The sequence below is a fragment of the Pogona vitticeps genome, chromosome 1, assembly GCF_051106095.1.
Source record: "Pogona vitticeps strain Pit_001003342236 chromosome 1, PviZW2.1, whole genome shotgun sequence".
Lineage (NCBI taxonomy): Eukaryota > Metazoa > Chordata > Lepidosauria > Squamata > Agamidae > Pogona > Pogona vitticeps.
In genome coordinates this window covers 288110454-288362457 of record NC_135783.1, presented here as the reverse complement: position 1 = coordinate 288362457, position 252004 = coordinate 288110454, and the positions used below count along the sequence as shown (strand labels likewise).

Sequence of the window (252004 nt, the reverse complement as noted above, 5' to 3'; positions counted from 1 at the left end):
CAGAGTCAAGGGATGTCTCCTTGTACAAATACTTATTTCATTGGGAAGGCCAAAGAAACACTCAGCTCTTTGGATAGCCCTTAAAGAAACTATATTCAGCATTTTACTGGGGACACAAACAATGGAAAAAGCAAATTCTTGAAATCTGGAGCTGCAGGTAAGGATTCTGAGCTTTTACAGAACACAGGAAGTCTGTTAGAATTTGGAATGTGGCTCAGAATAAGACACACACTGATCAGGTTCAACATTAAAACTACCTGCCTAATATCATGTACTATAGGTCCCTCTCATGTTGTCAAACCAGTTCTGTCGAGGCATGGACTCCATAAGACCTCTGAGGGGAAGGTGGGGCTTCTGTGGCCATCAGGGAATGCAATTGCTATGTAGGGGTGTATGTGGTCTGCAACAGTCTCTAGGTAGGCAGTATGTATCAAAGTAACATCCCCATAAATGCCAGAGCCCAAGGTTTCCCAGCAGAATGTTGCCCAGAGCATAACACTGCCTCCACCGGCCAGCCTTCTTTCCATAGTGCATCCTGCTGCCATCTCTTCCCCAGGTAAATGATACACCTGCACCCAGCCATCCACCTGATCTAAAAGAAAACGTGATTAATCAGATCAGGCAACCTTTTTCCTTTGGTCCATGGTCCAGTTTTGAAGCTCATGTCCACATTCTAGGCACTTTCAGCAATGGACAGGGCACTCTGATCAATTGCAGTGTGTGTTCTGACACCTTTCTATCGTGGCCAGCATTACATTTTCCAGCAATCTGAGCTGTAGTAGGCCTTCTGTGTGATCAGATGAGGTGGGCTAGCTTCTGGTCCCCATGTGCATCAGTGAGCCTTGGGCACTCGCAACACTGAATGAAGCCAGTTCACTGGTGGTTTTCTTGCACCACTTTCAGTCAGTACTAACCACTGCATACCAGAACACTCCACAAGACTCACCATTTTGCAGATATTCTGACCCAGTCATCTAGCCTTTTCTATTTGGACCTTGCCAGTCACCCAGTCATTTTGCTTGCCCATATTTCCTGCTACTAACACATGAAATTGAAGCACCAACTGTTCATTTGCTGTTTAATATATCCCGCCCCTTGACAAGTCCAATTGTAATATAATCAATGCTATTCATTTCAGCTGTCAGTGGTTTTAATCTTGTGGCTGATAGGTATAGCATGCTGTATGCACCTGTGTACAATGTACATGGCGGTTTCAGAAAAGAAAAATGTGGATAGCCCCAAGTTACTATATATCACTGGGTAGAGGAATGTGCAGTGGGCTTAATGGTCCCCTTACACTGCTTGGAGGGATGCATGAATGGAGAAAAGGGAAAGGATACCTCCCTTCTAAATCTACAAGTCCTGCTGTAGAGCAACAAAGTATTAAGATTCAGAACTGATTGTTGTTTAGTCGTTAAGTCGTATCCAACTCTTCGAAACCCCATGGACCAGAGCACGCCAGGCCCTCCTGTCTTCCACTGCCTCCCGGAGACATGGTCTAGAGGGGTGGGGTATAAATTTAATAAATAAATAAATAAATAAATTCATGTTGGTAGCTTTGATGACACTGTCCAACTATCTCATCCTCTGTTGTCCCCTTCTCCTCTTGCCTTCACACTTTCCCAACATCAGGGTCTTTTCTTCTCATGAGATGGCCAAAGTATTGGAGCCTCAGCTTCAAGATCCGTCCTTCCAGTGAACTGATAATTCCAAACCAAAGCCTTTTTATGTAAAGATGAAAACATGTGGATACTCAGGTAATTATGAACTATTACTCTTGTCAAACATCACAGCTGACCAAGATAGCTGAGGCTGATAGACTTCTAACATCTGGAAGGCCACAGGTTCCTCAGAGCAGTTATAATGCTGTATAGCAGTGGTCCCCAACCTTGGGCCTCCAGATGTTCTTGGACTTCAACTCACAGAAATCTTGGTCAGCAGAGATGGTTGTGAAGGCTTCTGGAGGTGTAGTCTAAGAACATCTGGAGGCCCAAGGTTGGGGACCACTGCTGTATACTGTAGTGTCAAATGAATGATACTTGAACAATAATCTCAGAACACTAGACCTTTGTAACACTGGTACAGAACATATCATATGGAAAGCTGGATTAAATTCAGATGGAGAGAAAATTCATGAAAGACACATCAATAATTTCAGCTACATAGATCACACCATATTACTGTCAGAAACCAGCAATGACTTCAAGAATTCTGATGGAACTGAAAGAAAAAAGTGCATAATCAGAAGTGCAGTTGAATATTAAGACAAAAAGCATGATTACAGAAGAACTACACAACTCTAACATTGACAATGAGGACACTAAAATATTAAATATTTTCTGGATATTTGTGGATATCCTGGACCACAAAAAGATGAACAAGCGGGATCAAATGAAGCCGGAACTTACTCTGGAAGCAAAAATGACAAAACTGAGGCTGTCATACTTTGGGCACATCATGAAAAGACAAGATTCTCTGGAAAAGACAATACAGTGGTGCCTCAACTTACAACCATCTTGACTTTCAACCAATTTGAGTTACAACCAACTCTCGTCGCAACATTTTGCTTTGACCTGCAACTAGTGCTTTTGAGATACAACTGAAAAAAAGGCCTCTTTTCCGGGTTGTTCCCTCCCTGTCCTTTTTTTTAACCTTAGAGGTCATCTTAGGTTTTAAAAAGTCTCCCTCTAGTGGTAGTGGATGGATTAACTGCTTTTGCATTAGTTCCTATGGGAAGTAATGCTTTGAGGTACAAGCCCCTTGAGAGAAATGGCTGGGATGGATTATTCGCTTTCAATGTATTCCTATGGGAAATGGTGCTTTGAGTTACAACCAACTTGAGTTACAACCATCATCTGGAACAAATTAAGTTTGCAACTCAAGGCACCACTGTAATGCTCTTTTATTTTGAAGGAAAAGAGGTAGACCAAATACGAGATGGATCAACTCCCTGAAGAAAGACACAGCTTTGAGTTTACAAGGCCTGAGCAGGACTGTTGCAGACGGGACATTTTGGAGATCGCTAATTCATAGGGTCACCATAAGTCAGAGGCAACTTGATGACACCTAACAACAATAAATGACACGCTCTATTTGGGATTGCCTTTGAAAATGGTTTGGAAACTACAAATGATGCAAAATCCTTATGGCAGATTCTCAACTAGAACTGGACGCAGGTGATTTATAATTCCTGTGTTACAGAAACCACACTGGCTCATGGTTTGTTTCTGGGCCAAATTCAAATAGCTGTTTTTTGATTTCTAAAGATATGGCTAGGCATGAAGGTTCTTGGGTAACCCCCTCGTTCCATCTCCAACAAAGCTACTCAGAAGCTATCTTCTTGCTTCAAGCCATCAACATTTATTAATGGAGACCCAAGAGTGGCAACCAGCATAATTTCAACAGTTATGGTTTCTTCATCTCCAACCTTGGAGAGGAATTGCAGGAACTTTTGTTAATCTTAGGGGTCTGTTCTCCTTCATCAGCCCAAGGGTCTTTCTCTTCAAGCTTTATTTCTGGTGTGGACACCAGTGGCAACATTAGCATGGATCCCCCCCCCAGACTTTTTAACTTCTGCGATCCTCCATGGTCCTCCCAAGCCTTCTGGTCTTTTGTTTGGAATAAATCTCTCGCTGAGAAGGGATCTCTGCCGCCATCCTTCCAGTCACGTTTCACTGCCCGCTCTGAGGTCAGGTTTTGTTCTCTTTCATCTCTTTTTTCCTCCCCCCACAATATGAGGGTTTTTGGGGTACCTTTTCTCTCCTCTTCCCTGGGCACCCTCAACTTCTCCCACTCCCCAATCCAGGGGCTTTCCAATTCTATCCGTTTCCACCCTTCTGTAGGACTTTTTTCTTCTTTTTACTCTCTGTTCCTCTGGCCCTTTCATCTCGCCTTACAGTATATCCTCATCCTGAGTTTCCCCCTTCTCTCTCATCTTCTCCCTTCCTGCAATTGGATTGTCTCTTTCTTCTCTGTTGTCTTTCTCTCCCTCCCCCCCTCCATGTCCTCCAGTTTTTGTTTCACAGCCTGGCCCTCCATTTTCCATGGTAGAGGGAATGATGCATGGATGGGAGTTGGGTTCCCCTCATCTCCTTGCTCACACTTAGGTTCAGGTCTGTCTGAAAAACCATTATCTCTCCACACAGGCCCCCACAAATGCCAAGATTACCAGTGGAGGCCCTTCTTTCAATTCCACCATTTTCACAGGTTCATCTAGTAAGAACAATAAAGGGGGCTTTTTCAGTAGCCGCTCCAAGACTATGGAATGCTCTTCTTTGGGAGGTTCATTTGGCCCCTTCCTTACTATTCTTCCACTAGCAGGTAAAAACATTCATTTTTAACAAGCTGTTTGTCATTTACATTCAAATATTTCATTGGATAGGATGTGGTATTCATTTTGATATTTATATACAGTGGTGCCTCGATTTACGAACTTAATTGGTTCAGGAAGATGGTTGTAACTCAAAATGGTCATAAGTCAAACCACCACTTCCCACTGGAATGCACTAAAATGCAATTAATCTGTTCTGGCCAAAGAAAAAAAATCACCAAAAAAAAATCACTGCAAACCGGTCGGAAATGCGATTAATCCCTTCCAGCCCCCCCAAAAAGGGGGGCAGCAATCAACCGTGCGAGACCCATTGCAAATGCAAACAAGAAAAAGCAAAAAGTAATCAAGCGTGCAAGACCTAATGCAAAGGAAATAAACCAAAAACCAATCAACCATGCAAGACCCATTGCAAATGCAAACAAGACAAAGCAAAAAGCAATCAAGCAGATCGCGCAAGATCGGAAATAGGGGGGACACTAAAAAGCAAACAAACTCCCTAAGACCCATCGGAAATGGGGGGGAATCCAAAAAGCAAGGAAACCCCCCAAGACCCATTGGAAATGGGGAAAATATCCAAAAAGCAACCAAACTCCCCAAGACCCATCGGAAATGGGGGAAAAAACAACCAACAAACAAACCCCCCAAGACCCATCACAGCACAGAAACGTAACCCCCCTAGCTCAAAACCATGCTGCAAAAACACCCAGAACAGTTTTTAAAAAGCAGAAAACAAGGCAACCCGAAGCCTCCCTGCAAACACACACACACGCTCTCGGAAGCAGTCCCAAACCTCCAACGTTGACACACACACTCTCTAACTCCTGGGGCGAAAAAGCTACAAAGAAACAGCCTTGTCACCACCTAGTTAGAAATTTGAATTTCCTGCCTTTTTTCTCTGCCTTTCTTTTCGTAAGTAGAAGCTCCGCTCGCAAGTAGAAGCAAAATTTGCGGCTGGGGCTGGTTGTAACTCGAAATAGATGTAGGTAGGGGTGTTCGTAAGTCGAGGCACTACTGTATACATTAATAGGTTTTAATTCTTTTTGGTTAATAATTTTTTAATTATTGAAAGTTGTAAACCTCCTCGAGTCCATTATATAGGGATAAAGTCAGTACATAAAGAAATTAATTGTTAAGATAGGACTGTTCCAGAAAGGGGCAACTTGGAGAGGAAGAGGAGAGAATAATTTGTACTTGACAAAAAAAATCCCATAAACAACAAACAATACAAAGATTCAGTAAAAATCTGCAATGATTTGTTTTCAAGTTTGCCAGCTTGAGTCCTTGTTGCATAAGTGACTGGCCTGTTTCACAGACTATCTGAATGTTTTAATTTTACACAGTAATAAGAAGTATGTTCATATTTCTCCAAAGTATTCACTTATCAATTAAAATACACACTAGCTACAGCTTTGTTTAATGACTAAAAGACATGGAAGTATTTTATATCCTGGTATAATAAATTGGTCATGTGAAAATAAAACATAACAAAGGTGATAAACATATAAAGATAATCTGATTTAATGTTTTACAGAATATGTTAGAAAAAAAGCACTCAGTTTCACAGACATGCCAGCAATTTCAGATATCCCTTCCCTACTTCCAGTCATAACATTTAGCCTTATAAACCTAAAATGCACCTGATTTCTGGTAATTTTCAACTAAAAATCCAAACACATTCTGGAACAAAACTTTTTTCTCATTCCTGATCAGCACCACTGTATCGGTTTTCATTTATTTTCTATGTACAACAGCGTTTAAGTGCACATTTACTTTCAAATCCCAGCCATAAATTATTCTTCCAATGGAAGTATAAGGAATTGAGATTATGAAATTTCTAGTATCAATAAATGCCCTAACTAAAGAGTGATTGTTTCATACATAAACTGCTGACAAATTAATTTGTTTTCAACAAAGAATGGAAGCATCCTCATTTTATTTGAACAAAACCCTCACATTTGGCTTTGCCTGAGCAGTGGAAACAATGGGATGCACAAAATAAAATCTTGATTTGTAATGTAAAGACAGACAAAAAAAAATTCTTAATTTGGTCTCAACTATGGAACTGTTTATTTCACTAAATCTATAAATAATACGTATATCCCCAAGGTTTTTCACCCCGCGGATCAGCTGGGGAAGGCGGGGCACCCCCCATGCGCAAGTGCAAACAGCGGTGTGGTGCCCGGACAGGTGCGCTGGAGCATGCATGCATGCGCAAATCAGGTGTGCGGGGGAGATCTGTCTCTGTGGCCCGGTCCAGCTCAGGCCATGGACCGGCACTGGGCCGCGGACCAGGGGTTGGGGGCCTCTGTGTTAAAGAATTTTCAAACATGGAATTTCATGTATTAAAATAGGCTTGGAGCCAACAGTGTTCTTGCACAAGAGCTTATTCCTGCTTGCACAAGTTGTTCCCCTCCTTTCTACAGATTAATCTTTTTGTACCAGTCTTCTGCACCACATCTCAAACCATACCGTCCCTTAGGAGCAGTGGTGCAGGAGAGCCTTCTTGTACATCTTTGCATCCAATCCTCAGGTATTTAATAGTATAATCATGACGTACATGGATAATTGCATTGTTAACTACTAGTACCTATAGTATTTGTACTCCAACATTTTAATATAGCCTGCCTTGGCAGCATTTTACCAAGAAGATTCTAATTAGTAATAGAAAGCAATAGCCTGTTATCAGTGTATGAAATCTATGTAGCCATCAAATTGAACCTCTTTATTAGGGAATGTAGATTGCAGTAGTTTGAAATTTGCAGTCTTGAAAGAGTACTCCAAAATACCATGTGGTAGTGGGTACTAGGATGACTGACTAGAAAGAAACCTGTCCGCATTCACCTTTATTTGACATCAATGGATTCTGATCACTGTCTTCCTCATCACCCTAAGCCACTAAGTGGTCCACTCATGTAGACATTCATTCACATGAGTGCCAGATGATTATGAGTTTCAAACACGATAGAGGTTTAAGCTGATAAATATCTGATGACTAACATATAAAATAAGAAAGCTTTGTAATGTTTTACAATGCAAAATTAAGTGACAATAGGTTTTTAGTTAAAAAAATAATGGCTGAAGTTCTATTGCACTTGGTATTCTATTCTATTACACCCAAGCAACCTGCATTGTGTGCTTGATCATGCATTTCACAGTGCAACTAACTGCAGTCCTGCTTGTTAGATATTACTTGTGCCCTAGCACAAATTTAGTTACTGCTTCCACAACTCCAAGTTACATAGATATAACTATGCAAAAGGATTTCAGCCACTATATAGACCAATACTGACAATGTTGTGTTGTAATCCCCAACCATGTTCTGCATCAATTTAATCAAATTCTTCACACTGACAAAATCCATATTGGTATTAAATACATTTCAGTAAAATTAGTTATCGGGAATTCCAATTTTAAATTACACCTAACATACTGTACTCTAAATTATACAGAAGAACAAGCAAAATTACAAGTTGTTCATTGTTTTTTCTATATCTTTCACTAAGGTTTCCCTTGGTTCATACTGACTTTTGGTCCATTTCCTCCATCCATCCCACTTGAAGACAGAAGAATGTATTTGATGTTTGAATTTAGACAGAAAATTGTTCTCCTAAAGATAAAGCAGCTTAGTTTTCTTTCAACTTCTTAATGTAGTGAGCTCTTGCTTTTAAGGCTGTCTCTACCCCAACCTTTGAAGTGTACCATTGGGGAAGAATCTTGGTAAGCCAGGCCTAAAAAATGAAAGAGAAATTTGTCAGGGTAATTAGAAAACAAACTTTCAATGTGCTGATTAATGTACCAAAAGTCATATAGTATCACACCAAAACCAATTTAATCCAGCATTTCTGTTCATTTGATGGCCAGCCCTGTTAACCACTAGACACAAGTGCTAACAGCACCCTTCTGATCATACTTCCCAACAACCATATTGCTTCTGATGTGTGTTATGTGACATCAAGTCACTTGCAACTTACAGCAACCCTAACAGGATTTTTGAACATGTCACAAGTTCAAGTAATGGTTTACTGTTATTGCCAACCCTGTCCCTCACCAAGCGTGTCCATGGCTAAGTGGTGATATGAACCAGGTATCCGATTCCATCAGTGTACACAGAATTTTTTCCTTAAAGAGGCAGCCATATTATTTAATTTCAGCACATATAACAAAAATGAAACAAAAACCAAAGTACAATAGCACCTTTAATAATAATAATAAACAGATGTCATCATGTCAATTCTTACTTATAATGACCTTCTTAGGGATTTCCAGGTAGAGAATAGTCAGAAGTAGTTTATCGTTCCCTTCTTCTGAGGACATCCTGGGACTGTACAGCTTGCCCAAGGCCACAAAGACTGGCTTTTCTCCCAGGAGGCAGAGTGGAGAATCAAGCTCTGGCTTGGCAGCCAGATACCTAAACCACTGAGCTATCCAGCCAGCTGGGACCCTTAATACTAACAGATTTATTTCTGTGTAAGGTTTTGTGGGTTGCAGTCTATTTCCTCAGAAACACCACAGGAACTCTGGTGGTTTTTTTCTTCTTTGTCTGTTTGGTTGCCCTAATCCACCTCCCTCTACACTTGTTTATACTGTTAGCCTAATTTGTCATCTTAATACACATTCCTCCAGAAATAATATATTATCTTGGAGTTCTTCACAAACCATTCAGTTTCTAACCACCCAAAATATTTCAGTGGCATCAGCAAACCTGGCCATCTTAACTCCAGATAATTTATGAGCAAGTTAAGCAGCATCAATACCAATACAGATCCCTGGGGATCCCACTACTCATATATTTGCACTGTAGGAACTGGCCATTTTGTTCTACTTTTTGCTTTCCATTCTTTAGCCATTTCCCAGTCCATAACAGGATTTCTCCTATCCCATGACTCTACATTTGTTTTGGAATAAGTGGATTTGTCAAAGCCCTTTGGAAATCCAGTATCTATTGGATCATTTCTGTGTACCAGGAAGTGAGTAATCTCAGGGAGGCAAAGGCCAATTTTCAATTTGGCTGCATCTCTCCTCTCCAAAAACTGCAGTTCATTCCTGCAGGACCTTTCCTGCAGCTTTCCTGACTTTACATTGTCTACTTTTTGTTTATTGTAGCATATTTTACATTGTTAAGCAAGTATACATTGTTTACTGTTTTCTTTTTGGTGCAAAGTTTTGGTTCTGTACCTTAACTGTATCAGGAAGTTTGTAATTGATGTTTTTGCTTTCTGACTTCCTTCCCTGTTAATTGTAGGCTTCTAATTTCTTATTACAGCTTGAAGGTTAGGGACTGTTTAGACATCACAGAATCACAGCATTGTAGTTTTTAGACATCACAAAATCACAGCATTGTAGTTTTCTGCTGCCTAAACTATTCCTAATCACTGAAACATGTAATAACGAATTACAAAGAGTTGCCAATTAAGATGGAAAGAAGTCATATCCCAGGAAGCAGTTACTCCTCTTGAAGATGACCTCAGTTAATTAAAGCCTGGAACCACAATTATTCACAAAAAGGAAAGCAGTAAATAATGCTTGTTTACTAAATAACTTTAAATAAGTATGAAGTAGCCAGCACAAAGCTGAAAAGTGGCTATGTAGTCATGCCACTCATTTTCAACCATTTTTAGAAATATGGAGGTGCCTTTTGGGGAGACCTAAAAACTAGCTTGCAGACTGCATACAGCCTGTGGGCTGAATGATGCCCATCCTTGCTGTAGATACTCAGAGTGAAACTATTACAGTGAAATAGTTCACTGAGAGTGAAATCAGTACAACTCAGAATATTTTTTAAAAAAGTTTTCTTTCTTCAGATACTGTGTATAATAAGAATAATCAGCTTTAAATAATACATACCATAAAATCATGAGTTGGGCATCCAGCAGTCTGGGCTTCAAGGCCAACCGTATTAAGGGCATACTTTACAAACCATTCAGGTTTAGGTCTAAAAGTGCTTGTTCTACGAAGCTTAGACAATTTTGTGACCACAAAATATGGTAGAATGCTCTGAAAAAGAAATGACATGGATTCCCCTTTTTTAATAAATTGCTACTAAGGACACTTGATATATCAAGCGACTGTGCCAATGATCACTTTTGTAACCAGTTTTTGCTATGGATAATTAAATGTTTCACATCCAAATTATCAATTTATTGTTCATGTCAACCTTTTTATACTGATTTTACATCAATTGCAAAGTTGTTTACCAAATAATTCAGGCTTTGGTAAATAACATTAGTTACTCCACTAAAGTTACTACAACTACAACTACTGATTCTCATCTCAACCATTGTTTCATCCCAAAAAGCTGCTGTCTTCTGCCAAACAGGCCACTTGTATCAAATTACTTACTAGAATGGGACTCCTGCTGGATAAGACATTTGCCCATGGATTCTGCATCTTGCTCTCCCTGGCAGCTCCAGAGCAGCAAGGCAGGTGAGGGATAGGATGAAATAGATAACATGCTTAACAGTCTTTAGTTTACCATAGCATGGGATACTGAGGCTTCTGCTCTGGATTTTAAAGTTTTGTAGGCTTACTGTAAACAGGAAATTTGATTACTTGTATAGCTAAAGCATAATCACTTAGGTTTTCCTCCAGAAAAATCATTTAGATGGCTTCCATACGTTGTTGTCATTTTAGTCTGTTGCAGCAAAACAAGAAAATTCTATGACTCCTTAGACTAATACATTTTTACGATGGCACAGGCTTTTGTAGACCCTGTCTACTTCAGCAGAAGCTGTAAACAGCTGTAATGTACAAGACACTTAAATTAATTAAACAAAAGAGTTATATTCTTTTTAAAAAATTCTTGTTGGGTGCTGACAATGGCAGAGGCTGCTTATAATGAGATAAAACCCAGAAAATAACCATAGTTACCAGTAGATGAAGCATTTTATGGGCTCTGGCTCACTCAGCTAGGATTTCAGTCTTAAGATAATGTATGCAGCTTATGGGCAGGATCTACTGGTAGACTATTAGCAGATGGGCACAGTCAAACATAATAGGGAGAAGGCAAAAACTTAATCACAATATCACATGCAGTCTTATTTGGGGTGGCAAAAACCCCTCCTAGACCAGTTCTTGAGCAGCATAGAGGGATGCAAAGGAGGAAAGAGATGTTTTACTTGTTGGATTTAGCTTCATGTCTTAAAGTTGCACTGCTGAGCTACAGCGCTGGGTGGCACTAAAGAATACATCTTTGAATGACAACTGAACTAAAACGGACACAGCACTGAATAGCTTTGACATCAAGATCAGATGAAATCTGAATTCAATATGTTCCTTTAAGAAGATGGGTATTAAAGAGCAAATAATATAAGTGGTAGGAATGGAAAAGTTGTTATGGTTTAATGTTATTCAACTGGAGTGTTGGACTAGTGAATGGGTGAGAAGAAATGGTGAATGCAGGGAGCTTACAAAATTTGAAGAAATTGTAGTACAGAATTAAAATGAAAATGGGAATAAAAATGAAGTGGATGATAAGTAAAATTTACAAAATATTAATAGAAGTAGAGGATCAGCAAGATGCTATGGGAAACAGATTTGGGAGTGGAAGTAAGTACTGAGAAGTGGAAGAATTTGTGGAATAAAAGAATTCTAAAATGTATGTCTGTAAGAATAAAAGAACATTTTTTATAAATTGGTTTCACTTAAAACAAGTGAAATTGAATTATATGGGTAAAAATACTCCAAGATGAGTTGGAGATGTGAGCAAGAAGTTGGAACCTACTTCCATATGTGATAGGAATGTGACTATCCATTTAAATTGTGAAAGTTGTTTTCTAAAGAAATAAGTGAAATATTAAATTTAAATTTAAGACTTATGTCCTAAAATAGCATTTTACTGATATTTGAGAGGGAATGATGGGAATCAATGGCATAATGGGTGATGTGCAAGAGGGAAGGGTAAGACCAGAATAGTAACTGCAGGCGATGTTCACAACTGAACTTACTTGGACATACGATTGGAGGCAAGTTCTGATCTCTAGTTCTTGTAAAAAGACCATATGACAAACCTGGTTTGCATGGGAGACAACATCTTCAGACTGGGAGAGTGGAATTTGGTCCCCAACTAAAGTATCTGGGGAAAACTGGAGTTGCAGTGATGGTGAAAGAGGCAGCACCATCACCAGCTTCACCAGCATCAGAAGAAATGGTAAGAATGGGAATCACCAGCAAAAAGTATAGGAGAGTAAGCTTTGGGTATTGTCCGTATAGTCAGTAGCTGTGGAAGTCTAGAAGGATGGTATCTGATATTGAAGTCAACCCCGCAAGGCGGATGTGCTGAAATTAAGTGCAAATGGAGAACCACCTTGAATAAGGGAGTAGGATTAGATGGCAAATAATCCAAGAGGGATCTTAGCCCCAAGAACAGCTCTAGCTTTGTGGCTGCAAACTCTTGGGTGACTGAAAACAGAAGCAATCTTTGTATGTCTGAAAAATGGGAAGCACATCCACTTCTGAAAAGGAGGCTACACAGTGGTCATCATCAGCTTGTCCTTTGTACGGTATTTGGTACTGCCTCTTGTTCAAATGTCTCCCATACAGGGGAGGTAAACAAGAGGCAGCAGACAGGAATGGAGCTGCCGTAGATACAGAGGACAGCAACAACATGGGAAGGCTGAGTGGCAAGGTTGTAACCACTGTTGCAGTCTGGTCTCTGAGGTCCTTAGGAGGAGCCAAAGTAGCTATTTGCCCTCTATTTAATTGTTTTCTTCTTAGGAGAAGCAAGGAGAGAAGGTGCCTTGTGTTTTGGTGGACATTTGGTGGAACAAAACAGCTTACTGTACATTCAAAGTATGACATCAGAGCTGGCACTGAGGTGGAAGTAAATGCTGTCAGTAATGAGTATTGGTGCTTGTTTGAACCCATACACTGGGAGATAAAAAGAGAGAGAGCCAACAGGAGCAGAGCAAGTCAAATGTTGTCAGTTCCAATAATCCAAGTTGGTGTATTAACAGAAGCCTTGGATTAACACTAGTCAATGCTGCAGCCAGATGTGTGGAAGTATGAAGGGCTTTCTCCCATGGTAGGGCCTGTAACCAAAGCTCTCTGTTATGGAGGTTGGGCTTGAACAGATGCTGCCAATACTGGCACTTTTCAATGACATGGTATTCATCAAGAGAAAAGAAGCAGCAAAAGTGCCTCTCCATATGTGGGATCTTGCTACCAAAATCTATGCACTTCTTAAACATCTGAGGTCAAGAAATGACAATATTGAAGATAACTTACAGATGGACAGAAGAGTCAAGAGATCCAAGTCAAAAATTTGAACATTCAGAATTGAGATACCGAAGCCCAAGGGAAAATTTCAGGCAAGGTGCCAAGAGGTCAAGGCAAAAATTCAAATGTAGTGAAAAGGTGGCAAAAAACTAAAACAAGCCAAAGTTACAAACATGCTGCAAGCACAGCAAATGAAAAACAACTGAAAAGAAAGGGCAGGAACCACACTTTATCATGTGCTCTAGGGCAGTGGTCCCCAACCTTGGGCCTCCAGATGTTCTTGGACTACAACTCCCAGAAGCCTTTACCATCACCTCTGCTGTCCAGGATTTCTGGGAGTTGAAGTCCAAGAACATCTGGAGGCCCAAGGTTGGGGACCACTGCTCTAGGGGAGTATCAAGAGGTCAATCTTGAGCCCTAGCTGTTCTGCAGATGTGGAACAACCCCTGTGTGCAAGTCACAGAGACCACAAAGAAAAACATTATATTCTGATCTGTCTAGGACCCTTACTTTCGGAAATTATTATTAGTGAATTATTCAATACATTGTAAACATGACTTTACTTATTGCCTTTTATATCATATATGGATGTGTATCTAAATTTAAAGTACCTTATGATCAGTGCACAGAATCATTTCTAAGCCTTAGAGATAACACAGTTCACAGCACTTGTATAACATATTGCTAGTACTTTTTAAAAATGAATTGCACCAAAAGCTATATTAACACAACACTAGACATCTCTCCCTAAAATGATTTTTTTTATTGTAACAATTTCCATTCCGCTTTCCTTAATTTAAATACACTGCCTGACATGATTTCATAAAGGTGGCTATACAAGCTAAGTGGCCTGTTTTCTGGGCTGTTTGTTGAATGCCTAATCTTCCCCAACTGCACAATGCATCATGAGCCTGGGTCCATGACAGGCAGCCCAAAAATGTCTAAAGTAAAAAATGCCCTTACATGTACAGAAGAATGCAATAGGATTTTTGTTAAAGAAGGTTATATAATTTTCAAAAACACATCCAATATTGTTAAACGGTTAAAAGAAAGCAGAAAGAGCATATCAAATTAGTCATACAGAATCAGCAATAAGACAAATCAAATAAAAAAGTGCTTCATCTGAACTTTCTGAATTACCATGTTCTAGCCAAATATTTAAAGAAACAAATTTATTTAGTGATGCCATTCTAGAAGGTAGGCATCACTAGTCAAAAAGTCCTGTTTCCAGTGCCTGCTCCCTGATGTATCAGCTTTGAAGCTGTCATGTTTTGTTAATAGTCTTTTAAGAGATACCCTCTATGTTGTCAGGTTATTTATACAATATTATAGTTAAATATCATAAAGGAGCAATCTCACTTACCTGCACAATAACACCCTTATGTTTGTATTCCATATTGATTCCATGAGAAAAGAAATTCACAAAAGCCTAAAGAAATGTAAAAGCAATATTGTGTTATGAATGCACTAAATTTAGGTGCACATATACTGTACGTTTCACAGATGTTAAGTTAGTGAAAAAGGCTAAATTTCATATCCTATAAATATAGCCTTTAGTGGTAGAAAAAAACTGTATAAAGTGAACTAAAAAAAGAGCCTGGTACTATCATGGTCTGTCAGAATGGTAGTTTGTATGCCCTAGCTATATGTTCTATAACAGTGGTCCCCAAGCTTTTTAACAGCACAGACTGGTTGGGGAAGGCAGGGCACCCCCGCGCTCATGCAAAGGGTGTGTGTGTGCTCATGCACATGCACAAATGGCAGGGAAGCGCACATGTGTGCACAAAGGGCAAGGAGGCATTCAGGGGTTTACGCACACATGCGCAAAGGGCAGGGGGCGCTCGTGCGGGCGCAGTGTGTGGGGAGTGCATGCAGGGGGGGATCTGTCTCCGTGACCTGGTCCGGCCCAGCCACGGACCGGGGATTGGGGACCCCTGTTCTATAACATTTTCAGAATTATATGCTTGCTAAAGTTTAACAAATATCTGGTGAACATATTCATAATCATAGTTTAAGTGATTCTTTTATTTAGCCTTAAACATAAGGTAGAGAAAAAATGTCTAAGAAAATGCCATGATGCAAGACTACATCATATTCCACAAGTCTTAAGAGGTATAAATTTTCAGACTTAAAACAACTGTTTCTGTTTCAGATTAATCATAGTTAATATGCTGAAAAGCCCAACTTGTGGTTAAGCAGGGTTAGTCAAATCATGCCAGCTCCATAAACTGTGGCATAAAGTTGGCTTGTTTCAAGAAACTATAATTGAAGATTGACACTTTGCAGGTTTGAGTAACAATAGTAAAAGGTAAAGGTAAAGGTTCCCCATGACAATTTTTGTCCAGTCGTGTTCGACTCTAGGGGGCGGTGCTCATCCCCGTTTCCAAGCCATAGAGCCAGCGTTTGTCCGAAGACAATCTTCCGTGGTCACATGGTCAGTGCGACTTAGACACAGAACGCTGTTACCTTCCCACCGAAGTGGCCCCTATTTATCTACTTGCATTTGCATGCTTTCGAACCGCTAGGTTGGCGGGAACTGGGACAAGCGACGGGCACTCACTCCGTCGCGTGGATTCGATCTTACGACTGCTTGGTCTTCTGACCCTGCAGCACAGGCTTCTGCGGTTTAGCCTGCAGCGCCACCACGTCCCGAGTAACAATAGTAAGCAATGGTTTATCTAAAACTAAAGCAAGAACTTTTCAACTTACTCCATGTGACCATGTCACACAAAATGAATGAGTAATCTTGAGGCTCACCCCTGTAATACTAAATTGTGAACCATCCTAACAGTGGGTTTTAAGAAAAGACTAAATAATATTTCTAATAGTTTGATATTAGATAAGCTGCAAGGAAAAAGATGTTAGAAAATATTTCACAGCATTTCTTGACTAGATTTACATATTTTTCTGTGTATAAGACACCCCCATGTATAAAGCCCCCCCCCCAAAATTTCTAACCCAAAATTAAGAAATCTAAGTGGGGGTTAGCAAGTGGAGGTGCAAGGCAGGGATCAAAGCGCTTTCATTATTCCTGTTTTCCCCTTCCACTTTCTTGGCAAAAAAGTAGAAGGGGAAAGCAGGAATAATGAAAGCGCTTTGATCCCTGCCTTCCACCTCCACTTGCTTTGATCCCTTCTCCGTCCCTACTTCTGTGTATAAGATGACCCTCAAATTTTAATCTAAAGATTTTAGACAAAAGTATCTTATACACAGAAAAATATGGTACATTAAAAGTGCAGAGAAATGAGTAAGCTTAAAGGGGCCAAAGGTTAATTTTCAGACTGGCTGGCAGTTTGGGGCAGCACTCCTACAAGAGAGAGGGATGTAGCTAAGCTGGCTAATTAGTTGTTTTTCATTTAAACTTTTTGTAACATAAATAGCCATTTTATCAGATAATAGAAATCAAGTGTAATGTAATTAATTAAATACATTAATTAATAAAGGTTTTTCATTACATTAATTAGCTGGCTGGATAGCTCAGTGAGTTTGAGTAGCTGGCTGCAATATCAGGGTTTGATTTCCCATTGTGCCTCCTGGGAGAAGAGCCAGCATAAGTCCTAGTCTGACATTCTATCCACTACTTCACACAGTTCCCAAATAAGATAAACTGAATGTTAAATTGCTACTGTAAGGTCAAAAACCTGGCTCAGAGGTATGCCACTGATTCCCATCTGCTTTTTAGAAAAATCAGCACTTCTGAAAGTTGAGCAACAATATGCACCCGTAGGCTATATACTTCCTATCTCTGACATGATATATCAAAGTAGACACACACACACACACACACAAAGGGGGGGGGAGAGGGAGAGAAATAGGCATACCTTGGTTGCTGAATAAAGAGTGAGGAATGGAGATGGCTGAAGCCCAGCAAGAGATGAAATATTCACTATAACTCCTTTTGACCTAAAAATATAAACATATCATTGTCAACTGTCTGAAACAACAGAAATGAAACTTTAACAGAATGTCTAGTTGCCTGTAACTGTAGTTCTCTGAGTTGTCATCTGTGAATTCACACATTGGGATGTCTTTGTGTCTGTGCTTTGTTAAGTCATTTAGTTGTGTCCGACTCTTTGCGACTCCATGAACCAGAGCACGCCAGGCCCTCCTATCTTCCACTGCCTCGCGGAAGTTGGGTCAAATTCATGTTGGTAGCTTTGATGACACGGTCCAACCATTTCTTCCTCTGTCCTCCCCTTCTTCTCTTGCCTTCACACTTTCCCAGCATCAGGGTCTTTTCCAGGGAGTCTTCTCTTCTCCTCAGATGGCCAAAGTATTGGAGCCTCCGCTTCAGGACCTGTCCTTCCAGTGAATACTTAGGGTTGATTTCCTTCAAAATGGATAGGTTTGTTCTCCTTGCAGTCCAAGGGACTCTCAAGAGTCTCCTCCAGCACCACAATTCAAACGCATCAATTCTTCGACGGTCTGCCTTCTTTATGGTCCAACTTTCACTTCCATACAAAAGCCATAGCTTTGACTATGCAGACTTTTGTAGGCAAGGTGATATCTGTTCCTGTGCAACAATCCTCAAAAATGTCTAGAGTTCAGTGACACCAAACCCCACCCCTTTGCCTCAGTAGGCATGATCCTTCCTAACAGTCCTTCTTCAGTTCCTCACCATCCATCACTGAAACTCAAGGAGAGCATGATAGGTAGAGGGGAGGTGGGAGGGAATGTGTGAATTCACAGACGACCACACAAAGTACTACAGTTACAGGTAAATAACCTGTCCTTCACCTTGGTTTCTGTGAATCACTCACTGGGTTATTAGCAGGCTCACTTACTGGTCAAGAACGTAGTCATGCCAGCAAGGAAGAAAAGACAGCTGTCCTGAATGAAGCATCCAGCTTAGCCCTGAGATCTAGATAGTAGTGCTGGAAGAATGTCAGTGGTGGAGATCACGTGATGGCCTGAAAAATATGGGGCAGATGGGTGCCTTTCAAAAATGCAGCAAAGGTCACAACTGTCCTTGTGGAATGGTTGTAAAGGGTCTCTGGAAGTGATGTTCACGTCAGCTGGTACACCAAGCCAATGGTAGTCCCAATTCATTTAAAGGCATTAGAAGGAAACAAGCTGACCCTGATAATGTAATTTCTACAAGACTTTCTGAATTGCCTCATTCTAGAGGTGTAGAAAGACAGTGTTTGGCACTCATTCACAAACTGGATCCATTTATAGGTGTAAGCCCACACTGATGGTGGCTCTCTAGTCACCAAAAGGACCTGAACTAAGGTGAAATCTCCATATTGTGGGTCAGAGAGAAATGATCTGGGTTGCAAAGACATTTGCCACATTGAGTCAGGAGATCTGGTGAATGAAGTGGTCCTACACTGTCCACTGCCAGTGTGAGCAGAGTAGCAAACCAGGGTTGGTGAAGTCACAAGGGTGTGATCATCAATAATATTATTTGTATCCTGTCCATGGGTAAGCAAGCTCTGATGGTTGTGGAATTCAGCATTGCCCAAATATACTAGATGATCTTGGGTTATTGTGACTTTTCGAGGTTCATCCTTAGACTGATATCCAACAGACACAATTTAAATTCCATACCCCTTAGGACCTTTTCCCTGTACTTTACCACAATCAGTCAGTAATCAATGTATAGGATGATGACCATCCCTCCTTATTCTGAGGAAGGCTGCTACTGGGCTACATACTTGGTGAACGCCCTGGGTGCCATCACCAAATCAAATGGTTGGATATGGAACTTGTAGATGTGATCCTCCAGAATAAAGCTGAGGAACCAGTGGTGATCCGGCCAAATCAAAATATGAAAATAAGCATCTTTGAGATCCACCATCATGAACCAATCTTCCTCCTCCAATAATGGCAATATAGCTGACAGGATCATGATACAGAAACTTGTCAAGTAAATGGAGCAGATGTTCCTGAGGTCAAGGATCAGGCACAAACCCCCGTCTTTCTTGGGGACTGTAAAGTACCAAGAGTAGAACTCAAGATGTTTGAGGGTGGTATGAGCCTGTACTATAGCATTCTTCTGAAGCAACTTGGATATTTCCTGCTAGTGAGTGTCTGAAGATGATGTGATGTGACTTGTTGAAGAGCAAAAAATTCTGGTATAGTCCTGTGCAGTGATGGACCCAATAATCAGTGATGATGATAAGCCAAGTGTTGAGGTATGGCACAAGAGCAGAAGGGTAAGTAGATTAACAACACGACTGAGGTCATGTTGTTAAACTTTGAGTTGCAGAAATCAAAACCCCTGCTTGGGTTTCTTATCTGGGCTTTTGGGAAGTGTCAATGGCTTGGACCATGTTGAGACGTGTTGGCTAGTTAGCAATCTTGATGTAAATTTCTAGATGCAGGAGGAAGGGCCTCCATCACAACTAACTTGTTTGCTTGTTTGTTTGCATGCTAACTAATCAGAGGAGTTTGTTTTTGCTAGGCTAGATAAGCTCCACTTTTGTTTCTTCCCTTCTCCTCCTCACGCATTTTGAAAGACTCCATTTTGTCTCAGATCCTTTTTCACCTTGGAAAATGCTAGAAAAATACACAAAATCTTTTATACTTAAAGATCGCCTCCTGAGCCTTATTTTCTAAAGTGCTAGGCTTTGGTGAGGGTGGATACCAAAAACAATTGGGTAAAGAAGGGGACTTCTACAGCTAATTCTAATCTTAAGGAGCTGGCCTTCTGCTGTGCATTTTACTGGAACTTAAGCAACTTCCCAGAACTCTCAACAAGACGTGTGGTCTGTCAGTTGGACATGTACAGCTGATAGGAAGGAGTCTGCTTCCATGAGCTTGTACCATCTCTGATGCTGCCAGAATTGTGGAGAAGCAACTTCCATCTGCATCACATTTTTTGTTTATGTTATCCATGACATCATTGGTCTTGCCATTGAAAAGCCCCTCTCTATCAAAAGGGAGGTCCACAATGCACATGTGAGAATCCTCTGAGATGCTTGAAGACCAGAGCCACACATAGCGAGAGGGCCACTGTAGCAGACATGTTCTTTGCCACACAGTTCATCACATGCTGGGCTGAATGAATCTGATGGGTGGCCAAGAAGAGTGCCTCCTATTGGAAGATGAATGCAAAAATTCACTTATCCTCAGGCAAGTTGTTTTAGGAAGAATTGTATCTTCTCCCAGAGAAACTGATGGTAGGCCCTCACAGCAGTGTGTAGTTTGCTACCAAAATGTTCAACACCACTGTACAATAAATGTGCCCATCAATATGGTGCATCTACTGACTGGAGTTGTATGCTTCGGTTTGGATCTGGGAAACGTCTACAATAATGGATATGGGCTGCAAGTGCTTGAACAAGAACATGGTCTCTTCTTCCTGCCCGGTGTAGAGATATGCAATCCTCTGTGATGTTGGTGGCAAGACAGATGGTGATCCCAACACCCTCCATTTCTTCTTGGATACTGAGGCTGGTGACTTTGATAACAACACCAACAGAGCCTCTGAAGTCACAACTGAGGAGTCCTAGGTAGGTTTATCGAGAAAAACTACAGAATTCAATCCCTGGACAGATCGGCTTTGTGGATCCAGCTAAGTCAAGGCTTCTACCATGGACTGTTTGGAAGGGTCTTGCACATTGAGATTTTAGGGGGTGGGCTTGGTGTCCACAGCCTGCAGAGATCTTTCCCAAAGGAGCCACCTGAGTTGAGACTGTTGGTTGCAAAGGGGAACTTTACTAAAGTTCTTATACATAGAATAAGACTGAGGTCTGTGGTCCTACCTAAGGCAATAATGACAGAGGAAATGATGGTCAGACAAGGGATTTTGTTAGAATAAGATCTGCACATCTTAAATGGGCCTATGGGGCCATACAAAAGGGCAGGAAATTGCAATGAACAATACAATTTTTTCTTTCTTTTTCTTTTAATAGGTGAAGCAGCAAGGGGAAACAAAGAGTGAAGAACAACTATATGCAGTTAAATAATAAAGTCTAGAGTTTCTAGAAGTTCCCTTGCTGTTGCCTTGGCCACAGAAAAGAAGGAACTGAAGGAGGAGTGCTGAGAGGGAGCATGCCTAGTGGGGTGAGAGAGTGGAATTTTGGTGTCGCTGCACTCTAGACGTGTCCAAGGATTATTGTGCAAGTGCAAGGAGAACCCAATATGATTTACAATGGCTACAATGAAGAACTCAAAGTTTGGCTTATAAAAACTGTTCTCCAAAGAGGTAGTAATGTATCCAACGTGACTGCATAGAACTATCTATGCACACACAGTTTTCAGTTTCTCTTGTTCAGTGGCACTCTCTAACGCTACAAAACTACCCAACAGAGCAAGAACATTCAGCACTGTATAACTGAAGGGGGCAACTAACTGAAGTTACTGTGAAAAATGAACATTTTCTACAGTTGTGTTCAAAATTATTCAACCCCCAATGCTGTAAAGGGGTTTAGGGACTATAGTGTACATTTGGAATTGTATTCAGAATGAAATCCTACAAGGACGTTTTAAAGAACCAAATGCAACTAAAATAACATCAATTGTTTATGTAATACAGCAGTAAATGTTTCTTTTGTGGTTTCTTCATTGCCACAATTATTCAACCCCTTAAAGACTACCACTCTGAAGAAGAGAGGTTCATTCAGGTGTTTTCGATCAGGTATTGAAAACACCTGTGGATGTCACAGAGCACCAATCAAGCATAATAAGCACCAATTAGGCAGCTTTAAAATGACTGTGATACGCAGCTCCTTCTAGACATTTACTGGTGTGGTTACAAACATGGTGAAGTCAAGAGAATGGTCCAGGAAGACAAGAGAAGAGGTGATTTGTCTTCACAGGAAGGGCAATGGCTATAAGAAGATTGCAAAGAAGTTAAACATACCAAGAGACACCATAGGAAGCATCATTCACAAATTCAAGGCAAAGGGCACTGTTGAAATGCTACCTGGTCGTGGAAGAAAGAAGATGCTGACTTCGACTGCTGTGCGCTACCTAAAGCGTAGAGTGGTGAAAAGTCCCCGTGTGACTGCTGAGGAACTGAAAAAAGATTAGTCAGATGTGGGTATAGAAGTTTCAGCTCAGACAATAAGGCGCACACTGCGTAATGAAGGTCTCCATGCCAGAACCCCCAGGCGCACCCCCTTGCTGTCTCCCAAGAATAAGAAGAGTCGACTGCAGTATGCCAAAAGTCATGTGGGCAAACCACAAAAGTTGTGGGATAGTGTTCTGTCGACTGATGAAACAAAATTAGAACTGTTTGGGCCCATGGATCAACGCTATGTTTGGAGGAGGAAGAACAAGGCATATGACGAAAAGAACACCTTGCCTACTGTGAAGCATGGCGGAGAGTCAATAATGCTTTGGGGCTGTTTTGCTTCTGCAAGTACAGGGAAGCTTCAGCGTGTACAAGGTACCATGAATTCTCTTCAGTACCAGGAGATATTGGATGAAAATGTGATGCAGTCCGTCACACACCTGAGGCTTGGGAGACGTTGGACCTTTCAACAGGACAATGATCCCAAGCATACCTCCAAGTCCACTAGAGCATGGTTGCAGAGGAAAGGCTGGAACATTTTGGAGTGGCCATCGCAGTCACCAGACTTAAATCCGATTGAGAACCTCTGGTGGGACTTAAAGAAAGCAGTTGCAGTGCGCAAGCCTAAGAATTTGACTGAACTGGAGGCTTTTGCCCATGAAGAATGGGCGAAGATACCCATAGATCGCTGCAAGACACTTGTGTCAAGCTATGCTTCACGTTTAAAAGCTGTTATAACTGTAAAAGGATGTTGTACTAAGGACTAAGATTGAATGTCACTTGGGGGTTGAATAAAAACTAATAATGATGTGAGCACAGAAAAGACATTTGTGGTTATTTCATTATAAACTTAAGGTTATATTTCTCTGACCTACAAGTGCCTCTTTCATGTAAATATAAGTAAGATGACTGAATGATCAAAATCAATGTCAAAATGGCCAAAACATTCAATTTCAGTGGGGGTTGAATAATTTTGAACACAACTGTATCAAGTAGACTGACATTCAGAATGTGTTATCAGAGATGCTGCCACCAAATTAGGTAAGTATTAATTTTATGAGTTCCAGACAATTAATTAATTGATAAATCAGCATGCAAGAAAATAACTGCTCTAAAAGAAAACATATTTTCTTTAGTCATGCATGTTTTAGTACACCATTTGTAACAGTTATTCTTCCTGTTCCTTTATATGCGGCTTCTAGATTGGTAATTCCCACCCAGTTTTTACAAGTGTTGGAATAAAAACAAAGAAGTTATTTCTAAAGCTGTCTGCCAAATTAAGTGTGAGCAATATCAGTTTTTTTAAGTGCCTTAATCGGACTCAGTATTACAATCCTAGTTGCTATAACACTGCCCAAAGTAAATATCTTTGTAGGATCCTGTCTTTGTAGTAGCCACACATGATAAATTGAGACAGGATTCAATCTAATTCCACAGGTCAGAACAATAATTCTTCACAAATAATTGAATACATTCAGACCAACAGCATACTTTCTTTATAGAAAAGTGCAAGTGGTTTTTTCATATGCAGTTCTATCATACACTCACTAGGTTTTATTAGTCAGATTTCTGAATACATAAAAGTGACTGATTAAAAACACCCCAATATCATCAGAATTCTACCTTAAGCAATATAGCAGAATACATGCTATATTTAGCTCTCCCATTGTTGTTATGGCAACCTTTGTCTGCCTCAGCTGCATATAAAATGGTAACATGCACACTGCCTCTGTAACACAATTAACTTGTAAAGGGAAAATATCTAATATTTTAACATTTGTCTAGAACACCCATTCTCAATAGGCTATATGGCCCCTTGGGGCACCAGGGCACATTTGAAGGGGGACACAGACTGGAAACAATTCTTCACACACCACATTTTAAAGTTAGTTATGCAATTTATACAATCCTGATTCAGCTTAGAACATCGCTGGTCTAGAATATTGCTGCCAAACCAAAATCACACCAAAGCCTGCACATTCGCAATGAAAAGCATACCGCTCATGTGGAGCAGTAGGTTCACAGTTATACACAGAAGTAATGAATGTTGTAGACTAAAAGCAGGCTTACAAAAAAAATACTAAAAAATAGAAGTTTGGATTATTCTCTAGGTCCTAGGAAACCCTATGCAGTGTTTCCTTTTGAGTAATGTTGATGTATTTGAATGATCATCTCAAGTACAATGCTCAAGTATTACACTCACTGGCTCCATCTCCTAAGATGATGCCAGTAGCTTACCCTCTGACATTCTAGGGCACAACTATATGGGAAGAAAATAAACTTGTTTCCAAAATAAACGTGTCCAGAAAGCACTTCGGGATTTAAATACTAAACCAGTAGTTGTAAAATCAGAAGTAAACAGGAGTTCAATGGGGCTGACAGAAGAACACTGTAACTTTCAGGGAAAAGTTTGGTTGCCCCTTTTGAACCAACGAAGCTCCTAGATTTTCTTCAGACAGTCCCTCCATATAATCTGGAAGTATTAGACATAGGGTTAACTGAATCCAGGGTTTTCTCCTCCAGGTAAGGATACAGATGCCATAAAAGGAACTCCTAGCAACAGTGACTGCCTGAGAATTCACATTAGATACATGCTCCTTTTGAAGGGAATATAGCACCCTCCAGAACCCCTCCTTAGGATCTTTGATGTTCTTGTCTAATACAGTGGTGCCTCGCAAGACGAATTAAATTCGTTCCACAGTTAATGTTGTCTTGTGAAAAATTCATCTTGTGAAACGCGTTTTCCCATAGGAATGCATTGAAATCTAATTAATGTGTTCCTATGGGCAAAAAAAAAAGTCAGAACAAAGTCTAATTTGGTTTACAAAGGGTTTATTAAGTGCTCTTTAAAGCCATATATATTGTGCAAATGATTTTAAAAAATTCAATAAAAAAAACTAACTTTTTAAACATCATAGAAAAACATTTAAAATCAGCAAACATGAGGCAGGAACCAAAAAAATGGGAAAGAATTGTCTTGCGAAGCACGGCCATAAGAACATTCGTCTTGCGAGGTATGCAAACCAATAAGGAGTGCTCTTTTTGTTTATGGGTTATGTACTGAGCTCCTTGTGATTTCCACCTTGGATTGCTTTTGCTGCCTGCCTCTGCCTCCATCTTGGAAATTTCTCTTTTTTGCCTTTATTCCTTGAGGAGTTCCCTCCCATTTCCATGGATTATTTTGGATGCTGCCAGGCAACCTGCCTGTGCTAGTATGTCCCTGGGGATTATTTTTTGGGCCTGGCCTGGCCGGCCTGCCAGACTCAAAGAAGAGAACAGAAGGTATTAGGCCATGTGTCTCTGTGGGAGCTACTAATGGTTTGGGGAACATCTGATTGCAATTTTCTTGGTTTCTGGGAGAGGGGCTCTTTGTGCTTTCCCTGTTTGACAGATATTTACAACACAGTTATGTTTATGTTATGCATTTTTCTGTTAACGGTGCATATTTTGGTGGGGTTTTGGGGAACTGGTGTGTGCGCGTGCACACAAGCAGGTGCAGCATACTGGAGGACTCAATATGACTGCTAGTGTGCCACTGCGATGTGTGTGGGGTTGTAATCAGCTGGGCACAGATTAGGGCATTTTGTTGTTCTTAGTGTTGTGTTGTTATTGGTTGCTGTGGTGAATGGCCATCCTTGTGTGTCAAGCAGCCAGTGCCTGGCTTGTTGACTGCTTACTTGCCTTTTTCTTTTCTATTGTGCTGTCCAGGCCCAGAAGATCTGTTGTGCTTGGTGGGTGGCACTGAACTCATAGTGTTGTTTTGAATGTGAATGAACTACTGCCTGCACAGGTCTGATCATTATTTTTCCTCCTCATGTACTGTTCTCTCCTTCTGGAGTATACTGTTTCTCTGCTGCCTTTGCTTTTTTGGAGTAGTCTTTAAGATTTCTTTAGGGCTTTTGGACTGCCAGAAAACACAAATGGGAAAACATGAAACAAATGACCCAAAAGAAGCTTTCCGCTTTCGTGTAAAAAGGAGCAGTATGTGAAAAAAAATGCAAAAATGAAAGAAAGGAAGAGGAACTCCTAAAGTACCTAAAATGAAAGAAATACTTTTTTTTGCTATGCTAAGCAACAGCTAACAGTTGTAGCTAAGATGCAACCACATTAAACTGCCAAGATCAAAGACCAATTTTGTTAATAAGGGACTCTCCACAGCTTCGTTGATCAATGTGGAAATCAGTCATCAGTTAACCACTTCTCACCCAAACATAAAGCAATTGTCAGAACTGGTTTTCAACAAGTGTAAATGATAGTAAGTAACTGCCACCATTGATTTTGTAAAAATTTAGGCTGCCCTTTGCTATGTAAAGCCTGGCATCTTTTTTCCTGCTGGCAATGCAGGCACAATATTGTGTAGCAGACATGGGAGATTCATATTTGTCTCAGGGGAGACAAATACAAAGCCCGCCATCACAGCTGGCCAACCTGATTAAACCCTGCCCCACTGCAGCCAGGTATCCAGTTACAGCATTTGACTCTCTGCGCCAACTGCAGAAGTAGCCTGGCTGCAGTTTCTATGCTTCCTTGTGCTGCTGACCCATCAGCAGCTGTGTAAAAGCAAAAAGAACATTGTGCTGCTTATATACTGCCCCATAATGCTTCAAGCATTATGCTAATTATGGGCTAATTATGCAGGCTATACCCAGCAAGCTGGGTACTCATTTTACTGACCTTGGAAGGATAGAAGGTTGAGTCAACCTTGAGCCGGCTACCGGGGACTGAACCCCAGGTCGTGAGCACAGTTTTGGCTGCAGTACAGCAATTTAACCACTGCACCATGAGGCTCTGTGAGAGAGGCTTGTCATCCTGTTCCCCCACTGGATGGGCCATCAGCACAGGGAGGCACGGAAGCCCCGGCCAGGCTACTTCAGCAACTGGTACGGAGAGAAGAACAGCAGCACCATGCTGTAAGCGGACACCTGGTTGCAGCAGAAGGGGAGTAATCAGGCTGGCCAGTTGTGATGGTGGCCTTCATAGTTGTCTCCCCCGGGAGATGAATACGAATCCCCTATCTCCATTGTGCAGCAATATCAGGTTGGAGTTAACAAAGGAAGTCAATGGAAACTAACATCAAAATCATCCATACTATGTGAATGAAAGACAATGAAGTAAGACGGGCAAAAATCAACTCATTTGAAATGTGGTGTTGGAGAGCCCTACATATATGAAAGACAGCCAGAAAAGAAGAAAAGTGGGTGCTCAACCAAGTCAAGTCTGAATTCTCACTAGAGCAAAAATGAGTAACCAGACCATGTACATATAACTGAAATACAAAAGTGACCTGAATAGACTACATTGCTGATGAAATCAGGGTGCAGTGGTAGGAAAAGAGGAAAACCTCACATGATACAGGTTGATTCAATAGAGGAAACCCCAGGTGCTAATTTGCAAGATATGAGCAAAACTTTTTGGATAAGACAATATTGCTAGAAGGGGGGACATTAGGAAAACAGAACAACTTAACATGAGATGTTTTTGGTTTGCAAGATCTGAGCAGAGCTTTTAATGACAGGATATTTTGGAGGTCAGTAAGCCATGTCAGCACACATCAGAAGTGACAATAGCACATAGTATCTTTGGAGTTTTTTGTTAATTACCAAACAATGGTATAGTGATAAGATGGGTGTATGGCCATTAAAAAAAAAGCAGTAATTTCACAGATTAAAAAAGTAAGTTTCTGAATATTCTCTAGTTCTCCAACTATCTTTACACAAGAAATATAAATTGTTTTTAATGTCTGTCTGGTCAGGAAGGAGTTAAGAAGTACTCCTCTTGAAAGTAATTTAATTTGCTCTTGACCGGTCAGATCTCCCTTCCTGGCTCTCAATTTTGCAGCAATGTTTATGTTTAGAACACTGATAAGTTTATAAGCAAGCCAGAACTGTCAGAGGCTTCCCCCCTTTCAAATGGCTAATTTCAAAGTCAAAATTACACACATACCCATGCCTTGATTCTGTCTAAATAATGAAGAGGCTAGGACTAATCCTGTTTCAAGATAAGCAAGTTTGATCTTTTCAATGTATGTGATCTGTTTTAAATCTGCAGACCTCTGTGGTGTCTCTATGGGTTTGTGTGTGTGTGTAAAACATTTACATTTAAAAAATGGTAACTTGAAAACCCTTTGTCCAAATGTCCCCAAATTTGGAACAGAGCAAGAGCAGACTGCCAAATCTGGTGTTTATCCAAGGTCCAGTTTTAAAGTTACAATTTTTTGTTTGTGGTATCTCCATTTCTTTGTCTTACCTTTATGGAATGTTGATTTGCTTTGTTGCACAATACTGTATATATATTGCTGCACTGTCATGCAGCAATAATAATAGTGGCAGGGAATTGTTTTGTTTGTCTGAAAGGCACTAAAGAAGAGGTAGCCTTTCATTTTCATTAAGTCTATTCAGTTAATGTAGCAGGTGAACAAACGGATAACTCTAACAGGAATTATATATGCTAGCTCTACTACCTAAACTGATTTCTTCTATTACAAGACTTCAGTATATTAGTTGTATGTTATTCCTAAGAGCCTCCTGCTTTTGCTCACACACTTTCCTGCACCTCTTGTATAACTACAACTCACACACTATATCCATTTTGTTTTCAGTGACTCTTAGAAATGGCTTTACGAAGGTTATTCCCAGGAACATCCCAAGAATCAAAGCCACCCCCACAGAACAGCATGTCGTTGAGTTTGCACTGATGAGTCAGACAGTCTTTTTAATTCCATTTTTAAAAGAAATCACTGCAAAAGTGAACGGGAAACAGAAAATCAAGATGGGAATCAAGTGGCAATAGGCTTCCACTGCCTGATGATTCACGCACCAAAAACATGACTCACACAGCATTACACTGCCGCTAAAACATGGAGGCCAGGCTGATTAGTCATAGTAATGAATTTTTCAAAGAAAGGATTCTCCCCTATAAATAATGTCGACTGTCTGGATAGTGTTTGTGTGACTCACCTTTCTAGCATGCCAGGCAGCACCAATCGTGTCATCTGAAGAAAAAGAAAAGAAAAAACCCAATGATGATTTAGCAGCACTAGAGTGAGGGAACCCTCTTCTGCCCCCTCAATAGGAAGTTGACCCTCTTCACCTAGAAACATTCTAAGAGAATGAAGGCTGTTTGTGGAGGCATCAGATTTTTATTCCAACTGTTGAACGTGGTTCTTCCACAAAGCATGTGCAGTGAATCAGATGGCCTCATCTGCACTTCTAACAGCAGACATCAGTAGTCTGCTACTGTTTCAGCACTGGGTATCAGATGTTTCTAAATGTCATTGTGGCAGAACTGCAGCTGAGTACCTGTAAGGTCTGGCTCTGAAACTCAATACTGATTCTAAGCACTGATTATTCTCTGAATTATGATAGAAATTCAAAAATTCTTCTTTCACCTGTATGTCCAAATGAAGTTCAGCAACGGTAGTAGGAACAAAAGGTTTGTGAGGCCTATCGAAAATTTCACCATGTTTTAAAGGCGGAAGATGAGCAGATATCTAGAGAAGCCACCCCAAGTTGCTGAGATTCTTATTAAAACCATACCAAACATGCAAACAAGCAGAGATACTAGTAAAATGTTCCTAACATTTTAAATGTTCCTAACTTGTAAAAAGACTGCCTCATGCAAAAAAGCAAGTTTTATCAGCCACCACTCAAAACTTTTCAGCTACACACTAGCATATAATAATAGGACGAAGCATACAATGATCATGATTGGTTGAGAGCGCAATCAGGAACTTATGGCTACTTCACATACAAAGTTCACCTGGTGGCTCCAGTCCTTCCTGGAAGAGATAACTCAGAAGGTGGTGCTGAGGGATCCTTGTTCGACACTCTGGTTGCTGACCTATGGAGTCCCTCAGGGTTCTGGTTCCATCTCCTATATTATTTAACATTTATATGAAACTGCTGGGCGAGATTGTCCGGAGTTTTGGGGTTATGTGTCACCAGTATGTCGATTACATCCAACTCTACCTCCCCTTGTTACCTAAATCCGAGGAAGCTGTTTTGGCTTCATAGTGTTTGGTATCAATAATGGACGGGATGAGGGTGAATAAACTGAAACTTAATCCAGACAAAACAGAGGTGCTTCTGGTCTACTGAAAGGCAGATCAAGGAATAGGGATACAACCTGTACTGGATGAGAGTATACTGCCCTGGAAAACACAGATGCACAGCTTGGAGGTGCTCTTAGATTCATCTCTGAGCCTGGATGCCCAGGTTTGAAGATGGCCAGGAATGCAATTGCACAATTAAAACAAATACACCAGCTATATCCATTTCTTGAGAGATCATATGTAGCCACTGTCAAACATGCTCCAGTTACTACCTGGGTGGATTACTGTAACTTGCTCTATGTGGAGCTGCCTTTAGAACGTGTCAGGAAACTTCAGCGGGCTCAAAATGCAGCGGCAAGATTGCTGACTGGGGCAGGTTACAGGGATGACGTAAACCCCCCCCCCCCCCTGGTTACAGCAGCTCCACTGGCTGCTGATCTGTTACCAGGCACAATTCAAAGTGCAGGTTCTAACCTAAAAAGTCCTAAATGGCTTGGGTCCAAGCTGTCTCAAACACTGACTCTCACTATGAGCGAGCTTAGGTGTTAAGATCAGCAGTTGAGGCTTTTATTACGGTTCCACCACATTCACAAGTGTGTCTGATGGGGACACAGAAAACAGCCTGCTTTCTGTTGTTGCTCCCAGACTTTGGAACTCCCTCCTACAGGAGGCCAGACTGGCCCCATCTCTGCTATCCTTCTGAAAGCAGGTAAAGACCTTTCTCTTCAGGTAAGCTTTTCCTAAATGACTGCCTATATGAGTGAGAAGTGACATGGCTGGCTACATGGGTCACCTTTGGATTAATTGTTAGGCATTACTGCTCTGATTGGGTCTTTAGTACAACGTGTTTACCATCTATCGAAGTGGTATTTGTTTGTTCCTCTTTAGTATTTGCATACTTGTTTTAGCTTTGATATTGTCTTTTAATGATATAAGCTGCCTATTTATACTCATTCTTAGTTTTAAATATTGCCTTTTAATTATGTAAACCACTGTTTTCAGCTTTAAATACTGCATTTCAAGGATGTAAGCCACCTTAGGTCCTTTTTAAGGAGAAAGGCAAGGTAAAATATTTTAAATAAAGAAATAGGTGTAGTAAAGACAATAAACTAGAGATAGATTTTTAAAGACAGACATGTTACTTTGTATCATAAAGATGCAAGCACGATTGCACTCCCTAAAATTCTTCAGCAAATGCCACATACCTTGCATACAGATATGACATTAATGTTTATCAGCCTGTCAATTGCCTGCAAAAGAAATTTTTTTTATGAAATCCAACATAATACTATAAGATTATGATATGAAGAAAAACGCCAAGTGAGACATATCACTAGTTATACAGGCATCAAAGCAAAGTCAGACCAGATATGAAAACTAGCCTACTAGCCTGATTAATCCTTACATGCTAAAAATGATTTTTTAAGATACAGTGGTGCCTCGCTTAACGAGCACACCATATAACGATGAAATCGTATAGCGATCCGTTTTTTGGGATCGCTAATGCGATCGCTTACCGATGGCCCCAATGGGCGAAAATCGCATTGCGAAGACTGGTAAGCGTTTCGCTTACCGATCTTTGCATTGCGACGCCTGACAATCAGCTGTTCGGCGGTTCTAAAATGGCCACCGCGTGACCCAAAATGGTCGCCGCAACCATTTTCGCACCCTGCCCTCGCTTACCGAGGGCGCAAAAATGGCGTTGCAATGAGGAAACATCACATAATGGTGAGTAAAGAAGCCATTGGAATGCATTAAACTAAGTTTAATGCGTTCCAATGGCTTTTTCTGTCCCTTTTAGCGATGTTTCGTCATAGTGAAGGTTAATCCGGAATGGATTAACCTCGCTATGCGGAGCACCACTGTATATTTTTTCCATGCAGCGAAAGAGTGAAGAGTTTTTAGATGCTTTTGGAGACCAACATTTGTACATCTGTGAGACTCATTTTTTTGTGTAAAATCTAAAATTATGATACCTGCTGCCTGGTTTTTTAACCTACTTTAAAAAGTAGAATCATTAAATGGGTTATTTACATCTTCATAAGCAATCAGCCTGTCCTTTTTTCCTTGTAACTGTGTATGCTTAACTTCAGAAAGAAAAAAGATGCTAAAGATAAATTGGGCAAAACATGACTGTGGAAAAAAGTGTTTCTTCACATCCCTTAGAATTTAAAATAGATTGTTGGTATGTGTCATTTTAACATTTAGCAATTCAGACAAGAAAGTATGCACACAAAATATACATATACAACTACACATTTCATATGCTACTTAGAGAAGGGAACTGTCCTGAAATAAATTATACGCGCCTATAAAATAAAAAAGTTTTGTGAAGGAGTCCAATGAACAGAATCGACTTACTTACACACCCACTGACACAAGTTCTCTAACCTCTGCATTATGCTGCTGTTAATTAAGAAACTGTTCTCACAGACCAGTTGCATGACCTGACATTTGACAAATGCCTATGCCAGTTTGTGGCACTTGTCCCTGAAATTTACACCAACTGACTTATGCTTGCATAATTCCTCAGTTGGATTTTAATCATAAAGATGTACTGAAGTAAGACTGCACACCTTTGCTCGTATCCTGACGTAAAGTCCTTAACTCCAGCCCATGCACTTGTAATCTCAAGAGTAGACTGTTGCAACACTCTATATGTTGGGCTGTCATTGAAGTTGATTCAGAAGCTGCTGCAAGTGCAGAACATGGCTGCTAGGCTGGTATCTAGTACATCATAATTTGATCAAATGTTTCCTGTCCTGACATGTCTCCCACTGGCTGCCTGCATGCCAAGTTCAAGGTGCTTATGCTAACATTTGAAGCCCTAAATGTTTTAAGAGCTTGCTACTTGTCTGTGCACCTCTCCCTTAAAATGTCCACCCATCCAACCTGTATCTCATATTCTGGGATATTGCCAGTGGCAACCCCGAGAGAAGACTGAAAATCTGCCATTCAAAACCACCTTTTCTGTGGTTGCCACATCACTCTGGAATTCATTCCCACCTGAGGTACGATTAGTCCCATTCAACATTCCCTCTAAGGTGCACACAGAGCTCCAGTGGCACTATGCAGCAGCAGCCAGGGTCAATGTCTGTTTACCTCTGAATTTCAGATGAAATTCCCGCCCCTCCACACGGACCAGTGAGAGGTGAAAAGTGGTGCGCCCCAGGGATCTGTCCTGGGACTGGTGCTTTTCAACCTGTTCATCAATGACCTGGAGACAGGGATCAGCAGTGAGGTGGCCAAGTTTGCAGATGACACGAAAATTTTCTGGGTGGTGAAGACTAGAAGGGATTGTGAAGAGCTCCAGAAGGACCTCTCCAAACTGGGAGAATGGGTGGCAGGATGGCAAATGCGTTTCAATAATGCACATTGGGACAAAAAATCAAAACTTTAGTTATCAGTTGATGGGTTCTGAGCTGTCTATGATGGCTCAGGAAAGAGATCTTGGTGTGCTGGTAAACAGCTCAATGTAGGTGTCCACCCAGTGTGCGACAACAGCAAAAAAGGCCAATTCCATTCTAGGTATCATTAAAAAGAGGATTGAAAATAAAACAGCCAACATTGTAATGCCACTGTACAACACGATAGTAAGGCCGCACCTGGAGTATTGCATAGTTCTGGTTGCCACACCTCAAAAGAGACACAATGGAACTGGAAAAAGTGCAGAAAAGATGATTACTGAGCTGGGGCAACTCCTTTATGAGAAAAGACTACAGTGTTTGGGGGCTCTTTAGTCTAGAGAAAAGGCACCTGAGGAGGGATATGATGGAGACATATAAAATTATGCAGGGGGTGGAAAGTGGATAGAGGGTAGCTCTTTTTGCCCCTCACGCAATATCAGGACCAGGGGACATTCTCTCCAATTGAGTGTTGGGAGAGTGAGAACAGACAAATGAAAATATTTCTTTAGCCAGCATGTTGTTAGTTTGTGAAACTCCCTACCACAGGATGTGGTGATGGCATCTGGCCTAGATGTCTTTAAAAGGGGATTGGACAGATTCCTGAAGGGAAAGTCCATCGCAGGTTACAAGCCATGATGGAGATGTATGATCTCCAGGCTTAAAAGGAAGGTACTTTAAAATGCCAGCTGCAGGGGAGTGGTATCAGGAAACAGGCATCTAGTTGTCTCTTGTGCTCCTAGAGGCATCTGGTGGGGCCACTGTGAGATACAGGAAGCTGAATTGGATGGGCCCTTGGCCTGATCCAGCAGGGCTCTTCTTATGCTCTTATGAGATTCCCATGCAACAGGGATGACAACTGGAGGGAACACTGGCCCCATCCCTCCCTGATTTCGGGACACAAGTTAAAAGCTGGATCTTTTCACAAGACTTCCCCGAGTAATCTCGCTGAACGACTGGGCACTTTTCTGTCCTCTTTTTGCTGCCTAATATTCTTGTATTCAAGTTTTATATCTATTTTATAATTACTATTCTTTATTAGTTATTTTATTTTTATATATTATGTTCCTTGCTTGCTGTTTATATGCTTTTATTGAGTTTGTTCTTTGTGTTAATGTGATTTGTTTGCGCCCAGATTACTGGGGCTCTGCCATTAGTTGGATGGGATAAATAGTCCCAGCTAGATGTAGGAGGAACTGGTGAAAGAAGGTAGTGATGAGACTCTAATGAGAAAGTTTTGCATTAAAGAAAAAATACTATAAAATGCTGACATTATTTAATGCCAGAATGTCCATAATAAGATCAGTATAATCTGTGATTTACACCAAAGAAAAAGCTGATCAGGTAGGTATTACTGAGGTCTCACTGGGTGGAAGTTTAAAACTTCCATGGTGACAGGAAACCAGTATCAGTGAAGAGAAAATTTTGCTCATCACAAGTTTGAACTTGATAGCATGCCGTAGCATATATTCACTTACTATACTGTACCTAGAATGGTTCAACAACATGCTCCGTTGATTTCACAAGTATTTACATCAAGTCACAAATATAGCTTAAATAACCACAATAATTTAAACATGAAACGTAATGAAATAACAGATTGGCCAATATGTATCAAAATAGTCTCAAATTTAAAAGATAAGGGGAATAATACTTACTTTATCTAAATCTGGGATCTCAAGGAAGTATTCAGGATAAGAATATGAAACACCCACGTTGTTTACTGAAACAAACATTTAATTTTAATATGATAACTGAAAAACACAACATGTAGAGTTACATTTGTCTAACACCATGGCTATTAAATCAGCTACATTTACTTTGATACTACTGATTCAGCTCATAAGGTGTAATAACTATAGTACTTATCTATTTTCACATCTGAATTGTATTATTTATTGTTACATCTGGATGGATCCCATCACTGTTAAAAAACCATAGTTTAAGACTATCTCCACTGTGAAGCCTCCTATTAAGTTTTCTGGACAGCTCCAAAGGAAACACACTCTATAGTACCAGTGCAGTGTACAATTTGGGACATTCCCAAGTTATGAATATTTTGGAAATAAAGTTCTAGCATTATACTAGTAGCAATGTTCTAAAATAAATGCTGACATGTAGTTGAAATTTGATTTTTAAAGCACATCTGTTTCTTGAAATAAGTTTCATTACTTCCATAAGCAACATTATATACTTGAATTATAAATGGCTATGATCTCTCCTTTTTTTTTTGAACTTCAGTTTGCAAAATCTTTCTTTACAGTGCACCCCTTTTGCCTATTCTTTAGATAACCATCCCAGACAAAACATTTTATACATGGCTACATAATGTGTCTGTCCATCATATCAGAGATGTAGATTTTATTTTCTTTAAACAGCAAGGGAAGGATTTAATCTTCATTTGTATCCAATTTAAAAGGAAAACAGTGAATCTGTATGTATACATGTCCTAAACATAAATTGCAATATATAATTTTCATTCTTTGTATCAAACTAGACATATCACCAAAACTATTTATTTATAAAGTTTACAGACCTCCTGACTTATGAAATCACTACTTGGGGTGGTTTACAAAATTTAAAAATACTATACAATCAAGAACAGCAGCAAAAAAAAAAATTTAAAAAACAATAATTTAAAAAAAACACACCACATCCTAATCATACAGTCAAATAACAGAAAGGAAACCATCAGCAACAAACACCACACAATTCAGAATAGACAAAAAGTAAATAAATATAATCCAATCCAACAAATAAAAAAGTAAAACTTCAATCTGAAAAATGAAATATAACAATGGGTCATGGAATTAATATCAGATATTGGCAAACAGTATTATTGAGGAACTATTCTGCCTTCAGGACTATAGAGAGAGGGCCTGCCTGATCTCTAATGGAAGTTTATTCCATAAAGTAAGTGCCACAGGTGAAAACGCCTGATTTCTAGTGATGTCTTCTTTATTTCCCTTGGGTTAGGCAACCTCAATAGCAAGGCCTGAGAGGCTCAGGTTGGACTAGTATATATCCTCAGGAAGAGAGGCTCCAACAGGTTCACCTGTCACCTCTGGTTCTTTCTTAAACTGGCCATGAAGGGGACACACTGTTTTACTTCATATTGATGAGTTCCTTTGATTTTGTTTACTATACTTACTATCTCTTAAGTTCTAGCAGTCCAACCATCTAGAGCAAGACAACCAATTTGACATAGAGTTCATTTGTTTGGCTGAAACAAACTCACCTCAATCTAGAAATTCCCTAGTTGATTACTTAAGGAACTGGCATGATAAACAGCTCATGAACTCAGAAACTGAATTTCAGCTTTCAAAGCATGTTATTGAACTATAACCACACAGGCACTAGTTGCACCTTCTGTTAAGTACCAGTGGTGCCTCGCATAGCGAGGTTAATCCGTTCCGGATTAACCCTTGCTATGTGAAAACATCGCTGAATGGGGCAGGAAAAGCCATTGGAACACATTAAAAATCGTTTAATGCCTTCCAAAAGGCTCCTTTACTCACCGTTCAGTGATGTTCCAGGATGGCCGGCATCTATTTTCGCGCCCTCCCCTCGCTTAACGAGGGCGCGAAAACGCTGCGCGCGGCCATTTTGGGGCTTCCGGCAGCCATCTTGGACCCGCCGAACAGCTGATCGGCGGGGCGCAAAGCGAAGGTCGGTAAGCAAACCACTTACCCACCTTCGCTATGCGAGTTTTGCCCTATCTAAAGCTCGTTGAGCAATCGCATTAGCGATCCCAAAAAAGGGATCGCTATGCGATTTCGTCGTTGTACGGTGCGCTCGTTAAGCAAGGCACCACTGTATTTTAAAATTCCTGTATCACTCTAAAGTTAACACTAAACTGGGGAATGTGCGTAAGTAGTTTTCAAAGCCTGACAGCAGAGACCTATTTTCCTGGTAAACAAATGAGCAAAAGCCAGTCAACTACCATGCAGCTTCTTCCTTCTTGCTTTCATGTGTAGACTTCTTCCCACTACACAAACCTTTCCTCTCAACTAGTATCCTTCCAGGATACAGAGAGCTAGTTTAGATATTCTAGTTATTTTATCATTCGAATAAGCAAAACTATTACAAAGTAATAATATTCCATTATATAGGGACTAATCTGAATGATCAACAAACTACATTTGATGCATATAACACATAACTGGCTTTTACCCATTTGTTTACCACGAAGACAGAATAACACATAACATTCCAAACTGTTGTTCATAAGCTGCAACATGACATCCATTGTTGCTCTGTTTATTAGTAAGGTCTGTAGAAGATTCATTATCTGTGATAAAAAGAACAACTTGATGAATAGACGTTAGAAAGGAAAAATGAAAAATCAGAACATCAGAACATTAGATGGCAGCAGAAACCAACATACAGCCTATCAGCTCTCTAAATGCAGTGTGAAGAATTTGAGGAAGGATGAGGAGGTGCAAGAATAGTGCAAGAAAAAAAATCTCATTAATGACAATCTTACTACATTTAGCCTTCTATGCTTTAAGCAACAATTTGCTGCCTTTTGCAAGGGGTTTTGTCTTGCTTTTGTGCTATTCAGAGACCCATTGTATAAAGATTTGTCAAATCCAACATTCCACAAAGCTGTTTTCACACTTTTGAAATCTGTGAAATTGCCCTAGTTGCTCCCTTTAATCGAATGGCTGAACAAGCCACAAAGAAAATTCTAACACCAGGGTGTTGAGATTGTTGGTATAAATTAATGTTCACTGCTAGTATAACTTCCCCATCTGTTGTTTGAGAACATACAAAGGGGCAAAGGAAGATCACCAGCTTATACAAGATGAAAGTGGGGGAGGAAGCCATGTGGCCCTCATGTAAAATCCAGAAACAAGAGCTTTATCAGATAAATAAAATACGAAAGGCAGACAGTTTTCAAGTCCTAAAGCTACCTTTATTGGGCTAAGCATTGCAAATCTTGAGGGAGTACAGGACAAAACCAAATAGTTCAAAAAGCATCTTAATCAGTTGTTTCAGACTCAGGATCTGCATCAAAGTACCCAAGATGGAGAGCGGAAACCTGTTGCATCAGCTTGAAGTATGTGGTCTCACATCAGGCAATACTGGATGACTCCTTTCTCTACCCCTGAGATAAACAGTTGACAATTGCCCACTAGATTCTCCATTGCCTAGTCCTCTGAACTCAGATCCTGAGACTGCAACATCCAGTCAAGATTATTTTTTAACTTTCTGCTCCCCCCATCACAACTCTATAATGCCTAAGCCTGATGAAGGGCTGTACTGGACTCTCTCTCTTTTGCTTGGCCCAAATATACCACAGAAGTAATGTACAACTGATCTGGCATGTTTCCTTTCACTAACTGTTCATCTTTTGAAGTTTTTTTTAAGTTCAAGTAAGGCCAAATTTTGTTCAAATTCAGTATCGAATAATGAATATCATGTTTCATCTTTTTTTTTTTTAAAAAAAAAAACCCCTTTAGCAAATACACAGGAAGCTGAAATATTCAGTGAAATTACTGATATACCTAGTTTTGAGCTGGCAACACTGACTAGCAACAGCTCTCTAGTGTTGTAGCTAGAGATCTTCCTCTCTTTGTCCTACCTGAAGATGCTAGGAACTGGAAGGCTTTTCATCAGAAACACTGGATTCTATAACTGAGTCATACCAAACTTTGCATTGATGTGATTACACTTCTGGAGAAAGTTTTTTTTCCATCTTCAAACAGGACAACTCTGTAACCGCAGCACTAACCATCAGTGAAGCACAACATATGCACAAAATTATATACTGTTTTTAAATCTTGCTCTTCCACAACTAGGACTAGCTTACACTGAATGTTCATGATTTATTTTTAATGGCACATGTTTACTGCTTAAGATTGCCTGACACCAAATGAAAAAAACCTCCTGAGTCCAAATCAGTGTCTCATCATTTACCAATGGTATTTACCAATGTCTTATTATTTACCAATGTAAATGATTAATGGGGAATTTTACACTGCTGAAGGTAAGCAAAACAGAGAAAATCAGAGAATATATGGAAATGAATCACAGCTGATGTAAGCAGAAAAATTTCTCCTCTCTCAAGGGAACATGTGCTGATGAAACTCAGACTATTCAATGCTCTAAAAACACAAGTACCAGTAAGTTCAATTTATATATTACAGTTCATATTCCAGCTGGTAGGCAATCCAGACCAGTCTAGTATTCCCCAAGAGTGCAGGCACCAATGCAACAAAGCAAATGACTTATGAGCTAATGTCATCCATTGACCATTTTTTGTAACCTGTGTCAAAATGGTTAATTCTTAGACATATAAATCTAGTTTGTAATTGTAACGGCCTCCTTCTACCTCACCAAGGAAGGTCACTACGTCACTCCACTGTTACTCTTCTGGTAGTCTGCCACCAACCATCCCCTGCAATAAGTATTTCAGGCCGGAATGGATTTCAAACAAAATAACTAAAGTTTATTGATTGGTACATTAAGATTGGTATAACAAATAAATCAGGTAATCACATAAAGAAAGGCTCTAGCTCACACAGACTCATATCTCCACACAATCTGATCACTATCTCATCTCAACACTCACAGATCCTGATCTGATCCTCACACACATTCACACCCCTATATTTCCCAGCTCCTCCCCCTGATGTCCCGCCTTCCGACCACCACTGGATGTTAACACTCCAGCCTAAACCTTGAAGGACAGGTGACATCATAGCTGTTTGTAACAGTAATACCTTATGAAACAACAAATAGACATACACATTATATCTCCAGTACTCATTCTTACACACAAATATAGAATCCATACAGTCTAGCTGTATATGTTAAGCAGGAAAGAAAATGCAACCTGTTAGAAAAGCAGTGACCTGGAGATAAGAAAGACATTTGTTCTATAATAGAAACCCTTCAGCCCCAAAGGAAAATTCTGAAACAATTGACAAAACTATTCACATCTGCTCATGTAAGAGGAAAGAACTACACAGGGTCACACATATATGTTAACCATATTTAACGAGTCAATGCAGTGAGGTGCAGTGCAAAGAGAATGAAGCAAGGTTAGCCTGGTTAGTCTTTAAAACTATTTTTAGCCTCAGTATTTTGAATAGTGTCCTTGCTGGAACAGGCAAGAACACTATGGTGCAGACACCTAGACTGATTTCTAAAGCCTGAAGGAAGGTAGGAGGTGACCTTTTCATACACTATGCTTGATGAGAAATACAATTTTCCACACTTCTGAACATCCATTTCTGAAGTTCCAAGATTTCAAACTTTGCTGCAAAAGAGCTGATGCTATTGAAATGGGTACTTTTATGTACTCTGGGAGTCTAGTTTCCTAAAATAAAACAGTAATGATTCTGAAATAGGGTAAGATACAAACCTAGGATACCAATCTCAAGGCCTTCCAAGCCAGCTTTTATATTACTGTAAATAGTTTCTCGATCTTCAAAGTCAGCTGCAATAGTTTTTGTTTCCACCTTGAACTTCTCCCCTGAAATAAAGCATATGTGCAAAGTGTAAGCATAGATATTTTGTCTCAAGGTTAAGAAAAAAGGTGAAAAGCAAAAGTAGAAAGTTACTGAAATGTTCTGGCATTGCAAATTTTCATTTTCATCCGAGAAAATGAAATTCCAAACTACTTGTTGTTGTGTTGTCCACTAAACAATTCCATGCCAAACCTCTTAGAGACGTCATGAATTCCACATACAAATTCTTATCAATACAGAGTATGTATTTAAAGATGTTCTTGCCCAGCCAATGGCAACTAAGACTGGCTTAAATAATCTACCTCTCTTGCTAGACCAAATAAATTCTAAAATACTTGTCCTGTAAGAAGGGAATGCATTAGATTGTTTCATTTATTCTGTAACAGCATGAAGGCACTGTCCAGTAAAAGCCTGGAAGGAAAATGTTCAGATCTTTTTATAACTGGAATATATTATTTGTTTGTTACATTTAAGGTGTAACAAGTGAATGTACATGATTCCTACAGCTGCAAATGAGCCATGTTAGGTTGAGAGACAGCAACTGGCAGAAGATTAAACTAACAAGACTAAAAAGAAAACTTATCTTCCTGCTTTATGCCACAGAGAAACAGTGATCACTTGGTACCCTTCATCTCTCTTTCACTCTCCTTCACCATAATCCCCGGAAACATTGTCTGCTTCCTGCCCCCTGCAATTGGGAGTCTTAAAATGAACTACAGTATTCTTAGATTCCTCCTATTCACCTCACATTCTCTTACCGTATGGCATGTCTTCAAATTACATTCTTGAGAGTTCCAATTCTACTCCAGATTTCGCCCCCCTCCCCTATTTATCCATTCCTGTATACAGGACTGGCCATTTAATCTGTTCTTCTAAACCACAAATGGGAACCTCTGGATCACCAGACAACAGTTTGGCTCAAACTGCCATCAGCCTCAGCCAGCATAGCCAATGAGCATGAATGAGCTGTCGTTCAACAATAGCTGGACCATCACAGATTCTCAATTCCTTTTCCATTCCTCTTACTTTGTTTCCTATAACATTCAGTCCATCATTCACATTGAGTCACTTACAAAAAGTCATAGCCTCTTCTTGTCTCCTCAACAAAAAGTCCACTTCCTCCAAAAGAATATCAGTGTTCAGCTTTCAGAAGATACATAACTCATTTTATGCACTGTGGCCAGAGAATACACTATGCTAATCATATCTCAATCATCATATGCTTCCACTTTCTGCCTTTCAAATTTCAGTGCTCTCATCTCTGTCTAGATTTCTACAGTCCAAACATCACACCCCTTCCATCATATATATAATATATATTTTTTGTAAACAAACCTTACACATCTTCTTGTCAATATTTTTATTCAACATTCCTTATTTTGCCTTCCAAGTCCTCATCAGCCCACCCATCTTACACTGCCCACTCCAACTGCGGTCCTTCATGAAAACCACAAATGGCTCCAGCTCTCAAGAAGAAACTATTTTGGTGGGAGTGAGGATTAGGAGAAAGATAAGTTTTGCAAGCAATTATTTGAAACAGCCTGCACATTGAATGATTTAAAAAAAGACAAATGAATCAACAGAAGCTAAGATATAAAAATATTTCAGATTAACTCATAACATAACTATCACCAGCTTAGAGGAAAATACAAGTCACACATGTGGAATTTTTCCTTGGTTTCCTTTTTTTAAAAAATGCACAACCATCAATGCAGAACTGAAAACCTAACTGCATTCAATTGTTTCTGCCACCCAACCCTATACCCCTAATAGTAGATGAAAGTCTTTATATCCTACTTCATATTTCAGAAACAGCTGCATTGTTTAAAAATCCCCTGGCATACGCTGTTGTGCAAAACAAGACATGTGAATAGCATAAAATCCCTACTGCAGCAGTGGTCTTGTGATTACGTCAGAAGAAAATCAAGTTCAACATCTTCATGGAGGAGGTGTAGGCTGCTATTTTTAGCTATGTCTGCTCTATTCCTACACATTCATGTTTGAAATTTTGTGGCCAGTGTATTAGCAGAGAAATGTATCAATGAGCACTACTCACTCCTCAGCTGTCATTTCTTTATTTTAACACTGTTTTTGCTGCTAATAAAAGTAATACAATGTTTGGAAAACAGTAGTACTAATATGAACTGACACATAAAAAGCAAAAAGCAAAAAGCAAAGCGTGCTGCTTATATACCACCCCATAGCGCTTCAAGCACTCTCTGGGCGGTTTACAATTTAATTATGCAGGCTACACATTGCCCCCCCCCCCAGCGAGCTGGGTACTCATTTTACCGACCTCGGAAGGATCGAAGGCTGAGTCAACCTTGAGCCGGCTACCTGGGATTTGAACCCCAGGTCGTGAGCACAGTTTTAGCTGCAGTACAGCGATTTAACCACTGCGCCACGAGGAATTTATACTAATTTTAATGCAGGCTTTATCAGTGGCTTAGTTAGGAAAAAAAGGGTTCAAGGAAGGACAAACATTCTAAGCCAATTTACACATGTGACAGAAGACCCAATAGAAAATTTTCCATGCAACTGACAAGAACTTTAGTTTAACAGAGAACAACACAGAATTCTGCAACCTACAATGCAAATGTTCGCTTTCCTACAACATACTAACACTGCTATTCCTCTTAAAACTTTGGTATTCATATTATTGTCTGTGAATATGCAGTGATATCAGAACCAAAATTGGGCCAACGTTAGGGACAAATGATTTCTAGAAAAATTATTCTTCAGATCTTTTCTTTAGAAGGTTTTCCAAGTTTCCTTTTTACAGATCATTCATTTGCTCCAAGATATTTGACTTGGCTGTTCAGGAAAATCAGAGATATTAAAGGAACATTTTGTACAAATATGGACATGATAAAGGACAAAAACAGTAGGGACCTAACAGAAGCAGAAGACATCAAGAAGAGGTGGCAAGAATACACAGAGGAATTACACCAGAAAGATTTGGATATCCCGGACAACCCAGATGGTGTGGTTGCTGACCTTGAGCCAGACATCCTGGAGAGTGAAGTCAAGTGGGCCTTAGAAAGCTTGTATAACAATAAGGCCAGTGGAGGTAATGGCATTCCAATGGAACTTCTTAAAATCTTAAAAGATGACGTAGTTAAGATGTACATTCAATATGCCAGCAAGTTTGGAAAACTCAACAGTGGCCAGAAGACTGGAAAAGATCAATCTATGATGGCAGAAAGTGAGGTGGAATTAAGGAACCTTGTAATGAGGGTGAAAGAGGAGAGCACAAAAAAACGGTCTGAAGCTCAACATCAAAAAAGCTAAAATCATGGCTACTGGTCCCATCACCTCCTGGCAAACAGAAGGGGAAGATATGGAGGCAGTGACAGATTTTACTTTCTTGGGCTCCATGATCACTGCAGATGGAGACAGCAGCGACAAAATTAAAAGACGCCTGCTTCTTGGGAGGAAAGTGATGATAAACCTTGACAGCATCTCAAAAAGCAGAGACATCACCTTGCCAACAAAAGTCTGAATAGTCAAAGCTATGCTCTTCCTGTAGTGATGTATGGAAGAGAGAGCTGGACCATAAAGAAAGCTGACTGCCGAAGAACTGATGCTTTTGAACTGTGGTGCTGGAGGAGGCTCTTGAGAGTCCCCTGGACTGCAAGGAGAACAAACCTATCCATTCTAAAGGAAATCAACCTTGAGTGCTCACTGGAAGGACAGATCCTGAAGCTGAGGCTCCAATACTTTGGCCATCTTATGAGAAGAGATGACTCCCTGGAAAAGACGCTGATGTTAGGAAAGTGAGAAGGCAGAAGGAGAAGGGGACGGCAGAGGATGAGATGGTTGGACAGTATCATCAAAGCTACCAACATGAATTTGGCCCAACTCCAGGAGGCCATGGAAGACAGGAGGACCTGGCGTGCTCTGGTCCATGGGACCACGAAGAGTCGGACACAACTAAACGACTAAACAAGAACAAAAGTCTATTAGATGTTAAAAAGTCATGCTTTTGTAGCCACAAAAAACTCACTCTCCTGTCTCTCAGGAAAATGGTGATGTTCAAAAGTGACTTATGAAATAAATGTTACCACTTTACCAAAATATACTATACAGAATAGGATCGAAAAAGGATTGTTTAATATAAATACAGTGGATACACACCCGTTAAAATGTCAAGTGTCTGTGATGTAAAAAAAATGAGACAAAGATAAATCATTTCAGAACTTTTTTCATCTTTAATGAGACCTGTGAACTGTACAACTCAGTTGAACAACAAACTAAAATCTTTTAGGAGGAGGGAAGTAAAAACAAAAAACTGAAATAACATGGTTGCATCTGTGTGCACACCCTTAAACTAATACTTTGTCAATGCACCTTTTGATTTTATTACAGCACTCAGCCTTTTTGAGTATGAGTCTATCAGTATGGCACATCTTGACTTGGCAATATTTGCCCACTCTTTGCAAAAATGCTCCAAATCTGTCAGATTGCAATGGCATTTCCTGTGCTCAACCCTCTTCAGATAACCGCATAGATATTCAATCAGATTCAGGTCTAGGCTCTGGCTGGGCCATTCCAAAACGTTAATCTTCTGCTGAAGCCATTCCTTTGTTGATTTGGATGTACCCTTTAGGTTGTTGTCATGCTGAAAGATGAAGTTCCTCCTCATGTTCAGCTTTTTAGCAGAAGCCTGAAGGTTTTGTGCCAATACTGACTGGTATTTGGAACTGTTCATAATTCCCTCTATCTTGACTAAGGTCCCTGTCTCAGCTGAAGAAAAAATAGCCCCAAAACATGATGTTGCCACCACCATGCTTCATTATGGGTATGGTGTTCTTTTGGTAATGTGCAGTATTGTTTGTGCGCCAAACATATATTTTGGAATTAAGGCCGAAAAGTTCAACCCTGGTTTCATCAGACCATAACACTTCTCCCGGAGGAGGAGCTTCGTCTTGGTGAAGCTAGCAGCTCTCGGGAATAGCTCCCGGGGAAAGCTAGAACCACTTCGGTCTGGGACCCTTCCAGAAATGGGGGAGGCAAGGAAGAGTCAGGAGAGACCCTTCTGCAGCAGCTGGTGAGCCACAGAAGTTAGAAAATTGGGCAGCAACTCGATTTGTCTTTCTTCTGGAAATTCACATCAGCACAGACGAAGATGGGCACCATTTTTGGCAACTAGCCAAAGACAGCTCCGTTCGCCGAGAATAAGAAAACAGAAGCACGGCGAAAATATACATCAAAGTAAGTGGAAGCCCTTGTTCTATGAAAAACCTCATTAAATGAAGAACAAGTGATTGTGTGCAAATTTATGACCAAATGAGATAAGGAGCGGCATTCCTAGCATTCCAGCTTTATCCAAGCTGAAGGTCGGGTTATTTCGAAAGGAACAGCCAGGCAGAAATAGCTCGTGTTTCCATTAAAGGAGGAAAAATAACTCTTGAAGAATCAACTGACGGGCCTTGAAAAAATAAATTCTGTTGCAAACTGTTCACTTTGGACCCCTTTTCCTCTGTGGTCATATATTTTTAGACTGTGTGGGACTCTGCTTTCCGTGAATAATATATTGCCGGGACTCTGCTGGATCTCCCTGTTCGGGGGAGGAGAAGGAAGTCTTTGGAAGTAAAAGGAAGAAACGGACTGTGAGCTGTGAACTGGGGGCTATGTGGTTTGAACTGAACTGAGATCTTCACAAATGACATTCTAATAATAGAGTCTTGCCGGGTGAAGGTTAAAACAAACTTGGAGAAAAGAAGGGAAAAAAAAGAAGCAACCGGTCTGAAGATATTAGCGACTACAAAGACACTTGAGAGATTTATGTTTTAGATTCCATCTCTTACTTGAATGTACCTGCTATCTTATTGCTAATATGGTATAGTTGTAAGGTGAAATATTAGAAATATTGGATGTGTACTGGGGTAAAGGGGAGAGGGAATTTTAAGTGAAAATAGTGGAAACAAAATGGAACCTCCCCCTGAGAAAAATACAGATCGGTGGCTAGACTGGAAAACTTCTTTTCAGATGTCACTGTTGCAAAAAATTATGCAGGTAAATTATTATATTGACCAGATGGAAGACGTGATTGGAGGCTCTAGGGGAGGGAAGGTAGCAGAGGTTAAATTACACCAAAAAGAGATCTCAGAACCGGCTGTATTGATGAAGATATCAGATAATATACAAGGGATGGAGGACCACCCAGTAAGAGATGTAGCGATTGAGGTTGAAAAGCAAACTTTGAATGATATTGTTTCCCCTTTTAAAATATGGAAGAAAAAAGAGTCGCAGAAACAAAACAAGCACAGGGAGGAAAGGGGAGGGGAGAGCAGGATTTATATTATTTTGGGTCTGTTGAGTGCATTCTCAAGAAAAAAGGAGGGTGAAAGAGGGGATATATTTCACAATTGGCCTTGGTGTTCTGATGCTGTGGGAATAACATAGATTTAAGCTGTATTACACGTATAAGTTGAAAGCTAAAGAGGTTAATACATAGAAAAATAGTCAAAAGAAGAAGAAGAAAAAGAAGAAGAAAGATGAACCTTTATTGGAACATGAATAGATTAGATGTTTATATACTTGATATGTAAGATTGAATGATTATGCATTTGATGTTTTCTTATTCTCAAAACCCTTTTTCCATCCCCCCCACTGCCCTTTGCCTTTTGTATTCCTTCCCCATTACCCAATAGTTTTGAAAATAAAATTAAAAAATAAAAAAATAAAAATAAAAAGACCATAACACTTCTCCCCACATGCTTTTGGGAGACTTCAGATGTATTCTTGCAAAATTTAGCCAGGCTTGGATGTTTTTCTTTGTAAGCAAAGCCTTCCACCTTGCCACTCTACCCCACAGCCCAGACATATGAAGAATACGGGAGATTGTTGTCACATGTACCACACAGCCAGTACTTGCCAGATATTCCTGCAGCTCCTTTAATGTTGCTGTAGGCCTCTTGGCACCTTCCCTGACCAATTTTTTTCAGGTCTTTTCATCAACTTTGCAGGGAGGTCCAGTTCTTGATAATGTCACTGTTGTGCCACATTCCTTCCCTTCCCCTTCCCCTCCTTTTTCCTTTCCTTTTTCCTTTCCTCTTTCTTCTTTTCCTTCCTTCCTTCCTTCCTTCCTTCCTTCCCTTCCCCTTCCCCTCCTTTTTCCTTTCCTTTCCTTTTTCCTTTCCTCTTTCTCCTTTTCCTTCCTTCCTTCCTTCCTTCCTTCCTTCCTTCCTTCCTTTTCCTTTCCTTTCCTTTCCTTTCCTTTCCTTTCCTTTCCTTCATTCATTCATTCATTCATTCATTCATTCATTCATTCATTCATTCATTCATTCATTCATTCATTCATTCATTCAGTGGATTTCTATCCTGCCCATCTAGACCAAAGGTCTACTCTGGGCGCTTTACAAATTTAAAAACAATAAAACAAAAAAATCTATTATATATTATAGATCCAAGGGGGCGAAAGTATAAGAAATTAAGATATGGCAGGAGGGAAAGCCTGCCCAAATACAGTGGCGCCTCGCATAGCGATCGCTCCATTTAGCGACGAAATCGCTTTGCGACGATGTTTTTGCGATCGCAACAGCGATCGCTTTGCGATGGTCCCTATGGGCTATTTTCGCTTTGGGGTAGGAACAACCACATTTTCATATGAAACCAAGTAGCTAATTAAGAAAAACAGCATACTCCAAAATACTTGCAAAGATAGAGAAAAATGCTCTCCTTTTGCAATGTTTACTGAGTACGACGAAGATGAATGATCCATACCACTTAGAACTAAAAACAACATTCGAGGCGGAGCTTAACTGCAGTGAAGCCAGCAGCTCCCGGCTAACAGCTCCCGGGAAAAACTGGAACCGCCCGGCCCGTCGTCCCTCTAGAAATGGGGGAATGGAAGGGGAGGCCAGGAGAGGTCACCCCCAAGCAGATGTGAGCCCAGAAGGTAGAAGATTTGGCAGCAACCAGGTCTTTCTTCCCTCTGAAAATTCACCCAAGCACGGACCGGAGACGGGAGGCCATCTTATGGCAGAAAGCTGTGGGAAAACTCCACCCCCAATTCCCGAAGAAGGAGAACAAAACTACACCTGAAAATATACAATAACAAAGTAAGTCTTTGATTTATGAATAACCTCATTAAGATGTTAAGGAAACTAAAGTGAAAATACCTGACCGAAAGGAGAGAGGAAGCGGCGAGCCGGCATGCCAGCCTGTGTTCCCCCCCCCCCCAAAAGCGAACTTTTAAACAACAAGTTTACAACTAGCAGACTGGCTCAAGGTCAATGAGATAAGACTGCCAGATGGAAAAAGTTTGTGTTTCTGGAAAAAAATCCCAGTGGAAATATTACTCAACAATCTTTAAGGAACTGAAATCTTGTTAATGCTGTGCAGTTTGGACTCTTCTTGCTAGTTTGAGTGGGCCTTTGAAAATAAAAGCTTGTCTTGGGAGCAAGAGGCATACGCTTATGGGAAGGAAAAACAGGCGACGAATTATCAGCGTGGCGACATAGATTGAAGAACTGGAAAACCCCTCTAGGAGCAACTGACAGTGAATCATCAGCTCGTGAGCGAGAGGAATTTAACAGAATAGACTAAGGACTTAAAAAAAAATTCAGGGCTGGAGTTACTGAAGGACTATAACAATTTTTTTTGAGAGAGAGACTGGTTCCCTGTGTCTGTTGTGTTTGGACTAACTGAATTTGCTGTGGATTTTGATAACATTGCTATAATATCTGGATAAGGATACTATTTGGACAATAACTGGACAAGGAGGGGAGGACATTTCTGGGGGGGTTGGTTTGTTGATAAAATAGTGGAATAAAAAAATAATATTATTTATACAAACTATATATACTGGAGAGATGGAAATGACCTCCAAAAGTTTGGGAATTTTGCCAGATAATGAATGGCTGGTTACTATGCAAATGACAATAATAATAGGATTCCAGCAGGTAAATGAGCACATTAATCAGATGGAAGATCTTATCAAAGGGAAATCAGCAGAGGTAAAACAACAGTTGAATGAAACGGCCCTAACACCAATACAATTCACACTGAGAGCTATGCCAGGTACTGTAGATGAGAGTAAGAGTTACTCTGTGAGCTACTCAGCTATAATAGACAGAAAAGGTGATGTTAAAAACCAGATTACTGTCCTGCACTCAATTTTATTCTTCCAAAACAGGAAGAAAATAGATTTACAGAAACAAGAGAAGGGCACTGAGAAAATATGGGAAGTGCTAGAAATGGAGATTTTTCCAGGCAGGCTGATTGTACGTATAAGACAGAAGGATATTGAAAGAGGGGATGTATTGTATAATTGGTCTCAATTTCCTGATAGAGTTGGAATAACTTAGATTTAAATTTAAACATGAATGTAAGATGATACTCAGAGGATAACCAGATAGTATGTACATACATACATACATACATACATACATACATACATACATACATACATACATACATACATACATACATACATACATACATACATACATACATACATACATACATACATACATACATACATACATACATACTGTATAAAGAATATAAAGTTGTTTGTTTGGCATTGAAAAATGAATAGACCTGATGCATGTATACTTAATATGAACAGATTGGATAATTGTATACTCTGTGTTCTCCTATCTTCAAAACCCTTTTCCCACCCCTTACACTTTCTTTTACCTTTTGTATTCCCTACCCTATTCCCAGTACTTTAAAAAATAAAAAATATTTTAAAAAGAACTAAAAACAACATTCAAAAAACCCTAGATGAACACAAAGCCAAATATTTTTAATTAAGGAGATGCAGGCTGTGTCCAACCATAATGAAGAGCATTAATAGATAACTAAATGCCAGCTGTGCAACAAGCTCTTTTACTACTTATATAACTGTACCCTGAGACCACAAGTTATGTTCCATCAGTCTGCAACAAAAGGTAAACTACCATTTTATGAAAACATCTGCTGTGCTATTGATGCTTAACAGAAAATTATTGCTCACTTTACTAGTCCAACTGCAAGACAAAACAGTAACTGACTCACTGCAATCACGGAGAAACCTGGCTCTCCCATAGAAATCATGCTGAACATTGTGAATGAAAAGAGGTTACTTACTTGTAACTCTGGTTCTCCAAGTGGTCATCTGTGAATTCACACTAATGGGTTAATCTGTGCCTGTAAAGAGCAGCCTCAGAACTTTCTAGAGCTCGAGCACATGGTGCTGGGAACTCCCACACGCTGGCTACAACTGAGTGCCTCAGGGTGGAATTGAAGGAACGGTGGATCCATCCTCAAGGTGGCTATCTCTCCTGCCCTATAAGCTGAGGTGACAACAAGCAGAAAAGCAGTATTTAGGGTCAAAAGATGATCTGATGCTGACACTAAGGGCTCGAATTGAGGCCTCATAAGCCGATTGAGAACTGACTGGAGCAACCACTGCAGCATAAGGGGCTTATAGGCCGGGCGCATGTTTTTCAGTCCATGCAAAGATTGTTTTACGGTGGGATGTCAGAAAAGCGCAGCTGCTGGAGAAGAAAGTGGCTGATGGGTTACTATAGCTGCCATATATACTTTCAGAGTTGAGTGGGAGAGCCCATGCTGAAACAAGAGGAGCAAAAACTGGAGAACTGTGTCCAGGGTTGTTGGCCTTACTGATAAGTGATGTGAAGCTGCAAACGTGCAAAATAATTTCCACTTATAGATTTAAGTCAATGATGTGGAGCGCTTACGCGCTGCACTGAGAACATCTACTACTGACGGTGGAGCTTCTGTGAGCTGGAGAGACTCTAGATCCGGATGATATACCCTGCCCTGGTCCAGAGACAGCAGATGAGTGATGGGCGGTAGCCAGAGATAATCCGATACTGTTGCAGAGCGCCATGTACCACCATGGGGCCAAGAAGATGACATCTATGTTGTCTTGCCAAATCCTTACAATGGTCCTGTGCGGAAGCAGGACAGGGGGAAACATGTAGAGCGGGCCAGAGTCCCATTTCACCATAAAGGCATCTCCCAGGGAGAGATGGCCAACTCCTGGTGTGGAGCAGTAAGCCCTGCACTTCTTGTTGTCCTGAGACGCAATTACATCCAGCTGTGGATGCCTCACTGCTGGCAGTTTCTGAAAGACATTGCTGTCCAGAGACCACTTGAAGGAACAGCCGTGAAGCCTGCTGAGGTGGTCCACCAAAGTGTTGCCCTCGGCTGCCACATGTATTGCAATTGGGTAGATGTATCTGATAAAGCACTATTCTCACAGATCGACTGCCTGGAAGAGCAACATGAGCAAGTGGGTTCCTCCTTGTTTGTTGATATAATATACTGCTGTTGTGTTGTCTGTGGCTATCTGAACAACACGGTCTACTAGGAGATTATCGAATGCTTGGAAAGCCTTGGCAATTGCACGGAGTTCCAAGAAGTTGATGTGACAAGCTGCTTCCGTTGAAGACCAATGACCATGAATTGTGTGGAAGCGCATATGTGCACCCCAACCTGTTGGGCTGGCATCTGCCGTTATTTGAACAGATGGGGACAGTAGGCTGAAGGGCCTGACCACCAACAGGTTAGACAAGAGATTCCACCAAACCAACTGGGCCACCAGTTCGGGATCACCTGTAGATGTTTTGTGGGGTGGGGGGTTTCTAGTGATGGGGAGAATAGAGAGAGGAACCAAGCTTGGAGTGACCTCATCTTCAAGCGGGCATGTTGTATTACTGCTGTAGTGGAAGCCATGAGGCCAAAGAACCGCTGTACCTGGGAGGCTTGTACCCATGCCTGCGGTTGGAAGATGCACAGCAGAGACCTTATCTTTGAAATCCTTTCTGAAAGTAGGAAAGCTCAACCTAACAAGGCATTCAAAAGTCCTCCAATATATGCAACCTGCTGGGTAGGCTGCAAAGTCAATTTTTTGAGATTGACCTTCAGGCCTAGGGAGGACAGGAGAGAGAGGGTCAGGGCTGTGTATCTCCTTGCCTGGGCCTCCGACCAAACTACCAGCAACCAGTCATCCAAACAGGGGAACACTGTGACCCTGGAGAGGCAGGTATGCTACCACAGGGGCCATACACTTGGTAAATACCTGAGGTGCAGTAGATAACCCAAAAGGAAGGGCATTGAACTCGTATGTTACTCCCCCAACTGAGAACCTAAAAAAGCCAGTCATCTGATGCTAATATGAAAATAAGCATCCTTTAAATATATAACTGTAAACCAGTCACCCAGTCTAAGCATGTGAATAGAGGCTTCCAATGAGACCATACAAAACCCATGAGGCGTAATATACCAGTTCAGACCCCAGAGGTTGAGGACGGGGCACAGCCCTCCATCCTTCTTTGGGATAGTGAAATATCCAGAGTAGAACTCTGATGATACATCAGGCTGATACAGGCGGGCGATTGCATCCTTCTGGAGCAAGGATTCGATTTCATCTTCCGAAGGAGGGGAGGGGGGTAGTGGATAGAAAGCAGCCGGTGACAGGAGGGCTGTCTAATTCAATGGTGTAGCCCCTGGCTATGACAGAGAGAACCCAGGAGTCTGACGTAATACTGCACCAGGAGTGAAAAAAGAGGGCCAGGCAAACTGAAGGGTCAACTAAGAGTGACGTAAGGCTGTCAAGGTGGCTGCTTAAGACTTCCGATCCTGGTGGTGTGCCTGCTGCCATGGGCGCTGCCTGCCAGTTTGCGTGGAAGACAAGGGAACAAAACTCGGCGGTTGAAGCCTCTGACGGTCCTGGTAACCTCTAGCCTGATAAGGTCGGCGCCAGGACATCCTGAAATGGGACTGCTGAGCAGAATAAGACCATTAAGTCTTCCTTAACTTTAAGGGGTTATCCAGGATATCATCCATTTTGTCATCAAAGAGGCCCACGCCATCAAAAGGCAGGTCCTCAATCCTGGCTCTCACATCTTCAGAAATTCCAGCCGATCGGAGCCAAGCATGGTGACGTAAAGAAATAGCTGTGGCCAGCTGCTTAGACGCCACATCCAGAATGTGACAAGCCACAATCCGCTCTTGCCTGGCTAAACCCATAGCCTCCTGATGACATGAAAGCCCCTAGGTACGGATGTCCTCTGGCGCTGCCTCAAGGATAGGCAAGGCTAAGTTCCAAAGGTGGCGATGATAGGCGCCCATGACAGCAGAGTAATTCGCCACCCTCAAGGTGAAAGACGCCAAAGAGTACATCCCTCAGCCAATGATATCTAGCTTATGACCCTCCTTGTTATTAGGTGTTGAGGCTTAGCGATTCCAAGCCCTGTTTTCAGTGACATCTACTACAAAGGAGTTCGGTAATGGGTGCTTTGACAGGAGCTCCATATTTTTGCCATAGGTTTTATAAGTTTTCCACTCTCCTGGGAATCTGATAAGAAGTAGATGGTTTCCCCCAGGATTCTCTCATCAATTCAAAGAGGGAAGGAATAAATCCCAATCTGAGAGTTGGGGACCGGCTCTGAGTTATGTCCTCATACACCTTATCCATCTTTTTTGCCGCAGGCTGTTCCACATCAACCTCCAGCACCTTCGTGATGTGGAGGATCAGTTGCGTGCAAGAGGAGTAATCCTCCGATGGTGAGGGAGGGTGGCTGTCGATCACATCAGAGCTCGGTGTGGGAACAATCGGAGGCAAGTCCTCCTCAACCGATTCAAAAGAGTCCGAATATCTGGCTTCCTGGTCTGTGACGGGGAATAGTGCTCCCTCCCTGGGCGCATAGGAACGACAATCGCTTGAGCTGGGGGGCTGGCATCTCAGCTCTCGCGGAGGAATGCACCAGAGAACATTGAAGATCCGAACTTGTCTGCCTCCTTCCTGCAGTTGGTACTGAGTAATACGGTTGCTTGGCCTCCATCCCCAAAGGACAGTCTAGAGACATGTGTCTTTTGCGAGGTCGAGGTGGAGGAGGAGGGTAGAACTCACTCTTGGCACCTGGTGGGAACTCGCCAAATCCATAACATGGTGGAGAAGGAGACCGTGAAGACAAATAGTCTTGGTACCGAAGTTACGGATCATAGAGGTAAGCTCCAGGATGGAAACGCAGGTTGAGGCCAAAATCCTCCGAGACACAATAAGTACCTCCACCTCGCATATTCACACCCCGGGGTCGGAGGGGGCCTAAGGGGCTCAGGCTCAACAGTCGAGTCCAAATGCTTAGTTTTACGAGCCCTCTTGCACAGCACCTTGGATTGAATTGACTCCAGCGGAGAAACGGAAGCGTACTGAGCCCGGAACGGCTCGCGAGCTCGTCTGCGCCAATTGCACTACCTCCAACAAGGTATTTCCCAAGTCAGGAAGATCACTGACAGACGGGGACAGCAGGGCCTGAGGCCTCTGATGCGGCTCCTCCTCGTCGCCTGACAACAAGCTCAGGCAAAGCGAATGTTGCTGGCATCGGTGCCAAGGTATCCACCAAAAGTGGAAGTTTAGAAGCCTTTTTCTTTTACTTCGGTATTAAGCCCGAGGGATGTTTCAGCATCGATGCTGTAGCTGGCTAAATCCATTGGGGTGCCCTGAGTCGGAGAAAGGGAATTTTCCCAAAGGAACGACTGGAGCCGCTGGAGCCTTAACTTGAGGTCCGGCTTGGTAAAGCCGTTGCAGACCGCACAAAGAGCCGGCTGGTGCTCTTCCCCCAAACAAAATAAGCACCACGAGTGTCCGCGGGGAGTGGAATTTTGTGTGAACAGAACTCGCACCTCTTAAAGCGGCCATATGCGGCCATAAACTACACCAACCAAAACTGTTAATTAACAGTCCATTTTTCTTCTTTCTTTAGATAAACTCACAGAGACAGCAAAGAGTAGTCAACAGTCCAAAATGAAGCCAGGGAGCTCCAAAACCATAGAAGGTAAAGAATAGTAAGTACGTAAAAGTCCCAATCGAGAAACTGCTGCAGCGGCGGCAAGAAAGGAACTGAAGCACTTGTGCTGGGGGTGGGGTCATAGCCAGTGTGTGGGAGGTCCCGGCATCTTGTGCTCAAGCTCTAGAAAGTTCCAAGGCTGCTCTGCGCAGGCGCAGATTAACCCATTAGTGTGTATTTACAGAGACCATGAAGAACATACGCTTACAAGCAACACATTTAAATTAGCTTTATGCTACTGAAGAAGTAGGTTTTTATTCCAGGAAAGTCTCATTAATTGTCTAATTCAGTGGGAAATTGGTGAGTCAATTCCTTCATAATTTCCATTGATTCAAATGGGCCTACTCTAATTACAATAAACTTTAGCATATTAAGTTGCAGTTAAAAGTTAGCCCATTTGAATAGCCAAAACCTATGGAGGACTCACTAAATCCCCATTGATTCAATGAGCCTACTCCAGTGCAATTTACTATGTCAAGCAACAAGGCTTTGGCCATTATAAAAGAATCTTCCTTGAACAGGCTCTTATAACCTTGTAGTCTACCAGATTAAAAAAGTTATTGACCACTGTCTTTCCTCTTCTACAATAGTATCAAATACAAAGATCTTCGTAACTTTTTTTTTGTTTTTTCCCCTTGGCATTTATTTATTTATTGAATTTATACTCCATCCATCTAGACCGAAGTCTACTCTGGACGGATAATAATAGATAAAAGTAAAAACAATATAATAAAATAAAAAACAACAGTAGTAATAGTTCAAGATGGGAAAAATAATCAAGTAATGATAGGAGGAAAAGCCTGTCTAAAGAGCCAGGTCTTAAGTTTGCTCAAACACCCAGCGAGGAAGCCAGACAGATCTCTGGGGGCAGACTGTTCCAGAGGCGAGGGGCCACTGCTGAGAAGGCCCTGTTTCTTGTTCTTTCTCCCCGGGCCTCCCTCAGCGTTAGGCCCCTCAACCGCCCTTCCTGGCTAGAACGAGTGATTGGGTAGATCTAGGTGAGAGGAGGCGTTCTACTAGATAGTGAGGTCCTAAACCGTTAAGTGGTAGAAGGCGGAATAGCAGCTTCCCATTAGTTTCTATGGACAGAAAAGAGCAGATACGGATTAAATGGTTTTCAATGCATTCCTATGGGAAATGCAGATTCGACCTACAAACTTTTCGACCTACAAACCACCTTCCAATACAGATTAAGTTCGTAAGTCGAGACACCACTGTATATGTCATCATTAACACTTTGAAATCAACGCAGAAACGAATGGGCACCCAATGCAAGGCAGCCAGAGTGGGGGAAATGTGCTGATATTTTCTCACCCCAGTGAGAAGTCTGGCTGCCGCATTCTGCACCATTTGAAGCTTCTGCATCAATCTCAAAGGTAGCCCCACATAGAGTATGTTACAGTAGTCTAATCTCAAGATTACAAGTGCATGGGCCAGAGTGGTGAGTGCCCCAACATCAACATAGCTGGGCAATCCACCAGAGATGCAAATAGGCGGAGCGGACCACTGACGCTACCTGGGTTTCCATGGTGAGCACCGGATCCAGATGGGCCCCTGATAGCGTTCCCCTTTATTATGTCAATGGTTCATGTTCTGTTCTGTTAACTGTTCATGCATATTCATGTTGCTGAGAGGCAGAGCCGGGAGAGATGTGATAAGAGGCGGAGCCTGGGAGAGAGTCCAGGGAGAGTATGAGGAGCGTGGGAGAGTGGAGAAGGGGGTAGAGTGTGGAGTTTGGGGAAATCTGAGAGGTGATTAGTTAGGAGTGTATTATCAAACAGAAGATTGTTGTTAATAATAAATTTACCTATAGAAGATATTAATGAATCACTATCAATTTCTGTAATCAATAAACTAAAATTATATTTAAAAGACTTTAAAGTGTGGAACCGAATCTTCATCTTCCTGAAGTAATGGTGATTTAGTAATCCTGATGGCAGCAGTGTAAAAGAGGGAATTGTTTGCCTTCGAGTGCTCTAAGTCTTGACGGTCAAGCAAGGGGACGCGAGGAGCGAACACTACAGCCCCCAAGCTGCGAACCTCACTCATCACGGTGAGTCACTCCCCTAAAAGAGAGGGTGTTTCCCAAACCACCAATAGAGGGGCCACCCACTCTCAGGACCTCCATCTTGTCCGGGTTCAGCCTCAGTCCATTCTCTTGCATCCATTGCAGTACAGCCTCCAGGCAGCGCTGAAGGGACGGAACAGCATCCACTGTGGTTGGAGAAAAGGAGATGTAGAGCTGGGTGCCATCAACGTACTCATGGTACAAAGCCCCATACCCCCTGATGACCCCACCCAGTGGCCTCATATAGATATTAAACAGCATGGGGAGGTAATCGAGCCCTGCAGAACCCCAGAATTGAGATTCCACAGGGCCTAAACACACTCCCCAAGCTGTACTCTGAGGACGGTCCTCCAAGAAGGATCAGAGCAAGGCTATAGCCAGACCACCAATTCCCAGCTCGGAGAGCCTCCCCACGATACCATGGATGACGGGAGCTGAGATATGGAGGAGGACCAGCAAAGACATTTTGCCCCTATGAGCCTCCCTCAGCAGGTCATCAAACAGGGCAACCAATGCCTTTTTCGTACTGTGGCATGGCCTGACGTCCGACTGGAAATGGATCCAGGGCACTGGTTTCCTCCAAAAGAACCTGGAGCGGGTCAGCCACCAGCCACCCTCTCTACCAGTCTACCACATCTATTCCAATGATGCATTTTTGTGTGTGTAAAAAGAGCCAATGCAATCCTTTAGTTATATTCTAAAAGAAATACGTCTCCAGGAGCTTTAATGTATCCCATCATAATCAATGTTCTACATATTCTCCAAGCTGAAAAGTAGGCAGCTGTGATCTACCACCTATATTAAAACGGAAACTCTAATTTTATCTGAATCTCTTATTTTATCTGGTCAGTCAAAAAGCAGATCAAGGAATAGGACTGAAGCCTGTGCTGGATTAGGTTACACCCTCTCTCTGAAAACACAGGTGTGCAACTTGGGGGTGCTCCTTGATTCATCTGTGAGCCTGGATGCCCACGTTATGGCGGTAGCCAGGAGTGCACCAGCTGGGCCCATTTCTTGAGAGGTATTGTCTGTCCATGGTGATACATACCCTAGTTACATCTTGGCTGGATTACTGTATTGAGCTCTATGTGGGGCTGCCTTTGGAAAGTGTTCAGAAACTCCAGATGGTCCAAAATGCTGCAGCCAGATTATTAACTGGGGCTGGTTACAGGGAACATATAACTCCCTTATTACAGCAGCTTAACTGGCTGCCGATATGTTTCCAGACACAATTTTAAGTGCTGCTTCTAACCTACAAAGCCCTAAACAACTTGGGCCCAAGCTATCTAAAATATCACATTTCTGAGCCTGCCCAAGCATTAAGATAATCAGGGGAGGCCTTTCTCTCAGTCTCACCATCCTCACTGATGTGCTTAGTAGAGACACAGAACCTTCTCTGTTGTTGCTCCCAGACTCTGGAACTCCCTCCCACCGGAAGCTCCACAAGCATGCAAAGACCTTTCTGTTCAGGCAGGCTTTCCCTTAGTGACTGGTGGTCTGAGAGGCTTTTTTTAAATTGACTGTTGTGCTCTGTTGTTTTAAAGGTGTTTTAGTATTGATTTATTTATCATTTTTAATACTTGTTTAATGTTTTTTAAATATTTGTATATCTACTGTTCCAGCTTTTAATTGTTTTTAAATAGGAGAAACTGTTTTAGATAAATAAATAAATCAACAAACAAACAAATAAATAAATACTCTTGCTGAATTTTGCAATATTAGCAACTCTATCTGCAGCTGCTTTTTTTAACAGAATACCCTCTCAAAATATTCTGACAAGTTAAAACTGAGCTGAGACTCTAAGACGCTGTTGAACTCCAATTTGCAGTGGCCCTAACCAGCTTGGTCAATGGTGAAACATGACAGGAATACTAGTTTATCAACATCTGAAGGGAAGAGGTTTATCTGCTCCTTTTAAAGAATGAAGAGCCATGTGCCAACGAGGTGGTACGAGCTATACGCAGTGACACCTAAAATAACAGTTGTATCAAGGAAATATATACTACTAGACAAGCATCACTTCTAAACATCAGCAATGAGACATAGGTATTTTGCTAAATTGAATCAGGGTTGATAAAACAAATACTTCTATTCTGCTTAAGAGAAGAAGTCATCCTCTTCCCTTCCATGCACTGCAAAATAGCCAGTCGTGAAATTATCACTTTAACTTGATTTTGACAGGTGAGATAATTAATTTCATTAGAGTAGTTTGCATTAGTTTGAACAATTTGGCACTAGACAGAAAAATACTTTGTTTGTTTCAGAGTTCTCCCACAAGGTTGTCGTGATGCTGCTCGTGTCTGCGTGTGTTCCTCATGCTTATGATAATGAATGCTATTTTTAGCACTGTTGAAAGGCAGACACCTGCCCAGAGATTCCTGCATGGATTGCACCATATATAGGCTCCAGCGGATTGCTAGGCTGTTTTCAAGTTGGATACATAACATGATTTGAGTGTTCCATTTTAAAATTGTTATTTGTAGTTAACAATTGTTGAAAATATCACTAAGTACATAAACAGTAAGCTCTCTCTTAAAAGAAAATCAGAAACAAAAGATGTGTATCTATTTAAAAGGACTTACTCAAGTACCGTATTTTTTGCTCTGTAAGACGCACTTTTTCTCCCCCAAAAAGTGGGGTAGAAAGCCTGTGCGTCTTATGGAGCGAATGTGGTGATTTTGCCCCCCCCAGCCCCGTGGGGGGGAGCCTCCCAAGGGTCCGAGTGAGCCTTCCAGGACCCTTCCGACGCTCGCCCCACCCGCCACGGGGTCGGCGCGGGTGAAATCGGGAGCTTCCAGGACTTTTTCGGAGCCTGGAAAGGCTCAGAAAAGGTCCTGGAAGCTGCCTATTTCGCCCGCGTTGGCCCCGTGGGGGTGGGGGGAGTGTCGGAAGGGTCCGAGTGAGCCTTCCAGGACCCTTCCAACGCTCCCCCCACCCCCCACAGGGCCGGCACGGCCAAAATCGGGAGCTTCCAGGACCTTTTCTGAGCCTGGAACACACCCTAGGACCCTTTGGAGACTGACCCTGCCTCCCCTGGGGGCCAGAGGGGGCAAAATCGCCACCTTCTGGGGCTCTTTTGAGGCTTGGGAAGCTTCAGAAGAGCCCCCAAAAGTGGTGATTTTGCCCCCTCTGGCCCCCGGGGCACAGGGGGAGTCTCCAAAGGGTCCTGGAACACACCCTAAGACCCTTTGGAGACTCACCCAGCCTCCCTCGGGGGCCAGAGGGGGCAAAATCACGACCTTCTGGGGCTCTTTTGAGGCTGGGAAGCTTCAGAAGAGTCCCAGAAGGTGGCGATTTCACCCCCTCTGGCCCCCGGGGGGGGCAGGGGGAGTCTCCAAAGGGTCCTGGAACACACCCTAGGACCCTAGAACCCTAGGGTGTGTTCCATAAGATGGACCTCTCCATAAGGCTCACCAAATTTAAGGAGAAGGAAGCAGATTATTTTTTACTGTTTTCTTCTAAAAATTTGGTGCGTCTTATGGGAAGGTGCGTCTTATGGAGCGAAAAATACAGTAATCAAAATAGAGCATAAAGAATGAGAATAGAAGAATTCTCCTGGATCAGCCTACAGAACCATCTAATGATTTCCATACAGTGTTGCCTCAACTTACAGACGTCCCTAGTTACAAAAATTTCGAGTTACGGAAAGCTCCAGCAGCAAAATTTTGGTTCGACTTGCGGCTGGAGCTTCCACTTATGAAAGGAAAAATGCAGGAAAACCTGGGCTTCCCCGCCACTCTGACTGCCACCATCGGAGGCTTGCCGGGGGTCCCCGCCACTCTGACTGCCACCGCCACTCTGACTGCCACCGCTGCCGCCGGGGAAGCGGTGGGGAACCTCAGAGCGGCGGGGAACCTCGGGAAAGCGGCAGGGAAGCTGCAGGAACAACCAGGGGGAGGAAGAATAGAGAAGGGCCAACGGGAGGAAATAAAAAGCAATGAGGGACAGAGACCTCCCGAGGTTCCCCGCCGCTCTGACTGCCCACGGGACTTAGCAAAAGGAAGGGCGAAGCAGGGATCAAAGCAGGGCAGGATCTCTTTCATCGCTGCTTCCCCCTCCTTTTGGGGCTTAGGAAGTGGTGGGGAAAGCAGTGATCCAAGTGATCCTGCAGCCATTTGATCGCTGCTTTTCCCCTCCTTTTGCTAAGCCTTGTGGGTCGTCTTATACAGCGGAGCATCTTATACATGGAAAAATATGGTACCAGAGGTAATAAAGACCACAAAAAATGAAACAGTGGTAATCCACATTTTTGTCAAAAAAAGAGAGCCATGGACATGGACACACATATCCGTGCACGCGCACACACACATCGAACAGCTTCAGGTCTGTAATTTGCACCCTTTGAGGCGAGCACTGCACAGTGCTATGAATTCTTGGTTCTACTGTATATGGAATCCTCAACTTTAACACAATTATTTTTAAAAGCAGGCTGTGGATTTAGCACTGGATGTTTCCACTTTGTGACACAAGAAAGTGACCAATGAAGAAGGAAAATACAACCTAACCTGAAAATAAGCCCTGGTATGATTTTTCAGGATGCTCGTAATATAAGCCCTATCCCAAAAATAAGCCCCCAGTTAAGTGAAACCCCGCCCTCCACAATTGTGTAGCATTGTGCAGCAACCAGAAGATGATGACATGATTGTATTTGAATACATATAGATTGTTGTTTTTTGGAGCAAAAATTAATATAAGACCCTGTCTTATTTTCGGGGAAACATGGAACTACTAAACAGTCTGAATGTATTTACGCATGTTACACCACACATTTTCAGCTAAGATTGTGAATTAAATTTAGTACATCATTTATACCATATTACTGTGGTTTATTGAGAACAAATTTCAGCTTTGAATCTACAGCTGTATTTCAGCTCCCAGCACCTCTAGCCCACATAGCCAATGATCATGATTCTGGGAGCTGTAGTCCCAGAATTATGTGACTCTTCCAAAAATATCTGAGGACTCGATGGTGAATTACTGTATTATTTAACTCATCCTCTCTTTCAAAAGATTTAAACAGTATATAAAACTGCCATAGCATACTTTCACATTCAGAAGTTGCATCTTTTTTCCTGAAAGCCTTACTGTTAAAAATGAGACAGTCAAACATCCTCATCTAAACAGCTCCATACTTGGAAGAAAAAATATTTCATATTTTCATACAAAGATGCTGAAGATGAGATGGCTGCTATGCATTATTCCTCAAATATACACAGATGGGAATTTCAAAAAACATTATTGTTTAATATAATTTGATATTGTAAGTTGCTTATTACCACTATAAAGGTCTTTAACAAGTATCAACAATCAGCACTAAATTTGGAGTGAACCTGTTGGATCAGTGTTGAAAGGACTCTCAATGTTGAAGGCAGAGCCACAGAGTCTCCTACCCTCCAGATTGTTTTGAACTGTAACTTCCACAATCCTGTACCACTGGTTGTGGCTTGTAGAAGCAGAAGTCTAAAACATCCCTATCTTGGCTCAAGATGCTAACTTCAGCTATTTGGTTTGATTCTTCGCATCAAAAACAAACAAACAAACAAACAAACAAAACAAAACAGAAGAAAACTATTGTACTCACTTATTTCACTAGCAACCTGATCCAGTTTTTCTTGAGATCTGCTGATAAGAACTATCTTCATTCCACGCCTTGCTAACTAAAGAAAATAAGGGAGAGGTGTCAAAAGAGTCAGTTACAATTCTGTGGAATTATTTTATAAATTGCTATCACTATGTATACAAGAAATACAATCGCTGGATAGGATTCAAAGGTTTTAGTGTTGGAAGAAGAAAAATGTTTGGATGCAATTAATCTAGTTGTTTGGTCAAACTGAATTTAATGTACAGTGGTGCCTCGTATAATAAGTGCCCCGTTTAACGACAAATCTGCATACTGATGCGGATTTTGCGATCGGAAAAGCGATCGCATACCGATGTTGTCTATGGGGAAAAATCGCTTTGCGATGTTTTCCCCATAGGCACCATTTTCCCCCAGCTGAGCGGCGGGAGCCTCCCAAGGAGCGCTCCCGCAGCTCAGCTGGGGGAAATGCCTACGGTGGCCTCGGAAGGACCCTTCTGAAGGGTCCTTCAGAGGCCACCGCCGGGATTCCCCTTCCCCGCGGTCGGCTTCCCTGGCCATGGTCGGACTGTCAGGAGTCCGACCATGCCTGGGGTAGTCGGCCGCGGGTGGGATCCAAGCCGCGGGGGGGGGGTGGAAGCCATGGCCGGGCTCTTCGGCAACTGCCGAGGCTCGGATCCAAGCCTCGGCGGCTGCCGAAGACCCCATCCATGCCTCCGATCCTCCCCCCACAGCTTGGATCCCAGCCATGGGGGAAGGGTGGAAGGCATGGCCGGGCTCTTCGGCAACTGCCGAGGCTCGGATCCAAGCCTCGGCGGCTGCCGAACAGCCCATCCATGAATCCGATCCTCCCCCCACGGCTTGGATCCAAGCCGCGGGGGAAGGGTGGAAGGCATGGCCGGGCTCTTCGGCAACTGCCGAGGCTCGGATCCAAGCTTCGGCGGCTGCCGAAGACCCATCCATGCCTCCGATCCTCCCCCCACGGCTTGGATCCCAGCCGTGGGGGAAGGGTGGAAGGCATGGCCGGGCTCTTCGGCAACTGCCGAGGCTCAGATCCAAGCCTCGGCGGCTGCCGAAGAGCCCATCCACGCCTCTGATCCTCCCCCCACAGCTTAAAGCCTCCACGCGCCGCCTACCCCGGCTGTTCTCGGACACCTGGAAGTCCGAGAACGGCTGGGGTAGGCGGCGCGGGGAGGCTTTAAGCATCGGGGACAGGTTGGGGGGGATCGGGAACGCTTGAAGCCTACCCGCGCCACTTACCCAGGCCGTTCTCGGACTTCCAGAAGTCCGAAAACGGCCTGGGTAAGCGGCGCGGGTAGGCTTCAAGTGTTCCAGATCCCCCCCCCGTCTCCGATGCCGGTAGCCTCCCCGCGCCGCCTACCCAGGCCGTTCTCGGACACCTGGAAGTCCGAGAACGGCCGGGGTAGGCAGCGCAAGAAGGCTTTAAGCAGCGGGGATGGGGGGGATCGGGAAGGCTTGAAGCCTACCCGCGCCGCTTACCCAGGCCATTCTCAGACGTCCAGAAGTCCGAAAACGGCCTGGGTAAGCGGCGCGGTTAGGCTTCAAGCCTTCCCGATCCCCCCCACCCTGTCCCCAATGCCGGTAGCCTCCCCGCGCCGCCTACCCCAGACGTTCTCGGACACCTGGAAGTCCGAGAACGGCTGGGGAAAGCGACACGGGGAGGCTTCAAGCGGCGGCTGCAGGGTGGGGGGGTGTCCGCACCCAGCCTCCCCCCACGGCTTGGATCCAAGCTGTGGGGGGAGGCTGGGAGGGTGGTGGGATTGGGATGCCTTTCAGGCATCCCGGGCTTGGATCCCACCCGCCACCAGTTACCCTAGGGAGTCCAGCCATGGCTGAGGTAGCCGCCGTGCGTCAGATCCAAGCCGCGGCGGGAGGGAGAAAACCGGATAATCCATTCCTATTGGAACGGATTAACCGGTTTCCAATGCATTCCTATGGGAAATGGTGCTTCACATAACGATGTTTTCACATAACGATTTTTTTTGAACCAATTAACATCGTTATGTGAGGCACCACTGTATAACAATTAAGTCACAATATGGATTAAAGCATCTGCAGTTAACTATATGGAAAATTATATAGTGCATTGCAAATTAAAGAAAGGTTATCCATTCATAATTAAGATGAATATTCAAATACATTTCTAGGAACCTCCTAAGACAACAGGCCACAAAAATTGCAGTGTTATTCCTCACTGCTACGCCGACAATGTAGAAATGATATTGTCCTGACAAAGTAAATCAACATTCTGTAAGTCATTTCTAGAAATGTGGGCAGCCCAAAGGAAAAAAATTGTAACTTTCAACCAGAGCTTTAAGCACCAAATCTGCCACAGGGGTAGCAATCAGTCTGCTCCTTCCTTGTGCCAAATTGGGAAAGTTTTGGCAAAATGTTTTGAGTTGTGCTTTTATAAATACAACTGTATTAAGCATGCTGAAACAAGTGATGCTCAATGTCCTCAGATGTAAAATTGCTCATACAAATTGAAAAGACCAATCTTAATTTTCTTGAAAGAGAATGGTTGGTCCCATCCACTTTTTTTTTAACTTTGGAAATAATTTAGGCTGCAAGGCATGAAACAGTGACTCCTGAAAAAAGCCTTTCAAAAGGGAAAACAATCAGTTTGTTTTAGAGTAGACTGAGCATGCATGGAACAGATTTACTACCAAGAGCATTACAAAGCAGATACACTGTTGCAGTTTCATGTCCCAGGGAGGGATGTGTTTGGGCAATGAAAACTCACAGAAACAGTGAAAAGACAGTTTTTTTGAAAGAGTTTTTAAAAAGGCCACAAGCTTGCTTTAAAGAAAGTAATGGAGTGACAGTTCTCCAGAAAGGAGTACGTTTTGTAAGGTAATTCAAAGCATTTCTGCATTACAAAAACACAGACCCCTTCACATGTGCTGTCTTTTCAAATTAAACTGCGCATAACACTGTATATATCCGTGTCACTTTTCACAAAGGCAATACAGCTTCATTCACACAACATAGCTACAGTCAGAGACATGTGTTCACCATTAAAGGGGAGGGGGAAATGAAAATAAAGTGAAGCCTTACCTCTTCTGTATACGCCTTTCCAATTCCATCTGTAGCTCCCGTGATAACTACAAAATGTGAGGGGAAAAACAATAGAGCTGTTAGTGCATATTAGGGCTTCAATATCATGGTGTTTCCCCCCGGCCCTCTGGGAGTGTTATCACCTTTCTTGGAAAAGTTAAATTACAAAACAGAAGTCTTCTACTGAACAGAATTCAATTTAACACATTGAAATCATACTTAATAGGGAAAAATCTCAAAGATACACTAAATTAACTTAGGGAATCTTTTAGCTTTCCTATAACCAAATGTAGCTAGCTTCAAATAGGAAGCACATGGTGTCATATCTAATTTAAACACATAGTCATTCCCCTTCCAAGAGTAGTAACATCACCTTCTGAGTCTATTCTCCAATTCCATTATTACAGTAATTTAGAATTCCTTCACCTGAAAAATAATACCCATTCACCAGTGTAGTGTAAAAAAGTGTCAGTTTAGGACTCTGCGTACCTCGATTCAAATCCCATCCATCAGCCATGAAAACTCACTGCAGTCCATCAGTATCTCACACATCTTAAAAATCTTATTTTTATTTTTTATCATGTGCCTTATTAAGATCACCCACCAAAAAACAGAAGCAGCTTGATGGCAAAAAAATACATACACACTTCGAATTAGTATTTAGGGCAGTCGCGAATGAGTTTATATTCTTCAACTAGCAAGTTGTAAGGAAACAGTAAATAGCACTGTGATATGATTATATAATAGTACTTAGATTCAATTTCAAGATACTATTCAGAGAGGAAGCTTCCTGGATAGCTTTACATCTCAGGTCAACTGTCCAAAAATACTGTTTAATAGTGGGAGAAGCTGCCTGCATATTTCTTTGAATCTGTGCCCTGTTCTGTTTCCTTGCACAGTGAAAGAAGTACTGTAGATAGAAAACCAAAATGAGATCTCATTTTGAGATTTATGAGTTTCCAAATTTTTCATTATGCTAAAAGCTCCATACAGATCTGAAGTAATCTGTAAACTATATTGTGATACCTCATAATTTGGGTATCTAGACCTGCCTATGGTAAGCAGCAGGAAATGGAAAAGAAGATGGTTATGGTAGTTGGGGTTTATTTATTATCTATTTATTTAAAATATTTATATTCCCCCTTTCACCTAAAAAGGACCCTGTTGTGTTGTTGTTACATACAGTCAAGTTGGGACAGATTTATAGGGACCTTAATAGGGCAGTCAAGGCAAATGAGATATTTAAGGAGTGGTTTTACCAGTTCCACTCCCCCAGTGAGTTTCCATGGCTGAGCGATTATTTGAATCCTGGTCTCCAGAGTACTACTCCATCACTCTATTAACTCTGGGCACCTACATTAATAAAAAAGAAATAATATTAAAAATAAAAAACAATACACTATTAAAATATGTGAAAAGAATTAATGTAATATTAAAACTGGTAGGTAAAAACAATACAAAACAAGACTACAACACATTAAAAATAACAACAGCACAATAGTCCAGTTTTGAAAAATTCTGTTAGACAGCCAGACACTAAGAAAAAGCCTGCCTGCCTGTAAGAAAGTCCTTCTCTGGCGGGGGGGCGCTGGTGGTGAAGGCGGGAAAAAGACAAGGAGGCTCATCTAGATTTTCATTAACATCATTTTTATTACAAACAGTTCGCAACTCGCGTGAATCAAAAGGATCTTGCAACAGGTGATCGGATAACAGGTTATATCTTTTAGGACGAACAATTGGTGGAACATCCTGATCCCCTAGTAGGGAGCCGGCCCAAACTTCTCGCGATCCGTCATCTGCCTTATGGGCACGCTCCTCACTGCGCACACCGTGCCGCAGCACGGGTGGCGGGCCCAATCGCCCTCCAAAGGCCTCTTCTGAAACTCCGGGCCAGGACGAATCACCCGCCGCCCGCCTCCAGGGTAATTCAGGGGGAAAACAGATACCTTCCATTCTAGAGGCTCAATACCTCTGCCTCTAGCCCCTGTAGTTAATGGATCTGGGAGCAGTCCGCCTCCTGTCATTAGGTTGGGGAATCCCGGTGTCGCATCAGTCCCTTGGCTCTGTCTGAGAATGGGTTCTGTTTGCACCCCTCGGTGCCTAGGTCTGTCCGGGTTAAGATCAGTCCAGGTTCTAAAGTCGCGTGCGCTTTCTCCCTCTTTTATCTCCTCCCACATAATTAAATCTAACTCCTCCCCTCCTTCTTCCACAAGACACACCTCCGCAGCTTTTTCAGTCACTATCTCAGTTTGATCCAACTCTATTAACACCCCTTCCACACATCCTCCTTCCTCTACATCTTCTTTCCCACCAGAGGACGGCACACTGCCTTCCGCTCCTTCACACTGCCTGAACAGAAAGAACCACAAAGATGCCTGATCTTCCATGGGAGGGAGTTCCAGAATTTGGGGGAGGTGACAGAGAAGGCCCTCTCCCATGTCCACACCAAACACAGCTAAAAGGGTGGTGAAAACGAGTGAAAAGCCTCCCTTAATGATCTTAAAACTTGGTAGGCTCATAAAGGGAGGTGCAGACTTGCAGGCAGCCTGGACCCAAGCTGTTTAGGGCTTTATAGATTAAAACCAGCACTCTGAACTGTATCCAGAAACAGACCAGCAGCCAGTTGTTGTGCAATCCCTGTAACCAGTCCCATTTAACAATCTGGCTGCAGCCTTTTAGAGCCACTGAAGTTTTCAAACATTTTCCAAAGACAGCCTTCACAAAACCAATTGGGATGTAAGTACGACTTGCATCACCATGGCCAGAGCAGATACCTCCAGGAATGAGCATAGCTGGCACACTAGTTTTAACAGTGTGCCCCTGGATCTGTCCTAGGCTCAGAGACAGATCCAGGGGCACTCTGAAGCTGTGCATCTGTTTTCAGGGGAACTTTAACCCCTTCCAGCACAGTTGGATCTCTACTCACTGATCTGCCATTCAATTGACCATGAGCATCTTTGTCTTGTCTGGTTTAAGCTTCATTTTATTCACCCTCTTCCAGTCCGATCCTGGTTCTGGAAGTTGTAGCCCACCAAAAGTACTTCTGATAAGTTACATTCTATTACATATCCCATCTTTACTATCCAATATGATACCACTTCTTCCTGTCAAATATACATCCAAGTATTTCAATGTATTCACAAAGGCTTTCAAAGCTGGATCTAATGCTTGTTGTGGGTTTTTCGGACTCCTGCATGAAATTCTATTTCAAAATGGATTGTGGATTTCAATGGCTTCCCTGTGCAGTCTGATGTAATGATTGCTGGTGTTGTCCAGTATTTCAGTATTTTGAAATAGAATTTCATGCAGGAGTATACCGGATACCTTGCAGTTGTGGCCAGGTATACATTGGAACCACAAAACGAAGCATCCACACCAGAATCAAAGAAGATGAGAGACACTGCAGACTAAAACAACCAGAAAAATCTGCAGTAGCTGAACATGCCCTAAAACAAGCTGGACATGAAATTCTATTTCAAAATACTGAAATACTGGGCAACACCAGCAATCATTATGTCAGACTGCACAGGGAAGCCATTGAAATCCACAAGCACCAACAGAACTTCAACAAAAAAAGAGGAAAGTTTGAAACTCAACAAAACTTGGCTTCCAGCTCTGAAAAATACAGTGTGCAAAAGGTCAATGACCTCTACCCAGCCACAAGGACCGGGGATCACTACACACAAAAGACCAGTTAATGACACCCATCAATCACAGTGACAGATAATCTCTTCTCCTTATCACAATACACCCACAATAAGACACACTAATCACCCATCTCCTGAATAGGACAAAACCCTATCTCACAGCCATAAGTACTCCACTCCCAGGCCAACTACACCAGAGCACAGAGTGCTGTCCTCTGAAGATGTTGGCCGCAGAGACTGGTGAAACGTTAGGAAGAACAACCTTCCGAACACGGCCAAAGAGCCCGAAAAACCCACAACAAGCATCCAAGTATTTCCTTGCACAGATTCTCAAGAAATATAGAGTTGTCGCCAGAGTGATGCCAGTGACTCACGTAGCAGTTGTGTTTATGTCACTACACTGATTACAAAAGAAAATTGTTCTTGCACGTGTGAAAGCTCAAGATTTTCATTTTATGTAAATGGCTAGTGAACAAAACAGATGCATTACCATCATGTTACCTTTGCTGAAGTTAGAATAGCTTAAATTTTTGATAGAAAGAGGAAAGTCTTTTTTTTTAATGTTGTCCTCCTTATTACTAAACAAAGATAGCATTACATTGTTCCACACATGTCTACATTTAAAACAGCTTTTTGAAGATGTAAACAAATCAGCTCTTATAATCCAGGAAATGAAATCAATTAATAATGCTGAATATTAAAAAATTAACATAAACTATTGAGTAGTGAGAAGAAAAGCTTGAGGTTTCCATTACAGAATACTGTGAAAGCAAAACAGAAGCCACTCAACACTCTTCAGAGAGTACAAACTGGCAAAAGTGAAGACAACCACTGTTTGGCATCAACATGTGCCCCAATTAGTAGATTAAATGGGAGCAACAGGCCTTCGATCAATGCTTTTTAAAAAGAGTTGTATGTAACTCACGAAAATATTTCAACTTGTTTTGCTAAAACACACTCTGCTGCATATTTTTAGCTTACTAGAACCTTATTTTTAGTTACAGTCCAATCAACCTTATCAAAATCAAGCATGAAAATAGACTGGGGTGGGGGGTCAACTGAAGCAAATACTCTGTTGAGCTGCTGTTTATTCACTGCTACTTACCAAACAGAACACTTAAGTTATTTGAGGCAGATTCTCCCAGTGACCCATTTTTCCCCTTGAACACCTGAATGCAGAAATCATTCAACTGATTAAACACTAATACTGCTGCAAATTATGACAGCTGCACTTAGCTTGTATGTTTTGGGGGAGGGTGGAATATGTGCAGTGATAAAATTTGCATCAGTCATTCTCTTGGGATCTATTACACAGAAATAAATTTGCTATTTCAATTTGTCTTTCTTGCTAAAAATAGTCCCAACTGATTCAGGCAAACAAGGAAGTGGCTTAGCAATGCCAAATTTAGAAACTACTGAAGTCCCCAAAAATGAAAACTAATGCATTCTAACACATGCCAGCTCATATTTCACCAAGAACAAAGAAGCATGCAGAATCTGCAAGTTAATAAGACAGCAGCAACATGATAAATTTACTGAACAGAAAACCTGGTGCAGAGAAAGAGACAAATATGCATGTGCAAACCTTAGCTTCTCCACTCAGTGTGCAACAGTATGCTGTCATACTTTGCATATTCTTACTCTTTGTCACCCTTACGCGTAAGGCATGAAATGGTTCCAATATATAATGACTGCCACAGGGAATGACTTAAGCCACAGGGAATGACTTAAGCATTTAGAACTATGAAGCTGATTTCATACAAGTAAAAGCATAAGGATGCTTGTACAAGGATACAGTGGTGCCCCGCTTAATGATTACCCCGCATTACGACGAATCCGCTTCACGACAATGTTTTTGCGATCGTAATTTTGGTTGCAAAACGATGTTTTTAATGGGGTTTTTTCGCTTTGCGAAAGTGGTCGACCAGACCAGATGGGCGGGATATAAATAAATAAATAAATAAATAAATAAATAAATAAATTTGCAAAGCTCGGTTCCCTGCTTCAGGAACCGATTCTTCGCATTACGGCGATCAAAACAGCTGATTGTCGGGTTTTCAAAATGGCCACCGGGTGCTCAAAATGGCTCCCTGCTGTGCTTAGGGACAGATTCCTCGCTATACAGGCACCGAAAATGGCCGCCGTGTGGAGGATCATCACTGGATGGTGAGTTTTTAGCCCATTGGAATGCATTAACCAGGTTTTAATGGGTTTTTTATTTTCGCTTTACGAAGTTTTCGCTCTACAGCGATTTCGCTGGAACAAATTAACGTCGTTAAGCGAGGCACCACTGTATTTTAACCCTTCATTGTTATTCTCTCAGTACGCCTCAAATCCACTAACAGTTCAGAGCGCCTTCAAAATGATATGGCATAGGCCACAGGACAGCCAGTGTGGTGTAGTAGATAAAGTGATAGATTAGTACTCAGGAGACTTGGTTTCAAATCCCTATTCAACCCCAAAAACCCACGGGGCAAGAGGACTGGCAAACCACTGCATTAATATCTCCATCTTGAAAACCCTATTAGGTTGTTACAACATGGCTGTAACCTGATAACACATAAGATATATGGGCCATAAAGTGTTGCAGTGGGAAGGGAAATGCCCTGGATGTCCTTTGCAAATGCATCCTTACACTTGCTCTTTTTTCTCCTCTAGATCCAATTCACTGTTTTTAGTGATCAGATGGTGGACAAATATTCACTATTTTAAAGTATCTGTCAAAGAATATGGTAAGGACTGAAAAGGCTGGAGTGCTGCATGCCATTTAACAATAACAAAAGAGTAAGAAACCAATGGTGAAAAGTCTACAAATCCCCCTTGGCAATGGAAGATAAAAAATCTGAGCAGGAAGCATTTCATTTTGTTCCATGTCCTGAGACAGGGTGGAGAAAGGAATATAATTCTGCAGATTTCTCTTTACAATTATCAGTGAGTGTGGAGAAATTTTAACACTTTTTCCTATATATTCAAATTTGAGAATGACATATGCCATGCATTTCAATGTGCAAGGCCAAATACACCAGCTTCTAATCTTTTCAGGGGGATAAATTCAATACTCTGGGACTACTGCACTTGCAGGACAACCTCCAAATATACATAATTACCCACATTAAATAATCTTCAGTGGAGGACAGCAGAAGGCATCCCTTCATCACCCACTATCCTGGTAGCTACCAGAAAGGGCTGGCTTTATGGCAGCACATCACTTGTAGATGACACTCCCCATTTCAGAGAGGTCTATATATTTCCCAATGAATTTAAAGGATATGCCACTCTCCATGAAGTTCTCTATGTTTTAAGTACAGTGGTGCCTCGCTTTACGATCGCTCCGTTTAACGACGAAACCGTATTATGACGAACTTTTTGCGATCGCTTTACGATGTTTCCTATGGGGGAATTTCGCTTTGCGATGATTGGTTCCCTGCTTCAGGAACCGATTCTTCGCAAAACGATGATTTTCGGACAGCTGATCAGCGGTTTCAAAATGGCCGCCGGGTAAAGTGGTCGTAACTGACCAGATAGGCGGGATATAAATAAAATAAATACGACTGTAGACAAATTGGCCAATACACCCTGCAATTTATAGTTTCCTAGCTAAATTATTTCTGGGTAAGGCTCAATACTTATCAGCACCCCCTCATACATAAGATAATAGGCTGCAAGAATGTCAACATCAGCACTCGGTGACAGATATTGTAACAGTTTTGATAAATGTTGTCAATCCAGACTCTCAATATCATTGGTGCATTCTTATCTAACTTCAGTTTTCTAGTCAGCATGCCAAGCAATCAAGATTCTGATCCACTCCACTTCTCATAGGAAACAGCTTCTCAATACAGTATTAAACAATGTTTGTGACTTCTTAGATGGTGGTTGTCATCTTTTAGTTCAATGCATCATGCCATGAATGTCATCTCTAATGAATATCCTTCTGTCACATTTCACCACTGTTATATTGGAATAATATTACAGGTGATACTTGAGTACTTTACATTCACCTGGGGTGTTATTTTCTACAAAGACTGATTACCTTTTACCTTACCATAAAGTTTTGTCTCCTTTTATTTCACAGTGCCCAGAAAAGATGGAAGTCTGCAGTCTACCCTTAGTTTAAGAGGAACAAATTACTGTAACATACTAAAGAAGTTCTGTACACTTTACTAGTCTCTGTAGTACTTCTACTCTGGAAAGAGGAATTGTTTGTGGGTACAGCTCTATTTTGTCATTAACATCATTGATAGCCTTAGAACTCTTTAGAAAGAACATGTGAGAAGAGCTTTGAGCTAGAGAGATCACATTCTCCTGTACATACATGATTGGCTCCTTGTCACATCATCTCATTGCCAACTTCAGCAAACACTGTATTTGACTTTGCCACTTGTGCTGGCTCTCCACCTTGTACAGTGGTACCTCGCATGACGACATTAATTCGTTCCAGCGAAATCGCTGTAGAACGAAAACATCATAAAGCGAAATTAAAAAGCCCATAGAAACGCATTAAACCGTTTAATGCGTTCTGATGGGCTTGAAACTCACCGTCCAGCGAAGATCCTCCATAGGACGGCCATTTTCGCTGCCTGTGCAGCAAGGAATCCGTCCCAGAAAACAGCAGGGGGCCATTTTGTTTACTTACTTATTTATTTATTAAGCGATCGCAAAACAATGTTTGAATCGGGTTTTTTCACTTAGCGATGATCAGTTCCCTGCCTCAGGAACCGATTTTCCGCTAAACAATGTTTTTTCAACAGCTGATTGGCGGTTTTCAAAATGGCCGCCGGCTCTCAAAATGCCCCCCGGCACTGTTTTAGGAGGCATTTTTCGCAAGACAGGCACCGGAAAATGGTTGCCCTATGGAGGATCTTCGCTTTACAATGAGGTATTTCGCCCATTAGAACGCATTAGCCTGTTTCTAATGCATTCTAATGGGCTTTTTAATTTTGCTTGACAAGGATTTCGCTTAACAGCGATTTCAATGGCACGGATTATCCTCGTCAAGCGAGGCACCACTATATATTCAGTGGTACAAAAATCAACTACCTCTGATTTTAATTTAACTTTCATTTTCTGGTCCAAAGTAAACATGGCAGCACCTCCAGAAAAGTTCAATGTGGAAGAGCATAGGACCATAATCAAGTTCCTGTTTCTCCAAGGGAAAGGTGCAAAGTAGATCCATGATAAAATGTCACAAACTATGGGTGACAGTGGTCCTTCATATGCAACAGTTAAACTTTGGGTTGTCAATTTTAAAAATGACCAGTTCGGTGTTGAAAGTGAGAAACCCAGTGGAAGGCCTGCAAATGAAAGCCATCCATGACATGATCATGGAGGACCGCCAAATATCAGCCAAAAGTATTGCTACATATCTGAGAATATCACGTGAGAGAGTTGGTGCCATTATCCACAATGCCTTGGAAATGAGAAAGCTGGCAGCAAAGTGGATTTCCAAACTTTTGACAACTGAACAAAAAAGGAAATGTGTGGAGTCATCGGTGGCTGTTTTGGAACATTTCGCAAGAAATGAGTCAGATTTCCTGGGCAAACTGGTAACTGGTGATGATACATGGATCTACTGTTATGATCCTGAGACAAAGGAACAAGTCTAAGGAATGGAGGCACGGTGGTTCCCCAGGCCAAAGAAGTTCCAAGTGCAAAGGTCAGTGCAGAAGCAAATGGTAACGTTTTTTTGGGATAAAAAGGGAGTTCTGCTGGTGACTACCTCCAACATGGTTCAGCCATCAATGCAAAAGATTATTGTGCTTTATTGACAAAGTTGAGGCAAAACATCAAGGGAAAAACTGTCGAGGAAAGCTCTCCAAAGGTGTCATCCTGTTACATGACAACGCCTCGTCACACACTGCAGGTGAAACAATGGCAAAACTGACATCCTTAGGCTTTCAAGTGAAGCCCCATCCATCCTATTCTCCCGACCTGGCTCCTTCTGACTATTATCTCTTCTCCAAACTCAAAAAACACTTAAAGGGACAACTATTTGGGAGTGTTCTGGAGGCAACTAATGCTGCAAATGAGTGGTTATACCAGCAGTCAGAAGAATTTTATTTGCAGGGACTTAAGAAGCTGCAGGACAGATGTCGCAAGTGCATTGACTTCCTGGGGGAATATGTAGAATAGTGTGGCAGTTACAGCTTCCTAGCTCAATTTTTTTCTGGGAAAGGCTCAATACTTATCAGCACCCCCTCATAGATAGTTCACAACATTACTAATCTTCTTGCTGAACAGGTCCTCATAATCAAAACACAAGTCTTCAGTTCCATACATTATATCTTGGATGACATTAGACAATAGAAGGCACAAATGTTAATTCAGGGCTACAACATCTGCTATCACCACAGAATCACAATCCACCATCCACATTAAAGTATTTATTCTTTGCCTTGTGAACTGATACACCAGCTTGGAAGACCACTGATCTTTAGACAGACAGTGGATAAAAAAAATAAGTCTTCCTCGTAAGCATTGTTGGTATGCTTCTATACAGGCATGGCAGTTGAAGATGCAACTACAGATGCAAGGCAGCTGTGGAGTAGAACTCACAACCCTTTAGGTCCTATGTCTGCCTTTCTCAATCTACTGCAGCAGAGTAAGGCATCTGTCTCCCTTTACTGTGAGTCACACTGACTATAACACAATTGTGAGATAGCAGGAAAGGATTCATGTACCTTCCTGTGAGAAATAGTAAGAAGATTTGCGAACCTTTTTGAAGTTAATAACAAGATGGCTTTTGGCAGACTGTTGAACTATATAAGAGAGTTGTGGCATATGGTGACAAACTTCATTAAGTGAGCAGATACTTCCTGGAATACTGAATCTGTTATATATTAACCATATTAATCCAAATAAGACAAGAGGCGCTCTAGGAAGTCTAAAGATATCAGAGAAAAAGAACTCAGCCTGACACAAATGGCACCATACTCTCCTAGAAAACTGAGCCCCTCAGTTTGGGTATATTCATGGATTCATCCCCGAATCTGGAAGCCCAGATTACATTAATGCATCTGGATAATTGAAGCTATTATGACTATTTTACCTGTTTTTGGAGACATCTGACCTGTCCCTGGTAATGCATGGCCATCACCACTTCGGCAATAGACTACTCCAATGTGTTCCATATGAGACTGACTTTAGAGACTAGTCAGCTGATCAAAATATGGTAGCCAGATTGTGGATCAAAGCTAGTTATAGTGAGCATACTATAGTTTCACAGGCTACTGATCTGTTTGGGGCATAATTTAAATGGTTGCTCATAACTTACAATGGCATATACACCTTGGGCTATCAGCACAACCACACTTTAAGATCTTCATTGATTCTCCTAGTCTCACCTTTCACAAAGCTCAGGTTTTCTTAGGTATCAGGTGTTGGTAAGTGGTTTCTCAGAGCATACAAATTGCTCAACAGTACACAGGCTGGATCTTTTCTGCAAGGTATAGTGAAGAATCCAATTCTCAACTCCTGGTTCAACAAACAGTGCTTTACTTAATAGTATCAGAGCATCACCTAATTTAAAATTATGGCCATATATGAAATATAGGTTTAAAAAAGTGCTATCCAACCAGCTAGTTTGTGATTAGACATTTGTTATGTATAATATTGGACATTTATAATTTCTGTTTTTAATTTCGTGTATTTATGTCGGTCATTAATAACCCTGAGCTCACATGAAGAATGAGGGTATAAATAGAAATACAGATGGGCATGAACCGCAGTTTGGTGCTTTAGTGGACTGGGCCCATATGTGTTATGGGAGTGCTTCAGGCTCCCCACCCTGCCTATTTCCATGAGCACCCACTCAGAGGCAGCACCCCAGGTCTCCTTGCTCCCCTTCTCCTTGAGTGGGTGTCCATAGGATGAGACATGGTGGAGAATCTAAGGCACCCCTGCAACACCTACGGGCCTGATCTGCTAACCATGCCAAACTGTGATTCATGCCCATCTCTAAATAGAAATGTAGTAGCAACAACAAAAACAGTAAGAATAGTATCATTTCCACAGTACCTTTCTGCATGCTAGCATGTGTAACTACACAATCATCTTACAAGATGATAATTGCTACTACACCATCCAGAAAGTACAATCTTAAACTTAGGTCTTACTATTGGAAGAAAAACACTAACACAGCCCGCCAGTACATATGGATTTCAGGAACATTTCCCCATACAGGCATGCTCTGCAGAAAAGGAGAACATATTATTCACATGTTCTAAATGCAGCTTTAACTTCATTGTGTTATATATGTAAAACTGGAGAGGCATATGTCAAAAAGGAAACTACACTGAGAATTATGGTCAAAGCATATGAAACCATTAATTTTTCTTTTGATACCTACAGCAGATGTGCAATAGATCAGTTCAGCAATAACAGACAATAAGCAGAGCTGTGTAAGCAGCTACAAATAGAAAAGATGAATGAAGTGTATGATGTTAAAGATCTATGAAATGAACTGTTTATTGCATGAACTGAAATCCAAAGTAAATCCCTTCCCCCTACTTTGAACTATACATTGCCAGTTATAATAAAGAAGAGAAGTAGAAAGAAAAATGTGGTCTCTGACACATTTACAGAAACTCATGCACCGTCACACAGGCACCAATGAATATTTTCACAAGATAAAAATGGCAACCTACAGTCTAAAAATAGACCAGTGTGCTGCAGACCTGTCTGATTTTGCTACACTACTAGAATACCAATGCAATTCATTGCCATCACACTGCCATGATGCGTTTTCTCCTTCCCTGTACTTTGATAGGGAGGAGAGTGTTATTGTACACATTCTATTTGAATAAGAAACGAATGTACACTGATTTAGCTTAGCAGTATGTTAGTTTAAATCCAGTAGAAGACAGAAGCTAACATTAATAAAAAATACCCAATATGCAAAATGAAAATTTCTCTCAATACCTCAAGCAGTGTATGGCTTAATTTTTAGTATCTGGAACTCCAGAGAGAATCTCTGTCTCTCATTTTCTCTCTCTCTCTCTCTCTCTCTCTCTCTCTCTCTCTTTTTTTTGCAAACAGCAAAGATATAAAGTAATGCATCTTGATGCATCTATATAAAAACTATGCCAGTTTATCATCTCCACTCAAGCTTTCTATAAACCATTTTACACAGTACAGATTCTATTCTTAAATAAAATAATGCAATTAATCTCAGGAATCTTCCAGAAGTAGCTTCAGTGTTTTCATATGAAGACCTGCATAACTATGCTACAAGCAGTCTTCCAAATTCTTATATTATAATAACAAAAAGTAGACATTTAAGCTCACTGCACAGGGCACAAAATGTCAGAGTGTTCTCTCATTTTTATTTTTGTTTTTTATTTCTTTTACTAAACAGGCAAACATCCTGCATATTAGGCAAAGGTGCATGTAAAAATGGGGAATGCAGAAGGATAGCTCCCAGGATAGACATTCTGTTTATACTAAAAGCAGGAACATGTAGATTTCCACATGCTAGACTACAACTCCTGCTGCCCCAAACCTGCATAACCGATGGTGAAAAAGGAGGGGAGTTGCAGACCAACGATATCTGGATGGACACCCCTGCTTTCACCAGAATTTCCAATCTATGGCACTCACATATATATATATCTTTTATAAACAGAGATTCAAAAATCCAGCCATGCAGTTAATTGAATCTGGAAAAAAGTCTAAACAAAGCAACTCACCACCCCATCTATGAAGCAATTATGTTTTCCACACAGGCTTGAGCCTGGTATCTATCAAACAGGCACTATTTAAAAGAAAAGCTGGTGTGGAAAAAGCCCCAAACCAATAATGACCAAACAATGCACAAGATGTGCTGACACCTTTACCTCTCTCCTCTTGTACCATACAATCCATGTCATAAAGCTTTCAGATGTTTGTGTGAATAAATTATAGAAAATCCTACCCAGCTGGCATTTCAGCAATGGCCAAATTAGTCTCAAAATGCTTGGGTGACATATTCTTACAGGAATGGGATTCCACAGTTCTGGTACAACCACTGAAAATGCTTCTCCATTTTCACAGCCTGTCGCACAGAAGGAAAGGCGGCATTGAAGGTGTCTGTTCACACCCGAGATCTAAAATAGGAACATTCTATCACAATCTCCTCCTAAAAAACCTAACTTTTACACTGTGCTATAGTCATAATTCATAAAACCAGTATAGATATAAGCATGCATGGACACACAGAAACAGACTTACATCCAATTGCTATGCAAGCAAAAAGCACCTTACATAAGAAATCTTTTTGATCCTTTTCTCTGAATTAAAATTATTTATTATTTTCCTTCCTCTCCCACCAGAGGCGAGATGTCATTGTGGCTATACTGACTGTGGATGCAGCAGTTCTAAACAATCTTATGATGCATCCAAGCCAGTCTCCAAGGTTCTTTAACAATAAATTCTTCTTTCCTATACTTCTTTTCCCATTCGTTTTACCCTGAATGATCAGCTACAGCAGTCTGTATTTTTCATGTCACATTCCCCCTTATGTCCCACAGCCGACAATGGATTCCCAACAATAAAAGAGATTTCCATGAGAGCCTTGGGACCTTTGGAGAGAAATTAAAAATGTTTTATTTGACATCTTCAGCCTTACTTGGCATAACATACGCAACAGGCCTTCAGCTGCTGAATTCACAAATATTTGCTGGGAATATAAACAAAATGCAATGTCAAGAATATATATCTTTGTCATAGAGCTCTTTATATTTCTATGACCTCCGCTCTTCAACTTTCACTGCAGTTTTCTGTTTTTACTAGATGGTCAATTATACAGTGGACCCTGACTTACAGACGGCTTGACTTACAGACTTTTTGAGTTACAGACTTCTCTGGCCGCAAAATTTAGGTTTGACTTGCAGCCTGAGAATTGACTTACAGACCAGAAAAAAACCAAAATGGAACAAAAACAGCCTGTTACGGGATTAATCGGTTTTCAATGCACTGTACGTCAATGGAGACTTGACCTACAGACTTTTTCACTTGATAACCGCCTTCCAATACGGATTAAGTTTTCAAGTCAAGACCCCACTGTATTAGCAGCTCTTTGTTCACCAGCACACTAATTTTAGCATACCTAGTGAACCACGTTAGGCTGTGGCTGGCCACTCACCTACTTCCAAAAGAGTCAGAAGCCAAATGTTCCACTGGGGACAACAGGGAGATGCAGTCTAAGCTATGTAGACTGTGCAACGATAGCAAATGTTGGTACAAACCAAGGTCAAAAGTTCATAAGCAAACTAACTTTTAATTCCCATACGGACCTATTTGCTATGTTGTATGAAATTTCCCTGTTTTATGATAGACTGCTAATCAAAGGACAATGCATTACTTTTGTTATATGAGCAATTGTTCACATGTCTCACACCCTGTTTCATGCACTGATTAATAAAACAAAGAAAAGACCAAGGAAATCATATACTAATGTAGGTATGTCAGCTATCTGGGAGGTGATCAGCAAAAATTGCCACTGCCAAAATGGTTAGCCTCTGTCCCCCACAGAATGAGAGTGAAGCATAAAACCTGTGTGGGCTATAACCACCAAGTTGCTCTGAGAGCCTTTACTGCTCACTAGCAAATGTCTACAACTCATATTTCCATCTAGGTGAGAAAAGTTGGGACTTAATTTGGCATTACAACTCTCTGACTGCTCCATCTGGTTCTCCTCAAGCCTGGAGGTGGGGATAAAAAAGAACTGTCTACATTTTTATGCTGAGCCCTCAGCTTCAGTAGTACTGCAGAGACAACCCAACCCCTTTCCCAGATTTGCATTAGATAAGCTACTAAGGCTTGTCCCACTTGCCAAAGAACAATGAGCAGGAGTGTGGAATGTTATATACAAAACAGTTTTGTCATGAAAGAAATGACTTCATACTTTAACATTCCCAAGAAAACAGTGGACTACATTAAACTCCCATCAAGACACCAATCAGTTGTATATCTACTTAAAATATTAGCAGATTACGTACTAAGGAAGTAAGAGAGATACAGTACTTATTGTGGGAGGTGAGCCAACAGGGAGTGCTTCTGGAAGCAGTCAGAGAACAGATAAGTGCAAGTTCTCTCTTAATCAGATCAAAGTCTGAATTAAAGCTCACCTCTAATCTGTTCTGCGGGTTTCCTGCCATAACTCAAGTACACCTTCACCGATATCTCTATAACACTGAAAAAACAACACATACAGAAATCCATATGGACAAGTATATGTTTTGTATCTGGTGCAGCTGCCCTCCCCTCAAATAAGGCCTAACATTTGCTAATAAAAGAAATGATAAGAAATCCAGGAGAGATATCCAGTTAGTTAATTTAAATAGGAAGGTAATGCATATGCAAAGCAGGCAAAGCACAGATGAGGATGACATTTTAAAAATATTGCTTCTGTATTGTTAACGCTGAAATCAGATTTCTGTTTTAAAAAGCTTTCAATGTCACATGGAACTGTTTAATAGAAATTATGTAACAGAAATTGCAGTAGCTCCAAAACACTACACTATATACATAAAGTCAGTGAAGTCATTTCACAAGTTAACCAACAGAGGATGCTACACAACAAAACATTGAGAGCTTCATTTTATAGCCAAGATACTCTCAGACAATTATAAACCAAAATGTTTTGCCAACAGACATTACAATATAATAGTTTATTACAATAGTCATTCTTCATGCTGCCTTACAAAGACTGCCTAAGGGATTAGAAGAACTGCTAGGTTACAAGCAGTTGTACATTACTCAATTGACATGTTCTAAATTACACACGCCCATTTACACTATGGTGTGTAAACATTAAATTTTGAATTTCAAAAACTCGCTACCTCAAGACTGCTTCTGATTATATTTCTACACAAGCTATGTGCAGAGCTGTCAGAAAATTGTGAAGCAGGAATGGTTTTGTAATTAAACTATTAGACACAACTGATCCCAAATTACAAAGAAGATACTCTGGTCCTCGCATTAAAAGAGGCACCACTGCACTTTTCCTCCATTAAAATATTACCAGCTTTGGTTCTTGCTAGTATTTCGCTTCATATATTTACAAAGTGGTAACAAATGAGATTTGAAGGAAGAAATGTCAGCATGAAACCCAGTCTTTGATGTTCACCAGTACTGCTTCCCAGACCCAAGTTCTGCCCAACATTGCAGTTACTGGTACCAAGCAGAATGCCAAGCATCAGTGGTAGTCATACGGTTACCTTTTAAGAATAAGTCCATTCCTTGTTTTAAATTTCCCCAATCATTTTGCAACTACACTGCTATACGGTGTTTATCCCCTCAGCTGCCAGTTCACTTCGTGACAGTGTGAACTAAAGACCATAATTTCATCACCCTTCTCAACCAAATAAGGGAGGAGGAGTATTTCACAAAATTGTACTTTAATTAACTGACAAGAGAGGAAGGAACAGAACTGATTCTACATCCCTTGAGGTGAAATCTAATACAAGAACACCTCAAGCTAGTTCTTCAAATTTTCTGACTCTAAATTGGAACTTCAGATTAACTACAAATTCGGTCGTTTTAACATTTGGCCAGAATCATTTTGGAACTTTTCTGCCCTCTCACCCAGCCTGATGAAGGGTCTTGCCCTACTGTTGTATTTTAGCATTCCAAAAAAAAAGTATTATCCAACCCTGATTTTGAATTTTACTTATGGATCATGCTTGTGTTTCTTCTTTGACAATGGTAGATGATTAACATTTAATATACAGTTATAAAGACACAATAAAGATTCACTAATATATGTGACGTTAGAAACTATTCTTGGCATACAGATTAAAAATAAATGATAGATACCCAGTAAAATTCCTGGGAACTTTGCATCTGCCCCAACAAAAAGAACAACAGAGATTTCTCTATGCACCCATATGACTTCCAGCTGCCTCACTGTACACTGGCTTCACCTCAACTGACCTAAGTTTGCAACATAAAGCAGTGGTCACCAACCTTGGGCCTCCAGGTGTTCTTGGACTACAACTCCCAGAAGCCTTCACCACCACCTCTGCTGGCCAAGATTTCTGGGAGTTGAAGTCCAAGAACATCTGGAGGCCCAAGGTTGGGGACCACTGACATAAAGAAAACAGTGAAATTGGCTGTGTTGCTAGACTTACTGGGGTTGGGATACCTAAACATACATACTTCTGTGGTCCATTTCACAGACCATGGATCAAAAGCAAAGTGTTAGTGCTTAAAGCTCTCTCTGGGTAGTTTACAATTTAATTATTTAATTACTGCCATAAAATCTCCTATTTCTGTAAAAAGCAATAGTAATAGGTAATAATTATCTCTGATCATTGCATCTACTCATTAATAAGCAGAACAAAATGAGATACAGTTGTTTCAGTTTATAACAAGTAGCCATGTTAGTCTGCACTAGGATACCCAGCAAAAACAAAAGAAAAAGAAACAAAAAAATTACAGATGATGAAAATGTTGTAGCACCTTAAAGACCAACTGCTATGTTTTAATATGAGCTTTCATGGACAAGTCCACTTCCTCAGAAATTCTTTATTTTTTTCCAGCTGCTCAAGTATCTAATAAGTATATAATAAGAAAGCAATATGACCTGGATTGCTCTTGGCCAGTCTTCCTGTGAATAGAATGTATTCTTATATGAGTGGAAAATCTTGCTTTGCTTCCAACTTGGTAAAGACCACTACAAAGAAGCCAACCCCTTTCACACATCCCAAAAAGAGAGAGAAGTGAGATTATATTTGCAAATTGTTCCTTCAGCTCTCCATAGCACTCTCCCATCCCAACCCCTCCTCCAGCACTCCCCCCCCCCCCCGTATAGTACAAGGGAACGCAGATAAAACATCCCCTTTTCTTTTGGGAGCTGCATTAGCAGAGTTGTGCTTAGAAGTCTGAATGCCATCACATTTCAAAACAAACAAAAACATAATAAAGCAAAACACATAGCTCACTAATGGCTGGCCAAATAATAATAATTTTCAGTGTCCAGCAGACAATATTATTTATTGGACTCAACGTAATCTGGGTAGCCCCATGACTGCTAGGGAAGGCAAGCAAATCAAAAGCTATGAACTAATGTGTATTCCTCATGCAGAAGTGTTCTCAAATCAGCTGGAGAGGGGTTTGCAGCCATGCAGTATAGCTACTTGCTCCACAAAGGAAATGCAGAGCCAGAATATCCCTAAGAAGTGGCTGTCATTCCTTGCTTGAAAACTCCTAGTAATGGAGTGGCCAACCCCATGTATTTTTATTTTATTTATTATGCTTCACTGCTGCTATTTTTCCACATTTGGCTGCTGCAGTTTAAGAACTGGAGCTGTTATTTCAAATAAGGTCTGAAGAATGAAGCGGGCAATAAGAGCACAGTCTGAGCTACTACAACAGAATGTACAAATCCATCTCTAACACGTGGGTCAAGCAGGCAGCATGTAAGCAAGTTATCACTGGGAACTTGCATCAGAAAACTTGCACAGAACAATGAGCTATCTTGCGTCCCTGAACTCTAGCTTTAGACTGCCACTGAATGTAACATCCAGGGCCATTCATTTAAAGTCAGTTGGGTCAACAATAAACAAAAGATACCCCATATTCTATGTGATCATGGTAGTATGCATCAGGCAGCATTTTGATTTTGATTTTTTTAAAATCAAGAGCTAATTTATGTTGTCAACATTCCTACTTGCCACCCAGATAGATTTGATTTAAATCACTAGTAAGTAAGACTTGATATAGATAATGGTTTTCTACATAATGGCTCGTTTTTGTTAATTTTATAGCCTTAATGTTTACAATCCAGATGAATATTTCATCTTCAGAATAATAATTTTTCAGGTTAGTTTTATAATTAGAAAATTAATGATTCTGAGTCTTCTGTTACTTTTTTTAAATTTAGCACTCAAAGGGGTTGATTATATGTACATAGACTTGCAGGGGAACAACAAGTCTGATGCCTCTTTCTCAACTTTATATGTTTATTTTTAAACATTCCTGCTGTTAAGAGGAGGCACATTATCTCTGCAGACATATTCACAATTTTTAAGAACAGCAAAAATTGCAAAACCATGCATCTGTGATGGTATCTCACAAGAGTGCAGATGATCTTGATCCTGTGATTTCCAGTGACATCTGTACAACTGATCATCTTTTCTAGTTCCTCCATTGCTGCCTTGGTTTCTTGGCTAAAATACAGTGGACTTTCGACTTACAGACGGCTCGACTTACAGACTTTTCGAGTTACGGACTTCTCTGGCTGCAAAATTTAGGTTCGACTTGCAGCCGGAGAATCGACCTACAGACCAGAAAAAAACCCAACATGGAACAAACATAGGAAAAAAAAAGTCCAGTTTTGGGATTAATCAGTTTTCAATGCATTGTAGGTCAATGAAGACTTGACTTACAGACTTTTCGACCTGCAACCACCATTCCAATACGGATTAATTCCGTAAGGAGAGGGTCCACTGTATGCATTTAGATTGATGACTGAACCAAGGTATGCAAAATCCTTCACTATTTCAATTTCTTCACTGTCAACATTAAAGTTGAGTAGTTCTTCTGTAGTCATGGTTTATTATTTTCTTAATGATTTGCTGCAGTTCTGCTTTGATACTTTCTTCTTTCACTTTCATCAGAAATCGTTTCAAGTCTTTCTTGCTTTCTACTAGTAAAATGGTATCGTCTGCATATCCTAAATTATTGATATTTCTATGAAGAATTCAAGTTTGGAGAATTATTGAGCTGATTTAATTCCTGAATCAAGGATTTGTTTGGCATCCAGAACAATAATTCCCCACTCTGGGGTCCAGTGGGAGTAAAAAGAAATCCTTGCCTCTGGTCACTTGTTGAGTTCCCCCCCCAGCACAAGGGAAAGTGCAGGGAATAAAGTAAAAGCCTTTACTGCAACACCTTCAGCATCACTTTCCTTGCCTGGGAAATTAAAGCAATGGTCCTATCATTTGTTACTACACTTATTCACCTCTGATAATTTATTTCTTCCTAATGCTTCAGAACAGCTTTCAGTCCACTTTCTAAAACTGCAGTATCTTCATCATAGGATTCCTCTTCAAAGGAGTGTCATCCTTTTATCACTTCTGTATAGATTTTCCATGTTCCACTTTCTCTTTATTTTAACCAGGTCAGACTGTGCTTCCTTGTTGGTCATTCAGAATTCCTTGTCTAAGTTTTAATTCCCCTTTGATTTCTTGGATCTTCTGGAACCTTGAGATTTCTTGTTTTCCCCCTTCTTGTTTTTCTCCTCTGTTATTTTCACTGGTTATTTGTTTTAGTTCTCTTTGTCTGTGATTAGTCATATTCATTTTGACATCCTGATCTCTTAAGACAATTTCATGACACAATTTTATGAATGCCTTTTCATCTCTTCATTATATATGTAAATAATGCATTCGTATTAACTCTATTTTTCCTAACTAAACTTTCTGATGAGGGTTCTTGTGTCAGATAAGGTCATACTTAATATGCTCTGCGATGGTGCAGTTTTGTAACTTCCTGCTTTTGATATAGGAGTATTGCAAAACTGGTGATAAAGAGATTGCATCTTCCCCCAAGGTTAACTACCTGTCCCACCTGATCTCCCAGGTCTTGCTTCTCTGGCTGCCTCCTCCAAGAGAGGCTAGAAGTCAACCATAAGGGGCCAGGCCTTCTTCGCATTAGTACCTACACTTGGGAAGCAGCCATCGGTGGAGCTACAGCTGGCTCCCTCCTCCTAACATTCAAAAAGCTTCTAAAGCTTTTTCTTTATAGAGAAGCCTTTCTATGCAATCCAGCCTGACCTTATGCCTCCTGTCCTGTTCTCACCTCTTCTACTTTTAGTGGTATTTGTTCTTATTTGATTCAGGAGTTGATTTTAATGTTTATTTTATTCTATATATTTTATTATTATACTGTTAACCACCCAGAATAGTGCTATGCACTAATAGAGCAGTATATAAATGTAGGAAATAATAAATAAACAAATTTTCTCCTGAAATCAATTAATAGTGATCTCATTAATTACTGCACTTGCAATCTTTTTATGAAAATCTTGTATACAAAGGGATAATTCCTGGGAGATATACAGAATTATTTATTGTGGGTTTTTCCTCATGCCCTGATGAATTAGGTAGGCCCACATTCAATCCGATAGCTGGCTAGATTACTTTGAAGATGGCAAAGTAACTAACAAAACGTACCTGGCCACAAACTGAGTAAAATGAGTACCCTGCTCACCGGAAGGCAAAATGTTCCTTGCATAATTACCCTGTTTCCCCAAAAATAAGACCTAACCTGAAAACATGCCCTAGTATGATTTTTCAGGATGCTCGTAATATAAGTCCTACCCCAAAAATAAGCCCCAATTAAGTGAAACCCCGCCCTCCATCACTGTGCAGCAACCAGAAGATGTCATGACTGTATTTGAATAAATGTAGACTGTTGTGCATAAAAAAACCCCTGAAAATAAGCCCTAATGTGTTTTTAGAGGAAAAATTAATATAAGACCCTGTCTTATTTTCAGGTAAAGACGGTATGTTGTAAATCAGTAGTCCCCAGCCTTTTTGACACCATGGACCAGTTGGGGGGACAGAGTCTGTGCATGGGGGCGCAGGGTTTCAATGCATTCCAATGGGGAAACTGATTTCGCTAAACAGCGATTTTCCCAGAATGGATTGTCGTCGTCATGCGGGGCACAACTGTATTTTTGTGTAGCAGCAACAATAATGTTCCAGATGATGACAGAACTGCTGGATAGCTCGGTGGTTTAGCTCTTTGGCTGCAAAGTCAGAGGTTGGGAGTTCATTCCCCACTGTGCCTCCTTGACAGGGCTGGACTTGATGATCCGCAGGGCCCCTTCCACCTCTGCAATTCTACAGTTATGATAACTGATAACTTTTAGTTCCCCAAAATGCTGTATTATGCCATGGCTGATGACATCATCCAAATTGTGCAGTGTAACAAAAGCAACAGGATTCTGGCTAGTGTTAAAAATAAAAATAATATACATTTTTATTTTTATCAATAAACTTTTGATTCTCCACAAAGTGACATCAATATGTCTATATAAAAGATTAACATACAGTAGAAGTAAAGAGGACCTGGCGTGCTCTGGTCCATGGGGTCACAAAGAGTCAGACATGACTTAATGACTAAACAACAAGAATAACAAGAGTCTCTCTTAGTATTTGAAGAACTTAAAACATAAGAGCCTTGCTGGATCAGGCCAACGGCCCATCTAGTCCAGCTTCCTATATCTCACAGTGGTCCCACCAGATGCCTCAGAGACCACACGAGACAACTAGATATCACTCACCTGCAGCAGGCATTTTGAAGTACCATCCTTTTAAGCCTAGAGATTACACATCCCCAACATGGCTTGTAACCTGTGATGGACTTTTCCTCCAGGAATCTGGCCAGTCCCCTTATAAAGCCATCTAGGCCAGATGCCATCACCACATCATGTGGCAAGGAGTTCCACAAACAACATGCTGGGTAAATAAATCTTTTCTTTTGTGTTCTTACTCTCCCAATACTCAATTGGAGAGGATGTCCCTTGGTTCTGGTATAGCGTGAGTGGCAAAAAAGCTTCCCTCTATCCACTTTATCCATCCCCTGCATAATTTTATACATTTCAATCATGTTTCCCCCCCCCCCCCAGGGTCCTTTTCTCTAGACCAAAGAGCCTTTGCTGTAGCCTTTCCTCATAAGGGAGGTGCCCCAGCCCAGTCATCATTTTAGTCACTCTATTCTGCGCCTTTTTCCACTATGTCTTTTTTTGAGGTGGTGACCAGAACTGTACATAATACTCCAGTCTAACTCTGGAAGCCCAGGTGGACTCGGTGGCCGGGGCACCTTCCTTCAGCTGCGGAAATTGTACCAGCTACACCCTACCTGGACGAGTGGAGTCTCAGGGCAGTTACACACGCACTGGTAACATCTTGCATAGATTACTGCAATGTGCTCTACGTGGGGCTGCCTTTGAAGACGGTCCAGTGACTGCAACTGGTCCAGAATCGAGCTGCATGGCTGGTGAGTGGTGATGCCGCTAGGGAACACATCCAGCCAATCCTGTTTAAATTACAGTGGTGCCTCGCTTAGCAATCGCTCCGGTGAGCGATGAAATCGCTTAGCGATGGAGTTTTTGCGATTGCAAAAGTGATCGCTTTGCGATGGTCCCTATGGGGTTTTTTCGCTTTGCGATGATCGAGGGGAAGCAATCATGGCAAAGCGACCCTTTTTTAACAGCTGACTGGCGGTTTCAAAATGGCTGCCGGGAAAACAAAATGGCCACCCGCTGTGTTTCCTCGCTTTAGAGGCACCGAAAATGGCCGACCCTATGGAGGATCTTCACTTAAAGGTTAGTTTTTAGCCCATAAGAACGCATTAATCACATTTTAATGCATTTCTATGGGCTTTTTAATATTGCTTAGCGATGAAATCGCTTAGTAATGTTTTTTTCCGGAACGGATTAACGTCGCTAAGCGAGGCACCACTGTATATTGGCTACCAGTTGCTGTCCGATCCCAATTCAAAATGTTTGTTTTGACATATAAAGCCCTAAACGGCTTGGGCCCTGGATACCTGAAGGACCGCCTCCTTCCATATGAACCTACCCGACGGTTGAGATCTAGCCAGGGGGCCCTTTTGAAACAGCCCTCCCTCAAGTAGGTAAGAGGGATGGCTTGTAGAAAAAGGGGCTTTTCGGCAGCTATCCCCAGACTATGGAACACCCTCCCGAGGGAGATTCATCTGGCACCAACGCTGATGACATTGCAGCACCAGGTCAAAATCTTCCTGTTCCAGAAGGCTTTTAATTGAAATAATATCAACTGTGGGTCCTGATGGCAATTTTAGAGTACATATTTTAATTGTATTATCTTTTTAATTGTATTTTAATTGTTGTAAGCCACCCAGAGACCTTTGGGTAGTGTGAGCGGCATATAAGTTAAATACAGTGGTGCCTCGCATAGCGATGATAATACGTGCAGCAAAAATCGCTGCAAAGCGATTTCGTCGCTATGCAAAATAAAAAAGCCCATAGGAATGCATTAAAACCTGTTTAATGCGTTCCTATGGGCTAAAAACTTACCTTTAAGCGAAAATGCTCCATATGGTGGCCATTTTGGGTGCCCAGTAAGCGAGGAATCCGTCCCTAAACACAGCGGGTGGCCATGTTTTTTACCCGGTGGCCATTTTGGACCCGCCGATCAGCTGTTTTAAAATCATAATTTTGCGATGATCAGTAAGGGAGGCAGGGTACCGATCATCGCAAAGCGAAAAAACCCCATTCAGACCATCGCAAAGCGATCGCAAAATCCTCATCGCTATGCGATTTCGTCATTAAACGGGACGCCCGTTAAGCGAGGCACCACTGTAAATAAATAAACTATATCTTAACTGTACTTGTTCATCCCCCTGGTACCCCTAGACATGTAGACAGTTCAAAAAAATTTAATATATTAATATATATACAGTGGTGACTCGCATAGCGACGTTAATCCGTTCCGGATTAATCGTCGCTATGCGAAAACATCGCTGAACGGAATAAAAAAAGCCATAGGAACACATTAAACTTTGTTTAATGTGTTCCTATGGAGGATAAACTCACCGTTCAGCGATGTTCCTCCATAGGGGCGGCCATTTTCGGTGCCTCTAAAGCGAGGCAGCACAGCCAGTCGGCCATTTTAGAACCGCCGACCAGCTGACCGAAAATGGCATTTTCCCCCAGGTGAGTGGCGGGAGCTTCAAAGCCCCGCCGCTCAGCTGGGGGAAAATATCGGCAGTTGGTGGTGGCTTTGGATGGATCCCAAAGCCACCGCCGACCGCCGACATTTGCCTTCCGAGGTCTCAAAGGGCTTCCCCACCACACATTGGAGAAAGCCCTTTGAGAGCTCGGAAGGCTCTCAGCGGCGGCGGGGACAGGGTAGGGGGTGTCCAAATGGATTCCAGGCGAAGCACTGGAAGCCATTAGGAACCCCCCTGCCCCCGCCGCCGCTTGGATCCAGCCCCCGGCCGGTTCCCCTTGCATGGTCTGATCCGACCATGCAAGGGGAACCGGCTGGGGGCCGGATCTAAGCTCCTACCGCCGCCGCCGCCACTTGGATCCGTGGCGGCGGTGGGGCTTGGATCCGCCTCCCGGCCAGTTACCCCATTCATGGCCGGACTCCTGAGAGTCCGACCATGGAAGGGGAACCGGCCGGGGGGCAGATCCTAGCCCCGGATGCCTGATAGGCATCCGGACCCCTGCCGCCGCGGCTTGGATCCGCGTTGCGGCCGGCTACCCCATCCATGGTCGGACTCCTGAGAGTCCGACCATGGCGGGGGTAGCCGGCCGCGGGGCGGATACAAGCGGCGGCGGCGGCGGCAGGGGTCCGGATGCCTTTTAGGCATCCGAAGGGGAATCCCGGCAGTGGCCTCGGAAGGACCCTTCCGAAGGGTCCTTCCGAGGCTACCGCCGGCATTTTCCCCCAGCTGAGCAGCGGGGCTCCCGCTCAGCTAGGGGAAAATGCCCCCTCCGAAGGGGAATCCCGGCGGTGGCCTTGGAACGACCCTTCGGAAGGGTCCTTCCGAGGCTACCACCGGCATTTTCCCCCAGCTGAGCAGTGGGAGCGGTCCTTTGGAGGCTCCCGCCACTCAGCTGGGGGAAAATGGGGCCCATGGGGAAAACATCGCAAAGCGATTTTTCCCCATAGGCAACATCGCAAAGCGATGGCAAAAGAGATTGCTTTTTTGCCATCGCTATGCGAATTCATCGTTAACCGGGGCACTCGTTAAACGAGGCACCACTGTATAGAAAGATACTATAACATTTTTATTAAAATGCCTAGAGTGGTCTATTGACTAGATAGGCGGGATATAAATAAAATAAATAAATAAATAAATAAAATTTTAAAAACATACTTCTCAATGGAATTAAGAGGTTTCAGGGAGCAGATCATCATCAGGAACTTCCATAACTCACAAGAAGCAATTCTCTTAAGTGGCAACATGGACATTTATCACACTGCTTGGTCTGCTCTGGTGACAGGCTGGTTCACTCCTTTTGCATGTGACCAGGCGAAATAAGTGCCAGCATAAACCAGCCCATTCTCAAAGCATTCTTGCCTGCACCTTTCTGGTTCCCTGTCAGAGGCTACCCTATTTTGCTGTGGGCAGGATGATTTCATTTTGGTTCATTTTCAGTAAATGTAATTGGTGGGATTGAACCAAAGTAAGGTTTGCTGTTCTCAATTTCCCAATATTGTTAAGTGACTTAAACACACTTTAAAGCCACTTAAGAATACTGGGAAATTAAAAACTTTCCTTACTCTTTTGTGGAAGCAAAGGATTTTTAAGTCTATTAGGGCAGCACTCAGACATTGTATCTTTTAAGAAAAAAATAAAAGCACTCTCAGGAGGAAACAGAATGGGGCAAGAAGAGGAACTTTTCTTTTTTTGTTCTCTCTTTTTTCTTCAAAGGGAGATAAACTAAATAGGCTTGCCTTAGGTGTATATGCCAAGCGTACACAAGGTTTGAACCGCACAGCATACCTGACCTCTAAGCAATCTTAAGCAACCCTGTTTAGCCCCCTCCCCTTGGTCATCTAACCAAGCTGCAGCCAGCCTTTTCTTTTCAGAAACTAAGACATCTCCCAATTTGCCTCTTCATTTGAAATGCACTATTAGGTGTAATGTGGTATCTGTACATCTACTAGTACTTCATTGAGTCTGCACTGAGACTATCTACAGATCACATGTCTACATCAAGCATGATATTCAGGGTGTCCTGACTCCATCCTAGCCTCTTAAACGTTTATCACCTAGTCTGAAGAAGAATTTTAGATAACTTTTAAATCTGTGGCATTTGAGGTGATCTGAATGGCAGTAATGAAAAACTACAGTTTTTCCATAACTGTATGGAAAACACAGTTGGATACAATGGAAAACTCCATAAACCAATATACTTGGCTCTGATTTGGGAAAAGGCATAAAGCAGATACAAAGCCTTATATTTCTATATGTACAGTAGTACTATAATCAGATCCAATTCTTGCTAATAAACCATCAGCCATTATTACTGATTGCAAAACTGATTTTAACTGTTCCAAACACCTTTCAAACATTACAATCACACACAAAAAAAAACTATTTCAGGAGTTATATCCTTTTCATTGACTACATCAGGGATCTCACTCATATCAAACATCATCAAAACCAACATACCAAAAAGCATACATTAAAAAAACTGTATAGATGTGCAAAGAGAGCATTGAAGAGATTCCTAAATAAGTGGTAGAACCAGCCTTTTTACACAATTCAGACACACCTAGAGAGATTTTTTTTAAAAAAATCAAAACATGCTTCACTTTTTTTCTTACTCGTAATATACTACCGTTGGGACTAAAGAAGAGCAGCGTGTGAAGCCCTAATCCGTGGTAAGTGACCTTGAGTGAGCACCATGCTGGATTCCTGTCCAACGGCAGTCAAGGGAGCAGCGATAGCTCGGCTCAAAACCTGGAAGCCCCAAAAGAAGCAGCGCCAGAGAAAGAGGCTCCGGACCCGAAGGCACGTGTTTTGCCATCAGGAACAGAAAAGAGAGGTTAACATCGAAGAGGATGCCGACGATTACTAGGATGTACCTCAGGCGTTAAAAAAAGAAAGAAAGAAAAAAGGCAGAACCTGGCTGCTGGGCATTGGGTTGGCCTCGGAGGGTGGAACGGAGCCAAGGGTGGGCAAAGGCCCCCCACGGAAGAAGCCGGGCCAACGGCTTGCTCAAGGAAAAGGGCGGACTCACCTGCCCAGGCGCCCAGGTGCGGGCCCACGGCCCCGGGGTTGCCCAGCACCCACATGCGGACGACGTACACGAGATACGAAACCGCTACATACAAGAAGTAGCCCACGCTCAGCAGTCCGACCCAATAGAAAAGACCCGAGAAGGACGAGAAAAAGGATGCGGAGGCCGCCATGATTGCTGCTGCTGCCGCGGCTCAGAGAGTTCACAGCAACGAGGGCGACGACCAAAGCAGGACTGAGCCCTCTAGGCTCCCACCAAACCTACCCCCGCAGCGCAGCCCCACCCCCCGCGCCGCAGCCATTGGCTAATTCAACCCGACGCGCGATTCCCCATTGGGCGTTTTGCGGCGCACCGGATGTTCAAGGGCGGGGAGGCCCCCTCGTAGGAAGAGGGCGCCTCTTGTCATTTGCTTCGGTCCCCTTGACGAATCGGCTTCTCTCCCTTCTAGGGTTTCCTCCGGGCGCACATGTTTGGGCAAACACCCTAGGTGGGGGAAAGCTCCTATTGGCTGACGGCGTCGCCATTCATGCGGAGGTCCGCGCTCTGCCTGCGTGGTGGCCTGAGAATTCAAGCTGAGGGGCCGGAGAGTTTCAGGAGGCTCTAGTCTAGCGTGTGGCGGCGTCTTAACGCGGGATGGGCTGCCTTCGCTCGGGGCTCGGCTCGTGGGCTCGGCTTGGCTTGGCTTCTTTTGTCATGGGAGGAAGCTGATAAGGCTGCTGTTTAGCCACAGACCCGTTTGCACAGCGAAATCCACCACCGTTTCTCTCCCCCCCCCCAAATCCCACAAGAGAGAATTGCAGGGAAGTCTAGAAGGGAGAAGGAAATGAAAACGAGGCGGTGAGAGAGGTGTCGGAGCCCTTGGCCATCAAAGCATCCTAGCAAACCCTGACTTCACTCAGAGGAATGAACGAACTTCAAGGGATAGCGATGGGGATAGCGATGGGGCCCAGAGTTAGACCCCATATGATATTTCTAGCGAAGAGATTCTAGACTTTGTAGTTTTTAAAAAAGTAATTTTCTCATCTTTTGGTTGGTTCATCTGCTCATGCAGAGCAGTTTTACAAAAAGTCCATGGCTCTTAATTGCCCAGTCAAGAACAAAACGTGCAATTGCTTTATATTACAAAACATGTCCTTTGCAACAATGCAACACTCATTGTAAGATCTACCCCCTCATCTACTGTCAGGGTTGCAACTAAACCCATAGGGAGAAAGGTGAAGTGGGAAGAAATGGCAAATAACATCATAATCCGTGTTGCTCAGAGAGTCCCTAGGCTTTACATCTGTGAGTTTAGGCTCTACTTCTCATTACTCTAGAAACAAGCCATGACAGGCTTGCCGAGCTTTTACATGTTTCAGGAGAGGGGGAGGGGTGATTGTACATAATCCGGTGTGTATACATGATAGCGTGCAATGCATGGTACCCACCCAAATTGCTTGCATATAAATTCTGCTGTAGCTTATAATTAGTATTATACTATCTGAGATAACATTTTTTTGAGATCTCACCAACCTTTCTTTCATAATTGGAAGAATTACCATAGGCTTAGAATGGGACTGTGCAGATCTGCTGCATTAGAACATTTAACCTAGAGATACCAAGAATTAGGGATTTTCCTTCAGTAACTGAGAAATGCATGTTCTTCATGCATTTATGATAAGATTTTAACATAAGAATCAGTGCAATTTTAACTGTTTGTTAACTTTAAATGGTTTGTGATTATATGGAATTAAATTTGGTGTTCAATAGCGTGCAGCCTGATTGGAGTGTTGAAATACTGGACTAGAGTCTGCATTCAAATTCATGTTCAACCACAAGGTCACTGTATATCTTCGAATGAGTCATTGTATGTTACAGTAGCTGAACTGACTCTGGATAGTTCCCTTGAGAATAATCAAAGCAGAAGAACTATGTATGTAACCTTGAATTCCTTGGAGAAGGAGCAAGAAAAAATGTAAGAAATTCTATAGGCCAGAATTCTATTGGATATTTATGCCAGCTTGAACTACAATGGTGTGTAAATCACTGGCAAACTGACACTAGTTACAAACTGCCACTTATATTTCTCAACATGCACCGTCACACAACTGATATATGAGCCTCAACTCCTTAACTAGCAGAAATTCATTACAATAGTTTACAATATTATACTTCATCGTCGTTTAGTCGCATAGTCAAAGTTGCTTTGATGACGCTGTCCAACCATCTCACCAACATATTATATTTATGCCAGTGTATTTTAGCAGTAGGACTCTGCCCACCCTAACATAGAACTAGATATGATTGTTGAATCAAAAAAGAAGAAGAAGAAGAAGAAGTCTTGTTGAATCAATGGAATTACATAAGTGGTGAATCACCAGAGATTCACTGATTTGACAGATACACTCTGGATGAGACTAATATACTGTATATACTATCACCTCATTAGCATTATACAGTACTTTCCTTCACTACTCCCAATAATTTGAATGTGCAACATGATGTTCTAATTAGCAAGCTAACTAGGTGTGGGCTGGGTACAGCAAGTGTCAGGTTGATAAACAGCTACATAATTGTCAGAGAATGCTTATCAATGACTCCTCAAACTGGGAGAAGGTAACAAGTGGGTTACCCCAAGGTTCAGTCCTGGGTCTGGTGCTCTTCCACATTTTTATTAATGATTTGGAGGAGGGAGTGCAGGGAATTAAATTTGCAGATGACAAAAAATTTGGTGGAATGGCTAACAGCTTGGGAGACAGGCATTGATAACAATATTATATTTGTTTTAATATCATACTTGAAGCAGTATGTGGACCGAGAACTCCCAGAAGCACAAGCTGGATTTTGAAGGGGCTGAGGAACTAGAAACCAAATTGCTAACATGCACTGGGTTATGGAGAAAGCCATAGGGTTCCAGGAAAATCATCTACTTCATTAACTATGCAAAAGCCTTTGACTGTGTGGACCACAACAAACTATGGCAAGTCCTTAAAGAAATGGAAGTGCCTGACCACCTTATCTATCTCCTGAGAAACCTATATGTGGGACACGCAGCAACAGTTAGAACTGGATATGGAACAACCAATTGGTCCAAAATTGGGAAAGGAGTATGACAAGGCCGTATATTGTTCCCCGGTTTATTTAACTTATATGCAGAATACATCATGCAAAAGGCTGGATTGGATGAATCCCAAGCCAGAATTAAGACTGCTGGAAGAAATATTAGCAATCTCAGATATGTAGATAATACCACTCTGATGGCAGAAAGTGAGGAGGAATTAAGGAACCTTGTAATGAGGGTGAAAGAGGAGAGCGCAAAAAATGGTCTAAGACTCAACATCAAAAAAACTAAGATCATGGCCACCGGACCCATCACCTCCTGGCAAATAGAAGGGAAGATATGGAGGCAGTGACAGATTTGACTTTCTTGGGCTCCATGATCACTGCAGATGGAGACAGCAGCCCCGAAATTAAAAGACGCCTGCTTCTTCGGAGGACAGCGATGACAAACCTCGACAGCATCTTAAAAAGCAGAGATATCACCTTGCCAACAAAGGTCCACATAGTCAAAGCTATGTTTTTTTACAGTAGTGTTGTATGGAAGTGAGAGCTGGACCGTAAAGAAGTCTGACCGCCAAAGAATTGATGCTTTTGAATTGTGGTGCTGGAGGAGACTCTTGAGAGTCTCCTGGACTGCAAAGAGAACAAACCTATCCAAGTTCCAAGTTTAAGTTTATTGCATTAGCTAAAAGCCGTCACAATTGCTTAAAATACAAATATAATCGAATAAAATCAGAATAAAATCACGGAGATATAAAATAATAGGAGACTGTTCTTATCTGGGAGACAAAACTATCCATTTTGAAGGAAATCAACCCTGAGTGCTCACTGGAAGGACAAATCCTGAAGCAGAGGCTCTAATACTTTCACCATCTCATGAGAAGAGAAGACTCCCTGGAAAAGACCCAGATGTTGGGAAAGTGTGAAGGCAAGAGTAGAAGGCGACAACAGAGGACAAGATGGCTGGACAGTGTCATCGAAGCTACCAACATTAATTTGACCGAACTCCGGGAGGCAGTGGAAGACAGGAGGGCCTGGCGTGCTCTGGTCCACGGGGTCACGAAGAGTCAGACACAACATAACAACTAAACAACAACATACTTATTGCAGGTCTTTTTAATTAAGTTGTGGCCCTTTCATTCTGACTCTTGTCAGCCTTTAGGAAATGTGCAGTCATATGAAATTGGGGCTTGGTTTGCTTATTTAGTGTTTCCTCCACTATTCCCAACAACTGGAACGTGGTTTAGATTTTGGAAATTCCTGGTAGTTTGAGCTCTCATTTTATTTGCTGTCCATTCTTCTCAACGCCATGGACCCACTGGCATCATTTTACTCTTCACGTATCTGAAGACATTCTTTTGAAGCTTTCATGTTGTTATTAAGTGCTATCAAATTGCTTCTAACTTAAGGTACCCTGATACTGTTTCTTTGATATATGAGGTGATATATGGTTTATCATTGCCATCCTTAGTGATTTTCCATGGCTGAGAGGTGATTTGAACCCAAGTCTTGGTCTGACATTTTTCACAATGCAAACATTGGTTAACTCCGAAGTAAGATTCTATAATTTCTTTTGGCTTTTCATATAAAAGAGAAAATATATTTTAAGGAGGAGAAATTGTAGCATCTCTTCTTTCTGCTCTCCTAAAAGGTTAGTGTATGTTTTATCTATTTATTTAAATTATTGTTAACTTATTTAAATTACTGTTACCCCACATTTCTCCACAAAAGGACCTAAGGATGCTCGGGACTCAATTTGTTGTGTACTATCAAGTCGGAACTGACTTCTATCAACTATAATAAGAGTTTACAAGGTAAGCAAGATATTTTAAGGACTGGTTTTACCAGATCCAGCCCTTTAGCTAGTTTCCATGCCAAGGCAGGTTTGCTGACTCCCAGTCTCATTCTATACATTACTACACCATACTGGGTACCAATAGATTAGTAACAGGAATTTACTGCTTGGAATACTCATTGGACTATGCTTTGAATGCAGGCCCATTATACCTGATGTGTTTGAAAAACTTCCCATGCTTACCCACCCATTCTTCTCTTATAGAAGACATTAAGAACAGCACATTTATTTTGTATTCATGCAGATTCTTTCTGTCCTGTGTAAGAGATGAGAAGTAGGGCATTTTTTGATCTGGGGGAAATTCCATAGGGATTACACACCACTCTTAATGTTTCCCAAGGGAACAACAGCACAATGTATGAAACTGCAACATTATTTTAACTTACTAATGTTGGCTTCAGCAGCACATATTCTAAAATTGGAACAACACAGGAAAGATTAGTATGGTCTCTCTGCAAGGAAGACCTGGAAATCTGTTAAGTGGTCCATATTTTAGTTCTTTCTTGGATGGTGGTTATGGAACCAGAGTCTGGAAGTTCAATTTCTCACTCTGGGGAAAGAAAGTAACAAGAAAAAGGCAACAGCTAAACTTTAAGAAATAATCATAAAAATGGTTGTTGTGGGTTTTTCGGACTCTTTGGCCGTGTTCTGAAGGTTGTTCTTCCTAACGTTTTGCCAGTCTCTGTGGCCGGCATCTTCAGAGGATAGGAGTAGCACTCTGTGCTCTGGTGCAGTTTGTTTGGGAGTTGAATATTTATGGCTATTGGATCAGCTTTGTCCTTTTCAGGAGATGGGTGATTATGGTGATCAGTGTGTTTTTGTTGTGGGTGTATTGTTGTGATAAGGAGGAGAGATTATTTGTCACTGTGATTGATGGGTGTCATTAGCTGGTCTTTTGTGTGTATTGATCACTGGTCCTTGTGGCTGGGTAGAGTTCGTTGACCTTCTGCAGGCTGTATTTTTCAGCGCTGGGAGCCAAGCTTTGTTGAGTTTTAAACTTTCTTCTTTTTTGTTGAAGCTCTGCTGATGTTTGTGGATTTCAATAGCTTCCTTGTGCAGTCTAATGTAGTGATTACTGGTGTTGTTCAGTATTTTAGTATTTTGAAATAGAATTTCATGTCCAGCTTGTTTTAGGGCATGTTCAGCTACTGCAGATTTTTCTGGTTGTTTTAGTCTACAGTGTCTCTTATGTTCTTTGATTCTGGTGTGGATGCTTCATTTCATGTTCCGATATATACCTGGCCACAACTGCAAGGTATCCGGTATACTCCTGCAGTGGTGAGGGGTCATAGACCGCATGGGGAAACTTTTGAAAAAACACAACCTACAAACAGTATTCAAGCCCACCACAAAAATACAACAAATGTTACGGTCCGCAAAGAACAGAAGGGTTCTGCATCTTATAAGGGCATCAACGAAGGAGTTAAAAAAGATCCTTAAGTGTAAAGACATGACAGTGGAGACCAAGGACAAGATAATCCACAGTAGTGTACTCCTGCTTACTATGTTTGGTTGTGAAAGCTAGGCAGTGAAGAAATCAAAACAGGTGCTCTTTTAAATTGTGACAATCTGCCATCAATGATGATATGTATCAGTACTGTTGCACAAGCAATGCTTACATCATGTATCGTTAGTGGTGTGAAATAGATAAAATAAAAGAGGTATACAGTGCTGTCTTAGTTCAGTGGTTCTTAACCTTTGTTACTCGGATGTTTTTGAACTGCAACTCCCAGAAACCCCAGCCAGCACAGTTGGTGGTGAAGGCTTCTGGGAGTTGCAGTCCAAAACTCCTGAGTAACCCAAGGTTAAGAACCAGTGTCCTAGTTCATTCCAACTGATCTGATTATAGGAGAACCCGATATCTGTTGTGTTTAATGATCCTAATCCAGTGTGAGTAGACATTTACTCGCATGCTCAGTTTACTGAGATGGAAGTTAGTACAAGAGTGCATTATTGTGCCTACTACTCTCAATACTGTATTTTTTTCCTTCCAGGGTTCTAGCTCATTTAGTTTGGGGTTGACATCCTTCCTCTACCACTTTTACAAATAACTTCTGAAATCCAGTCATCACAACTAGAATAGGCCAGGTGATTCAATGGGACTTACATTGATATTGACTCACCAAATCTACACTGACTCAGTGGACCTGTTGAGAAATTGTGTAATTCAAGAGTGAAATTGACTTTATTATTGAGAAAAGTTGTGAACAGACTTCAGGTGGTTTGATGATATATTATTTCCAACTATTTAAAGAAAGAACTAATATGACATGCAAATTAAGTGACTAAATAAATAATTCTGTGTATGTTTTATGAGTTATTGTACATGACATTTATAAACAGCAACAAGCTGGAAATAATCAAACATTAGGACATACAAATGGAATTCAGTCAACATAATGTAAACCGCCCAGAGTAGACCTTTGGTCTAGATGGGTGGGATAGAAATCCAAAAATATACAGTGTGTGTGTGTGTGTGTGTGTGTGTGTGTATATATATATATATATAGAGAGAGAGAGAGAGAGGATCTTCTTAGATCTGCAGTTTATTCCACTAGAGCAAGGATGAGCAATGAGTGGCCTTTCAGATGCTCTGGATTGCAAGTCACCACGTTCCTTACCATTGGCTGTAGTGGCTGTAGTGGAGCGCTGCATTTTGTTCATCCTCCATGAGAAGTAGGAAACAGATCCTATACTTTCATGACATGTGCTCATTTGCTGATATATTTATCTAATAAACTATGTTTCCTCTCAACTAAAACTGCAAACCACTGTTACGGTCTGCAGTTCTGGTTTATGGAGTAAATGTAACCCAGGTTCTGGTTTGGATATAAAACCAAACTATAATAGGGAAGGAATCAGAGTAATAGGCAAATGGAGTGTATGGGTTTAAATCTCATTCAAGTTAAGTTAAATCCTGGTGAACTAAGCCATACTGATTTCAATTAAGCCATCTTTTTTCCTATTAGTCTTGTCACTCCAAAATCAACCCCAACTTCCAATTTATTATTTTAAGTTTAGGATTGCAACATTATCCTTTTTGACTCTGCTTTGTGCTCAGACCTCACCTGGAGTATTGTGTCCAGTTCTGGGCACCTCCAATCAAAAAGGATGTTGACAAGCTGGAACATGTCCAGAGGAAGGCAACTAAAATGGTTAAAGGTCCTACGAGGAGTGGCTTAGGGAGTTGGGAATGTTTAGACTTACAAAAAGAAGGTCGAGAGGGGACATGATAGCCATGTTTAAATATTTGAAGGATGTCATGTTGAAGAGGGACAGGTTTGTTTCCAAGGCTCCAGTGACTAGGACGTGGAGCAATGGTTTCAAACTACAGGAAAAGATCCCATCGGAACATTAGGAAGAGCTTCCTGATGGTCAGAGCTGTCTGGCAGTGGAATAGGCTGTCTCAAAGGGTGGTGGAGTCTCCTTCTTTGGAGGTTTTTAAGCAGAGGCTGGATGGCCATCTATTGGGAGTACTTTAATGGATGTTCGTGCATGTGGGGGGTTGGACTGGATGGCCTCTGATCTCTTCCAACTCTATGACTCTTAAACCTGTTAAATTTTATTTTCATGTATCTCATGTTTTCCTATTTACAGATGCAATCATAACGTTTTTCATTTATGATGTACCTTTTATACATTTATGATTTTGTTCCACTTGAAGGCTATCCAATTACCTCCTTTTGCGGATGTAAAGGCTTCAATCAGAAGAAGAGTGGAGAGGGAGAAAAGTCCTGATACACAAGCATAAGTGAAACTGGCCTTCACCCATTGTGACAATTGTTTTATAAACAATCATTCTAGTTTGTTTGACACTGCAACATTTTTGAATGTTTGGTGAATTTTTCTAATTTATCTGGTCTTACTGTAGTACACTGGAACGTACAGGTTAAATTTATTTGTTAGTGCCATTAAATGAATGGGAGTTACATCAATACTTCTGTAAATTCTTGTCATCCAGTGGTTCTACTCAAATTGGGATTAACAACTGAATTTGGCTCCTAGGGTAGAAATGTGCCAGACCTAAACGGAGAAAGCATGCTATGTGTTGATTCACTTTCACAGCCCATGTTTTTGTTTTTATTGTAATTAAACAGTTCTCCCCTACTGTGACTTATTTCATTAGTATTCCTTTTCCTCCTAGTGCTTGATTTCCATTGTAATATAGCATGATAGTTCCATAGTTCATTACCAGAAAATTCTTAACAAAAGACTAGTCAATGAAAGCCTATTGTATTTCTAATAGTAACTGCTGAGATAGGCAGTTACAAAACTTTTAATTCCTTTTCTATTTTAGCTACAATGATTCTTCACTGACGTTTATTCTTCTTGTCATAACTAAATAAGCATACTACCCTAAAACTGGAGCTTGAATTCATGATTAGTTTAATTCATTGGATTATTGTCAGTCTGGGAAGATCTGATGTGGAAGATAACAAAATGGAACTCAGAGCTGGAACTGTGTAATAGTTGCATTGTTCACAAGATAGCTGGCTCCCCCCCCCAGCCTCCACCTGAAAAGTATTTCTGAACACTGACTGCACATACCAAAATGCCCTGAATCTTTTTATTTCATCCAGGAAGATTAAAAAAAAAAAGAGCTGTAATAATTTTAGTGAAACTATGTAGTTTCTTTAAAAGGGTATGGCTTCACATATTATACAGACATAAAAACAGTAACTGGAAATCTATGATATTTTAGTGGAATAAATATAAAATGCATTAGATTCTGCCCATTGGCTTATGTTCACAAATAAAAATAAGCCAATATTTTGGTTTCTCAGTGGTTTAGATAATGTATCTGGCTGTGAAGCTACAGGTTGAGAGTTTGATTCTCCGTTATGCCTCCTGGAAGAAAAGCCAGCCTATGCGGCCTCAGGCAAGCTGCACAATGCCAGGATGCCTTCAGAAGAGAACAATAAACCACTTCTGTGTATTCTATATCTAGAAAACCCTGGAATGGGTTGCTGTACGTTGGAATTAACTTGATAGCACACTGTATTACTATTATTAAACCAGATTTCAGCCTATTTGCTTCCATGTGGCTTCTCATGCAAGTGGATAAACAATCCACCTAAAGACAGCTTAGAATGATGCCCATATTTGAGGTTATTGGTGATTGAGAGGCCACCAATATATTGTGCTGACATCAGGATTCAGCCCGAAACAAGAAATTATAACTATGAAACTGGACCTCAGATCAGCACCAAACTTGGAGTGGATGTAGCAAAAAGTCTTCTCTTGCTCTATGCTTGCTATAATTCACACTTGTTGAAAAAACAGCCTTGAAAATTGCTCTGTATTTGGGTGAGAAATGGTTAACTGATGAAAGGAGCCAGCTTCTAGGATTTTTCCTTGCATGATGTCCCTTCTGAATGGTAGTGAGCAGAAGAGTGCACCATCTTGACTACTGCCATTGATGTTGTCAACATTCAGGCTGCCCTTTACTATATAAAGCTTGGTACCCTTTTTTCTTGCTGGCAATGCAAGAAATATGGGGGCCACCAATAAAAAGACCCAATTCCTTGTTGCCTTTTTGGCCTCCCTCAGTCTGGCCACTTTTAGCAACAGATAGGTGCAAGTGAAACGGTAATTTGATTTCTGAAAGAAAATGTTTGAACAAGTATCAAGGTCCTAAACCATTAAAGGCTTAATAGGTCATAAAGAGCACCTTGAATTGAGCATGAGAACTGACATGAAGCCCATGAAGGTGTACCCATATTGGGGACGTATGATTGAATCTACTAGTCCCTGAAATCAGTCTGGCTGCCATATTTTGGGCCTGCTGAATGTGAGTGGGTTCTGCTTTAACCTCCTGCGGTTCCTCGGTTTTAACCCCCAGAAGTGGCAAAGATTAATTTTGGTGCACAAACAATTTATTAACAACAACAAAGCATCATGAACAATAACCTCAGTAAGTCCAGCAGGACCATCCAACAGGGCTTTTCTAGGCCAACAGTCTTTCAACTCCAGTGTGACACAAGAGTTCACCATTGTGGGTTCACCCCAAATTACCCACAATCCATCAGTTTCCACATCGGGTTCTGTAGCCTGGGGGAAATAGTCCCACAACATGGGTGTTGTGCCCATTCCCTTTCAGTGGGTTGGCTGACCAGTACCAGCCACATTTCCTTCTTCCAAAGGTCTCCCTTTTTGGGGTACATATAAATGGTCCATTCTATAGGCTCAGCCCCTTCTTTCTCTCTTCTCTGGGATTCCCCTTTAGCCCTTTTGGGGTCTGGCTGGCTAACCAGGCGATACTACTGTCTCTGCTCTATCTCTTCACAGGGTAGCTTCATCTTGACCCTTTCCCTAGTCCGGGGTCCTCCGTCTCCAGTCATCCCCATCCTATCAATATTTTCTTCTCATTCTATCTCTTTTTCTTGCTCTGTCTGCTCTACCTTTTTTTTCCTCAATCAGTTTCCCCTTTTATCCTTTCCTCTACCTCCATCATGTATCCTTCAGCTATTGGGGAATTTGTCTCAGCTGTTACTTTCCTGTTCTTCTCCTCTTTGCCTTTCCCGCTCTTTTGTTCCTGTAATCCTAAATGAGCCATCATTGGGAGCAATGTGTAGCAGATGATCGAGATGGCTCACTGTACTTTCTGAGGGCCGTGGTTAGTTCCTTGTCATGCTGAAGGTTCCATGCTGTTTTCAAGGGCAGCCGTACAAAGCGAGCACCACAGTAGTCTACTTTGGAGATTACTAATGCACAAAAAACTGTTACTAAGCATTTCTTATCCAGGTAGGGGCACAAGTGGACAACCACTGGAGTCGATAAAAGGTATTCCTGGCCATGGTCGATAGTTGAGCCTCCACAGAGAGTGTTGGGTCTGTGAGTATCCCAAGCCAAGGACACAATCCTTCACAGGGAGTGTAGCCCCATCAAGGCTAGGTAAGTTCCCCTCTAACTGGTCCAATGATACTCTTAACAACAGAATCTTCATCTTGTCTTGATTTCTTCCATGCTAGGCAGTGCTCAAAGGCCTGTACAGCATCACCTACAGGTGAAGGAAGAAGAGATACAGCTGTGTCATCAGGATATTTATTCATGCATTTATTATTTTATTTTAATTATATACCACCCCAGTGCTAGGCACTATTCCAGTAATACTGTACATAACAAGACTGTTGGCATACGACAAGAAAAAAAGTCATCAAAAGTTGCCAAAGGCATCAATGAAGAGTCAGTTTAAGAGGCTCCAGCTGCCTCTTAAAAGTGTGCTAGTGACAGAGAACCCCAAATCTCTGCATGACCTCGCCTAGTGGCTTCATGTAGATGTTAACAAGCATTGGGGAGATGGTCAACCCCATGCATCCTCTGCCGTCAAGAGTCAAAAAAAGCCTCACCTCGCTCGCCGGCTCTCTCCCAAGATAACGCCTCTTGCACCCTTCATCCGGAACTGCAGCCTGCCAGCCAGCCCGCCTGTCTGCCAGGCTGCAGTTCTGGATGGAGGATGCAAGAGGCACTGTCTTGGGAGAGAGCCAGCGAGCGAGGCATGCTGTCAGCCCTTTTCCCCAAGCGCCTGAACCACCGCCGCACGATGCCTGAAAGTGAAGCTTGCTCCCTGCCTGTCCTCGAAGAGCGCCACCAACAGCAGCTACCGCCGCTGCCACCTCTTCCAGGGAAACAGCTCTCTGGCTCTCTCTCTCTCACCATCCCCAGCACCAGCCTGGCCAGCGGCCGCCTCAGCACCCAGTGGTGTTTCCTTCTCCTCCTCTTCACCCTGCTTCAGCCGCCTCAGCTCTGGAGGCTGCCTGGATTCGCCTCGCAAAGTTTGCTCCTGTCGTGTTGGGGGTAGCTGCTGCTGCTGAGTGCACCTTTTTGGAGGGGGGCCCTCAGAGGAAGGTTGCCGGACCTCCGTGTGTGTGTGTGTGTTTCTGTGCGTGTGCACAGGCGCCTGTGGGGGCCCCCGCCCCGTTCTGTTTAATTTCGCAGGTACTGATGGGGGCTTTTCTCCTTTGGCAAGGCGATTCTGTGAGGGTTTTTTTATTTTATGTCGTGCCCTCCCCCTCCCGCTAGGCAGTCACCAGTGCTCCCTCGCCTCTCCACTTCTTTGTCCTGCTGCTGCTGCTGGTGGTAGCGAAGAAGGAGCCGGAGGGGGTCGTGGCCAGCGATGAGGGCTTGCACCCCTCCTCCTCGGAACCCCAGCCAGGCTAAGGAAACTCCTGGGTGGCTTACTCGGGCTCTTGCTCCACTTGGCGGAAAATCTGATGCGGCCCAGCCTTACCCAGACTCTGCCTCCAGCGGCCCCCAGGTAAATGAGTTTGAGACCCTTGCTCTACATGCATAGTAGCTTTCTTTACCCTCTGACATTCATGTGAACAAGACAAATGCCTGGAAGGAGGAAGATATAAACACTTCATGAACAGCTGCATGAATAAGTACATGTGAATGTTCTAGAATTCTGCAGGATCAGGATCATGGATTGTGTTGATGACGCCATGCAATCAGCTGTACATGCAGACATCTGTGCTGCATATATCAACATCAGAGGGTACTGAAAGGTTGCATATATAATGTCAGGAACAGAGCTATTTGGCATAACTCTGCTCAGGTGCTAATTCAATTTATGGACGTGTCTTATGCATAGAACTGCAATTTGTCCCAAATCCACACCATCCTTCCAAAGGGGGAAAAAAAAACAAGAAGCAGGCGATGCTGTTCCTCTTTATACCAGTTGAGTCACTCACACAGAACTGGGGAACCTCTAGACACAGCTCAGCTCATGATGTACGAACTTTGACTCCAGTCTTGATCAGATTATACGCCTTCACTTTGAGGGCAGGGGTGAGGAGTGACTTCGTGGTTAGGCTCAGAATTACCGCATTTTTCGCTCCATAAGACACACCTTTCCATAAGACCACCAATTTTTTAGGAGAAGAAAACAGGAAAATATAATCTGTTTTCTTCGCTCCATAAGACGCACAGACTTTCCACCCCCCTGTTTTGTGAGGGAAAAGTGTGTCTTATGGTGCGAAAAATATGGTAACTTTTTCCATTATGGCACTCAATATAATTCTGGATGCTGAAAAACGAACAATATATTGTCATTCCCTTGTTTAATTATTGGTAGTATTTTCACCTCTCCACCAAGTAATTTTCAAATTCAAGAACTTCCTGATGTGTATGATAGAACTGTCCACAGATTTTTTTAAAAAACAACTTAGAGAGGATAATCAGTTTTGGAGCTGGTAATAATAAAAAAACTTAAAATTAAAAATACTAGGAAAAGGTGGTGGGACTAATGGCTGAGTTCCATGCAATATGAAATCTGTGATGAGATTTCCTGATATTTTCCTTGTCCTTGTTAACATGAAGGGGCTCTGGGTTTAAGTGTAGAAGCAATTCTCTGGGACCGGCAGTTTAACCTCCCTCCCCCATGGCATTTTTTCAACCTAAACTGGCCTCAAAAGATGGGAGGCATGGTAAAGATATGTTCCATTCTAATACCGAGTCAATCAAATAAAAATATTGACACAATTCAATTAAGCCATCTTGCTTGTGCTCAATGTCTATAACTGTGCAACCATCAATCATACAGCCTTCTTTCTTGTCATCAGCCCTTCATCCAAAAGGAACACATCAATCCTGCCCTCAAAACCAAGCAACCATTGGCACTCTTTACAGTGCATATATTGCCTTCAGTTAGGTAACTAGCGCATCTCTGAGTAGTCACCGTGTTACTTTGTCTGCCATATTTAGTGAGGGTGGGGCAGAGCCACTCTTGCAGAGTGTCGAGCCTGCCACTTCCTCCCCAAAGTGTTTCCCTCTTCCAGTAAATGGAGGCAAGCAAACAGAATCCCATTAGACTCAATTCCAGTTTGGCCATTCTCTTTCTCACTCATAGCTAGTGTTCCGAGCAGAGACTTGTTTGTCTTATTTTAATTTGAGAAGGACTTTTGTATAGATTTTCCTACCCAATGTTTTACTGTTTTTACTGCTAGTGGCACTGTCCCTTATCTAATTCACTGCCATAAGTTTAATTTTAGGTGTCACTTTTTTAAAAAACCAGGCCATTTTGTTTTTATGGATATGTTTTGTTAGGAAATGTTGTTAATCAGTTCAAAACTAAAACAGAAATTGCGTAAATAAACATGAAATAAAATTGTAATATTTTTCCACGCATAGCATGAAAATTGCTATGGATCCTACTTGTGTAAAATGTCTATGTAAATTCTTACACAAATATTTATACATTAGTATTAAGAGCTATTTGTGTTTATGATTTTCTGGAATCTGGACAACTCACAGAAAGGAAAACAAGGTTCAAGCCATTAATTGTTTACGCTCCTGCTATGATTGTCCACAAAAGAAAAAAACCCATGCTGAATCTTTCATACTTGGAAAATAGTCTTCACATTACTTTGTTAATCACAGAATCATAGAAAAGTGAAGTTGAAAGGGGCCCACAAGGCCATCAAATCCAACCCCCTGCTCAATGCAGGAATACAATCAAAGCATATCTGCCAAGTTTTTCTTGAATGCCTCCAGTGTTGGAGCACTCACCAACTCTCAAGGTAACTGGTTTCACTGTCGTACTGCTCTAATTAATACTCTAATTAATACTTTACTCCTGCTTACAAAATCAGTGTGTATGATTCAACAGCTGACCACAGGTACTGCTAATGAACAAAAATATAATTGTGCCTGTATGTAGTGACATGCTGCTCTTTAATCTGAATTAAAAAACAGGCAAAAAAGAATGATTCTTAAATGATCCCCATTTAGCTGCAGATTTCTAACTTTGCCTGGATCCAAATCAGCGATTTCTTAACCAATAAAATGAAGATAAATCATCATAGGCATCCTTCAGTCTTGAGAGACTATGGTGACATGCTCTGAATCGAGGAGTGTCCTCTCCAGAGCATGAAGCCTGGGTAAGGTAGTATGGAGGATAGGCTGTTACCCAAGCAGCAGATCCCTCCTCTCCACATTGCTGAAATGGTCCAATGGAAAGGCAAGAGCCAATATAACTGGTTCCAGCAATGTCGCAGGAGTTGGCAGAACGACACGAGCTGCCTTCAGGACTCCAGCTCTGGATTTTGCCTCTAGGTTAACTCCTGAAGCCTTTTCCATGAGTGGATATAGCCACAAGGCAGATAAATCATACTCTACACTGAATTGAATATATGGTCAGGTCCATTGAAATCACTCACATTCAAAACACTACAGATTTCTTTAATTGAGCTTTTCCCCCTCCTCATGTGAAGACAGCTTCGCTATCAAAAGGCTTTCAGGACTGGGTTACTGCTCCCCAACAGAATTAAATCCTTTTGAAAAGTGTAGCCAGCAATTATCTATTTCCTACCTATTTCAGATTTATCATTACACAGATGTGTGCATCTTTTTTTAGACACGGCTCTTAAATATATTATAGGGAAACCAATGTAACTAAAATAAAAGAGAACTGGGTGGGTTTAGGACCTGGATGTCAATTTTTTTTATTTCTAACAGAATGACTGCAAACATGCTATCTGTTTCTTTGATTTTCATAAGGCTATTTGTCCATTCTGAATTAGACACAATACAAGAGTAACACAGGCTGCAAATAGTCATGTACTGTACAGGAGTAGTACTGGAAATAACAAATCAGAAATTTAATGGAAGAGGAACCAAACTGCACATTTCTGTTCAGTTATGGTGTTCCATCATGTATCACATTTCATAAGCATTTCATTTATCTGCTCAACTGTACAATTAGACACCATATTTAAGTGCCTCTGATAAATGTTTTTTCTCTTACATTCACTAACCCAATAAGTTACTTCTTAAGCATTATCAACTGGTGTCCATAGAATAATTACTTTACCAAGGCACAGTGCTATTTCCTTTCTCAATATCTATTTCAACCAAAATCTCAAATCTAAAAGGGTTGTTTTATTTTTTTTTCTTACAACTAGCTTCTATCATATCTTAACACAGAGGAACCTCTTCATCTTAGATATTACTATACATTCTTTATAACATTGAAATGTTGCTAAATGCTTCTAAACACACATGCACATGTACTGACAGACACTTTTAATGCACAATTGCACACTAAGCTATTAGGAAAACAGGAAGTTTTAAAGCAGATACGCTAAGAAAGGTGTGTTTTTTTGCTTTTTTTGCCAGCACAAATAGTAAAATAGCAATGGGAAAATCGACTAATTACAAGCACAAAATCACCAGGCAAAAGACACAGAGAACAAGGTCAATAATTCTACCCTGTTGATTAGGTATTGCATCGAATTAGCAAATTGACTGAAAAAAGAAAATGCGACGCACAACTGACCCGTGCATTTTTAACAAGGCTATATAATACACCAGAAAGGCAGCTATAAAGGATTTTTTTCCCCTTCCTAGAAGAGAAAGACCATAACAACGGAAACAGAAACACCCCGTCAGCCCCCCTCCCCCCAAAATAATAAAAAGGAAACAGCGGTATGACACTCAGCGAGCGAGCAAAACAACCGGAATCACGACATTTCCATCAACCCAGAGGCAGCGACTAAGAGACACCCAAAGCCATCTTCTCCTTCAGACGTTCCTTCCCGCTTAATTAATAGCAACGTATCCCGATATATGTATACGTTTGGGCAAATCCACATCTGTGCGCGTTAGTGCACTTAAATCATCTTTTTTTAAAGCTTTCCTTTCGTTGGGTGAAAACCCTGCCGTTCCCTGAGATCGGCCATTACAGGAAGAACCCTTCAACAGTTTTACGACATCTCCCAGCATCCTCATAGCCTACAATCCCCATACCGCACACGTTCAACTCTGCTCTTAACCCATTCGTTAACTACAGCCAACTTTGCTGCACAAAACTGCTATCTATTTATATAGCTTCGCCCTCACATTTTGGTTCTTATAAAAGAGCCGGCAAAATGAAACGTCCACTACACTAGAACCTCCCCGCCCTCTCTCTCACACACACATGCACGCACATGTACACACAGCGAATCTAAGAAAATTTCTGGCCATCTTAATGCAGGAACAAGTTCAAATCTTCAAAATGGTAACAACTCTGCCCCTGCCAAATACAGTCATCAAGTGTTTACTACGAATTACACTTTCATTTTAAATACTTGGATTCTGCTTTTTTTACTTGCATATTTGTAGAGATACTATCAACAACACCAACATGTTTTTCTTTGATTCTGGGAAAGCAAGGTACGTAAATTTATTTTCCTACTTCAGTACATCAATTTTTTAAAAAAAAAATACTGTAAATGAATATAATTCTGACCAATACATTCTTCTTCTTAAAATAATAGTTCTGGATCTCTTCCCATGACACCAAAACAACTCTTCCCTTTAAAAAAAAAATCAGATTTAGAAAAACCAGCTATGACCCCTTCGCACACTACTCCTACACACAGATAAATATATCAAAGATAATATCAATATATTATTACTTTCCTGTCCCTTTTGTATCTGAAAAGCCAAAGACCTAATTCTATAATAAGCCACAATAACTTGGTGTACAAAGCACAGGTCTGCAACAAATTATACAATGTTTAACCAAATGACAAAAACTTCATGTTCACAGAGACTTAGAGCAAGCATTCCTAGCTGTTAACCACACAGAGCATTTATATCTAGATTGAATATACTCCCCTTACTCATTTTTCTATGTATTTGAAATAACAGCCAAAAAAGGGGGGAAATTACTGCCCAAAGAAAAGTGGTACAATGGATTTGTACTACCATATTGCTCGTGAGGTGGCTATATATTCTGTCACCTTACCTGCCTGATAAGGCAACCTTACCTGCCTGATAAGTCTGGTAGGTATCTCTGAAACAAATACAAACTTCTCAAGCCAATCTTAATTTCTCAGAAAAAATAATGAAAAGTAGTTGAAACAGAGACGCTCACTGTCAAATTGGAACCGCGGTCCTCTCTCCATTTATTGTTTAGTTAAGACCATGAAGATATATCAGACAAACGACGACAACGACAACAACAGGAATTGATTCTAAACAAAACCCAAAACCCTAGTAAACTAAAATGCATCCCCAGGTATCTCCTTAACATTTAACTTTCAGTATAAATTCTGAACCTTACATCAGTTTCCAAACCTAAATGCGGCTCAGATAAAAAGGAAAAACATTCCTTCATGGAATGCTCTCCAGATAACTAACATATATTCCAAAGCCAATATGAAACCAGATAGTTACAAATAATTATCATATATCTACTTACATATATCTTACCATACTTTTTTGGATATTTTTTTATTTCCACAATTTCAGCAGAAAAGCCCAACCCTTCAATGGCCAGCATAATGTAACTGTACTTCAACATTTATTTCACTTATTTCGAATAAATTTGGAAAACTCAAATTCTCCAGTGTCCAGAAACAACTACTGTCCCCTTTGGTTTTTACAGATAGAAACCAAACTTTTCTAGACAATTTAGTTTTCTGATTTTAACAACAAATAAAATCTCACACAGTGTAAGGAAAATATGAAGATAAATCTGGACCAAAATGGGCGGTTCCTATATTCCATATGTACCCACTGACATCCTACTCAATCATATCACATTCTCTACCCCAATATAAAAGAGGCCTTCTTACATAATTTGTAATCTCTGAATGTTAAAGTGCCTAGATCTGCCATAAGAAAAGGTCTTGTATGGTATATTATTTTTTTTATTGTTAATATAGCCTCTTCAGGTCAACAAACAGTTCCAGAATAACACAATAAAGTAATTTAAGTACATATTAACTCCAGTACAGAAAACTAACAGAATTTTTCAATGTTCCATAAATAATAGGATATTGATTTTTAGATAAGAACAAAAACACGGTGTGTGGGGGGGACAGGATATCACAGGTTTTAAAATATTGACCATCTTACTGACTGTATGGTAAAATGAGTTTTAAAGAAATGATAATATTTTGAAATAATCTAAGCATAATATTCCTAACAACATTTAATTAGCTTCAAACAGATCTTTTTCTGTAGCCTCACAAAGGCAAAAAAACAGAAACATCTCACAATTTTCAAATGCTATTTTTTTTTAATCACAGGAATTTTAAAAATATATGACTTTGTGCTCCTTTCATTCAGTTCATAATTATTTTACTAATGACAATAACCCTTTGCTTTTCCTTTTAAAGAACTTCAGAATTCATGGGAATATTGTGGACTTTGGTTTTGTGACTTTTGTTTCTTTTCGTCAGAGAGCAACACTATAATCAGATTTTAGGGCCTGGAATTTGGAGGCCAGAATTTAATATTTTGCACTTCCAAATAATTAGAGTAAAACAAACAGTTGATAAAGAACAGATATGCTACTGAAATACAGCAACAAGTGTTATTTCTCTGTTTTTTTTATATTGCCTATATAACAATCAAAATAATAGAATAAGTTAAGGATACTATCTTCTCAATACAGTAACCCTGAAATCCGCCTGTACTGTACTAAGGAAGGTATCTTCTTTATTATTTGGCCCTCCAGAGCAGTACTAGAACCAAACTCAGCTATTTCAAATCTTTATAGAGCTGCAGTCAGCTTTTAACTGGCTTATTTTAAAATACCCAGTATTGACAATCCTCTGCAAACATTCCATTTACAAATCTAAGAAAAAAGGAAATGAGCATTACAAAACAGGCCTTATGTGCCTCGTATCCAGTTCAATACAATTTATATAACAAATGTATCAGGTAGATGGTGTTCTTTATCTAAATATTTCCTAAAGGCTGTCCAACGAGGCTTTGATCTCTGTATATAAAGAAGTAGACTACATTCTCCAAAAATGTATGTCAACTAATGCTTGTTAATATTTAAAATGACTCTATAGTCCTTTCTTTTCATGCACAGAGTAACACTCCTAGCCCTCTCCCAGATACTGTATTTTTAAAAGGTTAACTTATCAGCACCGACTACAAAATTTGGCTTAGACTTTAACTTAAGCCAATTTAAAACAACCTTCCACATGGAGTTTTGTTTTCACGATCTAAGAAACATTTGACTCAAATAGATGTTGTATGAGAATGTTCAGCTGTCCTTACAAAATGCTATGTAATTCATATGACTTTGACAGAACTAATATAAGTGAAATATCATATAACAATTCCATAAACTGATTATGTTACAACAGGTTTCTCTTATATTTACTGATTATTGTATGTTGAACAAAACTAGTTCTCAGGGTTAACGTGAGATATTTTCCTAAAGGCCAGATACCAAGTATTATGCAATTGTCATGCAACTACAATCATCTCAGCCTCTCAAAATGTTTAATTCTTTACTTGTATAAAATTGCTTGCCTCTTCTGTCCATCATGACAGCATCTAGAATGAAATTCTACCAACTTACTCTATGATACAAAAATAACTATACAAGCATATTTGGCACATTGCAAAAATTATTAAAACATACTTTGGCCTCTTAGATTTCAAAGCATGCAAAAATTCTAACCTGAAAAATGTTCTTGAGCCACCCAACAACTGTAAGGAAATATATTAATGGGATTTGTTTAAAAAAACGAAAAAAGAAAAGAAATCACAGTAAGTTTGATGGCAATTTTTATATACACAAACCTTTAAGGCCAGAATCAAGCCCCTCAATATTAAAACATGGGGCCTATATACTCCAGAAATACAACCTGGATTGTATATTTATGTAAACTACACCTTCCTCTTTTATATTAGACAGAAAACAAGAGAAATTCTTTACTTTTTTAGGAGATCTTCGAAATAAAGCATAGAACAATTCTTTTCCTGAAATATGGACAATTTTAAAGTAGTGATCTGTTTTTTTTGGAGGAAGAACATGGAAGATTCTACTTCTGACTGACTCTCCTCTTTTCTCATTCCTGTGCTCCATCTTTTCTAAACCTATTTTACTCTGTTTATTTTCTCAATAGTTTGTAACACTATACAATAACACTAAATTAATACTGATGTATATAATGTATAATTTATACCTGTGGGGGAACTGGAGAAACTTGTACTCTTTTCACTAGTGAGGATTTTATAGATTAAATCAATTCACAGCCACTGTTTTTATGCTTTTATCTTTTTTCATCTAACATAACAAATACACACATTATTTAGGCAATGGCATGATTATGCAGAGCCTCATTTTATAAGGAAAAACCGGTATATTTTATTTCCCTTTTTTAAAAAGAGCAAACATACGTTGTAAGTACAGCTGCTAAAACAGTTATTTTAAATTGCTTTTTTCATCAAAATATTCGTGCAAACATAATTGTACATCTACCCTTGCACTGCAGCATCAGCTCTTTTACATTTCTTGTAAATCACATGCTCTATCTGATTTCAGAAGGGCCTCGATGGGAATAAGGAAGATACTTGGACATCACATGGAGTCAAAAGCTTTTCAAAGTTCTTTCCTCTCTCTCCTTTTGCCACATATTGTAGTTTAGACAAGTTATTAGTAATGGTTTTTTTAAAGTTTCCTGGCTTTCCTACAGGTTGCTGTCCTCTGAAGATGCCGGCCACAGAGACTGGCAAAACGTCAGGAAGAACAACCTTCAGAACACGACCAAAGAGCCCGAAAAACCCAGAACAACAATTAGATCCCGGCTGTGAAAGCCTTCGCGAATATATTTCCTGGCTTCATTTTATTTTACTTTTGAATTACCTTGCCCATTTACCAGAAAAAGAAAAAAAAAGGGGGGGGGGGAATCAGAATGGATCTAGATAGTAATAGTTTCAATTTCCATTCAATATCTTTGTCTTCTTCCGACATAACGTCACCTTCAGCCCTGACACGCCCCGTTTAGTTTGTTTAATATGCATTCTCTATCTTAAAAAAGCAACAAGAAACCAACACAACTTGATTTCTAAAAGTACAGGATGGCATTAAGCCAATGTGGATTCTGGCAATTGATTTATTCTTTCCTCTTTTCCCTTTCCCTTTTATAAGGGGAGATTGGTGCAACCATCCCAAAGAGGAAGAAGAACAAGAATAACATCTGGAAATTCCTTTTTGGAATTGCAGTAACATGACACTAAAGCAGCCATATTTTAAAGAAACACTCCTACCTTGGGATGTAGGATTTCTATGGGCACTGTTTAGTCTTGGGGAAAAAGAGGATTCTGGACATGTACCTTACTTTTTAAAATTACCTGACCTGTTTAGTATTTACATACAGTACTAAGTCTGCCAGAAGGGCGAAAGGAATCCTGCCAGTTTCACATTTGCTGTTACCACCCTGGTTTTTGTTCTGCAGTTACTTAGGATTTACCTCCTCTTATAGGGGTACTTATTTGACCAAACTCCGGGAGGCAGTGGAAGACAGGAGGGCCTGGTGTGCTCTGGTCCATGGGGTCACGAAGAGTCGGACATGACTTAACGACTAAACAACAACAAATAGGGATGTTTCTAAGCAAAACTTATTCTTAATATCCAAATTGATATCATATATTTGTCTTTTCAAAATTCGTATGTCAGACTTGCATTTTAAAAAAAGTCTCCAGCATTAGGAAAACATCATTTTGAAGAGGCTTATGAAAGCAGTTTCACTTGTATTTAAATAAGAGGCTATGTTCATTATCTAGAAATGCAACTACATTCCTAATAAAACAGCGAGAACACAAAATGCTATGGATTTCTACAGCCTAGATTTTATCCAATACACATTTTGAAGCTAGCTTTCAAAGCAACTTGCTCAAGCCTTTTACTGCTTTGCTCTGTAGTAAATAAACAAAAAAAAAGTGATGCTGGCAGCAACTTTAATAATTCTGATTTTATTTTCTGTACATTTCTTAAGAATTGCAGCCAATTGTTAGACTTAACTTGCCACAGCAGAGCTAGGGTATTTGACACTACCTCTCAATATCCTTTAGCTGAGACATTTCTCCTTCTTTACTTCTTTAAATCTTCTGTAACTTAAGACCAACCACAATCACTAGTTCTAATTGCTAAAAAGGGGGAAATAATTGATATTCCATTCTTTCCTCTACATCTTGCTTTGTTGCTGTCTACTCAGCCACAAGATTTCTGGGCCTCAGTGGTCTAGGTGAGACACTGTTGTACATTACATGTTTAGAGGTCATGAAAGAAGCAAAGAAGTAAAAACGGTGAGAGAAGAACACTGTTTAACTATTAGGATAAATTAAACTTGAGGGAGGTCTTTTCAATGGAAAAAAAAAAAGCATGAGGAGGAAGGAACATGAATGAAGCCCATCCTCTCCTTCTGACTTCTGCTTCTATTGCAGTGTCAGTTGCTTTATGGCATTTTAAAAATCCACACATACACATCCATGTACCACAGAACTATATATTACGTGGTACCATTCCTTATCATTCTGTCTTAAACATTAATTTATTGTCTATCAGTTATTGACTTAATTTATACAAAGAACTTGGGAACATTTGCATGCCATCTTCATCCCAAATTTGCTGACTGCAGGAGATCGTGGTGCAATGGAGATCCTTATCTTTTTATTTTGAAGCAGTGGTTCTAGAAATGGAAGGATCACAAGCTCTCCAAATTCCAGTGACAGCATGGAAAGTTTTGTGAATTTTAAGCTACTAACTACCCTTTGCACGCCCAGGCCGTGCCCAAAGTTATGGCCCATCTTATTTTCCAGAATAAATAGACATCACCCAGCTAAACAAATTGCCAGCTAACTGTGTGCATAATGCTAAAGGGAGGAAAAACATGTATTATGCTCATCTATGCAATGATATGATTTTATTTTTATTTTTACATTTCACAGTACCCCATGAAAGAGAGTGCCTTATTCCACCTCCTGTTTCCAACCTGGTTTTTCTTCCTGCCATCTAGGTGTTAGGTACAGTGATTATTCCATATATTCTCATTTCTTTACTGACAAATGGTTTGAATAATAACCTTTTTTATGTCAATTCCTACAACTCTCTGGAACAGAAATTTTGGAGCAAGGAAAAAGTGCTTTGAAATAAAACAAGGAGAAAAGGGAAGGAGAATAATTTTGGTTGTTGTGGGTTTTTCGGGCTCTCTAATTTTATTTTGCAGTTTGTTTCCCTTTCTCATCATATACCTTCTTACGTGATATTCATCTGGCTAAATTTAGAAACACAGCAACCTGATTATACTGTTACAATCAGGCATGTGGATTGGTACCTTACTAGTCAAGTAGCAAACCATTGTGCTTATAAAACAAATTCAGAGACCCTCACAACAGCAGCATTAAAGGCAAAATCAAGATCCTCTGACTTCCTATTTTGCTTCTTCAACATTAATAAAACAGCACAGATTTGAAATTTCAAGATTATAATTTCAAGATTAAACCCACCCATTTTGGGATAGATTCACAGCCACATTATAGAGAATCAGTAATTTAAAATACCAACAATAAAAAAGGCATAGAAAAGCTGAAAGTCAACTGCTCAAAATCCCCAAGGCATGGAATCTTGTGTCCTTGCCAGTGAAATACTGTACATGTCTGAATAAAATATTGCATGAGAGTCAGGCTGAGTGTTGAGCCTGGAAATGGGAAGCCCAGTATCAAATCTCAAGCCTTATGAAAGACACCATCTCTCAGCCTAGTCTACTTTAAAGGGTGATTCTGAAGCTAAACTACTGCTTCGAGCAGTCTTTCTCAACTAGGATCCCCTACTGTTCCCGGACTACATTTCCCATCATCTCTGACTACTGCCTCTGGAGGATGGGGGCTTCTTCAACAACATTGTGACATCCTGGGTTGGAAAAAGATACTTTGAAGGAAATACATATAAAACCAATAATTAAAGCAGGGGATTCAACAAGATTCAGCCAGAAGGAAAATCTATAATTAGGGCCCACTTGTGCTTCGACATACATGTTACAAACAATATAAAATGCAAAGGCTTGTCCAATAGAAATGTCTCCCTTTCTGCTATTTTTAAATTAGTCTCTGCAGTGTGATATCACCAGGTACAAGCAGAAAAGATTTCAGTAGAAAATGCATTGTCAAATTGTTTAGATGCTAAAACAAATTCTACAATGCTTGAAGATCACCTACCTATTGCACCTCTATAATCGACTTTATGCAGATATTATCTTTTGGGTTCCATCAGCCAAGGTGCTCTATCTCACTGCCCTTGGCAACACTTTCCGTAACCCTAGGGTCTTATGGGTGTAAGAATTTTGTCCCTTACAAAAAAATATTGGCTTAGTAAAGGTATCACCTTAGTATGAATTTTGGCCTGCCTTATAGTTGAGTTGTATTCATGCTTATAGTACCTCTCTTCACCATCCTATTTAATTTCTCTATTTGCGTCCACTGATAGTTTGATTAAACATATTGTGTGTGAAGAACAGGATACCAATGAGTAGATTGTTGTAAGCCGCCTAGAGTGGTCTTAAGTGACTAGATAGGCGGGATATAAATAAAATAAATAAATAAAAAATAAATAGATGAACAGGACAATGAAGAATTTTTAAAGAAATATTTCTAAAAAACATGTCATCAAAATTTTAAACCTAACCTTGCTTAAAATCACAGGAAGTAACAATTAAGATAAGAGGTGCCATGGAGTGAATGTAGGATGTAATTTTTTAAAAATTATATTTTTATTAACTGACACAATCCACTATATTTTTATTGCCTCTATATTTTGTATGTGATTGTTTTTTTTTTAAAATGTTGAATGCACAGTTTTATTTTATAGAGACTTCAGATTGTTCTGAGTTTCAGTGGTGCATGGGCCCTTCTAGGGCAGGATATAATTTTTATATCAATAAATAAATACAAAAATTTCTGTTCAGATTTACTATTTTAAATAAAAGGTAGCCAATACATGTGATAAAAGGATGAGAAAAGATTTGCTTTATCTTGACATATTACACCATAGTTTTTCAGTTGATTAAGAAACAGACTTAATCTTCTTTAATAATGCAGTAGAAAGTAATGCTTCTTAAACTACAATCCCACATTTTGTCACAGATTAGAAAACAGATAGGCAGCCCTTAAAACACTTTGCTGTCACCTACAACATGAATAACCTGTCTTGCTGACCTCAGCACAAACAGGATTATTTATAACAAAGGAGTAGACTCAGGTGCAGTGTTATAAAATTGTGATGTAATCCATAGACTTGTTATCTTACTCTTTTATACACAGTTCCTGATTTTATAGCATTTACCCATGTCCTAGTCTTAAATACACATAAACAGGTTTGGGCACTGATCTTCCTTAGATCTTAGATGTGTTAAAATGTTTGGGTGGAGGGAGTTTCATGTAAAGACCTGTTTTTCCACAACAAAAAGAGAAGCTTATATTTTCCAGCTAAGAAAATACTTCCCTAGCGTGTTCTAGGTGATACAGCCCGAAAAGACAACTCTTTCCACATATGGTGGGACAACACGGGTGATGCTAGGCGTTGAAAAGAAAAGAAGAAACATTGCTTTTTGGAAACATTGTCTTTTTAAATTACACTTCTCAGACCATACCAGTAAGCATAGACAGCACTGTAGGTAAACAAACATGTCTTAAGTTATTAGCAGGTTGCAGTAGGAGCCTAGCTGATCTTAGTGGGGAGGTTGTTTCCATGGAGGGTGTCACAATGGAGAAGACTTTGCTCCACACCATGACAAAGTAAGCAGCAGGAGGCTGTAGTTTCAAAGCCTCCTCCACATAATGTAAAGACTCCGTGTGAAGACGTGTAAAGACATGGGAAATAGCCTACATAGATAATCTTAGACAACCTGCATCTGGGCCGTTTCGTGTAGGCATCCTTAAGTCTCGAGAGACTATGGTAACGTGCTCTGAATAGAGGTCTTAGAACAGCATCTAGTGTGGCTGAGAAGGCCAATTTGAGAGTGACAATCCCTTCCACACTGAAGACAAATACAATCTGCTCCCTGGTTTTGCTGGTTTCGGGACTGCCTCTTTGCCTCAGCCTGCTGAACAAGTGACTCTTCAAAATGGGAGAGGCCATGCTACACCACCTGCCTCCAAGCTGAATGCTCAGATGTCAAAATTTCCCATCTGGTGAGGCCCATTCCTAAAACCTACAGATCCCACTTGCAGATATCCTTGTATCGCAGCTGTGGTCTCCCTCTGGGGCACTTTCCCTGCACTAATTCTCTGTACAGGAGATAATTTGGAGTCCAACCATCAGCCGTTCTCACGGTGCAGTTTAGGTGTTTGTAAATAAACAATTACTGTAGTTGGCTGGATAACTAAGTGAGTTGGAATACCTGGCAGAGGAGCCAAAGGTTGAGAATTTAATTCCCCATTGTGCTTCCCAGATCCAGCCTGTGTATCCTTGGGTTCCTGCAGAACCACCATGCAAAGGGACTGGTAAGCCATTTCTGAGCATTTTGTACCTGGGAAATCCTGGTAAAGGTTATTGTAAGTTGGATTTGACTTGCCAGCATGTAACTGGTAATAATAACTGGTATTGTCATTATTATTATAAATGAGCAATAAATAACACATAAAACATGACTCAATACCCAGTTGTGGAACTCCCTATCTAGGAAACTTCATTTCTGTTGATCTTCTGACACAGTGGTTCTGAACCTTGGGTTCACAAATGTTTTTGAATTACAATTCCCAGAAATCCCGGCCAGCACAGCTAGTGGTGAAGGCTCCTGAGAGTTTTAGTCCAAGAACATCTGGGGACCCATGGTTTGGAACCACTGCTGTAGTATGCCAAAGTGTTTTTGGTCTCTAGGATTAGCTAAACATACACACACCAAACAAGATTTTGGATAATGACTTGGATTTACTTTTAATATTTTTAAGCTGTTTTTGGAAATTTTTAATTCCTTTTGAATATTTTCCAATCTGTTATTGACCAACCTATAGTGTATTGGGCTTGGGAACAATTTAATAATTTAAAAATCACTCTGCGTATGCAGGAATTTCACTGTAACAGCAGTTGGCTCCACATTATAGCGGGAACATCACACAACACCCATTTATATGTTTATAAGATATGCATCACTCCTAGTTCATTCAAAGACAACATTTATAAGTTTCAGTAGTGCTCTTTTAATGAAATAATTCAGTGGAAGACTAGCTATCACTGAAATTATTGAGGCTGATTTATATAGACCAGACTGTTAAAAATTAAACTTTTGCAAATGGGCAGAGTGGACTTTAATTACTCTTTTAGTAATTTTTTTGTTTTCTAGATTGACACAAACCTTCCAGTTCTTTGTAGACACAGAGCATTTTGTTACTTTTTAGTTTCTTGCAACAAACCCTAGTATAATTTTTTTAAAGCTCTTTTTAAATTGGGAAAGAAGAAGCCCAGCCAGTTAGATTCTACTCTTTAAATACATTTCCAGTTTAAGTAAATTGAAGTCACCAGTAAGGCAACTTTTTACAATTTAAATTACCACAATATCATTATATAAGCAGCAATGCTGCTTAAACCAAGTTTGTTTTTCATGTAGATTTCATCACAGTCAAGGCTGATTTTGATACAGTAACAAACTTTTCATGCTACAAAATGGATTATTACTTTTTAAATGATAAAGCACTGTACTGTATTTCTCAATCTCAGCTAATCCATGGTGTGTGTATTGCTAGCACAAGATAAATATATATCTCTAAAAGCACAATACAGGTTTCAGAAATTAAACAGAAAATGGATTGTGTTTCAGAAATTGCATATTTTGTTGTAGTTCTATTCGTTTTTGTGCTGTTTACCATAAATGTAAATTACTGTATGGCAAACAGAATCAAAATGGAGGGTTAAATTGCATAATTTGAACATGCTTTCCATTTACTTAATCTAATAGATAAAGATATGGCGCAAAGTATTATGATTAAGCAACCAGAATTTAAGCACATTTACTTAGAATCAAGATTTATTTGTGCTTGGGATCATTCCTTTAATGTATTACATTTTCGTAATATTAAAACAAAGAATGATATGAGCAACTTCACAGAATAGTTTTATTCTGTGTTACAAGGCCAGAGGAAATATTTGAAATAGAGGATTTACATAAGTTTCTTTTAATTGATGCTAATATAAAAGCCAAAATATCTATTTGATAGCTAACTAATAAACCTCATTACTAATATTTTCCATTTGAACTTTCATAATGGTCTTGAAAGGTAACTGTTAATAAACAGGTTATTTTGGAAGAAATGTAATAGTTATAGAAACACATGTTCAAGCTATCAATTTGATAACAGTCCAAGATCAAAGTTTTCTTAAACCACCTTAACATATAGCTTAACACACTAATAACATTTAATTATTAGATGTAAAACTGTAGAAGTGTTGAATTTTAGCATTTAGCTTGGTATGTTTTATATCCTTATGAAACTGAGGTTTTTTTAGCATTCTTAGGTTCAAGCTATAGCCTCTAGTTATCCTCTTATCAAATATAAGTCTAATATAATCAATGAAAGCGCACATTGAACTAATTGATAGAACAGTTATTTGTATTTTAAAGTAATTTGGGAAGGGATGTGGATACAGTTACTATCTGCATATATGCAAATTACTTATGTAATTTGTATGGATGTGCTTCTTTGGAGAAAAGATTTATTTAGTTATTTTCATATCAACTGAACATGTATAAATTCATAAAATTTATAGTAACCCATTTTTCAAAATGTTTGATTCATTGAATTTAGTGCATGTTTATAAATTTCAACACAGAAACCATGTAGTGGATATTTAAAGGATTTCTCATAGCAAAAAAACCTTTTTATTTAGACAATTTTAAATTATTCCTTTCTCCCTACTTTAAAACACTGAAAAAATCATAAAGCTTAGGCAAATAATTCTGGCTGCAAGAAAACATTATTTGCTCTTTTTTCACACACCCCTCTCTTAAATGCTGGAACAGCAAACTTTTTACAAGTTCAATGAGAAATCTATCCCATTGTTCTCAATGGAGATTACTCTTAGGGATGGGGGCAAAAGATTGCAGCTTTTTTGTGCACTCCGATACATGCCTATTAAGAAGTAAGCCCTACGTCTGAGTAAGTTTAATGGAATATCTAGGTTAATTTGTTTTGAATTGCAGCTTCAATTTCCTAAATGCAATAGGCTTTTCCCAGGCATTGTGCAATAAACATAAACAAAATATATGCTTTTCAGCATTTTATATCTTAATTCGATGCATATTTGCTCAGCAGAAATTCCTAGTTTCTTGAGTGGGTCTCCCCCCACCTGCAGGAGAATCTCCACAGAAATTTAATTTCAAAGAATCTCCTTTATCTGCATTGTTAATTAAAACACTGTAATATGTACATTATGATTTTTGTGATATTAGTTGCATGCTGCTTTTCTGAGGCTGTAGCTGTTTCAAGTATTGTAAGTAACCTGTAGAATATGTAACTTTGTTGCAATTATTTTTGTTTTGTAACTATATAAAACTATCAAACAAATAAATTTTTTTTGCCTATACAATGGAAATTTTTCAACATAAGCAAAAGGAAAATACTGTATATATTTTAATTATAAACAACTTGCGTCCTGAGTTCTCAGCATCACTGAATAAATCTTGGGTTATGCCAAGGTCCTCAACTGAAAACTGTAGTAGTCAAGTTAAGTGAATTTGATTAGTGTAGAGAAAATGTCCTTTAAATGGGACAGGGAGAGAGAGACTTTGAGTTTTGATTTGTCAAAAAATGATCAGAGTAGAACTTTAATTTAAATTCTCATAGATTATATAGGTGGGTACAGCTATATTCTTCATGCTTCTGATTTAAGTAAACATTCATGGACATTTATGCTAAACAACAAATTTAAGCACTTCAGACTTCATTTTGTTACCTCCCTTATTATGTCTTACACATATCTATTGCCTGAAGCTTAAAGACAAGCCTGCTAGTTTCCTCCTCTAGTTTATTTCCTCTAAAACTAATGGCAAACTTTGTTCTGGCATGTTAACCGCAAGTTATGTTTCTGTCTCTTAAAACCTGGTCACAACAACTTTTTAGATAGGTCTTTGAGAGGACCACCACCACCACCCCATACTTATAGGGTGAGAGTTCCCCAAAAACATTGTACTCATTTTACGTACATCTCACCCAGAAGGGAAAAAATCATGAGGTTTTCCACTCTTAAAACTGCTAGCCTCGGTTCATTTCAGGGGCTGGGTAGAACCATACTAGCACACTGCTCTTTGCTGGTACCTGACCAGTTGAAGCATCATGAAAGCCCCACAGGCTTATTGTTTTATTTACAACAAACCCCTACATCTGTATTGTGGGTAGAGGGTCCCCAACCAGTTAGGTAGTACAACTGCCTGTCTGTGCAGGGACACAGCACTTCCAGAACAAAGGATATATAGCATTGAACTCTCTACTTCTGATTTATTTATTTTTCAGCCTGTCCTTTTTGAAACTTTATATTTGGTTATGCATAACTCTGATCATTGCTTATTCTGGGGTAGTCAAAATCCAATTAGCAGCCAAGTCTGTGTTATTTAAAAAAAAACTACATGGGCCTCAAATGACCATTTCCGGTCATCTGCAGACTTGATGCCACCTGTGGAAGATAATGCGGACAATATTTTAGCAAGTCCCTCCAAGACTCTGAAGCCACTAGGATTTTATTTTTGTGGCAAACAGTTAGTGCTCAGTAGCTGTCACTTTTTGTTCTCCCTTGGCTTCACCACTGCCACTGTATTCATCTGCTAAAGTCTAATACACGATTAAATAGACTGAATCTCATTGGAACTGAGTGAAGCATTATGAAATGTGTGTTCAGTGTTGGCCTCTTTGTGATCTATTTCTCTTTGATTTGTTCCTGGACATTCTTCTGTGTGTATACATCTAAGCATTTCAGTGGGCCAGTACACTAAGATGTTAGCTACAGCACTGGTTCTTAACCTTGGGTTACTCAGGAGTTTTGGACTGCAACTCCCAGAAGCCTTCACCACCAGCTGTCCTGACTGGGGTTTCTCGGAGTTGCAGTTCAAAAGCATCCGAGTAACAAAGGTTAAGAACCACTGAGCTACAGCACAATTGTACTATGTTTTATGCTTTCCTGTATGTGATGTTCATTTTAACAGCATTAATAATAACATTGACATCTTTACATATTTGGCAATTAAAATGCACTTATTCTCTAAGAGTGAGCAAAAATACTTCCCCTGCAACATTTTATTCATACCTGTACAGAATAGAGTCGTTGCATTCATATGGCTCAGAAATAAATACTTAATGCATATTGTAAAAGCAGCAGGGATATATATCTAGTTACTTCCTCTTAATCTTCAACCCACTTCCAGTCATCTTTTGAAACTGGAACTATCCCCATCCCTAAGGAAAGGAGGAAGACTGCTTTCAGGATTAGAATTGGCAAGTATCATTTTCAGTTTTCCAATCTATTACTAGCCTTTCAAAAAGATGATTTTGTTCCTTTGCCATAGAATATCTAGTTTCCTCCCCATGGAGTTATGATTTTTCCCCCAGTTAATTATTAATGTTTTGAATTTTCAAGAAATAGTTCCTTAGATTTATTGTACTTTGGAATAAAACTTCTCATCTACAATCTACATTAAAGATTTGGGGAGGAGAGAATACAGTGCAGTTTCCAGGCTCCGTTTTCAGTATACCTTGATCTTTTGACTGACATGCTGAAAAACCGGATTGACAACAGCCAGATATAACTGAAAAACTTTTTTTGTTTATTTTTTTGCTAGTTCCACTGAGTCCATTTTCAGCATGGAACTACACATTTGTATGGTTCCAGTGGCGTTAGATAGCAGGATTGGACTCCAAAATAGCTAGTGCAAACCTTTCTTTCAGTATACCACAGAATATATTTGTAATTCTGTAGCATGTCTTAAAACAGTTAACAAACAGAAAATCTAGCATTGGTAAAATATTCTGTCCTGCCAAATTTAAAATCTAAGGCAGTATGGAGAATATAAAATCTCACATACTGTCTACAATCCAACTGGAACATATGCAAATTAATCTTTTTATTCTTTTAACTATAAAAATAGTGATTCCCCCCTCCTCATTTATGTCATGGACAGTATTCTGTATCAAGGCCTATGTACCTAAAAAGATGGGAAATGATGGGTGGAGTCCTATGTGCTCTAGAATACTGTATGTGGCAATTAATTTCCCCGGTGGGTTTATGGGTTTTGGTCTATTTGTATACAAAATTACTCACACAGGATTAGGGGACAGATGGATTCATATGCTATTTCTCAACTAATTGTCCTGTAATCATCCTTCTCCCCCAAAACTGCTAATAATAATTTCCTGCTAAATAGGACAGAGGTGAGTATTTAAATATGTACCCATATGAGAAAAGCAGAAGGATGAGCAAAATCTTCTCTTGTTTTCCAGAGAAATAAATAAATACGTTTTACAGGCTCCTTCTATGTGACTACTCTCTCCTATTGACAAACAAGTTTCAATTGTTTCAGTCTAATGTTTTAGTGGGAGAAAAGCTGCCACACTATTAATAGCATTAGCCAGGTCATAAAATGAATTTTATTAAGTGGAATATAATTGGTTAGATTATTATCCTAAATAAATGTAAAGTCTTTGTTGTTTCAGATTTCTGGCTGTAATTTTTTTTCTTGGAGTTTCGTAATGACCAGTGGCTAAACAGTGAAAGTTAACTGAACTGAATTCTACTTCTTAGGCATCCTTTAGTCTCGAGAGTCTATGGTAACGTGCTCTGTATGGAGGACATGGAACAGCATCTAGTGTTTCAATGCTGTATGCGAAGCTGGAGTGCCCTCTCTAGAGCATGAAGCCTGGGTAAAATAATATGGAGGATAGGCTGTTACCCAAGCAGCAAATCCCCCCTCTCCACATTGCTGAAATAGTCCAATAGAAAGGCAAGAGCCAATACAACTGGTTCCAGCGATGTTGCAGGAGTTTCCAGAACGACACGAACTGCCTCCGGGACTCTGGCTCCGGATTTTGCCTTGAGGTTTACTCCTGAAGCCTTTTCCATCAGTGGATATAGCCACAAGGCAGTGGAGATTTCAAATCAGAGTTTTCCTTCTTCTAGATGGGCTGCCTTCCAAGGCTGACGAGCCCCACCTACCCTAAGGCTTTACTATGTAAAGGGTTAAATAGGTATGCTATGATCCATGTTATGTATTTTTTTTCTGCCAGGTCTGATGTGCTACTACAGGGGATGTAATTAAAACATTGTAGATCACATGGGTGGTGTTTCTATACATTATAATCTGTCAGTTGACCAGAAAACTGACAGTTATATGTTAATGTCACAGTAGAGATTGGAAGAACAGAGATCTATTCTAGTGGCCAAGAGTGTTGGACTAGGATTCCAGAGACTTCGGCTCAAATCCCTGCTTTGCCATGAAACTCACTGGGTGACCTTGGACTCCTTATACTATCTCAGCCTGATCTTTCTCACAGGATTTTTGCAAAGATAAAATTAGAGCTTGTTGGTGGAATATGCATATTACATTTTTAAAAAATTACTTCTTTGGACTACAATTTTCAGAATCTCAAAACCAACATGCCCAGAATCTTTTCCAATCTCCATTTGATTGATGATATTTATTTTCACCACAGCTTTACCTTGGTGGAGGGAGCATCAGCTCTTTTCAATTATATAAATCCTCATTAAGTGCAGTAGCAGCAGCTGTCCAAGAACAGAGGAAGTCTGGCCTTTATGGTGCTGTCTAAATGTTTGGTTGATCCTAGAACTCTTCGTGGTACTCAGAATACCACAGAATGCCACAGAAGCAATATCAGTGTTGAGTGGATCCTAAGGCTTTGGGCATTGTGCAACCCAACAAGAGATGGCAGGGGGATGCTGTTCTTCTGATCTCAGAGGCCACTGAATGACTGTGGGTGCTTCACAAGACAAGAAGCAGCCTTACACCAAAGAGGTAGAGAGATGGGGTGGTTACCTTTTGGACTACCACTCCCAGAATCCTCCAGCCAGCATGTTACAGTTCAAAAATGGTATTTTTCCAAGCTCTGGATGTATCATAATGTTTCATGCATTCCATAATACTTGTCCCATTTCATGAAGGCTGATGCCAAAATAAATGTGTTGTCTTTACAGAGCTTCATCGGAATTGTTTGCTTGTATGTGTCAGATGATGTCCTTATATCCAGCATGGTTCTCCTGAAAAGTAGCAACATCATGGGCTATGCAATTTGAATGTTACTGTTCTTCAAGATGGGTAATGTTTTACGTGCTTCACAAGAACATTTTCTTCCAAGAACGGATGGTTTTTCTTAATGTAAAGCTGCTTTGTGCCGAGAGTCCTACATAAGAAAACAAAGGAGTATGACTCATAGAATACGGGTGTGTCTGCATGTGTCGGAATGTTTACGTGGGCAAGATTTAAAGGAGCAATTCCTTAAATAGCTATGTAATAGGAATATAAAATCTAATTTGCTAGAATGTACATTTGAAGGACAAACGTTCCTTAGCTTCTACTATTTGTTCCATGTTATTTCTTCATATTATTTCATTTCCCCTTTCCCCAACCTTTCAATGAGTTAAAGGTACAGAGTTCCTCTCCGCCTGCAACAGACCTGGGGAACAGATTAGGTCAAGAGATCATGACTAGGCCAAGATCACTCAGACAATTTTGCTGCTTTGCAGGGATTTGAAATAGGTTTCTCAAATTTTAATCAGTCACTGTCATATATTTACATTCTAGCACAAAGTGGCCATTAAAGACTTACCAGTGAATTCACCCTCGGAATACTGGCTTCTAATTTCACCCACTGATTACTGCTGTTGAATTATTTGGTCACGTTAGGGCAGAACCAGACAGGAGAAGTTGGATCAATCTGGTTTGCCCCTAAAAAGGTCCTACCTTTGGTGTGATCTATTTTATCTTGCCTTGAGTGATCCTTCCATCCACATGGGAGATATTTCTTCTCCTACAAGAAGGATCCAGACAGCTATTCAGATCAATCCAACTTGTCTTCCTTCAATTATTGGTTTTCCATCTCTGCCCTGCCTTTTTTTTTTTGCAGAGGACCACAGCAACTTTGCCCTTTTTTCATTGTTAAATAAAGTAAGTGACATAGCACTACAGCAATGCATCAAATGAGCATAGTATACATATTATACATTTTGTACCAAAACACATCTCCAATGTATTAGATTTCACAATGTCAGTTAGGGAAATATTTAAAAAGAAGAAGACAAGAATAGAAGAGGGGGTTCCTCCGTCCCTTCTTATAATTTGACAATCCACTGAATACAGTGACATCAAATGACACCACCGCCCTTTTAGACAAGTTCTTTTTATCGCCCATCCTTTAACGACTGGCCTGCATCACGGCACATATAGGTTGGTTTGTTATTTATTGTTTGCAAAATGCTCTGGAGAATAACATGTGTTGTGGCATCAGCATTATCAGTTGTACTCTTCATATTAAAATCAAGATGTAAAGCGTGGAATCAGGACAATATAGGACACAATCTCTAAAGTGTTGCTGCTGATCAAGAATGTGGGAAGTACTTTCATGTGAGATTAGATTCAATTTGATTAAAATAATAATTTTCTAACACTGCAGCAAGCTCATATAAATAGCTTGTGCAAGTTTATTTTCTTACACAGTGGCTGAAATCCAGTAGTGAATTACAACTAGAGTACACCTATTGAATCAGTGGGAATTTGGTGAGTCATCTCCTCTGTAAATTCCACAGATTCAGAGGGCCTGTCCTAGTTAGGAATTGCTACAAAATTCATCCAGTTTGTTTAACATATCAGTATGCCACATTTCTTGAGATCAATTTATTTGTAAAGCATGTGTTAGCAGATCTTTTTTTTCCCTCTGTGAATCACTTAATTCAACATCCAAATCCAAAATATCTATGCTAATTAATTGCCACTAATTTTAGTAGCAGCTTTGATTGGTCTGCCAGCTATGACCATTCATGAACAAGGACAATTCAGTCACAATAGTTCCTACCCTGCTAACCTCAAAGTATCCTCTACGTGGGACTGCCTTTGAAGATGCCATAGATGCTGTAGCAAGTGCAGTATGCAGCATCTAGACTACTAAATAGGAATGTATTTCGGAGCCCATATGACACCGGAGGATTTTCACTGGCTACCAATATGCTTTGTCCTGTGCAAGCTGTTGACAATTCTCTACAAAACCCTAAATGGCTTGGGATCTCAATATTTGAAAGAGCACCTCTCCTGATATAATCCTGCCCAGTCACTAAGATCTACTGGGAAAGCCCTCCTCCACATCTCACCACTGAAAATTGTCCATTATATGGAGATGCTGGAAAGGGGCTTCTTGGGTGTAGCACCTTGACTGTTGAATTCTCTCCTCTTGACAAGTCAGAATTGACTTGACAGCACTTTATTATTATTATTATTATTATTATTATTATTATTATTATTATTATTATTATTATTATTATTATTATTATTATTATTATTATTATTATTATTATTATTATTAAACTCGAGGCACAGTCAAAATTATAAAAACATTGACTGGTATTATATAACAGATGCAAGTTTTAACCAAAAACTTAAGTATCTGTTAAATATCAGCACATTATATATGCTGTTCCTAATATTGCTGTTTTTGTAGCTCTGTTGTTGTTGTTGTTTGTTGTTGCTATTGCTGCCTATTCTTCTCCAACCAATCCTTTAATTTACTAACTTGATAGTTCCTTAATAATTTTACAATAGTCCCTTTCAAAGTTCCTGGAAAACCTTCTGTCTTTATTACTGGATATAATGGAGAAATGAATGGAATAAATATTTTTCTATAATTACTGCAAATTTGTAACATAGCTTTAAGGAATGGGTTTTCATGTGTATTTATAAATACAACATTTTAGCTGACATTAGTGATTTTAGCCAAGTGAACTTTTCCAGATAGTTGAAGAAGGACCTCATAGTTGGGCAAACTTTACTGTCTTCTTTCCTTTTCTTTCCATTCTCTTGCTCAATGAAAGGCTGACTGCTTCCATTGTTACCACATATTCAAAATGTCATAAAAATGACTTTGGGAGCAATGGGATGTGATGACATGCCACCACCCCATCCTGTTACAAAACTGTATTGAAGAAAAATGACTGCCTTAATGTGGAAAGATTTTTTTAAAAATAAAGCATGACCATTTGCATGTAGTCTTACTACATGGGTGTAATAAGACTTACTAAGTGAGACAGTAGAAACTGCATAAAACCTAATGGCACAGCACAAATCCAGAGAGACTTCACCTAGTTGAAGAGGATACTTTATATCAGCTGGTAAATGAGACTGCTCTGTATCCATATGAAAAAGCATTCCATGTACCATTTTAATGCTTCTGTGTAAATGCAGTGAGTTATATGCAGGAGGCTGGCTATGACAATGGTTTGGATTGTGTTTCTGTGTTGTAAACATTATCATATAGTTTACATTAGTCAAATGGTATACTTCCACCACAAGAATGGGATCAGTCTTGAAATATGAAAAGCCAAAGAATTTACACTAGGGACTAAATAAAATTGTTAGGTCCAGCTAGACTAAACGTGCTGAATCAATGGGAACTTGGCAAGTCAAAAGTTATGTAAGTTCCATTTACTGTATTCAGTAATTCTCCTCCAGTTTGGAGCAGCTGGATTTAGGTCTACATCAGTAATTATGTTTGGAATAAGCTTGGACTCCATGTTGTAGCACTTGAGACCATGCCTCCCAGCTGACTTTGCAACCTGAGTCTAGATTCACCTCATAAAAGTAAACATGTTATAGACATCTGCCATGAATTTTTGGGACAATTTTTTCTGCACTATCCATGAAAGGTTGAAGCACAGCCTGAGGAAGTGGAGTTTGTCCACAAAAGCTTGCAATTTGCATGATTTTTAGTGGTTCATTAAAGGTATCAACTAGCTCTGGCATTAAGATAAAGAAGTTTGTATTGACTGAGTCTGAAGAAGTTGGCTTGTCCACGAAAGCTGACATGAAAATATAGCAGTTAGTTCTTATGGTGCCATAATATTTTTATTTTTATTTTGTTTTTGCCTTATCTGCATAAACAAAGACTCAATTTATTTGAAAAGTGCCCCCATTTAAAAACAACAACAACCAAAATTTACCAGAATTCACCAGCTACTACCAATCTGGAAGACTGAAGAAAACATCATTCAAAATAAGGGAATTATCTTGCAAGAGCACTAATCAGATTTTTTTTTAAAAGTCAGATCCTTCAGAAAGGAAGCAGAAATAGCTGTTTCGGTTACATTGCAAAAGCTCTAAAACTAAAAATTAAACCTCCAAATTGTGGGATTTCCAGATGTTGGTAAATTAGTTACCTCTTCCAGTCTGAAATCCTGCAGTCACTTATTTGCTCTATTATATTTGGTTGCACCGGCTGCTCAAGATTTGGGATCCTGAATAAGTCAGAACAAGTAATCTAATATAAGGTTAGCAATGGATTAAAAGGAATACAGTTAACCTGTGAACAAAATATGGAAATGTAATACTCAGTGAAAATATTAACTATTAATGTTATGAATCAATTCCCATTGAAGGCAGATGGGACCGGAACATTATCAGACCAACATACACTGGTGCTTTTGATGTTTTATTGCTGTAATTTTAATTGGTATTGAAAGTAATTGTCACTTATCTTCAGGTATAAGTCTTTCTAGATGATTAAAATACAGATCCTGTTCCCCTTACTTCTCTACTTGTGTTAGCTATATTCCTCATCTTCTGAAAGAATGACAGTTATGTGAATCCCACTTTTTAAACAAAACTATTTTATTATTACTCATACATACAAAACTTGTGCACCCCACTTTTTGAAGAATAAACTGGGGCATAATAATCTTCTCTTTACAACTACTTTAACGATAAAGGCTAGATGTGTATTCCACTAGAATGGGAATGCAGTGAATGAGGCGTTGGGGCAATTCCTTCCTTCCTTCCTTCCTTCCTTCCTTCCTTCCTTCCTTCCTTCCTTTTAGCTTCCGTGTGAGCATTTTAGCTTATAATCAAGTTATGGAAGGAGAACCACAACATTCACTCCTGTGTGAGCAGATGTTCAGGGTTAAGCACAACCCATTTATGATTAAGAACTGTGGGATATAGCCCATTCATGACCAAAGTATTCCAAGTATTCTAGAACTGAAACAGAAAAGTTGGTTTGGGAGACGGGAGTGGCTGAGCTTATACAGCTCAGAAATAATTGTATACTAAAATGAAATAGCTTTTCATCTCCCTCTCCCTTCTATAAGTTTTAATTCTACATCATTCAATGGAAAATCATAAACCCTTCTAGAAAGCAAAGGGCAACAGACAAACCTGAATGCATAGAACAAAGTTCTACTGTCGCTACTAAGCAAGGCTAGCCTTCTAAAAATATCTAAATAGGCGATGACTTGAAATGTGGCAGAATATCATGATAATGATGATTTCTAGACTGTTTTTAGGATATATATTCTCCCAATGTGGGTTGCAAACCAAACCAATATTCAAAATGCAATACATGATTAATAATATTATAATAACGGCAGCAGATAAAATTGTTCTTAGATATAACAGCCATAAAATAATCAACACAGAGAAAAGAATAGGAAAGGTCTTTTAAAAGGGCATTATAGATCAAGGCCTATGAATTTTCCTTCCTAGGGAGGGCAGTCTAGAGATACAAGGCCACCACCTAGAAGGCTGGGTCTAGTACTCAACCAGCTCATCGCTTTTGCTAGTTCTTGAATTCAGACAGCAGGTTCTTGAATTCAGACCCTGAAGCTTGGGCTGGCATCTGGGACAGTAAGCCATTTTGACAGTTATTTATAAAGATGTGTGTTACTAATTTTTTTTGTCCACCAAAGAGCCCCCAATGCAAGCTACAAATTAAATACGTCAACTTTAGTACAACACCATAAGAAACAAGTTAAGAACTCAACAATGCAATAATAATAATAATATTTGGTCAAATAACCTTGGGTCCTTGAAGTAATTTCATTTTATTTTATTTACTGTTATCTATGGGCTGCCTTTCTTCTGATGAGGGGACTCAAGGTGGGTCACAACAGTAAAACAAGTATTTTTTTAAAAAATTACACAATTAAAAAGCAGTTAATTATGCAATAATAATTAAAATACTTTAAGTGATTAAAAACTTGAGAAAAAAACTTACTAAGTGAAAAACCAGCATGCAGATGTGAGCAGATGAAGAGTCCGTCTGAAATGGAGACAGAGGAGGAGATCAGAGGGTTAAAGGTGGGGGGAAAGGGGAGGAGTCAGGAGAGGGGATTCGAAGGGAGTTGGACGTTTTCCTCACGACTGAGGAGGATGGAAAATAAGGGGAAACGCAAACGATAGTAATAATTGAGGATGATTGGAAGGAAGACGAAAGGTGTGAACTGAAGGTATTTAAAGTACCTCAGAAATAAAGGAGATTGTGTTCGGGAAGTGAGCGACAAGAAAAGGAGTAAACCGATCATTGAGGGTCTATATCCAGAGGAACGGACAGTATTGGTCTACCCGCGGGGTTGAAGTACGTAACCCATCCCAAGCCTCTTCAATTGGACTGTTTGCCTGAGAGTTATGGAAAAAAGTTCAAGTTATATGAATAAAGATTTGTTTAATGAAACTCCGCTCTTGTCATTTTATCTACAAAATGAGGAACTGTCGAAAGGAATAAGTGAACCCTGTCACAGCAGGACTTAATTACTAAAAGGATGTCTGAAAAGGTGGGTCTCGAGCTGTTGGCACAAAGATATTGATGTCTATGATATTTATTATTAATACTATTATACAAGAACATTAGCACATGCAACACCATACAACTAACTCATACAAGCCCTTGCACCAACTGAAGTTGTATAGGAATGCCAACTGTTACTTTAAGTTATTCAGTTCAAATGTATTAGGTAAAGGTTCCCCTTGACATTTAGTCCAGTTGTGTCTGACCTTAGGGTGCGGTGCTTATGCCCGTCTCCAAGCCGTAAAGCCAGCGTTTGTCCATAGACAGTTTCCGTGGTCACGTGGCCAGCGTAACTCGACATGGAACGCTGTTACCTTCCCACTCAGAGGCACTGCTCATCAGTAGAATCAGTTCACACATTCTATAGCTGAAGCATCAAAGGAAGAGCAGTGGGATGTTTGTGTAAACCAGCCCCTATCTCAAAGGATTCCTACCGCCACATATATTTTGCAAGATTTGCCTCTCTTAAACACAGAGAAGATTCAACATAAAAAGTAGTTAGGCCCTGAAGCCTAGCATCTTGTATAGTTACTGTCAGGCCCTTGAACCAGTTTCTTGTATTTGAAGTGCTAAGCTATTTAGCTCAGTAGAGGCTTACTGGCAATCACTTAGCTAAGTGCCTCACTACCAGCAAAGCATGCCAGTAATATGTGTTATCCTGAGCCCCAGATGACTTTAGTATAAATGTTATAGGTCATCTTCCTATAAATCATCTTCAGTAATCTAATATATGGTGATCAACTAGCACAATCAAATCCTCAGGACAGGTACATATGCTGGAGACTGAGCTGTGAGTGACAAACAAAAAGCAGGCTAGTTAAGAAAGCTAAAGATGTGGAGATAATTACCACTGCCCACAAATCTGGTTTTCCTTTAATTACTGTACTAGGGATTTTTTAACAACAACAGCAACAACAACAACAGCAGCAATAACAACCTGAGAACTGCAGAGCTTTAAGGGACCTCATGGATCATTTAATCCAGCACCCATCAAGGAAACACACTGGGGAACTGAACTCACAACCTATGCCTAAACCACTGAGCTGTCCAGGAAGGTTTTTGGTTGTTTTATTTGATATATAACCTCTTCTATTTTCTGTTTGAGTTAACTTGGAAATAACAATTGAAGCAGAATGTAAATCCATTAAATAAACTATAACATCGACTATAACAGACACAGCACACATATCTCTAAGTCACAGTTCACAACATGTGGCTCTCCAGATGTTAAACTATAGCTCCCACAAGCCCCAGTGAGTATAGCCAGTGGCAAGTGATATTGTAACTTGAAGTTCAGTTGCATCCAGAGGACCATGCTTTGCCCATTACTGCTCTACACTTAGGAGTTTTGATACATGCATGAATATCCATTGGGGTGGATTGAGACAGGTATAGCTGAAGGAGATCCACTGAAACAAATGGGCCGCAAGTTGCTCATCACTACATTCAGTCCTTCTGATTTCAGTCAGTCTATGTCAAGTATAACTAAGTCTGGGTCAAATACAGAAGGTGGCATTGATCTAGAGCAGTGGTTCTTAACCTTTGTTACTCAGATGCTTTTGAACTGCAACTCCCAGAAATCCCAGTCAGCACAACTGGTGGTGAAGGCTTCTGGGAGTTGCAGTCCAAAACTCCTGAGTAACCCAAGGTTAAGAACCAGTGATCTAGAGAATGTATTTATCTCTTACATCATGTTCAATTACACCTTAGAAATGTATGTATGTATGTATGTATGTATGTATGTATGTATGTATGTATGTATGTATGTATGTATGTATGTATGTATGTATGTATGTATGTATGCATGCATGCATGCATGCATGCATGCATTTAAATTTGCTGTTGAGGTTTCATAAAATTATACATGACTAAAGTCTGGATTCCCAGTGTGGTATAGTGGAAAGAGTGATGGACTAGGATTCAATTCCCCTCTCAGCCATGGAAACTCACTGGGGGAGTGGAAATGGTAAAAACCATTCCTTAAATATCTCACTTACCATGAAAGCCCTATTGGGGTCACTATATATCAGTTCCAGTTTGACGGCAAAGAACACACATACAAAGTCTGGATCCATATCTGTTGCATATGTACGTACTGTGTATCAGAATGTTCATACACATACGAGTACATCAATCAAGAAACAAATATAAAATAGACCAGTGCCTTACAAACTATTGATATGAGCAGAACAGATTCCTGGAAGGTACTCTCTAAGATTACGTTATAACTGCACACGAGTATATGCACTTGGGATACCCAGTTTGTTATGATGGATAGAGAGATGGACTCAGGAGGTCAGGGTTTGAATCTCCTCTCAGCCATGGAAGCTCACTGGGGGAGTGGAACTGTTAAAACTACTCTTTAAAGATCTCACCTTGAATACCCTGTTAGGGTTGCTATAATTCAGTTCTGATTTGATGGCACATAACATAAGATATGCACTTACAATGTCAACAGCATTCTGTAAGCGATTACAGATAAGAGGGGGCAACCCAAACAAACAAGTTATAACTTCTGAACAGGTATTTGAATTAGGGCTATGCTTGTCAGAGAATTTAAAAACAACATGGGCTTCTCCATGCCAAATTTTGAGAAGGATGGTCAAATATTTTTAAATGTTTAATCTCAGAGTTTTCAAAAACCCTTACAAGTAATCTTACTACCACTTTTTTTTTTACTAATCTGGTAGATGCTTTTCTAATGTTTGCCACTACATTCTGAAAAGAAAATGATTTCTGCCAGGTGCTTTTTAAAAATTTCAAGTTAATGACAAGTAGATTAACATGACCTTAAAGATGCTTTGGTATTCCATAACAATTGCCCACGCTTCCTGCTAGTACTTCATGAAATTAAGAAATCTCATTGAGGTGAATGAGGCTTACTTCTGGGCAAAGGGTCAGTCTTAAAAGAGGAATAAACACACAGAGAAGCCATGAGAGTGGGGAAGGGGCAAGCAAGCAAGAGAGTGAGAGGAGCCACACAGACAGAGTGCCAGAAGCAACAGAGAAAGAAAGCAATATGGGGAGAGGCAGATGAGCAAGATAGAGAGAGAGAGAGACAGACAGACAGAGACAGAGAACATCTGGGCAAAGCAGCCTTGCCACAGGAATAAGTGTCATTCAACTCAGTCATATTAGGCAAGAAACAAAACAAGACAGAAACAAAAACAAAAACAAAATATAAAGAAAATGTTGTGCCACCTTAAAGACTAACTACTGTACTGTGTTTTAATGTGAGCTTTCATGAACGAGTCTAGTTCTTCAGACACAAGTATAAAGTTACATGGCAAAACTTCTTCTGAATATACTGAATATTCTTCAGGGTCAGACTTCTTCTGAGTATGCTGGCAAGCAGGTTCACTTGCATGCAGCTATCTAAAAAGCCAGGAAATTCAATCCTCCCAAAAACCTCCAGTTTATGAACTGGAATGTTGCTTCTGCACTGACAAATGAAAATGCCAGGAAATGGTTTTACATTGCAATATTGTGCCAGTTTTAATAAAAGGATGCCAAGCTTTACATATGAGCCTTGAATATTGATAACATCAGTGTCAGTAGTCAAGATGGTCTACAGGACCTCCTCTTGTGCTCACTACGATTCATAAAAAGACACCAAGCAAGGGGAAATCCCAGAACCTGGCTCCCTTTTTCATCATGGGGCTATTTTCTCCAAGTTACAGTTAGTCCTTCTGTCATTGTCTCATGTTTAATAGCTATAGTACAAACTGAATCATGCTGTGTCCATACTACTTCCCCCAAATGGTGCTATCACCATGTGTCTCCTTCCCTATAAGCACCTGGTGGTCTTCCATCCAGGTACTAACTGGCTCTACTTAGCTTCCAAAATCAACTGAGACTGGGCATGTTCAGAGTGCTAACTGTTGTAGGGTCCCCCCACTCTTGAAACACAACAATGTAGGGTCCCCCCACTGTGAAACACAACAATGGCAGATAAAAAAAATCATTTTCTAAGGTAAATGTCCCTCTCATACAGGATAATTTGAAACACACTGACATGAGCACAATGTTAGAACCATACAAAACTTACACAACTGCTAGCTTGGAATCCTCTACATATATGTGTCCCTATTTTATTTATGAATTAAATTCTGAGGCTATATGTTTCAATTAAGAAACAATGGAAGTGTAATGTAATAAAATATATACAAGGAAGAACTCATACATACATACCACGCCTATATACACACCTCACATATGACTCTACTTTCTGGGCGGAGTCAGAAAATTCTTCTCTGTTAGTATCTTTTAAGCCACTTTTTTGAAGGACACTGGTGAACATGTAGTGAATGCCTACAGGAAAAAAAAAACAAATATACATTGGATAGCAGCTTGTGGTTATTTTTAAAAAGATCTTACTTTTATTTGTTATAAATTGTTTCATTTTAGGGAGAAGATTTTGGAACATGATATGACGAGGAATTGCTCATGGACCGAGGGTGAGCATCACCCCATCCTGTCAGAACAAGGCCTTTTAAACAAACCAAAGAAAATATTATTATTATTTTCTTTTTATAAGTGATGTAGCATCTCAGCAATAGTCTACAAGAGTCTTAAAAAAAATCACTTCCCCTGCCTCTCCTCCAAGGAGTAGAAGAAGTGTTCAGTTTGCCAATATAATAAAGTGGCTTGCTTATTGAGCCACTTCTCGATATTGCAAAGAGCTGGACCAAATAGGGTTGCTTGAGCCCCGAAGTGTCATTTGAATTTCAGGATCATGCCATATTTCACCTCCAGCCAACCCCAGACAATGCTGTTTAGTCCATACCAGCCCACTCCAAAACAGCCAGTGTAGACAAGCCCTTATTTGTAGTACAGTCTTGTAGCATAAGCACAGATACAACAGACATATGTTGTCTTAGTAAAATAGCTGGATGCTACAAACTGTAGCCTTAGTCATCACCATCTCTGGCAAACTATTATCCATTTTTGTCTAGTATAAACAGCTGTTTGTAGTAATGACATGCAAGGCAAAAAGATATCACTGTATTCATACTAAACTATTAACACAAATCTGCTTTACAGGCAGAAGATGCAAAGGATTACAAGCACAATCGGACTTTTTTTGGCATGAATTAAGATTCAACAACACCTTCATTAAAGATCTGGAAACCAAGTCCTATGAGACACATTTGAGGGAGCTGGGCATGCTTAGCCTGTAGAAATAAAGACGGAGAGACAATACAATAGCTATCTCCAAATATTTGAAAAGCTGTCATGTGGAAAAAGCTGTTCTCTATAGCTATATATTTTTTATTTATTTATTTATTTATTTATTTATTTATTTATTTATTTATTTATTTATTTATTTATTTATTTTATTTATACCCCGCCTATCTAGTCATTTCGACCACTCCATATAGGGTAGGATCCAAAGCAATGAATTCATGTCACAAGAAAGGAGATGTTGCCCAAATATTAGGAGGAACTTCTTGACAGTAATAGCTGTCAATAGTGTAGTGTTCCCCAACTGTTTTACTAGTGTGGACTGGGGGAGTCTCTGAGGGAGGTGGGGCGGCCCTTCGCACTTGCTCTCTCCGATGCACGCGCGAAGTGGTTGGGGAGTGCATGCGCCATAGGCACATGAGCGTTCCCTCATCACTTCACACATGCGCAGGAGTGCCTGCACACCCGCGCGCCCATCCTACAACTATTCCACAAACAGCAACAGAGCATGGACAGAGTTCCTACTCCAGTCCTCTGAAGTTGCCAGCCACAAAGACTGGTGAAACGTCAGGAAGAACAACCTTCAGAACACAGCCAAAGAGCCCGAAAAACCCACAACAACCATCAGAAGCCAGCCGTAAAAGCCGTTGAGAACACATTTTTATTGATTGATTGATTGATTGATTGATTGATTGATTGATTGATTGATTGATTGATTGATTGATTGATTGATTGATTGATTGATTGATTGATTGATTGGATTGGATTGGATTGGATTGGATTGGATTGGATTGGATTTCTATCCCACCCATCTAGACCAAGGTCTACTCTGAACGGTTTACAAATTTAAAAACAATGAAACAAAAAACATATAGGTCCAGGATGGTGAAGTATAAGAAATTAAGATATGGCAGGAGGGAAAGCTGCCCAAATAGCCAGGTTTTAAGTTTATTCCTGAAAACACCCAGAGAGGGAGCCAGGCGGACCTCCACTAGAAAGTTGTTTCAAAGGCTAGGGCCCACTGCCGAGAAGGCTCCGTTCCTCATTCTTTCCTTCCATACCTCCCTTGGCATTAGGCCCCTCAGCTGCCCAGCCTGGCTAGAACAAGTGACCCTGGCAGAACTGGGTGGGAGAAGGCGCTCTGCCAGATATTGAGGTCCTAAACCGTTTAGGGCTTTATATGTAATTGTAAGAACTTTGAAATCAATACGGAAACAAATGGGCAGCCAATGCAAGACGGCCAGTGTGGGGGAAACACACTGGTACCTTTTCAACCCTGTAAGAAGTCTGGCCGCCGCATTTTGTACCATCTGAAGTTTCAGCAGCATCTCAAACACAGCCCCACGTAGAGCGCATTACAGTAGTCGAATTACAGCACCCATTGTTGTTAGAAAAAAGGAGATGTAGAGCTGAGTATCATCAGTGTAATGATGATACGAAGCCCCACAACCCGGATGACCCCTCCCAGCGGCCTCATATAGATGTTAAACAGCATGGGAGAGATAAGCGAGCCCTGCAGAACCCCACAATTGAAGCTCCATGGGGCCGAGAAACTCCAATCTGCACTCTCTGGGGACGGTCCTTCAAGAAGGAACGGAGCCAGGCAAGAGCCAGGCCACCGATTCCCAACTCAGAGGGCCTCCCCAGGAGAATACCATGGTTGACGGTATCAAAGGCGGCTGAGATATTGAGGAGGACCAGCAGAGACATTTTGCCCCTGTTGGCCTCCCTCTGTAGGTCATCAAAGAGGGCAACCAATGCTGTTTCGGTGCCCTGACATGGCCTGAAGCCCGACTGGAATGGATCTAGGGCATTGGTTTCATTGAGAAGAGCCTGCAGCTGATCAGCCACCACCCTCTCAACTACCTTACTGAGGAAAGAAACATTGGCGACGGGCCTATAATTACCAATATCGTCCACCGCCAAGCTCTGTTTCTTCCTAATGGACCTAATGAGTGTCTCCTTGAGGGGAAGAGGAACCTTGCCCTCCAGGAGACACCCATTAATTATTCTCATAGCCTATTCAGATGTTATAGGCTTGGCTGCTTTGATTAGCCAGGCCAGGCAAGGGTCAAGGGGGGAGGTGGTGGCATGACAGTGGTCAAGCACTCTTTACACCATGACATCACAGGCTGAAAGTGGTAAAGTCTCATCAGGCAAGACAGAGTGCTGGATGTCTCAGCTCAATCCAATGTTTTCAAATAGGGGGTAAGATCCCGGCGGATGGCCTCCACTTTTGATTTTAAAAAGGCTGCAAATTGGTCAGGTGAGATGCTAGTGGGAGGCCAGTCACTATGACCAACTCCGGATAGATCGCAAACTATATGGAAAAGTTCCACCTGCTGGTTTGAGGCTTCACTTATCCAGACAACGAAGTAAACGGCTCGGGGCCTCGATACTTGGCGGAACGCCTACTTCCGCCAAGATCTACCCGTGTCACTCGCGCGAGTCGGGATGAGGCTGAGGAGCCTAACACCGAGGGAGGCCAGGAAAGAAAAGACAAGAAATCGGGCCTTCTCGGCGGTGGCTCCTCGCCTCTGGAATAACTTACCACCTGATATCCGCGCGGCTCCCTTGCTGGGTATTTTTAAAAACCAACTAAAAACACTGATGTTTCAGCAGGCCTTCCCCTCAGCCAATCCCTGACTTTCCCTTTCTTACCTTTTCTAGTGTCTGTCTAAAGTTCTCCCCTTATTTAAAACTGTTTTTATTTACATTATCATATTATTGTTGTAAGCCACCTAGAGTGGTCTTAATCAACTAAATAGGCGGGATATAAAATAAATAAATAAATAAATAAATAAACAAACAAACAAACAAACAAACAAACAAACAAACAAACAAATAAAATATAATAATAATAATAATAATAATAATAATAATAATAATAATAATAATAATAATAATAATAATAATAATAATAATAATAATAATAATAATAATAATAATAATAATAATAATATAGTCATCCTGACAGCTATTTTCTTATTTTCCGTCAGGTTCTGCCTCTATATGTGCTCTAGACTTCTCCTATTTCGCTTCATTGATTGCAGCTCTGGATTAAACCAGGGAGAAGGGCAATTCTGCTCCGGAGAGGCCGTTTAGGTGCGATCATGCCAACTATCCTTGTGGTAGCTGCCAGCCAGCAATCAACCAGAGCCTCGACAGGAGCGCCAGTCAAATTGGCCGGAATCCCTCTCATGGTATCCTGGAATCCTATAGGACTCAATAACCTTTGAGGGCAAACCATTAAAACAGGTACTTGCTCCCCACGGGGAGGGAAAGCCACTGTGAGATTGCATTTAATTAGGCAATGGTTCAACCATGACAAGGGGACAGACACTAGGTCAGTCGCTATCGGAGCACACTCACTCTGCTCAGTGGAAAACTCCAGGTCCAGCGTGTGGCCACCCATGTGGGTAGGGCCATTGACATGTTGGGACATGTCCAAGGAGGTCAAGAGTTGGATCGGAAACCTCCACCTCTGCATGCACGTTGAAGTCACCCAAGACCTAAAGCCTTGGGGACCCCAACAGTACCACAGAGACTAAGGAAATGGCTGGGTCGCGGGGAGCGTGGTAACCCAGCAAGATCCCTACACCATCCCTGGCCCCAATCAACATGTGGAGGGCCTCTAGACCCGGCGTCACCAGAGCAGAGCGCCTAGCAACCTGAAGGGAGTTTTTGTAGACAATGGCTACTCCCCCAGTCTGCCCTTCCAGTCTACCCTGGTGTTGGACTGCATAACTGGGAGGGCAGGCAAGAGTCAGGGGAATGCCACCTTCCCTGCCCATCCATGTTTCGATTATGCATGCCAGATCTGTATCCTCCTCCAGAATCAGATCTTGTATAACCTGGGACTTATTTGATACAGATCTGGCATTCAGCAACAGCAGGTTTAGAGTGGAGGGCTGGTTGAGTTGACTACCTCAAGTCTGGCAGGAGGTCACAGTGCAAGAACAGTGAACAGATTTCAAGCTTCTGTTCACCATTTTTCTGGAACAAATGGCAACAGCACCTACACCACATCTCCCTCTGCCAGAAATCACTCTGATGTTAAAAAGTCCCCCTCGGGGAGGGGGGAAGCCTGCCACTCCATGCCAACCAAGAAAGAAAAAATAAACCAAAAAATTTAACAACTAAAGAGTAGCCGATAACAAGTATGAAAACAAAAGCATTGTGCTGCTTTAAAGACTAGCAGGTTTATTTCTATATGAGCTTTCATGGACTTAACACAAATACCTTTTTGAAGAGCCTACAGCTTCAGGGCTCTCTATGGCTGTTGGAGCCCACTGCATCTTTTCACACTTGGGAAGTTGTTAGTCAAAGATGTTTTACCAACGAGGACAAAGGACAAGATGGCAACCCTCCCTTTGCCATCATGCATTTCTTACATAAAGATGACCCATCCCACAGTCTACCTCAGCACAGACTTTTTCTACCTCACAGGGGGGCAGCACCACAATACAGTGGACCCTCGATGTACACATGGCTCAACGTGCATACTTTTCGAGGCATGAACTTCTCCGGCCGCAAAATATCCAATTGACTTGCGGCCAGAGAATTGACCTACGGACCGGAAGGGGGAGGCTGGGAAAGTGCCGAATTCAAATTTGGCGCTTTCCCTGCCTCCCCCTTCGAGTCCGTAGGCCACCGATCGTGACTCTGGAGGCCTTCCAGGGCTTCTCTGCCACATGGGAAGCCTCTCAGTGGTTTCCCCCACCGCCGATTGTGCCTCCAAAACACAATCGGCGGTGGCAGGGACCTCCAAGATGCCTCCCATGGCGGCGGAGAAGCCCTGGAAGGTCTCTGGAGGTTCCCCTTGCCGCCGAGCATGTCTCTGGAGAAGGCACGATTGGCAGTGAGGGGGACCTCCAGAGGCCGTCCAGGGCTTCTCCACCACCACTGGAGGCCTCTCAGTGGTCCCCCCCCACCAATTCAGGCTTTCCCAGGGTAGACCAGGCCTACCAGGGGAGGGCTTCCCCCAGTAGGCCTTGTCCACCCTGGGAAAGCCTGCATTGGCGGGAGCGGGGGACCTCCGAGAGGCCTCCAGCAGTGGTAGGGAAGTCCTCGGAGGCCTCGGGCAGCGGCGATGGCAGCGGCGGGGAACCCCTGGAACGCTTCGGTCAGGTAAGGTGTTTATTTTCATTTTTTGTCAGGGGGTATTTTTTTTCTTGGGTGGGTTATGGATTACAAGGTTTTCAATGTATTCCTATGGGAAATGGACCCTCGACCTACGGAATTTTCAACCTGCGACCACCGTTCCAATATAGTCGTGACCCGCTTTACTATTACCCCATTTAACGACGAATCCACTTGACAGTGAGGTTTTTGCAATCACAAACGCGATCGCAAAACGATGGTTTGAATGGGGTTTTTCCGCTTTGCGATGATCGGTTTCCATTTGAAAATACATTTTTAGGAGGCGGGGCATTGTTGCGGCACTGCCAGTAACTCCAGAGAAGAGCTCTCTCTGGAAAAAACTGGAACTGTCCGGTCCGGGATCCCCCTTTTGAAATGGGGATCGAAGGAGAGTCTAGGAGAAGTCTCTCTGAAGCAGATGGTGAGCCGCAGAAGGAGAAGAATGGGAGGCAGACCCGGACTTCTTCCCTCTGAAGATATCACCGTGCACAGACCGGAGTGGGCACCATCTTTGGCACTGAGCCGCGAGGAACCCTTTACCGGGGGAGAGGAGAGCAATCAATATAATCTAAGAATATATAACAAGTAAGTAAGCCGAAGCCTTTGATTTATGAAACAGCCTCATTAAGCTGAAAATAAGAATGAAAATATTTGGCTGAAAGAAGAAAAGCAGCAGCGAATTTATCTTATCAGTCTGACTCAAAGCGAAACTAAAGCCTCTCCAAGTGAACTCTTAAAACACCAGGCTGATTTCAAAGCCAGGAGAGTGAAACGGAAAAATAAATCTTATGTTTCTGGAAAAGAATCCCAAATAGTTACACCATCTGACGGGATTTAAGAGACTTGAGTGTGGTGAATGTAGTTTGGCTGGGACACACTTCTCTTCGTCTTTCCCTGGATTTTGTGAACTGTAAATAATAGAATTTGGTGATTCTCGGGAGAAGAAGGGAGCTGATGTGGTCGACTGCACTAAGGAGTATCGAGGGGTTAATGGAGATCGCAAGACGGGCTTCAAAGACAACTACTGGACAGTTTGAGACTTGGTGACTGTTGTTTTGTCTGTCGGATTGTGGACTGCGTTTGATTCTGATAATAGAGCTTGCTGAACTCAGGAGAAGGGAAAAATTGTGCCATTGTTCTATTTGACTCTGTATTTACTGGGTTAAAAGTTAATCTTACATTATCTTATATTATAATATTTGGATAAAGATTGGAGGGAGATCTAAGGGGAGGTTCATGATGAGGGGTTTGGATTTTTGATAAAATTGTGGAAACTGTGGAAGGATATTTTAAGGGGTGATTATTGCAGTTAAGGGTATAGTACTGTCTATACAAACCCCAAAGGCTGAGATGGACTCCAGAAATTCAAGAGAACAAATGGAGACTGGCTCTGTTCAATCCCAAAGTATTGGAGCAGTGGTACAAGAAATAGAAAAGGAATGGCAGATTAATGTGCAAAGGATAATAATAACAGTGAATGAAAATCTTAGCAAAATAGAAGATTTGATGAAAGGGATGAAAGAGGGGACAGTAGATGCCAAACAAAACTTAAATGAAGCTGTACAAACTTTAGAACTGTCTGTATTAGGCATGACTCCAGGTAACATAAATGGGATAGAGAGTTACCCAGTGACCTATGCAGCTTCCAAAATTAAAAAGCATTATGTCAAAAATATCAAGGAAGCAGAGATACTGAAACCAGAGAATCTTATGGTGAAAATATGGGAAGTGAAAAAAATGGATATTCTGTCAGATGGGCTGAAAGACTGTTTAATTCAAAAGGAAACTGAACGATGGGATGTATGGTATAAATGGCAGCAGTTACCAGATAATGTTGGAATAACATAGAATAAAATTAAAATTAAATGATAAGATAAAAGCAGGAGGGTAATCAAACTGTGAAAAAGTAAAAAGTTGATTTATATTAGTAATATGAATTAATCGGATGATGGTATATTTTATGTTCTCCTATCCCCCAAACCCTTTTTCCCTTTTCCCTATTCCCCCCTTATTTTCCGTATTCTCCATCCCTGTTCTTAAATAAATACTTAAAAATGTGAAAAAGAAAAAAAATACATTTTTAGTACACATGGTTAACTTCCACAGACAAGGACTGTGGTTCCTGGCCTTATCAATAATTTTTCTAGAGGCCGGAAACAAAACTGTTAGCCACATTCAGGATCTGTCCTTCCAGTGAGCACTCAGGGTTGATTTCCTTTAGAACAGATAGGTTTGTTCTCCTTGCAGTCCAGGGGACTCTCAAGAGCCTCCTCCAGCACCACAATTCAAAAGCATCAATTTTTCGGTGGTCAGCTTTGTTTATGGTCCAGCTCTCACTTCCATACATCACTACAGGAAAAACCATAGCTTTGACTATGTGGACTTTTGTTGGCAAGGTGATGTCTCTGCTTTTTAAGATGCTGTCAAGGTTTGTCATCATTTTCCTCCCAAGAGGCAGGCATCTTTTACAATTTGTGGCTGCTGCCACTATTTGCAGTGATCATGGAGCCCAAGAAAGTAAACTCCGTCACTGCCTCCATATCTTCCCTTCTATTTGCCAGAAGGTGATGGGATGAGTGGCCATGATCTTAGTGTTTTTTTTTATGTCGAGCTTCAGACCATTTTTGCACTCTCCTATTTCACCCTTGTTATGACGTTCTTTAATTCCTCCTCACCTCTTCTTGATGCCTTCTGCTTCTGTTAGGTCCCTCCCATTTTTGTCCTTTATCATGTCCATCTTTGCACAAAATTTTCCTCTAATATCTCCAATTTTCCTGAACAGATCTCTGGTTTTTCCTTTTCTATTATTTTCCTCTATTTCTTTACATTGTTCATTTAAGAAGGCCCTCTTGACTCTTCTTGCTATTCTTTGGAAGTCTGCATTCAAATTTCTGTAACTTTCCCTATCTCCCTTGCATTTTGTTTCCCTTCTCTTGTCTGCTATTTGTAAGGCCTCGTTGGACAGCCACTTTGCTTTCTTGCATTTTCTTTTCTTTGGGATGGTTTTTGTTAGCTGCCTCCTGTACAATGTTATGAGCAAAGTTTTTCAGGTACTTTGTCCACCAAATCAAGTTCATTAAATCTGTTCTTCACTTCCACTGTGTATTCATAAGGGATTTGGTTTAGATTATACCTGACTAGCCCAGTAGCTTTTCTACTCTCTTTAGTTTAAGCTTGAATTTTGCTATGAGAAGATGATCAGAGCCACAATCAGCTCCAGGTCTTGTTTTTGCTGACTGTCTAGAGCTTCTCCATCTTTGGCTGCAGAGAATATAATCAAACTGATTTTGGTATTGCCCATCTGGTGATGTCCATGTGTAGAATTGCCTCTTGGGTTGTTGGAAAAGAGTGTTTGTGATGACCAGCTTGTTCTCTTGACAAAAGTCTGTTAGCCTTTGCCCTGCTTCGTTTTGAACTCCAAGACCAAACTTTCTTGTTGTTCCTTTTATCTCTTAACTCCCTACTTTAGCATTCCAATGCCCTATAATGAGAAGAACATCTTTCTTTGGTGTCAGTTCTAGAAGGTGTTGTATAAGCATATGTATTAGCATTAAGCAATGGGAAATAAATCACATTGCATTACATAATTCTCACCCCAATCCAAGCAGAGATTTCTCCCCCTTGGTTTTTGTGTTCTTTGGAATGTTCCATAAACATGACAGAAATCTCTTGTTTATATACTTTTTAATATTTTGATTTCTCAAAATATATGACATGGGACTTCCTGTGGGTAAGCAATGGCCTGGTGTAGTGATCTGCTATCTAAGCAATAAGTTGGGATAGTGATTAGCAAGATTAGCTGGGCTCTATAGTATCCCCCTCCTTTGGAATACAATGTGCTAGATCAGTGGTTCTTAACCTTTGTTACTCGGATGTTTTTGAACTGCAACTCCCAGAAACCCCAGTAAGGACAGCTGGTGGTGAAGGCTTCTGGGAGTTGCAGTCCAAAACTCCTGAGTAACCTAAGGTTAAGAACCAGTGTGCTAGATGATGATTATTTATTTATTTATTTATTTGTTTATTTATTTTATTTTATTTTATTTATATCCTGCCTATCTGGTCAATTATGACCACTCTAGGCAGCTAGAGTGTAATTTCATAACACCATATTTGGACAGTACAATACATTATAAATGCCAATTTTATATTTCTCTTACATTTTTCTCTTTAGAACATGTTCTCCATTTAAGTTTCTTATTTTTTTTCCTGCCATATATTTTTATTGAAATCTATAATTGACAGACTGCAGCAGAATGAGAGTCCAACTGTGAATTTCAACCTGTCTCTCTTAACCAAGAAAAATCAGTATTTTCCTTCATCACTTTCTTGTGTATGATATCAAGACCAACAAGAGCATTAAGAAGACTGTTCTAGGAATGCAAACCTACTTGGTTACACATCAATGACAAAACTAAGGCCACCCTTACTATTTTAATTGGACTACAGTACTTGGATTTCAGCCATTCGAGGCATACTCAAGTCATACTCATTGTAGTGCAACTAAGTATTTTGGCTTATTTCATATGTGCACTAAGACAGTAACTTGTTTGTGTTCACAAGCATTGGAAAAATACTAGCAACAGGTTAGGGCTTTAGGAAAAGTTATTAGGTTTTTGGAGTCTCTTCTTGTTGTAACCTTGACATTTTTCAAAATAAAAAAAATTAATTCACCATCTCTGTAAATCTCCCTCTACACTCTTCTTATTCATTTCATATGTGTTGATACTTCAAAGAAAGAAGGAAAAAAACAACATATAGAGGTATTTTATGAACCTGATCTGTTGCAACGGAAGAAGAATTGACAACAAGACAAGGCAGAGATGCTCCTGATCAGCCAAAAGGCAGGCCAGCGAATAGAAATTCAACTTGTCTTGGATAGAGTTACTCAGGCTCACAACTTCGATATATTCCTGCACTCATCCCTAAGACTGGATGCTGAAGTCCAGGCAGTAACCAGGAGGGCATTTGCACAGTTTAAACTGGTGTACCGCCTGTGCCTATTCAGGATGGTGCCTGATTTGGATGTGGTTGTGACACAAGCCTTAGTTATATCCTTCTTGGATTACTGCCATGTGCTGTTGTGAGGCTGCACTTGAAGATGGTTCAGACATGTCAGCTGGTTAAAAATGTATTATTTATTTATTTAAAATATTTTTAACTTGCATTTCTCTTTTAAAATATTCCAAAGCAGCTTACAACAATTAAGAGGGAGTATTAAGGTTACTGCATTTCCCCGAAAATAAGACAGGGTCTTATATTAATTATTGCTCCAAAAAATGCATTAGAGCCTATTTACAGGGGATGTTTTATTTTTTTTTCATGTACAACAATCTACATTTATTCAAATACAGTCATGTAATTGTCTTCTGGTTGCTGCACGATGGTGGGGGGCAGGGTTTCTCTTAACTGGGGCTTTTTTGGGGTAGGGCTTATATTACAAGCATCCTGAAAAATCATACTAGGGCTTATTTTCAGGTTAGGTCTTTTTTATCCCGGGGAAACAGCATAGTAACAATATGGATATGATACTAAAAGAATTAATGTGTGCAATACCAAAAACAAAAGCAACATCGAAACACATTCAGTGCAGTAAGGTACAAAAATCCAAAATGCTGCAGCCAGGCTGCTAACTGGGATCGGTTACAGGGAGCATATAATTCCCCAGCTGCAACAGCTTCGCTGGCTGGTTATTATTTACAAAGTCCTATGTGGCCTGAGTCCAGGTTATATGAAAGACCCAATATCTCCCTACCATCCTTCTTTGGATCCCAAGATGTTTGGAAGAGGTTCTTGTCTCAATTCACTACCCATCTAAGTGGGGAGGTTCTTGTTTGTGGCTACTCTCTTGCTACCCTAAGGAGCTAGGATGGACCTCTCCTCTTGTTTTTCTGAGGGCAGATCAAGACCATTCTTTTTAGACGCACTTTTAACAGCTTATTGGGTCAGTGAGAGCAAAATAAATACTACTACTACTTTTAACCAACTGAAGTGGGTGAGGAAGAGTTTTGATTTTGGTTGTAGCACAATAAAAATATTTTGTTTGTGTTTTAATGTGTTTAAAATATTTAACAATATTAACATTAGTAAGTGTCAAATTGTTTTTTAGCTGTAATAACTTATATTATTTTTAACTGGTTTGTTTTAATAATTTGGGAGCCTCGTTTGGTGTTTTCACTGGGAGAAAGGCAACATAAAATAAAATACCCTGATAAAGAGTAACTTCAGCTTGTGCATAAATACTGCATATGAATTGGTCACCTTGAATGGTTCTCAACGAAAGCTGCAGAACATTCTGGACAGCATTTTAAAGAGATTTGTTTAAACACCAGCAACATCCAAAACTGTTTTATAAAAGTCAAGAGGTTGTCCTCATTTTATGGCAAAAAGTGTACCATGTAAAAAAGCCACTTCATGAGACTTAATAGCCTTATTCAAGTTTTCAGTAAAACGCCTTCCCCCAATAGCTCACTGGATTGGAACACCAAGCTGCAGACCAAGGGGTCAAGAGTTCAATTCCTCAATGTGTCTGCCCTCAAAAAAACCACATTATACATCATTGGTCAATCTACACAGTCCAGAGTACCCAGAAGAAGGGGCTGAGAGCTTTATACCTATAACATTCTCAGAATGCTTACCGTAAGTTGGAGTCAACTTGGTGGTATCCAGTAATATAGTGACTTTATTTCAATAGAAAATATAAGTTTATATTATATTATATTTAGATTGCCACACTGGTTGTTATTATAAAAGGTATCTATGGGTGTGGGATGAGAGAAGAGATGAGTGTTGATATATTACAAGTAGTCATTTGCATCTTCTGAATATTTAATATATTACACCCCCTTTAGTGTGTCAGCACTAACCAAGCCACCCAACATCACCAGAGGAGCACTTTCAAGAAAAAGGTTAGCAGCACTACTACATCACTCAACACCAGTACTTTGAAATGCACTGAAAATGGACCTAGAGTCCTCTCAATTGTTTTAGAAATGGCAAGAAGTGTTTTTAGTTTTTAGGAACCATGGGTAGTTTTTTAGCAGTCATCAAAATAGTAATCTGCACTGTGTTAGGAGAAAAGTGGCAAAATGGACAAAGCTGGGCTATTTTGTGTTTGTCTTGGGCAATGAGAGGGCAGAACACAATACCTCCAGTTGCCCTGAGGCAGACCAGATGCTCCAAGTTTGCTCTAGCAGTACTGGAAGCAAAACAGTAGCTGAAAGAGGAAGCAATCCAGGAGAAGTAGCCTAACATCTGACCACCAATGAAGCCCCAAGCTTCTACTGAGCTTTCCACCCACTGAGACCCTCAGGAGGGCTCAGAGTGAGATCACTGGAATGTATATATCCTCCTGCAACTGTTCAGACAGCAGTGTCACATTTCAGCTGAGTGGAGGAGCATACTTTGGGGCTAACCATTGCATCCTGGAGTTTTAAAGATTATTCTTCCATTTTATTTCTTCTTGTCTATTTGTTGGTATACCACAAAGAAATGCCAGTGCCTGCTGCTCTTGTAGTTTGTTGGCAGGAGCAGGAAGACCTGAGTAATTATCAATTCAAATCAGCCTTTCTGTTCGTGTTTGGCCTTTGGTACATTTTATTGTCCCTGGGGGAAAAGATCCTTTTGGTGCTTTTCCTGGGCCTATTTCTAGAAGCCAGGTTACTAGTTGAGAGAATCAACTACAGTACATTTCTGGATTGTCTGCCGTGCACTGCTTCTCACTTTGTCATTTACAATGGTCTGACAAATTATTCCTTTCCCAGAATAAAACGTTAATTTGGAGTCAGTGCTTCCTCCCCATATTTGAAAAAGTGCATGACTGTTTGAAATGTAAGCATACTGAACCTGCCACTTTAAGGCCCATCACTCTCCCAAAATTTGTGGCACTGCATAGTGTCCCCCATCCCAGATGCCTTTTGTTTTTCCCATTTACAGAAACATATAAATATCTGTGCAAACCCAGATACGCATTGATTCAGGCCACCTCCACAACACCTTCATTTAACAAGTACTTTAATATAAAATGGACCAGGAAGTACTCACACACCTCTACTTCAAAGGTTATCGTACATATAACGTATTAACCTTGAAGTTACAAGAACATGAGTGATTGCAACCAAGCTATGCCTGGTCTTCAAAGTGGAAACAATCTGTAGCATAAAGCATAAAGTTAGATAAGCCTTCTTTTTTGGGAGTAATGCAGCCTCAGCCAGAAGAGACAAAACAGCATCTAACAGGACAGAGGAGCAAGTCACCTACTGCACTTGATCTTATACAGGCTATAACTCAGTTTATTAGCCTTCATCAGTTCCATTAGTGATGCTAGGCATGGATATACCTAGCCTGTCCAGTAGCACACATGAATCAAATATAAAGTACAGTTACATAGAGTAAAGAATTAAAACTGGATATTCTCAATATATTCACAAGTTTGTACTCCAAATCCCCAGATTACCTTACACAGAACATCAATGAATATATAAAGTATAAGGGACAAGATGGAACATATAGTACTGCACAACTGTCATGGGGTTAAGGAGCAAGAACACCATCACATTTCTGGAATTGATCCTCCAGATAAGGATCTATGGAACTATGGTGTCTTCAAGCCCCAACCAAAAACCTTATCAAAAACAATAGCATGAGCAATGGTAAGGAATATTATTGAGAACTCACAGAGAATGAGCAAGATTACACTTTTCCTGTCTTTCTTCTAGCATAGGTGATCCATCCAGGGGCCAAAACAGTTTCTGGATGAAAATCAAGCAAAAAACCAGAGTGAAATGAATCCACACAATTCTCCTCCACAAGCCCTTGGAGTTTCATGGCCACTAGTCCTTGTCCAGGCAGCAGATGCTACATACTAGTTATTGGTTGTTACATCCTTCTGGATCCAAGATGCATTGTTAAAAGGGATATCCTCATAAGCAGCTCAGCAGCTGAGACTACTCTCTTCTTGAGAAAGTAACCTCTAGCATCAGCAGCTATTCTGCTCAGTGTTACAAGGCAAGAAAGGTCAAGCAAATAACCCTCAGCTCTCTCAGCACCTTGTCCATATCCTCTGGTCACACTTATCCTCCAGCTCACAACAACTGAAATTCATCAATAAAAAATAAAACTAGATGATGTACTGGGAACATCTGCAGCCTGAAATTCCATAATAGCGTTATAATAGTAAAAGAAACAAGCAATTTTATTTTTGAACCAAGTTCTTCAAGAGTTCCTTTACATCTCTTGTTTGGTCAAGCTGATGAAGGCCATGAGTCATAGGAATGCACTGTCAAGATGCTAAAGTAATTATTCTCCTCATCAGCCATTATTGGCACAGAGCAGGTTCAGTAAAGTGGTCTTGGTTGTGTTCAGTCCATCTCCCAATCTGCATCCCTCAATGCAACACTGAGCTCCACTCCCCTAATGGAAGAGGGCTGAAGTGATTTCATGTACTGTCCAAATAATTTCTGGTTCCCAGAGAAGACCCAGGGCATTGCCATATATATGCCAAATAGAAAACCTGGATTTCTCTCAAATATTTCTTAGTTTCTACCACTTAGATTCTGAAATGCCCCTCCATTACTCCTGTAAAGGTAAAGGTTCCCCTTGACAAATGTCCAGTCGTGTCTGACTCTAGGGGGCGGTGCTCATCCCCATTTCCAAGCCATAGAACCAGCGTTTGTCTGTGGACAGTTTCTGGGGTCACGTGGCCAGTGCGACTAGACATGGAACGCAGCGCGACTAGACATGGAATGCTGTTACCTTCCCACCAAAGTGATACCTATTTATCTACTCACATTTTTACACGCTTTCAAACTGCTAGGTTGGCAGGAGCTGGGACTAGCGATGGGAGCTCACTCCGTCGCACGAATTCAAACTGCTGATCTTTCAATCTTGCAGCCTAGAGGCTTTGTGGTTTAACCCGCAGTGCCACTACATCCCTTCTGTACGTTCACTCCTGTAGACACACCCTAAGTTGTGTTATGATGAACTTGCATATTGAGGTACCTATATGTCCATGCAGATATAAAAGTAAAGATCAATGCACATGTGCCTGCACACAAATATACAGACTCATTATGAAAAGTGTGTTTATGAACATGTTTATGGAATACAAGGACACATAATTTCCCTAAAGGATCATTATAAGTTAGGGTCAAGCCAGAAAAGTGTCATGGTTGAAATTATGTCCAATATTCCCACAGGAGACAGTAGCCTATTTACACATATGAAAAAAAAGGAAAGAATTATATTTGGAAACAATTTTGGGATGGGAATGGCCCAAACATTCAAGTCAGTGAGAATGTGTCCACATAAACATAGCCATGTATTCAAATGATAAGTCAAGCTAGAAGCTAAATGAGCTGACTTCAGCCTTGTCGCTGGGGGAAAGGTTGCCTACAAATGATACCAAATAAATAAAATAGACAGAAGTTTATATGGTTTCACTGTGCTCATATAAACCTTGTTATTATGTTGCTCAGAACCTGAACTAACAAAATTGTTAAATCTGATGCCAAAGCAAAGTAAGACGATGCATTGTCAATCAAATGGATTAAACTGGATCCCTTGATGCAAAGTTCCATCACTGCACATGGACATTCAGTATTTTACACTGACTACTACAAGCAGTAACAAAAGAGGTATCCTGTCCACTAAGCGTAATTTGAAGGCTTAAGGCACTTCTGAAAGAACAAACTGGATGGAAAAGATTTTGATACAATAACTCCTCAGAAGCCCCATTCTGGTGGAGCCATAACTACCAGTTCTGGGAATCAAGCCAAGTGTTTTAGAATGTACCTTGTGTGTGTCCCATCCTGTCCCCTTGGCTACAGTTAACCATGTATCCTCTCTCTATAGCACAATGGCCATACAAGAAGCAGGTAGAGTGGAAGCGCAAGCAACAAAGCCTCTTCCTTCTCGGTCCATTGTTGCATCCCTTTTAATGCAGCAGGACCAAACATCCCTGCTCCACCATCTGTCTTTGCGTCCTTCTGTGATACTGTAGAGTTTCTCACAGTAACCAGGACTGGGACAGGATAGAGGGAGATGAAGAAGAGGATTGCAGACCTTGAGCTTGGAGAGACAGAAACATAGGCTGAGGGTATCCAGGTTCTACCTGCAGGATGTCCCACATTAACAAATAAACAAGGGCCTGTGCAAGGATTTCTGAGCTCTCTGAAGTACAGCGGCCTCGGACTATGTTGCAGCAAGACTGCATTATCTCATGTGATTACTGTAAGCATGCAGATGGGCTGCTAAGTGTTTTAGAGAACTTTAACGTTTCTATGGAATATATGATTAGGAATAAAAAAAGTGACCCTTCATAAACAAAAAATATACAGCCATTAGCTCTTAGTAAAAACATTGCCATTTTGGATGTCATTGTACTATGTTATCTGTGCTTCATTGGTATTCTCAGAGGAACTGAACAACCATTTTATGATATGTGGTCCATGGTGAAAACAAGGAAGGCTTATCAAGAGACATTTGGATGACAATCTGCATTAAATCGGCATTAAAAAATCTGTTACTGCTCAGATGCACCACTTTGGGGCTGACTGCTCACCACGTGTCCATGAAATAGTCTCATCTCTAGAAGTTAACAGGTACAAAATAGACCTTCTGAAGCATCTCAGTCTGCTAAAGATTTGCCCACAATGTACTCCTGGGGTGGTAATTATATCCTAATTTCTGCCAATCCATGTTGCTATCACAAAGAGATTGCTTTGGGGCTTTAATGCATTTCAAGAATAGCCAATTCCCAGCGGAAGGTCCCCATTGGAAATGTACTTTGCAGACAGAAAAACATCCTAATGCATGATACAAGCCACTTGGAAAAGGACATAGGCCATTCTTCCTCTACTCACCCTGATTATATGGAAAACAAAAAAAAATCTGATCACCTGGCCAGCAGCATGAGCAAATATTAATGGTCATGTTAATGCGAACACACCATTCTGTAATTTTGTTTATTTATTTATTTATTTATTTATTTATTTATTTATTTATTTATTTATTTATTTATTTATTTATTTATTTATTTATATGCCGCCTAGCTGGTCTTGCAACCACTCTAGGTGGCTTACTCCTGAGACTCCCTTTTGCCTAGCATATCTCTTCCAATGCAACAGGTAGGGAATGAAAAATCTGCTACTAAAGACCACGTGGATGCAAATCTTACTGGGTGACTGAAGAATAATTAATAGATTTAAAGAAAGGATGGCAAAATGAGGCAGCTGGGTCAGCTTGCACTAGCAGGTTCTGGACAGCAGCAGTATAGCATCAGAGGGCAAAGCTCTGTGTGCAGTTTATCTTGCCCTGTACTCTCTAAGCTAGAGTTCTGCCATCAGTGGTAACTGGACCTAAGATTCAAGTGCCAATGAGGTCAATTTATATTATTATTATTTTATTTATTATTCTTTATTTATTGGATTTTTACCCCACCCCTCTAGACCATGCCTACTTATAGAGAGATTATGTGATGGTCTAGGGCTCTAGAGACCAGGGTTTGAATCCTCACTTGGCCATGGAAACTCACTGGGAGTGTGGAAATGGTAAAGCCACTTCTTAGTGATCTCGGTTACCTAGAAATCTCTGTTAGGGTCTATTTCATGCCTACTGGCCTCTAACATCAGGCATGGGGTCTTCCCATCTGCTTCCACACATAACTAAATTTTATTAAACTCTATGTTCGTGAAGGCTTTCACGACCGGGATCTAATGGTTGTTCTGGGTTTTTTGGGCTCTTTGGCCATGTCCTGAAGCTTGTTCTTCCTAACGTTTTGCCAGTCTCTGTGGCTGGCATCTTCAGAGGACAGCAACCTGTACTCTGGTGTAGTTGGTTGGGAGTGCCTTGCCCTGAGCCAACTACACCAGAGCACAGGTTGCTGTCCTCTGAAGATGCCGGCCACAGAGACTGGCGACACGTCAGGAAGAACAAGCTTCAGAACACAGCCAGAGCCCGAAAAACCCAGAACAACCACTTTATTGAACTCTGTTCTCCAACTAGTGCATTGACCTACTCTGTAACACCCTCTTTGCCATTGATTTAAGAAGGTGTTTGCTCTTTTGATTTATTGAACACACTGGCAACATTTACAGGCTGCAAAGTATCAGAAATTCTCTGGGCAACTTGCAAAATAAAAACCCAGAACAAATTAAAATAATACTAAAAAATGGAACTACAATAATCCATTGCAAATGATCTTGACAGTCATGGGATCAAAATGCCATTTTAGAAACAGAGCAGAGGAACATTACCCTAAAAACATGCAGCAGAAAAAGGAGTCCAAAAAGCCAAAGCAGTACTAAATTATTATGGTCAGTTAAAACATCTGGGGAAATAATAATAAAAAACAATATTGTCCAGTGAAATTAAGGTAGACACGAAGCAAATAATCTAGGGAGAGTACTCTAGAGTTCAGATGGCATATACTGGCAAAAAGGCCTCTCCACACATGGTCAACTGACACATCTCATTTGGTGAGGTCTTATGGAGAAGAGCCTCAGAAAACAATCTACATCATCATCCTACATCACAAATGGGGAACTACAGTAGTGCCTTGCTTAACGATTACCTCATTAAACGACAAAACCGCTTGACGATGAGATTTTTGCAATCGCTTTTGCGATCGCAACATAATGTTCTAATAGGAAAAATTTGCTTCCCGATGATCGGTTCCCTGCTTCGGTAATCTATTTTTCGCTAGATTATGATTTTCAAACAGCTGATTGGTGGCTCTAAAATGGCCGCCCGCTGTGCAAAATGGCTCCCCGCTGTGCTTTAGGACGGATTCCTTGCTATACAGGCACCGGAAAATGGCCGCCCTATAGAGGATCTTCACTTTACGATGAGGTATTTATCCCACTGGAATGCATTGAAGGGTTTTCAATGCGTTTCAATGGGTTTTTAAAATTCACTTGACGACAATTTCGTTTAACAGCGATTTCACTGGAATGGATTAATGTCGTCAAGCGAGGCACCACTGTATGTTGCTAAATTGCAATCCCCATCATCCCCCACTACTGTCTATGCTGTCTAGATCTGACAGAATTGAATTATAACATTGGGAGAGTCATACGCTCTGTACCCCTCATTTACATTACTGCTCTAAATGAACTTCAGCAGATACTGTGTCTGAAATGGTACTTATGGTGCCTGATTGTTCATGCACATGTATTTACATGTGTAGAAGGGAATACTTGAACCATGCCCCTCTCATCATCACTTCTATCACTCTTCTATATGTGGAGGGAAAATGCTTTGAGAAAGGTCAACCTTCATTACCAGTGAGAGCTCTATGTTTGACCTGGGGCTCTGGTAAACCTGGATCTCAGCTTAGTACCCCTATGAATCACAGAATTCTCCCTATTTCTTGTTATATGTTGTTCAAAATCTGAACTAAAATTGTTAAATCTGATGAAAAAGCAAAGTAAGATTATTTGTTGTCAATTAAATCTACTGATGAATATTCACCATGGTTCCTACCTAACACATAAATAGGTCTCAGACAGATTCGAACCAGTGTGACATACTTCTGGGGGCTATGTACAACATCAGACACTTCTAGAAACGTTCCCATAAACCCTGAAGAATTACAACTGTAACAAACCTTCTTTTTAAAATGTTAAAAATTTGGCCCTAAAGGCCAAAATAACCATCAGGCAGGAACAGGGGTTTGCAATGATTGGTACCAGGGAACAGAGATTGTCTGTGGTAAATAGGGCCCCCTGGAGCACATGGTGCCCTGCCTGTAGAATGCCCTTCCTATGGAGGCCTGACTGGACCTGACATTTCTTTTTGGCCTCAGGTTGAAACTAGCCTGTTCAGGTTTTTGGTACTATAACTTGCATTGTGTCCACTGCATTCTGGGTTTTAATTTGATTAAGCTGTATTTGCTTAAAGCTGTTTGAATTGTTTAAAATTTGTTTTTGAGCTGTGCTATTTACTGACTGTACCCTGCCCCCAGATATTTGGATATAGGGTAAGATCAAAGTATTTTAATCAATAAAAATAAATATATGGCGGAGGGCAAGTAAAACCATTTCTACATTTTTCTCCTTTAGAATGCATGCAGCTCACAGGCTTGAATATTCTGCCATGAAGTAAAATTCCCTGTACTGTACAAGAAAATTAAATAACATCCAAATTACAATCCCTGCAGTGTCTTTTCCCTTGAAAAGTGTTCCAGCTATGTGTTCAAAGATAAGCAGATGACTGTAATATATAGTTACTTTCTAAGAGCACCCTATTTCTCAATGGGGCTAAATGTCTAGAACTCATTCTAAGTCTTAATACTGATATTGTCATTTTATACCCCGTGATACTGGGTTGTTGCAGCTTAGAAGGAAGGTACCTCCAAATGCCTTGGAAGGAAGGTACCTCCAAATACCAGATGCAGGGGAGAGGTATCAGGAGACAGGTATCTAATTGTCTCGTGTGCTCCCAGAGGCATCTGGTGGGGCCACTGTGAGATACAGGAAGCTGGACTAGATGGGCCCTTGGCCTGATCCAGCAGGGCTCTTCTTATGTTCTTACATATTTAAAATATTTTACCCAATCTTTCTCGTCAGAAAAGGACCCAAAATGGCTTACAGCATTTAAAGACAATTTTTAAGAACAAAACAATAAGTATAAAAAAGGTGGAGTACATCATAAAATGGCAATATTTAAAGCTAAAAACATTAAGTATAGAATTATTAAAAAGGAACAAACAAAACACCCCTTTTAGAAATGGGAGACACAAGTAATACTAAAAACACTGTCAAAGCAGTGATACATAATGATCCATCTAAAAACATCATGCTGAGGCAGCCAGTCATCGAGGGAAAGCTTGGCTGAAGAGAAAGGCTTTCACTTGCTTGTGGAAGGGCAACAAAGATGGGGCCATCCTAACTTCCTCTGGGAGGGAGTTGCAGAGTCTGGGAGCAGCAGCAGAGAAGGCCCTCTCCTGTGTCCCCACCAAATGCACCCGTGAAGATGGTGGGACCAAGAGAAAAGCCTTCCCTAATGATCTTAGTTCCTGAGCAGGTTCATAACAGAAGACACGGTCCTTGAGGTAGCCTGAGCCCAAGCTGTTTAGAGCTTTATAGGTTAAAACTGGCACTTTGAATTGTGCCTGGAAATGGATTGGCAGCCAGTGATAGCAGTGAGATGTGATCCCTTTAACTAGCCCCAGTCAGCAGTCTGGCTGCTGCATTTTGGACCTGCTGAGGTGTCCAGGGACTTTCAACAGGTAACCCCACATGGAGCACATGACAGTAATCCAGTCAGGATGTAACTAAGGCAAGTGTCACCATGGCCAGATCAGGTCTCTCAAGAAATGCTCACAGCTGGTGCACTAGTTTTAACTGTGCAAACGCATTCCTGGCCACTGCCATAACCTGGGCATTTAGGCTCAGAGATGAATCCAGGAACACCTCCAAGCTGCGCACCTGTGTTTTCAGAAGGCATGTAACCTCATTCAGTACAGGCTGCATGCCTCTTCCTTGATTTGCCTTTCAACTACAGTGGTTGAATTGCCCCGCATTATGATGAATCCACTTTACGGCGATCTTTTTGCAATCGCGATTGTGATCGCAAAACGATGGTCTAAATGGGGGAATTTCGCTTTGTGATGATCGGTCCCTGCTTCGGAAACCGATTCTTTGCAAAATAACATTTTTCTAACAGCTGATCGGCGGTTTCAAAATGGCCTCCGGGTAATTAAAATGGCTCCCTGCTGTGTTTAGGGATGGATTCCTCGCTATACAGGCAGCGAAAATGGCCGCCGTATGGAGGATCTTCACTGGACGGTGAGTTTTGACCCCATTGGAACATATTGAATGGGTTTCAATGTGTTTCAATGTTTTTTTATTTCACTTTACGATGTTTTTGCTTAACAGCAATTTTCCTAGAACAGATTATCGTCATTAAGTGAGGCACCACTGTACCCAGAAGTATCTCTGTCTTGTCTGGGTTTAGTTTCACTTTATTCAGCCTCATCAAGTCCATTACTGATGGCAAATACTGGAAACAGCTTCCTCAGGTTTAGAGGGCAAGGGGAGATAGAGTTGGGTGTCATCTGCATACTGGTGACATTGCACCCCAAAACTCCAGACAATCTCTCCCAGTAGTTTCATGTAGATGTTTAGTAACACAGGAGACAAAACAGTACCCTCGGGGACCTTTACAGGCCAGCAGCCATGGTGTCGAACAGCAGTGCCCTAGCACCATCTTCTAGGATCTTCCCTCCAGGAAGGACTGGAGCTTATGTGCTGTAGTATTGTATAGGAATGCAAACTAAAGCTAAATAATAAAAATGGATAGTATCTCAAGTTTGAAATTAATTGTTCCCCACAATGCATTTCTACTCATGCTTCATTCTCACACTTCGATTTCACAAACTACTTATAATTATCTCTAAACACAAATCACCTTAGCAATTTATTCTTTTAATGTTACATTTTATACATATTTTATATTGTGTTTGCAAAGTCTTATGCAATAATGTTGTATTCTGCTATGCCATACAAAATAAAACAAAATCTTAGGTGTGATGAAATGGACATTTGTTCCATGGTTTAGTTGGGGTTGGAGATGGGCTGGTTTGCTACTTTTTCTGGCAACCACACAATGTACATGCCATCACATACCAGCCCATCACTGATCAGGGCTTTTTGGGTCCCTTTAAAAAGTATTTTCAAAGCATTGCTGATGCCCTGTGTCATTTAGCAACACTTAAAAGGAAATGGAAAGCTTCATCTCCCTTCCCCTCTGCAGGAGAGCAGAAAGGAAGCTTCCCACTTTTCAAGATTAAGTGACTTTAAGAATCTTGAGAAAATGGGAAGCTTGAGACAAAGCTTTCCATTTGCATGTGGATGCAAGGATTGCCCTAAATGACACACCACACTTCAAAATGACCCTGTTTAGCACAATCTCTAGACCAATTCAAATGAAGATAATTCAGCAATCTATCTGCATAGCTCTGATTTGGGACTAGAGATGATCAAAGGCTAAATTATCTACAGCAAGAAGGCAACAATTTCTGTCCCTGTAACTCTACAAGGGGCTACACAAACTGGGAAAACTGTGAGGAAACACAAGCATATGCAAATGCTAAAGTCCACTTACAACTTTGAAAAATAGGGTAGTGTTATGTTTTTTGTTTGGTATGGTAAACAGCGCAGTCTTCTTAAAAGACAAGCTGTCATTCCCTGGAGACTTTCAGGAGAGGTAATTCACATGTTTTGCCAGGAAAATAGGAGGGTGGGAGAGAGCTTTCGACTGCAAAGATAGCCTTAGGGAATCCCACTTTGTCATCTGGAGACTTATGGGCATGACAAGTTGTGGGACGAGGAGGACCCTGCCCCCAAGGGTGGTTCAACCCCAAGTGGGCCCTCCACCTTAGCGCCCAGGTTGGAGAATTCCAGACCTGCAGCTCTTCCATAGACTGGAGAGCCGGGGTGGCAGAGGATGGGGAGAGAAGGAGTGACAGACAGGAGAAGGAAGAAGTGTCATCTGAGGCAGAGGGATATAAAGGACTTCCTGGAAGGTTTTTCTTCTTGATCCTGAAGTTTAAAGCTGTATGTTCTTCCTATCCCAGTTATTTAGCAAGCTAGTGGTATGAAATATTCCTCTTAAGAGGACTAGCTCATCAGATACCAGAGTTTGTCAGTCCCTTGAACTAAGACAGATAGATAAACAGACAGACAGACAGACAGACAGACAGACAGACAGACAGACAGACAGACAGACAGACACACACACACACACACACACACACACACACAATATTAAGGTTGTGGTCAAATGTTGTGTCACATGTTTGTCCATTGCTGGTTTTATTGGAATGCACTCTGGTGTAGATTGCATCATCATCATCATCACTGAGAAGCAGAAATGGAGGGGGGGGCAGATTGTTGAGTGAATGTTGCGTACTAGGGAGCTAATGAGGCAGAGGTGCTGGAACTGGAGGACCGGACAAGCCGCGAAGCTTGGGAGGTGGCGCACTGCAGAGATCCCTGGACCAGCGAATGGGTAGACCTGACTGTCCCTGTGGAGGAGTTAGAGGTAGTGCACCGAGTCCAGCAGCAGGGGCATCAAGTGCATCATAGTGGGAGAGGTCATTGCCACTGCCAGTGGTGAGAGAAGGGGACTCCTAGTCCACATGAAGTCTACTGAGGCTGGCTGACACCAGTCATCAATCACATCCCCAAACAAACATTCACCAACTCCCAGATGCCCACAACCCCACCCAGTCAGGACAACCTCTGATTGGAGGGGAGTCTCATGGCACAGTGGTTAAACTACTGTACTGCAGCCAAAATTATGGTCATGATGCAGGGTTCTGTCCCAGGTAGCTCAAGGTTCATTCAGCCTTCCAGCCTTCTGAGGTTGGTAAATTCAGAGATGTATAACTTGAATATTTAAATAGTAAACTGCCCAGCAAATGTTTTAAGCACTATGGAGATGTATATAAGTAGCATATTTTGCTTCCACTGTAGCTGCTTATGCCACCTGGTCGACTGACAATCTGTGAGAGGCTGTGTGCTGCGCCACAGCTGAGACTCAAGGGACTAGAACACAGGGCAAGCTAACAGCTTCTCTCTGCTACTCCTGCTGTGCCATGCCTTGTCTGGGCACCTGTGGAACATTCTGAACTTCCTGGTAGAGAAGGGTTTTATCCCCAAATGTCAACTAACTCTTAAAGACCTGGACTCTTGATAAGGACTGGGGGACTGATACCTGCTCTTATTTTGTTGGGATTTAATTTAGTGGAGCCCTGTTGGTTTGGTAGTTTTTGCTGGCTCTTTTTTTTTTTAAAAAATCCATCTATCCATCCATCCATCCATCCATTCATCCATCCATCCATCCATCCATCCATCCATCCATCCATCCATCCATCCATCCATCCATCCATCCATCCATCCATCCATCCATCGATTGTTTATTTATGGTCAAAGACCAGCAATATATTACAATTAAAATATAATTTCCATAACTTCTAAAAACAGGTGATCCATTATAAAACATTGCTTATGAACACCCGTACAGCTTAATAGGAGGAAAACAATTTCTACAAAAGAGGTTGCAGGTAAAGCAACATCAACATGTAAGGAAGCATATTCACTCATGTTTCAGTAAGTTTGTCTGTTTCCTGGTCTTAAAGTTGCAACTAACCCAAATTTTGATGGGAGGCTAAATGATATTGATAGTGACTTTAAGAGAGAGCTACAGAATCTGGTTCCGTTGCTGCTTGCTCCTGAAAATTTGGTAGAAAAAGAGATCAGTAGCTCAAAGGCGACTTTTAGAGATCTTGTGCAATATTTGTTGACTCTATACAGTAGTTTCAATAAACCTATTTGTCCTTCAGCAACCTTACTCTGTGTCATGGAGGGGGAGGCTGGGCTCATTTAGGAGATTCATCAAGCTTTCATTATCAAGAGCTGGCAGAGTTGGGTAATGTCAAGGTGGGAGGTGGGCTACAAATAGATAGGATACCACTGGAGCTATTTCAAACTATAGAGACTGAATCTATTAAAATCTTAACAAGACTATGTGAAGAAATAGAGAAAATAAATAAGTAAATTCCATATATATTCTAATCCCCCAGAAAGAGATGTCGAATATTACAGTAAGTATTGGATCATCAATTTAACTTTGCATGCAGGCATTCAAGCTGGAGTTAGAAAAAAAAAGAGGCACTAAGATCGTGTTGTGAATATACATTGCCTACTGGAGCATTTTCAAAGAATTTACATATAGATGTTGTATAGATTACCAACCCCCCCCCCCCCCCAAGGAAGGACAGATCTTGAAGCTGAGGCTCCAATACTTTGGCCATTTCATGAGAAGAGAAGACTTCCTGGAAAAGACCCTGATGTTGGGAAAGTGTGAAGGCAAGAAGAGAAGTGGACAACAGAGGATGAGATGGTTGGACAGTGTAATCAAAGTTACCAACATGAATTTGACCCAACTCCTGGAGGCAGTGGAAGACAGGAGCGCCTGGCATGCTCTGGTCCATGGGGTCACGAAGAGTCAGACATGACTTAATGACTAAACATTAGCAATAGATTACATCAAACTCTTTGTCTATATTGCGCAGAAAATCTACGTGGTCTTCTAAAAGAAAGTAATATGCAATAAAAATCAGCTTGTCATGATGCATAAATAACCTGTACTCTGGATGAGATGCTACTATTAGAAAAGAAGAATGAAAACAGAATGATTTCAAATTAGAAAAGAATCAGATAAGGTACATTCTCCTCCCTATATGTTAAGTCTGTATGCAGAACATATCAAATGGAATGCAGGATTAGATTCTGATAGATGAAGAAGGAAGAAACAAATAACTTAAGTTGTACAGATAAAATCACATCATTGACAGAAAATAGCAATGATCTGAAATGATGATGAAAGTTAAAGACCAAAGTGCAAAACCAGGATTGCAGTTGAACAATAAAACAAACATGACTCCAAAAAAGTTACATAACTTTGTTATAAGCTCTGAATAAATCAAAAGAAGAAAAGATTTTCCAAACTTTGATTCACCTATTTAGCAAAATTGAGACTGTAGCTGAGAAATCAAAAGGAGAAATGAAAGGGCAAACAGGAAGGAACAAGATATTATTAAGCATAAGGTCAGGATCATCCATACTATAATAGTTCTGGTTACTATGTAGGAATGTGAAGGCTGAATAGTGAAAAAGACTGACAGAAAATTAGAAAGAATATTAAAATAATGTATGCTTGGACATTAATTTTTTAAGCAACTTCCCATTTTATTTAACTTACTGAAATACTGATTAAAATGGTGGCATGAATTGATACTTTGGTCAAAACTTCTGTTATTCACTTTTACATATTAGTGACCATTGATACAATGGGCCAAATCCTGTTTGTCAACTCCACTGCATGGATGTTTGCAAGGAGAAAGACCATTCCTTTTTGCACAAGGGAAATTCTTTTTAGCTTCAGTGAGCTATTTCTGCATTCTCTGCTCACACAATTAAAAGTGGGCATGGATAGAGATACATCAGTAGAACAACGGGCTCTATCAACAGTCAACTATCTATCTATGAACAGACTCCCTTGAACATGTATCTGGAAATCTTCCAATTCTTTTCAAATAAGATGTACTTCAACATGAACAATTCTTGTTTCTTCATCTTCTCCTTTGCCATATGTGCAAAAGGCTGGAGAAGGGGAACAATTACTTCACATAAATCCACTGTGGTCAACTCTTTAATAATATGTATTCGCGAAGGCTTTAATAATAATTTGTTTGGTTGAAACTCTTGAATAGAGTTCTGCTCCTGGATCCATGGATTTAGTTGACAGTCAATGTCATATGTAGCTTCCATAAGTAGATTTTTTCCCTAACTTTTTAAAATTTTGGCTTGAAAAGAAAGAGAATGACAACTATTTTTTTCTTCAGTTCAATTATTCAATTCAAGCAGAATGTCTGCACAATGAGGCTGATTTTGATTCTATTGAAATTGGTGATGTTTACACACACGAATGAAAGCCCAGGCTTGATTTTTCTGTGTGTTGTGGGAGAGGAACATTTTAGATTACATGAATAATTTCTTATGCTATAATAGCCATGCAATTTCTCTTTGGAAATTGCAGTCTATCAACATGTTCTGCAACAATAGAGAGAAAGAAGTTTGAGCCCACAAGAACTCTTATTTCTTTTTTCCTTTTTAATTTTTTTCCACAATATTCTCTTCTTTCCACCATGGACTTCTGAAGTAATTTGATTGATCTATCATTTCTCTACCTGGACATAAGCCTCCAACTGGAATTAATAATTTTAATATTGAATTTGAATTTGAATTTCAAGAAACCCATTTTTATCTACCTTTTCACCTAATTTCAATTGAAATTATGATTTGTGCGACTTGAGTCTAATTCCACTGGATGTTTGGCTTTGCTCGTCTTCATCCAGGTGAATTTAAAAAAAAAACTTTCACTGAGTGGGGTATCCAGTATTTTGTGACACCAAGGGCATTCTAATATATTGAAGGTTAGCAATAGGGTAGACTCTTAAAGAAAGAGTTAAAGTTGTCTTGCTTTCCTGAACCCAGTGAGCATTCAAACATTCCCAGTCTCCCATACCAGAGAGTTATCTCTACTGACAAACAGACCATGTCATTTCTATTTCTTAGCCACCTGGCTTGCTATAAACCAACATGGGACACACACAAATCCCTCTCTCTTTTCTTTTTCTTTTTTCTTTTTCTCCTTTGTTTTCTCATGATGTTCTGACTTTTTTTGGTCCAGCAGAGGGTGTGTGTGTGTGTGTGTGTGTGTGTGTGTGTGTGTGTGTGTGTGTGTGTGTGTGTGTGTGTGTGTGTGTGTGTGTGTGTGTGTGTGTGTGTGTGTGTGTGTGTGTGTGTGTGTGTGTGTGTGTGTGTGTGTGTGTGTGTGTGTTTTGGTCTAGGATTTAAATGACCACATATGACAAGTAGCTGAAACTAGAAAATATTATTTGCAGTCTTTTTGGGAGACAATGTTAATGAATGCTTACCTTCTAGGGCATAGTTCTTTTTGAATTACACAACAAAAATTCACCCTAGAGGCCTAAATTATCCCATTTAGGTGGATAAGGGAAATGTGCAGCACAACATTATTGTGCTCAGCATTTCCCCAGTCCCACTCCGATTTACTAGCTGCAGGAGGTAGGAAAGAAAAAAAAAGCTTCATGTCGTGTTATTCTTAAGTATTTTTTTTCTTTGTTTGTTTAATATTTTATTTTTGTCCCAGTACAGAAATCCAAGGAGACCAAATAAAGACAAGTATCATCTGCTGGTGTAACCCATATGGACTATTTGGTCCAACCCATTAGATGGGGAAATCCTAGGAAGGGGCTGTGCTTTAGCATTTGAGTTAGAAGGACTGGGAGAACCAGAGAGGCAAAAGCTGCTGTTCCCACAGAGGATGTCAAGGCCTTGTGCCACCTTGGTTTGGGTGGTAGAATTTCAATATGTTTGTTCAGGAAGGGCACTGGAAGGGTGCATCCACATAGTGATTTTATGCCTTTGCATTTGCACTTTAGTTTAGGGCTTTAAAGACTATAGACAAGTAGCTGTTTCCTTTATGTTGTGGATCTCCTTCTTCAGCCAATTAATATATTTGGGACTTTGTTTTTCAAGGATACATTTTTATCCTTCCCCATTTCTTCAAGCAATTTTTTGCTTAGGTGGTGACGAAATGAACTCAGGGTGTAGCATCCAGTTTTGGCCTGTGTTTGTATCACTATTGTTTTCTTTCTTTCTTTCTTTCTTTCTTTCTTTCTTTCTTTCTTTCTTTCTTTCTTTCTTTCTTTCTTTCTTTCTTTCTTTCTTTCTTTCTTTCTTTCTTTCTTTCTTTCTTTCTTTCTTTCTTTCTTTCCATCTATCTATCTATCTATCTATCTATCTATCTATCTATCTATCTATCTATCTATCTATCTATCTATCTATCTATCTATCTATCTATCTATCTATCTATCTATCTATCTATCTATCTATCTAAAACATTTTTGTAAAGTTTGTGTTTGCAATACTCTTTGAAAATATATAAAGAACCATAGAACCAGTGAGTGTTACATTAGCAACAGCCTGTTCCTCCTCCTCCTCCTCCTCCAAAATATTCTATTATTAAGCACCTTTCCTTTACTAAGCTCAGGGTGATGAAAACGTATATGAGCTTTTCCAGTCACAATAATCAAGTCAGGTTATTTATTAACTTTTCTGAACAGGGCTCCCAAAACTGTGTAGAATAAAATTAAAAATGTCTTTTAAGTAGACAGTAAAAACAATTTTGAAACCAGCTGTAAAAATCAAAGACAATATAAATATAGAATAGTAACAGTTTTAGTCACCCACCAGAAAATCAGTAAAGAAGCAGGCAGGTAGATGAAGAAAAACTGGTTGACCTAAAATCAACGCAGCACGTTTTGTGGTTGAGTAAGCATATGGTCTGTGCTGTCCCCGCCAGTTCAGAATTTAACTATATATACCACACTGGCTGTTAGTTTGCTCCTCCTTCATGTCCATCAAGGGAACTAAGATTTTGGCTACTCTTTCCAGTCACTACATGAAAGACACCCATCGTTTTAGAACTTCACCTTCTGAGAAGTCAAAGGGTACAACTTTGCATTGTTCAAAGCAGACAAGAGGCACTCACTTGGGACAGATATTCCCACTCTACTGATATACCTTTCACCGTGAAGTATGATGATGTAGTGAACACCTCTTGTCTCTCCTTTGAATAGCTTTTTAAAATTATGTGTTTCCACTGTACTGCTATATCAGATTGCCACTGAAGTTTCATAAGTTGTTTATAGTAGTTCAGAACTATACCACTTGCCAATTATTTTTTAAAAAGATGCCCCACTATCAATATCATCCTAGAACATGCCTACTACTGCTCCTTTGGACTGTTACAGGCAATCACACATGAAAAAAATAAAATAAAATAAATGCAAGTGGAATCTCTAGAAACGCTAGTCTTTGCCAGCTGAACAAATGGCAATGAATGCCCATGAAAGAAGACTGGGTTTACTTGCAATCTGTGCTGGAATTATGTTGTGTATCCAATAGAAGTTACATTGAATTGACTGTGCCAACTTCAGCACAAACTTTCAAGCAAACTGTAGTATAGTCACACCCTGGCTTTCTCCAGCACTCCCCTTCTGATATCCTAGGCTAGCGACTGTACAAAGAAAAAGAAGCCAGAGATTCCTCTTTGATTGTATTTTATGGTGTTTAAAATGTTTTCTCTGTTAGTGAGAGAGTGCTTCAGTTTGCTCAATAGATTGAACTTCCAACTGGTGGGACTGTTCTCACAGACTATGTAATATGTATCCGTGTTCTAGATCTTGGAAAAAGTCCAGCATTAATTCAATAAATCTTGGGAGCTTATTTAATTTATATATTTAGTATTTGTTAAAGTGCTCTACATTTTTGGCTTTAGTGACATAGTTCTGAACTGATATAACAAATTGTGAAATTTCAGCGCTTATCTGACACAGCACTGAAAAAAGCATACTCCCCAACAGTGAGCAACAGTAAGTATATCAAATTGATAACATCTGAAGTATTTGCAAAAGCAAACAATAAATATGGTTGGTCTTTTGGTTGGGCTCATCTTGATACTATCTCTCTCTCTCTCTCTCTCTCTCTCACACACACACACACACACACACACACACACACACACACACACACATACACACACACACACACACACATTCACCACCCACAAAGATGGCAGCCCAAAACGAACCTTATGAGTCAAAAGAATTTTTTATCCCAAATTGGGTTAATTGAAAAAACAATGAGAAATGTGTTCCCTACATTTAAGAACAAGGTGAGGTATATTGGATCTAAAAAAATTATATCTTGGCATATAGCATCTGAGGTGGCCCAGGCAGAGCAGCAAACAGCACCTCCTTTGGATGCCCAGAGCATCCAAAGGAGATCAGATTATTTTGGTATTTGAGGCAGATAATCCCGCAAGTATCTCTGCCCATCCCCCTTGCAGAAAAATAATAATAACTATGATTTAATAACTGATACTTTGCTGCCTTTCCATGATACACAGAATCTGCTGCTTGAAATTGTTGCCTCCCCCTGCATAAGGATACACCTAGCACCAGGAAAGACATTTTGGAGTTGTGATAGATACTTCATTGGAAAATATGACAGCAAAAATTAGGAGAAATATAGGACAGAACTGGCTTCAACACTAATATCCAGAAATATTATTTAAGACAACTCTGGGTGGTTTACATAGTTAAAGAACATATCACTGAACCACATAATAATGGTATAAAATAAAAATTAAACACAGACACACCAACAAAGTTTAACTAATAATAACTAAATGATAAAAAAGCAAGGTGGCAGGATTGATAATGTAAGTGTTAAGAGAACCACTGTATTCACATGTTATAAGGTCCAGAAGGGCCTGTCTGAAAAAAACATGTTTTTAACAATCACTTAAAAGTGAAGGGGTCAGGCAGATTTCGGGTGGCAGGCTGTTCCAAAGTTGGGCAGAGACTTTTGAGAAGGCCCGGTTTCTAGTCTTCACTTTCTGGACCTCTCTCAGGATCAATATTCTCAATCACCTGGCCTGAGAGGATTGTGTAGGACAGGCAGATCTAGTCGGGAAGAGACATTATGCCAGATATCGAGGTCCAAAACCATTTAGGGCTTTAGAAATATTATCTCACAAATGTTATCCTTATAAATATTATCTTACAATAACATTTATATAACATTATATATACAGTAATGGTCACACCATCTCAAAAACCATAATGAGAAACTGAAAAAAGTACAGAAAAGAACAGTCCAAATTATTGGGTGCTGACCCATTGTGTGCATGTATAGGCACGGCATGAAGGAAGGTGAAGAGAAAGAATCTCCCCTCCCCTTCATAATACTAGCTGGAACTCATGGTCATCTAGTTGGAGTGGGGGGTTTGAAGTGGGTTTTCAGTCACTTAATAGTCACATGGTTTGGGGGTTGGCCTATGCTTCCTCTTGGAACAACTTTTAATCCAGTTTAAGATTGGTATACCAGTCAAGGGGGCTACATGGGCTTAAAATTGGCGTTGTGGGGATTCATCTTCCTGTGTTTCTCCCTCATGAGGCTATGCATTTATGGAGTGAATTTTTTACACTAAAAAGCTAAAATAAAGCCCCATACTGCCATAACTACACGGGGACACTCTGGTTCCTGGCACATCACCCTGGAACAACTTCTGAGTTTTTTGTCCTGTGCCCACCCACCATCACACTGGCTGCCTCTCACAGTAACTCACCACTGTCACCTCACAGCATTGAGGTTATGTGGGTATCAGGGACAAAAGTTATGCTCTTCTGTTGTGGTATGATTTTTAGTATTTTTGTCTGCTTTTCCCCCTCAAACTGGCAGAGTGCTAGATCAGTGTTACAGATAGAAAAGAAAATAACAGATCAAACTGCAAAGTTACCCTGCAGCTCAAAACCTATGATCTTGGCATTCAATACTTGAGAAATATTACAGACATAATTTACTCTGACACAGACAAGCACACATGCTAAAGTGATTCAAAATAAATTGTGTTCATAATCAAGTTAAAGTAAACAAGCCCCTAGCACATGGTTTTAAAAATTATCTTTTTGACCAGAAAACATGCTTCCTGGCCAAAAGATGTATACTTAGCTGTATGTCATGTAAGCAGATATTTTTTAATTTATTTCAGATGTGCTAAGCCCAATATAAACCCAGTAATATCCAATTACACACATTGGTTTTATTAGTTATATCAATGGTTCTCAACCTTTCATGCCTTATTTTCCACAGAAGCATGTGAACCTTAAACCATATGCCACCAATGCTCCCACTTATTAAAGGACTTAAGTGATATCCTGAGGAAACTACTGTACAGTCCACCAGAAAACACAATTCTAGCCATTATGGATGTAGGGTGCTTTACACCATTTTCTCATACAAAGACATACTAGGAGCTATAAAAACACTATTCTGAGTGGGGCGGCAGCACATCTAGCCCCAGAACAGTGACTTTCCTTTGCCACACAACTACTTCACTGTTGGTAATAACATGTATCTAAGACCAACAGCACACCTATGTGTATGCATATCGCACCAAACTATGTAAAGACATTCACAGCTAATTTGGAGCACCACTTCCTCCACTCCTCCACTCAAAAGTTTCAAAACTGAAATGTATGGATAACATCTTTATCTTCTGGACTCATGGACAGGAATCACTTCAGAGGTTCCAGCAGATCTTCAATAACTTTTTGCTGCTCTTATGTGCCATCATCACATCTGATTTAAGGCAACCCTGACAGGTTTTCAAGACATGTGAAATACTTAATACTTCAGCAATGGTTTTACCATTGCCACTACAGTGGATAGAATGTTGGATTAGGACTCAGGAGTGATGGGGTCAAATCCCCACCTAACCTTTTATGGTTAGGTGGGGATTTGACCCCATCACTCCTGAGTCCTAATCCAACATTCTATTCACTGTACTTGCCTGGCTTTACCCTACTATAAACCTGTGTCTAGAACAGTCTGGCAAACAGGTATACTCTTGGACTTTGCAACTGCCGAATGAACATATGTGCACTATGTTCATATAGTCACCAATTGTTATGTACACTTGCATATCTAGTTTCTACCCCAAACACACAATAGAAGTTATCATTTATAGCCAGACTCTCAGATATAGCTGCATCTGATAAGAACTTTGGACAGAAACGTAGAATTCACGGATTTGGTATTTCTTAGACTACAATGCTCACAGATTGAAGTGAAGAAACAAATTAGCATGGCAAGACCAGATATTTGGGAACCAGCAATATAAGAAAGACCAACAAGAAAGAATCTTAGAACACTGCTGGTTGCCACCCATAGTTCCCAGCTGAGATCTCTCACATATATCATCAATGTCCTGTAAGTCATTATGAGCAACAATACTTTGCTCTCATAGGCTTTGAATGGCCGGTATGTGATCACAGGAAGCCCCCTTATCTTAAACGACTAACTTTTAATAGGCATCAAAATGTGGCTACAGAGAAAGGGACAAGGCCTGGCTACAGTTGGCATCCAGGTTGGCTACAAACCTGGATGTCAACTGCATTTCCGCATCTACGCTTGCAGGATCTTTATAGACCCCAAGAATGTCACATACAATACCAGGGCTCATCCACTTGCTCATCTTTTAATGTGATACAGTATGTATGCCATACTCTGCCAGCAGTTGCCCTTTTCATTCTACACACAGCAGCTAAGACAATCTCTGCTTAAGAGTATAAATACACATAAATCTGATTTCAGAAATAGTGACACAGAAACCAGAGTCGGAACACTTTACACTCCTGGTAATTTTGTTGCTGATCTCTAAGTGGCTACTGTAAAAAAGGGGGGGGGGAAGGGGGGAAGGGGGGGGAAAGGAGATTGATTTGACAGGGAAACAGCTGGAATGGACTACATCTATACATTCCAATTTCTGTCTAGGGAATTAAATAGAGATTGGGAACTTTTTAGCACATTTCACATATATAAATACATCTTAGATATTTATAAGCTGACTTCCTCTTGTATACAGGTTATAAAGGCTATACCCATGGTAATGCGGTGCATGGCAGTGCACTGATCTCAGTACAATGTATTTAAAAAGGAAAGGCCCAAACCTTAAAGCACCAGAGAAACAAGATGGGAGTAGCAGCTGGGAGTACAGACAGAGGAAAGGGCACTCCTAGACAAGCAGAAGAAGGCTAAACATGGGGGGCACTGGAGGTGGAAGAACAGCAAGACAAAGCAGTAGAGGAGAATGCTGAGGAGAGTAGCTCAGTGGTTTAGTTATCTGACCGTAGAACCTGAGTTTGGGAGTTTAGTTTCCCATTGTGTCTCCTTGACAGGAGCTGGACCCAATTCAAAGATTTTTTTTTTCTGAAAACTCAAGTCCTAAAATTCAAGTCATGAAAATGCACATTCTTTGTACCTTCCCATTAGCAGACTCGCAGGATATTACCGCTATCACTGCCAGGTAGAGGTCAAAATCCTGTTCTGCAACTAGGCATATACAACTTGAGGTTGCACATAAGGTAGTTGCGCTATGGCTGAGGTGGAAGTGCTGGGGGCACACAACCAATTATACAATTTAATAGCACAGTTCCCTGTTGCTGAGTGTTACACCCAGCACATTTATGGTGGTGTAATTCATGTTGTGCTGGCATGAACAGGATACTGTCCATTATTATGCTACTGGCATCCCACCTCGTCCAATCTGATCATCTCCACACTTTGTCTCACCCCCATCTCCATCCTATATAAACTTAAGACCCAGATATGTGTACGGGGGGGGGGGAGGAGGATTGAATTGTGTGCATTCACAGAGACTACTACAAAGAAACATTTGATGGTCTTAAAGGTGCCACAATACTTCTGTTTTTGTTGTTGTTGCTACATCCCACCAATCACTCTGTCAAACAACTTGGAGCCCATCATGACAAAATAAAACAGATGCTCTTCCAAAGGATGATATTTATATGTTTATAGATATTCTGTTTTATAGTATAATTTGTTTTCAGAACTACATATAAAAAACAATAACCCTATTAATATTTGAACATTTTAATAATACTGATGAGTATTATGGAAACTGTGAACTTTGAAGATAATGCCTTCTTAGTTATTTTATGAAAATCCCACATTACAACTACACCAGAGTGCTGTCTCTTGCCAGTATGTGTACCATTACCTAGGAACTGTTCAACTATATGATTGCATTTATTTATTTTGTTTATTTATATTTTAGTATTGTGAGTTTCATGCTATAAAACACTGTGGTGTTCTTATGTTCATCAACATAGTGCAGACTGAGTGATGTGAGTATAATGACAGTACTTAGTATATTTAAAAGAAAAGTAAGTTGAGGTGATACTTGTAATACGGTATCAAAGAGGATCAGAGCTGTAACGAGTGTCAGGTACCCGGGTCTTGGACCCAGAGTGGCAAATTTGGAGGTTGTGCCCCTTCCCCCGGACTACCAGCTGGATTGGCAACTTGGTCTCCTACCATAAGAAGACTCCAAGGTGAAATTTTTGGCAGGCTGTGCACCCCTTAAACAGGCTGCCATGGGAGAGTATAGGAAAGGTGGTTGACACACCAGGTGGCACTAAGGGAGCAGAGGACAGGTTGATCCAGGGCTTGGTAAGTCAGGCCTCTTGTCCAGACTCTTGTTCAGATAGCTGGTGCCTGATCTAGCTGGATTGTGGCTAAACCAGGTCTCCCCAGTTGGCCACTGGTTGGACACTAAAGAAAGTCAGCTTGTACACTAAATGATAGATAAAACACTACACCTACACACACACACAAAAATGAGTTTTAGATTATTTTTTTTTAGCTATGACAGTGCTGTTGATCTCTGTGGAGAAAGGGAGATGTTGACAACATGTTTAGTGCTGTAATTAATTCATTTATTATTTCCACCTCATGAATTACAACATTATTTAAGGGTGCATTTTGCATTGAATGTCTCAGGTGCTAAAACTGCTAGTTAGGGCATTCAACAGGAGCCATAGGCATCCCATATTGGATTATTATCAATGGCCAGTGTGCCCCCTTTGGTAAAGGAGGCCAGAGGGACATGTGGGTAGCTAGGCCTTCATGCCCTCCCATCTCTACAAGCTTGCCACAAGCATAAATGGCTTTAAAGGGGCATGAAACAAATCAAAACTTCAAACTGTTGCTTTTTGGAGATCAACTATCAGAAACAGAACTGCATCTGATAAGAAAGCAATACAATTTAAACTGGTTTAGTTAGGACAACAATGTTGAAAGGCAATCTATTGAATGGGAGGTTGAATTATTAGCAATGGAGTCAAGTGCAACTTTTTGTATGGTTCAGACGGACATAGGTTCTACCAGAAGGTGACTGAGATGGAACAGATGTTAGAGGAAAGTATCCATGCCATCTAGGCACAAATATGGGTTAGAATTCCTGCATTCCATTCCAACTAAGAAAAATGCCAGGCTGACTGTTTATTTAATTATTTATTTAAAATATTTCTATCCCGCCTTTCTCCCCAAAAGGACCCAATGTGTTTAGTATGAAAGCTGGACATTGGGATCATGAATTTGAATCTGAAAATCAGATGAATAAGATGATGTTTGGTGGAAGTGCAGCCAGCAAATATTATTAGTCCCTTGGATTCTTCCGATCAAGCTCATAACAACAAAATAGCCAAATAAGAACATATTAATAGCTTGGTTGAATCAAACCAAGGCCCATGAAGTCAAATTCTATTTCCAGTTGGGGCCAGCCGATTCTTACTCATAAACAAAATATGAAGATGCAAGCTGTGCCCTGCCTTGTTTTTTCTTGTAATCCATGGTTGTTATCTGCCAGTTCTCAAAATCCAGATTACTTAATTACCATACTGTGAAAATTGTAAATATTATACAAATTAAACATATTATTCCAATTTAACATATCATTCAGATTAAGGATGTTATTTTTCTATGACTGTGTCAGCTTGGGCACTTTTTCTATAGCAAGTACTGTAGTAAGAAGGTTGGTTTAGGAATAGTTAGAAAACCAGAAAAAGATCTAGGAAAGGTACATTCAGATCCCTAGTAGTCTGTCACACACTTATGGATGATCTTGAGCCAGTCCTGTTTGCTGCCATGAGTGTAGTGGTTTGCCACTAAATGGATGGCAAATCAATCAATTGATGGATCGATCGATCGATCGATCGATCGATCAATCAATCAATCAATGGTTGCATGAGGAGAATCTCTCCTTGTTATATTGCTTCCCATGTATATTTGTGGTATAAATAATAATAGCGCATTGTCACACATAGGGGTGTCTGGCTGTATTCTCACTAGATCATTGTAATGATCCCTCTCTTTTTTTACTGACAGCTAAATAGCACAGAACTAGGAAAATGCTATAGGGAACCTTCATAAGCAACATATTGTAATTTCACCTGCGGGAACAAATGTGGAGAAAAGTGAGAACAAACAGGATTAATAGCATGAAAAACAGCCAGGCATGAATTCATTCAAAGATACAGATAATGGGCTATATTCTACTGCTAGCCTCAACTGGAGAGGAGATCTGAGTTTGGGAAGAAAGGCAGGATAGAAATATTTGAAATAAAGAAATAGAGTCAACTAGTAAATGGTAAGTCAACACTTATTTAACTCTCTTTTATTATTTTATTTTATTTGATTTATTTGATTTATAGCCCGCTTATCTGGCCTTATAGACCACTCTAGGCAGCTTCCAGTATAAGATAAACGATAAAATAAAGCAAAAAAAAAAAAATTACATAAATCATACTATAACAGACACAATACAAGGATAGAATAGAAAATAAATAAAAGAAGAATAAACAGAAAAATCAGGTATTAGCTGGAGGGAAGGCCTGGATATAGCCATGTTTTTAATTGACTTTTAAGACTGCCCAGAGTGGGGGTGGCGTGAATCTCAGGAGGGAGATTGTTCAAGAGGCAAGGAGCCACCGCCGAGAAGGTCCGGTTTCGTGTCTTTTCCTTCTGGGCCTTTCTCGGTGTCAGGCTCCTCAGCCTCACCTCCTGGCTCGCGCGGGTGATCCAGGTAGATCTTGGTGGGAATAGGCGTTCCGCCAAGTATCGAGGTCCTAAACTGTTTAGGGCCTTATAAGTAAGCATTAAAACTTTAAAGTCGATGCAGAAATGAATGGGCAGGCAGTGCAGCATGGCCAGCGTAGGAGAAATATGCTGGAATTTTCTCACTCCACTGAGAAGTCTGGCCGCTGCGTTCTGCACCGTTTGAAGTTTCCACATCAGTCCTAAAGGCAGCCCCACATAGAGCACGTTACAGTGGTCTAATCTTGAGATTACGAGCGCGTGCACCAAGGTAGTGAGCGCCTCCGTGTCGAGATAGGGGCGTAGCCGGGCAATCCACCATAGGTGGGAAAAGGCGGTGCGGACTACTGACCACCTGTGTTTCCATGGTGAGCGTTGGGTCCAGATGTACCCCCAGACTGCGGACCCCACTCTTCGCGGCCAGGGTCACCCCCCAAATGTGAGAGAGTCACCCAAGCCACCAGCCATGGGGCCACCCACCCTCAGAACTTCCATCTTGTCCGGATTCATTCTCAACCCATTTTCCTGCATCCATTGCATTCCGGCCTCCAGGCAGCGCTGAAGGGACAGGACAGCATCATCTGCAGTTGTGAAAAGGAGATGTAGAGCTGAGTGTCATCAACATATTGATGACACGATGCTCCACACCCCCTGATGACCCCACCCAGCGGCCTCATATAGATGTTAAACAGCATTGGGGAGATAATCGACCCCTGTGGAACCCCACAATTGAGACTCCACAGGGCCGACATACTCTCCCCAAGCTGCGGTCCTCCAAGAAGGGGGCGGTCCTCCAAGAAGGAACGGAGCCAGGCAAGCGCCAGGACACCAATTCCCAGCTCAGAGAGCCTCCTCAGGAGGATACTGTGGTCGACGGTATCAAAGGCCACCAAGATGTTGAGGAGGACCAACAGAGACATTTTGCCCCTGTCAGCCTCCCTCAACAGACCAATGCCATCTCTGTACCATGTCATGGCCTGAAGCCCGACTGAAACGGATCCAAGGCATCTGTTTCATCCAAGTGGGCCTGAAGCTGGTTGGCCACAGCCCTCTCGACCAATTTGCTCATGAAAGAAACATTGGCGATGGGCCTATAATTGCCAATTTCATCTGCTGCCAAATGAAGTTTCTTTCTTATGGCCTAATGAGTGTCTCCTTGAGGGCAGATGGAAACCTGCCCTCAAGGAAAGACCCATTTATTATTGCTGTGGCCCATTCTGTTGTTATCGGCCTGACCGGGCAAGGGTCAAGGGAGGAGGTGGTGGCCCAGCAGCGATCAAGCACCTTGGCCACAGCGTCAGGTGTTACCGATCGAAAAGAATCAAAAGTTACCGGGCAAGACGGAGCGCTGGACATCTCTGCTTGACTCATTGTATTTAAAAAAGGAGAGAGCTCCCAGCGGATTGCCTCCACTTTAGATTTTAAAAAGGCTGCAAACTGGTCAGGTGAGAAACTAGGCGGAGGCCTATCACCAGTTCCGGATAGGTCAGGCACTATACGGAATAACTCCACCTGCTGGTTGGACGCTTCGCTTATCTGGTTAGTGAAGAATGATCGACATGCAGCCTTTACCTTATTCAGGTAAAGGTTAGTTGTGACCTTAACAGCTATCCAATTATGATCCGTTGGGTTCTTCCTCCATCTACGCTCTAGCCTTCTCCTAGTTCGCTTCAACGCTTGGAGTTTCCTGGTTAAACCATGGTGCTGGCCGAGCTCTACGACGGAGAGGGCGTTTAGGCGCGATTGTGTCTATGGCCCTGGTGGCCGCAGCAGACCAGCTGTCAACCAGAGCGTCGACAGGAGCGCTAGCTAGGTCAGCCGTCACCCCTCTCATGACATCCTGGAATCCAGCTGGATCCAGTAGTCTTTGAGGGTGGACCATAGAAATAGGTCCCTGTTCCCTCCAGCGGGGGAGAGCCACTGCGAGGTTATTTTTTTATCAGGTGGTGATCTGACCATGACAAGGGGACCAACACAAGGTCAGTCACCATCAGACAACACTCGCTCCAATTGGTGAAAAAGACCAGGTCCAACGTATGGCCATCCACGTGGGTGGGAACGGTGACATGTTGGGACATGTTCAAGGAAGCCATAGTTTCCAGGAACTCAAGAGCTGGCCCAGTAACCTCTGCCCCCACGCGCACATTGAAGTCACCCAAGACTAAAAGCCTCAGGGATCCCAACAGTGCCACGGAGACAAAGTTGGCCAGCTCCGGAAGGGAAGTGGCTGGGTCGCGGGAAGCACAGTAGCCCAGCAAAATCCCAATACCATCCCTGGCCCCAATCAACATGTGGAGTACCTCTAGAACTGGTCTTACCACTGAGGAGCGCCTAGTAACCTCTAAGATGGATTTGTAAACAATGGCAACTCTCCCCTGCCCCTCCAGTCTACCTTGGTGTTGGATGGCATAACCGGGCAGACAGATGAGAGCCAGGGCAGGACCCCCCCTCCCCACTAATCCACGTCTTGGTTATGCATGCCAGGTCTGCATCCTCCTCCAGGATGAGGTTGTAGATCACCTGGGCCTTATTGGACACAGACCTGGCATTCAACAGCACCAATTTTAAAGTGGAGGGGTGGCTGGGCTGGCTACCTCGATACTGAGGGTTGATCACAATCTCAGAACAATGAACAGCCTTCAAGCATCTGTACATCATTCTTCTGACATGAGTAGGGACTGTGCCAATGCCATATTTCCCTCTACCCATGATCACCTGGATGTTCGAGGGCCCCTCCACTTTAAATCAATAAGTCTGCTTTTGTTGAAACTAGCAATAGGATTCTGACCTAAGTATTTTATTATAATTAGAAAATATGCTAGATAGTATTTATTAGTCCTATGCAGCTTTTCATCATGGTGCATATATAAGATATCTCACCACCAACTATTGATTTTAATTATTAAAGTTAAGGTAATGATCAAAATATGAAATGAATACTTCTTGTATTTCAATTCCCTCTCACCCGCACTGATGGCATCCTGCCATTCATGCATACAATAGTCACTCCACAGATTGCACATACTACAGATAAGATAAAGTAGTCTGAAGTCCACAACAGTTGATGCCAAGTGGAACCTGGTAGGCTATACAATGCCACAAGACACTTTGTTGTTTTTCCTCCTGCAACATACAAATGCAGCTGCCTCCCTAAAAACTTTCATAGAATAATAGAATAATGAAGTTGGAAGGGGCCTATATGGCCATTGAGTCCAATCCCTTTGGCTCAGTGAACAAATACAAATCAAAGGATATCTGCCAGGTGGTTGTCTAAATTTCTCTGGAATACCTCCAGTGTTGGAGCACTCACCACCTCTCAAAGTAATTGATTCCATTGCTGTACTGCTCTAACAGTTAGGGTGTTTTTCCTGATATTCAACTGAAATCTAACTTGTGCTTATTATTCCATGTCCTGCACTCTGGGCTGATCAAGAGCAGGTCCTGACCCATCTCTGTATGACAGGCTTTCAAGTATTTGAAAAGTACGATCATATCTCCCTTCTGTCTTCTTTTCTCAAGGCTATACATGTCAATTTCTTTCAGTCTTTACTCATACGGCTTAGTTTCCGCCCCCCTTATCATCCTTGTTGGCCTCCTCTGAACTAGTTCCAATTTGTTGGCATCCTTCTTGAAATGCGATGTCCAGAACTGGACACAGTACTCAAGATGAGGCCTAACACTGCCAAATAGAGGGGAACTAGCACCTTGCAGGATTTGGAAACTCTACTTAATGTAGTCTAAAATAGGATTTGTCTTTTTTATAGCCACATCACACTGTTGGTTCGTATTTAGCTCATGATCTACAAAAATTTCAAGATCCTTCTTGCTTGTAGTAGTGCTGAGCCAGGTATCCCCCATCTTGTAACTGTGTTTGGTTTCTTTTTCCTAGGTGCAGTACTTTGCATTTATCCCTGTAAAATTTCATTCTGTTGTTTTCAGCTCAGTGCTCAAGCCTATGCAGATCCTTTTGAATTTTGTTTCTGTCTTCCAGGCTATTAGCTAGTCCACCCAATTTTATGCCATCTGTAAATTTGATTAGCATTCCCTGCACCCCTGTTCCAGGTCATTAATAAAAATATTGAAGAGCCCTGGGCCAAGGACTGAGCCCTGGGGTACCCCACTTGTTACTTCCTCCTAGTTTGAAAACGATCCATTAGTCATCATCCTCTGAGTACAATTCTGTATCAAACTGTGTATCCAAATGACAGTTGTTCTATCCAGCCCACACCTAGTTAGCTTGGTAATATCACAGGGCACTTTGTCAAAAGCTTTGCTGAACTCAAGATATACTATGTTTACAGCATTTCCTCTGTGCATCAGGGAGGTTACCCAATCTAAAACTGAGATCAGATTAGCCTGGCAGGATTTGTTCTTGACAAATCTGTGTTCCCTTCTAGTTATTGTTGCATTGTTTTCTAGGTCCTTAATTAGTGACTGCTTCATAATCTGTTATGGAATTTTCTAGGGGGGGTGATGTCAAGCTGATTGGTCTGTATTTCCCAGGTTCCTCTTTTTTGCTCTTTTTGAAGATAGAGACAACATTAGCCCTCCTCTAATCATCTGGCACCTCACCCATTTCCCGTTATTTCAAGTAAATAATGGACGGTGGTTCTGAGAGTTCTTCAACCAGTTCCTTCAATGCACTTGGATGCTGTTCATCAAGTCCTGGAGATCTAAACTTGTTCAAGGTAATAAGGTATTCCTGCGCTATTTGTTTATCAATCTCCAGCTGCAGTTCTGTCCCCTCAACTTGTACTTCACATTTGTCTGGAGGGTCATGGTGCGTCCTTTGGGAAAAGACTGAACTAAAATAGAAATTGAGAACTTCTGCCTCTTCTTTGTTGTCTGTTGTCATTTTTCCATCTCCAATGAGTAGCCGAGCCACTGGGTTTTTTTTTTCTTTATCTTTTGCTATGCACATACCTGAAGAATGCATTTTGTTGCTTTTAGTGTCCCTATTTGAAGAGATACAGTACTTGTTCGGCAGGCCGAGGCAAAGAGGCAGCCCCGAAACTAGCAAAATCAGGGAGCTGGACAGGGGACAGATTGGATTTGCCTTCAGTGTGGAAGGGATTGTGACTCTCAAATTGGCCTTCTCAGCCACACTAGACGCTGTTCCAAAACCTCTATTCAGAGCACATTACCATAGTCTCTCGAGAATGAAGGATGTCTCTAGCTAACCTCAGTTCATTTTCAACTTTTGCCCTCCTAATGCCATCCCTACAATTCCTTGCTACATGTCTGTTCTTTGCGGCCTGGCCTTCCACTTCCTATACATGTCTTTTTTTTATTTTCATGTCCCCTCAAATTTTTTGTGAAGCCACACTGGCCTTTTTTGCTCTCTCTCGCATTTTTTTCTTGTTGGAATTGTTTGTAGTTGGGTGTTTAGAATTTTCTTTTTAAGAAATTCCCACCCTTCTTGGAAAGGAATGTGGTGCCACTGCAGGTTAAACCGCAGAAGCCTCTGTGCTGGCTGCATAAGATCGAATCCACACGACGGACTGAGCCCCCGTCATCTCTCCCAGGTATGTCCCACCAACCTAGCGGTTTGAAAGCATGCAAAATGCAAAAATGCGAGTAAATAAATAGATACCACCACGGTGGGAAGGTAAATGCCGTTCCGTGTCTAAGTCGCGCTGGCCACGGAAGATTGTCTTCTGACAGAAACACTAGCTCTATAGGTTGGAAACGGAGATGAGCACCGCCCTCTAGAGTCGGACACGACTGGACAAATTGTCAAGGGGAACGTTTACCTTTACCTTACCTTTAGAATTTCCTTTTTTAGAAATTCCCACCCTTCTTGGACTCCTTTTCTTCTTTTCTTGTTAGGATCTCCTGCCATGGGACTTTGTTTATTCTTGTTCTGAGTTCATTAAAATTGGCTTTTTCAAAATCCAGCATACTATATTTGTGGTTATAGTCTACTTTGGTTTCCTTTGAAATCAAGAATTCTAGTAGACAATGGCCACTCTCATCCAGAGTTCCCCTTATTGCCATTTCCTCCACCAAGTCGTCTCTATTGGTTAGAACAAAGTCAAGGATAGCTAGTCCTCTAGTTTCTTTCTCCACTTTTTGTAGGAGAAAATTATCAGACATTGGAGCCAGGAATTTCTTGGAAGAGCCATACTTGGCAGAATTTGCCTCCCAGCAGATATCAGGATAATTGAAATCTCCCATCACTACTACATTGTGTCTCTTTGAGATCCTTGAAAAGTGTTCCTTTGTGAAAGAACAAAATGTGTATTGAAAACAAATTCCAAATATGACAGATATATCCACCTTAACACCATCCTTCCTTATTTCACATCTACCTATAATTGATAAATATCCTTCCTGGACTTCCACCCAGATAAGCTGAATTCCCACCCACCCACCCCCACAGTTCACCTTGCAGTAGGAAACAGGATTGCTGTTAAACACACATAGGTTCATCTTTCCTTAGGGTAGCACCCAGTTTAGCTTCCAGAGCATATGGAAGATAACATGAAATTCATAGTTTTTCCACAAGTCCATAATATTGTCATCTCAAGTTTATTGTACAAAAACAGTGTTTAGAGCAGCGTAAATAATAATGGCTGAAATCCAGTCGTAAGTCACAAGTACAGTGAGCTCACTGAATCATTGGGGATTTGGTGAGTCAACTCCTGCAGAACTCCCATTTATTCAATTGGTCTACTCTAGTTGTGACTTACTATTGGATTTCAGCCAATAATTTTATTATAATACTAGCAAGTTTTACTCTGCTTGGCATGGTGTTTTATCTTATTGCATTCCGTTACCCACCTCCCTCTCTAATTCTATGGTTGGAATCCTATTACAGCTTTTTTCCACAAGTGCAAAAGTGGTGTTGAGGATGTAGTTGCTGGTGTATGCCAATTATTCACTACTTCCTTGCACAAACAATTATTCCAACAGGCCAATTTCTAGTTTGAATAATCACAAGCCAGCAATTGCTTGGCAAAGAGGTTTCCCACCGCTATTATTTCTAGGATTCTGGCCTATGAAATATGTCAGTTTTAGCTCGGAGGCATCACTCATTGGTTAAACACTATTTATGGGAATGACAGGCTCATTTCTCACAAAACAATTGTGCATAAAAGTGACTATTTTTATACTATATTTTGGCTTCTAGAAGGTTTAGGGGCTTGTTTTATTTTTATCTGGGAATCTCAGCCAGCTAGTGGTTTAACTGGATAACTTGGATAAATTCTCAGTAAAACCTAGCCAAACAACAATCCTATTGACATATGTTACTCAGAGATCTGATGCATTTCAACATGGAAGTTTAATGGTCATTAAAAGTCCTCTCTTAAAATGAACAAAAGCACTGCAAACATAAAACAAGTTAAGAACACAAACTGTAGGACACAGCTAGTTAAAAGACCCTTCTGCAGCAAGCAAGATAACTTGGCATTGCCCCCCCTCCCTATACAAAGAAGTCCTTGCCTGCTAGCAGAAAGACAATGGAAGAAGTCCACCTAACCTGTCTTGGCAGGGAGTTACAAAGCTAGAGAGCAGCTACTGAAAAATAATTTGGTTTACTTAAGAAGCTAGCCGGGGTTCCTTGTCCATTTCACTGATTTTGTTATAGTCTTGCCTTCCAAAGCACAAGAGAATATTTGCTGCTGGAGATCCCTATCTGATGTCTGCCATCATGCCAGGTCTTAATTTTCTTCTTCTCTTTCAACCATTCCTCAGGACCTTACGTTGAGACCCCTCAATATTCTGGCCATTCTCCTCTAAAACATATTATTAATGAAATGTTCCTATATTTGATTTATGTCTTTTTTTTTTTCTCCCAAGGGTGAGGCTCAATTAAACAGAACACAATGGAATCATAATATGAGTAATGCTTTTGAAAAAAATGTGACACATAATTTAAAAATACCCCAATTTTTTTTATAAAAAGGTCCACAACACCCAGCCACATAAAAACCTGCTCTGCTGCAAGTGACATTTGTTGCCAAATATTTGCTGGAATAAAAGAAAAAGCCTTTGCCTGCTGAAGAAGTGACACCAGAGAGGAAACCAGTCTATCATCCATTGACAGACAGTTCCAAAACCACACCATATATTACAGATAAACCATCATTAGAGAACAAACCACATTAGCTTTCCAGAAATATGATTCAAACACACTTTCTTGTCTGAGAAATCAGACTTTTAAAATGAAGAACATGCTTTTGTCCAGAAGATCACTGACAAACAAAGGAAGCTAATTTGCAAACCTTGGGAAGTAGAAAAAGCTCCTGGTGTGACAATTGCCCACAATCAGCACTTAATTTCTCTCTTCTAATGACAAGTTATTTGTAGAATATAGTTAGACCTCCAATGCCTTGGAGCAGCAACTGAGCAAGCCCTTTCCTTGCTAGATGTGCTCCTGAAGGTGGCTGGACTGAGAAAAGACCAACCTCACCTCCAAATTCAAAGCCTTGGCTAGTCCATATAGGACAATGCAGACCTTCATACAGCCTGAAGCTACATAAGGGGTCATGACACTGTGAACCGTATTCTTAAAAAAGACTATTAGCTGGTAAAGCTCAATTAAACAGAACAAAGGAATCACGTGATCCCTGGCAGTAATCTGACTGCAGCATTTTGGACCAGCTGCAAAACGTTTCCAAACGCTTTTCAAAAGTAGTCTCAGGTAGGATGTGCTACAATAATTCAAACAGGATGCAAATAGGTCTGGCATGATCATGACCAGATCAGGCATCTTTAGGAACATGAGCAATTGCCACATTATATTTAATTGTGAGAACATACTCCTGGACCCTGAGCACCCAAATTCAGAGCTGAAACCAGGATACATCTAAACTGTAAAACTGAGTCTTCAGAAGATGGAAACCTTCATCCAGTGCAGCCAAAACATTTATTCATTTTGCCTGGTCAAGAGCACTTCTGTTTTCTTTGGATTAATTTTCATTTTGTCCACCCCCAACCAGTTTACTAGCATTATCAGGAACTTACTTTGAACCATAACAGCTTCTGAGGATTTAGCTGAGATAGGAGTCATCGATATTCTAATGGCACGAAACCATTAAACCTCACACAACCTGTTCCAGTGGTTTCATGTATATGTTTAACAAAAGGAGGCACAATAGAGGACAGCAGCTATAATGTTAAGCCAACAGTATCTGAGTTTGCCTCTCCAGGAATGAACCAAGCTATTGAAACCAGTACCTCCAAGTATCCTTCCAAAAAAGTGGCTCAAAAGGGCACCATAGCTCATGTTATCAAAAGCTATTGAGAAGACCAACAAAATCAATAAGGATGCCCTCATCTTACTTTCAAGTAGACTGTCTAAGGCCAACAAATTCTCTCTATATTTTATAACCAGGCTTCAATGGGTTTGAGATAATTTGTCTCCTAGAGGCACCCCTGTAGCAAAAGATTCCACCAAAAACTTGACCATCGTGCCAAAGTATCAGAGAGTGGCTGGAAATTATTTCATTCGGTGGGCTTTAGAGATGGCTTTTTCAGCAAGAATCTCACTGCCACATCTTTCAGACCTGTTGGGACTTTGACCTGGTCCAAGGAGGCATCCATGTTTAGGCCACTTTCATAACACATGATGGGCAAGGTTTTCTTTCAAGTTCCTATTCACTTCCTTGGTCTTCACAGTTTGGAAAGTATTCATTTTCACTGGCCAAGTGGGAGCTGAATGGACAACCACTGGGTCTGCTTCAACTACAGTGTCCATGTCTGAACAATTTTATTTGCAAAGTACAATGGATTTACTTGCATTGATTGGTTAGATGATCTACATTCTCTTCTTGTTTAGAGCAATTTGTGACTTAAAAAAATGCATTCTGAGAGTTTTAAAAAAATAATTAAGTAACTAAAATACATCACCATGCGATTCTCATCACATAATAGGTTGTGTTAATAAGTTACTATTAAGGAACAAAACAAGCAACTATTTTTAAATGTTCAAAACTCTGCAAAAAACTTATAGTAGCCATATAATTGTTACATTGTAACACTGTACAGAAGGCAGCAACAAAAACCATCCCAAAGAAAAGGCAATGCAAGAAAGCAAAGTGGCTGTCCAACGAGGCCTTAGCAGAGAGAAGAAGGGAAACAAAATGCAAGGGAGATCGGGAAAGCTATAGAAAATGCAATGCAGACTTCCAAAGAATAGCAAGGAGAGACAAGAGGGCCTTCTTAAGTGAACAATGCAAAGAAATAGAGGAAAATGACAGAAAAGGAAAAACCAGAGATCTGTTCAGGAAAATTGGAGATATTAGAGGAATATTTTGTGCAAAGATGAACATGATAAAGGACGAAAATGGGAGGGACCTAACAGAAGCAGAAGACATCAAGAAGAGGTGGCAAGAATACACAGAGGAATTATATCAGAAAGATTTGGATATCCTGGACAACCCAGACAATGTAGTTGCTGACCTAGAGCCAGACATCCTGGAGAGTGAGGTCAAGTGGACCTTAGAAAGCTTGTCTAACAACAAGGCCAGTGGAGGTGATGACATTCCAGTTGAACTACTTAAAATCTTAAAAGATGATGCTGTTAAAGTGCTACATTCAATATGCCAGCAAGTTTGAAAAACTCAACAGTGGCCAGAGGATTGGAAAAGATCAGTCTACATCCCAATCCCCAAGAAAGGCAGTGCCAAAGAATGCTCCAACTACCGTGCAATTGCACTCATTTCACACGCTAGCAAGGTTATGCTCAAAATCCTACAAGGTAGGCTTCAGCAGTATGTGGACCGAGAACTCCCAGAAGTACAAGCTGGATTCTGAAGGGGCAGAGGAACTAGAGACCAAATGGCTAACATGCGCTGGATTATGGAGAAAGCCAGAGAGTTCCAGAAAAATATCTACTTCTGCTTCAATGACTATGCAAAAGCCTTTGACTGTGTGGACCACAGCAAACTATGACAAGTCCGTAAAGAAATGGGAGTGCCTGACCACCTTGTCTATCTCCTGAGAAACCTATATGTAGGACAGGAAGCAACAGTTAGAACTGGATACGGAACAACTGATTGGTTCAAAATTGGGAAAGGAGTACGACAAGGCTGTATATTTTCCTCCAGCTTATTTAATTTATATGCAGAATACATCATGCAGAAGGCTGTACTGGAGGAATCCCAAGCTGGAATTAAGATTGCCAGAAGAAATATCAACAACCTCCGATATGCCGATGATATCACTCTGATGGCAGAAAGTGAGGAGGAATTAAAGAATCTTGTAATGAGGGTGAAAGAGGAGAGTGCAAATAATGGCCTGAAACTCAGCATCAAAAAAACTAAGATAATGGCCACTGGTCCCATCACCTCCTGGGAAATTGAAGGGGAAGATATGGAGGTAGTGACAGATTTTACTTTCTTGTGCTCCATGATCTCTGCAGATGGAGACAGCAGCCACGAAATTAAAAGACGCCTGCTTCTTGGGAGGAAAGTGATGACATACCTTGACAACATCTTAAAAAGCAGAGACATCACCTTGCCAACAAAAGTCCGAATAGTCAAAACTATGGTTTTTCCTGTAGTGATGTATGAAAGTGAGAGCTGGACCAAAGAGAATGCAGACCTCCGAAGAACTGATGCCTTTGAATTGTGGTGGAGTCTCTTGAGAGTCCCCTGGACTGCAAGGCGAACAAAGCTATCAATTCTAAAGGAAATCAACCCTGAGTGCTCACTGGAAGGACAGATCCTGAAGCTGAGGCTCCAGTACTTTGGCCATCTCATGAGAAGAGAAGAATGCTTGGAAAAGACTTTGATGTTAGGAAAGTGTGACGGCAAGAGGAGAAGGGGACAACAGAGAATGAGACGGCTGGACAGTGTCTGCGAAGCAACCAACATGAAATTGACACAACTACGGGAGGCAGTGGAAGATAGGAGGGCCTGGCGTGCTCTGGTCCATGGGGTACGAAGAGTCGGACACGACTAAACAACTAAACGACGACGAAAACTCTGGAAAAAACCTTATACTAGCCATATAATACTGCTTTTCTACACTGTACATAACATAGCTCAACACGATATTACAACTGACAACTGCAACCCTTTTGCTGCTCAAGAGTGTTTTGTGAGCTTCTAAGGCGGAAGGGAACGGCAACTAATGATTGTTACATTCATTTTGTCAGGATTTACAATGTAATGCCAAGGGGCTTGATTATGATAATCTCTCTGAGCTGATACAGAACTGGTCCAAAGTTGCCACCACATTCAAGAATGTTAATATTCTGAACTAGAACCTAACTGAAGAGCTAAAAATGTTGGTGAATTAAATTCAAATCTATATCCTGATGCTTAATTCTTTGATGAAATAGTTTGGACCAAAACACATGGAACCATGGTCTAGAAACGTCCTGAAGAATAAACTAAACTCAAATCCCTGACCAACCGTGAAGTTTAGTGAATAACCTTGGAAAAGTCATTTCTCTCTTGACCTAACCTAAGGATATTGTAAGGAAATGGAGAGAAAGAGAGCCACAAACACTGCTTTGAGCATTTTAGAAAATCAGTAAGATATCTAAATAATAAATAAGTATTCATATTTATAATGCCACATTAAAATGGTCATACACTGTTCATGTTGAATTAAATTAAGTTATGCACATTCACTAAAGGTACTCAAAAAAAGTCTCACTTTCAGTGATTTTCTGAGTCTCACCATTCTGAAACTCTTGCATCATCAAACTGTCTTGCCTTCTTGCAAAAAACAAGACTCGAGTGTCAGTTTTGCTCTCTTCCCAACTTTTAGCACATTTTTCTGCATAGGAAGCTACCAAATTCTGCCCAATGTAATGTCCTTTCCAATGAACCCAGCACAAGTCCAGTGCCAGCTATAGCCATTTATAGAAATTAAACATGACTAAGAGTGACTGTTGGCACTATTTGAGCTTTAAGACTTGAGTACAATACTGCTGTTTTCAATAATATAGACTGAATTAAAATGCCCCCCCCCAAAAAAACAGAACAGAAAGATGCTTTTCTTAAGATTTATAGCATCTTCACCTTGCTCTATTAAGGGAGTGGCGGTAATCATAACACTGTTTTTATAGTGGGAAAATATTTTATTTCAAATAAATGGGAGGGGGAATCTTTCTAATTCAAAATGGATAACTTAATATTTATTCAAGAAGTGATGAAAATGGAGTCCATTCCACTCCTATATAGGCCTATTGATTTTTGGGGCAGAGGGTAATGGTTTTAGGAAGAGTAGAGTGAGTCCCACCAATACTCAACAGCAAGGAAAGTTGAACAAAATGTATTATGCAGACACATATACTGTAGCATGTTTCAGGAGCTTTAGTCCTCACATCTGTTAAGGTATCCATGACAAACTCTGCTTTGCTAAGTATTATTACATCTCAGCCATATTAATTTTCCTGAGTGCTGAAACATAATGTCTCAGCTTCAGAAATGATTTTTAATACAAGAACAAAGCAACCCCCCAACTCTAGGTTTTGGCCATTAACAATGAAATCTATATGAGAACTGAAGGGTATGGGGGGGAAATTAATGGTTCAAAAATCTGTCTGGATTTTCACTGACTTATTAACTAAATTATCATTTAAATTCTATAATATCTCAATATAGTCTTCCTATTTCGAAGATCACCAAAAGATCTGAATTTCTGTTGACCAAGTAACAGTCAGAGATATTGTTGCAACACTTGAAAAATAATCCTTAAACATATGGATGTGGAAGTGGATTGTCTAGAATAATTTATTTTATGGTGCCAAATACAGTTTTTGAACCCTTTTTAAAACCCTTTTTGACCAGTGAACACTGTAATTAATTTTGTAATTAATTAATATTTTTGCTTTGAAAACAACTGAGGGAGATGTCTCATTGAAGGACTCTACTCTTAAGCACCTTGGGAACAAAAGTGTGGCATGGTAAATATCAGCAACTTGAAAGGAAAAAAAAAAGAAAGAAAGAAAGGAGACAGGTCCAGCAGGTATAATCACTTCATCTTCTTTCGAGCCATTTCAGACAGTACATGTAGATGGAACAAGTGCATTTTAGAGCCAGCTCTACCATTAGGATGAGTGAGGTAGCCATCTTAAGGCAGTGGGGTTTTGTAATGGAAAAGCAGGATATAGTTTGATATTTATTGTTGTTTCTGTTTACTGTTGTTGTATTTTTCTGGCTGGGTTTTGGAAATGCTGTTTGTGGTAATTTTCTGGTATTTTTTGTGCCAGAATAATTTGGCAAGCGTAGGATAGTATGCACATGGACTTGGATGGGGGCAGGAGTGTTCTCTGCTGCTCTGATTCTGTCAGCAAAAATGTGTTTTGATGCAAAATGTGCTGAGCCAGTCATAGGGGTGGCTTCAAAGGGGAGACACTGTTCCAAACCAGTTGGTATATAGTCATGAGATCACCAGAAGATAAGCCCAGTGTGTTTAGCCCACTCAAGCCGTTCAAAGGTACACTTTTGTGGGGAAAGAAACTACCACCACATATTTATTTCCACATGGAGGCGAAGACAATTTTTGTTTAGAGATTCTACAAGATGTCTTCAGACAAAATTATTTCCTATTTTATTTTTCAAAACTCAGCCACTCTGACATAAATCCAGTGTTATTCCCACAGCATACCTATGGAATCTATGGTATTTATCTAAATAATGACTAACCACGTTCCCACTGATACAATGTGTTATTTTAGTTGGAATTAACAACTGGATATAGGCCTTCATGTCACACTTTTTTATTATTTAAAAAACTGATTACTTAATTACACGTCTACAGTATTCCACTCATGCTTTGAGGAATAGCATACATTTGGATGCTAATGATGCAGTCACTAATGGTTGATGTAACAAATAAATAAATGAATACAGGCTTCCCAGGTTGAACTGGAAGGGAAAAAGAGAGGACAGAATCTAATCTCATACAGGTAGCACAGACCAGGTCAGACTGAAGTCTAGAGCAGTGGTTCTCAACACATGGTACACATACCACTGGTGGGACACAGAAGGAGGTAGACCACTTGATGTTTTAAGATAAAATTAGGTAATTAATGTTTCAAAAAAAAATTAGCCCATCAGTAAAATGTATTACCAACAATGCTACTCTTTTTATTATTATTATTTACAATGTTTGTATTGGTCAGTAGTAATCATAGCAGCAAAATCTATACTCAATATATTGTTACATTTTTGGCTACTATTTGAATAGATTACTTTTGCTTGTTTGTGTTTACTTTCAATAGTATTACTACTATGGTGGGATTCAGGTTCCTGAACAGAATGACTACTAGTAGACAAAATATAAAACATTCAGAACTACTAGTTTAGACAGCATGGATAGATGGAATTTAGCCAGTTAAGGGCAGTACAGTACTATAGCTGAGGTCCAGACTAGATGTCATGCATAAATATTCAGGGACTATTTTTTATTTCAACGGTAACTCATGGATACTGTTTCCAAATGCTTCCTAGCAAAGTTGACTCATGACATTTTGCTGCTTGAAGAGACAGACAAGATGGCTCTCCAGCCCAGTCCACACACTGAAAGTGACCGGATGAGCAATGTTGAATTCTACTTCAACACTGTCACTGAGATAATATTCTTCATTGCATTAGAACACAGCACGTTAGTTTAAGGCCTCCAAAACAAGCTGTGTAGCACACACATATCTATACTCCAAGAAGACGGCACACGCAGAGAATTCATGAGGTACAGCTGGTGGGCTGCCACTGCTGGACCCCTCACCTCTGTAGCTTGAGGCAGTTCCCTCACTATGTTTATGGGCAGGGCCAATTTTTCTTCCTTCCTAAAAAGTACTCCCTTGAAACTGTTATTTATCCCTAGAGACTTGGCTGTTACTGGTGCTGGTGGCAGTTTAACTCTTATACATACCAGGAAGATAGCACATCCTCTGCACTGGTGGCAGCTTTCCCCACAAATAAGAGGGTGAGGAGTGTTTTTTTTTTAAACAATTCTGCAGGTGCTAGAGGAAACAGTTACAACAAATGCCACCTCACATGTCATGGGCTTCGTCCCCTCACATGTAGTTCTTATTTTAAAACTAAAATGTGACATATTACATGCTTACACTCATGTCAAATAAAGTTAGGCCCAGTGATAGAATCGGGATGGGGCCAAGAGATAAGAGTATGGCACAGTCTGCTACATTAGTGGAGAACTCTCCCAGGATTGTTTACATGGGAATATTTGGGCCTTACTTCACAGGACACTTTTATAGTGCAAAGCAGAAAAATACTATTTGTCGTAAACCTTTCTATCTAGGCAGCTTATAAATGCAGACCAGTTCAGTAGTAGTAATAGAACTGCATCCAGCACCTACAAAGTTTGTTGACTTTGCTTTACAATGTCAGTCAGAACTGACTTTGTTGTAATATACTAAATACAGTCAGTGGGACTCAAAGGGATGCTATTTTGGAATTTTCAAACATTTGTTGTGATGCAGTCAGAATCAGATAATATTTTCAAAAACTACTGAGGTAGAATGGGGAGATTAAAAACTTTCTCTGACCTGTGGGATCACTACTCAATCTGGAGTCACAGAGGAATGCTATGACACAAAAATATCTTAAAATCACAGACAGCTGTTACTTAATCCCATATGGATTAAACAATATACAGAAGGCAGGAATGGAACCTCTTAGAGATGTGGAAGCCCCCAAGCCAGTGACTGCTACACATTGATAATTAATCACACACATTTCCACTCTTTCATTTGATTAGCTAAAAGCAGAAATATGGCTGTAGTCTTCCTCACTATATCCTCATAACAACCCTATAAGAAACGGTTGATATGAATGTGACTGGCCCAATGTCACCCAGTGCATTTCATGGCTCAGTAGGAACTTGGATTTTCCAAGTCCAGTCCCAACAGTCTAACCACTACAATTTAGGTGGCAATATTTTCTGATTAATATTTTTTAAAATATTGATCAGATAATTTCAGTAAATACTTTTTGGTTAAAAGTGCTCCAGTACTAATATTGACTATGTTAGCTTATGTAAGATGACTGACAGGAAATCTGGCATTTTGTTAAATAAGCCATGGAAAATATATGCAAGCAACATAATAGGAATGATAGAACTAAGAAACTCTGACAGAGCCAGTTAAAATGTATAACATGTATTAACCGCTCTTAAAGGAAATAGATTGTTCTTAAATGGGCAGCATGGAAAAACTGGAGTCAACAGTAAGTACTTTTTGTATACCTTGAAGTTAGTATATATTTATTAGTCTATATAAATTATGATTATTATATTTTAGTGTAGTAAAGCTTTCTAGGATTATTCCACATAAACCCCAATTATTTTTTTCTTTACATGCTTTATTCCTTTTAAAATAATAATTACAACACTGGAAGCTATTATTTTAAAAAGAAATTACAGAGTGGGGAATTAGGAGGGACAGAAATGCAAACTAAGGGAAGAGGGACTCTTTTCCCTTACCTAACCATTCTTAGTCCGGTTTGGCTAATATTTTTGGCTACTACAAATAGCTTATCACAAGGAAGTAGCAGACAGTGTTGGTTTCTTCTCGACATTAAGGATAGTACTTAAATTATTATATTATTAGAATGTAACAAGAGTAAAAATACCAGGAGATCGGATCTGCAGGAGTCACAAGTATAAGTTAAGGGTAAGTAGCATGTCCCTTAAGCATGGTGAACACCCTGCTAATTTGAGAAATGTTTTCATTTATTATTTCCTTTTTGTAACAGATATCATATTTTTATATCTTTGCTTAATATTTGTGTTTCATTGCTATTGTAAGCAACACTGAGAACAATTTATTTACTGGTTTGAATGCTGTTTACTAATAAAATTGTAGAGGTTGTGGCTACTCTGTTTTTCCATACTAAATTTTTCGTATGAAAAAATAGATAATACAACTGTTTTAAAAACAGACAGGACTTATTTCAAGAAACTAGCAATAAGTAAATACATAACAAACTTATATTGTGAACATTAATTTCACTTGTGTTTTTTAAAAAAGGAAAATGATGTAATTAAAGAATATAGCATAGGCCTAAATATTAGGTCAATCACAGAATATTTTTTAAATAGTAAATTTTTGAACTTAGTCTTTTGGTAGCAGAAGTAATCCTTATAATAAGTGTTTGAGAATAGGTTATAATGTTTATAAACATAAACTATAGACAATTAAAACACAATAACTCTCTCTCATTTAAAATAAATCACTCTGCTAATTCTAAAAACAATGTAAGAAAAAATTGTAATCTTGAGATCCTCAGGTGATAAAGAAACAATCACTATTGAAGAATAAACATTGTTAAGAATTAGCTCCATATACTTCTGCTGTTTAAACCTTTGTTCATGAAGAATGATATGCATAAAATTATTCTTAGCTAATCTTAGAAACTATAGTAGAACATAATGGAAGAGGCAGTCTCTTTGGTCTTTAGACATTCAGTAGCCATGTTAGTTTTGGCTTTTATATAAACTGCTGGAAGAATGAGGAAGCCTTAAGAATTGTACTAACTTAGTAAAAGTTTTTATGCTTACATTTCAGGACTTTTGCAATTGCTTAAGAAATAGAAAAATAATTATAATTTATAGTTGAGGGGTGAAGAGGGGAAAAGGTGATATAGGTGGACAGTCAATGAGCCACACAACCCATTCTATATTCCCAAGGCCATTCTGGGCCTCTATAATACACAACAAACCAATTTGCAAACGTAAGGGGTCTTCTGAAACATTTGCATGGCGGTGTGGTGACTTACCCTTCAAATTATATGTCAGGGAGAGTTTTTAAAATCCACTGGGCATGCCTAAAATAGCTCTTTGGATCCCCAGAAGATGTTTAATAGTAAGTCTAGCGTACAGTTTGCTCACGTAGAGAGCAAATAATTGGTTGGCCTCAGCTTTCAGTTTAGATGTGACAAATCATATTCTCAATATCATTCTCCTTATAGCCACATATATGTTAATTTTTCACTGCAATTGCTATGTTGCTAAGATATTGTTTTTAGCACTAGGAGAAAAAAAGAGTGGTTTAAATCAAAGCAAACTATTACGGAATAATTTTGGGGCAGGTAGGTGGCTTCGTTTATCTGGATGGCTGCGACAGTGGTCTTGTGGTACATCAAAAACAAGCACATCTATTATGACATAGGCTTAAGTGGACACATCTGATAGAGTGGACTCTAATCCACCAAAGATCATGCCGCAATATATTTAGACTTGTGCTTGTTTTTGCATCTTAGAATAAGCATGTTAGTAGGAACAGTGGCATATTAGAGTAGTGGTTCTCAATTAATGGTACCTGTGTAGATCCAAAGATAGATTTAGGTGTATTGTAGGGTTTTCATTAAAATCACTACATATTTATTATCTTTAGCAGAAAAATTTTGCTCAATAGTTTTATTACAATTCTGAACTACTGAATGGATTTTTAATTTATATTTGTGTGTGTTGTCATATGTTCGAACCATATTACAGCAATTTTTATGTCCTTGAAATGATAAAGTTGTGGCATGCTTCTAAACATACACATGATACTCTTGGGGAAAATTAGTTTTTTGTCTCTGTCATTGCATGACTAACTTTTTGATAGAGCAGGATGTATGATCTCAAAGACCGAGAATCTCTGCACTAGACAAAAATCTACTCCCTCATATCTGGGAGAAAGTTTCATTGAAGACAGTGGTTTTTTTCTAATCGTAAGCAGGACTTTATTGTTAATCATACATTCATGAACTCAAGTGGCAATCTCAGATTACGATATGCTCCCTAATTAACATATGAGGAAGGTGTGCCTGGGGGGGGATTAAAGTCAGCTAAGGCATACAAGTGTATAACATAATTCCCTTCTACTCCAAATACAATTTTAAAAACCTCTTACAGATTATTTTACCTACCACTTGTCATGTAAAAACTCACAAATTTCCCTTTTTTACATTGGTACCACTATAGAGTTTCTTCCAGCAATAAAACATGAACTACTAAAGTTAATAGGGCACAGCTGAAATCACGTCACTACAGTTAAGGAAATGAATATCGTTGAAACTACTGCTGGAATTTGAATTTGTTGTTTTTAAGCCACTTTGGGCTCTTGTATGTTACTAAAGCTGCCCTGTGATGCTTATATTGAAAATGCAGCATAGAAACTGTAGAAATAAATGAGAGGAAAGAGTTTGCAGCCAAAATCCCATGAAGAAAGAAAAGAAAATCTAAAGATTTCTTTTTCTCTAACTATAAGTACTTTGTTTATTTGTTGTATTTATTACTGAATCATGGGCTATATCATATTTACAAAAATTGATCTATTTTTAGTATCCCCAGAATGCACCTGTAATGTAATCTGCAGTATGCCAATTTACTGGAAAATAAACATCTTACTAGTTCATTAAAAACTGTCAATTGAAAATATTTAGCTGGGTGTCAGTCTTACAAAACATATGTTTTACGTTCTTCTGAGGAAATAATGTTGCCTGCATTAAAGATATATCTGCCTGTCTAAGAAATCTCCTCTGTTCTTCTTCAGTTACATGTTTCATTTAAATTTTCCTGAGCTTTTAATTTGCCAGAGACGATTAGGTTGTCTCTACCCATATTATTACTTTTGTGTTGCACATATGTGCTTGTGAATAACTGCTTACTATGCAATACATATGTGCACATTAATACCCAAATCTTATTTTTCTCTCTTTTTTCCTCACCTTTTATTGTTTCCTTGTTTATTTTGTGTCCCTGTTGAACTTAGACCATCCTGACTGGGAGCAGCAGCTGTCTTTTTAATGTTTTGCATAGTGTTTGGTGGAACTGGTAAATAAAAAAATAGTAAACTTAAACAGACCTAATTTTGACTACTATCACAATGATGATGCATGCATTCAAAAATATGATAAAATCATCAGGACCACAATCTAGGAGAAAAATAGCTGTGTTTAACTCTGTGAGATGGCAGCTCAATACACTATGACTCTTAGGGCCTAACAGGTGATAGGCCTTGCCATCATGTCTGTTAGTATATCTATGGCAGAAAAGTGATGAAGTTTGAAATCAATCCCTCACCAGTCCTCAGACACATAATCCTCACTGTCAGAGCTGAGCAACCATTTACAGAGAAGCTCAAACATGGATCCAGTCTTCAAAGTTCATCATATATGTAGGCCTAGATGCAGAGATTGTTTGTTTAAGACTCCCACCACCACCAATGTATATGTTCAGCAAACATCTAGCAAATGTCAGTGCACATTAGACAGGAATCTGCTTTTATATTTTTTTTCTTGCCTCAGAAACTTTCAAAATGCTAAGCATGGAGGTACCCCTGTTTAACACCAAGCCTCCTTCCTATACAGCTCTCCTTCTCTCTGTTTTTCATTGAGGCTTGCATTGGAAAGGGGTTTGTATAAGGGACTTGAACAAGATTGCCTCTTGTTTTAGCATATTTTGATGTCTAGTCACTTATTACCATAACTCATTAACCCATTATCTCATAGAGCCCAATTATTACAACAGATAAGTAGCACGTGGGCTAATATCAAAGAGGTTTTTTCTGTTTTTGAAAAATAGTTCTATCCTCTTGTCCTTTAGAATAGAAAGAATTTACCAGTTAAGTTGTATCTACTTTATTTATAATTACAAATATAATTTAAAAGGAAGAAAGGAGCTCCTTGATAAACTGTGATACTACTTGTGTTTATAAAACAGTAAGGAAATCATATGACATTTGTCAAAATTTATATTCTTTATCCTTAGTAGCTTATCCAGTAAAACTGGGTTTCTCTCTTTGTTTTCCCTTGTTACAGTTTTGCCATTTTTCAAAAACAAATGCAGGACAAGCTATTATTTTCACTGAATTAAATATTTAAATTTCAGGATACAAACAAAAGCTTTTTTTCACCCTGAACAGGATATCTCTGTCTCTGTTTCTGTCTTAGGACAATTATAATAAATAAAAAGGAAATACACCCAATAGCTTCTGTTTCGGATGCACTTGGGCTGGACAGTGTATGTTTATCTTAGAATCTGTAAATTCTCTGAAGGTAAAATCGGGATGACAAGCCATACAATTAAAAAAAGAGGATGTTCTATCTTCTGCATTTAAACCTTGAAAGTAGTAAGGAAAGCTCACTGTTTTGGGGAACTTAAGAATATCTTTGCAATAATCAACGTATAAAAAGCCAAATACCCCACAGGTATATCTTCAGAACTTTATATGGAGTAGATACAACTTTGATTGTCTCTAAAGAACCAGCATGTTTTTATTATAGGTGTGTACATTTGTGTTTTTGTCTCTGTGTTACACAGATCACATCTACAACGATCCAGGAAAACAACATGTTTAACCTCTATCACTTCCATGAAGTAGTACGTTCTGACCCAGAGCATCATATGTGCTCTCAGATTTCTTGCAGATGCTTCAGCGAGAGGATTTTATATAAATCTATTTACTTTATTTATTTATTAAATTCATGCCCCACCCATCTAGACACAAGTCTACTCTGGGTGGCTATCCTTTTGCACATGGAAATTCTTCTCTATCCACATGGAGAGGAAGAACTGCACAAATAGAAAAAAATGTAGTCAGAGTCCCTCCCTGCATTTGCCCTCGGTAAGTCACTAATGTGCCCATTGTTTCCTGTGCCCTCCTATCTGCTAGATTGCCAGTCTTCCATGTTTACGCATGAGAGAGAATGTAATTGTTCCAACAAATATATGGCTCAGCCTGGATCTGAACATTAAGCAACTTTAATGATTTTCCTTTTGGGACCACAGAGGTCCATGTATATGATACACATTAACTTACATGGGGCATAACCGTTTCTTGGGTCAAGTGCAGTATTGATATTTTCTCATCAACTAGCTAGCTAATATTAGGTTCATTTCCCATGCAAATATGTACCTACCCATGCCATTCCATTGACTAGTGAAGCAATCAAAAATATATCTTGGGCAACTAATGCCAAAATGAGTACAGCAACTGATGCTCTATGTCTTACAATTACCTGCCTAGCTCTGCATCATACCTACAATGTTAGTAAACTTTTGGAAAAACAATACATTAGCCAGTGAAAGGTTGTTCCCTAAACTCTGGGGCCTTCTAACTTTCTGCATTAGTGGATAGCAATCAGTTAGGGCAACATAATTTGTATACCAGAGACAGTCCTTTGTTGCCACTGGGCACAATTCGTCAGGCTCAATGGGTTGAGCCCTCCTCTCTAGCTTCTTTGGCCCTACATTTCACCAAGTGCTTCTGATATTCCAGAGGTGGCCCAAGACAATTTGTTATCTGAAATGAAGCAGCAGATGGTACCCTTCCCCTCCAAATCACGGCAAATATGACTCAAAGAGAGCCAGATTATCCTGGCACTAGAGGCATTTTGGTTGTTTAAATATATTAAAAAATGCAGGCAATTCCCTCCATCTATATATTGACCTAGTCACTGTGTATTTACACAAATACTACTTCCCCAAACAATGGCTTTGTCATCAGCAGGACCCATCATCCAGCTGTTTCGTTTGTTTGTTGTGAATCCTTCTCCTCCTCTCACTTAGCACATTTTCTGATGTCTAGGGTAGCAGACAGACCAAGTGGCAACCCTACCCACAGTTTCTATAACACATAGTCCTGCACAGAACTTCAAATGAATGGCAATGATGCAAGATTATGTGCACAGCTTCTGTTCAGTTCTATGGCATTTACCCAAGAGAACTTCCTTGCAGTTTATCAGAGCCACCTCTACCAATAAGCAGAGTGAGGTAGTCACTTCAGGCAGAAGATCTGGAGAATTATGAAAGAGTGGATTGTTTACTTCGTTATTACTGCATTTTAACTGGAAGAGATTCTTATGGGATTTTCAGTCTCATGTACCAAAAAAAAAAAAAAAGAGGTTGGCTCATTGCAGGTATTATGCCACTTGACTTGGGCAAATGGGAATTATCTTTTACTTTTATGGCCCACAGTTCCCAGAATTCCCCAGCAAGTATAGCCAATGAGATATCCTTAAAAAGTAACTGTTCTAGGTTTTGAACAGGGCTCCATTTGCCTCTTTGCCTTCTTCCTTAGACAAACATATGTCTTATAACAATCCTACAGATTTTGTCTCATGTGTATCAATTTGTCTCTCACTCACTCTGTTGTAATGGCACCAAAAACTGTCTGTAGGCTGCCTGTCTTGTAGCAGTCTGGCTTTATTACTCATTTTGTTGTCTATCTATATGTCTGTCTGTCTATCTACCTGAAAAACAGTTCTTAAAATTCTACCACATGCTACAGAATCTTAAGAATTATGGGAGAAGATTATGCCATTAGGAGCTTGATACTTATTGGGTATGAAGACTGTTGTTTTATCAAAACAATTACCTTCACAAGGAAGAAAGATTCCCCACACTTCACATTTTCCAATCACAGTTATAGCCAAATATGAGGCAGAAAACAGGCTTAGCCCCATGATAACAGATCAAATACAACACTTCACTTTCTTCCTAAATGAATGGCTGCCAGGAATTATAGTGCAGGATAGTAAAGTACTGCACGTGACACTTGCATTTCAGGTAAATGTTACCAATATGGGGAAAATGTGAAATCAATTACTGTTTTGGACCCTAACCCATGGGATCCCATTGCCACCATGGTCACATTGGTTGTGGGATTCTGAGGTTTATAGTCTTATGAAGTAGAAATTTATCCATCTGTAAGGGAGCTTTGGAGGCCTACTGTTTGAGGACAGATTGAATAAAGCTGTGCTGCTCCTTGCTAGATGTCATGTTTCCTTCCATGTACATCTTGACCAGCACAAGGACTAGAATTTTGCTAGTCTGATATTAAGCACCAATTCTGTGGTCCACCTTGTGACACACATACAGTTCTACAAAAGCAGGCCTGGCCACAGACAATGTGTAGGCCAGTGGATGACATGGTAATTCAGCACAAGTTTGCTCAAGTATTTTTTTTTCTTCTTAAATGTAATATGTCCTATATATGTATATATAGTTCAAATATATTGGGTGATGCCAATATATATATATGGCTCAAATGACATCTCCCCCCGTGGGATAATTTTTATATAAATGGTATATATATATATTGGCATCATTCACATCTATGAAACATATATATGTGTGTGTTTCATAGATGTGAGTGGTGGCAATATATATACCATTTATATAAAAATTTTCTATATATAAGACATACTGCTTTGTGTTTATCCCACGGGAGGGGGGAATGTCATTTGAACCATATATATATATCTATATGTCTGTGTATATATATATATGTCCTTGCTACTCAGCTTTCTTTGCTATGAATAATTACCAGATTTGTGGATTCAGTGGCTTTCTTTTCTCCATCAGAAATGCACCCATTTTAAAAGGATGACTGTTCATAGTGTTTGCTAGAGTGGTACATAGAGTGTCAGATGAGTATGGGGGAGAAATGTCCATTCAGATATAAAGTTCGCTCAGATCTGTCACTTTCTCTAAAGTTATTCTACTTGGCAAGATTATTATGAAGATAAAATAGAAGAGGAAGCAATAGATGATTCCTTGAGCACTGGACAAAAGTACATTAATTAAGAATACAGGCTGAGTAAAGGCCACTGGTCTTTCTCATGCAGTATCATTTATGCCAAGGGCAGCCAAACCGCAGCCTTCAAAGATGATGTCAGTCTAGAATCTATAAAGCCCTTTAAGGCTTGGGTCCCAGCTACCTGGCGGACCATACCTCTCTGTATGAGCCTTTTCAGCACAAGATAATCAGAGGAGCCCTCCTCTCAGTCCCACTGCCAGGGTGGGCATGGTTGATGGGGATATGCGAGAGGGCCTTCTCTGTGGCTGTTCCCAGGTTACTGAATGCTCTGCCTCTGCTGATCAGGTGGGTCCCCTCCCTTTTATCCTTACACTGACAGCTGAAGACCCACCTTTCAGGCAAACTTTTAATAATCATGACTGAGTCCCTGAGTCCCAATTTTTCCTTAAAATGCTTTTTAACACTTGATACATTTTTAAATATTCAATGTATTTTAATCCGTTTTATAGTTCAATTGTTTTAAATGTATATTATGTTTTTAATTCTAATCTTTCATATATTATGAGTTACCTTATCAGGAGAAATACAGCCTATAAATAAGACAAACAAACAAACAAATATCCCCATCAGTCTTAATCAGCACAGCCAATGGTATGTCACTGACATTCTGGAACTGCAATTGAATATTATCTGGAAGGCTGGACTTAGCCCACCCATTATGTGTGCTGACAGATTTCTATTTATTAGGTGACTCTACAAGGCTTCACAGAAGAATCTATCTTAGCCCAGCATAAAGAAGCCATAAAGATTGGACCTACATGTGAAGGAGACACTGTACTGTTGAGCAACACACTTCCTCTAAAACATTCCAGTAACTGTGCATTAACTGGAAGTGGTCATATTATGGTGGACCGTTATGTGAGAAATGAAAGCAGGATTGTATAAATGTCTGCCTTTGGAGGCTCTACTCCATGTCCTTGAAGAAGGAGTCTGCAATCCAAGAAAGCTTACACCAACTAAAACCTGTTACTTTCAAGGCGGCCCAGGACTAATTCTTGTTGATTTCTTTTGCAACAGACTAACATGGCTGCCTCCTCCAAAAACAGCACATATATCTAAAGCGACTGTGTTTATGGAAAGATATCCCTTTTCATCATCTAGTTGTGGAAACATTAATGGACAATACTGAATCTTTAAAAATAAACACATTTTTCTGAACTTTCTCTTGTATCAGTAATTAAAACTAGCAAAACACAAGGCTATAAACTCAGTATTAACTAAATGCTAGCTACTACCTCATCTTCAACTGACTTTATATTTCCTGCCATTATTTTACACACTAAAGACAAAGGGCAAATTTTTGTGGTCTGTTTACAGTCCTGTTTTTGCCCAGTGTTAATTGTGTGCTGGCTTATCTGATAACTAACTTTAGTTGATTTTTACCTCATAAACAGACTGTACTCAGCAGTGCTTTCCTACTTCAGCCTCTCAAGAAAGTCAGTCTGCGTCTACTGCCATGCATGCCCCAAATGCGTAGAGACACCACCACCATTCTGTGGGATAATAATAGTAGCTCTTCATGAGAGAAAGATTATTCATTAAGGGTCAAACAGAAAGATTTGAGAAAACAAGGAATTCTTTAAAATTTCAGAAATCCAGAAGACCCCAGAATAAAAGGGAACGGTGAAACGTAGGTTTTAGCAAAGAACAAAATGATAGCTTATTTCATCAGAGACTGGGAAGATAAATGGCTGTCCATAACAGTTTATAATGATTTTACATAATTATCACTATGTGTTGATATGTGCATATGACTTTTAACCGTTCTCCTGATACTGTTAGAATCAAATACCCTGGGCTCACGAAGCATCTGATGTCACATTAGTGGCCATTTTAGAATAACGTTATAGTTCTAGCCTAGCTCTTTATTAAAGCCATATGAAAGGAGTCAAGTTTTGTTACATGAAAAGATAGCTTTTTTTCTTTATGAATATTAGTAACAAATTAAACATTTAAATAAATGCACTTGCATTAAATTTCAGAGAATATTATACATTGAATACATTGTTATAATTATGTTGTGAATACATTGTTATAATTATTATGTTGTGACTGTTTAGTCAAAGTCTTGAAAAATATGAGCTATGGAGCTCTTCAAATAACAATACTTGATGATCTCAAGAAGTTACTAAACAAGTTATTGAAGTATTTTAAAATCAGAAAGACCTATTGTCTGTTATATGGGCATATGTATCTTACTTGTTTCTGCAAGTATACACATGATAGTTTAAACTGTTATTCAGTTTCTAAATGGTATTTACACAATGTTTCCTAGATCAGAGAACACACTAGGCGGCAGTCTCTAAAGAGAGTCAGCATGAGAAATAAAAGGTCACTCTAAGGGTTCTCTGTGGATTTGCTACGCACCCTTTGCTTGGGCTGATCTGCAATCCTCTGTTCCCAGGAGAACTTGTTTTACCCTCTTTAAAATTCCCGTGTTAACATATCATCCCTCGTGACTATTAGTTAACATAATGAGTGATACCAGTTGCTCTGGGCTTCCTATAGAGGTGCAGTTTTCAGGCTTTTGCCTTATACTTCATAGTGAAGGCCTAATTTAAATGCTAGCAACCATAGACAAATATGCTTTGTTGTTGTTGTTTCATTTTATTTTGCAAAAAGTTTTGCTCCTCGGTCTTTCCCAAGTGAGTCAACATAAAGAGCGTGATGTTCCATGTAATGGAAATCATTGGCTATGAAGAGGACGCACAGGGTTCATAAAGTGGACATCCTAGTTGCTGGAAGAAGTGTGAGCTCCTTCTTTACTCCACCCACATTTGTTCTAAAACTTCCCAGCCAAGGTGCATGTGACCATATATGTGTATATACAGTATAGACACAGAGAAAGAATGAGAATACAGTGACTTGTGAAGAGCAGCAATATCAGGCAGCTTTTGGCCTTGTACTGTGTGGACCACTGCGTGAGAATACGAGAACCTATAAAATGCAGAATGTATTTTGCTTTTGCATAAGTTCCTGTAAATATATATGTGCCACACCAATACAAAAATATCCACACACTAATTTGCCTTGTTACAAGGGGAAAAAACCTATACACCTAAACAAAGTATTTCACGTTTTAGTTTAATAGGAAGAGTTACTTATTCAATTTTCTATAACAGGTGGAGAAAAGTATGTTTTAAAAATAGTTTTTAACACTTTTTTTTACTCTTCAAGGAGGAATACTCAGGTGATGGAAACTATAAAGCGGGACCTCCTGGCCAAATTCAGAATATTTTAAAATATTACATCTTAATTCACGAATATTTACGATCAACTGCTTCAGTTTTGTTTCCATGTTAACTACAAACTGGAGAAATGCAATGTGTCTGTGTTAGCTTCTGGCTGAAGATCGCTTTAAGGTGATTGAAAGTGAACTTCTATGTTTGACTATAAAACAGGTATTTCATCAGAATTCCTCAGATGAAACAATAACTTACAAGGAATGGGACTGCAATGGGTGGGCAAACAAAATAATTATAATAAATTAAGATAAAAGTATTAATGGTCAGTGACAATATGAATATGTGGGATGTAAATATAGATCATTTTGATACGGAATCTGCTATGTAAGCATACATTGCATTTAGGTGACTCCCTCCATTTGGATGAACCTCAAGGGAAGCGTCTTCTTTCTGGGAACAGAGAGCTGATCATCTGCCATACAGCCAACTTCCCCTATCAATTTGTTGTTGTTTTCAAGTGATGGTTTTTGCAACAGGTACTGGTGTACGGACATTTTTTCATGTGAAGAAAAATAAGGTGATTGAAGGGAAGAGGACAAAATACAGAAATGAATAAAGGATGAAGAGAAAGGGCAAAGGGCAAGGAAAGGAATCAGCACTTGGTTTGGGTCTGTATGTGTTTTGAGGAATGGGAAATAGCATCAGCCCACAGCATAAAAAAGGCACCAGTCCCATTTATCTGTACGGAGCTTCACTGAGTGTGAAAACTGAAAAAGAGATGTACGTGGACGTTCAGCAATATCTACAGATGTTTACTGAGACTTACATCCCACTATGCCAAATAGAGTCCACTTCCAAGCGTGTTATAACTTAAAATTGACCTGTTACCTCTGCTATCAAATGTCAGTACGCTACCAGAATGAAACTTGTATGTACCTAACCCAGGTAGAGAGCAATACTGAGTTTTACTACAGTTGATGCCCCACTCCAAAATTCTGCTTGCCTGGTACGATCAGCTCCATGTTGCCTTTCTGTCTTCAACTAAGGCTGCAGTCCTCTGTGCACGTATTTCAAAGTGCGTCTGATTAAAATTGGTAGCTCTTTTTTTAAAAAAATGCATGCACACAACGGGTATTGCATGGTGTTATACCCCACTGCCATTTCTGTACATAAATTGACAAGCATCATTTTTAGCACGATAATGAAGGAGCTAAGAGCTATAATGCAATGCCTAAAGTCCAGTTCACCATAAAGATTGGCATGGCCCAAGACAGAACAGAACCATGTCTGAGATGCCAGCAGTCCATAAGAGCACATTTCTAAAGAACATTCTCTCATGTTACAGAAGACTGTGCATTGTACGATAACGGTTTACTATGCAATTAAGGGCCACAATGCTAGGATGGAAATGGTCTTCTAATTGAAAAATATCCTGAAAACCCATACTTGAAGATTCATAATAAAAAACTTAACTATCTGGTTCTGGAATTGAGAGAAGTTACGAACAGTTCTTTCTATTATGGCTATTATACATCTCTAATTAACTAGACCTGTTTCTCAAACTGATGGGTAAGACAAACACTTGTATCTTCCCTTTTATTTTTTACAAATAGACTGGCTGTGGAAAGAAGCCATAATCTTTTTCCTATAAATGAATGAAATCTAGTCAGCCAAATATGGCTATTATTCTGTATATGTAAACACCGTGCAAACTTATCAAGATTTTAAGATAAGCTGTGGCATGATTTGGGGAGCATTCATCCTGGGAAAGTTTCCACATGATTTAAGAGTAAAGCTGACCCAGTTGGATTTCTGCCTGCCTCAAATCAGTCACCTCTGGCCACTGTTTGATGGCATGCGTGAAGCTCTATCCAGGTCAGCTGATGAAGGTGCCACCTCTTGGTGCAGCAACTTTTATGACTGTGGTCTCACTCAGAGGTATCTCATTCATTTAGCTGAAATGTAATTGGGAGTGGAACTGGGAGCAGGAAGGCAGCCTGTACGTACAAATGTTAAGTTAAGACAAAAGGGGGAAAGAGAGAGAGAGAGAGAAGAAAGACTTCATATGGAGTAAACTGAATTCTCCATGATGGCAAATGAATTAGTCTTGGAAGAACAGGAAGGACTTTAAGTCCTGACTCGAATTTATACAGTCTACTCCTTGGGTTGTGTATTTCTTTTGCAAAACTACTGGTGAGGAATGTGGGTGTGGCAGCTGCTCTCTTCCTCATGGGCCAGGGCAACTGCATTGACAGTTTAGGCTTCCTTCTCTAACCCCTGCTTAATCTGGCTGGAGTTTACCCACTCTCCCTACAGCTGTTAAGCCTTTTCAACTAATCCTAAAAGCCTTCCTCCACCATGGGCGAATGGCCTTTCTGAAACAGAAGAACGGTGCAGCAAGATTATTTCAGGGTTGGGGTACGTGGTCTTTTGTTTCGGCCCTGTTATATAGGCCTCAAATGATCTTTAATCATTTTAATCAATGACTTGGGTGCCAACCCCTCCAGCTGCACTTCACCCTTCTGACACATAGATGGGAACTTTGGTGTAACTCAAGAGGAAGAATGAGTTGGTGGTGTGGGAAAACAACACTTTAAAGAGTCGTGAGAAGCTGAGAAGGAGAAAAACACGGCAGATTTGATTATTATTTCTCTGTTTCAAGGGCAAATGCCTTAGGACCAAGCTGAAATGTTAGTTTCCTTTCCACTTGTACAAGAAAAAAAGGAAGAATAAGCCTGCTCTCTGCTTGGTTTTTATCAAGCCCTTCTCTTTGCATGCTAAATGAAGGGAGGGGAGAACAAGTAAATGTAAGCCTGACATACCAAGCATAGTCAAAGGACATCATTAAGAAACACCCAGGACTGGAAGACATACTTGGTGGAAGTGGAGGATACCTACTAGGTCTCTGCAGAGGATTACATTTCTAGGGGACAAAAAGTAATGTTTCTCACAGTTAAGGTGGCATTTTAGAGAGGGGTCTCGTCTCTGCTGGGCAACAGGTGAAGGTATCTTGGCCTCTCCATCTCAGTGCTAAGGTCAAGCTCCCCTTTTAAGGTGCAAAGTTAAAATTCTGTTAGCACAGCTCCTCCCCTTCAGTCTTCCAACAGGATCGGTATCCTTTGGTCCTCTCGTCCAGAGCATCTACAAGTAAGTCAGCTTCCGCTCACTTCGGCCTCTGCCCCTCAAACCAAACGCACCCAGGGACCGGCCAGGCGGCTAGGGTTATTCCTCCTCGCTTCGCAGGCCCTTCAGGCGAAGAGCGCGCGCAAGGGGATCGCCCCCGACAAGGGCCAGGGCGTGGAGCCTCTTTGAACAACTCGGGATTCACCTCGCCCTGCGCTCCGGCCGTCGCCGCGGTGACCTTTGGCGCGAACCGGGCGGCTGGCGCTGTGTGGGCTGTGTGGCTGCGCCTGGGCGTGGGTCTCACCTGCATCTGCCACCCGGGCGAGTCCTCTCCTCCTTCCTCTCCCCCGGCAGGCTTCACCATCTCTTCGGAAGGCCTTCCGCAGCATCGACTATCAGGCCAGCCTAGAAAGAAGCACAACGGACGCTCTGTTAGTGCCCCCTGGGCAAGCAGGGCATTTTCTCAAGGAACTTGGAAAAGGGCTGGGGGTGGGGTCGGGGGGGGGCGGCGGAAGAAGCTGTTCCAACGAAGAAGGTGGGAAGCCAGGAAGGTAACCCGCAAGCCAGGGCACACCTAGCGAGTAGCATCGGTGCAGGCGGGCCGTCCTCGAAGGCAACTTGCAACTAGAGACGTCTTTAGAGACACGTTGCGGGGCAAGTGGGGGACGGAACAAGAGACTGAGTAGGCGAAGAACGACTTTAAAAAGAGTGAAAGAGTTCAGGGCCTGTCTTTAATACCCTCCCGGTCTCCCATATCATTTCCACCCCCTTCTCAACATGCTATATTTTTCACATTTCCGAAAGGCATTTGTTTGGTTTGGTTCTTCCACCTGACTCAGCTTCTCTTCAGCCAACTGGTCTCGGCTTTTGGTCAATTCTAGCGTACTTTAGGAGGGAAATTGGGTGTGGGGGGGAAAGGAGAGTAGAGACAAATGTTGAGAAGATGGAGAAAGAGGGTGTCTTTGGGGAGGGCCAGATAAACCATCTCTTTCCTCGCCTGCCTTCCTTGGGAAACCAGATAACCCACCAGTGAGATACGTGCGACTGTAAAAGGTTAACCCCCCTCCCTACGGAAAAAGGGAAGGAGGAAAGAATCAGCATCCCCTATGACGCACCCCTAGCTTTCCCGCAGCCTTTGCCTGCAAGGACGTGAGGATTTTTCATTGGGAAAAAGGAGCACCCGCAGGATGAGGCCTTGCTGTCCTTCTAGCCATGATCCCAAGCACAGCGGTCCAACCGATTTCACTGGGAGGGCGGCGGGGAGGTTGTTCTGAGCCTCCCCTTCCCGGATCAGGTCGTTCCGATCGGATGGAACACGCCCCACATGAGCAAGGTGTGGAAAGAGCCAGGGGTTGCCTCTCTCGCCCTCCACGTCGAGCAAAGGAAGCGGCTCTGTTATGCTGCGCAGAATTGAGAGCCCACCAGATACTGCTACGTATAGGTGTACCCTCCCCTGTACACCTATATGCCTACCCATAGTCGGAATGGATGCAGGGCAGGCGCTAAAGCTTGCTTTTGCTCTTTGGAAAGCGAGGCTTGCCAAGGGAGTGAAGATTCCCGCAATTTCAGCAGCTTTCTTTCCCTAGACGGAGAGCAACAGTTGACTGCCAGTGGGGGGGAAACCCGAGGAGGAATGACAGCTCACCCCACCGTAGCTTGGCTTCTGCAAGCGCTTTTCCCGGGGCCTCGCCCTCCCCTCCGTCCCCAGATTGCATAGGGCTGGGATTCTCCTGCCACCGGGGGACAGCCGAGCCAAACCGGCAGGCTCTTCCCACCCACTCTCTCGGTCTGGGGCTCCCATTCCTCCCTTCTTCTGACAACCCCCCCCCCCGCCCTTCCCACATGGAACTGGGAGCTTTCCCCTTCAGAGGCAGTTCCCAGGACTGGTGAAGAGAAGGGCTGTCGACGACTAGGAAGACGGAAATCAAGGCCGGGCCCACATGAGGGAATATGTTGTTGTCGCTGTTGGTGGTTGTGGTGACGTCCGAAAAGCAACCTTGGGAACAGGCTGGTTGGTTTTGAAGTGGCCTGCCCCTGGTTCGCGTTCCCTGCCCCCCCCCCCCAGCCCGTTTCTGCCACTAGTCACAAGCCTTGGCCAAGCTTGGGAAAGGGAAGGATGGGGAAGAATCCCAAGGGGGGTCTTTTGCTTTCACCCAGCTTCCCGGCTCAGCCCCTGAGCCGCTTTTTACTCTTTCCTGAGCCACCCTCGGGTCGTCAAAATCTCCTTTATCCCTGGAGAAACCAGCCGCCCTGCGCCTCGGCTGCTGAGCCACCCTCGCCCTGAATCAGGTTTCCACTGCCGCCTTCCCTCTCCTCCCTGAGCGAGAGAGAGGCTCCTTCCTGGCCAAGGGAGCCCTTGCCCGGTCCTGTCTGGGCTAGCAGGGGGATCCTAAAGGTTGTCCGTCGATGGAGAGCAGGCGGCTTGTGTGGAGGAGCTGGGCTTCCCCTCCCCTCCCTCCCAAGAAGGCTTCGGCAACCAATAGGCCCTGAGATTGCGACAAGCGGGCACTCCGTTGGCAACTTGCTATTCCCCCTCTGGTCTGTTCCACGGGGCTGCTCTGGCCGGGCGAGGTTCTTCGAGACATTCGTATTCTCGGGAGGTGGGAGCAGCAATGCAAGGGGCCTTCTCTCCTCTGCCCACCTCCCTGCCCATGCAATCCTTCTTGCTCATTACAGCCAAGAGGAAAGGCGAAAAGCGAGACAGGCTGGCTCTAACTCCTCTCGGCGCTGTAGATGGCAGAGACGAAGCACTTTTTCCATCGTGCTAGACAGCTGGGGCTGAGGCGCCTTCGCTCGCTCCCAGTCCCCTCGCCCAAACGCAACGCCTCGCCGGGGATTTCCCCGGGATATGGCCCCCTTTTTTTATCCCGATCAAGGCCACTTCGAGTTGGAAAAGGGGAAAGCGGGAAGATCGAAGGACTGGAAGTTGCTTAAAAGGAGGTTGGAAGTGAGCGGGGGGGGGGGCGGCGGCGGTTGGGGGTGATGGAATAGAGGAATCGCCTGATCCTGAAGGCTCTCCGAATCCGCGGCTAATTCGTGAGCTCCCCTCCTCCCTGTTATTTATGGGGTGATTCCCCAATATCCCACCCACTCCCGCTTTGAAATCAAGCGAAATCCCCCCCCCCAAATCTTACAAAGATAGTGAGTGGATGGCCCTTGCCTCTATATAGGAGGTGACAACTATATACATCAGCTCCAACCCCAATGGGGCGGAGGTGGGGATGAAACACATCACACCCTTCTAGAGGGGAAGGGGGTGTCCTCCAAACTTTGAGAAAGTTTTATTGCATTTTGTTCTGTGAAGATTCTCTCTCTATCTCTATCTCTTTTTAAGAAATAAAAAAAATTAAGCTGTATGAAATCGTCCAAGGAAAAGAGAGGAAGCCAGAGTCGATTAAGAAAGTTAGGGATTGTGAGAACAGGGGAACAGGAGAAAGGCGTTTAATTCTTTCGACAGACAAGCCACACACACACACACACACGGGATGCAGGGGTCGTGGGGTTACGGAAGGGGGGAAAGGGAAAGGTAAAAGAAAAAACCTAGAAAATCTAGATAAGTCCACGGCTCGGCGGTCGCGTAGCTGCTCCTTCGGCGAAAGCGCCCTCCGCGAATGCTTTTTGGGGTAAGGGCTTCCCGGCTAGGTAGTTATATACAGCAAGCCCAGACCGCAAAAAGATTCGCGAAGGACAAAGTCTCCCGTGGCTTCCTATATCCATCCATCCGGCTGCCACCAAAAAAAAAAAAAAAAAAAAAAAAAAGGAAGGAAGGAAGGAAAAAAAAGGTGGGGGGAGATCTCTCTCTCTCTCTCTCTCTCTCTCTCTCTCTCTCTCACTCTCTCTCTCCAAGGCACCCCAAGGACGGCCGGTGCTGCTTTCCCAGGCACGACAGAGCTCACCATCCGCCCCACCACCGTCCATTCATTCACACACGCTCCATGCCCATCGCGTCCCTCTGCAAGCCCATGCCGAGATCTCCAAGTCGGAAGAGTCAAAAGGTAGGGTGGGGTGGGGTGGGGTAGATTCCCCTTGGCCCAGTTCTTCACATCCAGACACCCTCCTCTTTCCCCTCCCCGTGAAGGGGCCGGGATTAGTGGCTCCCCGGATCGGGGGGCTCTGGGAGCCAGGCTCAGTTCGGAAGGCTCTTCCCCCACACCCCTCCATCGCTCTGCAGCCGAGCAGAGGGTCTAGCACTGTGCACAGACGCTGCGTAAAGAGAAAACTCACCCCCTGAGCACTAAATAAATAGAGAGGAGGCCGGCCGCTCATTGGTGCGGGCTAAAATCGTCACTCGCCAATCAGGAGGCGCCTCACATTTTTTTTCTCTCTCGCTCCTTCTCCCTCTTTTTTTTTTCCTCCCCGAAAGGGGAGGGGGGAAGAGCCGAGCGAGCGAGCGAGCGAGCTTTCTATTTCCATTTCTAATTATTCAACAAACCTTAGCCAAGACCACGTTCCCTAGTGCTGCTATGCCTGCCAGGTTGCTCCTTGCCCCCAGCACCGGGGCAGGTAGGGGATCAAGGGGAACCTGACTTCCCAAAAGCCACCTTAGATGCTCTTGGAGGCTCATCCCTTGGAGACTAACCTCCACCCCGAAGCCGCTAGGTTTCAAAACAAAACAAACACAACGCGAGCACACCCAAAGGAGCAGCTCTGGTGCTGGGAGGTGGGTGGGTGGTCAAGCTCCAGAGAGGAGCACCAGCCAACAAGAAAATATACATATATAATAGTAGTGGGGGAGTTCTCATGCATTGAGCCTTGCCTGATGCCCTGTTATGGAATAATCCTGCCATCCCAGGAAAGCCCACTGATGAAGGTGAGCCAATGGCCGCAGATGGTCCCTAGGCGGGATGACTCCGAAGGAAACCCAGCAGAGTTGGGATGAGGGCTTGCTGGAGGAAAGCGGGTGGCGCTACCTTTCCTTTCGCCCCGCAGTGACTTCTGAACCTTTGCTCAGCCCGACAAAGGAACAAGGGATGGGAGATCGGGATATGTGTGGGGGGGGGGCGCTGGGGGGTGGCGGCGGCGGCGGGGGAGCGGCGTTTGGAGAGACAGAGCATCCCGGCAAAAAGTTGGCAGAGGCCGACACTCAACTCACTCCACAGGTCTGCTGGGAACTGGGCTGGAAGCCTCAAGAAAGCGCCTGCTGGTTTGCAGCCTAGCTCCAGACCAAAGGAGGGGGGGAAAAAACGAGGAGGGGGAGAAGGGGGAAAAGAAAAGAAAACTCGGCACTTCCCCCTATGCAGGTCCTCCACAAAGTTCACGAGAAGGAAGAAGAAACATCCTCGACCGAAAGAGTCCACATGCAAGTACTTGGAAGTTCCCTCCTGCCTCCCACCTGCGACGACGTTCGCGCCTCAAGAGCACCGAGTCTCTAGCAGGAGATTCCCGGCTCTCTCGTTTTCTCTCTCTCTCTCTCTCTCTCTCTCTCACACACACACACACACACACACACGCCCCGAAGGTCCTACCTTCTCCGGTGCCTCTTCCCCACCAAATCCACCTCGGCCAGCAACAGCCTCTCCAGCAGCGGCGGCGGCGGCGGCGGCGGCAGCCCGGTCGAGATGCAAGCTCCAACTGAGCCCTACCTGCTTTCTCGTCCCCTTCAAGTACCGCTCTTGCTGCCGCCGCCGCCGCCGCCGCCGCCGCCGCTGCTGTTGCTGCTGCTGCTGCTGCCGCCGCCGCCGCCGCCGCTGCGGAGTCGTTCGCAACTTGCTTTGCTTTAGAGACCTGCTCGAGTGGCGCCTCTCAGAGATGGGGAGCGACGATCGGAGGAGGGAGGACAGCAAAAGTTGGAAGCCCCCTCCCCCTTTCCCCTCCCCCTTTTTTCCCACTTACCTTGTTTTGTTTGGGGGTGGTTTGTTTGGTTTGTTGGGGTTTTGTTTTGGGTTTTGTTTTTTTGTTTTTTGTTTGCCAGGCTCTCAAGCTGCCACTCTCGTGAGTCGAATAAGATCCTTGCCCGGAGGTAAAGGCATCACTTCCCCCAGTGTACGTCTCTTGTGTGTGTGCGTGTGTGTGCGTGTGCGCGCGTGCGTGTGCGCGCGCGTGGTTTGTGTGTATGTGTGTGTGTGTGTGTGTGTGGTTCCCCACCTTAACTCGTGGCAAAGCATCCCTTCCTCCAGGTATGTATAAACTACTGTAGTGTGTGGGAGGGTCACGATCTCGCTAAGTGCAGAAGATTTCCCCAAGATTAACCCCTTCCTTGCGGTATCCTTCCTTCTGCAACTTGTTGCAGAAGGTTGCGTGTGTGCGTGCGCGCATATCTATATATATCTGCACACACACACACACCGCACTCACGCACGCGCGTGCGCATACACACACACACACACACACACACACGGAGGAACCACACACGCGGACGGGGAAGCCAAGTCAAAGCAAGCCAGCCAGCTTGAAGGAGTCCAGCTGCCCCCCTGACGCCCGTTTTGATTGGATGGTCTTTTCATGTCGAGGGGACGTCTCAAGCCGAAGTCACGATTCCTCCTCAGTTTGGAACCATCTGTGACTGGAGCCATGACGCAGCCAGCACACATTACTCACTTTTACAGTCACGACTTGGAAATCCGTGCAGTTTTGCAACCAAAATTACACCGCCACCACTGAATTATTTAATAGGATCCAGTTAAGGGTAACCTTATGCATTGTGCTAGCAAAGATGTGCAGAATGATCTTGCAAAAGTGAGGACAGGGTGTGGGGAGACTGGAGGAAAGGAAAGGGGAGGATGGCAGATCGAACTTAACGGAGGGCTTTTTGTTCGTCTGAAATGAGCTTCGGTTGAGCAGATTACAGTATTTGTATAGGTCTCTTCGCGGGCTCCCATGTGGAATGTCAAGTGACTGGAAGCGACCTGCTTGATCTCAGACCCAAACGACCTGTTTGTCAATACAAGCAGGGAAGTCTCGGGAAAGAACCTTTTTTCCATACACTCTAAGGACTTCAGTGGGTGGTCGGGTGCTCAGTAATTGAGCCTTTGGCTTGCGTTTGTCTCCGTGGCAAGACATGTCCAAGCTATTACATGCAATCTGAACCGAGGCTGCTGAGACCAAACCTATTCGTCTGTATCTATCCTTCTAATGCTCTCCTGGTGATCATGTCTGCATCTCTCTCTCATTGTCGCTGCAGGAACCCTAGGTGATGCTGGGCTTTGTGCATTGGTAGGTGAGCTGTTTGTCTAAGCTTGAAATATACTGTGTTGCACTCTCTTAGGTTTGCTACTTACTTTCCGTGTTACCGGCCTTAAAGCCTTTCCCTGGTACAGATATAAGGTTGCAACTTCAAAGTGCCGTCTTCCCTCCCTTTTCTCCAGTCAGGCTGGGAATGCGCGCACAGGGACACACACAGAGAGACACACCGCTTTTCTGTTGTTAAGACAAATGGATTCGTGAATCTGGAAGCTGGGCTGTGTCGCTTTTTCAGAGAAATCTGATGACTTGGCTTTGGCTAGCTAGCATTCCTCTGAACTGGCATGATCACGGGCTAGCAAGACCATCACCGGCACCAAAAGGATACCGGGGGATGACTTCGGATATGTGTAGCCTTAATGTAACGGTGTTTCTGTTTGGTACACACAGCACAACAACAAAAATCGCCAACATCCCTTCCTTGCCACTTTTAGCCTTTCCACCAACTGATTGGTGAGAATCTTCCTGAGGGAGGCGAAGGAAGGGCAGTAACAACAAATATCGGCACCGACACAGACACGCGAGGCAAAAAGTGTGGGCATTTCGGAGGGGAGCAACAAGGTGGGAGGAGAAGGGGTGAGTCCAAATCAAACAGCCTATAGACTCTTCTTTCGAGAAACCCCATCATCAGGTGCGGGCTGTTCAAACGCACAGGCGGGGAAAAAAAGGGGGGGGCAGGAAACTCCAAAGAGAGCGGCGCTTTTACGCACCCAACAGGGGAAAATCTGAATTAGAAGGGAAGCCTCCGGTGCTTCACCAAGAAAAAAGGCTCGGCAACCTGGGCCCCGGTCCTCTCCATCCTATTCCACTCCAGTCGATCTACCCACCTCCCTCGGCTACTTGGGGACGCAGTAAGGGTGACCTAGCGACGGCGAGGCGAGAGGTCGAGGGTCCGCCAAGCAAGCAAGTCACAACTTAAGCAGGACGGGCTCCTTGTTTCAGCACCCGGGTCCGTGGACAGCAACCAGCCGGCCCTCGTTTGGGTGGCCGGCTTCCCTGGCTCAGCGCGAAAAGGAGGAAACTGATACTGTCAGCATATTCTACAGTCCTTTTATGTAACATACAAGGAAAGGAGGGGGGAAAGCCCCCCCTCTCCCCAGGAGCTTTGCCATCAGACTGTGTCTAGCCACCCTACTGAAAATGGGGCGGGAGGGGGGGGGGAAGAGTGTGAGAGCTCGAAAGAGCAAGAGAGACTCAATAGCGCCGACAGAGAGGCAGAGGGAGAGTTGCAGCCTGCTATTGATTCAGAGATTTACAGACAGGGTGATTCCCCTTTCTGCTAGAATTCCCCGTGTCTGGACTCCGTGCATGCACCAAATTCGTTAAGCAGACGCCAATGTACTTCTCGCCCCCTCCCTTTTCCTCCGCCCCCTCCCCTTCCACGTAAAAATAGAAAGAAGAGGAAAATAAACCCAGACATGCATCAAATACAGGCAAAAATTCACCGTCACTCTCTCTGCCGCATGCACAAGAAATATTACTACTTACCCAAACGGGAACTCCTTTGGTAGGGAGGGGAGGGAAGGAGAGCTGGGGCGGGTGTGTGTGTAGGGAATGGTGGGAAAGTGTTGTTGGTGGGGTAGGGGGGTGGGAGAAAGAACATACAGACGGGGGCGGGGGGGGGAGATCCAACAATTAATTTCCAGACAGTAGTTGGGAAAATATACTGCAGTGATGTCCAGGTTTTCTTCCACCCGCGCTGGCGTTTATATACAAGTGCAACTCTCTGTCTATTTCTGGAACGCGATCAAAACCCTGGTGCTATTTTTAGCAAGTGCTGGGGAGAGAGAAAAAAAATCCACACAAAGGCATTTCGCTGGAACGTTACGTCCAAAATATAAAATGTGCACTGACACCCCCCCCCCCAGCATCTCCCGCTGCTTTCTTCTTCATAATTTAGGCTTTTTAAAGGTGCAACATTGCAGAAAATTTAGAGGGGTGATATTGATTGCTTTCCATATTCTTCTATTGCTCAATGTTACCCTCCTCCCAACCCAGAGTTGGATTGAGTGACTCTGTCTGTTGCCTTGCAAACATTGTTGTGTCTGCCTTTTTGCATTGTTTTTATCAAATGGCTTTTAAATAAATAAAGAGAACACATACACAACAGCCATGCACTTCTTTACCAGCATGCACAAATGAGGATTTCGAGCAAGCTTGCTTGCTGTTCTGAGCAAAAGAAAGATCCTTGCACGGAATGAACTACACTCAGCACAAAGAAAGGCTGTTTTTAACATTTTTGTTCCTCCACCCCCGTCCTCCCCTCCCCGAAAAAGCCCTTTGTCTGGAGAATAAAGAATCTATAAATACACACATATACACTTAAAACGTGCATGTGTGTGTGCCCGATTGCGTTCTAGTAATTCACTATGAAGGGAGATGGGGTAAAAAATAGAACCATTATGGCTTGCAGGCTGCAAGAAGCCAGCCTGAGACTCCTTTGCAAGGCTGCGTCAGTTATCAGCTATTGACGTCACGTTCAGATTCTCCTCTTCAGAGGCTCCAGTTCATCATAAAAGATGTCTGTGCTTGGAGCTTTGTGCTTGCAGAGAAGCACTTCAAATCGAAGGAAAAGAGTTAATTAGCAAGCCCCACATTTTGGGGATGGGCGGTGGGGGTGGAATTGTCTCTTTTTGTGTATTTGCATTATTCCGCAGCTGTGTTTTTAAAACACACATACACACATAAATGCATACATGGGGGGGGGCGGGCGGGCGCAGGAGAGATGGAAGCAAGAGGGAGACAAAGATGTTGTTGAAAGGGTGTGTGGAGAGCTGAATATATTTTAAAATACACACAAATCTTGAAGAAATGAACTGCAAAGCAAAGCTTACTATACAGATGCACTCTGGAGGGACGCCCTCCGTGGTTCTCTACCTCTTATATTTTGATATGAGGTGGAGCAGGGATAGAAACCCTGAGATTCTGCATATTTGTCAAGCAAACAGGAGGGGAGTGGTGGATGCTTCTTAACAGCCCTTCCCTTGTAACTCAGGCATCCACCCACCCACTGAGAAATCTGGAGAAAAATAGTGTTCTGCATCCGTTTCCTTGTACATACACATATACACATACAAGACACTGCTCACATTTTTATTTGGCTACAGTAGCAAAAGCCATATATTGATAAAACTGGGATTAATTCTGTATATTTGTCAGGCAAACAGCCCTGTCTCCTAGAGTGACGCAAATAACAGATTCTATGGCTCTGGCTTTCTATATTCTGCACCCACGCACTCTGCTTGGTCTCCCACGGAATCAGCTAGAGAGAGCAATGATCCAGATTAGAGGGGAGGGGGAGGAGAGGGAGAGCAAAGGAACAAATGAAATTGCAATTAAAAATTATAATACTCCTATAGGTCTCTGCGCACGAGGCTAAATCTGATGCTACAAAGGCATACACCACACACATACAGAACGAATGCCCATCTATCAAACAGTCAGTCCAAAGGAAATTGTCTTATTGACAAATGTAGAGTATATTTGGCAAAGTGAGGTATTTCCTCCACACACATATTTCCTCCCCTCACCTCCATTAAACATATGTGTCTGCAAAGACCCAGATTACAAACACTGGCAAGAGGTTGAAAGATAGGTGTGGGTGGAGAGGGAAAACCACTGTATATCCTCAAGTGGATTAATCAGGACTTCTGAAGCAGGGTATTTTCTTCTTGTTGTTTTACTTTTTTTGGGGGAAAAGCATCTTCAAAGAAGAGCTTGCTACTTGTGACTTGTTACTATTTTTATAGGACTCATGTTTGGGGGAGCTCAGCACTAGCCATTTGAGTAAAAAATAAGAAAATGTGGGAGAGGATATTAAGAATACACACATACATGCAGACACACATCCATGAGAATGTGGATCAGAGTGGAAACTACAGATGTAAGGTGCATAGTGTACCACTGAGTCATGTGGCTAGTAATTTTCAGCTAGCCCACTCCACACTTTGAATGAATGAGAAAGATGAAATGTGAGGACGGTCAGGCACACTAAACTCTTTGCACACATGCATGCACACAATTTATTTGTGGTGATAATTAGTATTTTTTGGTGGAAGACAGCATCTTCCATGCATGGTGACTGATGAAGCAACACTGCATTTGACAGTGACTGCTACGAAGCCGACAACATTGGGGGACCTCATCTGCTTCAATTAGGAGATTACATCTGAAACGTTGCTAATATGGGGGAAGACTGATTTGGCTTTAAAAACATCACCCAGCTGCACTCTTTGTTTTTAGGCAGCTGTGCTCAGATGCAGTGACATAGGATGTTCCCACGTACCTCATCCAGGGTCTCTCCCTCTTATTTATGAGTCAGCTGTCTGCCACTACGTTCCTGAGGGGACACTCAATAATCACAGTCACAGTCCCCATAAAATATTAAAATACACATATCTAGAGCAAGTTAACAGAACCAGCACCATGCCACCTCTTTTGCCAGTTTGCTTCAGATGGCCAGGCTTCTTTTATCTGTGCATGTTTCTTAATATAAAAATACTGTACACAAAGATATATAACCTTGGTGCAATGGCAAGAGTTACAGTGAAAGAAAGTTCATAAAACAGCAAACAATTGTGTGGGCCTTAATGGTACAAGAAAACAGTCTAGAAGAGATAAACTTTAAAGACATTCAGTACTGGTTCCTTGGGTGAAAGGAAGTCTTAATGTTTAGCTTACATGCAAAACATTTACCTATATTCTCTAGCTAGGCCTTCTTTCCCCCACTGAAGGGCTTAACAGATTCATTAGGGTTGACAGATTTACCCTGTTATCGTTCCAATGACTTGTGATGGATGCTTGCCACTGGCCAGTATTACTGTGTAGAATGATACATGATTGTATCAGGGATAGATCTTATGGTATCCCATTATCAAATTCAAGGCAATACATTGAAGCAGCAACACAGTTAGTATGCCTTTGGTGGTAAACTTCTGTATAAATAATTAATGTATAATATTCTCCATCATTATTTTGCATTCTAAAATATTTTGCAGTTTAAACAATCCAGATGCAATCTGGTTTAATCTGGAAGCAGTTCTTTGGCTGAGTGGAAAATTAGATCTGCCAGTGGTATCCACTGATCCAACATACTGTATCACTTCTCTTCCATTTTCCATATTCTACAGTACATAGTTTCTCAAATATTGATCATGCTCACCTTTTCCAAACAGAAAAGGGGCACTTTTTGGGTTATGCCAGCTTCATTACATACCCTCTATGAAAGAAAAGAACCTGAAAAATCACTTATTTCAAGAGCATCACATCTTTTAGCAAGCCACCCATATTGTTCTTACTTGTCTAGATCATTGTATATCATAAAAGGAGACTATATTCAAACTTAATGTTATGATTATCAATAATCTTTTGTTTCAAGAGACTTCATGATAACAGGGAGATGATGAAATCAACAGACCATTCCCTCATTCCTCCACCATGAAGATTATTATAAAATTTACTCAGAATACTGATGACTACAGAAAGATCATGAAACAATCTTGTATCATGTGAGCTATCCAGGGTGCTGAAATACTTGTTAACCTTTTGTAACGGACATGTATACACTATAAAAGCATCCCTATACCTCTGACCTTTGAATAAGCCTACAGGATAGTGTGCTTTAATGATTATCAATATAGCTGCCACCAATTTCTTAAAATTCCCATAAACACACAAGACTCACTCTGATCAACAGTTAAGATTTTTTTTTAAGTAAATGAGTGGTGTTTCAGGGACAGGAAAAAGGGAGGAACCTGTTTCAAACATATCGACAAAACAAAAAACCAAACCAAACCAAAAACAAAACTTCAAATGCTCATCTCACACCAAAGATATCTTATTGTTGGCTTTCACTTCTTGTTGTTGTGCATTTATGCTCCTAATCAGTTGGCGGAGTTAGAGATGTACTTTGCCATTCCATGGCCACTTAAAGCAATCATGTACTGTCAAGTCAATTCTGACTTCTGGCAGTCCTTTCTAGAGTTTTTAAGATAGAGAATACCACATTCTCTGGCCCCAGGGGCATCCTGGGACTGTGTAGCTTGGCCATGGTCACTTAGATGGACGTTGATACCTACTTCGCATTTGATCATTGTTAGTGCATATCTCCCACCCTAATCTCCCAAAAGTTTGTTTCACACACATATTTAGTGCTGATATATTTTTATTTCTTTTTTAAAACTTCTACAGTGCTGTTCATATAAATAATATTAGGGTAATTTAGAAATGTGCACTAGACCAATGAATGGCTATATATAATTATAAGAAGGTAAATTTGATATAATGTAGTGTACATCCTTTGGAACCCCAAGGGCTAACTTAAATTACTTACTTTATTTTTATTTACCTCGAATGCAGGTACTCACCAGCAGCAATTCCAATGAAGAGTCATTTATTCTTATTCTAAGTGATTTCCAAAGGTGCAACAGTGCTCAACTGTTGCAACAAACTTAGAAAACAATCCCATGACCCCTTAAAGGCTGATAGGTTTATTACAGCATGAATTTTAGTTCATGAAAATTCATGCTATAAGAAATGTGTTAGTCTTTAAAGTCCCACAGGTCAATTTATGCTTTTAAACATTCTAAAATGATTCTTTTTTTTTTTAAATGAGTCACTCTCATACAAGACTATGGTATAAGAGCACCATAAAAACATTCCATCTAACACTGGGTGGAAACAGAAACCTCTCACATTCTGGAAGGGCAAAAGCTGGTACCGAAGTTAATATTTTGTGCATTCTGTTAATAGAATGTGCAAAGTAACAGAAAGGTCAGACCTCCTATCCAATTAAGTAGATCAGTCATCACACATCAATCTCATCATTACACAGATGCAAAAACAGCAGTAGTAGTTTATAGATATTTGCTGCTGCTTCCAACATCTAAACCAACACATCAACTCAACTACTGCATTTATTCTCCGATAAACTGAATTGATCTCAGTCTTTGCCACAACTAAACTAGAAAGGAATGCCACTGAACTAGAGTTTAAGCATTAGGTCTTAGCTTCATAGAGTCTACAGCTCAATGGTTCAGAATCAGCACATGCTTCATACAGAGCATGGCAAGAGAAGGATGGCCGTCCAAGTATCTGCAGCTCCCACTGGCTTATCCAGCACAGTCAAACATGGAGGGATGTTGGCAGTGGTGCTTTAACAACTTTTGAAGGACCATTCCTTCAAATTCCTTCAAATGTAGCCCCCAGTCCTTGCTAGCAGATGCTTTTAAATGTTGCTCGAGAACTCCAAGAATTATCGCTGGCCATAGGAAGCAATATTAGCTTGGAGGACCAATGTAAATTATGTGGTCAGGGATACAAATCCAGTTGCTAATTGTTAACTTATATCCTGGAAGCACAGTTCCTTTATTGACCAAGGGCATTTTAACAGAGCATTTTATTCTATGTTTTACTGGTGTTTTTAATATTGTTTTTATTATGAGTTTTCAAAGGACTGAAAGTTGTTCAATGCTTTTAAAATAATAATTAATAATTTATTATTTGACTTTTAACCTTGTTTCTTTAAAAGGATGTAAACTGCCCTGGATCATTTGGGAGAAAGCTGACATATAAATATTTTAAATAAATAAATAAATAAATAAATAAATAAATAAATAAATAAATAAATAAATCAATCAATCAATCAATCAATCAATCAATCAATCAATCAATCAATCAATCAATCAATCAATCAATCAATCAATCAATCAATCATTCCATATTTGCATTTTTGGGGGTTAAGGACACACAAATACATTTAGACTATAAGGTGATGATTTGTGCATGAATTGGCTGTGTGTGAATTGGCATGAATTTGTGCATGAATTGGCACAAATGCATTCTGGATAGGATCAGAGCAACACTCTCCCCCCTCCCCAAAATCACATGTCTTTTCCTAAGATCAGACATTTAAAAGAGGTTCCACAGCTGAGTTTACCTCTGGTGATCTCTGACACAAACAGAGCCCTATCTACAGTCACAAAGACATTGCATGAGGTAGATGACTAAAAATTAAGGGGAAAGACGTAATCAACATAGTGAAACCAGAAAGAGAGCATTCTATTTAAAAGAGTCAAATTGCCTTAATTTCTTATCAAAAATGAATTCTCAGAATCTTTTATTGTTAACATTCTGTTAGTAAGCCCATCATGGATTTTAATTCAAGCAGATGCTGTTGACATCTGATGTACAATCAACAAGAACTTCCTACAAGGATAACTGTACAATGTAAGCTTTTATATTTGCTGGCAAGCTATCAAAAGACTGCTTAGGGAACATATAGTGGCTCATGATTCAAGCAGGGGGGCACATTTCCCCCAGACTTGGAGTGAAACGTCCTCCTGATTGGACCATGAAGGGCAGAGTTTATCAGATTCCAATGTGTGATCTATCAAGCATTGGCAGCATGTCCTGCACAACTACGATACAATCTTAAAACCAGAGCACAGAAGTATCACTTTTTGGAGTACAACTCCCTGGACCTTCCAGCCAGTATGAATAGTGGCTGTGTTGATTGGAAGATTCTGACAGTTATATTCATAAAGGTAACTTTTCCAAGCTCAAATTAAGATGGCTTTAAATAACGCATCAAGGCTTATTTGAGTGAGTTGAGTGGACTGTGATCCATCAGTAGTTGTAGAAATTCTCCAAGAACAAACAGATCTACCTGATTATTTAATGAGGGTACTGTTTTTCCTGATGTGATAACTCTAAACACACTTGCTTGGCTATAAATTCATTCACAGCAGCATGAGACGGATACCACTATACTATGTCCTTCCCATAGGCATAGTGTTGGATTATTGTGGGAAACAGGATGATGGACTAGATAGCCCACCCGTCTGATCCAGTAGTACTTATATGTTCTCCTGCCTGATAAATAAACAAAGGGACACTTTTAAAATAATTGAAGACAGAGGACAAACACAGGACAAATTAGAAGAGGCTATGAGAGATTCACAGAAAGGAACAATTTACCTGGAATGGCCTGTGAAAGATGCTCTTCATTAAATTCCTCAGATATCATAGCCTTTTAACAAATGTACTTAAGTTCTGTTATGGTAACCTGACCTAAGTTTTTAACAATAACCACGTTGGCTACCCATCCTGTCTATCTATTCCTGAATATCAACAGCATTCTGTAGGTTGCAAACCTACTGTTAAGTAAGAACATGTCTACATGACACAGTGATAATTATAACAGCTAGAGAGTGCTTTAATTGCCATGGCTGCATGCTACAGAGCCCTGGGATCTGTAGTTTGAAATACATACTGTACCATTCTCTGCAGGTATGCACCAGAACTCTGTAATTGTGAATTCTAGGGACCTCTTCAAACTACAAATCCTAGAAGTCCAATAAGATGTAACCGTGGCAGTTAAGATTGTATGAAAGTATAGATATACTCTATGGCCTATTAAACTTACTATAACATGCTTCCAGGTTTTACCAAGGGAATGTAAGCTAAGGTAATGTGACAGTGCTCAGCTGTAAAAACCAAGAGTGCCTTTCACCACCTTTGGCTGGTACCTAAGCAGTAACCTAATCTCAGGAAAGCAGACCTTGCCTTAATTATGTGTACCCTAGTTATATCCAGGCACTGATGGTTTGCGTGGAGTTCAAATTACAAAGGACGATTGCACTTATATGACACAAACCTGCCCATGTTTTAAGATCAAATTTCACAGCCTGACTGACTGGGCTCTCACCAAGATCAATACACATGGGCTACAAATGGAGACTTCTCTGTAGTGGCCCCTAAACTATCAAATTTTTGCTTCTGAGATACATGGATGGCTCCACGTGAACTCACATTTGTGACTGGTTTTAAAACTCTTCCCTGTTTTTTTTATATGACAGTTTTTATGGTATTTCCTGTTATGGATATTTTTAAACTCAATTTTAATGACACTGATTCTTAAAAGTATCTTTTGTATTGTTTGTATACCATAAGCCACCATGGGAAGACAATGCTTTTGAAAGACAGCGAAGAATTGGTTTTAATAAACAAATAATTGACAGAAGATTCTAAGGTTTACTTAGATTCTAAGGTTTCTTAGATTTATGAACATGGGTTGTGAATGTTTAGGAGTTCATGACTTTACTAAGAATAAAAATTGAATAGTATTGGGTTTCAAATTGTGTGATGGGAAACTCTGAAGCTTTGGTAGTCAGGTCAGAAGACTGTCATAGATTCCTCCATGTGAAAAATCTGAAAACAAGGAGCAGCAGACAGGCATCCTCTGACATAATTTCCCTCCAGGACCAATCTTCTTCCTTTGCAGAATGTGGCTATAGCAGAACATCACTGAAAGATGGCAGAGTTTTAGATCTTAGCTGCATCTCTCAAGGCCAAGTCAAAGCTCAGATTGAACAGTATTTATATATACCTCAGGACACCTACCATCATATAGTGTGATCCGCAAGTGGTTTGCAGCAGCCTTAAATGGGTAGCACCTGCAGTCCTGCCACTGTAAACATGTTTAATACCCAATAAAACCAGGGCTTCCTGAAGCATATTCATGACAAGACAGTGTCCCAGGGTCTTGCTTGGGAACCACTGTCCTAGAATATATTCTAGATGCCTGTACAGTACGTTGAGGTTCCTCAGCAGAGGAGTTGTGCTGGAAATTATTCCCTCAGTGTAGATACAGTAGTTTGAATATCATTGCTGTAGGGATGCTGAGGACAACATGAAGATGAAATCTGATAAGCCACAGGGCCTCGTTGTACTATGGCATACCGTTAACATAACCATTTCTTCTTTGTCTCTCTGGCCATGCCATTGGACTATATTTTTCATTCCAGCAACGTAAGATGTGATGGTGGTTTGGAGCAGAAACCCCCTATGTAATCTCTTCTTCGCTGCAGAAAAGACCCCCCTAATGACTGTATGGATAGAATTTACTCAGGGTGAAAATTAGGACAAATGTTCAAAAAACAAAAGCAGACAAAAATTTCCATCTACTATTTGTTGAAGGTAAGCAAAAGAGAAAACCGCTACTGTCACTAGCCAAGCAGCTGTAATTTTCTTGACCCAATGTTAAGGAAAACAGTCCTTGACCTAATAGTCTAATATTTTAGTGGTTCAACCAGTCATCTGCTCGTTTGCAGTTATGCAAATGGCATAATTTTTAGAAGTGAATTGCCATAAATTAAGAAATCTCTGTGTACATTATCTGTTGCACACCAAGCTGCACAACTCAGTATGCAACAGATAATGTCTATGGAGATTTCTTAACTCACAGCAATTCAAATATAAAATTTACACTGTTTGCATAAATGTGCAAATGGATTTCAGCCACTCTTTGATTAGATTTTTTTTATTTACTGTGCTGTTTTTATCTGCTCTTACTTGTATATACTATTGTATATATTTGCTTTGTATTGCAGATATATATTACTGTATTTTTCGCACCATAAGACGCACTTTCCCCCCACAAAACAGGGGGGTGGAAAGTCTGTGCGTCTTATGGAGCAAAGAAAACAAATTATATTTTCCTGTTTTCTTCTCCTAAAAAATTGGTGCGTCTTATGGAAAGGTGTGTCTTACGGAGTGAAAAATACGGTACTTCTAGGTCCCTTGAGTGTTTAGTGCAGAAAGGCATCATGTCTTTAAATACATCAACCAAGCAATCCCATGATTGTCTCTTGTTGCACTGAAACCAATCAATCTATATTCCTGCCTATACATATTGTGATAACCGCTTCCAAAAGTATTCTGGAAAAATGACAGTGAATTCATTCAGGCAACTAATTTATACTAGTTTGGGCATTCCGGGAGTTTTAGTAAAAATTAGCTTATCCAAACTCTGATCTAATTCTGCATAAGGAAGAGCTGTAGCTTAGTGGCTGAGGACATGCTTTACACATGCAAAAGATTCCAGGATTAAAGTCTGGTGAAATCTCCAGGTACCATGATGCTTCAAACAAAAGCCTTCCGGAGTCACTGTTAGCACTGACTGCTCTGAACTAGAAAGAAGATGAGTCTGCCGTGGCATACAGCTGCTTCTGAATGCATCACACTGGTCAATATCTTCAGCAGTACAGGAAGCTGATATGAGTTCTTAGAGAAAAAGAAATGGCTTTAGGATGAAATATGTTGCAGACATCCACAAACAGGTTCTGTGTACAAAGAACACTGGACTTCTGAAACTAATTATCTTGAAACAATTGATTCATCAGTAGTTGCATTGTTCTCACTGTTGGATTATCTAACATTTAAAATCCAAGTGAGAATTGATCTGATATAGAACTTTACAGTAGTGGTTGGTGCCCATTGCGATTGTGTATGTTGATTCCAGTTTACGGTGATGATAGAAGCATCTCCAAGATATGCAAGGTAGCTAAGAAATGGTTTTACCAGTGTGATCTCCCAGTGAATTTTCAGGGTTATGCAGAGATTTGAATCCAGGTCTCCTGAGCCCCAGTCCAACACTCTTACCACGACACTGCACTAATTCTCTACCATTATGACTGGTGGAGTGAAAAACACAAGGGATGAAAACCATCTCAGAGTGTGAGGCTGGAAGTGACCCTGACCTTCTGACTCTTGTCTTAGAAACAAAGTAGGCTGGCAGGGAGTGTCCAGCTTAAAGCAATTTCTGGGCAATTTTACAATTTAATTATGCAGCCTACACATTCCCATTCCGCCACAAGCTGGGTACTCAATTTAACAACCTCAGAAGAATAGAAGGCTGAGTCAACCCCGAGCCATCTACTTGAGCTCTTTGGATCAAACTCAGGTCATGAACAGAGTCTTGATTGCAGTATTGCAGTGTTTACCTACTGCACCACAAGGCTCCTTCAAACTACCACAAGCCTGGTACCAAATGTTTAAAATAAAACAGCATAACTTTTTGAAATAGTTTGAATTGTGATGTATAAATGCTGATGATTATTGATTTTGCTTTGTGTATTAATTTCTGAAGGTTTGGGGGTAAACTGAATGATCATATTCATAATTTTCAACATTTGCTGGTCTAATAAAAGGATCTGTATTTCTGGATAGCTTCTGAAAACTCTTTTGTTTCATACAAAAGGAACATGAAATCATCTGGGTGCTAGTGACTTGCTAAAGGCAATCAATAGACACAAGGACTTCAAACCACATTGTGCCATTGTGGCTTAGCTTTAGTGCCATGTTGGATGCAGAAGAGCACAGATCTGGATTAGGTTGCCACTAGCATCATACTTTGAATGGTATCTGTGTCACACTAACACTTTTCCATGAGTGCTGGAGTACTTTAAACATCTACTCCCATGTCCAGCCAAAATGATCATAGAATCATAGAATAATGAAGTTGGAAATCATCTGGCCTATAAGGCCATCAAGTCCAACCCCCTGCTTGATGCAGGAATACAATTTTTTCTTGAATGCCTCCAGTGTTGGAGCACTCACCACCTCTCGAGGTAAGTGGTTCCCTTGCCATACTGCTCTAATGTAATAGCAACGGAGAATGCTAACATGCTAGTATCAGAACAAGCCTGAACATTAGCCAGAATTTACATGAGGTAATTGCTTCAGGCAGGAAATACTGTGGAGTGAGGCATTCATGGGAAGTGTTGAATGGTAGAATTGCTTGTACACATTCCTCAAGCTAGTTTGCTACTCTTTCAACTTGTGGAACATGCTATTTTATTGCCTGTGTTGAAGTAAGAGTCAAATACCAGTCTGGTTGGTTCTTTTATGCAAGATATTAGGAAGAAGGAATATGTAGTCCTTTGCTCCAGGAAGCAAATGTCTAACTATAGGAAGTGTCTGGGGTTGAAGCCATCAATTAAAAATGGAATGAGATGTAAGAGGAAATACTGCAACAGCATTATTGGGTGGCCTGGCCTGGCAGCATTTCATAAGCAGTCAGAAGGGGTTCTTCATCTTATAGGCCCCCAACAGAAGCTGTTGTTGTATTTGTTATAATTTCTTGGTATAAAATATTCCATCTATTCATTCTTCCTTCCTACTCATGCCTCAGAAGCCATGCTCTCAGTCATAATCTGCACCATTTGTGGCTCATGACTTGAGGAGAGAGTCTACAAGTCACCCCGGCCTGCACTGATTTCTGTGGTGGGAGAGATGTTTCACTTGTATCCTGTCTTTTCCTCATTGTGTTTTTTGAAATAACCTCTCTTTCTTCAAAGTCTCAAGAGCTGAAGAAAAGACAGGGCTGTTAAATGAACACGGTTTTGTGCTAGCATGAGGCTGTAGAAGGCTGTGTTCCAAAGTATAGCTACCAGAATGTGGCTCATGATGGACCCATTAAATTTTAATATGGGTCCTGGAATGAAGCAGAACCCAAATATAAACAGAAAGCTATATAACCAAGGTTCTACAGATTAGTTTCTTGTGCTCCAAAGAGTTACTGGGGGACAGGGCTAGCCCTACCATTTTGCTTAAGGATACAACCATTTCAAGGAGCAAATTCTGAGAATCATGAGAAAAGGGCAAATTAGTTTAATACTTTTGTATCTTCATTTCCAGGGGGATGGAGAAAGGTGTTTTCAGGATCCTGCCCTCCCTCAGGCATGTAAATAATTTGGTTGGCCTTTGGTGCTGTACAATTGTGATGGGCAGCAGTTGATCTGCCTCAGGCAGCAAAATGCCTTGGACCAGTCCTTCTTCCTGCTCTTAAATTAAAAATGGCTTGACAGCCATAAACATAATGCATCTGGGAAAAAAGGTAAATACTTCCTTAGTAATTGTCTAACAATATTCCGTCTGGTGCAAGATATATGCAAGGAGGAAGAATGGATGCTCATGTTACCTACCTTTGTTGGATATTTCCAGGTGCCAACACTGTAGTAAAATTTGTATATATTAACTGATCTATTTGCACTGTGCCATAAAAGTTAAGGAAAAGATTTACTATATTATTCACTTCATGTTGTAAAATGTGTTTATTTCTTCCTGTATTATTTGTGTTTGCACTTTACATGTGAAAGATAAAATCTAGACATTTTGCTCAGCTCTGGGGAAACTCCAGGAAAATAATTAAGACTCTTCTTGTGAATGTGTGCCCCATGCTGTGAAATAGGAACTGTAGGATTCACTATAAAAGAAAACGTTTGTGCAAGAAGATTGATGATTCAAAGATGACACAAGAGATACGAGGTAGAACATCAAAATGTTGTTTGGACTTGGGTATCTTTCCACTGGATGCCATTTGCTGGGTGGTGTCCTATAAATGTTTTTGTTAAATAGCAGAATACCTTGTATTATGACCACTACTGCCCACTGTCACTATTTGATTGTGCTCTTCTTCTTTTATTACACAGCAATTACTCCTAGTTTCCTTTCCAAAACCATGTCTTCCAAATCATTTGTCAGATTGAATTGCGTCCATTCTTCTCTGGGCAGATAGATATAGAATCACAGAATAAAGAAGTTGGAAGGGGCCTATAAGGCCATCAAGTCCAACCCACTGCTCAATGCAGGAATCCAAATCAAAGGATATCTGCCAGGTGATTATCTACCTCCAAAGGTAACTGGTTCCATTGTTGTACTGTTCTAACACTTAGGAAGATTTTCCTGATACGATGTACGTGACTATGTTTTTGCAGAAAATTCCCTTATTTAATCATATGTTTTTGGTTCCATGTCTACTTCATCACCACAACTCAGTCACTCCATGAAAAATAACATAAACGATATCCACCCATTTCCTCCTCAATATGGCAATTTGGTATAGTTGTGCATATGTGAGCCTAAAGCACTGAAATGAAGTCACACATTGCTTCCTTTTCCAAGCGGTCATCTACTCAGTGTTGGATTGGCCGAAAACATCATGATATTGTCCCTTTATGGCTTCCTTTGAATTGATTCCCAAGAAGCAAAACAACCAATTCATTTGAGAGTCAGAATTATGTAACTATGGATAAGGTAAAGATGTATTGCCTAGAGCAGAAGTCACTGAGAATTCAGAGAGTTTCATAAAACCTAGACCTTGTTGTTCTCTTTGAATATGCAGCTGAGCCACACTTGGCAAAGAAAAAAGAAGACATTCAGGAGGTCGGAGATGATGATAAACGCAAGCAACAATAGTTCTTAATCTATGGCAGCAAGCTTTCTGAAGGAACTGCATGGTAACTTACCTGGTGCAATAATGTGGACAGAGGACAGCACGATAAACTTAATTATTTTTCTACTGTCCACTAAGCAATCCAAAGGCAGAGGTTAACACTGTGGGATGTGAATACTCTAATAACAATCACGTTGATTGCTAATTAAAAGACATTGAGACTTGGCCTCCATGCCTTCATTTTAGGACAAAAAGACAAGGCAAACATAAGGACACTTAGTAAAAGATGAGGGTATACTCACATTGCAACCAAAAATGCATTCAGTAGTTTTTAAGTCAAGAATGCAAGCCACACATCTGCAGGTTAAGAATAATATGAACATCCCCAAAAGACTGAAAGTCTAGACTACAACTTTTGATATCACAGCACCCTTGGGACACCAACTGTTCCACTACAATGTTGGCTTTTATCATTAGAGATAATGGTGGTACTCCTGCATTCTGGACTACCACAATAACTTTAAGTCCCATTCACCTTCAGCTGTCTTGACTCCCTCTCAGGCACAAACTGCAATAGTATACCTTTTTAGGTGGATGGTATCACTTAATGACTTCACTATGCCAGTTCTCCACGCTTTACTGCACATGTAGTTCTGTTCTTGCAGTTCTGCAGTTCATTTTACTCAGAATTCTAATGAAGCAGCTATGAGTAGACCCAAATCTTTGAGTTGGGTCATGGAAGGTAAAGAGCATGAAATAGGCTGCAGGATGAAGGCACCAGAGACAATTGTACAACTTTATTTTTCCTTAGTTTAAATCACATTCTCCATAGGCAAATAGTCAATAATTTAGGTTCTCCTCAAGCTCTCTGCCTAAGGTACACTATGCTCCAAAGTATGTCTACAGTTGCTTAGATGGTTGAACAGGACTTGCAGCTTTGATGGCCTAGATTAGAGTTGACTTTCCCACACAACAGAGACATTGTTAGATTAGCATTTTCCTTCCCGACAGCCGTTTTCAAATTAATCATAAATCAAAACGTTTCCAGAAACAGAATTAAACAGAAATAGAAACCATCAATTGGTATACTCCTTTTTTTTTTCCCCCAAGGAAAGCATGTACTGAAGAGAACCAGAAATGTATGTCAAAAGATCAGTGTGCCCTTTCTCTATGGCCCATTGGCCTCATTCAGGAGTAATGAAGGATGCCAAAGAGAAGGGGGACAATTCACAATCTCTCCCCCAATAAATCTGTCTCTCACATTTTATCCTCGTTTCCCAGATAAGTTTGAAATTGTAAATTCTCTTTTCTTTTTCTTGCAGTCACCACTATAGGGGAGGGGGGATTACTGTGTATAAAGATTTCCCTCTACAGGTGGTTGGGGACCGTGGCAGTTTTTCACTCCAGCATGAGAAGACTTCTGGAGCTTTGACTTCCTCTCTTTTCCCCCCTAGACTTGCTTATTGGTTAGTTTGTACCCTACCCCAAGGATCTGCCATCTTATCCCAGGGGTGGAAAGCTCTTATACCAGGAGTTCCTGTCTTCTCCTTTCATTTTTGCCCTGATTCTGCAGCACTCCACTTATCTTTTTATAAGAGCCACATTTGGTACCCTTGGTACTGGGAATGTTTCTAGGATGGGGGTAGCTGTGGTAGGTTGTTGGAGCAAGAACAACAAAGACTAACAAATTTTATCTGGCAGAAGGTGTCATGGACTGCTGATGTATGTGATGAAGCGGGCTGCATTCCATGAAGGCTTGTGCTAGATCAAACTTGTTCCCCTTTAAGGTGCCACTAGACTGTGTTATAAGAAAAGTAAGTTTGCGCTGGTGTGGTAAAGATCTGTCACAAATGGCTGGAAACTCCACACAGGCATTTTCCCTCTATGGATTTTAGTTTGAGACATATTTTCCTAAGGTGGGGAGCTTTATCTTCCTAAGGTGAGATGCCTCCCCTCCAGCTTTTGATCCCTTCTCTTGTCAAAAACCATCACAAGTACTGAAAACACAACCCATGACAATTTAGAGAACTCTCTCCCCCCATTTCTTGAAAGGGAGGGTTTGCTGGCCAATGCATTGAGCAGCTTTCCAAAAGGCAGGCAGCAACAGCAAATCAGTAGAGTCTGCTCTTTGCAAAAGCATCCAGCAACTGAAATCAGAAAACTTTGCAAAAAGCAAAAAAGCATCACACACACACACACACACACACACACACACACACACGCACGCACAAAACAAGAGACACAGAGGGAGAGACAAAGAGTTGCAGAAGAACCTACCTTGCCCAATCGTCTTCGCTTAGGGGTGCAAAGGAATAAGAAAAGCAAACAAACGGAACAAAACAAAACAAAACAAAAGCATGTCTTTGAAAAAAGCAAAAGAAAATTGAAGAAAAAAGAAAACACCTTCAAACCAAACCCAAACAAACCCCAAACCGGTTTCCTCCCCACACGCCTTATGGCTGGACTTCTAGGGAATTTTGGCGAGAGACTGCGAAAGGAGGAAAAGGGTGTGTGTGTGTCTGTGTGTGTCTGTGTGTGTGTGTGTGGGATTACATAAATAAACCTCCAGCCTCCGGAGCTGTGTGCACCCTAGCAAAAAGGGCTGTGAGGTTTTCGCGTAATGTGTGTCTGTACTCTTCCAGGAGAAAGCGGGGATGGAGGGGCGGGAGGAGAGAAAAGGAAAGAGGGGGAAATAATAATAATAAAAAAAGCCCCACACCAGTTCGCCTTCTCTGCTTGACTTGGAGACAGAGAAGCAACCCTCCTCCCACTCACTCTCCCACCCACGCATCCACCCCCACACCACCAATCCAGGCACCTCCTGAGTAACTGATCAGAGCAGAATAACTCATCACCCACGTTCGCCAGCCTCCCTCCCTCCTTCCCTCTCCCCCCCCACCCCCACCCCCGTTTGGGGAGTAAATTGCCAATGCACGCACCTTCGCGAGCTCTATTTATAGCCTCCTAATGCCGTGTGCGCGCGCGTGAGCTGCATTCACAATCTCAAGGTGTGTGCGTGTGCGTGTGTATGTGTATCATTAAGGCTGCTTTGACAGGTAAAGAGGCGGTTGTTGTGGTTTTTTCCCCTCCTTTTTGCACTGCAGTGCGTCTGATCAGGTTTTAAAGATTTGTATATACGTGTGTGTGGTCGTGCAGACGGCACGCATTATTCCTTTTAAGTGTGGTGGTGGTGGTGAGGGATATTCAGGGGCACTCCGGAGCAGGAACGTACACACCGTGGAATGCGTCCGCGGGGTTTCATTTCTGCAAAGGGTTCCTTCATTGTGGGGGGGTGCCTGTGTGGCGATCTGTGGGTCGGCTTGTGCAAAAGAGAGCCGGTGTTTTTCCCCCCCCCCCCTCCCTTCTTTGCTTGGAAAAGGCTCCCAGCCTTTGGCTCCCGGTAGCACAGTCAGTTCCTCCAGTGTGTGCTATTGACCTGCATTGACGTCATTGCGTCATTAGGTCTCCCTTAGAAACACTGACTTTCAAAAATAGTATCAAATTAATTCAACTGGCAGAGAGAGGCCACTAGCTGGAATGAGCTATAAAACTCCAGAATCTTCAGCTTAGGTTTGGCTGTGCTCCCCCCCCCACAACAGATTTCCCCCTCCCTCCTTAGCAGATTAAAAAAAAAAAGAGGAAAGAAAAAAAGCAGCACGAAAGGAAGAGAAAGAATAGGATAAAAAAATGCCATTGATAGAAATGAAGGGGGAAAGGGGAATCAAATTAGATTGCAAACCCCAGACCGGCCTCTCCCCCCCTCCCCGCCTTTCTCCCTCTCCCCCTCTCTCCCCCATCCTCCTCTCCCTTCCCTGATCTAAAAATAACCCCCTCGCTCAAGCTGACTGCGGTATCTTTTGTGTTGCATCTTTCTGTTTTTAGCCTTTGCCGGAGCCATTGAAGGGTGCCCGCAGGAGATCTGAGAGGCACACGATATTGATCTGTCGAGACCCTTTTTGGGGCCAAGAATGGGCAAATGAAAGGCGCTGGGCAAGGGTGCTTCGTGGGGGGGGGGGAGGGTAGCAGGAGGAGGGCGTGGGGGGTATTTTAGGATACACATCAGAATGGATCCTTCTGTTCCAGCACAGCGCGATTCAGCAAAGCCCCCCCCGCCCGCTTTTCCTCTCCATTCAGTTCTTTTGTAGAAAACAGGCGCACGCACACACTCCCTTCCCCCCCCCTCACCGTCCCCAACCGCCCCAGCCTCACGTGGACGTGTGGGCAAGCACATGTAACCCCCATTCATACAAACACAATGCAACTGAGCGTAGGTAATGTGCAGCGAGGGTACATTCACAAACAGCCACGCCGTCTTCCTGCTTTTCTGCAGGTTGATTTCATTGAAAGGACATCCTCGCCCAGAGGAATCTGAGGCGTCTGGTGGAGTCCTTTTTTTTTTTTTTAATGTTATGACTTGCTGATTAGGTCCTATAGTGGATTTGCCTTTCTGTAGAAAAAATGGGGGGGGGGGAGGGGGAAATGGGACTTGGTCCCTTCCCAACCCCATTCTAGAAGTTAACACTGCTTTCTAAAAAGAGTACAGGTTATATGGAAAGCTGGCAGAAATGCTCCTCATGGCAGATTGGGAGGAACTTAAGTCACACAGGTAAAGCCTAGATGCTCATGAATGATGTTGTGGACAGTGTGTCCATAGGACATCTGAATTGTGTGAGAAATACATACTATTTCCAGAGATGGAGGTACAGTATTAGGATGCAAGCAGACAAAAACAGATCATTACCATATTTTCTTCAGGCAACCAGTTTCTCAATATTCGTTTTGGAATCAAGCCCAAGGGAAACTGGTTGAATCGTTTTACATTAAAATTTAGCTGTGCCTAGCACTGATTGGCTAGTGGCCACAATTTCCAAATAGTTCTCTCCTATTCTTGAGCTTGTTTTTCCATTTTAAAAACTTTAAAAATAGATAAGTCGTAGCTGAATTTTAATTGCATAAAGATGCAAGTAAATATATTTTAAATTATTATTTACCATACCACCATAAGCACAACAATCTATGTGGTTTCAGAAACTAACCAAGTTTCCTTCTGTTTAGTGCCTGGATGGGAGTCTAAGAGTTAATACCATGGATCCCCAAGCAGGCTAGGAAAGAATCCTGCCTAGAACCTTGGACAAGAACATAAGAAGAGCCATCTGCTGGATCAAGCCAAGGGCCCATCTAGTCCAACGTCTTGTATCTCACAGTGGCCCCACCAGATGCCTCTGGGAGCAGACGAGACAACTAGATGCCTGTCTCCTGATACCCCTCCCCTGCATCTGCCATTTTGAAGTACCTTCCTTTTAAGCCTGGAGATTATACATCAATGACCAGCACTGCTATTCAGAGATGGCACTTCTGGGCTAGACAGACTGTCTGACTCACGGCGTGATCACATAGAGGTTTGTCCCAGGTTGATGCAAACATCTCCATACCACACCGTGGCATTTAAATTGCTATCACCATTCACACAGAAGTGTTTAATTATCGTGGTAAAGTGCATTTCAAGTGTCCTCATGTCACACATGTCCTCATGTCCTTTCCCCCTTCTTTGCCATTATCACCACCCTCTTATTCGCTTTTGTCATGATTCAAATCTATTATTTAAAAAAAAATGTTTAGCAAGTGAAATAATGCTAAACTGACAACACATGGCATGAATTTGAATTACAGCTCTTTCCATTTAGCTACAGTGCTAAACAAAGAGAGTGATATATATTTGCCTAAGAACTACAACTGCAATGCATATATACTGTTATATATACTGTTTTACAAATTGAATTGAAGTTGTAGTTCTTACCCATGTGAACAGCAGGCAGAAGAAGCAGGTTTCATTCCCACACCACACACCATTCTGTGCATCATTTGGACGTGTCCAGGAGCTGTCCCAAAGAACTGATACAGTGGACCCTCGATTTACGGAATTAATCTGTATTGGAACGGTGGCTGCAGGTCGGAAAGTCTGTAGGTCGAGGCTCCATTGACCTACAATGCATCGAAAACCGATTAATCCGTAACCGGCCGTTTTTGTTCCATTTTGGTTTTTTTTCTGGTCTGTAGGTCGATTCTCCAGCTGCAAGTTGAACCTAAATTTTGCGGCCAGAGAAGTCTGTAACTCAAAAAGTCTGTAAGTGGAGCCGTCTGTAAGTCGAGGGTCCACTGTATAGGCAATCACACAATCTAGAAGAAGAAAAGTGGAAACACTAGCACCCTCTACAAAAAAACAAAAACAATGGCCTGCTAGATAAATAAAATACACCACACACCCATGCCAAAGAATCAGATCTACCCTACCCTCAATTGACACTAATATCATGTAGATGGCAAAATAAATTGTGAAGGTGATGAGTGCTCCAGCACTGGAGGCATTCAAGAGAATTTTTTTCTTTTTCTTTTTCTTTTTTCTTTTTTTTCTGCGGGATTTTTACTTTCCACTAATTATAAAATAAATTCTAGCTTAAATAAAAAGATGGTTCTTCTTGTCCCTTTAGCTTCTTAGTTAATATATCCATTTCTGCACTTTCTAATATTTTTTAAAATGATCATATCATCATTTGGTGGATTTTCATCTTTCCAGACCTGTGCCCATAATAACCTAGCTGCTGTCAAAATATGTAGTATTAAATAATAGCTTTGTATATCTGCAGTATTGGGTAGTAATCCAAAAATATTTCTGGTTTAAATTCTATTTCCTGTTCTCACATTTGCTTAATCCACATGTGGATTTTAGCCTAACAATTTTTTGCTCTGTCAAAGTCTACCATACATAATAACTTCATGATTTTTACATTTCCAACACTTGTTTGACATATTTGGGAACATTTTTGCAAGTCTAGGTGGTGACAAATGCCATCTATAAAACATTTTAAATAAATTTTCTTTGTAGGAAGTTGCTAATGTTAACTTATAATTTTTTGTCCAAAATTGTTGCCATTTTTCTAATTCTATATTATAGCCAAAGTTTTTAGACCATTTTAACATTGTATCTTTAACTTCTTCATCTTGTGTATCCCATTGTAGTAAAAAATTATACAATTTTTGAATTTGTTTTTCTTATATAGTAACCAACTTCTATAAAGCACAACAACAAACAGGAAGAAGATAAAGGACTATTTGGAAAAAGCAAACCTTCCCAAAGTACCTGAAGCTAAAAAGATAAAAAATGCAGAAATAACATTCCTGGAAATTATGGAAAGCATAAATAAACAAACAAACAAAATAGAGAGAAAATCCCAGGCTCAGATGGACTCCCCGCCAAATATTATAAAACATTTTGAGAGGAATTAGTGGAACCTCTGAAAAATGTTTGCAATAAAACACTTAAAGAAGCAAAGATTCCAAAATGTTGGTCAGAGGCAGATATTACACTAATACCTAAGAAGCTGATTTGACTCAAATAAGGAACTATAGGCCGATTTCTCTTCTTAATGTCGATTATAAAATAGTTGCGTCCATTATGGCGGAAAGACTTTAAAAATATCTCATGCAATTTATACATGTAGAGCAAAATGGCTTTCTCCCAAAAAGGCAATTGAAGAATAATATAAGAACTATAGTGGACATTTTAGAATATTATGTGGCACACCCTGAAAAACAAATGGCTCTTCTATTTTTGGATGTGCAAAAAGCTTTTGATAATTTAAACTGGGAATATATGAAGAAACAACTTGAGATGATGGACTTTGGAGGAAACCTCTTGAATATGATAGGGGCAATTTATACAAATCAATCAGCAAAAATAATCGTTAATGGAGAAGTAGCAGGAACGATTGAGATTGCTAAAGAATAAGGCAAGGATGTCCACTTTCCCCATTGCTGTTCATCTCTTCATTGGAAATATTAAACAGAGAAATTAGACAGAAACAAGGAATACAAGGAACAAGGGTTAAAGATGAAATTTATAAACTTCCAGCTTTCACAGATGACCTGGTCTTTATTTTAGAAGACCCATTAAAATCAGCTCCAATTTTACTTCAGCAAATTGAAAAATTTGGTGAGGTAGCTGGATTGAGAATCAATATTATTTATTTATTTATTTATTTATTTATTTATTTATTTATTTATTTATTTATTTATTTATTTATTTATTTATTTATTTATTTATTTATTTATTTATTTATACCTCACCCATCTAGTCAATTGACTACTCAACTGAATCAATAGAGAGAAGATGAAATTTTTAACTAAAAATTTAACCCCCAAACAAAAAAGCAGCTCATCTTAAATACAAACATTCAAACAGCAAAGAAAGTAAAGTATTTCGGAATTTGCTTGAAAGCTAGATGTTCTTCATTGAAAGAAGATAACTATGTGAAATTGCTTTCACAGATTAAGCAAGATTTGGAAAGATGGGAGAAACTACTACTCTCTTTTCTAGGAAAAATTGCAACGGTTAAAATGAATATCCTCCCAAAACTACTCTTTCTCTTCCAGAATTTACCAATTAAGCTAGAGCAAAAGTTTTTTGAAGAATTAAACAGCCTAGTTTCAAAATTCATATGGCAGAAGAAAAAACCAAGAATTAAACGCAAATTACTATAAGATGCCAAAGAAAGGGGAGGATTTGGCTTGCCAAATTGGAACTTATATTATCAGGCAAGCGCATTAACGTGGATTAGAGAATGGATAAAGCTAAAAAATAAGAGAGTACTATACTTAGAGGGACACGATCTGAAAGTAAGATGGCATGCGTTTTTATGGTACGGAAGGACTAAAACGTATAAATATTTTGCAAGAAATATAATAAGAAATTCTCTTTTAAGGAATTGGGAAAAAGTTAAATCTAAAATATATGTGAAAATACATAGATGGGTCTCACCAATGGAAACGTTTACATACCCAAATTTGCTAAACTTCAAAAAAAAACCTATTTAAAATGAGCTTTTGAATTCTGAGGGACTTTTGAAGACAAAATTTCAATTAGAGAGCCAAGGACCAATATTTTCATGGTGGCCTCAAATGCAATTATGAAGAGAAATTTAGACAACCACCTGGCAGATATTCTTTGATTTGTATTCCTGCACTGAGCAGCGGGTTGGACTCGCTGGCCTTATAGGCCAAAGATTCTATGATTTTATGAAAGGAAGAATGAGAAACACTGCACAAATGCAGGACAAATACACATCTAGTTGCTCCCTCCGTATAAGACAGCATATTACTCTCTTTCTAAAATAGAGGGATAGCCCATCAGCATGGGGAAACCTACAACAGTGTGCAAGTTAATGTTAACACAATAGATCTGTTGCAAGGTGATGCAAAATTGGGAAGACAGACTCACTCCACTGAAGGAAATAATGATTCTTAATGGCTAAAATTGTATTGTTTTTACATCAGCATAAAACAATTGATATAAATCTCAGCAGTGATGTTCCACAAGTTAAGAAGCTGGTGTAGATATTTCTTGTTGTATGTTGAGTTGTGTGACCCGGTGCACAACAGCTAATGCCTACACTAACTTCTTAACGTGCAGCAATTTGATGCTGAGATTTATCCTGATTGAACTCAAAGTGCTTGTTTTGACATATAAAACCCTAAACAGCTTGGGCCCTGGATACTTGAAGGACCGCCTCCTTCCATATGAGCCTACCCGGCAGTTAAGATCTAGCCAGGGGGCCCTTTTGAAAGAGCCATCCCTCAAGGAGGTAAGAGGGATGGCTTGTAGACAAAGGGCCTTCTCGGCAGCTGCCCCCAGACTATGGAATGCCCTCCCAACTGAAATTCATCTGGCGCCGACGTTGATGACATTTTGGCGCCAGGTCAAAACCTTCCTGTTCCAGAAGGCTTTTAATTGAAATAACATCAACTGTGGGTCCTGATGATGGCAATTTTAATTGTATTTTAATTGTATTTTAATCATTTTATTTTTATTGTATTGAATTTTAATTAATGTAAGCCGCCCAGAGACCTCTGGGTAGAGTGGGCGTCATATAAATTCAATAAATAAATAAATAAACTATGTTAGTGGGCATAACTATGTTCAGAGCACTTCACGATGATGAATTAGTTGTAATCCTTTAAAAAGTGCTTAGGTGAATCAATATTATTATACCCCACTGTGACAACCCCAGACCTACTGGAGTATCCCACCCTATAGTTATGCTGCCACCAACCATTCCCTGTAAGGAGTCACACAGACCAGGAATGGATTTTAATAAATAAAAGAACGAGGTTTATTGAAACAACAAACAGGGTAAATAAAAGAATCAGGTAAATAGGAAACTGGAACGTGGCATAGTCCCAATCACACACATACAACAGCTTGGTTCCCACGGAACACTTTAAGGTAACGCACAGACCCTGAACCTATCAGTTCTGGCTACCTAGATAGAAACCTGAACCTATCAGGTATGTACTAACTGACAAACAGCTGTACCCAGTCTGACACACAGACTCCAACTCCCAACTCTCCACACCAGCTCCAAATATATATACAGTACAGCTCCTCCCCCCTGATGTCCCGCCTTCCACTCCCCATAGGATGGAACTTTCCCTCCAAACCCATGACAGACAGGTACCATCAGTGCTGTATGTGACACCTCCCCTCTTTATAAGTTGTTTTGCGGGGGAAAAGCTAAAGTGCTTTTCTCCAAAAAAACAACCAGGATCAAAACACAAAACAGTTATACAATATCATACAATCCCATAACCCATACTTACTCTCTCTAGGTCAAACATATCAATTATGCATTTAAACATTAATATTTGCAATACATTAAGTTACCTTTATTAATACAAACCAAGCCTGTTCAATAAACAGGTACATTTAACTTTTGGTCACCAAAATATACATAGTCCATGGTTTCTTCGCCGTCTTCACTCGTCGGGTCTTCTTGACAAGGCATCAGCAACACAGTTCATTGACCCTCTGACCACCTTCACTTCAAAGTCAAAATCTTGCAGGTTTAAAGCCCACTTCATAAGTTTACTATTATGGGTTTTCATTGTCTTTAACCACTGCAGTGGTGAGTGGTCAGTGCACAGAACAAAATGTCTTCCCCAGATGTAAGGTTTGGCCTTCTGAATCGCGTATACTATGGCCAGGCACTCCTTTTCCACAGTTGCCAAATGTCTCTCACCTTTCTGGAGTTTCCTACTCAGGTAGGACACTGGATGCTGGTCACCATTTTCATCCTCCTGGCAAAGAACTGCTCCTACCCCGCTGTTAGACGCATCGGTGTAGATGATGAACTCCCGGTCGAAATCGGGAGCACGCAGCACTGGATAATGGATGAGCGCCTGCTTCAACCTCTGGAACGCCTCCTCACAGTCGCTGGTCCACGGTATGCGGTCATCAGTCTTCTTCCGCGTCAGATCGGTCAGCGGAGTCGCCATCTCGCTAAACCTCGGGATGAACTTTCTGTAGTAGCCCACCAACCCAAGAAATGATTTGACTTTTTTCTTGGTGTTGGGTCTGGGCCAATCACGAACGGCTTCTATCTTGGCCTCTAGGGGTTTGATCACTCCTCCCCCTACTATGTGACCCAAGTATTTTATTTCTGGGCTACCCAGTTGACACTTGCTTGCCTTTACTGTTAGCCCTGCTGCACTTAACCTCTGCAGCACTATCTCCAGGTGTTTCAGGTGATCTTCCCAGGTATTGCTGAAGATCCCTATATCGTCGATCTAGGCCACAGTAAAGTCACTGAGCCCTGCTAAGGTCTGGTCCATCAGCCTTTGGAATGTGGCTGGTGCATTTCTGAGACCAAAACTAAGGACTCTAAACTCATATAGACCGAAAGGGCTGCAAAATGCGGTCTTTTCCTGATCCCTGGGATCAATCCTTAATTGCCAGTAACCCTTTACCAGGTCCAACAATGAAATGAACCGACAACCCCCTATGGTTTCAATCAGGTTGTCTAGCCTGGGCATTGGGTAGGCATCAGGAGTGGTTACGCGGTTTAATTTCCGGTAATCTACACAAAACCTAATGCTCCCATCAGGCTTGTCCATCAGGACTATCGGAGAGGACCAAGGACTAGAAGAGGGGACGATTATGTTCTCCCTAAGCATCTCGTCCAGCTCCTTCCGCACCTTGTCCCTATAGGGTCCCGTCACTCGGTATGGGGATACTGCTTGCGGGGTTGCATCCCCTGTGTGGATCCGATGCATCACTCCCTTCACTATCCCCGGCTTATTCGAAAAAACCTTATGATATTTAGTGAGCAGCACTTTTAGTTCTTGCTGCTGGTCTTGGGTGAGTGCAGGACTGATCTTCACCTCATCTGGGTTGTATTTCACTTCCCCTCTACCCTCCCAGAAGGGTAATTCAGCTTCCTCACTCTCAGCTGCTTTTATGCCCACCAAGGCATCTGCCACTGTGTTAGTTTCGATGTTAGTCAAGGGTATGGCTTCGGGGTACCTCGTGGCATGGTCCACAATGGTGAGAATGAACCGGTTCCCCCTCTTTGTGGCCTTGGGCAAAGGTCCCACAATATCCACTCCTATACATTTGAACGGGGTGTCAATCACAGGCAAAGGGCACAACTTCGCTTTGGTCCTGTCACGGTTATTCCCCTGCCTCTGACACACATCACATTGTTTACAGAACTCCTTGATCTGCTTCCCTATTTCAGGCCAGTAAAAATTTTGTGTGATTTTTTGCTGTGTTTTGTTCACCCCTAAGTGCGCAGCAAACATGTCAGAGTGCCCCCTTTGTAAGATCATGGGGCGATACTTTTCAGGTACCACTAGCTGACTTCTGATCCCATCTCCCCCTTTTGAGATATTCATAAGGGTCTCTCTATATAAAATTCCCTTTTTCTCGCAAAATCTCGCTGGGGTTTCAGGTGTTAGCTGGGTGTCTGTCACCTTTTCAAAACACTTTCAGAGAGTGGCGTCTGCCTTTTGCTCTTTGCCAAATTTGCTGTCCGTGGTTAAGGTTTCGGCCACAGCTTCGGGACTACCCTCATCTGCTTCAACCTCGGGCTCTTCAGTACCCCCCTGAACTGTCCCCATGGTAGCTTGTGAGCGTGTAATCACTAGCACCCGTTTCACATGTTCAGCCAGGTCATTTCCCACGAGCACGGCTGCTGGCAGAGTCGATGAAATCGCTAGCCGCCAAACTCCCCTCCAGCCTTGAAAGCTCACAGGTACCTCAGCTACTGGCAGTGAGATCACCTGCCCCTCAATCCCTGCCACCTTCAGGCTCTCATTTGGGATTATATACTTCCTAGGAATAATATCTGGATGGCACAGGGTCACCTGGGAACAAGTATCCCTTAGCCCCCTATACTGATGGTCAAGTATTCCTACGTCCACCCCTGCGGTCTCAAACAATTGCGAATCTGTCCTCACTAGTAAGCAGCGCTTGACCTCCACAAGAGGACCATTTTCCCCAGCCTGATCAGCAGATGTAACTGGTCCAGATTGAGTAGCCATGGCAACAGGCTCCCTCAGTGGCAAGGAGCTTTGCTCTGTCTGGACACAGAACACAGCTTTTGGCTTGGTTCCACTCAAATCATGAGGCAAATTTCCCTTTAGCTGCTTTAATTTCTCACACTCTGAGATTAGATGGCCCTTTCCTTGACAGAAATAACATTTTCTGCTGTACTTGGAGTCTTTCTCATCTGGTTTTGGTTTTCCCTCCAAAATCTGAGGTCTTGGTGGTTTCATATCCGAGGGCTTCCCTTCAACATGGGCCCCTCCCCCTTGCTGGTTTTTCCCTGGTCCCTGAGAGTACCTGCTGTAGGTTTCTTTGGGCTTACCCACAGATTTCCCCTCAGCACCTAAGGGCTTCCTTATTTGGGAAATAAAATCTGCGATCTCTGCCGCTTCTGTCACCGATTTAGGTTTCCTCTCCCTCACATGGAACTTTAGTTCCCCATGCAGGACGGAATAAAATTGTTCCAGCGCTATCAGGTCTTTGAGCTGCTGGAAGGTCTCTGTCCCCTCCTGAGACAGCCATTTCTCTAGCAACCTCACCAGTTGGGCCCCCACTTGGGTAAAAGTCTGCTCTGGTTTTTTTGTGAGTGACCTGAATCTTTGCCTCAGCTGTTCAGCATTTATCCCATGCCGGGCAAACACCAGTTTTTTAAACTCAGCGAAGTCCTTCAGCAGTTCCACTGGCATCTCTGCATAGACTTCTGCCAGGCTGCCACTGATTAAAGATCGCATAATGGTCATCTTCTCAGTTTCCCTTACTGAGAAGTCCACAAACGCTCTTTCCACAAGGGAAAAGAACACCTCAGGGCAATCTCCCTTGTGGTACACAGGGAATTTCTTCAAGTCAGTTTTAGACAATTGGCCCACCTCAGAATCCCTATTGTTATTATTGTTCTGGTTCATCATTTCCAATTTTCTTAACTCAAACGCCATCCTCTCTCTCTCCAATCTTTCTTCTCTTTCCATTCTCTCTCTCTCTCTTTCCATTTCAAATTGTCTTTGCTTCTCCCTTTCCTTTTCCTCCATTTCCCTCACCCTCAGTTCATGCTGTTGGGCTAGGAGCATTTTTCTGAGTTCTGAGGTCAGTTCTCCTGTGCTCTCATCCTGCACTGAGCCAAATTCCTCCTCAGAACCTTGGTCTCCCTGTGGTTCTCTCACTTCCCCCATTTCTGCCATTTGGCTTCTAGTCAAGGGCATAATCCCCCCAGAATAGGCTGCCTTCAAAAGTCACGCCTCAAAATAAAACGACGACTTTTTTCCTTTTGCCTCAGAAACAGCCTTCTATAGACTGCTGCTGTTCCTTCAGCACCAACTTGCAACTGTTGCCAGGTAGAATCCACCCCCTCTGCTAGGCCTCTCAGCAGACAGGCTAGATCAC

The 252004-nt window shown here is 41.0% G+C and overlaps 2 protein-coding genes, 1 long non-coding RNA gene and 1 other non-coding gene across 16 annotated transcripts; 2 read left to right on the top strand and 2 right to left on the bottom strand.

Moving 5' to 3' along the window:
- Positions 1 to 6735: 6735 nt before the first annotated feature.
- On the bottom strand, positions 6736 to 95616 carry HSD17B12 (hydroxysteroid 17-beta dehydrogenase 12). 2 transcript variants are annotated; one of them, XM_072985962.2, is made up of 11 exons: positions 95349 to 95616; positions 66972 to 67018; positions 63897 to 63972; positions 41332 to 41442; positions 35618 to 35682; positions 31761 to 31805; positions 29462 to 29496; positions 17365 to 17446; positions 14907 to 14972; positions 10175 to 10324; positions 6736 to 8058 (listed from the first exon to the last, which is right to left on the bottom strand). In XM_072985962.2, the coding sequence occupies exons 1-11, from the start codon at positions 95518 to 95520 to the stop codon at positions 7954 to 7956; spliced, it is 954 nt and encodes a 317-aa protein (XP_072842063.2). In that variant the 5' UTR covers positions 95521 to 95616; the 3' UTR covers positions 6736 to 7953. The 2 variants fall into 2 exon arrangements, with proteins under 2 accessions (XP_072842063.2, XP_072842064.2); XM_072985963.2 differs by lacking the exon at positions 31761 to 31805.
- A 5016-nt stretch (positions 95617 to 100632) lies between these two features.
- Positions 100633 to 100737, top strand: LOC140703613 (U6 spliceosomal RNA). Its single transcript, XR_012082917.1, has one exon. It is a non-coding gene; the product is annotated as a U6 spliceosomal RNA (small nuclear RNA).
- A 5363-nt stretch (positions 100738 to 106100) lies between these two features.
- Positions 106101 to 239868, bottom strand: LOC144587873 (uncharacterized). 12 transcript variants are annotated; one of them, XM_078389385.1, is made up of 6 exons: positions 239527 to 239868; positions 222723 to 223011; positions 214360 to 214460; positions 141999 to 142101; positions 130672 to 131370; positions 106101 to 107242 (listed from the first exon to the last, which is right to left on the bottom strand). In XM_078389385.1, the coding sequence occupies exons 3-5, from the start codon at positions 214442 to 214444 to the stop codon at positions 131277 to 131279; spliced, it is 282 nt and encodes a 93-aa protein (XP_078245511.1). In that variant the 5' UTR covers positions 214445 to 214460; positions 222723 to 223011; positions 239527 to 239868; the 3' UTR covers positions 106101 to 107242; positions 130672 to 131276. The 12 variants fall into 12 exon arrangements, 9 of the variants coding, with proteins under 9 accessions (XP_078245511.1, XP_078245501.1, XP_078245518.1 ...); XR_013543074.1 differs by lacking the exon at positions 130672 to 131370; XM_078389375.1 differs by lacking the exon at positions 130672 to 131370 and having other exon boundaries at positions 141982 to 142101.
- On the top strand, positions 113046 to 118943 carry LOC144587882 (uncharacterized). Its single transcript, XR_013543077.1, has 2 exons — positions 113046 to 113397; positions 117675 to 118943. It is a non-coding gene; the product is annotated as an uncharacterized LOC144587882 (long non-coding RNA).
- Positions 239869 to 252004: the final 12136 nt, after the last annotated feature.

What these genes read in the sequence shown, in the direction of transcription:
- HSD17B12 (XM_072985962.2), bottom strand. Translation starts at nt 95,520, where the DNA reads ATGGCGGCCTCCGCATCCTTTTTCTCGTCCTTCTCGGGTCTTTTCTAT. An exon ending in TCAGGTTGCTAGTGAAATAA is followed by an intron (nt 41,443 to 63,896) that starts GTGAGTACAATA and finishes GCTTTATTTCAG; the next exon opens with GGGAGAAGTTCAAGGTGGAA. An exon ending in ATAAGGGTGTTATTGTGCAG is followed by an intron (nt 10,325 to 14,906) that starts GTAAGTGAGATT and finishes TTTCTTTTTCAG; the next exon opens with AGCATTCTACCATATTTTGT.
- LOC144587873 (XM_078389375.1), bottom strand. Translation starts at nt 214,444, where the DNA reads ATGCTGCGGAAGGCCTTCCGAAGAGATGGTGAAGCCTGCCGGGGGAGA. An exon ending in CGCCCGGGTGGCAGATGCAG is followed by an intron (nt 142,102 to 214,359) that starts GTGAGACCCACG and finishes TTTTTCCTGTAG; the next exon opens with GCATTCACTACATGTTCACC. An exon ending in GAGGTGTGTATATAGGCGTG is followed by an intron (nt 107,243 to 141,981) that starts GTATGTATGTAT and finishes CTTCACCTGTAG; the next exon opens with GTGATGCTGTACAGGCCTTT.